This window comes from Pseudopipra pipra, chromosome 2 (genome assembly GCF_036250125.1).
Source record: "Pseudopipra pipra isolate bDixPip1 chromosome 2, bDixPip1.hap1, whole genome shotgun sequence".
NCBI classification, from domain to species: domain Eukaryota; kingdom Metazoa; phylum Chordata; class Aves; order Passeriformes; family Pipridae; genus Pseudopipra; species Pseudopipra pipra.
In genome coordinates, this window is record NC_087550.1 from 84,154,157 (window position 1) to 84,442,514 (window position 288,358).

The 288,358-nt window shown below is 39.9% G+C and overlaps 8 protein-coding genes and 2 long non-coding RNA genes across 18 annotated transcripts; 5 read left to right on the forward strand and 5 right to left on the reverse strand.

Moving 5' to 3' along the window:
- Window positions 1-36,802: 36,802 nt before the first annotated feature.
- ASMT (acetylserotonin O-methyltransferase) lies at window positions 36,803-44,643 on the reverse strand. Its single transcript, XM_064646166.1, has 8 exons — window positions 44,473-44,643; window positions 42,960-43,134; window positions 41,643-41,772; window positions 40,700-40,768; window positions 40,045-40,163; window positions 39,174-39,314; window positions 37,882-38,004; window positions 36,803-37,106 (listed from the first exon to the last, which is right to left on the reverse strand). The coding sequence occupies exons 1-8, from the start codon at window positions 44,542-44,544 to the stop codon at window positions 36,895-36,897; spliced, it is 1,041 nt and encodes a 346-aa protein (XP_064502236.1). The 5' UTR covers window positions 44,545-44,643; the 3' UTR covers window positions 36,803-36,894.
- Window positions 44,644-56,001: 11,358 nt separating this feature from the next.
- On the reverse strand, window positions 56,002-64,033 carry AKAP17A (A-kinase anchoring protein 17A). Of its 3 annotated transcripts, XM_064646169.1 has the most exons (6): window positions 63,915-63,967; window positions 63,556-63,584; window positions 62,366-63,108; window positions 60,217-60,365; window positions 59,374-59,614; window positions 56,002-57,889 (listed from the first exon to the last, which is right to left on the reverse strand). In XM_064646169.1, the coding sequence occupies exons 3-6, from the start codon at window positions 63,038-63,040 to the stop codon at window positions 56,993-56,995; spliced, it is 1,962 nt and encodes a 653-aa protein (XP_064502239.1). In that variant the 5' UTR covers window positions 63,041-63,108; window positions 63,556-63,584; window positions 63,915-63,967; the 3' UTR covers window positions 56,002-56,992. The 3 variants fall into 3 exon arrangements, with proteins under 3 accessions (XP_064502239.1, XP_064502237.1, XP_064502238.1); XM_064646167.1 differs by having other exon boundaries at window positions 62,366-63,584; window positions 63,915-64,033; XM_064646168.1 differs by lacking the exon at window positions 63,915-63,967 and having other exon boundaries at window positions 63,449-63,849.
- Window positions 64,034-65,761: 1,728 nt separating this feature from the next.
- LOC135409966 (uncharacterized) lies at window positions 65,762-67,672 on the forward strand. Its single transcript, XR_010428457.1, has 2 exons — window positions 65,762-66,622; window positions 67,367-67,672. It is a non-coding gene; the product is annotated as an uncharacterized LOC135409966 (long non-coding RNA).
- Window positions 67,673-95,639: 27,967 nt separating this feature from the next.
- P2RY8 (P2Y receptor family member 8) lies at window positions 95,640-127,135 on the forward strand. 2 transcript variants are annotated; one of them, XM_064646171.1, is made up of 3 exons: window positions 95,640-95,700; window positions 99,129-99,214; window positions 123,095-127,135. In XM_064646171.1, exon 3 carries the CDS (start codon window positions 123,163-123,165, stop codon window positions 124,234-124,236), a length of 1,074 nt encoding a protein of 357 aa, XP_064502241.1. In that variant the 5' UTR covers window positions 95,640-95,700; window positions 99,129-99,214; window positions 123,095-123,162; the 3' UTR covers window positions 124,237-127,135. The 2 variants fall into 2 exon arrangements, with proteins under 2 accessions (XP_064502241.1, XP_064502242.1); XM_064646172.1 differs by having other exon boundaries at window positions 95,655-95,700; window positions 99,129-99,186.
- Window positions 127,136-133,261: 6,126 nt separating this feature from the next.
- LOC135409972 (uncharacterized) lies at window positions 133,262-136,437 on the reverse strand. Its single transcript, XR_010428458.1, has 2 exons — window positions 136,323-136,437; window positions 133,262-133,753 (listed from the first exon to the last, which is right to left on the reverse strand). It is a non-coding gene; the product is annotated as an uncharacterized LOC135409972 (long non-coding RNA).
- On the forward strand, window positions 136,333-161,278 carry ASMTL (acetylserotonin O-methyltransferase like). Of its 4 annotated transcripts, XM_064646173.1 has the most exons (14): window positions 136,333-136,452; window positions 137,416-137,547; window positions 139,296-139,343; window positions 139,933-139,997; window positions 142,618-142,679; window positions 144,764-144,872; window positions 147,963-148,389; window positions 150,164-150,326; window positions 152,072-152,256; window positions 154,213-154,342; window positions 155,452-155,595; window positions 156,136-156,258; window positions 157,910-157,999; window positions 161,028-161,278. In XM_064646173.1, exons 1-14 carry the CDS (start codon window positions 136,360-136,362, stop codon window positions 161,240-161,242), a joined length of 1,986 nt encoding a protein of 661 aa, XP_064502243.1. In that variant the 5' UTR covers window positions 136,333-136,359; the 3' UTR covers window positions 161,243-161,278. The 4 variants fall into 4 exon arrangements, with proteins under 4 accessions (XP_064502243.1, XP_064502245.1, XP_064502244.1 ...); XM_064646175.1 differs by lacking the exon at window positions 157,910-157,999; XM_064646174.1 differs by lacking the exon at window positions 161,028-161,278 and having other exon boundaries at window positions 157,910-159,079.
- A 4,076-nt stretch (window positions 161,279-165,354) lies between these two features.
- On the forward strand, window positions 165,355-168,931 carry SLC25A6 (solute carrier family 25 member 6). The gene is made up of 4 exons (XM_064646182.1): window positions 165,355-165,550; window positions 166,485-166,971; window positions 167,706-167,846; window positions 168,287-168,931. Exons 1-4 carry the CDS (start codon window positions 165,440-165,442, stop codon window positions 168,442-168,444), a joined length of 897 nt encoding a protein of 298 aa, XP_064502252.1. The 5' UTR covers window positions 165,355-165,439; the 3' UTR covers window positions 168,445-168,931.
- A 1,437-nt stretch (window positions 168,932-170,368) lies between these two features.
- Window positions 170,369-189,756, reverse strand: LOC135409969 (granulocyte-macrophage colony-stimulating factor receptor subunit alpha-like). Of its 3 annotated transcripts, XM_064646180.1 has the most exons (11): window positions 183,533-183,647; window positions 183,227-183,363; window positions 182,125-182,245; window positions 180,730-180,859; window positions 180,463-180,638; window positions 179,170-179,309; window positions 176,626-176,652; window positions 175,773-175,902; window positions 175,087-175,180; window positions 174,353-174,431; window positions 170,369-171,579 (listed from the first exon to the last, which is right to left on the reverse strand). In XM_064646180.1, exons 1-11 carry the CDS (start codon window positions 183,618-183,620, stop codon window positions 171,487-171,489), a joined length of 1,215 nt encoding a protein of 404 aa, XP_064502250.1. In that variant the 5' UTR covers window positions 183,621-183,647; the 3' UTR covers window positions 170,369-171,486. The 3 variants fall into 3 exon arrangements, with proteins under 3 accessions (XP_064502250.1, XP_064502249.1, XP_064502248.1); XM_064646179.1 differs by adding an exon at window positions 189,574-189,756 and having other exon boundaries at window positions 170,369-175,180; window positions 183,533-183,630; XM_064646178.1 differs by adding an exon at window positions 189,574-189,756 and having other exon boundaries at window positions 170,369-175,180; window positions 183,533-183,650.
- A 5,521-nt stretch (window positions 189,757-195,277) lies between these two features.
- On the reverse strand, window positions 195,278-226,491 carry LOC135409971 (granulocyte-macrophage colony-stimulating factor receptor subunit alpha-like). The gene is made up of 14 exons (XM_064646183.1): window positions 226,339-226,491; window positions 221,386-221,515; window positions 221,119-221,294; window positions 220,233-220,372; window positions 219,051-219,089; window positions 218,168-218,291; window positions 207,489-207,618; window positions 207,222-207,397; window positions 205,770-205,909; window positions 201,468-201,506; window positions 200,342-200,471; window positions 199,062-199,158; window positions 198,119-198,200; window positions 195,278-196,602 (listed from the first exon to the last, which is right to left on the reverse strand). The coding sequence occupies exons 2-14, from the start codon at window positions 221,511-221,513 to the stop codon at window positions 196,528-196,530; spliced, it is 1,476 nt and encodes a 491-aa protein (XP_064502253.1). The 5' UTR covers window positions 221,514-221,515; window positions 226,339-226,491; the 3' UTR covers window positions 195,278-196,527.
- Window positions 226,492-246,071: 19,580 nt separating this feature from the next.
- On the forward strand, window positions 246,072-263,414 carry LOC135407021 (interleukin-5 receptor subunit alpha-like). Its single transcript, XM_064641698.1, has 10 exons — window positions 246,072-246,313; window positions 246,664-246,818; window positions 246,954-247,101; window positions 247,663-247,771; window positions 247,857-248,044; window positions 251,225-251,361; window positions 254,757-254,901; window positions 258,521-258,608; window positions 259,754-259,841; window positions 262,246-263,414. Exons 1-10 carry the CDS (start codon window positions 246,211-246,213, stop codon window positions 262,366-262,368), a joined length of 1,284 nt encoding a protein of 427 aa, XP_064497768.1. The 5' UTR covers window positions 246,072-246,210; the 3' UTR covers window positions 262,369-263,414.
- The last annotated feature ends 24,944 nt before the right edge of the window (window positions 263,415-288,358 follow it).

Sequence of the window (288,358 nt, forward strand, 5' to 3'; positions counted from 1 at the left end):
TGAGGCATCTATGTACAGGGGAGAGGATGAAATCTCAATCCTTTTGCAATGGATTGATCATTGCAAAATCTGCACTGGCTTCAGCAGAAGAAAGAATTCACATCCATCTCAGCAGGTGTTTTGCAAACAACAATTAAGACTCACCTCTTTGAAACAAATCAATGGATCTCATTTTACAGATAGGAAAACTAAGCCACAGAGAAGCTGTAGGATTTGCTTACTGTTGCTTGAAAAGTTGAGTTGAAGCCCGGCACTATGTCTCGTAATCTGTTTCCTTAATAACTGGACCACACTTCCTTCCTAAATAAAGTTGCATGAAAAATGTTGTCTGGACTCTTTGCAGAGATACATGTGCCTGGTAAGTCATACGCTGGTGAAAATTCTTCTATGGCACACATACCTTGAAATACTTCTGAAGTCAAAGCAGAATTTATAATACAGATTTGTTTTATTCACTGAGTTCTTAGGTTTTAAGGAAAGAATTTTTAATAAGTAAAAGTCAGATATAAACAATGGTGGTGACTGGGTAGAAGGTGTGTCTGCCTTTAGGGGCTCAGAGGGCACACATATAAAGTCACAGTGTTTGAAGAAAAATTTCCTGCCTTTCATCACCACACAAAATGACATGGAGCGTGACATTGCCATTTGTTAGATGCTGTTTCCCTGCCTGCTTTAGACACCAAAAGTTACTATTTACAGCCCACAGCTAGTAGTGACCACTCTAGAATTCAGCATCTATAAAATAGACTATGAGCTGACTGGCTCAAATGTCTCATCCTGTGCAAACATCTACCAATGAATATTCCTATTAGAGATTTGCTTTGACCTTTGATTTGCTACAGTCTGGCCTGCTGGACACAAATCCTAACCTCTTAAGCAATTTCCAGGCCTACTTGCTCATGGCTATTGGGGTGGGACTGACCTGGCCACACTGCCAGCTGGTGATGCTTGATCCTCCTTGCTTGGATGCAGAGCATTTTCTGCAAACTTAGAACCAGCAGACAAAAGTAGGAATATCTAGGTTGGGACCAGTCTTATCTCATAGGCTATTAAGGGCCATTATCCTAAGTCAATTTAAATAGGGCAAATGAATCACACAATAAGGTATTCCTACATCTCTGTTTGCAATTCAGGAAGCTGAGTGTGCATAGCTCATTTTGCCAGGTGAGAGGGACCCCAGCCCTGGCAGCTTTGATGACTTATGACCATCCCTCTTCTCTTGTTTTTAATTCCTGGAAAATATCGTGAAGTCCTGATAAACAGTTGATTTTTTCCTTCTCCCATGTAGAGAACTGCCATACTAGCTCTTGGAAATCTGTAACTCTCTCCTCTGATAACCACTAATGGCAGTTGCTACACAAGTGACCCATTCCTGAATAATAATTCTCTTTTATTCTCTCCCAGAAGGACAACCTGTTTGCACTTTCATGTGAAGAAAAGAGAGATAAGGAATGAGTCAGAAAGATGGGGAGAGGAGCAGAAAAAGGAGTGATAGACCAGAATCATCTTGCAAGCGCTGAACTTCAGCAAAGCTGGTACAACTTCAGTGGGATGTATTTTGAGGAACTTAGCAGCAGTCAATTCTGTGTGTAGCACAGAACATCCTGGCACTGACAACCCCCAAGTGTGCCCTCCTCCTTTGACATGTTGCAAGTAGCCTTATTTCTGCTGATGACCTGGCTAAAGAAGCTGAGACATCTTTCGTTCCCAATATAGTGCCGTTTCATTCATTTTGGTGACTTTTATCAATGATGGTTTGTCAGAGTAGAACATCTAAGTTTTCTAAGTTTAGAATCAGCATTTTTTTCCCACTTGACCAATTTCAGGTGTCTTTCTGATTAGATCTGGCAGGAAAGCAAACTTGCCAATCTGCAGGGAATGACATTTAAAAGAAAACATAAGGGATTTTGAGCTAATGCAAGCCAAAGCCCTTATCTTTTCCTATTGTTTCTTACAAAAAAGAAGATTGAGAAAATGTGATTTGAGAACCACTGAAACTGTCGTGTTACCTGAAAGAGAGATGTTCCCTTGTTGTTTGTGCTTTGTAACCCTAGAGCCACCTTGTCAGCTCTGCCTGAGAGCCTGCTGCAGGACCACTGATCTCAGAAGCCTGTCCAGCACCCTTGGGTGCCTTTCTTATTTTTTCTGCAAGGGGCCACAGGAAGCTCTCACAGACAGATTATTTAGACTGTTCAGCAGAGACCAGACAAAGTTGTTGCTGAATGACCCTTAACTGTGCTCAAGCACCAGTTCAATCAATTGCTGCTGGGGAAGTTGTTTTAATGATATCTCTGTTTTGCCCAGAAAAGTCTGCAGCACCTCTGATACATGGTGCATTAGCAGGGTAACTAACAAAATCGGAAAGAAATGAAATTGCTTTGTACTTTTGGTCTAGTTTCCTTCTCTGAAATCAACAGGAGGTTTGTCATGACTTCAAAGGGAGCAGAAACAGGTCCTATGTTTGAAGTTTAACTTGCACTCTTCTGAAGCATCGTACAATGGCTCAAATGCAAGATGAAAATTGAAGGGTTGAAACCTTTAATTAAAAAGAAAATCAACAACCAAAACCCCTAACTTTAAAGTCATAAAGAAAAGCTTCAACTCTAAAACTATGACATAGTTGCTGTCACAGAAACGTGGTGGGATGACGCACACGACTGGAGTGCTGCTATGGGGGGCTACAAGCTCTTCAGAAAGGACAGGCAGGGAAGAAGAGGTGGAGGGGTGGCTTTATATGTTAGAGAGTCTCTTGACTCTGTTGAAGTTGAGGTCAGCAGTGACAAGGTTGAGTGCCTGTGGACCAGAATCAGGGGGAAGGCCAACAAGGCTGACATCCTTGTGGGTGTCTGTTACAGACCGCCCAACCAGGATGATGAAGGAGATGAATTATTCTACAAGCAGCTGGCAGATATCTCAAAATCTCCAGCCCTTGTGCTTGTGGGTGACTTTAACCTGCCGGATATCTGCTGGGAGCTTCATACTGCAGAGAAGAGGCAGTCAAGGAGGTTCCTGGAGTGTATAGAGGATAATTTCCTTCATCAACTGGTAAATGAGCCTACCAGGGGTAAGGCCCCACTAGACCTACTGTTTACAAACAGAGAGGGGCTGGTGGATGATGTAGTGGTTGGAGGCCGCCTGGGGCATAGTGACCACGAAATAATAGAATTCTCAATCCTCAGGGATGTAAGGAGAGCCATCATTAAAACCTCTACTCTGGACTTCCGGAGGGCAGATTTTGGCCTATTCAAAAAACTAATTCAAGGCATACCCTGGGAAACAACCCTTAAAGGCAGGGGGGTCCAGGAGGGATGGACATGCTTCAAGCAGGCAATTTTGAGCGCACAGGAACAGGCTATACCAGTGTGCCGAAAGGCCAGCCGGAGGGGAAGACGGCCGGCTTGGTTAAATAGGGAGGTTCTAAAAGAAATCAGGGATAAAAAGAAAGTTTACAGACTGTGGAAAAAAGGGCTGGTTACTTATGAAGAATTTACGAAGAGAGCTAGGTCATGCAGGAAAAAAATTAGGGAAAGAAAAGTGGAATTTGAAGTTAATTTGGCTAATTCAGTTAGGGATAACAAAAAGTCCTTTTATAAATACATTAATAGCAAAAGGAGAGGCAAGGAAAACCTCAGTTCTCTGTTGGACTTTGAGGGAAATATAGTTAACAAAGATGAGGAGAAGGCTGAGGTACTTAACACCTACTTTGCCTCAGTTTTTAGCAGTAAGACAGGTGGCCCTCAGGACAACTGGCCTCTAGAGCAGATAGACAGAGACAGAGACCTGAATAGCCCTCCTGTATTCCAGGAGGATGTAGTTAGCGACTTACTGAGCCAGCTGGATACCAACAAGTCTATGGGACCAGACGGGATCCATCCCAGGGTGATGAGAGAGCTGGCAGAAGAGCTTGCCAAACCACTCTCCATCATCTTCCAACAGTCCTGGCTCTCTGGGAAGGTCCCAAATGATTGGAGGTTGGCGAATGTCACCCCAATCCACAAAAAAGGCTGCAAGCAGGACCCTGGCAACTATAGGCCTGTCAGCCTGACCTCGGTGCCTGGCAGGGTTATGGAACAGATCATCCTGAGTGCAATCACACAGCACCTTCAGGATGGACAAGGGATTAGACCCAGCCAGCATGGGTTTAGGAGGGGCAGGTCCTGTCTGACCAACCTGATCTCTTTTTACGATCAGGTGACCCACCTGGTGGATGAGGGGAAGGCTGTGGATGTGGTCTATCTAGACTTCAGCAAGGCCTTTGACACTGTCTCCCATAGCATACTCCTGGAAAAGCTGGTAGCCCATGGCTTGGACAAGTGTACCCTCTCCTGGATTAGGAACTGGCTGGAGGGTCGGACCCAGAGAGTGCTGGTGAATGGAGCTGCATCCAGCTGGCGGCCGGTCACCAGTGGTGTTCCCCAGGGATCAGTGTTGGGCCCAGTCCTGTTTAACATCTTTATAGATGATTTAGATGAGGGGATTGAGTGTATCATCAGCAAATTTGCTGATGACACTAAATTGGGAGGGAGTGTCGACCTGCTGGAAGGCAGGAGGGCTCTGCAGAGGGATCTGGATAGACTTGAGAGATGGGCTGATTCCAATGGGATGAAGTTCAATAAAGCCAAGTGCCGGGTCCTGCACTTTGGCCACAACAACCCCATGCAGTGCTACAGGCTGGGCAAAGAGTGGCTGAAGAGCAGCCAGGCAGAAAGGGACCTGGGGGTACTAATTGACAGGAAGCTCAACATGAGCCAACAGTGTGCCCAGGTGGCCAAGAAGGCCAATGGGATCTTGTCCTGTATCAAAAATAGCGTGGCCAGCAGGAGCAGGGAAGTGATCCTTCCCCTGTACTCTGCATTGGTGAGGCCACACCTTGAGTATTGTGTTCAGTTCTGGGCCCCTCAGTTCAGGAAGGATATTGAGGTGCTGGAGCGGGTCCAGAGAAGAGCAACAAGGCTGGTGAAAGGACTGGAGCATAAGTCCTATGGGGAGAGGCTGAGGGAGCTGGGGTTGTTTAGCCTGGAGAAGAGGAGGCTCAGAGGTGACCTCATCACCGTCTATAACTACCTGAAGGGAAGTTCTAGCCAGGTGGGGGTTGGTCTCTTCTCTCAGGCACTCAGCAATAGGACAAGGGGACACGGGCTTAAGCTCCGCCAGGGGAAATTTAAGTTGGATATCAGGAGAAAATTCTTTACAGAGAGAGTGATCAGGCATTGGAATGGGCTGCCCAGAGAGGTGGTGGATTCACCATCCCTGGAGATTTTTAAACGCAGATTGGACGTGGCACTGAGTGCCATGATCTAGGAAATGGACTGGATTTGGACCAAGGGTTGGACTCGATGATCTCGGAGGTCTTTTCCAACCCAATCGATTCTATGATTCTATTCTATGATTCTAAAGAATTTCATCTGCAAACCCTTCAGAGACAAATTATGTAATTGTTAGCCTTGCACCAATGAGCAATCATTTCCACTGGAGAGAAAAATAGAAAGCAAAACAAAAGGAAAGAATTTTCATCTTGATTGTGTTGATTCATCATCATTTAACAGTGAAAATAGAGAGAAAGGAAAGGAAAGAAAAAAAACCAACAACTTCCTAGCTGCTACAAGGCAGATCTACTGCTAACTTAATTTTCTTTAGATCAGTGGAATGAAAGAAGAGACTTATTTGAAGTGTCCTGGTGACAGTTCCTCCGAAATAAAGAAGTGCCCCTGCAGGGAGAGAGAGAAGAGAGAAAGAGAGAGAGAGGGATATTTTCTTCTTGCTTTTTGTTATCATAATTCCCTCAAAGAGGAAAAGAGAGGAAGGGAGACAGTGTTCCAGCTGCTGTTCTGTGCTTCTATAGCCTTCAGCAGCAGTGTTTCATGCTGTATTGCAGGCTGATACAGGCTCTCCTGCTCTTTGCCTGTTTGGGCTCATGACTGAGGGAGCACTGACTGACCCCTTCAACATTTTCCTTCTCTTTCTTCCTTCCATACCCGGTGGGAAAAAGATTTAGCAGAAAAGTGTGGCCTGAACATGGGATCAGACAACTGACCAGGATGGGAAAAATTTTAACTCATCTGTACTGACATTGTCTTCTCGGATGTTACTGTATGGATTTTACAAAACAGACCAGGATAAATGGTTAATATTAATGAGGTCCTTGCAGGCAATGGCTTTGACATCATAGGTGGTGTCTCATCTGAAGAGTAAGTCTGTTCATAATAGCTAGGAGAGAGCTGACAAATAGCAACCAAGGTGATAAAACAATTATATAATATTTTCCATAACCTTTGCATTTATTTAGAGGCACATTAAATCATTCTGTAAATTTTTAGCATCTCTGAGATAATAAATACTACATGGAGACTGATAAAGGGACAATGATGATACATATAGCAGCTTATGAAATATACAGCAGTTGGCATTAATCAATGAAAACACTGTTATGATGAATCTGAAAATATGCTCTTACAAATAATTTTTCACCATTCTTGAGAAATGTGTCACAGCTTCCAACATTCCAGTTTTTTAAAACACAACAGATGAACTGTCACTGCATGATTAGTAACAAAGAAGGGCAATTGTTAATTAAATAAAGTCTGAACCACCATTCCTGACACAAGCCCAGTCATCGAGCGTCTGAGAAAGACCAAGGACGTATGAGACACCCATCTCCTGTCATTCCCTGTTGCATCATCCTTCAAGGAACCAGTCTCCACCTACTCTCCACATTTAGAATCATCCAGTTTGAGCACTGATTCCCCTGCATATACCTTTCCTTTTGGTGGGGAGCACTATGACCCTCAAAAAACCCTCTGCTGGATCCTGGGCCCCATCAGTTTGGAGTGGGTGTCCTGCAGGAGACTAAAACTAAACTAAAACTGCAGGACCCAGCTACACTGGGAATATGCTTGGGTGGGCAGAGGAAGAGTTAAGAGTGGTTGTGCATTCATGCCCTGCTTTCCAAGCCTGTAAATCTCTGTTTGACTCCAGGATGTGCTAAACAGCAGCCCAGTATGGAGTTTTTCAGAGGAATTTGCTGAGAAACTGCAGAGAAGCAAAAGAGACACAAGTAATTTGTTGTAGAAGACCATCAAGCATCTGCTGAGTGATTAGCTTACCAGCAAATAGATACACTGAGCAAACATAAGACAGAGGAAGCCTTGAGATTAATGACAAGAAGTAAGGGTAGGGGTATATCTTCTTGCATTTATTTTTCCTGGATGCAATATATAGGACAGCTGAGAAAACAGTTCAACCAGTGCTGCCATCCTTAGTAATATTATTTTAAGTTAATAAAAATTTAAATTTATGTCCTTTTTACTACCTCTCCTCTGAAGATATCTTTCTCTTCCTTTCATATCATTAAGGAAAAAAATTCCAGCTCTCAAAGAATTCATTGCCGGACTCATTTTTAATAAATTATTTCCATTTCTTATTCGCTACCATCTTGTGGATTACGTCTGAGACTTTACCAGCATCCTGATGGAGATTAGTTCAGGTCCCCTTAGGCACCTTTGAGAATATTAGAGCAGAAGCAGAAGGTATGATTATTTTAGAAAATATTAGTTTATAAAGACGAAAGAGTTGGGGAAGAGAATCTCTTAACAGGGAGTAGAAGTATTATGCCATGACAAAAAGAGAAATATGTTGAGTTTCCAGGAAAAAAAAGGAAAAAAAAAAAGGGAATCAGGGAAAAACTTGTAAGGTTGTGCAATTCTTATGCTTCTCTCCCCTCCAAATTTGAAGGACATTTTCAAGTGCACCCAATTCAGGAAGCAGTTTCCAGCACAGAAACACACATTAAATGGTAGAACTGTGAAAAAGAGATCATCCCCCATATGATTTAAGGGTTTGTGAACCTAGCCCCAAGGATTTAAAGAGAGAAGGTTTAAAGCAGTGCCTTATCTCATCAAGTCTGGTCTTTGGTGCTACATAAATAAGCAAATCTCAGTTTTTCAAGTGCGGGACAGTTATTTGAAGTGTTGGGAGCTACCATATTGATCAAACTGTTTTGTTTGAAGCCACTCTTTTATACTTTTGATCTGCAAATCTAATCACTTCATTTTCTAGAATATTTTATCTCTCTCTGGGTCAGACTATTAATCTTTTAACTGCTTCTACCCTGTAGTCAGACTGGTAAATTTATAATTGCCTTTGTGGTCCTCCACTGCAGTCGTCTTATGTATGACTGTACTGGTTTCTGCTCGTTTCATGAAGTTCTTTAACCTAGTGTCATATAACATATGGCTTTTCTGGAAATCAATATGTAGGTTTCTCTTTTCAGAATTACATAACCACAGAATTAAAGTTATGATCACATTATAATTAGTGTTATGTGACTTTTTTTATCTGAAGAAAAAGCAAACAGTTCTTGACAGAACCAGTCAGTGCTTTCAGGTATCTTGATGTCTATCTGACAAAACAAACAGTTAAATACATTTTGATTCATCATAATCAGGAGTATTAATGATTGTCACAAATGGTGACCTGAGTAGGGCAATGTCTGGAAATAATTTCTCCCAAATTAAAAACCTTGCTATGTTTATTGTTGGCATTAGATTGGTCTTCTATATAATTGAATTCCTATTCCAGTAGAATTACCACAAATAACATTTTCATCTATGAAATATGAATAATACCTTTTTTTTTTTATCTTCAAGGTATGAAGCCCGTCTATACATCTCATCTCCTCTAATTTTAGGACTTATCTTCTGACAGAATGAAAATGTCTGCTTTTGATTCAATCTCTGTTTTATCCATTTCCATAACCATTCAAGTTACTGTCTCCAAACACTACTGTCCTCCACTTGATCTTGCAAAAGGTAGTAGAACCTGATAGCTTTAGCCAGAAATCCCTCCTATGGAGGGATTTTGTCTTCATACCCTACACAGTAACACAGAAGTCAGATAACTTGGTTTTTATCCACTGAGTTTATTCCTATTCATCCCTTTAACTTTTTTCTCCAGTGCTTTTTCCATTTCTGCACAATCTTACAATGTATTCTTTACTCTCTCCACCATGAATAGTTCATCATCAAATTTTATCTCTCTTGGGAGGATAACTCTATCTATCTAGAAGGATAACTTCTGGATTTTATAGCACCTCCCTGATATTACTACAGCAAGCCAATTATTTACAGCATCCTATCAAAGAATTCCTTTTCTTTGAGTGTTTTAGGCAGTTCATTCCTAGTCAACTTTATTTTGGTTCAACCTTTCTTTAGTTAAAATTAATGAAGCACATAGCTGCCTCTCCCCCTATTACTCCCCAAGCACTTAATTTATTTATTTTCTCTGTGTTATAACATAATAAGCTTCATGTCTTGCCAGTCAAGACAATAGATCTCACAATATCTTGACTCTCATTTGAGAACAAAATGCCATTCGTGATCTTCTCCAGCACATCAGTCTGACAGGAACAGATAGGCAGCCTTTTTTTCTTATAAGGTGTTCAAAAGAGCAGTTTCATGCAATGGCATGCAACCTCACTGTGAAGCAAAGTCAGAACAGACCAGAATCCTGTTTTTACTAGCCAGTTCTTTACTGTTTCTGAAGGTGGTTGAACTTTTTCTAATAAACATTCATTTGAGGAGAAGTAAAAGGTTTTTTTACATCACATTTTTTCGGGAAAATGAAAATCAATGAAAATTGAATTTGTCATCTTGATCTCTCACATCATATTTTTTCAGTAATAGTAAAGTACTAGAGAAACAGACAAACAAGGTGAAGGGCAGAAATCGGTGTGGAAAACAAAACTCATCTTCTGTAAAATCTCAGCTAAAATTTTGACTGTGTGAGCAGTCATTTTCCAGATCTGTGGAATAAAAGAGTTGAATATTCACAACAATTCTTCCTTATTTTTTTACTAGATCCAAGATCTAGATTCTCTGGACCTTTGGCAAAAGATGGGTTAATTCTCGTTTGCGTATAAGCAGTTTCAACTATAATTAGGTGTATCCCTCAGCCTTTTTAAATGCAAATCATATTTGTTATAAAAGAAAAACTCATTCTGCAGTCAAAATAGCCTGAAAGACAGGCCAGGTATTATTACAAAATTACTTCATTTTCACTGGAAATGGTTATGCCTGGAAAGTCAAGAATAGATTTTGTCAAGAAAATCAGTCTATTCCTAGGTCTGTGAGAAAGATATATATTTCCCTTTTTAAAAATCTTTTCAAAAGTCATGTGATGCTGGTAAATGATTTAGAAGCAAAACATGGTAAAGTCAAACCAAACTGGCAATTGCAGAACATTTGTGTGCCCCGAAAAGTGGAGAAGGGCATTGATTTCCCCAAGTCAGCTACTGATCTGGAAGGAGGTTAATGCAGTACATGAGATGTGCTGCATGAATGAATAAGCTACCTCAAGAAGTCGGGTGAATTAGGCATGGTCAGCACTGTGCTAACTTGTCTACCCTTGAGACTGGTGCTGTCCTGCAGAGTGTAGATGCATTATATAGCTTGCAGCTGTCTTGGGAATGCTACACAAAGCTTTTATGTATATGCCAACCAACCTCAGAGCTGCCCACCTTTCAAAATACATATATTCAGCCATTTCACTTGAATTTTAGAACTCTGATGTGATACCACAACTCTAGTAAATCCTAGTTCACTCAAAATTACATGTACATTCCTGATTTTTAACATACCTTTCAGCAAATACCTCACTGGAAAAATGGATGTTAAAGCAGAAAGACACAGGCCAAAACCTACAGATTTTATATCTTGATGGAAATATTTTAACCAACTCTGTGTTCCTCCTGACATATGCATGTCTGTGGTGAGTCTGGCTGAGCCAGAATTTATTTCCCCATAGTAGCTCTGCATTGGTAGCTAGAGGAGTGTTGATAACACATCCATGTTTTGGCTACTGCTGAGCACAGCACTGTAACACTCCCTCTTCAAACGAGGGCGAGGTTCTGGGAGGGGACACAAGTAGGCCAGCTGACCCACACTGACCAAGGGGATGTTCCATACCATATGGCATCAACCCAGATAAGAAAGCTGAGGCAAGGAGCAGGACTGGAGGCACTCATTGTCTCTGATGGCTGCCTGCTGACAACCACTACGTGTGCCGGAGCCCTGCTTCTCGGAGAAGTGGCCGACCATCGCTGCTTATGGGAAGTAGATATTAACTGTTGGCTTCTGCTTGGTGAACGTGCACACTGCTTTTGCTTTCTTTTTTTGCATAGATATAAACTGCCTTATCACAACCCACGATTTGTGTTGTTTTCTTACTTACACCTTACTCTCTCCCCTGTCTGGTTGGGAGGGAGAAGGATAGAGCGGCTGGGTGGGCACCTGGCATTCAGCCAGTGTGAACCCACCACAATGTCTCAGCAATATTCATACTTTTTCTTAAATTTTATGTTTTGACTAAGAAGAATACCTTAGCATTTGCCTTCGGAAACCTCAGAATATATTTGACACAGAGAGCAGCAGCTCCAGCCCACCCAAGTGTTCCTCACTCTCCTTTCCTTAACACAACCCTCACAGGGCCAAACAAGAAAAATAAATTTACATAAGGATCTATTAAGTGTATTCTCTACCAACTACTGTGTCTGCAGCTTCTAGAAGTGACAGTCTCAATAAGCAATGTGAAACTCTGCAACTACAAAAATGTGAAAGCAGTTGTAATACATAGAAATGGAGGTATTCTGCCAGGTTTCACACAGGCCAGGCTGCTATGCAAGTGTCCTTAGCCAGAAGGACATTATCCACTGATGTACTTGGGATGTCAGTGGGTTTCCCCCTCGGTTTATTTACAGACTGTTACAGTGAGGAACTGAGGGTGCACATGCAATTTCTCTTCAGCAGCCAGTCTCCTTCATAAGCCAAAAGGACTGCAAGGAGTTTCTGGGGTAACTGGTGAGTACTCCTGAAGCTACCTTTCACATTCATTTCAGTGAATCTGTATACCCACTCTAGCATATCAATTCAGTTTTCTAGGCTATGTAAAGTCTCTTCCTAAGAAAGAATGGGTTTAGAGTGTTTTTCCTATCTACTTTTTCTGCTTGCTAAATTGTAGCAGCTCCTTATATCCTGCAGGGTGATATAATTTTGCATGATCCTGGTCTTGTCCCTTGAGACTTAGAAATACATCTTTTACATTTGTCCAGCTGCTTTCCTCAAGACACCAAGACCTTATTTTTGGAAGGGACCCACAAGGATCATCAAGTCCAGCTCCTGGCCCTGCACAGGACCATCCCCGAGAGTCACACCATTTGCCCTAGAGTATTGTCCAAACACTTCATGAACTCTGTCAGGGTTGGTGTTTTGACCACTTCCCTGAAAAGCCTGTTCCAGTGCCTAAATGGATGAGAGAGCGACAGCAGTACACACAAAAAGGTCTGATGGAATGAAGAGAAAATCCTCTGTTTTCTCTTTTCTCCCTGGTTGCCTGCACATTTTCCTTAAAATTGAAGTGCTTTGTGCCTCCTCTGACTAGTATGGCATAAAATAGAGTACAGGTCTGAGACACAGAGCTATTTCAAACCTCTGAGCTTGAAAGTGCAGTTCATTCTTGTCTGTTTTGAAAACCATATTTTTCAGGAAAGACGGAAAATGTTCCATTCTTATGATAAAGACGGGAATCAAGAGAAATATCTGCTACCATCCTCTGAGCTTTCCTTGTCTGATGAAGTAGCATAAGCCACAGAGTGTATGAACAAATTCAGAAAGATAAACTATTCTTCACTCTTTTATCACAGACTATCCTCTGGCTTTAGCATATGGCCAGGATATCACACAGAACAACAGTTTCTTATTATAGATTAGAAAGAGCACTGAGCCAACTGCAGTTTCAAATCCATCTACCCATGCAAAAATAGTTTCTCACTGGGATCTTCCTTCTAATGCTGAATTATTTCTGCCCACAAACCCCTTCTTCCCAAATGACTCAGGAAACAACACCCTTTTAAAAAATATGATTAAAAGGAGTGGAGAGCTCCCCCTACCCAGTGTCCCTAGAGTGGCCTATCATTAAGCACGAGGCTCACAGTCCTCCAAGGTCCTGTCAGGATAACTTTATAATGCTTATTGCCATTGTGTTGATTCCATATTCTGTGGATATCCATATGCAGTCTTTCTCCTGCAATCAGACTTTTCAGAGCATACTGTGGTATCCATGCAGAGCCCCTCTGTAGTCTGTGCATTCAGTATCATTGCAAAAATCTCTGGCCTTCCCTGCATCTGCATCCACTGGGCCATTTCGTAGTTTTCCATTGGTCCCTATCCAAGATTTCTGTCTTTAAGGGAAAAAAATGTGCTAGCTTTTTTTGGGTGCTGTTTTCTTTTCCCCAATCTGACTGCTTTTTAACTCTGTGGGGTTTTTTTTCCAATTTTCCTGTTAGTCTTTCCAGTCTTCTGATTTCCCTGTCCCAAATTCTTTTTTTACATAATAATATATGTATTATTATGTATTTTCAGTCTTGTTTAATCATTATCAGTTCAACACTAACTATATTTGCTTGCAACAGAAACAAGACTTCTGCAATTTGTCCTCAGTTGAAACATTTCTTCTTTAAATTGTCTGATGCAAATATTACCCATAGTTGAAAAAGGGGATGAGGGTGTGGGATTAAGCAGTTTAACACAAGTGCTTTCTCTGTTGCATTTTGAATTCAATACTGCAGATCAGGCACTGCACTGCAGCATGCTTCCCAAAACTCACAGGAGCCCAGCTCTCATCTCCCTTGTTTTAGCTGTGTATTGGTTTAACTCCACTCAAATCTATGATGTTATACCAACAGAAAGTTAGGATGACACACTGGAGAGTCAGGTCTGTATTAATTTAATTTTTATAAAGCCAAATCTTTTTCTGATTCTGTTCAAAACATTCAGAATTGTTTCTTGCTATTCTGCCAAATGATTTGCTTCATTTTGGAACCTGCTGCTGAAGTACCTTGTATACACCTCAGCCCCTTCTGTGCTCTTGTTGCATTTTAGTAAAATGCCTATTGTACATCACTTCCAGAATGGATAAAACCTTTTGGACAGGCATAAATGAAGCTGTATAAATGGCTGAAGTGGCTGTACAAAGTTTCTTACTCATAGGTGAGGAACTAGTAGGAAATTGAGGTGGAAATCCAATACTACATTAACAAGTTAACAGCCTATGTAAATCATAGCTGATCGTCACACATTTACACAAGAATATCTATTACGGAATCCTCAGACTTTCAAAAAAAAGTTAGAAATTAATCGATGGCTCAGAGTGCTCACAGTGCTTTTTGGTAAGTAAATCATTGTCTAGATACACATTATAGATACATCAAAGAAGAAAGAGATTTATGTTTTCCGTTACCTGTTGAAAGGGTCCATTAGATGTTCTTGGTCACCAGAAGGAAAACTTGTGAGTAAAAGGTAAATTGCTGCAGACTGTAACTAAAGATATCAAACACTTAACTCTTCACTGAGTAAAAAACTTGTTGGATGTCCAGGCCCAGAGAGTGGTGGTGAATGGTGTTACATCCAGCTGGTGGCCAGTCACCAGTGGTTTTCCCCAGGGCTTAGTATTAGGGCCAGTCCTGTTTAATATCTTTGTCAATGATCTGGACAAGGGGATCGAGTGCACCCCTCAGTCAGTTTGCAGATGGCACTAAGTTGAGCAGGAGTGTTGATCTGCTTGAGGGTAGGAACCTCTGCAGAGCAATCTGGACAGACTGGATTGATGGGCCAAGGACAGTGGTATTAGGTTCAACAAGGCAAAGTGCCGTGTCCTGCCCTTGGGTCACAACAACCCCATGCAGTGCTATGGGCTTGGGGCAGAGTGGCTGGAAAGTGGCCCAGCAGAAAAGGACCTGGGGTTGCTGTTGACAGCTGGCTGAACATGAGCCAGCAGTGTGCCCAGGTGGCATCCTGGTCTGTATCAGAACTAATGTGGCCAGCAGGACAAGCCATGTATTCAGTGCTGGCGAGGCTGCACTTCGAGTACTGTGTCCAGTTCTGGGCCCCTCACTACAAGAAAGACATTGAGATGCTGGAGAGAGTCCAGAGAAGTGCAATGGAGATGGTGAATGGTCTGGAGCACAAGTCTTATGAGGAGTGACTGAGGAAGCTAAGAGTGGTTAACCCAGAGAAAAGGAGGCTCAGGGGGAACTTTAACTTTCCCTGGAACTACCTGAAAAGAGATTGTAGTCAAGTGGGTGTCAGTCTCTTCTCCAAGGTAACAAGTGAGAGGACAAGAGGAAATGCCCTCAAGTTGCACCAGGGCAGGTTTAGATTGGATATTAGGAAAAATTTCTTCACAAAAATGGTTGCCATGCAACAGGCTGCCCAGGGAAAGTTGAGTCACCACCCCTGGAGGTATTTAAAAAATGTGCAGATGTGGCACTTGGGGACGTGGCTTAGTGCTGGACTTGGCAGTGATGGGTTAATGGTTGGCCTTGGTGATCTTACAGGTCTTTTCTAACCTAAGCAATACTTTGATTTTTATTCTGGCTTGTTTTTTTTTTTTTTTCTTTAGGGCTTTTAACTTAAATTTGAAAATGACATTTCACTGAAAAGTTGTAACTAAAACAATTATTAAATATTCTTCATGTTGGGGACAGGTCCTGAGATACTTGACAAGGCATGATGCAAGGCACAAGACAATGAATGATGTAGAGGAGTTTCCATGTACTCTGGGGTGATGCTTTTCCATTCAGATTTAATGTGTTGGTCTCAGCCTCTCTTATATTGGCCTGTGTAATTAACAGACATTTTACAAAGACATGGGAATGGAAGACATTTTCCTCTGTCTTCTACTCCTCTCCATAAAAACTGAAATGTGGAGTGTTTATGGTGACAACTTGAATCTAAAATACACTCTAAAAAAAGGCATCAAACAAAAATGTCCCGAGTTTCCCAACTTCCCCTCAAAACAGCTGAAAACATAATAATTTTAGCCCCACTTCCCAAAGAAATGAGGATAAACAATCATGTGTCCTATGTGCTGCATGTCAGATAACCCTTTCACCTACTAAGTACCTACTAAGTACCATGGTAAAAAAAATTATTTAGGGGAAAAAGCCAGAGAGACATTTTATTCTTACAAATGTAAGAAAATGGGCAGTCATTAGTTTGGTGGTGGTGATATTCAGTGCATCAGTATTAAGACAAACATTTCTTATTTTTTTTAACTGTGAGAATTTACATAATATAAAGAGTGGAAAATTTTCCACTGAGAATCTTCCACAGTAAAACCAGCAGAAAATATACTTAGGTATGTACATTCATGGCAAACACCAGACTGAACTCAAGAGCAAAAGTAGGTTCTGATGGACACAGCAAGGAAGAGACTGGATCTCTGTCATGCAGGTGGTTAGCTATATTGCTACTGGATTCAACTGGAAGAAGCTTTCAGAAGGCTTCAGTTTCATGACTTATCGAGTACTGCAGTCTCCCAGGCTGCACTTAGTGAGTTTTAAATGAGAGATCAGGAAAGCCATTTGTTTAGGAAAATCAGGGTAAAAAAAAAAAAGAGAAAATAGGTAAATGTTTTTGCCTTAAAACTTGTGTACAGAGTATACAGAACCATCCTCTACAAATGCAGTTTACCCCAGCTGACAATACTGCAACCATTTTGACCAGCCTTTCAGTGTTTTCTATAAAATTCACTCAATTAAGCACTCTTTCTCACTTTTCTAGCCAACCAGTAATTTCTAAGATACTCATCTTTCGCCTTTGTGATTAAATCCAGTCATTAATGAAAGATTTGCCAGAATAAGAAGTGAACAATTACTGATCTGGACAAAAGTTAACAAAAAAATTCCTTAAAGAGCTAGAGTAAAGTACAGGGGAATTGTAACTATCAGCCTTCTGAAAAATAAAGATCATAGAATCATAGAATCAACCAGGTTGAAAAAGACCTCTGAGATCATCAAGTTCAACCCTTGTTCCAACACTGCCGTGGTTACTAGACCATGGCACTAAGTGCCACATCCAGTCTCATCTTAAAAACCTCCAGGGACGCTGAATCCACCACCTCCCTGGGCAGCCCATTCCAATGGCTGATTACTCTCTCTGTAAAATATTTCTTCCTAATATCAATCTAAACCTCCCCTAGCAGAGATTAAGACCATGTCTTGTCCTACTGCTGGTTGCCTGGGAGAAGAGACTGACACCCACCTGGCTACAACCTCCTTTCAGGTAGTTGTAGAGAGTGATAAGGTCTTCCCTGAGCCTCCTTTTCTCTAGCCTAAACAACTCCAGCTCCCTCAGCTTCTCCTCATAGGACTTGTGCTTGAGTGCCTTCACCAGCCTTGTTGCTCTTCTCTGGACCTGCTCCAGCACCTCAATATCCTTCCTGAACTGGACCCAGACTCCAGGTGTGGCCTCACCAGCTCTGAGTACAGGGGAAGAATCACTTCCCTGGACCTGTTGGCCACACTGTTCCTGATACAGGCCAGGATGCCATTGGCCTTCTTGGCCACCTGGACACACTGCTGGCTCATGTTCAGCTTCCTGTCAATCGAACTCTCAGGTCCCTCTCTGCCTGGCTGCTGTCCAGCCACTTTGTCCCCAGCCTGTAGTGCTGCAGGCTACATACAGCAAGATATGCACTCTTGCCCATTTTTAGTGGGAGGTCTGAAAGAGTGATACAAAGCTCAAGGTTTTCATCTAGGTTCTTACATTCCCTGTATGCTTGCTTTCCTTCATTTTCCTTCTTTTGGTACAGCTTCTCCGTGTGAGGCCGCTCCCCCCTCGCCTCACTGGCTGCAGTGCTGGCACTGCTTGAGGGGAGCCCTCCACTCTAGTATCTTCCCAGCCTGATTCCAGCTGTTTCATCTTTCTCTTCCTCTTTGTGTCTCCAAGCATTCATAATACCTCTTACTCCCGGGGCTATCTGCATGTTCTGGTTGCTTGGAAACCATTCCTGAATGGCTACATAGGATTTAAGAGAACTTGTCTTCAATAATTCTCCCACCTCCTTTCTCATAGTGGAATACTGTTTTAAGCACTGCAAGTAATTCTTTTTACTTTCATTCTCATTATCTTTAATGTGGTTTTTAGTTTGTTCTCTGTTTTTATGTACACCGTGCTTTCTTTTTTTTCCTTTCCTTTTCTTTCATCTTTATTCTCCAATGTAACTTTTAGTGCCACAATTCTGTAATATCCTTATAATGCAACACAACTGAAAAAGTCATCACAGCCAGAGCCCTGGAAGCAGGATTTGTCTGGAGGTACAATGCAAAATCACAAAGAAAGTCTACTCCTGAAAATGTCATAGGAGCTGCTCCCTTCATCCATGCTAACGTGATGCTGCTGTCAAATGAGGAGGAACTGCAGGGCCCTCCCGGGCTCTTGTGAGGCTAGGAAAAAGAAGTGTGATGAGGTCTTACCTGATTAACACCTGCAGAAAGATCAAAGGCTAAAATAGGCAGCAGAGACAAAATGAGGGCAGAAAAAAGGAAAAAAGGCTCTTTGTCTTCATAATTATTTAAATGGCCAGAGCATAACTCACAAATAGCACTGTAGCTACACTTTGCTTTTTATGAACACATATGTGTTCTGCGTATTGATTTTCAATATTCTGATATGGAATAACCAGCGTTATATGTTCAGCATGAGATTTTCTAATATACCTTATTAACTCTGTGGACAGAGCTAATGTTTTCAAAAAGACAATGTTTCCTTCACTTTTTGGAACTCTTGAATCTATATCCACATTTCCTATAATTCTCTGAGTCAAATATAAAATTCTTAACATTCTTTTGTAGTACTAATAGGTGTCTGAGTCTTTCAGATATTCTATCTGATTGTCTAAAAAATTGTATGAAAAAGAATACAATAATTCACTGTGAATGACTAGCTATTTTGATTGAACTAACATGTCCTAGGTAACTAAGATCACAGATAAACTCTTTGATAGTTGAGTAAATAACTGCCCATTTAAAATGGCTGTGGAAATGTTTCCGGTTAAGACCCGGGAATAGACAAGTGACTATTCATTTGTCACTTGTGCACCTTACTTATCATTCTAGCCTGGAGTCTGACCTTCCTGGCACAGGTCATTCCCTGGCACTCTATAAGTGTGGGTTGAAGTGTTTGGCACTCTATAAGTGTTGAAGTGTTTGCAGACCAACAGATTAGAGTGAAGGTACCTGAAAATATATGGTTGTAGTGCGGGCTAGTGCAAGTCAGGGTTAGAACTCCCTTTCTTTAATGAACACCAAATTAGAGCAATACAGTTAATTAATTTTCTTAGTGATGTTCCAGAAACAAAACTGCTTTGTCAGCTGTAGCTTCAAGAGCTCAGAAATCAGTTTTAGATAATTTTAAAAAAATTAGTTTGAAAAATGAAGCTATTGGTGCTAAAGCCAGAAGTATGTTTGGCACCTCTCAGTACGACTGCAGAGACTGTATCTCTGCCTGGAGGCAGCTATTGCTTCAAGCGAAGACACAGCACATTAAACAGCCATGAAGAGTCTCCCAGACTTTGCTTGTGTCACCATGTTTTCCATCCTGCAAGATATGCATCCATAACCTACAAGAAAATTAGAGAGAATGTGACTCTTCTGTTCTTCCCCTGGTAAGTCATATATGTCTTGCACTGCAGCAGAAGATCAGGGAACAGACTAGCCCCTGATACAGGAGGAATGCCCTTTTCCCTGCCATCTGAACCTAAAAATCTCAGAAGCTCTGAAGAGTCCTTATTTCTAATACTCCTCAAGTGATTTTATTGCTACATCACACCCCTGTCTTGAAAATGATGTTTTTAACGTTAAATATATAATACAGTCAAAGTTTGCTATGCAGCATAAATTCAGTCTTTTAAATTTGTTCATAAGCACCAGTTTAAAATCAGTGAACTCTTCAACAGGTCTGAGAAGATTCAATGATCACCGTGTTGTTTTGGCCTAGTCCTGTGATCCTCTTATTTCTCTTACTTTGCCCACTAGCATTTTGAAGAGCAGCTGAATGATTGCGTCTTAGTGTCCCATATGCCGTGGAAGGAGGGAGAGGGAGGGAAAACCATTTATTTTGCTGTCTTTATTCCCATGAGAACCACTAATCACGTGGGAGTAGAACAACAAGTTCTGCTAGGCACACAGAATCTGCTTATGAGACATCTCTGCATGCTCTCGAGGTTTCATTAGCTTTAAGTGGATTTTTTTCCACTCCTCCAGATTATTGTTATTTCAAATACAAATTTATTCAAACCAGGGAAAGACACATCTCCTCAAGTATGCCAGCTTCAAACTCAAGCACAAAATGCAGTGTATGTATTTTTTTAAACAGTTCAATGATTAAAATATGCATCATTTACAATAATGGGTTTATGGCAAACTCTTACTTTCCTGCTGTAGGGAATGCTAATAATTAATGTGATTTCTGTCATCTTCCTAAGACCACTGAACCTGAAATTATTACGGAGAAATAATTTTTCTATATGGGCTGTCTTGCAATAATAACCAGTTTGTTATATGATCATCTAGTGAGAATGCAATTGTAACACAATAGCTACACCCAATGGCAACCTCATTCACTGCTATTTTTCTAAAAAAAAATGCTAGGATTTTCTTAAAGGAGACTTATCAAACAAGGTCAAACATAAATACTTAGGCCAGTTTTAACAGTTGCTTTTTCATGAAGATAAGCTTATTTTTAAATGGCAACACATTGAGTAACCTTTCATAATTCAATATTTTCTTGCAATTTATCTTTTAATGATTTTTCCTATTGCAAAGTTAGAAAATGTTCACGGAAGTAAAAAATTTCCATTTTGCTTTCATGAGAATGAAAAAGCATACTACAAAATTGCTCTGTAGATACAGAATTATACATCTTGAGTAAAAGTACATTTGGGAGATTTTCTACCAATTGAACTGGTTTTAAAAAAAATAAATAAATTGAAGAAAATAATATTTTGAAGTTTTAGAGTCAGCAGTACATGGGAAACAATTCTGACGTCATGAAATGAGTGTCACAGTAAGAACTGAGAAATAAGAAATAAAGAAATGGACTTGCAACCAATACTTCTGGTGAAAAGCAGAGACCTCCATACTATGACTTTTTTAAATTTTATTTTTTCATCATGGCTACTTTAAGTTTCATGGATCAATTTTTGCTTCAGAAAAAGTGGCAAAGTCTCAATTTACAGTTATTTTTCATTACTGAGAATTTAGGGGTAATTCCTATAAAATTTAATAGATGAAACATAAGAATTTGCATATTTCCTTACAATACCTGAACTTGTACAGTCTATAGATGTATTTTTCAGCCATTTTCTGCACTGGTAGAAAAGAAAAGTGATTCATGAGCTGCATCATGCTTTCAGACTTACAACATACCATGAAACTCAACGGGTAGCTGATTCCAGTCACCTGCTACCCTGAGCAGTTCCGTTGCATGATATGTTGCTTATACATTCACAAAACAAATCATCAACAATGATGCTCCTTCTACACATATAGCAAGAGTTAATCCTCCTCTGGAGCAGCAAAGACTCCAAGATATTAAAAAATATAAAGGCAGAGAAGGTGCAAGGAGATCTTAGGTATGAGATCAGTGATGGAAGGGGAGGGAGGAACTCTATCCATAAGAAACATCTGCATCCATTGAAGCAAACTTCCATCCCCAGCACAAAGTTCAAATTTGGGTATTGCCTTCACTGCATAGCCATCATCCAAAACTTAAAAATCACTATGCTACCACTTTCAACATTAGTAGGTGGGTAAAAAATCTACAAAAGCTGGTTTACTTCTCCAGTTCCACTGCTCTAGGAAGAACCCTGTCAGATGACAAGAAACCCAAAATTACACAGAATGAATGGGCATCACTCAAATACACTGACATGTTTTATAAGCTTCACCTGGATAGGCTTAGAGAGGCAGCAAAGCCTCTGCTAGAAACACGTGGATATTTTCCTCTGAAAATACCTTCATCAGTGTAAAGAAAGCCTTCATCATTGACTATGGAAACGAGACACTCTCACTGACACAAGGCATTCTCTCAAGTCTGTCTTACAGAGGATCTTTCCACACACAGCTTACCATGTTTGTCCAAAGGCTGGCACTGCTATTTGGCTTCACAGGTGGAAGTTCAACCCAGCCGAAAATTCATCATGCAGAAAACTTAAATCCAAAGTTAATTGCTTATTAGCTGAAATGCTCTTAGTGAGAATCTGGTTTATTGTACTATTCAACCATATGTAAGAGCCACATCACATTCCTCAGTCAGAATTCTGCTAAAACTAGTTATATTGATTGCAGTTTGCTTAAAGGACGATTAAAGGCTGCTGGGAGGATGCCGGTGTGTCTATTGTTGGAATATATGCATTAAAAGACCAATGACAGGCAAAATACAGCTGAAAGACTCCAAATATAAAAAGGTGTCACCAGAAATCTCTGTTGGAGCATGGAAATGATAGTGTAAACAGAGTTTTTATTTCCCTGCAGATGGCAAACCACTTGTTACACAGAAAGATCCCTGCAAAGGAAAGTTTTCCTTAAGATTTATCACCAGCAGAAACCTTGCCAAGCGTGGCTGCTCCTCACACAACAGTGTCCTCATAAGCAAAAGAAGCAATTTGGTTCTGTTAAGCATGTATGTATTCCCCATGTGGGGAACAGGTCTTCTTCACAATGTTTGTCATTTATCAAGAAAAATGGGAAGAGTGTCTGATGAGACTGATGACACCTCAGTGCCTCTGTCTTAAACAGGGAGCACCCAGGGGTTACCCTGTCACTGATCTGGCCAGCACAACTTCGCTTCAGGCTCTTTCAGATTCTAAATACTGGAATTCATGCAGAAAAAAATACAAGAAAAATCTTTAATCATCTTTTTAAAGGAAAGGTGGGAGAGTTTTAATTTATGTTCATCCATCCAAGCTGATATTTATCTTCCCTGTAAAGATGCTGATGTCTTAACAGCAGAATAACTTCAGCATCCAAAAGAACAGAAAGGACTCTGAGCTCACTCTGAAGAAGTTTCCCAGCAAAGACACCATTGTGGTAAGTCCATATCGCTGTCCTTTTCCGACCATCATGAGTTAACTTACAGAAGCACTGCACTTAAGGAATCAGGTCTGTTAAATCAAAGTGCCCTATTCTTGCACTTACTGAAGACTGACTCTAAGACAGGAATTCTTTGACTTATCAAGCTTTGATATCAGTTTATATACATAGCTGTAGCATATTGCCTATGACTAGCCTATTTGCTGACTCAGGGAACAAAGCAGCAACATGAGCAAATGGCAGTCCACAGGCACACCCTGGTATTACCTCCTTTTCTGCCTTTACTTGCTTGCACACCTCCAGGTTCATCCTAGGAATCCAAGGCACCCTCTTTCAGTTTTTTTACATGCCTTCTTACTCACAGTGTAAAGGTCTTCAGGACTGAGACCACATCTTGAGATCAAACACTTTCTCTTAAGTTGCAGCAATCCATGGGCATCCAGGGTGTTTTACAAGCACCTGAAGTGACAGATCCATATCTTAAATATCAGATGTTTTACAGTGAGCTTCACACAACGAGGACCACAAAAGGCAATGGCAGGGTTGGAAAGGGTATAAGAAGATGGGAATTACAAGTGTGGAAGATACTTGGGATGGTCTTGATGTTGCGTGTCCACTATGGGAAGGAAGTGTTTGGGAGACCTTGCAGACACATACGTAGGGGATTATTTTTTTTCCCCTACATATAACATAGGCTGATTTTTGTAGTGCTCCTCAGTCAAGAGTAAATTAACCTTTCCTTGGCAAAAACTGCGTAGGGTTCACATTTAGCCATTTAATTCATTCACTTAAAAGGGTAATTAATTCACAGATACCACCACATCCTTCAGGGTACTTTTTAGCATGAAACTAATATTACTGGCACCATCAAATAAGCAAAATAATTTCTCTGAACTGTTTTACTTTTAAGGTGGTGGTGGGGAAATTGACAAAGACCTGAGTCAGCCCCAAAAGTCCCTTCTGGCTGTTAGATCAGCCTCATTCCATTATTTGTGTTCGTGCCTGGCTGCTGCAGGATGTAACACCTTGCTTTGTCTGGAAAACGAGCAAGCATTCAGAACACATTACTCACAGGCTGCAGCTCCTGGTAAAGTCACCTTCATGCCACATAACTCACAGGTAGGGAACACTGCACAGGGATTGCAGGCTAAGAGGGAACTCCCTGAAAGCACTTGCCCCAACTCCTGCAATATTCTGCTGATAACTACGGGGCGAGATCCTACTCAGGCATAAGTGGGTCACGAACAGGCCCTGTTACTTGTTAGGATAAGAAAGGCCATTACAGCCTTGTGATTTAATTTTATGCCTATCACAGAATATGAAAATGGACAACTTTTCCCTCCTGAGACCTGCTCTTCCTGTGACGAAGGGAGAAGGAGGCTCCTGTACATGGCTGTAAGTGCAGATTCCTTCTGTACCTGATTCATTTGATCTCTTCTGACCATAATGAGAGCCCAGTAAGATTAGCCCCACAACGTTAATAGCTTTTCTAAAGACTTCTTAAGCATGTTTTGTTGTTCATTACAGTGAGCTCAACAACTCACTGAAGTGAACATCCATTTCAGAACAGCATTTGTTCTTAAATTAAATGCACTACGGATAAGATCATTTGATGTCTCTGGATCAGCCAGACATCCTCACTTCACTTTCTAGTCCTTGTAGGAAAATAGGACATGTAAAATTTTTGGAACATTGGAAAAATGGTACCCTGGAGTGCCTTGAACATAAAGAACCATTTTCAGAGGTTCAGCTGAGATGACTCCACCTCAAACAATGATGAGTATACCACTGCTTCTCTGCTTTCATTATCCCTTAAATTTTATTTTCTTTTTTTTTACCTGGTTGGGGAGGGTTCTGGATAGCCAGAGAATCACAAACAAGTAAAATACCTTTCAATAAAAGAGAGAGACAGAGAGGCTTCTTGCCTGTGTATCTGTGCAGAGACGCTCATAAACATGAAAAGCATGTCCTAGAGTTTCATAAATGTGGAAGTTTAAAATGTCAATACACTTTTAAAATAAATCTTATGATTTGCAGGCCTTCCTAATCTTTGAGCAGTTAAGGCTGACAACACTGTAAATAGCAGCTTCTGGCCCAAAACGAAAAGCAAATTTTAAAATTGAATGCAGAATGACACTAAAAATAAATAAAGATGATCTGAAACTTCTGTCAAAAAGTTCATAAACAAGGTAATACATTCAGGAGAAAGGACATTTGAAATGTCTGCTTACACCATAAAACAGTCTTTCAGATCCACAAGGCAAATTAGGAAAGAATAGCAACACATTTCCACTATCTGCCCTGGTGGAAGGGAAAGAGAAATACAAGACTTTGTCAACAGATCCAAAAGAAACTCCAGCCTTGCAGCCTGTACATCAGCTAAAAGACAAGAATTTAAGTCTGGGCTGAGTCTTCAACAAAGTCATCAAGCCATTATCATGACCAAAAACCTCTTGCAGGCAAGTTCTCTTTGCAGCCAGTCATTCCCATTGACAGCCCATTTTCAGACGCACTCCACTGGGAGCTGTAGGCTCTTCTTCCCTCAGCCCAAACACTATCCCTAGCCCAAACCCTAAATGAACTGAGTAGACTACCCTCTTTCAAACCCATACTTCCACTCCCTATCCGTTTTTTTGTTACACCATCTTTGTGCAGATAGGATGTATTTCTTCCATGAAGGAGCTGGGAAAGCAAACTGCAGCATGTCCAGGCTCAGCTCTGTATTTCAATTGCCCCATGATAGTTATTGTCATTGGCCTGGCCTTATCTGGCACTAGACTCCTTCACGGTACTTATACTGTCACCCTCAGCAGATCCTGTGTGACTCCTTCTTGTATTGTCTTACCTTCCAAGGTTCAAGCTCCAGGTGTGTAGGATCAGTTCTAGAAAGTCCCTAATGTACATCCAGGTGCTCAGAGAATTAGATGCTTCAGTCAAGGCTTTAAGACAATGGGACTAGCTTTAAGGTTCATTTACATAAATATAAATAGCTCATCCTGAGAAGGTAGGCACAGGGGAAGTGTTTTCAAACTCACACTTTGAAAGTCATTAATTACGTTCACCAAAATCTTGCTTTAGAAGAATAAAAGATTTTTTTCTCTTTTATTTAGCATTGGCTTGTTATTCATTAGCATGTGCCTAGACTGCGTTTTCAGGACTTTTCCCTGGAATAAGGTAATTAAAAGATATTTAGAAATTAAGCAAAGTTCGTAATCACTCTACAAGCCTGAAATTTAACATGGTCATCATATGCACAGAATAAAAATGTGTCTTCCTAATATGTGCATTCATTTACCACTCACAATGAAGGATCAGAAATGAAAGAAACGGAGCAGATATTTTCTTTTTAGATGCAAAACATTGATCTTTCAGAAGTTTACTTTAGCTGGCAATACCAAACCATGACCTTGAATCCCAATGGAATTTTCTTTTAAATTGGTATACTGGCTGTGTTTGGGATGGGGTTGATTTTCTTCATAGCATCCTGTATGGTGCTATATTTTGGCTCTGTGATTTAAATGGTGTTTCAGTTATTTCTGAGGAGTGTTTGCACAGCCTCAAGGCTGCCTCTATTTCCCACTTTGCTCTCCCAGTGAGTAGGCTGGACAGCTGACCCAGATTGACCAACATGATGTTGCATGACACATAATGTCATGCTCAGAAATAAAAACTGAGGGGTGGATGGTTTAGGGAAGCTAGTCATTGCTTGGAAACTGGGTGGGAATCAATCTTGTCGTGGGAGGTAGTAAGTGACTGCCTTTACATTACTTGTTTGTTTTTTTGTTTCCTCTTACATTACCTTATTAAACTCAACTCACGAGTTTTCTCACTTTTTCTCTTCATTTTCTCTCTGCTGTCTCACTGTGGGGCCAAATAAGCAAGCAGCTCAGTTGTGCTTAGTTGCTAGCCAAGGTCAAACCACCATAGTTGGGATCAATTTAGTTCCTTCATAGTCTCCACCTCCAATTATGCTTTTTGCTTTCAAAATATGTCAGAAATTGTCCAAAAGTAAAAAAGTTCTGGTTTCTATCTGTTCGTGATGCTGTTGGATGCAGGAACCTGACCTCAGCTACTGTGGGAGACAAAGTCTTACACACAAAGCGTGGACTCGGGCACAAAGTGAATCCAAAGACATGAGCAAATGATGTTCACTGTCTGCTAATCACAGGCTACTATGGGTACAAAAAGTTGAAGAAAAACTTGTAAAAGATTCCAGTTGTATCACATGGGCCACTGTCTACATGATGCTGGCCGAGTGGGCACTGAGAAACTGCCAGAGTGGTGGCTGTGGTCACAGGGAGGCTGATGAGAGAGGCCACAGAGGAGTTGGGGCAGCCGTGCCTGGTGAAGCAGCCCCTCAGGAAAGCCAGCAGAGGCCAGGGGATCTTGGGAATAGGCACAGGAGGGTACCAGTCCCTGCAGGGAGGCAGCAAAGGCACGTCCTGCACGAGGAGACAGAAGTGAGGGCTATGAGAACTGCAAGGACAATGGGAAAGCTTTTCAAGCTGATGGCTGCCACAGGTTCCCCACTCAGCCAGGGCTAGGCAGTGATCCACACCAGGACAGGTCATGACCCAAGCACCCAAGGCCGAGGAGAGCGGTGAGCCATTGATGTCTCTCAGTGCCAGAATGGGACCCTGGGGTCCCCATGTGGTGGTTTGTCCCCCACCAGGCAGCACTGGCTGAGACTCATCAACCCCATGGTGTAACCTGTCTCTGCCCTTGCAAGGATGCTCTTATTCTCAGAGTAATGAGAAGAAATTAAATGTAAGGGCCTTGTACCAATGTTGGTTTTCCTGTGGTACCGTAAAAGGGCTTTACAGTCCTGCTCTGTCAGATGGGCAAAACCTTCTATGGAGAACGGCCCTGTGTCTGCTCCACAGTGCAGAAGGACGGGCTCACATTGTCGATGCCATCACTGCACACAAAGGAGAAGGCTTTGCTCCTTCTTGCACACATGAGAGCTGCGTGACAAAAACGGGTTTGCATTTATTGAGAGCTGGGTGCAGAGGGTCTTTAGCCACTTTTACCTTGATCCCCAACACCTAAACTATGTAATTTACATGGCATTTTGTCTATGACTGCAAATGATCGAGCAGAGCTCGCCTCCCTCCCCTTAATCATGGCAGATGCCTCTTAGACAAGCACAGCAACAGCAACATCTAGTGGCAAGTGAGATGGTGGCTACAGCAGATCAGAAAACAATTAGTGGAGTAAGCCAGGCACAAATGTTCGAGGTTAGAAAGTAGCAACAGAAAACTTTTTCTGTAATAAATTTTATTTCAAAGTTTGATCATGTTTACACATATATATAATATATAGAAAATATATATCTCAAATATAAACTAGTCTTAACTCTTCCTTTGCTTTACATGACTAACACTCATTACTTCACATACGAATTGATTTGATGACAATATGTTTGTATCCTATTTAGAATGCTTTGATTTTAAACATGCAGAAGCATAACAGGAGAATTTCAAGGGAAATTATACATATAATTATGGTTTTGTTACGTACGCAGGCAATGAACAGTATGATGCTTTAGGCATGACAGAAACATTAGATGTATAATAAGACACTCGGGATTCCTGCAAGGACAGGATTCTGCTTTGTTTTTCCTACACGAGGTGCAAAACAGTACTTTTTTTCCCTCTTTTTCCCTTCTGGCACTGGTCCTGTGTTTAGTGCGTTGGACATCCGTTTTTCAAGACAGATGATTTTTTAGTTAAAACATGCACTTGACCTATATCTCCACTGTACTGAGTCTAGCTGGGATGGAGTTAGCTAAGTTTCCTCACAGCACTCCATACAGTGCTCTGGTTTAGATCTGTGACCAAACCAGTGCTGATAACACAGGGGTGTTTTGTCTATGGCTGAGCAGTACTTGCACAGCATCAGAGCCTTTTCTGTTTCACATTTTGACTCTGCATCAAGTAGGCTGGAGGTGGGCAAGGAGCTGGGAGAGGACATAGCAGGTAGAGCTGACCCAAACTGACCACAGGGATATCCCATACCATGAAACTTCATGCTCAGTGGTAAAAACTATGGGTAGTCTTTCCAAGGCAGCTGCTGCTCAGAAAGTTGCTGGGCATCAGTCTGCTGGTGGGAAGTGGTGAGTGATTGCCTTTGCACCCCTTGGATTGTTTTTTGTTTGTTTGTTTGTCTGGGGGGATTGTTTGTTTGGGTTTTTTTTCCTGCCTCTTTCTTTCACTTGTTAAACTGTATCTGTCATGATCCAGAAAGTCTTTCTTGCCTTTCCTCATTCAGTTCTCTCTCACACTGCTGGGGGCAGGGAGGGAGCATGCAGTGGGTCTGTTGCTTGATTGCTGGCCAGAGTCAACTCATCACAACCAAGCATACTTTACTTCATACAGTGTTCTAAATATGCACATTACACTGTATCCAGAACTACCAAGTGTGATAGTCCATATATTGCTGCAATATTGCTGCGAAGTTCTATTTTCAGAAGTTAAGCTGTATTCTAAAGGAAATACAGTATCATTCTTCATATCAGCTTACTCTGGACCTTTCTGGTGTCTTGGCATCTCCATGAATACTGGACACTGCCTTGCCCTCGAATTGATCACTTACAACAACAAAATTCAGCCTGGACTTCTTCCTCCAAGTCCATTCCTCATCCATGAAACTCTTTCCATGAAGCACATTTTCCACAGATGAGATGATCCACAGCAAAAGATCATCTTGTGCCTCTGTTCAGTTTCTGTTAAGAGAAAAACTGTATTCAGAAGCAAGTTTCCTCTTGAAATCTGTTATATGTTGACTGTTCATATCCAGAAATCTGGTGCTTAAATCTGAAGGAGAATATGCAAGGAGCATGTTTACTCCTCTAACAACAAATCATATTGCTAACCTTGTCCAGGCCTTGTGTAAATGTTGCTCTATACCTTGTACCAATGAGTGTCACAGACTGTAGCAAAGGAAGGAGAAATATTTGATTTGCTGTGTTGTTTTTTTTTTTTTAAATTTCCTATATCAGTGATAATTGTCTGTCCCTTCACTCCTATATTTTAGGACAGAATTACAGGTTCAAAAGTGACTCATCAGCAAGGAATTAGAATTTTCTCTGTGCTATATCAGTCCTCAGGAAATCCGAAGAAACTGGGCACTCATTATAGTGAGCAGTTTTATTTTCCAGGAAGCAAACAGAGTACAAATTAAAATTTGTCTTTGTCAAGTACTGTGTTAAACTTGGAAAAAATAGTGGTAAAACCTGAAGCAGAGACTGTGAACAGATAAGAAAGTATAAGCTCTTCTTGGCACATTTCTTTCATGGGCAATTTCTTAAGGAGTAGGTGTTAATTTATTTTTCCCATACTCAGACATGCAATCCCTATGTGCTCAACAGTCAGTGATTCTACTGACAGTGCATCAGCTTAAGAAAGAGTTGACTGCCTTAGCTAAAAATCAAGTGGATGGCTTATTTCATTTTTCCCCTTATGTATGCAAGACAGAAGAAGAAAGAAGAAAGAATTATTTCCTTCCTAGAACAGCATCATAGAGTTTTCCAGTCCTCTTGACTTGGATCACTCCAAAGCCAGCTGCCTCAAGGAGCTTGCTGTACTCTGCTGCTGTTCTCTCTTTTCCTTCTGTCTGGACCAACATATTCATCGAATACAGTTGGGTTTCTAAAGGCCCACTTTTATCTTCATTCAGAAGCGATTCAACCAGCAGCACTCCACCACCTGATTGAATGAAGAGCAATGAAGAACATGCTGAGCTCTGAGAAGCTGAGCTATTTTTGAGCTCTTACTAGGACAGATCCTAACCTTTAGTTTCAGGAAGAAGCAGCCTCTACACTGAGTCATATTTCAGCATCACAGAAGACAACGAAAGAACAAAAGCATTGGACCATGTCTCTGCTTGGCTGTGTAGGTACTGACATAACAAGACTGAAGGGGATGCTATGGCTGGGACAGAAGCTTCCTCCAGCCGAAATCCACAGGAGTTTACTGACTTTGCTGAGAACTTGGCTCTGCAGGCAGTGCTTTTGAAGCTCTGAGGGTTCAATGTAATGCTTAATGGGACTTTTACTATGATATACTTCTCTAAGGACACAGTGTTATGGTACATACCTGATATTCCTTGTGAGAGCAGTTATTTTAAAATAAAATACCACAAAATATTTAAGTGTTAATCCTTCTTAGAAAAATGCCTTTTAAGGAGTTCACATAAAGAAGGTACAAACATTGGTAGAGGCATTAGCTAACCACTATTAGATTTTATTATCTTGAATAAAAATAAGCTAAAAGAGATGGCAGTTGAACCTGCAGCACAAAGACACCGCAGAGTCTCTTCTCTTAGAGATGGGAACACCTCTGAACCTCATTCAAGGTGTGCATGGAGCCCTCACAGCCAGACATGCAGACACAGTGTTGATGACAACAAAGAGACAAAGGCTAATGAGAGGTAAGTGAATGACATCACCTCCAGCCTAGTGGTAACAGTCTTAGTGGCCTCTGAGATCCAAACACTGGGAATCTAATCACGACTGTGGTATTTATAGTGTGAGAGGAGTCACTGCAGACTAGCCTTCCTTGGCTTCCTCTTTCCACAGTTAGAAAGATGGCAAATTAGAAGCAGAGCCACTAAACCAGGAGTTGGGAAAGCAGTGATGAAACCCTCAAGGGAGCCATATGGCTCTCGTGAATCCTGACAGCACTGGGACAGCAGTGTAAGAGGTTGCAGAGAGCCTCTCAACCTAATGGAACTGACTGAAGAGCAGAAGGGAAAGTCTGGTACCAGAAAACATATCAAGCAAGGCAGGAAAAAATGACAAAGCTTCCATGTACGCAAGGGGATAAGCCACTACTCACACTAATGAGACTGTAGAGAAAAACACTGCACTTCCCAAAGCTCTCACTACCTTCACATTTCTTTTTAACCCACCTATGACAGTAAAATTCTCCCTTTATTGCTGACAAGATTAGGAGGTATATCCTGCTTTCCAATGCTGCACCTGTCATACATTATAGGAGTTATTTTTTCTTCTCATAGCATGTAGAGGACTTTTCAGAGCCTTGTTAAAGAAGATCTACTGTCAGTCAAATCCCAGGTCACAGACCTGCCTGAAAGGGGAAAGATCAAATACAGTAAGAATATGTGTACCACATTTACTCTATACTGACTTCTGACCAGCCATGAATTTTTCAGCATTTCTTTTCAGCATTAGTTTAATTTGAAAACATTCATTTTTATACCTTTCTTATATTATAGAGCCCAAAGCTGCACATAGTACTTGAAGTGAGACTGCTTCTATGCTGGGTATAGGGGGCCAACCACTTCCTTTAACAGCTTAGTTACACTGTGCTTAATACATCCAATGAGACAATTGTCCATTTTGGACACCATGGCAAATTGTTGGTTAATACAGAGCTTACCATTACCCAAAACTCCCAAGATCCCTTTCTGCAGGGCTGCACTCAAGCCTCTTGTACCTCAGTCTACAAGTAATCCAGGATTACACCATCCCAGGTGCAGGATCTGGAATTTGTTCTTCTTAAATTACCTATGGTTGGTGATTGCCCAGTGCACTAATCTGTCAAGATATCTCTGTAAATCCTCTCTACCCTCAAGGGAATCAATGCTTTCTCCTAATTTAGTATCATCAGCTACCTCATTTAGTACCACTGGCAAATGACTTGGTAACATCCATGAGAGGGAAGACACTTTTACCTTCAGTAAGAACGTGGTTGAGATTGCTTTTCAAAAACATGACAAGAATGTGAATTTTGAAATCACTGTAGATTGTTAATGAGGAAAATTAAAACTGAAATTGAATAGAAGAATTTTATGCAAATGCACATACACACAGGAAAACAGCATCAGCAAACATTAAGGAAATTGAAACTGCTCCCTGTCTGCCTTAATGATATGCTGTCTGGAAGAGAGTCATTATAAGACACTCTGTATTCACAGTCCCTTCCATCCGAAGGGACATAATATACAAATGTTATCAAACTCAGCTGTCTGCATGGTAAATTAGGAAAGGGAAGAAATAGTCGAAAAATCTTGTTCTTCGCGTGGTATAACAAGGGGAAAAAAAGGCAATTGAAGTCAGCTCTCTGTTTCTCAAACTCCAGAAATGAAAAGTAAGAAGAAATCCCACCACTGAAGAACCTTCCACATTTGAGGTAGGCAGACAACAAACCCTCAGATGTAAACCTCTACGTTTTTAAAACTCCATGAGGAGGCAACATCTACTTGTCCAAGCCTCCAAAGGTCAGAGGGGTCTCAATAAATGTTAGGTCCATCCTGAGGCCTAGGTCTGCCCTAGTTGTTTGGTTTTGGTTTGTGTTTTTTTTTTCCCTTAGACTTTTATCACGCCTATTTCAAGTCCAAAGTCGGTTTAGTATTAGGATGCTTTATTATGAACTATTTGCCTCCAGGGAAGAATGCCCTTGAGCATTTCAGTATTAGACATCTATACAAGACTGAGTTATATGTCTCACCTTTAAGACTAAATATCCACTGCTATATTGCACAATGATTTGAGGATAGTCAAGGTCTTCTGTGGAACCCGTCTTTCTGGACTGAGACACAGATTCCCTGGCCCTCTTAATTTAAATAAGCTTCTTTCCACAAAGCACAAAGCATGCCAGCTGATCCACTTAATCTTATTGCTTGTGAAAAACACACTGGTTACAAAATGTGTTAGATGAGTTATATGGCTTTGATGTGTTTTTCTATCAGATTTTTTTCTTCCATCATCAAGTATAAGTCTAAAGAAGCTGTGTGGATTAAAGCTTGTATTGTCAGTTCTTCAGTCAGTTAAGACGCTGGTATGTCAGAAGCACTTGAAAGCTTGTAACAAAGAAAACAGGAATCAGCACAGAAGAGCATCAAGAACCTGAACTCAGTGCGATGCACCAGAGTTCATAAACCAAAGCAGAGTCTTACCTGGGACTTGTTCAAAAGCAGCTCTACTCTACTGATCTGGCTTTTGATGCAAGAAGGCTTTGCAAAAATGAAACAGAAGGTAGCAAGGGATAGAGCTTAATATAAAGAACATCTCTATTGATCAGGCATGCAGCTTGGCCAGAGAGGTGTGCTGAGCAGCAGCTTGCAAAACATGATCAATACATTTTATCTCACCTTTTTTCTATTTCACTGGGATGGTTCTTCCCCTACCCACCTTGATTCTTCAATTTTCCTGCCTTTGGCCCTTTCTCTAAAGATTCCAAGTTTGCCACAAGCCCCACAGTAATTCCCACAACCCCACTTTAACTTCACATGATGTTTTCTCTCTCTCTTAAGCCCTTTGATAATTTCATTTCTGCCCTTCTTCTCAGTTAAAAATATCTGGCTGAACCTCTTCAGGGCTTTTTGAGCTTTCTCCAGTGGTCCTCTACAGAGGGGCCAGCGAGTTCTGATATTTGGCACTGTGCTTCTCAATGCCTGTTTGCTAGCTTTTGTACGTAGGTGTGGTTTCTTACTGCTCCTGTTTCTTAACTTTGTCTGTTAGGCTGATTACCTTAACCATTTGTCTTAAAAAAGATTTCCCTACATTATGGACATCTACATATCCTTAACATTCAAAATGTTCTACTATATACAACTCAGAAACAGTACCTCTTTTCTGGTTTCTAATATCACAGGGTCTCCCATGTTACCAGAATACTAGGTCTGAACATGCAAAAGTTAGAGCAAACATCAAATTGTAGAAAAATGTATGACTCCTCATCCTGGACAACATAGCCCAGAATCCATTCAGCTTGCATTTTACAATACACCATTACTCTGAAGGAAAGGCCTGGACAACAAGTTTCAAGAACACAGCTACATTCATAAGGATGTCTTCCCCTACTATCCCCGCCTCAAGGATAGTGCACAATCTCAGTTTCTCTTTAGTGTCTTCCATCCGCATGTGCACTAAACGAAAGCTTGAAAACTTCATTCACTTGCCCAAATTTAGACCACCATTTAGTGAACACACTACAGCTTTTTCAGTTCCTCAGATCCATTCCAAAGACAGTTCTATGGAAAAGAAATCTCAAAACATTTTCACTTTGACTTTTACCAAATAAAGTAGGAAACATGGACATCACTAGCACTTTCTTTTACCATACAATTCCTGGGACTTCTAGCCTTTATGTGACAATGGTGATCCACAAAACTGCAGGGAGGACTTGGTCTGAGGATGAAATATCCTTGATTAGGCACTTGCCTGTCAAGTGTAGATTGCTGGCAAGGGTAACTGTGGTGCTACTACACCATTATCCCTCCACATTGTCCTACAAACAGCCTAGTTCCAAGGACAGCACTGCTGAGCATCCTATCCAGAGTAGGTCAAGTTCACTTTGCAGCTGCCACAGGACGTATGTCATTAGCTTAGCTAAAGATAAAAATAGAGTTCCAGGCAGGCAGACTTAGTCCTGAAAAGTTTTAACCTACAGCTATGGCAAGGCATTTGCTTGAACTAATCTACAAATTCATTGTGAGGCAAGAGATGTATAGAGCGGATAAGGCATGTGAGGGGATACCAGGTCAAACGGATTTCCTTCGCAGTGATTAAAGATAGAATGTTGCATGCAACTTCAAATTACCCTCAAGAACATAGTACCATATAAAGTATAAAAATGTAGAGGCACATTTCCTTTTAACAATAATCAAAAATACTCACACGTGTACAAATACAAGGACCAGTGGTTTCCATTCTGCACACCCAGTTCTGAACAAATGCAAGCACTGAATAGTTTGGGTTCATTGCTGTTTTACATTCTCCTTAGAGGCATCTCTGCAATGTTTCTATCCACCTGTTGAAGTTATCTGAAGTGGATCACGTCTGATTTCAATTTGTACTCTTGGGCCCTCTGGTATTCTGGGCCCTCTGGTACTATTTACTTTGCCTGCATGCAGCAAAGCACTTGTTTCAGGTCCTTCTCACAGTGTTTGTTATTTAGAAGGAAAAGAACCCAAAAAACCAACATTCCAATCATGCACGCTGTCCCACCGTGTCTCTGTAACTGTGATAAGATTGAAACCTTATTTCTGCATACATGTGTGTACTGAGGCTACTTTCTCCCAGTGCTCTACCTACAATGATAGTAGTGGGAGGCTCCTTTAGATGCCTACTGAGAAAACTGTCTCAAGCTCCTCTACTATCCAGCTTAATGTGCAAACGCAATTAGTGCTCAAGAAGCAACTGCAGAGAATGACTTTCTGGTGCCTTCTCTAAATGTCTCTCACTTCGGTAGTCTCTTATTCTGCTTCCAAGAACTGCATGGATAATGGCGGTCTGTGCTTGATCAAATGATTTAAAGGAATAGCAGGAGGCATGCAGTAAGGACTTCCCAAGTGCATAACAGAATGACTTTGTTGCACCATCCTCCTGGCAACCCTGTAAAGAGAATCCCGGGGCTTCAAACAATCACTAAGGTACAAAATTATTTCTCATAAATGAAATCAAAATCTAGAGGAAATTGAAAATTAATATCATTATTTCATGCCAAGCTCCTCAACACTTAGACAGGATTTCTCATAGGACTCTGAAAAGACTAACCACAAGAAGACATAATTTGGTTTGGTTTTATTATATAAATTCCTTAGGAATAAAAATTCAGGTAAGAGAGTTCTGCACAGGAATCAGTTTTATTTTGCAGGAATTCAAGTACAAATTCAGCTCTACTTTTGTCAGATACAGTGTTAAAATCAGAGAGAATGATAAAATCTGAAGCAGACACACTGCACATTTCTTTTGTGGGTTTTCTCTTGTGGAACAGATGTTGATTTCTTTCTCTCCCTTCCAGATCCAAAGGCAAGCCTGGTCAGGCTGCCAGACTTGCAATACATGCACATTCAAGTTTTGTCATTAGTGATTCTTCTGTCAATATATCAGCTTACAAAAAAGTTGGCTGCCTTAACTAAAAGCTGCATTGATGATTCTCCTCTAAGAGAATAGCATATTTCCCCGCTTATTCTGTCTTGTTAAGTACATAAAAGGTGTACTATTATTTCCTTCCTAGAACAGCATCATAGAGTTTTCCAGTCCTCTTGACTTGGATCACTCCAAAGCCAGCTGCCTCAAGGAGCTTGCTGTACTCTGCTGCTGTTCTCTCTTTGCCTTCTGTCTGGACCAACATATTCATCGAATACAGTTGGGTTTCTAAAGGCCCACTTTTATCTTCATTCAGAAGCGATTCAACCAGCAGCACTCCACCACCTGATTGAATGAAGAGCAATGAAGAACATGCTGAGCTCTGAGAAGCTGAGCTATTTTTGAGCTCTTACTAGGACAGATCCTAACCTTTAGTTTCAGGAAGAAGCAGCCTCTACATTGAGTCATATTTCAGCATCACAGAAGACAATGAAAGAACAAAAGCATTGGATCATGTCTCTGCTTGGTTAGTAGGTACTGACATAACAAGACTGAAGGGGATGCTATGGCTGGGACAGAAGCTTCCTCCAGCCGAAATCCACAGGAGTTTACTGATTTTGCTGAGAACTTGGCTCTGTAGGCAGTGCTTTTGAAGCTTTGAGGGTTCAATGTAATGCTTAATGGGACTTTTACTAACTCCGCAGGAGTTAGCAGCTTCTTTTCTCTCCTTCCCAGGCTGCCCAAGGTCTTTTAGTGGATTTCTGCATTATCTCAGAGGCCTCTGGCTGAGCCGCTGTTTCAGGGCCTCTAACTGGAACACCTGTTTGGTTCCCTACAATGCATACACCCATCTAAACAATACCCAAAATCCTCAATTCTTACACCTAAATGCTTTGAAAGAGGAATCCCTGTAGAGGAGACAAAAACTGGAAGCCTGACAAAGAGATCTTAGACCTGGCCCTATTTGGCTCAGTTTCACATGGATGGCTTAGGAAAGCAAAAGACCAAACCAAGAAGCCCCTGCACTGAAACTCTGTCACCCCAATTGAGAATTAAGACTGGTGTGCTTTCCATTACTGATAGGCGATAGTCTCTCTGCTCTTTACAAGCTCACACCTACCAGGTTTGCAAGCTTTGTAGACTTTTGCCAGCAGTTGTTTGCATTTGTCATCATCCCAATCATGCAGTATCTTGGATAAAATATACAGTTCAGCTTCAGGAATTGAATCATTAAAGAAGTCTCCTGTAAAGCAAGAACCCATAAGCAAATATTTTCAGTTCTGTCCAGTTCTGGGGTTGCCATGTCTATCACACATATCAAACAACAATGGAATTACCAGTTGGAGTGCATGTTGCACTGCATAGGGAATTTTACTCTTGTTCAGCCTCAAGATATGAAACATTTAAAAGCAGCAGCTCACCCCGAAACAGCCTTTGAGGCAAAGGAAAGCATTTGAGTTTAGGTTTTCTCCAGTGATATAAATTCAGATTCATAAAGCACTAAGGAACATGATTTTTTCATGATTTCTGTCATGAAAAAAAGGAAAGAATATTCCCTTATCTAAGAAAATTTTCAAAGACCTTCAGTAGTCAGAGAGTTATCTCATAAATACATAAGTAAGAATACACACCTCTCACCTCCTAGCACTAGCTTCATCATCATGCCTTTTATTTAGCACCTGGTGTACTGCATTCAGATTTTTCTCTCAGCATTTTACTTTGTCATTTCTTCTCCCTTTTTGTTGCATCTTTTTTTTTATACACTCTTTTCTTTCCTCAAGGCTTCTTTTCTCTCTCTGAGCATCAAGCAACATTAAGCCATTCCAACTTCAAAGGTTTTTGTAAACATTAAAAATAATATCTCCCTACACACATTTTCATCATAGATGAGAATGAAAATGAGACGATGAAGGATCAATGGACTGGGCAAGAGGAATATGAGCTAGCTCATTCACTTTTATGGTCTGAAATATCTTAGGACTTGAAAGTCAATTATGATGAGACAAGGAAAACCCCTTGCTCAGAGCAGGCCTGGCATCCCTCACATCTGCCAAAAGGTTTTCATAGGAGGAAAGGGAAGTGTAAGGAAAACATATAACAAGGCATGGCAGATTTCAAAACTGCAAGATGCTTTTGTTTGTTAATGTACCCTTGTACTGAAAAAAAAAATCAAATAGTTATGTTCAGGAATAAAGAGCTTCTGTGTTGCTGAACAATTGAATTGTGCCTCTGATAGCTACAGATGCTTATCTGGGACAGCTGCAGACCTGGGTTGGGGAGGCTGCAGCCTGGGACACTCAGCCCCTGTAAGGGGCAGCTGGAGACATGAGCCTCCTGTGTGCTACCTCTGAGCAGAGCTGAGGGGCTTGAGAGCAACAGCTGTGGCAACACTACACCACTGTCCACACCCACCTTCATGGAATGCGATCTGACGCTCCTCAGGGAAAATAAATTGCTCTTTGACCACTTGCACAACTTTTGGTAGATCATAAATTGTGACTGTGGAATTGGGATACAAAGAAACACACTCCCGGGCCAAAGCTCCTCCGCCTCCTTTGGGGAGAGCAAAAGAAAGTTAGCACTGACACAAAAACAACCTGTTCAGCAACACCCCCATGAAACTATGCAGGCAATGGTGGATTCAGCCTCATGGAATCTGACAATGTACATTGCTCCCCATGTGTTGCTGAAAGGGAAGATGGAGGGATGGTAGAGGCCACTGGTGCCTTTTGTTCTGGGTCAGCCCCACCCCTTACAGCTCTCACACACCCTCCCCGCCAGACCCAGCTCCGGGTGCTGGAAAGTGAAAAATGATAAACAGCCACTAAACCGGGTGCTGGGGAAGTGATGGAGGTGGATCCTGACCCATCTCATGAATCCTGGCAGCACTGAGCAGTGCTTGGACAGCAGGGTGCTGCAGGATAACAGGCTGTAGGCAGTATATCAATGACAGTGACTGAAGAGGAGGAGGGAAAGAGCCTGGCACTGGGAGAATGTATCAAGCAAGGCATGAAAAATTGTCAAAGCTGCCACATACACAAGGGAATGGCTGACTGCTCACATAACTGAGACTCTGTAGAGAAAAGCATTCAGCTTCCTTGCTCTCATCACTCTCACATTTCTGTCTTTAACCCAACCAAATCAGTAAAATGTTCCTTTTATTGCTGAAATACATCCTGCTTTCCATTGTTTTGCCCATCATATAACATAGAAGCTATCTTTCTTTTCAAAGCTTGTAAAAGACAGTTTAGAGGCTAGTTAAAGAAGATTTACTGACACTAACCTCCCAGGTCATAGATCTGTGTGAAAGAAGAAAGGTCAAATGCAGCAAGAACATCTCTGCCACATATACTCCATACCGAGTTCTGGCCAGCCATGAATTTTAACATTTCTTCTTCTGATCTAGTAATACAAAAAGACATAGCACATAGAGAAGGTTACTTACCACATTCTCGATGATTCTTATCATATAACTCATTAAGAGTTTTAACATAAATACTAATCTCCGCTTTTATTGACATGAAATATGTTCTCTTTGCACATAAACCTTCATTGAATTGTACTGTATCAGGAGTGTACAGCTATGAATTCATGCATTTAAATAGGGAATCAAGACTAGTGAAATCTACCATTTAACATGTATTTTGCTTCTAATTCTCAGGCTTCCAAGGGATTTTTTTTTTCCTTCAACTACCATTGCCTCTGTCAGAGATTTGGGATATGTTTTTCAGATTAGGAAATTATATACTTCTATTCGAAATGTCGGACAGTGTCTTGGTAATTGATACTGTTGAGAAAGGAAAACATTGCATGACAGTTCTGATGAGAGGGATTCTCCTGTCATTTAATTATATTTAATTATCCTGAGCCATAATTAAAAACATTATTTTTATCTACAATAAGAAAAATAAAATTTCTATAAATATACTAATAGTTACCTGTACATTGCTCCAAAAGGATCTTGAGATGAAATGCCAAAAGTTCTTTCATATTGGTTTCTTCCTTCTCTAAAATAGCAGTCAAAAATGCATATGAGTGTGGATGTCTTTTACCCCAAATACACCTCAGGGCTGTAGTTTCAGCTAGAGCATCACTGTGGAAGGTGCTCAGCTTCGTACAGAATATATGTCAGTCTGTTTGCACTGACTCTAGAGGCACCCTCACTTACCGTCCCAAAACATGCTGATATATTTCTCAACTGTCCCAAAACATACTGATATATTTCTCAACCTTTCACAAGAATGATTGGTTCTTTTCGAGGTCACATTGGGGTGACACTTTGAACAACCTGATCTAGTGAGTGGTATCCCTGTCCATGGTAGGAAAGTTGGAAGGAGATGTTCTTTAGAGTCCTTTCCAACATAAAACATGCTAGGAATCTGTAATTTATAGGAACACAACTCAGGTAAAGGTACAAGACTGGTGCAATCATCACCATCATACACACAATTTTTGGTCATCAGTTGCATGGACTGGAACAAGTAAAACTTCAGACACATATTAAACCACTCCTATAAACCTTTGCAACAGAAGCATCATTAGCCATCACTACTCATCATTTACTTTGGTGATACATCCTCGGGTAAGAACCACTGTAATGATAAAGTGTTTTCCTGAAGGTTAAATAGACAGAAATCTGATTTCTAGATCATCTCTATAATCAGAGGGAAAAGGAAAACAAGAACACACACAAACAGAAAACACGGGGGGGGGAAGAACACATATCAGCCATGTTAACAGCTGAAATTACCTGCTGATTTTAACTTCTGAGAACAAGCCAGCATCTTCATTGAGCTCTTTCCCAGAAACACACCACTCAGAGCAGCCACGCAGATGCTGCAAGGCAGGCTGCAACATACAGCACACAACACTCCTCCTTACCTCACAGCTTCAGTCAGGTGCTGCCAGCACAAGTAGACTGTATTGGAATAATACATCATCATATGATACTGAGACTTTGGGCTTGATTTTGTAAGGTAGACGTTGGAAATTTCTGTGTTTCTGTAGAGGGCTAAAGGGTGAAATGAATATATTTACTAACATGTGTGATATATCACCTTTCCAAGTCTATTGTACAGCATGGTATTTATTGCCAGGAGACGCCAAAGACACAACCACATTACTTCTACAATCAAATCCTTTAACTGCAATGAGCAGTGGGTGAGGTCTGCTGAAATTTGTGTTGCCCCATTTAGTCTGAGTAAACAGTATCTCCCTATACTCAACTGCAGAACCAAACATTTCTTTCCAGAAATGCAAAAAGAATGCCTTACAAGTGCCGTTATCTACCTACAGGCTTCTGTGCTCAGAGGAAGATTTCAGTGTGCTCTATCTAAATAAGAACTCTTTGCTTAGAAGTCTTTTTCTGATCATCAAGGTCAGCAGTTGGGAGACAAGTCCCCAAAACAGCATGCCAGCTACACCTACCTTCTCTCAGTTCACTAGGGCAGGACCTTCGGCAGATGGAAGAATACCTAAAGGACTCAGAGAAATCTCCTGTTTCCTCCAATGCATCTGTGATGGCATCACTCACCCACAGGACTGGGATACCAAAGGAATATAAAAGACAGATCCTGCTCTCCCTAAACTCACTGGGCAACAGCTATAAGCCCTAACCAAGAGCATGGCAACACAAGCTAGAGCAAGGGATACAATTTTTAAGACTTTGGGTAGCCCTGACCAGCAGGCTGGTGGCCAGACATCCATCCCTTCTGTTCAAGCGGAATCAATGATTCTCATGCAAGCACAAACTTATGTTACCTCTCAGTTTTGATCAAAATAGTTCATATAATGATAAAAACTCAAAGAAACCCCAAACCTGTTTTTAAATCATGCTGTTGCCCATCCTCCCTGGGATTTTGTTTTAAAGTTTAAAATCACACCCATACCTCAGAGATTTCTTGAGACCAGCTCTGTATAGATCCTGAATATTGCCTCCAAGGTCACATGAGGCTCTTGCACGAAGAAGTTTAGGGATATAGAGTCCTTCACCTGGATTTTACCTTACACTTGTGATTATGCTGACATTTGTCACTTCTCTTCCAGCTGAAGTGTGAATCCCAAGTGATTTCCTCCTTCTTCCAGCTACATTAACTTACCTAATATTAGATATCATCTTTGCCTACACATCTTACCTCATTTAAAAACCATCAGAGGTTTAAGTCTTTTAGTTTATTCCCCTTCCTCTGCCTTTATTACCTCCTTCTTGTGTCACCTCTACTGCCAAAAGCTTCAGTCCCACACAGGCCTCCAGCAGTCTTTCCATCCCAGTGGTGCTGGTACCCAAGCACGAAGCAATGGAATCTGAAGACAGAGGTTCTCCTGACTCCAGCAGAAGATCAAACACCCCCAACTCACAGGCAGTGAACATAACCTGGGGGTAAGGAAAGGTGGGACTGAGGGATCAGGTGAAATCAGTAAAGCCTACTGAATTTCTCAAACTGCATTATTGGAGAAAATATACACAAAATAATATTTTTTCCATGTAAAATTTTATTTCATACAAACAAGTCCAGTTATTAAAATGTAGTTGATCTGAGCACCAATATAACATACAGGGCATGCAATGCACTTTTTGTTCTTTTTTTTTTTTCTTTTTGGGTGAAGCCAGTCAATGCTTTTGGCTCATAAAAGTCTACATTTAGAGAGGAGGTTCTGAGTGTAAATATTCCTTCCTCTTCCCTAGTTTTGGAGCACATTTTCACAGTATGTCTTGCTTTTTGCCTGGAAAGAACAAGGGTAAGACTGGATGGTGGTGGTTGTTCTCTGTTTATGTTTTTGTTCTTTAACTAAGGATCTAATGCATGCTCCACTGAACTGTGGAGTGGGGAATATCCCACTCTATGGACCCTGTTTTCAGGGACTGACGTGAAGATGGTCTCCCAGAAGTAGGGATTCTCCTCTCAGCCAGAAGAACTGCTTCATTTAGGCCAGGAAAATCACCCTGTCTTTCCATAGAGAAAGTGTGAAACTTCTCCAGCAACAACCTGCAACTTTCAGACAGACATAGCTACTATACATAAGAAAAGCACCCTTCTTTAGCTGTACACAGTCAACTTTACAAGTATTACTCTGGTCACACAAACACTCCTGAGACAGCAACAAAGGCATTAACTCAGTTGACTGCCTGTATATACGATTTGATCTACAATGATACCTTATGCAAAGAAGCTCATTTTACTCTGAGTAAAGCATGGCTTAATCAAAGATGAGATTGTTTCTCAAAAACATAGTACCATGTTAATTTGGAAAGCATTGGGTGCTCCTCTTTCTCAGAAAGTAAAGTAATTTTTCATTATCTGTTTTTCCTCTCTTCACTGTCAGCTCCATCTTTTAGAAGCATTAAGATGCAATGGTATTTGCACAACCCAAGGAGCATTCCTTCTCTTGCCATGTTGGCCATAGGTGGAGAAAGGAACAATAAGAAAAGTAACTAAATAGTACATTAAGGAAAAAATTTGTCCATTTCACTATATATTATAATTTTATGCCCATGTGCTTACACACAGAGAAAGGCAAATAATGTAAACAATATGGAGAATGGAATTACTAGTTCTACCTTTGTGCCATAATAAAATGCTGGTTGGAAAAACAGTCATTATACCAAACACTTTCTTTCACTTTTTCCAAAGATTTACATTCAGGATCTAAAGTGAAATCCTTGAATATTTCTGTCAGCATTCTCTTTCTAAGACTGAGTTATATGTCTTACCTTTGAGACTAAAAATCCACTGCTGTATTGCACAATGATTTGAGGATAGTCAAGGTCTTCTGTGGAACCCATCTTCTTTCTGGACTGAGACACAGACTCCCTGGCCCTCTTAATTTAAATAAGCTTCTTTCCACAAAGCACAAAGCATGCCAGCTGATCCACTTAATCTTATTGCTTGTGAGAAACACACTGGTTACAAAACACGTTAGTTGAGTTATTTGGCTTTGATGGGTCTTTCTACCCAGTTCAGCTGTTTCTTTGGATCTTCCATCATCAAGTATAAGTCTAAAGAAGCCATGTGGATTAAAGCTTGTATCATCGGTTCATCAGTGAGTTAAGACACTGGTATTTCAGAAGCACTTGAAAGCTTGTAACAAGCAAAACAGGAATCAGCACAGAAGAGCATCAAGAACTGGAACTCAGCGTGATGCACCAGAGTCCATAAACGAAAGCAGTCTTACTCATGACTTGAAACTTGCTGTGAAAGGCACAGGTGCAGGGGACCCTGGGGCTGGCAGTAGGGTAGACCCCACCCCTAAGTGCAAAAGCAGCCAGTCCAAAGAGAAGCTGGGAGAATCTGTTTGCTGCTTTGTTGCTGTGACTAGTTTGCTCTGACAGTGATCACTCAGGTGAGGCCTATGAGGAATTAAGTCTACTCTTGTTACTTTTCTGTATTTTCCAGGTCCTTCCCCCCATAACAGCTTAGAAATCAATACCTGTTTGATAGCAACACCACAGCAGCGTGACCTACTTGTGCTTTGCTGTGTTTTGGCAGAGCAGGGTGCTGAGGGATGACAAAATGTTCTACATTTTCCAGCTGGCTGCTGCAGTGTTCCTCACCTTCTCTGCAAAACTAACCATGGCCATGCAGAAGGCCCTTGGGAAGAAACAATGAAATGACTGCCAAGTGCAAGATGTGGTGTAGACTTCAACTTCATGCAGGACATACCTCATAGGTATTTCATCAGAAAATTAACCCCCTGGATTATTTTTCTGAGATCTTTCTGCCCTGCTGTCCATCTCTCCAGCTTATAAATGCCTGAAGTCTTGCCCATCTTGACTTTTTGGGCAGATATTGCAACTCTCAGGTGAGAAAGGTGCCTTTCCATCAAGGAAAAGACTTACAGTTTTTACATCATATATTTAGAGATCCTTCAGGCAACAAAGCTAAATGAGACTTGACTTAGCTAATACAGTGATGGCAAAATGTTACCAACCAGCATTTTTTCAGTGCTAGCTTTCTCCATGCTTCAGTGATTAACGGGCCAAACTTCAGCAATACAGAGATCAAGATGTAGCTCATCATTTTTTGTGCATCAGCTTAGTGTACAGTTAAAGAGTGCACTTCATGACTTCATCCCAACACAACTTTTTCATATTATCTTCCTTTCCTAGGAAATAGGCTTGTGTTTATATAATGAAGCTGAAGGTTAGTCCTGTGCTTCTCTTTTGAACCTGCCTCATTCTAGAAGAAACAGGCCAGTATAAAGTTGTCACACATTCTTCCTGACCATTTTGTGAATGCAGTGAAACGTTTTCAACTGAAAGATTCCACCGTATATTCCTTCTGTGAATCTGAATTTTCCATTCAGATCCTTGCATTTTAGCCAAAAGAGGTTCTACTTCTTTTAGCCAGTGGTGAAGTAGCAACTTACTTGAAGAGTTAGTTGTTAAAGTTAGCCAAGAAGATGTCAGCCTTTTTCCCCTCTGTACACAAACTCAGAAACAGTTCCCGTTCCTCCAGCTTTAACATCTCAGGGTCTCCTGTGTTACCAGAGTAGGAGGTCCAAACATACAAGAGTTACAGCAAACACCAATCTGTAGAAACATGTAGAGCTCCTCATCCTGGCCAACACAGCCTATAAATATAGGGCTATTTTCTTGCTAGTGCACCAGACTTCACTGTTCAGTACAGCTTAGACACTAATATTCTGTGTATTTTGTACTGTGGAGATCACAACACAGCTCTCTGCCAGAGTAGCTGTGAATCTGTGCAGCTTGCATTTAACAAGACACCAAAGGTTTCGAGAACACAGGTACATTCATAATGAACACTTTCCCCTGCTATCCCTACCTCAAGGAGAGCACATGAGCTCAGTTATTATTTAGGAACTGCCATCTGAAGCTAATCTGAAGAGTTCATTCACTTGGACAAATCTAGACCCTCTCTTGGTGAACACGCTACAGATTTTTTAGTGCCTCAGATTCATTCCAAAGACAGTTCTGCAGGAAAAGAAACTTTAAAAATTTCTCATTAAGTCTCCACCTGTATGAGTAACCAAGTCAACTTATTTCCCTCAACAGCTTTCCCTCTCCTCCAATGAAAATAGAGAAATAAGTAGTGTGATTATTCACACATCACTAGCCAAAGATAAACATTGTTATCCAAAAAGATTAGAAAGTTGTAGGAAAATAAAAAAAAAAATTCTCTGCTAAAGTCATATTCTGCCTGATACTGAGAAACAAAATGCAATGCTTGCAATTCCAAGCAAGCCGAGAAATTTCCCACTCCTGCAATCATAACAACTATTCAACCCCAGACTATCAACCATACTGGAAGCAAAACTTCCCCACACATTTCTCTTCTGCTGAGCTAAACAAAACAAGTCTAAGAAGAGCTAGATGCCTTTCACCAGCTTACAGATCACTTTCCTCAAATGACTCAGCCACAGAGGGTAATCACATATTTCAGTGACATTTCGTACAGTTGCATTACAGATTCATAAGTACAAAAGTGCTCAACCCTTGATTCTTGTAGTTTTGACTAAATAACAGACTATTATGTGCACTGTTGCAGACTGGCACACCTTAACTGGCCATAAACACATCCACTTAAGGCAAAGTTATAGGGTACAAGGGTCACCAGTAAAAAAATGACCACCCAATTAACTAAACTCACTTGAAGTTCTTTCTCAGTTATGGCTAAGTCTGTCTGTTGAGAACACCAGTCATAATCATCTAATGGGATTACTACTGGTAGTGAGATGTAGGGGTGGAGGGTTGCAAATAACCCACACCAGACTGATGCAAAGCCACATGCAGTGTGTTCTGTTTCCAAGTAAATTATCAGCGAGGCTTAAATTTTAAGCTCCTTTTAAGCTACAAATGCATTCATGAAGATGGAATTGTAATGGCTTGCTTTCTCTGAAAACTCCATGTGCAGGTTAAAACCGTTACATTACCTCTACAGTTCCATTTTGGTGATACATTTTCCTTTGCCTAACTCACTACAGACAAATGCTACCCAAAAGAAAATAAAAAAAAATCATTTCATTTTGGCATAACATTTGAAAGTAAGAAATTATCTATGAAAAAAGGATAACTGTGCCTCACTATCATTATTAAGCTTCTAAGTATGCCCAGATTATAAGAGATGGCTTGGAAATACATTAAGATGATACAGTTTGTGGCCTTTTTTGAAACAATTCTAAAAAGCCAAGATGCTTAGTATCATACTTTTTATTTGAAATGCAAAGTCTAGTTTTAACAAAATGCTCATTTTCTTCTTTGCAACTTCTAATTCTTCTCACATTTTACAATACATGTATTTTCCTAGTAATATAACTTTCTCTTCTATCATTTTTTGACACCAATTAATTTCATTCTTTTCCTGTTTACATCACATATACTACTTGCAAATACTTGGAGTGGGCAGGAAATCCTCTATTTTAGCTCATTTTTTAAGCAAACACTCTCTTCTATTGTTTCACTTTCAGTAAAAACTCTGGCTGAGAATGTCTTTTAAAGTCCATCTTAAGCAATCCAGAGTTTAACTTGTGGCCTGCAAATAATCTCTCAACAAATAATTCAACCAAATAGTCATTGAGATCTCTGTCAGAGGAAGGTGGCAGTATAGAAGAGGCATAGACTCCCTGGGGATAACCAAGTTCACTAGCAAAAAATGGTAGATGCTTTAAAGAGAGAGAGAGATGCAAAAAGAAAACTAAGATGGATAGCAGCTAAGGTAGGCTCTGACTTCAGAAATTACTTGTGCTCTGTCAAGCATCACAAAGGAAAACTCTGGACAAGCGATTGCCTTGCACAGGACATTTTAGAGGCTCAGCTTTCCTCAAGATGAGCCAAACACCTGCATGCTCATGGGAAATGGTGAATGAATTCCTTATTTTGCCTTGTTTGTGTGCGTAGCTTTTGCTTTACTTTAAACTGTTTTTATCTCAACCCATGAGTTTTCTCACTTTTACCCTCCCAATTCTCTCCCCCACCCCACCAGGGGGGAATGAGTGAGCAGCTGTGTGGAGCTGAGTTGCCGGCTGAGGTTAAACCATGGCAGCAAGCCATGTGCAATTGCAGGGAAAATCTAGTCTGAAGGTGATTAATTCTTTTTCAGACACTTTGTTGGCAGTGTTTGGGAGTGACATATTACTTCATATTTCCTACAAATAGTCCAATTTCATGGACAGCACCCCTGTATGTCCCATTCAGAGCAGGAAGAGCTCACTTTACTGGTGCCGTAGTGCACATGCAGCCAGATTAGGTATCAATTAGAGAGCAATCCCAATCAGCCTTAGCCCTTCAAAAGTTTTATAACATATTACTATGGCAAAGCATTAGCTTGAGCTAATCTGTGATTTTTTTTATTTTTTTTTTTTGGTGGGGCAGCAGATGTACTCGGGGGTGCAGAGGGAATCAGATCGAATTAATTTTCTGTGCCATCTAATGGTATTAAAGAAGAAAGGATGGTGGTGCGTACCACTTCTAACAAGCCTCAAGAACCCCATATTAGATTAAGTAGAAAAAAAAAAAAATTAAAAATGGAGGCACACTTCTTTTTAACAACAATACTTGTACATGTAGGAACATAGGTTACTCCATGGATCTCTTCTGTGCACCCAGTTCTGAAGAAGCAACTGCAACTAAACTGCTGCTTTATAGAAACACTAGAGACAACTCTGCAAATTTATTGTGAAGCAGAAAAAACACATTCTGCAAATAACATGTTCATGAGGTTGGGGAAGGGCCAGATCAACAGAACGCAACGTAAGCTTAATGAAATAGGTGTTGCATCCAGAATAACCAAACCTCAAAGGCAGGATACCAGTTCAAAACACAGATATATATTTCATCTTTAGTATAATAAAGACCAATTTGCTTTGTATAGTAATACAAGACATGAGTGGTCAATTTTTCCCACCCATTTACAAATTAAGGAATTTGCCAAACTACTAGGCTGAATTACTGTTTTATATAAAATCTAACAACATCTCTACCTCTGCTGTCAAATATGAGCAGCCACAATAGTCTGTTACGTGATACCACACATGTTCAAGAACTGCTCTAAAGCTGACACTAGTGTGATGACCAGGGGTTACAATCTGCTTAAATGTTGCAGAAAGAACTTCAGATTCGAATATTCCCTTTGAGCAAAATTAAAACTTACACAAGATATCTGCTGATGCCGAAACTGATTTTATTGATTGCTAAGAGATGCAAAGAGAAAGAGGAAAAAATAAGAAAAGCTGGAAAATGCTAAGATGACTTCTAGAAGCAGAGAAAAGATATCGCCGAAACTACCTTTGCGCTGAGCTGGCCTGTGGGGGGCGGGGGGTAGAAGCTGTTTCTGCCTTTTTTTTTTTCTCTGTCTCTGCCGCTTTTCGATGTTATCTCTTTACTGCGGGGGGTGGGGGGGTGGGGGGTGTCTTAACAGCTTTAGTTCTCTGGAATGCAGCCAGGATGAGTTGTTTCGCCACTCAAGCCGAGAGCTGTGTCCCAGGCCGGCTGTGCAAGGGTCCCGGTTCAGCCGCACCTTTCAGCCCTCAGAAATATGGTCAGGGTGGAGGGATAAGATATAACTCACTTATGTCGCACGGTGATTCTCAATCCTCTCCAGGCCGGCAGGGTTCCAGTCTCCGGTGACAGGTGGGCAGTATGCAGTGGCAGAAGAAAGGTGAGGGGAGAGGTGGGGATAGATTCTCAGCCGCAGTAGCCAATTCTCTCTCCCACACCTCTATCCCCTAGTTTTCCCAAATTTTTCCTCTACTTTTATAGTGTTCAAAGGAGGTTGTATGTGATTTCTTGGCACATAGCCCTATTCAGATGTTTGAAGAGATATGATAACCATAAACAATAGCAGGATCTTTTGGCAGGAAAACTCCAGCAGAAAGTTCTGGTGAGAACTTCTGGCAGAAAGCTGACAGAGAATTTTTGGTAGGAAGTTTTGACAGGCAGAAACAATGGCAAAACATTATTTTTGGCATTTCTATGTTATCTGTCTCTTACACCAGGTAGTCCTGATCAGTAATCAATTCTCATTAGTTTGTGTTTATAGCCTCGTGGCACTGAATCCTGCTCTCACAATTCTGGAAGCAACTGCAAAAATTCCCATTTTATCTGTCAGTTTTAAGGATGACGCTTCCAGATAACTTATCAAATGTTTTTTATATGCATAGCTAATTATGCCTACGTCCTTATTCTAGGTCACTGAATAGATTACAAAGGTAGAGCTAATTAGAAAAAGATTATGGATATGGTCACAGCTTTGGTAATCATTTGTTACTAATATCAATTACTTCCAGCAATTTGACTCAAACGTTATGAAAATTACTTTCCCAGAGCAGACAGTAAGCAGATGGAAAGCATCACAATAATCATACTAAAGGGCTTTGCCTTGCTCTTGTGGAGAAGCTCTAGCTTGAATAAGCCGCTTCCTGAGTCACCTAACGCAGGCTGAGGCCAGGAGACAAAAAGAAAATTGCAGGCCAAAAGGCTGTTAAATACAGAGGCTCACTGGCCCTCACACAGATACAGGAGGAGACATTTTTCTTTAAGGACAAGAATAGGAATATGTGGTAACACTGTCCATAGCAGGAACTTAGATGTCTTACCCTTTTGAGACTCATGTTCTTTGCTTCACAAGGGCTGGAGGAAAACCACTCCTGGTTGCCACTGCCAACAGCCACAGTGAGACAACCATGTGCAAAAAGTGCATGCACCAGCTCCTGCACAGCACAGGGAGGCTCAGGAGCTTTGGCCCACAAACCTCTTACCCTCCAGCTCAGACCTTGCTCAAAGCAGTCTGTGATAAGCAGGGTTCTCCTCCTCAAACAAGAAGAGGTCACATGCTCCCTTGTATTGTTAGATGATTAATATACTCCAGAACCCTACACTACCTCAAAAGCAAGGGGGTTTCCCTCTCGATCCTATTCTCCTGGCACCTCTGCAAGGACAAAAGGGATACATGGTGACAGATGTGAAATCTCTCCTGGCGCTGAGTGCAACAGGAGAGGTGTATCCTCACAACTTAGAAAACTCTCCTCCTGTCTCCTCATGTGATTTAAGACTCAAGAAAGGAGGCAGAACACTGGAAGAAACCCTGGGAACTTCTTGGGACTCAGTATGTGGAATAGGGCTCAGGTCTCTTCCACAGCTGCCAAGGCTTTCCAGCAGGCGTGAACATACTGCTGGAGCATGAAGTTGCCCAATCCATGGCTTAATGGAATATACACCTTGTATTTATACTACAGCAGTCATGCTTATGGGGGAAATAAGTTAAGAGTTAAGAGTGAACCTAAGCCTTCCCCAGCAACAAATCCTGATTTTAAAGTAAGCTTAAAGTTGACAGGTATGGCTGCCTGACACAGGGCAAGAAGCTGTGAACTATTTGAGTTCTTGGCTTTGCAATGGCATAGGAAGACCTCCAGATTTTGAAAGCAGGAAACAAAAAAAATGAAGTCAAACGCATGGGATAAACTTAACACTTTCAGAGGAATGACAAGTACTGAAGTCTTCCACCATCGTCAAGGATTTGACTACCCTATACCCTTGGGGCTGCCATCCATTCAGTCAAGATCAACACTGATATTCAGGCTTCAACTTTTCAAACAATAGTAAATGGAGAAGTAACAAAGACGTACAGTTACAAGAAGCACCAACTAATTTTATCTCCTTTTAGACAGGTCCTGAAAGTCAGTCGAGCAAATCCAAGCAATCAGGTAAGATTTATGCAATTAGCACCTAAACATGTTGTGACCCACCCCAGAATGGGGAAGGTAACCCACGTTCTTATTAATAAATCCCTTGGGGTGGATTAGAGTGAAACGACACCAAAAAATTGGTGTTTGAAAACATATATATGTAGGGTTTATTTTAGAACAATTTTGTTTCAAAGGTAAACAGATATGTTGCCATTTTGGGTATTATTATCTGTATCTGTTATGTATAGCAATAGGCAAAAAAATAAACTTTAGGGAAAATGCATAAGGGAGAGAAAGGGAAAGTTAGGATAAGGGTAAGGGAGAGTAAGGAAAAGAAAGGATAAGGGTGGAAAAATGTATATAGTCACCACCCACTGGATTCAGTGATGGAACTTGATAGTTGTAGAAGTGATGGTCTTGATCTGCTGGGGGTGGGGAAGGGAAGCCCACACACTTGAAGTTATGAGTTATTAAATATTTCCAGAACAACTTGTACCTCCCCAAGGTAGGGAGTTTTACCATGGAATAGTGTCACAGGCCGTGCCACAAACCACCCTACTGGGTGAGCAGCTGCCTCTTTCCAGCTTGCAAAAGTCCCCTGGTGATCCTAGAATGTGTAAATCATTAACCTTTTCAGTCTCTGACACAACACTCTTCCAAAGTAGCGGAAAACATCAGTAACTTTGGTACTTCAGCTTCTAGAATCCATTATGAAACCTGCTGCTATCTTTGGTTCTTTCATTTGAAACACTAAGACCCCAAGAAGATATTTGGTAGAAATGGACTGAGTGAAAATCAATGCAGAACAAAGAGCAATTCTTTGCTATCAAAAATTATATTCTTTAAAATATTGCATCAGAAGTTTTTGCAGTAGTACAAGCACATACCTCATCCATAATAAAACTCTGAATAAACTATATCAGGCATGACATAATTTATATTTGTGACATTATTAAGATTACAGTTTCAACTGTTTCTCAAGTTTCCTTGCCATCATCAATGAAGACCACAAGCAAAGTGATGCCGAGCAGTAGTCACTTTGGAAAGACAGCCCCTCCCCCCCATTATTTTTGTTGGGCATGACAATATATGGCAAAGGACATCCCTTCGTAAGCTGGGGTCAGCTGTGTCCCCTTCCAACCTCAGTCCACCCATTTGGGGAGGGGTGAGTACAAAACAAAAAAAGGAACAGGTTAACTCCATCACTGCCAGACCCAGCATAAGGACACACACCAAAATATCTATTCTGCACTGAAAGAACTCAAATGCCTTATTTTGCTAAGTTATCAGTGGCGAACTGAGAGAAGGTGTTATGCTGCTTTTGGTGTTGAATTATGTTAAAAATAATTTGACTCATCAACCCAAGTTAAACATCCTGATAGTGAGGTGAAGATGTGGCATAATGTATTCTTATCTAAAAATGCTGACATAGCTGGCCTGGAGTCATATGACTGACAGTCAATCACTTTATACTATAAAGGTTCAGTCCCACTTTCTAACAGCAAGTTCTTTTAACATATCCCTTTCTTGGAGTGTGTATGAGGAGACTCCTCCCTTGGGTCAGGACGCCCCTCAAGGTTACTCTTCAAGCCTGATTCCCCCATGGTTGTTCGTAACATTAATCTCTACCTGCTTGGTTTTTTTGCTTGAACATAATTGCTTTGATACAGTACACTATATTACACTATACTACTATACTAGTAGTTTTAGCTTCTATACTGTGTAGTAAATAATTCTGATTAAGATATTGTTGTCTAATCATTTATTATAATAAATAATTTATTTTTATGTAAATATATTTGGTTTGCCATCCTTAATCCTTAATCCTGTGGGACAAAGTTGTACAAAGATTCATAATTCCTTAGACTTAAACCATTGACAAAGTCTGGGTCTAAGATTGGATGCAACTGCACCTAGGCTCCTCTCTGAGGAGTTTAGAAAGCAAGGGAGTCCTTTCTGCACCTTGTGACTCAGTGGGAGGGCTTCTCTAGTAAACTGTATCTGAAGCTCCCACTCTACCTGTGACACCTGGACTAGTGGAAGGTGTTCTAGTCCATGGCAGGGGGAGTGGGAACTAGACAATCTTTAAGGTTGGGGGTCCAACCCAAACCTTTCTATGATTCTGTAATTTTCTTAGGCCTCAGAAATTGCCCTAAATGTCAAGGGAGCTTATGGAATTATTCATTTCAGGGTGGGATATAAAAACTAATCTTGGCATCTTCTCTGGAGCAAAATAACCTATCAAGTACAGCCTTTTTTTTCATCAGCTAACTATCTGTTGGATTCTTCTAGTATGACTCCAACACTTTTAGGTAACTGCTACTGCCTTAACTGTTTCCACTCCCTGGAAACAACACTGCATTCATAGCTTTATGACTTACTGAAAATAGCACTATAAACTGACATTTCCCTGATTATCTCCCTGACATTATCAAGACCTCCACCCAAGATATCAATCTGGGCAAGCTTGGTGCTGTGCCCATTTCCCCAGGGAGCCTGTTCCAGTGCCCAACCACCCTCTGGGTGAAGAATCTTTTCCTAAAATCTAACCTAAACCCTTCCCTGACACAACTTCAGGCCATTCCCTCAGGTCCTGTCACTGTTCAGCAGAGAGATCAGTGCCTGCCCCTCCAGTTCCCCTCATGAGGAAGTTGTAGATTGTGATGAGGTTTCCCCTCATCCTCTTCTCCAGGCTGAACAGATGAAGTGACCTCAGCTGCTCCTCATACGGATTCCCCTCAAGGCCCTTCATCATCTTCACAGCCGTCCTTTGGACAATCTCTTTTGCTTGTGCTGTGGTGCCCAAAACTGCATGCAGCCCTCAAGCTGAGGCCACACCAGTGCAGAGTAGAGGAGGACAATCAACTCCCTCAACTCAGAAGGTGTCCCTCCATCGGCTGGTGATGCTTTGCCTGATGCCCCCCCGGACACAGTTGGCCCTCCTGGCTGCGAGGGCACTGCTGACTCATGTTCAACTTCACATCGACCACGAACCCCAGATCTCTTTCTGCAGGGCTACTCTCCAGCATCTCATTCCCCAGTCTGTACACACAATCAGGGTTGCCCAATCCCAGGTGCAGAATCCAGCACTTGTCATTGCTAAACTTCATATAGTTTGTGATTGCCCAGCCCTCTGATTTGTCTAGGCCTCTCAGTCTTCAAGGGACACAACAGCTCCTCACAATTTAGTGTTGTAAATGTCTACCTTTTCTGTTCACAGCTAGTAACTACAAAGATTTCAACAATATGGTCTAGCAAAAAACAAATCCCACATGAATTCACTGAAAGTAACATAGAAACTCAGTCAGCCAGGGATCCAGCTGAGCTGCAGCACACGGTGCTCCTCTGACACTCAAGGAAATGGACACACTTCGATTTCATGCATCAGTGTGAGGAAAATGGCATCTGAAGGCTGTAGATATAGAGCACGTCCTGCTGAATTAACAGCTGACATAGCTGTAACATAACAGGGTAATGAAGAGGAGCAGCTGACCTTCATTATTCAAATGTGTTGAGTGATGTTTTCAACAAACAGGTTCTTCTTATACAGCACTTCTGCAGATTTTAATATACTGACATAGGAAAACAGCAACTTCAGTTCACTGGAAAGTTTTCTTTTTAATTTTACCATAAAAATGCAAAATAAACTCTTTCACTGTAATGTTATAGCTTTTAATATTCCTGAGCTGCATTTTAGAAGCAAAAGTATTCTTAAATGGATTTAACAAGAGACACTGCAGCCTTACTTTTAACATGACAAGTAAAAATAATTTAGCAAGAAGGCCCCTTTTTCAAGATAATGTATAGCTCTTTACATACCTGAAAAAATGCTTCAAGTAGCTCTATGCCACCTGAAGTAATTACAAAGCCAAATGTCAACAAAATATTGGAACAACTTTCAACGATTTTACCACTGCTTCTTACTTCCTACACCAGTGTGCCTCTCTTACATGGAAAGTACAATTATACAAAGGCATTACATGTCAGAATAGTTTGGGCCACAAAGCTTGGCATCATAAAGACATATGAAGGAATCATAGCCATTTAAAAGGTATCCTGCATATCTTTATAGTCAGTTTTAAGAAAAATATGAAAGTCCTGCTATCCACCTCAATCAGTAAAAACTCTACTTTGTTAAACATGTTTTCATTGATTAAACCAGAAAACACTTCAAATCAAATCTGTATGTAATAGTTTGTCACCTCTGTAGTTCCTATAACTGGCATCCATGTATTTTTCAAGCCAAATTAGGTGATACAGAGATAAAAACTTAACACACTAAAATTAAGCTTTAGAAAACTGAAAGTGAAGAAAATAGACCGGCTTTTAGCACAAGCACAGGTGGTTATACCTACATTGTGGTAGAAACATAGAAAGAGACAACAAAGGTCATAAAAATCAGGCATCTATGTTCTTGATTTCAGGGACTAGATACAACCTAAGCATTGGTGAAACAAACGTGTTTTCTATAGCAGTCACACCGACGAGGTCTGGTTTACAACTTTCTGGCCCTTTTGTCCAATCACAGCCTTTCAAAGGAGTCAAGGCCTCCACTACCCACTCCAAGTACTCCTTCGCTTGCTCCACGATCACCTCCGGTGCCTTCGTCTCCTGCTCACACTTCTGCGACTACGACTTCTTTCCCTTCTGTCTCGTCTACGATCCCTACTGCGAGTTCTCCTGTAACGTGAACGCCTGGGGCTTACACTTCTCCGACGAGGACTACGGCTTCGTCGAGGGCTGTAACTTCTGCTAGAGCGCCTATAATACCTCCTTTCTTTCCTGCGCTTCTCATCCCAGTAACTCACATCTCTTCTGTGTCTGCTGCTCTCTCGTTTACCCTTACTGTCATCACTATTTATGCTACTACATGAACGGCTCTTTCTTCTCCTTGGCTCTGTGCTACGTTTCTCCTGCTCACAGTGTGAGCCCTTCCTGTGTGTATTCTGGTCACAGCTAGAGAGGCTCTTCTGGTCCTGGTTATTAGTGGGAACACATGACAGTACCCCTGAACCTCTTTTCTCAGAACACCTCTCAGAGTTTGTAGTATGAAGATTCTGACCTTCTTTGATGGGAACTTTGTTATGAATGTTGCCATTTAAGTACTTGCATTGAGTGTTTACACTTTCAGGGGATGCTACTTCTATTTGAGAGCCGGAAGCCAGTTTGCCAGTAACGGCCTGTCCTGAGGTAGAAGTGATGCAGCTGGATGACACAGTGTGTGAAACACCACTAGGGTTTTTCAGTATGTCAGAATGAGATGCTTCAGGTTCTTCTTTGTTTTGATTAACTGCATCCATTTTCTTGCTCAGAAGATTATTCAGTAGTTTCTCCCTCAGTTCCTTTTCTTTCCTCTGCAACCCCAGTGCTCTCTCTTTTTCCTCTTCCACACGTTTAAGCTCAGCCTCCTGGAGCCTCCGTCTCTCCTCTAGCTGCTGAAGACAAATCTTTTCTTCATTCTGTTCTTGCTCCAAAAGCTTTACTGTCTAAAACAGTCAAAAGGAAGATAAGAATAAACAAAAAACCATTTATATACCTGCTCATGCTTTCAAGTTGTACCATAACAGAAAAGTAGCAATATGGCAGGAAAATAAAATCTAACAAACAGAACTTAACCATCCCAAAATAAAATGACGTTTCCTTAAGGGAAAAAAACCCCAAACCAATCAACCAACAAAACCCACTAACACACAACTTTTTGAGGTGAAACATTATTGGTTCACGATTCTTGAGTGTTAATTGCTCCTAGCTGTTTCACACAGCAAAAACAAAGCTTGGTCTGTATGCCTCCTTAATATAACAACAGTAACAAGAGCTAGAACAATGTGAAATCTGCAATATTGAAATACATTTATCAGGGCCAACACTTGAAGGTTTCAGCCAAATTTAAAAATAAAAAATAATCAGTCAAATATAAAATATTTTAAATTTCACTGAGAAGACTTTCTCTTAGATGATTGCAATCTGCAGTTTGTAGATGACTTCACAATGAATTCATAAAAACCAGCAGAAATATTACGTATTTACGTCTGTAAAACAGACAAATATTACGTAGAAACTGATTCCCATTTTGTCAACCACTTTTAGAAACTCATGATACTGAAAAAGACAGTTTAAACATTTTTTTAAACTGACCCAGCCAAACAGCTTAGTGTAGACCTTAGAATTCTCCAAGTGACAGAAACATACTCCCTGTTTCATCAGGCAACCTTTCTGTTCTGCAGCTACAAAGTTTAGAAGCCTACCAAAAGCATTTCTCCCTTCTTCCAGTATATAACTGGTCTGTACATAGCACTCTATGAATTCAAAAACACTCCTGAGGCACACCAGCATGAAGGAAAAAAAACATGCTTTGCCACACAGCTTTCATTTCTGCAGAAAATACTTAGCATACATTACACTCTAACATGACTTTATCCAAGTCTTAAGCTTCACTGTTTCAGTGAAAAAATAACAACACTGTTAGAGACAGGACCTAACATTTAAATCCTTTGCTGACAGTTCTTTTTCTACAGAAAAATAATTCTGTACATTTTCAAATATCAACTAACGAAAGTTTATTCTTTGAAATTGCAAAGAACAGTTAACAGAATTGCTGAAAGCCAGATGGGTAACAGCATCAAAACTGGAACTAAAAAAAAAGGAGTTTTGCATCTTCCACCTTTAGTTCACTTTATCAAGCTCACACATTCTTTTACTGGACTTAAGAGCAAGCCTGCCTATTACTTTTCAGGTAAAAAATGTCATTAAGAACCAGAGTTTCAAGTTCACTCTTCCATTTACCTATATGTGCATAATTTTCCAAGGGAGAAATACTGTTTCACTGTGCTTTTCTGATTTTTTGTCTAAGGAATAGCATCCAAAGAGGTAGTAAACCTGTTGTTTAATGAACAATGCTCCCCACCCCTCTTAAGTCAGGCTTTGTTCTGCTGCTTTCTTCATTAGCTTCTGAAATAAATATTGAAGTTACCTTTACTCTGCTTAGCAGTTCTGCAATTAATCTAATGGACTGCAGATTTCTCTGAGCTAGCAGGAGCTTCCTTTCTTCTAGCTTTATCTTCTCTTGCAGTTTTTTCTGTTCTTCAGCTTGAAGCTTTTCAAGCTGCTTTTTGTTTCGTCGAACTTCACGATCTTTCTGTTTCTGTTCTCTCTTGCGCAACTTCTCTTCTCTTTTTCTCTCTCTCTCATACTCTTCAAGCTCTCTCTGCTTCCTAAAAAGAGATGAATATTTTTACCTTATCTAGGCCAGTTACAATTTTAGATTCCTATGTAAAAATACCTTTTATACTGTAAGTAAATTTCCTTTTAAGTAACTCTTATTGATTACTGAAGAACAAAAGTAGAAAACTGAACATTCTAACCATTATTTGCGAGAGCAAGCAGTCATCAGCCTGCCATTTTTTAAAAACAAAGACAAAATATGGCTACAAACCTATTCGACCAGAGACAATAACCATGCATCAGGCAACCGGGCAGAGAATTATCATGATGAGAAGTAAAATACCAAGCCAAGTAATGTGTGCAGGGGTGGTGGTTTTTATTTCAGTTATGCTAAAGGCCAAGGGTTTCCGAGATCGGGTGTCTAACAGCACAATTTTTGGGAAATTGAGTATTTTGCAGGTTTAGAGTTTTGAAATGAACGTAAGTATAAGTTATAACCTAAATAACCCCACTCAGAGTTAAGTGTTTCACTTTAGCTACAGGAAACTTCTGTTTAGTTATCTTCTATCTTTTGACACTGATATGAAGGAGTAACAATGGTTTTGATATGCCTGATAGTTAAAAATATAACTAAGTAAAAAGCAATAAATACCTTTCTTCCTCTTTTTGTTTTTCCTCAGCTTCTTTCTCTTTACGCTTTTGTTCTTCCCTCTGTTTTTCAAGCTCTTGAAGCTTTTGCCTTTCAAGTTGACGTTTCTTAATTGATGCATCACTGAGGTGTTTTGTTGAGTCAAAAGAAACCTTTACAGGACACAATTGAAAACAAAGAGACAGAATTAAAAATCTCTCACAACCTACCAATTTTAACCTAGACCTCAGTGTAAGTACAATCAGCAATACAAACCCTTTTTTAAAAGAAAGAGAACTTCTCTATGTACCCAGAGCAAGCACCAGCTACTGTAACCAGGTAACTAGGTATTAAATGACTGTGCACTAGCAAGATCAGATACCAACTTACACTTCTGTGTCCCACAAGGAACATAAACCCCAGTTGTGGCTTAGGCTGTGGCTGTCCAATGTTTTCAACATGTCAGAACAGGCATATACAGAACTCTTAATATATGCACGCTGTTAGGGACTGTACAGCATTAGGTAGAAATTGGTCTAAACACAGGCCTATTTCTGTTTAAAACTGATTCTTAAATTTAGCAAATGAAATAGTTCTACAACATTCAGCACCCAGTTTAAGCAAGTGCTTTCCCACAAGTTCTAACACCAAGATTCCCAAACTGAGGTACACTGGACTGAGGATCCCAAGGAAGATACGCACATCTGATCAATGAGACCTCAAAACCAGTAAACTTCCAGGACACATGAACACACTTTGGCCATGTCCAGTTGCATGTTGGAACAGGACACCAGAAGACATCACAGCCCTGGTGTCCTTATCTCTCATTCTGTGTGGAGCCAGGTGTCTCTAAAACATTCCCACAGACCCATGGTCATGAACCATGGGGAAGAGAACAAGGGGCACACGCTCTGCAGTTTAATTCACCCAAGCTCTACGTAAAATGATGTTTCACTAACAGGCTGAAAGGACAGATAGGTGGAAACACACAAGGTGTTGTGACCTTGTATGACAGATATCTGCCCTGACAGGGCAGCTGCCAGGAAGACATGCTTCCTCTTGCACAGCCAAACTAAATTTGGGAACCCTGATCCTCTGTGTGCAAGTGAAGGTTTGAATTTCACTGGGCCAAGCCACAGTTTTTATGCTGCAACTGACAAGCTTTGATAACAAGATAAAATATTACAGCATTTTACTTACACTGACTAAACTTGCACAAATATTTGCATGTTCCCACATTACACACAGGAATACTCTAGTTTTTTTTCTGAAATGCAATTTCTGGTTTGATGAATGACTATTGGGCATATTGAAACATATTGGCAAACACTCAGCCAACATGTAAATGCTCAAGCCACCTCCAGAGTAAGTTTTCTTGAGGCCAAGCTTTCATAGATACTACATCTGAACTGACTGTCTTGATCTCTCCTATCATAGCTGTAATTTCTAAGACAAATAGGTTACAGAAAAATAGTACTGGAAAACACAGTACATAAATATTATAAATTAAGGCTAGTGCATTCACATGAAACTGTGGTAGAGATCACCACTCTCATTTAAATTTTTGTGGGGCCCTTCTGTATGTGAGGTACAGTAATGATTAACTGTGTATTCCCCAGGCCATACAAGCCATTAAACTTCACAGTTCTGACACTTGTCTGGTAGAGCTCATTGTCAATATAGGGACCAAATACAAAGGCTATGAAATTCCCACCCCTCTCCAAATTCCAATTTGTAGTGAACACAAGAAAGAACTATGCACTTTAAAGTCAACCTTTTGGTGAAATCTGTCTGAACTTGTTCAGAATTAGAATTCTAAGTGAAATCACAACATTTATAAACACACGTTATTTTCTAAAACTATTTAGAAAGTGATGTTTGTAAACCTGATCCTTCCATCAGCAGTTCTCATTTCTGGAACTGTCTTGTTAAGGAAAAAGCAAAACTCCACTCACTTTGCTCACACAGTCTAACAACACATTTTTCTGCCAACATTTTCTATTTAAAATTGTATTAGGGCTGTTCCATGAAGCTACATGAGTGCTGTCAGTGTCGCCTGTTGTCATCCCTACAGTACACAGCTGTAGGTTTCAAGCACTATGGAAATAACATTTATTTGTATTTGGTCTTTCATATGGGTTCCCATAAAAAAAAAAAGCTTGCAGTCTCTCACCTTGATATTGCAAGCCACTGCTTTGCCATCATCACCTTTGTACATGAGCTTCATCCCTCGCAGAGCGTTCATGGCCTCGATGAAACCCGCGTACTCGCGGTACTGGACATAAGCTTCGAAATTTAAATGGCCTCCAAAACTGAAAGTGTGGAAATTTCTGCCAGTCATTTCTTCTCTGTAAGGGTCCAGCATAGGTATGTCCACATTACGGATTTCTCCAAATTTCTGGAAAACTTTTATTAGGACTTCTTCGCTTGGCTTTTCCGAGCCCGTCTCCTTTGCTGCAAACCACTTGCAAGGTAAGCCCTCCAAGTGAATGGTGTCCGGCCTTTCCCCCGGCAAAGTTTCGTTCATGTCCTTTGCATCACGGAAAAATGAGTCCCAGTCATGCCTGGTAGGAAAGTCAATCTTATACTCTGCAGCACGCACTTTCAAAATGTCAGAGAAGCCACTCAACTTTATTGTTTTGCCATCAAGGCATGCCAGGAAAGATTTAACCAAACTTTTGTTCTCAACCTCTCCTTCAAACCGAATGAAATCCATTGTGCTTTTAGAAATCCGTAGAGTGGAAAACTGGTGAGTTTGCACCATCCCCTTCAATCTTTCCATCACTTCCCAGTTCGAAATGGATTTTCCCGGTTGCTTCAGCTGAGGAAGGGCCACACTGATGGTCATTTTTGTAATGGGCTTAAGGTATAACCCACAGGGAGCACAGAGCTCTACAGCTTCTGATGTATCATGAACTATTGTTGCAGCAGCCATAACAAAGAAAAAGCATAGGATAAAAAAATAAAAGATGCAAGTTTAAGTTGCAGGCCAACAGTAGTCAAATAAAATAGCCCTTATCCATAAATAATTTAATTCTTTGGCGATTTAACCATTCCCAAGTTAAAACGATGTCTCTTAATACAGGAGTGAACTAGATAGCTAAAACCGAGTAGTACAAACATCTTAAAATACTTTATAACCGCTAGATCCTGTAAGTAATTAAACCTCTGTAAGGCCTCAGAATAGAAAGCAAGAAGCTGATGACAATCTTAGGAATACATGAGGTTGGTATGTGATGGCTCAGAAAGCAGCTACCCTTTCTCAGAAGGGAGGGAAGGGACTGGCGGCGCGATGTCACACCGCTCCCAAGTTTACTTAACAACCGGGGAACCCCAGCAGGCTGGCGCCGAGGCAGATCTCACGTTCTCCGGAAGGAAGATCTGGAAAGTGTCTGCAACGAGAGAAAAGCGCTCTTTTGATTTAAGAGCCCGAAGCCGCACCGCCCCGTCCCTGCTGGCAGCGCCGAGCGGCTCCCGCAGGACAGGGCGGGGGAGCGCCGCGAGTCCCTCCGCAGGCAGTGGCCACCCCCGGCCGCATGGCCCGCCGGCACCTGCCCCGGAGCGGCTCCGCGGGAAGGCCGCCCGCCGCTCCCAGGGTCACCCGCACGCCCCGCCGCCTCCTCCTCGGCGCGCTCCCCGGCAGTGGAGCCCAGCTCCGCCTCCCTCTCTCCGTTCCTCCGTCCGTGTCCCGCTCCCAGACAGTACACCCCCTCCCGCCTCACCCGCAGCCGCCGGGACGCGTCACGCCGCGCGCGCCGCCGGGATCGACATCGCTTCCGCTTCCGCCTCCTCGCGACCCGGTGCCGCAGCGGCCGGGCGGGGCGGGGGGGCCGCGCTCTATGGTAGCGCCTCGCCAAGGCGGGAGGCGCCGCCTGGCGGCGGGGCGGGAGAGCAGCAGGTCACAGAGGAAGTGTTTCCGCCCTGTTGTGGGTGAATGCCCGGCCCGCGTTTCGTGCTCTGCCACAGGGACGCACACTGCACAGCGTGGTTAGCGGGCACGCACCCAGCGTGTGTGGACAGCTGTGTTTCCTAGTATGGCAGTTTCCCCTTTTCACAGATTCACAGGTTGGAATTAGGTTGGAAACCACTGAGTCCAACCCATGACTGAACACCACCATGTCAACTAGACCATGGCACTAGTGCCACGTCCAGTCTTTCCTTAAACAGTTCTAAGGATGGTGACTTTCTGGACAGTCCATTCCCATATCTAATTGCTGGTTTTGTGAAGAAATTCTTCCTAATGTCCAGCCTAAACCTCCCTTGGCACAGCTTGCAAATGTGTCCTCTTGTCCTGGTTGCTTGGGGGAAGAGACCAACCCCCACCTGGCTACAACCTCCTTTCAGGTGGTCGTAGCGAGTGATGAGGTCTCCCCTGAGCCTCCTCCTCTCCAGGCTAAGCAGCCCCTCAGCTGCACTCTACAGGACGTGCTTTCCCTCTGTCAGCCTGGGACACCGAGGGCACAGCCACCCTGCCCAAGGCCACCTCATCTTGACGGCAGAGCAGGGGTGACTGGGGTCACTGGCGACTGAGGGAGATGGGCTCTGCCTTGCTGCTTACCACGTCTTTCCAATACTTTTGCTGTGTTTGAAAACAAACCCAGACTCTCTATTTGTGAAAGAAAAACAAAAATCGACAATACATAATGTAGTTCAATAGCAGGAGTGACTAGTACTGTTTGAGGTACTGTCAGATATCCAAGATATCCATACAAGGGTCTGGAAAATATGCCATGTGACCAACAAGGAGATTTGACTATTCTGTCAGATGGAAGTTGTGCTGGATAACATGCAGCATCCCCAGTGGCAGGGAGCATGTGAGTTAGACAACTGAATTGAGCCTCCTAGATCATCTTAGGGGCATGATGTCTGGGTCCTACTGGGTTTTCAGCTGCCACATTAGGAAGGTGTAAGTCTTCTCAAATCCTGGGTTGAACCTACTGCTGCACCTCAGCTGCCATCTCCAGTTCCCTAGAGCATCTCCTTAGACTCCTATAGCAGGAAGCTGAATCCTGGTTACACCTTGGCAGCAAACTTGAGACTTCTACACAACCACTTGTTTGGCATCAAAGATTACCTTTTTTTCTATAGATTTGATGCAGAGTTAAGGTCTGAAAAGGAGTTTCTATGATAATAGCAAAGCAATATTTTGATCCTCAAGTACAGTTCTTAAATGATCTTATACTATTTTGCAGTTAACTCATCGGACCTTGTCACTGCAGCTTTATCATCATCAGATTCCTCATACTTGGCCTTACAGCAAGTGAAAGATGCAGAAGTTGCCACATATGTACTGACTTCATTACCTCCAGATGTGTGTGCCCATGTTCTCAGAGAACCCAAGTTTCAACACTGTGGCTGTAGTTGCATGCCCCCACCTACTTCTTTCAATTTCCTGCTGCTTACCCCTACCCCTTGAGTTGTTCCTACTACTGCTGTCAGGCTCCTAGCCTCATCCAGTGGCTCAACCACTACAGCACCTTCCTGCCCCTGCTCCAGCATTTTAAAACAGGCACCAGGCTCCACCTGGGATAAACTCCCACCCCTTGAGAAACTATGATGGCAATAACCTTCAGCAGCAGGCTGGGTGGAAATAATGACTTTAAAGAGTCATTGACTTCAGTGCAGGAGGTCACCATCAATCCAGCAGCTGCAGTGAGACCACAGCTGTTGCGCAGAAGTGCTATTTCACGTTGCAGATGCTGGTAACTGCTGGTCCTACTCTCTTTTATGGTTAAGTAGTAGTATAAACACAGAATCAGGAACTACAGCTACCATACAACTGTTAGAAACAGTGTGTGGTTTATGGTCTGAGAGGCCCTGCGTAGTATGTCTCCTTCTGCTACAAACTTCCACTTGGGAGCGCACAAAGCTGACCTGAGTAGGTTCTAGAGAATTTCAGTAGCAGCACAGCAAGACACTGTATATGGCAACAATTTTGAATCCCGTGCATAATAGCCCTACCCTCTGAGACTCTGCCAGAAATCAATATTCTGTATTTTAAACTCAAAGACTAGGACAATGCTCTGAAAAGTTACAAAATACCAGAATTGAAGTTACCTGTGACACGACATCAGCCACAACCTTGAGAGCTATCATAGATTATTTTTTCCAATGTGCTGGAAAGAACTGTTACAAGCATTACGTTTAATAATATCGTAAAATAAGAAGAAGTAGTGATAATGTACATAACTTTTAAAAGATGTAGTCAAGCATCAATACTGCAGTGCAGCAAGTGTAAACAGTGTATCTGCTGAAATGCAGTCTTTTGCCTTCGGCAGATGTGTTATTTTTTCACTGTAGTGAGATACCTAAATAAGTAAATGAAATGTGTCCCTTTGGCTTTCAGAGTCTGAAGTAAAAAAAGGATATCACACCTACAGGGAAGAAGGATAAACCAGCAAAGTAAACATCAGCATCCAAGTGCAACTGTGTATGTAATTCTGTTTTTTTACTGTAAGACATTGACTCTCCCCAATTCTGTCAAATACATTGTGCTAATGACCTAAAAAAACCTTCTAGTGTGTCTAAAAGCTTGTACCTTTTTTCTGACTTCAAACAGATAGTCTTATAGAAGATCTCACTTCTACCTATAAACTTTCTCATCTGTATCTTCAGTAGTTAAAACACGAAATCCCAGAAAATCTCACTAGAGGGAGCGCTTGTTATTTACATTTATGTAACAGATCTATTCATAAACACAATTAAAATAGGCTATAAACAGCAGATACTAGGTTTTGTATTCATGTCATAATACTGACCATTCTTCCTTTCTTGGAAGAGGATATAATTCTCCCAACTATGCATGGTCCTATCTGTGTACTTCTTTTGCTCTTCCTGAAATGCACTACTTTCTCAACCTTAATGGTCATTTGCAGTAATGCACACGAGATGTTATGTATTTACATAAAATAAAACAACAACCCAGTATAGTTCCATTTTCCTTCCTTTCATCTTCTTTCCTCTGCAAAACGCACCAAAGAATATTAAAAACCTACTTTTAGTTTAAAACTTATCTGTGTCTGTTGGGGAATGATTTGTCTCCCATGCCTATCCAAATCTTTTCTACTATATAATGTCCAGAAATATTCCTGGTACATATCTTCTTAGAAACAGTGTATGTGGCACCCTGTGGTTTCTTTGGATGTGATTTTTGTTTTCTGTTGTCATTGAACAGGGGACATCTCTTTATTCTCTCCTACACCGAGGGAAAACTGAATGATTCACTTCACAGTTGAACAGTTTATGAATGGTATTTGGAAATGGAAGCAGCAACACAGAAGAATCTCTCAGATGAAGAGATTGTGTAACTGTTGAAGAGACATTGCAATGTTCGTTTCAGACTCTAAATAGCCTCTTCCCACAAAGCAAAATTAATCCCTGAAGTGGGTAGGAACAGAGGAATGAACCTAAAATGTATTGGTTTATTTCCCATAGTAAGAAATGGCTCCACAAATAATTTCATTTACTTTCATTAGTTCTACTCTTTTTTGTTTGGAGGTTTATTGTTTTTTTTTTTTAATCTGAGTTCTGTCTGTCAGTGAAGTGTGTGGATGTGACATATTTTCTGCCTTGGAAAGAATATATAACGTTGGAAGTAGTACCTATGCTGATATGGGGCAATTTCAATTAACTAGAATTAATCATTACTTCCTGTGGCTGGTTCTCATTAGGCCTAATTATAGTATTCTGTTTAAAGCAATAGATTATGACAACATACAGAGACAGTTTCACTCTCTCTAACTTAGCCCTTTGGCAGAGAATTACTCTTGTTTGCACAGAGTAGGAGCACACAATGCAGAGCAGATAAATTTCTAATAATTTATCTCTGTGAAAGGGCTCACTGCCATCTATCTTACACTGAACAGAAATGGCAAAATTTCTGCATTTTGCTTTCACTGAGGCAGAATTAGCATCTATTGTGGTACTGGTTTATGAACTGTCTGGTCAAACCATAATGTGATGTAACCTAGAAAACAAACAAACAAAAATAGATTTAATTGCAAAAACACATTGTACTATGCTCATTAGCAAGATGTGTGTTTTAAATAGCTTTAGTACCATGCTGTCAGATGCATTATTGATAATTGCACTTTTTATACAGGCAACCATGAGATGCTTTCACTTAGTGACAGATTTCAATAGTTATCACTTAAAATAAGTCAAAGTCTAAAAGATCTGGAGTTTTTTCTACTTTTTTTTCCCTTACCCATTTAGGGGGAAATATTTGAATGTGATTCAAATTAACACTAGAAAATTAAGTATTTCCCCCATAGTATTACACATTACAGGTTGATACCAATCATAAAAGCATCTCATGTTTTAATGTACGCTTTTTAAATCCAAAAATTTTCTTAGTAATTTATGGAGTGAAAAGCAAGAGCTGATGGCTTTTCTGATGCAGAAAAGAGCAATGGGTTAATACCACTAACCTTCCTCAGTATTATATTCCTCTTGACAAATTCCGCAAGATTTAATACGAGTGCAACTGTTGACACCCCAAAGACTCTTTTTAAAAGAGGTGAAACTGCATTATTGCCATTGTAGAACTATACATTTCTGAAGAAGACAAGATCTTTTAAGGACCAAAATCACATCTGTAGGTTCAGCCTTCTCTCCCCACTTATGTTTCACTTAATCCAGAAAGACCAGAGATATTTTGGCAGATCTGGCATAAGTGCCTATGGCATCAATTCCGTGTTTCAACAGCAATGTCTGTAGCACAGCCTTGCTTCCCAACACACTCATGGGAGATGTCAGGGGAATCTATGGTAGAATGCTGTGCTGAGTTTTTGCTATATTTGCTTTTTGCCCCTGGCAGTCCTTCTTCCTCATTTCCCAAGGTCTGATTGTGAAATCTGATGAGCTAAACAAAGGAAGGATGACCAAGCATGGTCACATTTGATTTGCTCACAACTCTGCTCTTTTCATGCACACAGGTACTGCCAGTATGTCTCAGAATGTGCTGCCAGGGCTCATCCATTTTAAGCTTTACATCTTAAAAAATGTCTTCTAGTAATTTCTATTACAGGTAGTGGGTTTATACTGAGATGCAGACTAAGACAGTTGAAATAATCATCAGATCACCCAAATCACTGACAAAGTTGAATCATGGTTTGTTTCTGGACCACAATATATATATATGTATATACTTCTATACCTTCCACTATGTATCAGTCTATATATGCAAACACACATACACATATATATACAAACTGATTTCCCCCTAAGCTCTTTCTGCAGCTGGCAGAGACACTCAGGTTTGTGTCAGGAAAGTCCTCAGGTGGTCTGGTGATTCTGTGCTAGAGAATGACAAGTTACCCTACTATTAAGTTGTAAATACCCTCCTGCCTTCTCTTCCCAGATATGAAAAAAGCTTTGGTAGTCAGAATGGAATTCTAAAGTCATGTAGGTACCACATATTGGACAGCAATCAACTTCCAGCCAGAGACTGAAAGTTTCCAAAAAGATTAGGTTTTTGAACTTACTACAAATGAGCAGATATTCAGGTACTGTTACCTGATGTGTTATCAGGAAGTGCTAGAAAATGTAAAAGTAGGAGAAATAAAGCTAATAAGTCTGGTTTAGTAACATCAGCTTCAGGTGTAGAGTGGTTTGTCTTGAGGTGCACCACAAAAAAGTTTGACACATCGTCTATGTAGGATTTACTTATTCTGTCAATGTCTAGACACTCACATAAATTCTGGGAGTTTCCAGTATTCTGGCTGCCAGACCCACAACATCACTGCAGGTGAGCTATTTTTCCTAACAGTGCAATGAAATAAAATTTTTTCATTAGTTTTGTCTTTAACCTGCACTTCCCTATTCTATTTGCAGTAGTATTATTGTCATGATAGGAAGAGGAAACAGAAGGAGAAGGAAGGTTGCCATATATTTCATGTCTTTGGTCAGGAATTATCTTTAATATAATGACAGTCCTGTTTTAAGGATAAAGTGACAGTTTTCTGCAAGTGGGGATAGAATGCAATGATTCTTGTCAAGCAATTTTATTTATAAAAATAATAATTCTAACTTAACAGTGTATTTTCAGCTACTTGTACTATAGCTTAATTGTTGTCTTACTTATAATTTGGTATGAGATAACCATATGAAGCAAGCTTTGCACCAAAGAAAGGGAAAAGTTATTTAGGTTAGTGCAAGGGGACTTAACTGTGAGTCACAGGGTATGATTTAGAAAGGGAAAATGTCATGACTGCAAGATCCTTTGACCTATATAAAGGGGAAGGCTTCATAACAGCCAGATTGTTTTGTTTGAGAGACTGTGTGGGAAATAAATTTGTCTGGGAGAAGCTGCAAAGCCAAAAACCTTTTTGTCTTTAGCTTCAACTGCCCACTTTACCCTTTGCTGGTAAAATAGGTGGTATAAAAAATGAATATCTCTACTAGGTTTCAGTGATATTTTTCTGGCTTCACAAGCTTGCTGGTATTCCAGAGCACTTGTTACCTTTTTTAGAAAGCCTTTGCTTATTGAGCTAAGGGATGGAATTTTTTAATGTTTCTTTCCTTCTGGCCTTGCACCTGGGTCAGGGCAATTCCAAGCACAAATACAGCCTGTGCAGAGAATTGACTGAGAGTAGTCCTGAGGAGACAGACTTGATGGCGTAGGTGTATGAACATCTGAACCTGACCTGGCAATGTGCACTTGCAGTCCAGAAAGCCAGTTGTATCCTTGGCTGCATCAAAAACAGCGTGGACAGGAGGTCAAGCGGAGGGGATTCTGCTCCTCTACTGGGCTCTCATGGTACCCCACCCAGAGTGCTGCATCCAGGTCTGGAGCTCTCAGCACAGGAAAGACATGAACCTATTGGAATGGGTCCAAAGGTACACCATGAGGATGATCAGAGGGCTGGAGCACCTTTCCTATGAAGGCAGGCTGAAAGAGTTGGGGCTGTTCTGCCTGGAGAAGAGAAGGCTCTAGGGAGACCTTATAGCACCTTCTGGTACCTAAAGGGTGCCTACAAGAAAGCTGGAGAGGGACTTTTTACAAGAACATGTAGTGATAGGACAAGGGGGAATAGCTTTAAAGTGAAAGGGAATACATTTAGATTAGATATAAGGAAGAAATTCTTCACTATGGGGGTAGTAATGCATGAGAGCAGATTTTCCAGAGAAGTTATGGGTGCCCCATCCCTGGGGATGTTCAAGGCCAGGTTGGATGGGGCTTTGAGCAACCTGGTCTAGTGGAAGGTGTCCCTGCCCATGGCAGCAGGTTGGAACTAGATGGTTTTTGAAGTGCCTTCCAATCCCAGCCATTCTGTGATTCTACAATGTGTTTAAATATTTTACATATATATGGCACAATGGTCACAATATTGTATATTGTGGATTATGGTTTTGTAGGAGGACTTGAAGAATTTAAATTCTACATCCATGATTATCTACAGTTTTATCACCCTTCCCTAAAGAGCTGGACTACCCCAATTTTCTTCACTAAGATGGATGTCATTCCTGTGATCTCAACCAGTTTTTCAGGGACCATGACTCTTTTTAAGCAAGTTCTTCTGATCATGAAATTGCAGGGAAATATAGTTTTAGGCAAATGTTTGATGTTGCCCTGACTCTCCTCTCAGCAGTCTTTCACTGACATTCTGGCCTGTTCTTACTAAAATAGTGAGTTTAGGGAGATGGCACATCAGTTTGAAAGTAAAGCAGCATCTTTGTAAGTATAAACTATCAAGGCCTGCTAAGTCTAAGTTCATGATAACTGATAATAACATACACAGTACGCAGAAGAAAGAAATTTGATAGTTGATCTGCTTGTCCAGCAGACTGAAGTTGAATTTCCTTCCCTGTTAAAACTTCTCCATAAAGACTTTCCAGCTAAAGGAATTACACACAGTGATACTTAAAATTTAAGTGAGAAGCTGTTGCTTCACATGGGCATACCTGCGCACTGTGCATGGAGGGAGTCAAACAGCTTAAGTGAGGTTCTAAACAGCCAGTTGGGAGGAGCCTAAACTACTCAAGACCCAAGTCAGGTATGGATTTGAGGTTTTCATCTCAGCTCTCTGCAGGAGACAAATGCTGAATCTCTCTCTCCCAAGGTTCAAACAGCTGATCTTTTTTCCTTAGGATCCTTTCAGTAGGAGGATTACGGGATCTTCATGTTTCATAGGCTTCTTCAAGTGACGTGGGAAGCCTGAGCTTATCTCCTATCTCAGCCCAGAGGGAAACAAACCCACAACGAAAATTGTCGGCACATTTTTACAACATGGTCAAACCAGAATGTTCTTAACACAGAAGCAACTATTCGTTGTTATGAACCCGAGGTATTTGGTTTCTAGCAAGATCTACCTTTCAGTCCAGACTCTGGGCACCAGAAATGTGGTAGTTTATTAACTGATGAGTTTAAAAGATAAAGGAAATTTGGTTTAGCATCTAAATTGCCCAGTATGCAAAATTTTTTGTGATGCTTTTCTCAAATCTCTGTTGTTCAGCTAGTAGTTAGTGACCTCAGGGCATAAATCAGTGGGTGATATTCTACAACCTGTGTGATGCTGAGGTCTAAACCCACATGATGTTACTTGTAAGGAGAACTTGGGGAGATTTTTGTTTGCATACACAGTGTTTTTCAATTGTTTTCACATTGGCTTAAACTCTTATTTAGTTATTTTATTTTAGATTGTATCCAGGCATTCTCTGCTGACCTCCTATGCTGGTCAAAGACAACTGTGTCTGGTGATCTGTCAGTGAAGCACCTCCTATGAGCTCTTTTGCATGCAGAAGACAAATGCCAGTCAGCCAGCTCCAGCCTGGCTGACCTAATTGATTTTTTCTGTGATAACAGGGAGTCTTGTCCCATTCCTTCTCCTTCCCCCAGCCAGAGTCAGGCAGAAGTTATTAACTCAGGTTAAGGTGTTATCAGCTGCACCAATCTGTTTGGCCTCTCTGCTGGGTATTAATTACCACAAGCAGAGTCAGGAAAAATCAGTATTTGTTTATACCTCTGCTGCCCTCATGCACAGCCCAGCTTCTGTAACTATGTGGGAACTTGGGCACATGCCACATTTTTGTCTGCTGCAGCCAACACTTGTACCTCTTGACCCAAAAAGTGCACTGGTGTATATACTGAGCAATTGAGGTCAATGCTTCTGTATGTGACTGAGTTCTGCATTGCTGCTAGATTAAAAATCACATTAGTTAAGTTGAGCACTAATTTAAAGTAGATCTGCGAAACAGCAGAAAGACAAAACTTACATGATTCTTTCTCCATCTCCCTCTCCCCCCTTCTCTTTGCAGGAAACTGGATTCAAACTTTGATGTTTCACCCAAGCAATGAAAATTTTTTGTATACAGCACTGGTTTTTAGGAAGGCTTCTGTACACAGAGTGTGTTGCTCTCTTTGTTGACTTCCGTCTATAATCTAAAAACCACAAGAGTTCAAGCAGTATGCTCGAGTAATTAGGCTCTCACAGCAACAGGTGAAAAGAGCTGTATTTGACTTATGATCGAACAAGAATTATAGAATCATAGAATATCCTTAGTTGGAAGGGACCCACAAGGACCATCACAGCCCAACTCCTCCACAGACCCCAAGAATCACACCATGTGCCTGAGTATTGTCCAAAGGCTTCATGAAGTCTGGCAGGGTTGGTGCTGTGACCACTTCCCTGGGGAGCCTGTTCCAGTGCCCCACTGAAGAATAATGGAATATAGGAAATACACAAAGAATTCATAGATAACTATAGTATAAAATTTAGCTTATATATATAATGGCTCAGCAAGAAGACAAATACTAATATTCAAAACTGAAGTTTCACCTTGAAGATCATTAACAGGAGAACAGCCTAATAGGTTCATCATGCAAAAAAAAGTTTTTGAATTAGGGAAAAATATATGTCCTTTTAGGAAATATTCTAAAATAGCTTTGTCAGTGATTAAAAGAAATGAAAAGAGGAAGTAGGTGCAGCAGTTTAACATGTATGTATTGGCATCCTACTGCAGAAATGCATTCAGTGAGAAAAGACTGAAGAAATCCAAATGTGTGTTAAAAAATCAGGTAAGAAAATAATTTACTTATTTAGTATTTATAAAGTCCTTAGGAGCAGAAGTAACTCTTTCTACAGTCTGTTTGACTGACAGGAGCATTTGATTCGTGGTAGTATTTGATCAGTCTTTGTAGTTTGAAAAGACTGAGTTTGTTTAGCCTTAAAGAAGAAAAATGTTTGGAGGGCTTATGTAGGAGGGAGCTCATTCTCTGGGTTCAGGGTGGGTAAGACAGGAGTCTTCAAGCTCCAGACTGAGTAAAGAAGAGTCATATCTGGAAGATTTTTTTCTTTTTTCTTGTTTATAGCTGGCACTTCAACAAATGCCTAAAAAAATTATACTCTGTATCATTCTTTCTCAGAAGATGTTAGATATACATTTAATGTTAGAAATTTGACTGATTCTGCCATAGGGAAAGGATATGAACAAATAAGACTCCATTCAGCCCTATTTTTTTTGTGAAACTGTGGCTGCTATTTCTTCCATTGTTTTTTGAGGTATACAAGGCTAAATCTTGGTTTTGGTCTATCAGTGAGACAAATTCCAGAAGAGTAAACCTCCCAGACAAATATTTAATTTATAAATTGCCCAAAGTCCCATGGATTATAAGTGATATGCTTTTATATTGCTATATTGATCTTATAATTATGTAAAACTGTGCTGAACTGAGTACTGTAACAAGCCACATTTTCTTGAAAATGTCTGTATGGAATTTAGGCTTGACAATGGTTAAAAAAAGGTGTGAAATATTTCACTGTTTAAGGCAACAGCTCTTTTCTGAAGATAGTATTTCAGTGTTACAACTACCAATCTAGTTAATTTATTTAGCTAACTGAGCTCTTGCTCAGTTTTCTAATTAATTCCACTTGTGTTTTATACAGTACTTTACATACATATATCCATCTCAGGAAAAGGCTGAAGTGTTCAGATCCTCTTTTGTAATTTAAGAGCCCAAGTCAGATTTTGCCTTCTGAAGTCACTTAGGCTTCATAAAGAAACATTTTCCTCAGCATCTCTTTCCAAAGATCTGCTAGTGTGAAAAGTGAGCAAGGTGCTCACAACAGTGGAAGTGAGTAGGACGAGGACTGTGTGACAACAAAAACAAAAAGTCAGATAGCTGTTCTGTTTATTTTGCTTGTGCTTAGTGGGTTTGCTGCAGGGAGAAGGGGCTGTTCTTGTCCATCCACGTGCATATGCATTCAACAAGCTGCAGAGAGGGGAAGTGAAACTGGGGTGGTGAGAGAGAGGGAAGGTGGGTGGGTTGTGGATGCTGTAGAAACAGTGGAGTAGAGGGAAGGGATGTGTACTGGTGTTGACACATCATGGCCATCTGGTTAATGTGGGGGGAAAATGGACTTTTCTGTGGAAAGCTTTCACTGTTCTGGACAGACATCTGTGACTTTAGACATTGTGAAGAAGCATCTGCACATTTGTGCAAAGCTGGTGAAGTCATTATTGAATTCATACTCACTGCATTCAAGAACTTATGAATACTTAGGTTGACAATATACAGACCTTTTCAAGTATTTCAGACAAAGAAATCAATTATAACTAGGCAAAAGGTTCTTTCCACAGAGAAAGTCTAGTACAGAAGTGATGTTTTTGTAGCTCTTTTTCTTGTGGAACAGTTAGTGTGAAAAGGTCTGGGTTTTGCCTTCACTGTTTTCCTAACAGGGCAATTGCTTGACAGGTTAGGATAAACCCCAGGGAACCACTGAAAAAGTCCAATGGTTTTCACTGCTTTTTTGAGAAGAATAACATTTTATGTAAGGAAATTGATGCCATCTGAAAAAAACTCCCATTAAAGGATTAAAGCAGAGCCTGAAGTTTTATACATTTTCTTCTCCACTTCTGTTTGATATGATGCCATAGCCAGGGAGTTCATGTCATAGCCTGATACTTGTACCTCTGCTGAAATGTTAAGTCCTAATGAGAAGTGTCCAAAACACTTCCTTTTCCGTTCAGCTGTGCTCTTTGGATCAAGTGCTTGTATCTTCACACATACACAGAGTAGCTGTATTCCAATTTTTTTTTTCTCAGATTTGTGCCCTGCCTTTAATTTAGAAAATTACTGGAACCTGTAAAACCAGGTATATACACAAATGTCAGTAGCTGAGAAGTGAGCAAGAGAGTGCCCTTTCTGCTTTCACTGTCCCATAAGGATGTCACAGGGGCTGTGAGGGTGGGCTGCCCGACCAGGACCAAGCCAGAAGCCAAGAGTAGGCATGAGGTTGGTGGAACTATCTATGCCCTCCCTTACCGGGGTCAATGCGTCAGCACCTAGCAAGGGAGACAGGGTTGGTGATCATGGCTAGCCCAGAGCCCTGCAACCATCTGGCAAAGCCGCAGTGATGGGGCAGGTGCAGATCCAGTGGGTGCAGTAGATGCTAGTCAGCAGGTACAGACTGGGCACAGACTGTGGTGTAGCTCAGGCAAGGGCCACAGGTGAGGATCTGGTCACAGATGCAGTTCCCAAGAAAATGGGTCACATAAAGCTACCCCAGTGATACTCTTGGCTCTTTCTGCCCTGGCTCTTTCAAAGCCATGCGAACCACGCCGGGCTGCAGAGCCAGGAGCAGCACTTGGAGTCTGGGAGAATGGCGGCTCAGGAGCAGAGCAGGACTGATTTTTTCCTGTGAGTATCACTGAGAAATGCTGTTGTTTTCCCTAAAGTGTTTTCTTGGAAGCATATTGCATTATCAGCAAAGCCTCTGGGTTCCAAATGGGGCTCTTGGGGTCCTGGAGCAGGGGGCCAGCAGTGTGAAAAAGCTTTAGGGTCTATCAGGGGCCAGTGTGACCATGGCCTGAGAAGACTGTACTGGGAGTGGAGGCTTCAAGGTGTTAGTCTGTACAGCAGGCAATGAGCATACTTAGTGGCTCAATAAAAGTCTTGAGGGTTTGCTAGACCAAATAAACATGAAACTTTTAGAAACTTCAACCTCCTGGAACAAGAGCAGCACCAAGATATGTTTCATCTGCGGAAACTTCATAATTTCTTGAAATTTTTGGCTTATGAGAAATTAAGAAAAAAAAATATCTGTGTGTGTATGGTTTTGTTCTGACTCAGACAAAACCCAAATTTTAACAGTGCCTGAACTTCCCAGAAACCTCAGGACTCTTTCTCATCATCTCTGGAAGGAGGCTCGCTCTGCCACCCATCATTTTTTTCCTTAGAACAAAAAAAGTTAATTTCTACACAAGTCCTTTTTAGGAAGCACCTTGTTCTTTTGTGGCTGTGGCTGAACTTTTCAGAACAAAATGTAAAAAAAAAAAAAGACTTCCATAGTAGAGAAGAGAGAGTAGTCTAAAGCTGTAATGAGGCAGCATAGATGGGAGCAGGTAAAAGACTTGAATGTTGAGAACATCTCCCTTATTTGCATTTACTTCATACAGCTACAAAGATAATGACTTCTTGCATTGTGGTATGGACTTCCTGCTCTCAGGAGAGGATAAAGGCAGACAGTTTTAAAATATCTCTGTCTCCAGACAGTGGTTAGACCAAGAGCACGGGCAGGCATTGATCTCCTCTCTGTGTTGAACAGTGACAGGACCCAAGGGAATGGCCTGAAGTTGTGTCAGGGAAGGTTGGATGTGAGAAAAAGGTTCTTCACCCCCAGAGGATGGTTGAGCACTGGAACAGGTTCCTCAGGGAAGTAGTCACAGCACCAAGCCTGACAGGTTCAAGAAGCATTTAGACAATGCTCTCAAGCAGAGTGTGTGACTCTAGGAGATGGTCCTGTACAGGGCTAAGGGTTGGACTCGATTATCCTTGTGCGTCCCTTCCAACTCAGGATATTCTGTGATTCTGTAATAATGAAATGTTAGTTGATAACAGTGGGGCTTATTTGTATTTCAATACACAGTTTCAATGTGCTACTTGATTCTTCAGTGGACAAAAATATTGCTGACATGAACATGCAAATGAGTTTCGTATCACTTGTTTTAGATGTTAAAGTCTCTTTCCAGGCAGTGATGTAGCTCAAAGTACACACAGGTAAAAGATCTAATGTGAATAATGTAAGGCTTTTCGATTTCCCATCAGAGAAACGTTTTTCTTTTTTATTGATTTATTACTACCTCACCATACACAGGCAAGTGTAGGGATGTGATTTGGATTAAGTCTTTTGTGGAGTAGCAGCTGCACTGACAAAACCATCTCAATAGAAAAGTCTTAATGGATTCTAGGAACTGGTCTGTATAGTCTGGCTAGCCCCCCTAAATGGCTTTTACTTTGGGCAATTTCACAGAGGAAGATAGGCCCAGCCTCAAATGGGTACAACAAAGTAAAAATTAACATCTTGTTTCTTGTGGTATGATACAGGGAGAAAATAGAGCTTTGTTGACAGTGTAAGTGCAGTTTCATTTATGGATTGAGACTGTGACTGAGACATGCTGTAAAATGAAAGCAAATAAATTTGGCTTGCTATGGCCTCTTGTATGTATATGCACTGGAAACTAAATTTTCTGCGTACATGGTAGGAAATAAGTTCTGCCTTAAACATATTGATTGAACATTGAGCTTGTTAAACATGTTCGTGCTTAAAACAGCTTGAAACTTGTTCTGTGCCAGTGAAGCTGCTCAGAGATAAGGATAGCATGAAGTTTTCAACTGTAGATTGGTAAACTGACTTGGTAGTAAACCAGCATGCAGGCTGTAATTTAGAGACAAGAGCTAGTTGTGCAGGTCAAGGATCCCATTGCTAAAACACAAAGAGGGAACAGGGAAGCAATGAATAATTTACAGTTCAGGATTTCTTTTATTCCTACCTTCTCATACAGGTGATGCAAAGTCCGTTTTTCAAAATCTGTGAAACATCTGAAAAACCCCTCCTGGTCCTTACTAGTGAGGAATGCCTAGCAAAAGGAAATACAAATGCTATTTTTTGCCTTGTGTTGTATTTGTGAGTTTAAAGTTCGGCATAAAATCAGCATAAAGCCATGGCATTAATATGAAAAGACTTATGGCACCTGGTCTGAGTCAGGGCCAAAAAAGTCCCTTTCTTCAGAGGTGTTTCAGGTGCTTTATTACTGTCACTAGAACAGTAATATGAGAATGAACTTTCAGTTAGAATCCTCTACCTGGGGGTCAGAAACCTACCAATTCAGTCATATATCAAAGCTATGGCATTATGTTCTTCCTGCCCTATCTTGGCAGCAATTCCCTGTAAATGAGCAACAGTGGTTTTCAGCAGGTGCCACTTCCTCAGCCTCAGGAATCCAAAATTGACTCAGCAGCATCTCTTGCTATGACCCTGCTCAACCTGAGGGAGCTCTCTGAGTAGCTTAGATGGGGGCACTTGCCCCTCTATCCTCAAGTCTCAGGCATCTTCATCCAAGGATGTGAAGCCAAGAGCTAGTTGGCTTGCAGAAGCCAAGCCATCTGCACTGAGTCCTGGGCCTGGTACTGTGTCCCAGGAGCTCTGAGATAGGTAAAAGTGTATTACTTTCAACATCTGCAAACTCTGTCACCCCTTAGCTGGGTATTTAGTTTCCTACTTCAAAATGGCTATATTCATGTTATCCCAATGCCTTGCATGAGTGCTGATCCCTTGCAGCATTTGTGAATTAGACTGGCTCCCTTTGAAGTTGTTCACTGGGCAGTACTGAACTTTTGAGAGCTGTATTGTGGGCCATTGCTTCTTGGGCTTTAAGATTTTTCACATATTTTTTTTAAAGCTTTTTGAGTTATACTTCAGGGCTATCTGGGTGAAACTATAAGGATTCAGCCATTTTTTCCCAGCTCACTTCCTCTCATTTGCATCAAATCTCCAAACAGCCCAAAGAGCCCCCCAAAAGTGACATGTATTGAGAATCCCTTCTCACCTTCTGCCTCTGTTTCACTATTTATCTCCTGCCTCCAAAAGCACTAGATTTTCCTGCTGCCTCTGGTGCCTCAGCCCTAAGGATCAGCTGTATCCAGAATGGGAAATCGGACGCAGTGGATACCTTAGGGAGAATGAGTCAAATGGAAAAGGGACAGAAAGAAGTCAAATGCTTGGTAAAGATGAGTAAACAGTCCTCCTCGGGATGTTCAGAAAGGAGATGGAAGACCAAGGACTGAAGATAACCTTTTGGTTTCTAAAAAACATTGCTAAGATGGGGGAGGGGGAAGGAGCGGAAGAAGGGCAGGCCATGCTAGTAAAAGCAATCGTGAGGACAAATGGAAGAAAGAGAGAGTATGTCAGAGGTCACTTCCCATTCTGGGACAGCAGTTATACATTTCCATCCCAAGCTGTGTTCTGTCGGTCTTGATATCTGCTGACCAAACCCCAAAATTTTTCATTATCGTAACACCAGTTTTCCTGTGTGCATGGCTGATAAGCGTAAGTTTTTCAGTTCTCAAACATCAACTGAAACTTTTGTCTCAAGACTGAATACATGTCTGTTCAATGCTGAGAGAAAGAAAAGTACATAGAGATAGTGTCAAAATATTATTAATAATATGAATAATTTCTTTCATGTTCTTTTCTTTGTGTTTATTTTATATTGTTTCTTGAAAAATAAAATAAAGCTCTAAAGAGCAGGGTAGAAAAAGAGTTGCAAGAATTATTTCTTAGGGCTGATTTCTGCTAAAAAAAAAAAAAGGCTTATTTGTGGAATAACTCAGATTTCTACAGAGTTTGGAGGAGCACGAGGTTCTGGCTAGAGGTACTACAGAAAACCAGTGACAGTAATTCTTATGCTTGCATGGCACCACCTGGTGGGTAGCTGCTCATCACTACATGTTCCAAGCCCTACATGTGTGATGGCAGTTCCTGGGCAAGTTTTTTCATTTTGTCTACAACTGGACTTGCACTCAACCCCAGATGCACCTACGCACCAGTCCATGGTTAGCCATAGGTGTAGCTCAATCTCCAAGACTATCCCAGTGTCCCTCCCTTCTCCAGGTTTCAGAAGGTAGGGACACAGGTGAGGTCAAGTGTACCCCAGGCTTCTCCCCTTGCAAATGTTTGAGTCTGGTTATCTATAGATACTGAGCCAGAACAGTGCCTAGTTTTGTGTGCAGATACAAAAGGAATCGTGTTGTAGGGCTGGGAATGCATAAATGCAGCTCCTGCTTCAATGAACACTATCAAGAAAACTTTGTTTTATAACATGTATGATTTGCATTAGAAGTCCTTTACATCCATACAGACAAGTAGAGCCAAGGTAGCCTAGCAGTACCACCCTCTGACTGAGACAGATGGAGAAGGGAAAAGGAGGAATATGGTTAGGTACTTAAAAACAAACTTCCTCACAATGTTTGTGCAGGGGGAGAGTGGTTTTCACGCTATTATCTCCAAGTTTCCACAATTTGACATTCCAAACTACTTTTTAAAATGTAATTTTACATTTAATGAATGCTCAGTTTCCTTTGGTTTTTCCTGGAAACATTTAGCTAGCAGCCTATATCTCCATGCTGCAGCTGCAACAATATCCTTCAGAGAAGGATTCACCCACATGTTGCACAAGCAGCGCGATATGCCAGAGACTCTTGCACCTGGTCATATTCAAAATAGCTGATGATGCTGGATTTTTCTCTTTTCCCTGGAGGGAATTTTTTTTGTGGTTAAATGAAACTGCTTTTTGTTCAACTCCAGATCACCTCAGATCCTTTTTTTCATTGTATTGATTGTTTCCTTTTAATTATAACTTGAACTTTCTTCTTCATCTTTTCTTGCTTTTAAGAGAAAGCTTTTCATCCCCATAGCAACAGAAAAAGGTTTGAAGATAGGTATCTCAGTGAATGACAACCCATTATTTAAGAAATAATCTGATGTTTAAAACAATATCTTAGTACTTACTACACTTAGGATTTCTAGATGCATGAGACTGGCAGTTGGACCTCCAGGTAAAAGTGTGAAGCAATAAAAGTACCGTGTTACTTTCTGGTCCCATTTTCTAATTCTCCCACATTTAATTTGAAAGATTTGTATGCATAGCTAGCAATATTCTGGTTTACAGTCTTAAGCTCTGCCAGGGGAGGCTTAGATTGGATATTAGGAAGAAATTCTTTACAGAGAGAGTAATCAGACATTGGAATGGGCTGCCCAGGGAGGTGGTGGATTCACTGTCCCTGGAGGATTTTGAGATTGGGTGTGGCACTTAGTGCCATGGTCTAGTAACCACGGCAGTGTTGGATCAAGGGTTGGACTTGATGATCTCAGAGGTCTTTTCCAACTCGGTTCTATGATTCTATGATTCTAGACTTAATCTGCTAGAGCATCAGTTGCACCAACTGATACTAACTTAGACTCATGTTTCAATTGCTCTAACCTGTACACCCACAGCAATGTCACACTTATATCACTTTATGAGAAATAGGGGGAGGGGGAGAAAATCACTTTGATCCTCATCTGTTATCAGATTTTATCTAAGCTTCACTCTAAAATAGTTTATTTTCATATATTAAGTATACCAAGCCCTGTTTTGAGAAGCTACATGTTGGATATATGCTCAGTAATGACAGCAATGAGTTTAACTCATTAAAATACCTATGAGTTAAGACTTGCCTTTCTGGATTAAGTCACAGAGATGGGATTCAGCTCATGTAAGTTAAACAGTCAAAAATGTGTCTGGGTTAAAAATGTGTCTGGGTTAATCTTGACAACTGGGGACTGATAGGCACTTCTAGAAAGGAGATTTAATTTTTTGCCAAGGGGTGGCAGGTCCCAGCTGATGATCAAAGCTTTCTAGTTTCTCTAGCATCTGGCAGTCAAAGCAGGGCAGGGATAGGTCCTTGAAGACCTCTCAGGCTCCCCAAGTTGCAGTCTCAGCTGCCCTGAGAGAGGCACACTGCATTGGGTCCAGGGGTCAGTGCGTTCCCTGTAGCACTTTGAAAATGTATTTCAAGGGACAGAGTCCCACATTACATCCAGAGCCTGCTGAAGGGAAGGAAGCTGGAGAGAGAGGGATAAAAAGCAAAAACTTTGAAGTCATCTTATTTGATTTTCCTGAAGCTGACCAACAACAAAGGAGCATTGCAAACACTTGGAATAGTGTCTGGGTTGGCTGTCCCTCCTGCCGCGTCTCTTCCCTTTCCTTGGACAGCAGTTGTTTGCTCCTGCCTTGTTCTGGCAGGAGCAGGAGGATGTTTGTGGTGCCAGCTGTTGCTGTATGGAAGGGACAACACAGCTCTTCTCAAAAGTGGAAAGCTGGGGAGTTCTTCAGGGAAGGAGGATCTTGCTGCAACTGGGAGCAAGGTTTCAGGGTTTCATGCTCCTGAAGGTATATGTTTTCATATGGGGGAGGAAGGTGGTGCTAATCGAGTCTTATACATGTGTGATGAAGAAAATTAGGCTACCAAACAATTAAATTTAGTTTCATTCAGTGTAGCTCAGTGAGCAGAAATTAGTGATGTACTAACTTTATTTTTTTATCCCATTTGCTCATATTCTTTCTCCTTTTTAAGTTTTGGTATCCCTAATGCTTTCTCATTAAGGAATGCAAACTAAATGTGTCATAAAATTGCTGATTTCAAAAACACATTTCATTTTTCTCCATTGTTACAAAAAACAATAGATGGAGCTGAAACCTGCAGAAAGTATTCCTTATCATCCACAGCCACAGGCTCATTAAAGACTCAGCCTCTCACATTTGCAGTTATGTTTTTAGAATCAGAGATTACAGACAGATCACCACATATTAATAAAAGCTGATGCAGCCCCTCATCTCTGTGTGTGGGAGCTGAGAAGGAAGGTGAATAATATCCCCCAATATCTGAGGTGGAGCAGGAGGAATCTGCAGGATAGAAAATCCAGTATAAACTGGCTTATCCTGTGGCAACTGGGGAAACAAAATATTTTGGTCTTCTGGAAGCTTACATGTGCTCAGAGACTTGAAAATTTACTTACTGTCTAGCATCTACTGTAAGTTCAAAAATCAAAATTCTTAAATTTCCCATCAAGATCTGAAATTAAGATTAAAGATACTTCAACATTAGATGTGGAAAAAGAAATCAAACCCAAAGAAAAGTTTGCTTCCTTGAAGAGGTCTTTTCTTTTCACAAAGCCATAATGCCCGACTACTTAGGAAACAAAGAATTCCTGGAAAATATTATTTAATTTTTCCGCCTTTTCTTCATTTGGCTTCTACCAGCTTCTTAGGAGTTTGTTCAGTTCTGAATTGGACAGCAAGGACCATGACAAATGCTGCTGCAGATGCTTTTGGACTAAATTTTTGCTCCCAGTCAGCCGAACAGGCTTGTTTCTCTGCCATTGGATCCAGCTTCCCCAAGGAAGTCCTTGCCATGTAGGAGAAGAAGCAGCTCACAGGGGCCCAGCAGCTTGTCCACCTTAATTGGGGTAGCTATTGCTGCTTTCCATGTCTCCATTAGAGCTACAAAAAATATGCTGGGGCCTTCCTGCAAGGGTAATCAGATTCATTTCCTCACTCACAAGTGTATTTTACTGCAGCTAGAGTAAAAGCCCCCACTCTTACTGCTGTCAAGGAGCTGTGAGTCCCACTCAGTGCTTCCTCACCTTCAGTGGAAAGTGAAGGGATTTCAAGCTGGTATTTAGCTGCTGCCATCAGGCCAGAAATGTTTGCCTGTGACAGCACCTGGCCTGCTGGAGAATTTTGGTGTGAATCAAATCATAGAATCACAGTATCACAGAATATCCTGAATTGGAAAGGGCCCACAAGAATCACTGAAGTCCAACTCCTGGACTTGCACAGCACAGGGCCTGGAATCACACCATGTGCCTGAGAGCATTGTCTTCTTGAACTCTGTCAGGTTTGGTGCTGTGACCACTTCCCTGGGGTGCCTGTTCCAGGGTGCCCAACCACCCTCTGGGTGCAGAACCTTTTCCTAATATCTAACATAATCTCCCCTGACATAGCTTCATGCAGTTCCCTTGGGTCCTATCACTGGTCAACAGAGAGAAGAGGTCAGTGCCTGTCCCTCCACTGTCCCTCACAAGGAAGTTGTAGACTACAATGAGGTCTCTCTTGAGTCTCCTCCAGGCTGAACAAGCCAAGTGACCTCAGCTACTCCTCATACAGCTTCCCGTCTAGATCCTTCATTGTCTTCAAAGCCCTCCTCTGGCTGCTATATAATAGCTTTATATCTTTCTTGTGCTGTGGTGTCCAATAGTTAGTTGAGGACACCTGTGGTCATGGCTTCAGGAGCTCAGCATCATGCCAGAAGTCACCAGGAAGCCTGTTACCTGTCTCCTCTCATGCTGGCCCAAGACTTGCTCCACATCTCACTAACTTTGCAGCAGCAGGAGCTGTGGCAGGTGAAAATTAGAATTTCTGAGATGGAGTGTGGGTCCTCTTTGGAGGATGGATGACAGAAGTGAAACCTCACATAATGCACGGGGAGGATGGAGGGACTTTCACTGCACTACACAGGGATGGTGCTTTTCAACCTCCAGATTCCTCTCACCTTTCTCCTCCAGTTGCTGCTGCGGCAAACTGTGAGTTAAGGAGCAGAGAGTGAGCCCCGCACACCTCCACGGTGATTGGAATCACAGGAAATGAGCTGCTGGGCGGTGTAAAAGGAGAGGTTGTCTTTAGGTTGATTGCCCATCTCTGATCTTGAGAATAACACTTCTAGCATAGAGCAAGGCAGGTGCTCCAAAAGGTATTCCCAGAACCTGTGTTGGTGCTTCCCCACCAGAGAGTGAAATAATATTTGAATGGGGGTAAAAACACACATTAATGGAAACATTTATTTATTGGAACATATATTCAGAGTGCCTAAGAGAATAACCTTTCACGATTCATTATATACAAATATCTAAATTGCTATTACAACTAGGAGACATATTAAATGTTGTAGAAAATAACTTTAAAAAATTATTTATGGATGCAAATGCATATTATTTTCTGAGATGAAAATAAAGAGGTTAAAAGGTTTCTAATCTGCAAGAGAACTTGCTTCTTAAAAATATATATTATATACATTTTAAAAAGAAATAAAATGGGTTTATTCTTTACTCATCTGGCCTTCTTTCATATAAAAAAGAGGGCTTCTATTTTTACCTAGAAAAGCAATTTGAGTATAGATCACCAAATCCCTCCTACCACTGTGGCAGCATTAGTTACCAAAACAGGAGAGATGCCCAAGAGCAAAAGCTGCACACTGCCCTGACAGCCCTCTGCTTGCTCATTGCCCCATCAGCCTAGGGTTCTGACAGGTCCCCTGTTACCTTGGGTTCCCTCAGTGAAACTCCCCCTTAAAGTGACCAGCAGCCGTACATGTATAGCATGAGAGCCTAAGCTGCCTGCTGTTCCCAGGAAAGAGCCGGCTACTTGGCCCCTCTCTTTCTTGTCCTGTGGGTGTTGCCTTCTGCAGGAGGAGGTGATACTCCGGCTCAAGCCACACATAGCAGCCTCAGGCTCTGCCCGGGAACTGGTAACTTGATGTTACAACCATTTGAGATATTCAGAACTGCTCCTCTGATGTGTGTTTTCTTCAACTCTTTTCTTTCATTTAGGAAGACACATTTCACTTTTCAGTGCAGGAATGACAGACAGCAGCTCACTTTGATGTGTTTGTTAACCTGAACTATGTTTTTCTTGAGAAACACTGCTTATGTTAGAGATGCTGCTTTGGGTCACAAATCTCTGGGCTCTCTCCCAGCTCACTAGCAATGGCATCACAATTATTCAAAAACTTCTTACTGGAAACTTTTCACTTCCCCTTGTAAACAATTTGGGGAAACCAAAAAGCACACTGGTGCTTACAACTTCATTTTGTGTAAGATTTTTATGATGTGCTATATGCCTGAAACAGTGATAACAGTAATCCAGCTAGCCTATATTGCCAAACTGAAGAGTTTGTTTGGGGTTATATAAGCTTTTGCTGGTATTAAACAGTCTCCGCTTTGATCCTATTGTTGTTATTATTGTGCTGCAAAGAGTTACAACAAAAGGCACAAATGAAGATCTGCAGATACATTCCTGAGACATGCAATGAAAATGAAGATATGCCAAGAACTTCCTGAGAGAAGAATTGCAGAACTGAAAATATATTTAATCTGGAATAGATACACATTACAGTTTTATCTGGGACCTGAAAAGTCTACTATTTTAGAACTCAGATTTCAAAAACCACAGCCTCTGCTGTGGTAAGCTGCTCTCTGCCAGAATATGATTGCAACTTAGTGGGATACAGTAATTGGCACTAAATACACTCATTGTGAATAGTAGGAAAGGAACTGATCTTCCTTGGCATCAGCATACTCCAGCACATGAATGTTTCTGAATTAGAAATGCAAGGTGTACATTTAGTGAGGGGGCCCAGCACCCTGCTGGACTACATTTCTTGGGTTTAAAAAGATTCTTCTAAAGCTTCTTTCTCTTTTGCATTGCGAAAGGAAATGACTGAGGACAATACAATAAACATTTAGTCATGCAGCAAAGAAATATCTGGACTGAGAGCAAAATTCATTGTTGCCTTGGTCAAGGGTAAGTGCAGATGAGTTGACAGAGCCTGCAGTTAAAAACTGAATGGCAAAACCCCACAGATTAACTTTAGTCTGTCTATGCAAATTTAGCTTCCTCTTTGCAATCAGTATTTGCATCGTTGATACATTCAGCGTTAACACATTGTATGTACATTTGCTAATGGTCTCAGTGCTTTTATCAGCCATTTCCGGGCTTGGCCCATCATGTTATGCAGCCCCCAATATCTGAAGTGTATGGCAAAGACGGACATAGTGGAAAATCAACCTGGTGCTTTGCATCTCTCCTCTCACCAGGCACTGGCCTTACCGCCTCACCTGCTGCTCCAAGTTTGGCCCTAGGTCCACGTCTGCTGCCGGTGAATATCAGCCACACAAACAGTGCCATTGGCCTCAGCTGTGCCCTGTGGGAGCCCAAGCTGAGCTACGTCTGGAGAACTGTGGGCACCCAAGACAGGTGTGCATGTGAGGCTGCCACTCCACTGGAAACATGCAGCTAAGAGGACAGCTGTCACAGCAAGCACCCTGAACGACTCTTCTGTAGCTGCTTGGGCACTCCTATAAAGGCTTCCCAAACCATGCTGCTTACTTCTTTGCTTCTTTCCCCTCCCCACTGCCTTTCCATCCCTAAAGCCATGCATGAGCAGATTTAAGGCTGAGTCACCTCGAAGTACATGGCCTGCCCTGAGTGGGAGCATTTTGCACGCACAGCTTTGCAAGCAAAGGTAATGAGGATGTCAGAAGCAAAGCTGTAGCCCTGTGAGGATGTCAGGAATACTGGACTCATTCCAGGAATTGCCATGGTTTTACTTGCACCTTAGCAGAGCTGAGAATACAATTTGACCCTCGCTCTTTTTATCTGATGAAATAATTAAAGACTAAATGAATAATTTATGAATAAATTATTCATATAAATTAAAGACTAGGAATACTGACTGATGCTTATATCATAAGAATAGAATCCAGGTTCTTGATTTGAGCTGCAATACAGAGCCCTTTGGAAATATGCACCACCCAACCTCTCTCTTACACACCCCATTCCCTTTCACCACTAAATGGTTTTGTATATTGCTGGAAATATTTCTTAGCAAATGTGTGTCTGGAAAAATCAAAAGCTTTTCTGGGTGTAACAGGCACTGAATAAATAATTAATGAGCACGAAGATCATCTTTTTTTTTATTTTCCTCTTTTCTTTTTCTTAAAAAGAAAGGGTGAAAACAGATTTCTGTTGAGACACGGATGACACCTTTAAGCAATGTTGCATGATAAATTAAGAAACTGGGTGGAGTGTTTCCTTCCTGTAATCCGTTTGTAATCAGAGAAGTTAGAGACAAATAGGATGTCTTATACAACGTCTGAAAAACAACCTTTTAACAGTTAAAAAAGAAAAAAAAAAAGGAAAGGTCCTCCCACTTGTCTGCTGGACTTAATCCTGAGTCCCCTTAAAGGCCAGGATGACAAACACCCTGCCTCAGTTGGTGGAATTTCTCATGCTGACCAGCTGATAACTCTTCAACCTGTTTTTTTCCCTTCTTGTTCAGCAGGCAGGCTGGTGTCTTAAACCCCTTTTCTTGGGGGTATAAGTAGATGCATCTTCAAGGAATTTATGGTGTCTGTCAAGACTTGACAGCATCTGCTTACCCAAACATGGGCGAATACATTTTCCAGGCAGATGCATGATGTAAGAAGGGGACAGAGGGGAAAAAAAAAACCCAACCAAAATCTACAGGGATCCCACCATCCTGTGTATGACAGCCACAGCCTTGTTTTTCAGCACCCTCTCTAGAGCAGATGTCTGCTCTGAAGCATCTACCAGGCATATTCCAATTTGTCACATTCTACATCTGGGCAACAAACCCCAAACAGCTGCAAAACAAAACTGAAACACTAGTTGATAGAAGAAAATGCAAAAAGAAAACCAAAGCATTAAAAAATATTTATTTTTTTTTTACCACAGAAAATACTATGCTTCCCTAAGCACTGACTTTTGCAGGAGCTCACTATTTTCCTGCCTGTTTTGTCCAAGAGTTAGACAGAGTGGTTACAAGGATCTAGGAACCTGGGAAGTTTAAAGAAAAGCTTTTCCATTTGCATATCCTTCATTTGGGGTTGGACTAGGTGATCTTTAAAGGTTCCTTCTAACCCAAATCGTTTTGTGTTATATTCATGAGCTTGCTTAATCAGGGAACAGGAAGACAGGAAGCATTGGTTTCCTGCCAGTCTGCTCACCAGGCACTGAAGTGTCTGGGTTTGCTGCTGAGGTGTGGAAGGAAACAAGCCTTGTGACTAAGGTGGCCAAACAACCTTGATGACTGAGAACTGGGGGAACAAAGTGCTTCCCACTGTAAGAGATCTGGTTTGTGACCAACTGAGGAACCTGACTGTGCATGTCTATGGGACCTGATGAGAGGCATTCCAGAGTCTTGAGGGTGATGTAGTTGCCAAGCCACTCTCCATGATATTCATAAAGTCATGACAGGTGAATTTCCTGGTAATTGGAAAAAGGGAAAACATTGTACCTATCTTTAAGAATGGAAGAAAGGAGGACCCTGGGAACTACCAACCTGGATCATGGAACAGATCTTCCCGACAGCTATGCTAAGGCACATGAAGGACAGGGAGGTGGTTCAGGACAGCCACCACAGCTTCACCAAAGGAAAATTCTGCCTGACTAAACCAAGTGGCCTTCAACAATGGAGTGACTATATCAGTGGACAAAGGAAGAGATATTGTCTGTCTGGACTTCTGTAAGGCCTTTGATGTGGTCCCTCTTGACATCCTTTCTCTCTTAGTTGAAGAGAGATGGATTCAATGGGTTGACTGCTTGATGGAGGAGGAACTGTTGAATGGTCACATCCAGAGGGTAGTGGTCAATGGCTCCAAGTCCCAAGGGACATCAGTGACAAGTGGTGTCCATCAGGGGCCTGTATTGGGACCCTATTTAATATCTTCATTAATGACATAGACAAAGGGATCGAGTGCACCCTCAGCAGCTTTGCAGAAGACACCAAGCTGAGTGGTCCAGTTGATACAACTGGATGATGCCATCTAAAAGGGCCTGGACAAGCTCGAGAAGTCAGCCCATGGAAATGTTACCACGTTCAACAAGGCCGAATTCAAGGTGCTGCACCGGGGTCAGGGCAACCCCCAGTATCAATCCAGGCTGGAGGATGAAGGAATTGCGAGCAGCCCTTCAGAGAAGGACTTGGGGTACTGATGGATGACAAGCTGGACGTGAGCTGGCAAATGTGCGCTTCCAACCCAGAAAGCCAATTGTATCCTGGGCTGCATCAAAAGCAGTGTGGCCAGCAGGTTGAGGGAGGTGATTCTGCCCCTCTACTCTGCTCTCATGAAATCCCATCTAGAGTACTGCTTCCAGCTCTGGAGCCCTGCACACAGGAAAGACGTGGGTCTATTGGAATGTGTCCTAAGATGGGCCATGAAGATGATCAGAGGGCTGAAGCACCTCTCCTATGGAGAAAGGCTGAGAGAGTCGGGGTTGTTCAGCCTGCAGAAGAGAAGGCTCTGGGGAGACCTTGTAGCACCTCCCAGTGCCTAAAAGGGACTTATAAGAAGATAGGGCCAGACTTTTCATCAGGATCTGTTGCGATAGGGCAAAGAGTAGCGGTTTTAAACTAAAAGAAGGTCAATCTAGATTACATGTAAGGTAGAATTTTTTTACAATGAAGGTGGTGAAACACCAGAACAGGTTGCCCAGTGAGGTGGTAGATTCCTCCTCCCTGGAAACATTCAAGGTCAGATTGGATGGGGGTCTGAGCAACCTGATCTAGTTGAAGATGTCCCTGATCATTGCAGGGGGACTGAAACTAGATGATCTTTAAAGATCCCTTCCAATCCAAACTATTCTAACATTCAACAATGATTTTATGATTCTATGACCATCAGCAGAAGTTTTGCTGGGACCTATATGTCCCTGGTAACACAGTTCTGGACCAAAGCCTTGTCCATACTGATTTCAATGGGTCAATCCCTCTGTGTTTCAAGACATGCTCCCAGAAACTGAGAACCAATAATATGTCTACTTTGGGAAAAATGTGGTTGAAGTGGTTTTACTAGCATCTCCTAGGAACTAGGAGGCAGAGGATTAAGCAAGAGTTCAGTTCTGGGGTAACACTAAGTTGTTTCGATCATAAGACTGGAGAGGGACCACTGCTTTCTGCAGAACCACATAGATTTCTCTTTTGAGCTGATTCGCTCTTTGGAAGGACTTCAGAGAAATGGGTGTTCGGCCATATCTATCTAATTTCAGAGGCCCAGATCAAGCAGGTGCCTGGAGAATGGAAACAACTGAGTGCATTTTCTCTCAACTCAAATTGCCCGTGCTTCTGATCACTCTGTTTGGGACAAAGCTCCCCCTGCAAAATGTAGTAACCTGATAGATCAAGGTCTGGATCCTGCCTCCTCCCAACACTTCTCCCACAGAAATTCTGATCCCTGCACTATTTTTTTTCCTTATTTTTTCTTCTCCTACTATTAATGGTCCCTTTACACTGACTGAAAAATGAGGGGAAACGCACTTATGTGGGAATCATACCCTGAAATAAAAGTAGCAAGCGGAAGTCGCTTTTAAAGTCTGACTATCAGGATTATCAAACTGAAATCTGCCTTGTAGGGTTTAGTCAGGCCAGCAATCAGTCAGCAAACATGCAGTTTTCTAAACAATTTCAAAAGGAGTTATTGGTTTTCTCAAAGCTGAGTCAATTCAAGCTAAGGCACTGGCTGTTTCGTGCTGTGCAGGTGGATTTATTCGGAGTCAGCTTGTGAACTGCTGCAATGGAGGCAGTGATCAAAACGGCAACGACAGAGTGATTAAAACCTTAAAAACCCCAACATGCTGAGGATCAGGGATGTAAATTTCAATAGTTTTCAGTGAATATAGAAATTACTTTGTTTTGTGACAATTAATTTTTTAGTTTCATCCCAAGTACACGGGATTATTCTTTCTAAAAATGTCGGTACTAGGTTCACAGGGAATGCTGTAGGTGGCATTCATAGACCTGGAGGTAGAGCTCTGGTGCTTCACAAAGTGGGTTTTAGTTTCAGCTGCAGGAAACTGAGGTGCCTGTTGGTTCTCAATACAAGCACCCCTTCCCTCCCAGGAACAGTCACTAGTCACCAGACCGCAGATTCATTCTGCACAGAGAATGTACATTTTGTACAACATAGAACAGGAAAGACAAATGCTGCATCTGAACTTGCACTCTGATGCATGCCACAGTGCATCTGATGAGCCCTGTTATTCCAGATTTGCAGGTTTCATCTTACTTAAGGACTCTTTCCCTTTTTCCCTGTTCTCTTGCTTCTTCATCCCCCTTGCACATCAAGAATATTAACTCCTCTCTGCCACCCGCCATCACTCTCCCTCTCTTCCTTCCCAGACTTCTTCTCACCCCATGCTTGCAATAAGGTCTCACCCGTTCCTACTTTGCCTTCATACAGCACAGGAACCCTTGCTCAGGCTGCAAGAAAAATACATGCCAGGAGTCTGTTTTGCAAAATGCCTCCAGTTTTGTATAGAAACCAAGGGGCATGTGTGAGTGTGTTTGGAGGGAGAGGAGATGTTAAAAGGCTGAAAGTCGTGAGACAGTTTGGTTCTGGGGCATAACCAGGACACTCATCTCTACTTTTATGCAAAGGGTTGGTATGTCCTGAGGCTGGGGAGCCCTCAGGGCCTTGTGCAAATCAAATCCCCATCTGCATCTGCTTCCTCTGAGCTCCAGGAACCAGAGCCACATTCAGGTCACCCTCAAGGCTGGTGCAGATTGACCCTAGAGGAAGATCTCTGCACTGGAGAGATACTGAGGAGCTTTCTAACATCACTTTAAAAAAAAGTCTAAAATATCACCAGACTAGTCTCAAGTGTCTTAAAAAAAAGTCATGTCCCTGTCTCCCAGGAGAACACAGTCATGCAGATTCTTACCAAGAAAGGCAGTGACCCAAATACTCATAGACTGCTTGAGATAGCTCCAGGGAAGACTATAAAGGTGAACTCCTGTCCCTACTGAGCTCAATAGGAAGCTGAGTGTGGACTTACAGAGGGCTAGAACTTCACTCAAAGGAAACTCATCTGTAAAAATTCACACCATTGCTCATAGTCATTCTGAAAGACATGACTAGTCTTCAGAGGGATGTTTTCTTAGCACCTAAATGCTTTCTAAAGAAATTTTAACATGAACAACTGAGTGCCATCAAATTGATTACCAGGTAGTAGTAATTATTATTTTTAATTATTAGATAATTTTCTTTTAGTTATAATATGATATACAACAGTATATTGTACCACAGCATTAATTACTGCATATACTTTATCATATAATACTCCAGGATTTTAAAATGTCATGGTTTTTATCAAAAGTAAATGCTAATTTTTTTCATTCTGAAAGTTTCTTTCCGCAGTTTTAGAGGTAATAGCTTCTTTAAAATGATAGTGAATTAAAAGTTGTGAAATTTTAGCTATTTGTAGCCTTAAGGATCAAAAACTAAGAAAAAAAGCACTCTATTTCTAACCTTCCATATTTAAACTGAAAGAATATTGTTAAAAAAAAAGAACAAATTAGGAAGCGAACCAAATCCCATTAGTTTTTAGGAGGTCTGATTCAATATATTTTGCACTCTTTGAGACTCTGAGACTGAAACTCCTTCCTGTTTACCTGTGAGCTCATGGTAAGAAGTCTGACAGTTGGTTCAATTTTCTATGAGGAAGTGAGAGGTTTCAATGCAAGAACTTGAGTCTCTGTCCTGCAACCATGCTTAATATAAAATGCCCTGATGTTTCTGCATATGAAGCTATATCATAAATAGCTGTAGTTTGAGGAATCATCCCAATGTTTTGGCCTCCATTCCAAAAAAGCAACTAAGCACCTGCTTAAACCAAGGATCTTGAGTATCCTCATTATTTTTGTGGTAGACTGTGAAAGGATGAAGTTCAAGTGCAGACCACTCTCATCAGTTTCTCACAGGAGCATGCCTCTGGAGTCATTATTACTGGAACTGATTACTAGAAAAAACAACTTCAAGAGAATAAGGATTTTGTTTGTAGTTTTTATAGAGTCTTGATTGCATAAAAAAATTACGGAAGCATATATCTATATAGCAAAAGGAACACTTGGATGTTAAAACTCACAGATAAAGAAGCTTGCACAGGTCAGTTTCTCTCCCTCACCTGCATTCAAAAGTACCTTGAATGGGTAGCTCTGGTGTAGACATCTGCAGTGCAAATGCCCAGAGCTAGGTGAGACAGCCCCATTGCTGTCTCACAAAACCCAAATATGAGGTCTCTCATAGACTCAGAAGCCCTGGTGCCACCTTGGGTTCACTGTGCTGGTGCCCACTCCCCAAAGGCAGCCTATGCTCCTGCCTGTGGTCTTGTGGGGAACTGACCTTTAATAGCTTTCAGGTGAACAGTTTTACATAATGATCAGTGTCATAAGTGCTTTTTAGTTGAACAGGTACATTCAGGCAAGAGAAACAGATTTTTAGGCACAAAAGGGGTTTTATGCACAGAGGACCTAACCCTGATGCTCCAGGGCTCCTGACTTTCACCTAGATACCCACTGTGTATAAAAGTATCATATACCATATATCAAATGCCTGTCCAGATTGCAAGGGACGCCACTCCTTTAAATAGCCTTGTTTTTTTTTTACCTTGCTCTATTGGGCACCACAACTCTGAAATCATGTTGACAATATTGGTCTAAGCCTCTTCTATAAATGAGAGTTAGAAGCGAAACCCGTTAATCATTTCTACACTTCATTACATAAGCATCACTCAACAGTAATATGTACTTGGTCACAGTTACGCAGAAGACACTGCAATTTTTCTCTTCCATGGAGGTGATCAGGGTCATCTCCTCTGGTCACCAGCATATTCTTAGTATGAAACAGAAATCATGTGTAGGGCATGGCATTAGACGGATTTTTTTTTGCTGTACTTGAAAAAGCGAAGACTTAGAAGTGAGGGAGGAGCTAATCGTTGCAAAATACACAGTCATTTCCTGAGCCCTCTGGTTGGATGAGTGCAAACTTTCAACTATTTCTAATTCTTCTCTGTCATTTAAGAGGCTTTCAAGGTGCACTGTACATCCCAGACAAGGTAAGGAGTACAGCTTTCCACTTCTTCATTGTTTATTCAAAATTGTTTTTCAGTGGAGTCAGACTCAGCCAAGACTGATTTTTTCTCCCTCCTATTATTTACATCTGAAGGGAGAACAAAGTTCCTTGCAATCCAAGAAATACATGTGTGTCTTTGTGCAAGATGACTGTGAGCTGTAGGAATAAAGGAAGAACTGTTTGGCTGAATAATAGAGCAATGGTAATTAAGAAATTATGTTGCGCATATTTAGAAGTCAGAATTATTACAGCAATACTGCAGTATAAGAGAAAGAAAACTCTTACCACTAGTTTTAAGGAGTTCACTCTGCACAAACCACTATCAAAATAAAGAGGTTTAAGTGCATAATTAGCTTTAGTGAGGGAGGTAGTAAAAATCATAGTGTGTCTTTTCCATATTGGGGCAGAAAAAAAATAGAAAAAAAAGCGCCAGATAATTTTGGACCAGTTTTATTTGTAAATCTGAACCCGATATTTATCTTTAGCTATTGTAGAGTCATGTACTGTGTTCATCCTGAGACTGTTCCTGAGGTTTGCAGTAACCAAACATACACTCAGAAGTGACTGTGGAACCATATCATAAAGTGATATAATTTCCTTGGGATATTTCCTTGGGATTCATAACAACTGAACTCAGACAGACAGGCACCAGAAGGAAGTCTCATAACACTGCACTCTTGCATACTGCATTTGTTGTCCCTTAATAGATAGGGAAAGAGACTATTTGTGTGAAGTTTTGTTTTCTAATAGATCAGAAACAAGTATAAAATAGCCATCTGTGGGGCAGTTATTGTAATAATGTTCTGTCACTAGGTCACCATACAGAAAGTGAAATTGTGTGTGCTGTGCTGGTCCCTGATTCGAGTCATACACTGGATACTCAGATCTTTGGCATTTTTGGGGTTTTTTTAAGTCTTTGCTTATAATCAGTTTTAGTGTTTGGATATTGGCTCCTTGAATGTCTGGTATAAACATTTTCTGGATTTTATACATAGTGATTGGGAGAATCTAGTTAGGATTTTTTTAAGCATTTGTTTGATTCAGACACATAATTTCCATCCATCATTTCTAAATCACTTCCACTGTACTTGTGAGATTGCTGCTACGGTAGCACTTGGACTTCTCCGATGAATTTCACCCTTAACAGACTCAATGAACCGCTGGAAGCTTTGTCACTGCTTTTACAGATGAATCCCAGTTGACACCATATTTGTGCCCTGGTATTCACAGCTCCCTAGTGCAGGCAATTTGATCAAGAAACCCAGGTCTTCCCTTGCAAACAGCTGTATTTCAGTTTAGAAATAACTAGAGAGCATGTCACCGTTCTGCTAGGGAAGAGGCTATGACATGGGTAGAAGCATTTGCATCAGCCTTAGTCATCTCAGTTTGAACATTGGTGCCAAGCACTTAGCTGTTCCTTACAGGTCTGTATGGCCTTAGCTGCTAAATACTTGCAGCCTATGCTGCAGCTTGCTAGAGGAAAGCTGGCTGAGGTGTGCCTACCCATCTTGCAGTCACATTTCCCAGTTAGTGCATAGGCACGGCTCAACAGCTCTGTATGCAAAGAGTAAACTGAACCCAGGCATCCCCTGGTCACCAACTAGCAGCTTTCCCACTGCTTCTACCTTCAGTTTTTAACATTCCTTCAGGTACATTTATTGAAAATGTGTATTCATCTGCTGTCTTTCAGTGTGAGTTTGGGTTCAACTCTGATGTATCTGTCTATGTGGATAAATTTGCTCTCACTGATGACTGTAAGCACAGAAAACGCCAACTTAGGCGATTTAAAATGTTTACTCTCAGTGCTCTGTTTCACCATCAGTATCTTTGATGTGGGAAGAGGGTGCACTCCTCGTCTCTCTGTCAGAGGGAGGTATATGTTATATGCACCAGTTATGTGTAACAGGATTGAAAATAACCCAATACTAGAAAGTTGTATGGTAAGTTTGGTCTCCCACAGTAACTGCGGTATTCTGGGCAAGTGGCTAGAGGGGAGAAACCCAGAAGACACAACCCAGCCTCAAGAAGTTATCTTATGGTAGCCTCCTCTGTCCTGCTCAAAAATAAAGACACATCAAGACTATGTCACAGTGCATTTAAAAGATGTGCTGATGTTTTGCACATGTATTGCTGCCTAATAAAATTACTTCACATTTGCATAGTTTCCAGATAAATAGGTGTTTTGAAACAGAAGATCAGGGGCTTCACTGCTGACAACTAATGTTTGCAAAGACTTCAGTTGTACAGAAGGATGGTTTTCTTACCAGGCATATTTATTAACACTGTTTTCATGTTCTTCATAGTGTGCAAAAGGAGCTTGAACATGTAGCTTTCCTATGAAAAATTACTATGGAAATGGGGGGGTTAGGCCCTTGACTACTGCCTTCAAAATTCCTGAATGAAATGAGCTCATTTCATAAGTAAATGTCTTCGGGATTGTTGTTTGGGCTTGATTATTCTTACTGCCAGCTGTCAAATGGGAAGGTCAAGTTGGTGTTTCTCCTGGGCTTGCTATTTACACACAGGAAACCTGAGAGGGACTCAGCCTTAGAGTTAGGGTTGTTATTTTAAAATAGATTTAAAGTGGGCAATATAATCCAATTTTTGTCTAAATTTAGGTGCTAATCAATCAGAAACATTCCACAGGATTCATTTTCTACATCTTTGAATCTGGTAATGTCAGTTTGATCCAGTCTCTTTTCATGTATTTTGATTGGAAGCCTTGTGTCCTTATGGAAATTTTCCATCAAAAGTCTTATTTTTTAGTGTTTCACAGAGAGAGAATGAGCTATGTATGCTTCAAGCAACAGTTCAGTTTTTTAAATGCTGGGGTTTAGGTCTCATTGATATCCCAACAGAGAGATTCTGCCTTTTTGCACAGAGACCAATGAGGGTCCAAGTGTTGTTCAGACAGGGGCAAGGGATCTATAAACTTGGTCAAGAGCCACACATTTTTGTCACATTTTCACACTCCCACATGATGAATTCAGGCTCAGAAGGTGGTGAATTGAAAATCCTTGCTCTCCAAACTGCTCATTAAGTCTTGAAATAAGAACAGAAATTACTCACTGGTATGATCATGAAGAAGTCGCTAGAGTTACTTACTACCAGATACACTGCACCTGATTCACATCTGCAAAAATAAGAAGGGAAAATATCAAGCCAACAAAAAGTATGTGCTCTTTTATCTTCATCTTCAGATGTGTATACTTTGAATCTTGAGTAGTCCCGCTCAAGCTGTTTTACAGCTAGTGAACCACGTATTTAAAGCTATGACAGACAGTGTTATCAGTGCTTGTCAGTGCTCGTAATTATCTTTAAATGTGTTCCTTCTATTTATTTATTTATTTATTTTAACAACTGATTCTTAAAAAACTTTTTAACAGAACTGTTTTCTGTTCCTTTCTGTAGCTCTTACTCATAGAGGAAATCTGATCTGCTGCAGTACGGAAACATCAGCAATGACATGGTGAGACAAATTCCTTAGGGAGCTGCCTGTAAGTCCGATCAACATTTAAGGTGAAAAGTTTTGCATTTTCTTTGGCAGGATGTTACACGCAGAGTTTAGCTGTTTCAGGCAATTGCTGAGGCAATAAGGGAATATTCAGGAACACAAGCTTCTGCTTTGAGTAGGTGAGTGAGCACAAAGAAAGGAATAATCTTGTTAAGACCTTTTCCTGCCTCCCCCTCCCTCCCCAACTTCTCAAAAATATGATTGGTCTTTGAGACTTCCTAAATTGTGCCCTATTGAAGTCCTGTTCGCCCAGGGTCCTGGATACACCAAGTGGACCTCAGTTCAGGGCTACAATGGTTCAGTAGCTGAAAGCTGTGAGAATAAGCCTTTTTTGTATTTTTGTCACTTCACCTTGTGACAGTCAAGCAGTGCGGGGGTCAAAGGTATATATCCTCCTGGAACACCAGCAGTGGTGAGAGGTAGGATAGGAAACTCTGGATATGTAAGCACAGAAATGGTGAAGAAAAGACAAAAAAAAAAAAGACAAGTGGAAAACTGGTAGTACAAACTTGAGGTATATGAAGACACAGGGTGGTTTCTGGACAGCAGTTAACAGAAAGAAGACAGACTTTGGGTTAAATGCTACTGATGATGAAAGCAGGTTTGCAGAGGACAGGAAGGTGTGATCCTTTCAGCTCTTTTCCTTAAATATTTGGGAGAAAACCCTGAAATATCCAGCTCTCAGTAATCTAAAAAATAAATCTAAAGACAGAGCAGGTATGTCCACACTCTCTAATGGTCTAGACAGAAAATGCTTTTAACCAGCAGTAATTTTGCACTACATCCATTTACTGGGACCAGTCATATCCTGATCTTTACCTTATTTGACACAACTGTAATAACTGTTTTCAGCCTCTGAAACACGATGGCTGCATCCAGACTCCTTTTTGGGAATGGTCTTTTGTCTGTCCAGTAAGTCCTAAACTATATAAGAAGTTGTGTGTGGTCCAGACCTGTTTGAGGGAACATTAGTTGGTGTGAGACAAAACTGTGCCAGAATTGTAACAGCCCAAGCAATTGAGTTCCATGGCCTGGGCCCTTGTTCTGACCGTGTTTAATTTACTAATATTGACACGCTTTTCATGTAGTAAAATCTCCCTTCTTCATGTGGTATATTCCTCAGAGTCCTAAATGTAAATATTACAGAATAATAATTCAGCACAAAAAAATGAATGAACAGCCCATTTAGAGGGAGACCATGCCTGTCTCCTTGTTCAGCTCTCATCTACTTGCTGCTGGAGGACACATTCTGACTCAGACGTAGGGCTACAGGAAAAGGCAAAGTAGCCTCGTGATTGCAGTAACTGAGTGATTTCTGGGAAATAAGATTCTGCCACTGATTCTACCTGAAAGTAGATGCTGAGAAAAATGTGTGTGATGCTGAGAAAAGGTCACCTTCATAATAGAAAAATACATGATAAATACCTGAAATGGAGCTGGGATGGAACTTCAGAGCTTCAACTACAAACAGGAAAAAATTCTAATGCAGCCTCTGACTGCTGGGGAATTATACCATAATAGTTGCTTCTTATAATATGACATAGCAGTACTTAAGATACTCAAGGAAAAGTATGGAGCAGATATCCAATTGCCATAGTAGAACAGCTGGATTTTGACAGGACTGAGAGAGCTGTCCTGGTGCCAGTGAGGAGCACGCTTAAAGCACATCAGTAAGACTATATTTCTTCTTCAGAAATACAAGTGCTTTCTTTTCAAGAGGTCAAGGAGTAGGGAACAGTGTAACTCCTCCTCTAGAGCATTCTCCCAGGAGAAAGAACATGCATATTCAGCACTGTCTTTGAAAAGTATTTAAAGGCTTATCCACCTCCTTCCTTGCTAGCTAGGTAGTATGCTAGCAGGTATGGTCTGAGCTGAACTGGACCTGGCCAGTAGAAGCTGGAAGAGCAAAAAGAAGGGGACAAAAGAGGAGCAGATACCTGAAATACCATTCAGCCAGAAAGACAAAGACCTCATGTCCAGCCTTGTCTTCAAAGACAGTATTTCACAGTAGTCGCTGGATAACTCCAAAGGCCAATCTAAAGAGTAGATTCCAGACCATGTCCACTACCTTATACTTGGTGACTGTCACTAGGCTAGAGAATCTCTTGCCCTCATGCATGCCATTTTCATCTTTCCCTGAACTGTTGTATTGATAATTTCTTATTGCGCATCTTTGATGTGAAATATGGGCAGTACCCAGAAGCCTTGTGGTTAATCTCCCTCTCAGATAAGTTCCATGGTCAGACTTGGGAGGCACCTTAGGGCATCTATTTCCTGACATTAACTGCTACTTTATCATTCAGAGAGGGAAGGGAAGTGTTTGTCTTGTACCAACCATCTTAAAACATTGTGGCAAATCATATTTAGTCTCCAGAAAGAAAAGGTAACACAGAATTTTAATAAAAGGAAGTTTGACAAAGAGATTCAAGGCTCAGGTCTTCCAGTAGTTTTTCTGTGAGAGAGAGGATGTTCTATGAGACTCACTAAGATTTTTTTTCACATTTTCAAGGCTCATCCATCACCTACTCTGGATGATCTACGTGTGCAGCAAGTGAATAGTGCTGACTTCACACTGTTTCTTATAATTTTTCTGACTATTTCAGATCCCATTATGAGACACTTAAGCCTTCATTGGTGGCTTAATCCTTCCACTCATATGATGCTCATCTTACAGAGTTTGAAATTCTGTTTCAGGTCTGACTTCAAGGGGTGTAAGTTTTCAGAAACAGGCACCAGCTCTGAGTTCCTAATTTTCAAGTGTTTATTAAAAGACACTTGGATCTGACTTGCAGAAGTATTGAGCACTCGCAAATCCAGATATGGTCAATAGAAATGTGGCTTTGAATCAGAAACATTTTATGTAATGCCAAATGTGCTTAGAAATCAGGTCCTAGGCAACTTGGGGTCTCCATTCCTCACTTTTCTGTTTGTAATATGGGGTTAAATAATCTTCATATTAGAGGAAGGCTGTAAAGAAGAATTTTGCAGGTTGTTCTGAAGCTACAACACTGGATGACAGAAAAATGCCCCAAAATCAGTTATTTATTTAGTATTTAGGTTGAGAGTTTGAACAATGCACTGTACATAGGGCACAGTGTCACTCACTGAACAATGAGAAAAAAGACAAAATTTTTCTAATGGGGTATTTTGCCTTTTCAAAATTGCTGGGAGGGCGTTAGTTCCAAAAAAAGATAAAGCAGAAAAGCTCAAAACTTGTCCATTTTCCAGAGTGACTCTACTGTGACTTGTAGAGTTTCTTGACAGCTTGTTGACTTTCACCATTTCACTAGTAGGATCATTAAACTGCAAAGCAACCAGTGGAAACTGCTGATGAAATTCTGGATCCCAGGCTCTTCAACTGTTTATTTGTTCAGGCTGCTAGAACAGTAACCTTCCTGAGGTATATGAGCATTGTGAGTATTTCAAAAAGGAATGAACAGACATTTTCATAAGGGACACCTTTCCCTCCCCTCAATCCCAAGTTTCTGCAAAGCTCATGATCTCAGTTACATAGTGCTGACATACTCAGTACACTGATCAGAACTATTTGGGTCTTTAGAAATACCTAGTTATTTAAAAAGCTTGCAGCCTATCCATGATTGCAGCTAACAGAAATTGGCTGATGGCACATGAATGTGAGGCTGAGTTAAGCAGAAGCAAAATCAAGCCTTTAAGCTGAGCTAAACATTCCTTTGCACATTGTATACAACATCTCTTTATCAACCCAATTAGTGACCTAAATCTGTACAACCTTGTCAAAGAAAAATCTGGAACCCACTTTTTGACATGAAGATGTGCCTTCTTAGTCGCACATTTCTCCCATGGGGCATAAAGATATCTTTAACACCTCTAAGAGAATGAAGAATGAAGCTTCCTGCTACATCTGGCTTTTGCAACCTCAGCAATTCTCAGCTGTGCAGACACATAATCTTAAAATCTGGTCTTGGTGGATAAAATAGCATCACAAACTCATCACTTAGGTGTTTCAGGTTCAATGTATGTTAAACATTTGAGATTTATAATCATATATACTTGTGAAAGCTTTTTTTCCAGCTTTTTAAATGATAAGTTTTCCATCAAGACCACTTCTTTGAGAAACTAACAGGACGTGGCAGAGTTTTACATGTTATAGTAGGCTGATAGGTCTGCTTAACTCACATGTCTATTCCTGCTAATGTTTGTGGGCTGAATACATGATTACCCCCACATGAGAGGGGCAGAGATCATAACCAATATAGGTATCAATAACATAGGTGGTTGGTCTGTGCTGGGCTTGTAAATGTGTGAGTTGGGTGGATTCTCAGCACCTACCAGTTTTTGCTGCTGCAGCAACAAAGTTTGCAAAAACAAAATTTGCAGTCTCTCACAGCAGTGCGTGGAAATCACTTTGTTATATGGGGAACACCAGCATGTGTAAAGGTTATTCCTATGCCGTTTAGCAATAGGAGAGCAGAGACACACAAATTGTACTACAGAAATATTAGCTCCTTTAGCTGTGCCTACTCTTCTGATTGCTCTAATTTGTCTTTGGGACTAGTGTAGAAGGAAAAATAAACAGTCAGAAATACAGTATAATAGAATTTTTTTGATTGGAAAAGACCCTTAAGGTCATCAAGTCCAGCCTTTAACCCAGCACTGCCAAGTTTGCCACTAAATCATGTCCCCCACATGCCACATCTGACTTTTAAATAACTTCCAAGGATGGTGATTCAGCCACTTTCCTGAGCAGCCTGCTCCAGTGCTTGACAACCCTTTCAGTATCCAATCTAAACCTTCCCTGGTACAACTTGAGGCCATTCCCTCTTGTCCTAGCACTGGTTACGTGGCAAAAGAGATCGACCCCCATCTCGCTACAACCTCATTTCAGGTAGTGGTAGAGAGCAATAAGGTCACTCCTGAGCCCTCCTTTCTCCAAAGTCAATAAGCCCAGCTCCCTCAGCCACTCCTAATAAGACTTGTGCTCCAGACTCCTCACCAGCTTTGTTGCCCTTTTCTGGACACTCTACAGCACCTCAATGTCTTTCTTGTAGTAAGGGGCCCAAAACTGAATATCTTTGCCTACTTCAAAAGAGCATGTGAACACTTGGAGATTTGACTTCCTCAAGTTTGAAATAAAAACTGTCATGTTGCAGCTTGCCATTGCCAACCATTGTTCGCACTAACATGCCAGAGGACCTGTAAATGCTCCCCTACCCACACCTGTCCCAGCAAAGTAAAAAAGTTCTCACCTTCCATATATCATCAGCTTGAACTTTTCTAGTGAATCTGATGAAAATAAGTAGGGTTATGTTCACAAGGACCAGAAATTTAGAGTGCCAGATGTTAGAAATAAAGCCATGTTTCTATATCAAAGATATTTTGTGTCCACCTGTGGGTCCAAGAGAGCTGAATGGTAAATGCTCTCACTTCCTGTTCCCTTCAATGGAAGATAAATGTATTCACAGTCTGTTGGTCCATTCATAAATTGGGTCTGTCACATGTTGAGTCAAGAAGGACTTGGTATAGACCGATATTTGTAACCATGTGAAATGCTCTGCCTTCTACTCTGAGCTACACCTTCATTGCTTTGATCCCAGGCTGAAAAAGGGATGGGTGAAAGGCGTTTTGACCAGTTAGGATGAGACTCACAGTGTTGCTCTCCCATAAGGGGAGATCATACCAACAAGTGTGGCTCCAGTGGCTCTGTGGGCAGTAGAAAACACTAATCTATTTTCTTACTACAGTTCTGTGACTTACAATAGATTAGTATATGATGAAGATTATCATTATTGCCATTGTACACATCTACAACATTCTTTTGAGTTATTATGGCCATGACATACAGAAAACCATATGCAGTTGCAGTTATCAGGGAAAGGAATTCAAAAACATTAGGTGGAATGATAAATGTCTGCATTCCAGGCTTTCATCCAGTTGGCCAAATAATTTATGCCATGCCCAGAAACTTAGCTAATCTTGTGAACTTCACCCTTTATCAGACAATTCACATTTATTGAGGGAGAGAGGGGAAATACAGACCCATGAATATAGACCAGAGATTCTTTTCAAACAAAGCTCAACAGCAGCTGGGTTCAGTAGTTCTTTGGGTTTTGTTTATATTCTTGCTTCTATATTAATGATGAAATGAACAAGTGGAAGTGTTTGATACCTCTTCTGGATGACAGTCACCCAGGATTTCCACACCTACTTCTGGATTCTCCCATATCACATCTTTCCCCTACAGAGGAGGCCACATGGTCACCCACAGATTTCATTTGTCTAGTGAGAAGATGTACTGAAATACCAGTGTCTTTCACTTTTAAGTCCAAGCAGCTTACGCTGTTTCTGTGAAAAGTATTTGTTGACTGGCTCATAGAAAGCATTGCCTAGCCCAGCATCTTGATGCACATTGTCCCCACCGTTCTCCACCAAGTCCTCATCCTTGCCTCCCGTTTCTGCAGCCCAGGGCCATTATTTTCTTCTGTGAAGAAGAGCAACAAGTCTTCCCTGAAATAGACTCAGGCTGTGCTTTCTGTGTCAACACTAATGCCTCAGTGCTCTTCTCCTCCTCCAGAGAAATGTGCTATAGAAACTTGTAGGTGCTTATTTCCTTTTTTGAGATCTGTGCTGTAGCTTAAGTCTCTTGATGTGTAGCCGTCAAAGGCATTGAAAATAGATAACTCACAGCGATGCTGGTAAATATACATATAAATAAATAAATAAATCCTAAACCATCCCCAATCTAAATCCTTTCCACAACCACTCACACTGGTGAAAAATGGTATCATATATTTTGTCAATATCCTTAATATGGACAGTTGCAAATGACAGCACTTTTTTGAACACATCTCAAGACACAGTTACTCTAGCATTATATTTTTTTTATATATTAGGGCTACACCGATTGTACTGCTGCTGAATCACTAATGTCAATGGTGACAAATGTCAAGAGTATTTCTCCAATGGAGAGACAGCAAAATACAGTATCATTTATTCAAAGCCACCATAGCACTCTCAGATCAGAATTATATAGTATGTAAATGTTCTTTGCAAATCATTTTGTATTTATCTTTTTGACATTGACAATTCAGCTGTCTTTTGTGGCAAAACTCAAGGGAAATTACTTTAATGTGCTTGCTCTGTTTTATATACTTTTGATCTAATCAATCTCAAATTAAATAACTGGGTAAAAAAAATGGTGCTATCCTACATTGGAAAGGTTTGGAAACCAACCTCTTTTCTCTTTATTAGAAATAATCCCTTCACTTCATATTTCATTCTGGGCGGTGAGAAAACTGAGCTTGTGTTTTTTTGCTAAAGGTGCAGTATTTCCACTTCTGAAGTTCTCGTTATAGTTTCCACTAGTTCTGAACACCTCCACCCCCAAGAATAAAAGCAAACACCTAGTTTGGGGCTCTTCTGTGTTGTTTATACACTCCGTTTAAAACGTTATCAAGTTTTTTAAACTTTTTTTTTCTGTGCTTAAAAGCGGACTGTTTCAACCACTACTTCCTTATTTCTCCTCCCTTCCTCTTAACTCTTTAATATAGAATCTCTACTTGTGCTTTTCTTCTTTGTTTACACCCTATGATTAAGTATATCTATGCATCTTCCCAACCAACTGGGAGTATAAAAGCCAAGCAAATTTTCTGGCAGGTTTTAATCAGAAAAGCAAGACAGGGTTAAAGTGTTGACAACAATTTGGTAGGAAGGGGGAGAGAGAGGGTGTCAGGCTGTTACCACTGAGAATCTTATGGTCTTCTCATTCATCCTTCTAATAGAGTTTTATTTTGACAAGCCTACATCACAGGTTGCATCAGATTTCCATCATACAACACTAAAAATGACCTAATCATCTGCTGCAAAAACAACCCAAGAAATCAGGCATGCAGCCCTATTTCACTCCTGTCTGTCCAGTGGGAAAGACACATGAACACTCAGCCAGGTGATGTGCAGTGAAGGCATCATACCCATCTGCCAGACTCAACCTCATTCATTCCCACAGGTCCTTACATCCTGACTACTCTGCTTGGGAGAATGGTACAAAAATGCAGAGTTGAGCCAAGTAGCTTTTCTCTGCTGAATGCCTTTTCTAGTCTGCTGGGACAGGATATTTGTTCTCAAGGAGTTTGGCAAGGAAAAAGCTAAAATGTCTGCAGACATTTTCACTCTATGATCTGGAAGACTGATTAGCTGGTTGAATGGCAGTACATTATGGAAGACCTGGCAGGATTTTTGACCTAGACAAAAATCATTGAGATTGCTGTAAAAGCAGGCAAGTGGTTTTACTTGACTGCCACTGAGTCTCAAAATAGAGAGTTCAGGCAATCCATTCAGGGTGTAACTACACTCACCAAGGGGTGATTTAGCTAGGAGAAAAGGAGATTCTTCATCCCAACCTCACACACTAAAGGAGAAAAGTTTTCATCACGGGCAGAATTTTCAACATCAGACCTTAATGCTAGCATTTAAAAAGACCTTCAGGAGCCTAAAAACTCTCTTGTCACCACTGTAAGTGCTGAAACTCAAGGCTGAAGTCTTCAACTGCTCTTGCTAAGAGTGCCCAGTATCAAAACTATGAATCCCAGTTACTAAGTGCTTAGAAGCCCATGTGTCTTAATACCCAACTCAAACCGAAGGCCTGAAATGATTCACAATTGGGCAGGGGAGGGGTGGGCAGGGGAAGACTGTTCCTTGTGCTCTGTCAACTTGAGGACCAAGTACACCATAGAGTCAAAACCCTTACTGGAGACTTACTGGAGTATATCCTGCATGGGATAAAGCCAGAAGAAAGGTGGTGATGGCATGTGCCCTTTAATCCTGTGGATATTTAGGGCACTCCTTACAAACTTGGGATGTTTACCCAATCTGATTGGAACTGAAAATTCTTGCAGCAATGCATTAACTACCATGTTAAAGCTATTTTTCTACAACTTATCTTTACTCTTGCACCTGAATTTGCTGCAGTTTTCATGGTGCAACTGGAACATAAAGTCCATGGGTGAAAAAGAGGAGAAGATATCCAAACTGCATTACCTATTTCTATGCAATTTATATGTTTTATATGAAGTGACTAATAGAAAACCTTATTGCTTGGTGGAGGGTGTAGATTTAAATGTCACTACTCTGAAGATAGTAATAAATTCATATCTCCCCCATCCCCATTGAGTATGATTTGGGAAGTATGAACAGTACTGTTGTTTCTGGTTCAGATCTATCCATTTTTTATGAGACAAGCATCTAACAGCAGGAGAAATTTCATTTGAAATACATGGTTGTATCTAGAGGTGTCCTTGAAACCCTCAGCAAAGTGTTAAAAGCTGAATGTTTCTCAGGCATTTCCTGTTGTCTAGCTTGCTTGCTGCTCAGAGTCCTGGTTCTCTGGATGTCGTGATAAAATGCCTAATTGTGAGCCACTGAGGTGTGGGCTTCTCAGCGAGGGCCATGGAGACTCCTGGGCAGGCAGGTGCCTCTGTCTACTTATGTTTCTACGACGTGGGGCAGAGGAGGTGTGGATGGTGGGTGCACTGGGCTGTCTCTGTGGATTTACATTCTGTATTAACTGCTTCTAGGTAGTTGCTGCTCTCCCATGTCTCTGTATTTTTTTTCGTGATTGAGCAAAACTAACCACAATCTCCTTTTACACCCAATTTCTAAAGAAACTCTTTTAACTGCTTTTCTGCTGAACTGTGGCTTCACTAGTGACAAGAACAAGACAGTAGAAATCTAGTATAGAGAGTAATACCCCAATTTTGTCATATTTTTTTCAGTCATTTGAGAGCCAGAAAATCTTATTTTTCCTCACAATTCATGGAGATTTTTCCTCTTAGGATATTATTGCACTATTCTGTTTCATACAGAAAAAAATCCACTACCCATAAAGACATACATTTTTATTTTGATAATCCATTTGTGAAGTTTCATTATTGGGGTAACACAATTTAAGGTACAAGGAACTGCTCAATTTGAAAAGAAAAATATCTGAACACAATTTTGACATATGCAGTTGCTTGAATATCAACATTCAAAAACATGGCACAAAAATTTATTAAAGAACTTTCTGACATAACTTTTGGACAACTTCATCAAGTGTACTTCATTGTTTTAAGAAGTCATTGAAATTTTTGCAGAAATTGTAGCATAAGAGATCTTGATGTCTTGTCTGGGAAAAACGTTGTTATAAACCATGAGAACAAGTCCATTGATTTCAGGGAACTAATATTAGTTAACTGGATTAATACTTTCTGTAAAACTGGATACAGAACATATCTAACTTCTTGAGGCATTCTAGAAAAGAATTTTCTAAGTAAATGGGTAGTGTATTACAGAGACAGTTTTCATCTTAGACTTTAATAAAAGCAGGTGCTGTGCCTGCAATTTCAAAAGCCACTTGTAATGCTCTCCGTATAACTCTTGAAGCATTACAAAGCAAGATACTAATATTTCTTGAGCCATCACCAGCAAGGTAACTAAGCAGTGCAAAGATACTATTATTATTTTTTTTAAAAATTATATCAGAGTAGAAAAGTGACTGTTCAACAGGCATCAAGCAAGTGAAAGGAGAGCACTGGCATTTAAGAACATCTGCTTATCATCCTTGAGAACACACCTACAGTCTTAACAACTCTCAAAAGCATCCTGATTCTTAATCATCTACCTCTTGTAATTGCAAGGAGGCTTTTTCACAAAGAGATACAAAGAAGTTGATAACGTTTTTATCTCCTTATTGACATGGCTTTCAGCAGGAGTGATAATAAGGAAACTCGTTGTGGATGTTGTCCCCAGTCCTCTTCATCCCAGCACTTTCGAAGTGCTCTTGGAGTGCCAGAGCCATCCTTTTACACAAGCATGTTCAGTAAGGTGGTTCCTTACTCTACTGTAGAAAATCATAGTGCTTTGGCTATCTGCCATTGCAGAGAGGTCACTGACATACTGATCTCCTGGTCAAAGTATTGTTGCATCCTTTACATCTACAGTTTTGGCAGCAGGAGACAAGCTTGCTTTTGCTTTTGCTTTTGCAGAAGAGTGCATGGAAAACAGTCAGGAATGCTGCTGCTAAAGGCTGATTTCTCAAAAATATTTGGATGCCTAATTCCTCGTGGGGACTAAAGCCAAAATTAGCATATTTTCCGAATGTTGTTTTGTACCAGGTGTGTAAAGACACTAGAAAAAAAAGAGCAATAACTACTATTAATACAAATGGCAATGCAAGGACTTGGCATGTGATATGACCTAAAAATAGGAGACTATATAAATACATGCTCATACTAAAAAGTAGTCTGTCTTGTGATTAGTGTGACCATTTCAAAATATTTCCTGTTGTAACTGTATAACTCTTAAAAAGAATGGATAGGTTTGAGCTGGTGAATTGCTAGATGTCTTTCAACTAGTGCTGGTAAAAAAAAAAATGATAGATTTCTTTTACAGTAAAGAAACAGGTAAACAAAACTAAATAACAAGCCTTGGGGGTTTGTGTAGGTTAGCTCATATCATGCTGTAACAGAATTCTCTAAAAACTATCAGCCTAAGCAGTACAAACACAAGAAACTTCTACGTGTAGTTTATAGTACATCCTAGAAGCATCTACAGAGATGGTGTGGGAGTGCAGGGAGGTTTGAACTGAGGAAATTGCTTTTAAAATTTGGTTTTTTTGTGTGTTTAATTTTTTTTTTCAAGAGTTTCAGAGAATTGAAAGAGGAACCTGCACTGAGCAGCTAGTCCTAACTTGTACAAAACTTTCCCCACATAATGTGACGAAACATATTTTATCACTGCACTCTTATCTTTAGTATCTGAGATGTTAGGGCACTATAGTTTGCTCATCTGCATGGATGGATGGGGATAGAAGGGGTTTGGATAATTTATTTTGCCTTTCCAACCTCTTTTATGGAAATGGAATACACAACCTTTATTAAACCACAATCCTCAAGAAAATGGATTTATTTTGAAGCTTAAAACTCTGCTTTCCTTTTCTTCCTCTCTCTCTCTCTATATGTGTATGACGATCTGGCAAAGTGAGACAGAGAAACACACAGAGAAAAAGAAAGGATTCTAAAGCTGCTGTCCTGAAGGGTACATTGCCTTTATGTTTTTTATAAAAGTCTCGCTGAGATATTAAAATAAAAAAGGACTCAGGCCTGTTTCCTTCAGATCCCTGAATGAGTTTCAAAACACTGGCCTTTTCCACCATTTGCTTGCCAAACCACATTACAACCCCTGTGGGTTGTACTGCTAAGTGACTGTCACAGGCAGGGGTGACTCCATCTCACATGCCCCAGCAGGCCCCTCCACTGCCAAGCTGATTCCACATGGAGATGCTGTCTGGCCACCATGTGCACATGCAGAAAGTGTCCTCGGATTCCAGATGATTTCAGCAGGGCTAGGGAAAGCATAGCCTTGGCAGCTCTGTGGAAAACCACAAGATGGCCCTGAGTCCCTGAACTTCCCAAGAGCAAGCACGAGCAATGAGTTCCAAAACAGAGCTGGGAACGAAGTAATAGCAAAAATTAAATAACCTCCACTATTTTCAGAAAGAGAAGTGAGAAAGTAGGTGGTGCTGATCTTCCTTCACAGTGGGCAGGGGAGCAGGTTGCATTTTCAAAACCACTGTCCCATCCCTACTCCCAGGAAGCCGAGGGCATCCTTGGAGTTTCAGAAGAGAAGGTGGCTGCTGTGGTGGCTGCAATCCCATTTCAGGCACTGCCAAAGCGTGTGAAGGAGCTCCCGGCAGCATTTCTCCTTTGAGATCTATGGCACTACAAGAGAGTAAAAAAGGGAACCTGAACCTTTCAATAGGGAAGACCTCAAGAGAGCCCAGTATTCAAGCTTGCCATTTTCTGCCAGGTCTCATTTCTCATCAGATATTTTCATATATTATGTGCTTACTTGGGGCCAACAAGTTGTATTTTTATGTTATTTTGATGCTAATAGATTAACCAGCTCCACAGAAAATTTTTGATCACTGGAACATGTTTCTCTGCACTATTAGCTCACAAGAAGGTTCCTTGGTGCAGATTTGGTTTGTGATAGCTGATTTCTCCCCATCAGTTCCCATGAGGTTCAGGGTTTTTCTAGTTAAGCAGCTGAAGTTGTAGAAATTTATTTGCAATAGGCTACAGGCCAAAGCTCTTCCCTGTCCTGATGGGGAAGCAGGAGACCCCATGTCAGTGCTCCTGCTGCTGCAGAGACTCAGGATGGCAAAGGTCTCAGTCAAGAACTGCTAATCTTCATCTTGTGAGGAGCTCCCCACTGGATCTTGAATGCTTGGCTTCTACAAGGAATCACATTTGTGACACCTGAACATATACATCACACCAGAGTGTATTTTCCCAGTTTGGTTAGGGGTACTTGAAGGGTTTTGTTATTCTGTATTGTTTGCTCTCACAGCTGATTTTTCTATCCCAAGCACATCACTGCCGCATTTACCATTCTCATTATTTGATTGATGGTGCAGTCCTCCAGTCACATCCTTCAGCCCATGGAAATTTTGTTTCACGTGTTGATGCAGCTGAATTGTTGACTGGATGTGACACAAAGCTTCCAGTAATGCAACAGTACTGATCCTCCAGCGACACAGCCCCTTTTGGCTGGGCTGTATCAGCATGTGCCCTGGTCATACCATTCTTAACACACTTTCTTTCATCAGACTTCTCAGATACCTAAACTAGGTCAGATTCCCAGCTGAAAACCAGAGCAATCAGCCTCAGCATTTTTACTCCTTTTATGTAACTGCGTTTTTATGTACCTGGGGTTTTTTTGTGGCTGACTGTTTTACGTGATGTGCTTCATACACTTCACATGTAGACACTGTTTGTCTGGTTCCTTCCTGGACTTAATACCTTTTCCTGTCCTTTTTTTTAAGACTATAGAGGATTTAATAACATTCCCACCACTAAATATGTGTCATCCTGAACTATATGCTTTCTTGTGCCAGTCAGCTCTCTCTACATTTTAGTTTAAAAACTGTAACCTTAATTTTTAGTAACAGAAGCCTGGTTTGTTTTAGTTTAGGTCGCACCATATTTTCCTGAATAGGTGCCATTTGCACCAAAAAATTCCTTTATTCTTAAGTACATCTGTGTCATTTTCCTATGCATCTATTGTCAAGTTACACACTAAAACTGCAGAAATCTGGTAATATTTCAGAGCACATCACTTAGAGATCTCTAGTGCTCATAACAACCCAAATTTTGTCTCCAAAGAGCTGTCTCCTACTGCTCTATTGTTATTCATATCTTATCAGAGCATAACTGCCTCAGAGCACAGCCTAGTTGGAGGACTGCAGCTTGGGGTGCTCCCCAGAGGTCAGTACTGGATACAGTCTTGTTCAACTTCAAGCTGCCAAGTGCATATCAGTTTAGCTCCTACAAGAGCCCCATGTCTCACATTTTTCAAAGGCTGTTTTCATTACTGCTGATGTGAGAATCCTTGCTACACAAACACTTTTATGGTCACATAAAACTGACTGTAGGTTTTGACACACAGGTGGAAGAAGACAGGTACAGGTACAACAACGCACGTGGTCCTATTCTGTGCCAATTGGTTTTCACACAGAAGCTGACCTAGTCATTTTAAAGTAGCAGCTGAGTGGTTCAAGTGTGAAAGGGGTCAATCATGCTTTAGGGGACTGGTTCAGATTTGGACAGAATTCAGGCAATTATGGGCCTCCAGGAAACCAGGATCTGAATCAACAGGATGTTTAAAATGGGCTGGAATCAGCTTCAAACACCTGCATTTACTGTGGAAGTGACTACGTATGAGAATGTTACAGTCACTGGAGATCTGCCTAGTACAGTCAGTGGTATTCCCACTTTACAACTCACCCTAAAATAGACACTTGGATTTCTATGGATGATAAATCCACAGATGTAGAAAAGACCAGGCAGGAAAGGTGCCAGCTAGACCCAAATCTTGCAACTTCGTACTACTGATGTGGAAAAAATTTTGAAGATTCATATAGATCTTACTTAACAAGAGGAACAATAATTCATCCTGTATTTACATGTCACCAGTTGTTATGGATCTAGCAAAGGCTTTTGGGGGCAAGTCTATTTATTTAGGAGGTAGAAAGAGATTTTGAACATACTAAGGCCTACTAGTGGAAGTAGTAGAAGGCGGCCCATCTGATGACAGCTTACATGCTCAACCAAGTTTTTTGATACACCCCTAACAATACTGTTTCCAATTTCTGGTCACAGTATTTTATACAAATGTTAGAATTACCCTACATTCTTTGCTCAAAATATTTCCCAAATACCATGCCAAATTATCCTTTCAACTACACCTGCAAAACTTGGTGGTCCATTCTGTTTATGGACTTCATCATATGCTAAATCAATCCACAGCTACAGATTGTCATATCTTTAGTGCAAATATGAGAAAAAGCAACATCTGAGGTATTTTTCTTTTTTCTTCTTCTGCTTTTTTTTTTCTTTTAATCTAAAAAGATAATCTTCAAGAGCACACATGCAGCTCTACCTCAATTCCTTTGTGGACTGAACAGGAGAGAAAACAGCCAAAAAGAGTTTCACAGAAAAGAGAGATGAAAAGATAGAAAGTACAGATTTCAAATAGGATATATATATTTATATATATACATATACACATGTGTTTATATATATATATATATATATATATTTTTTATTGTAAAATGCCTGTTGGACCATGCAGATTCAATGTAAGACCACCAAGTTTTCTGAAGATTGAGGGATTCTCTCTTAGGAATCTGTCAAATTGTCTACCACAAGCACCTTGTACCTAAATTCTTTTCCTGGAATTTGAGGTCAGAAAGGAAATGATCAACTACACCTTTTCCTCTGACTTTCACAACAGCTGTGTGAGGCAATTACTTGTAGTGGGAAGTGATTGCTGACCGGAAGCCACTGTCTATCAATCCTGGACATAGACAATATTTAAAAATTTAAAGTTGTAAAGGAAATCAGTTCATGTGTTATTTAAATTTCAACTTGATCTGGCAATTTCCATGGTCAAAGTTCCATAAAAACATAAATCTTCATCATCTTGTCATAACTCAAGGGCAAGGTACCTGCAGGAGGACCCTCTGGCACAGGATAACTCCACACCACACAGGATGTCTGCCAGAGTAGTTAAAAGGAGCTTTGCAAGCTGTTTGTCGACCATCTGACAAAGACTGTGATCCACTGAAGTGAAGGTCCCCTGCCAGGCGTCAGTAATATTTCAGGAACTGCGTGCATGCTCTTCCTCCACGATATGTGCAAGATTGCATTGTTTCACCAAGAAGCAAGCTATGTTGTGCCGCTGGGATATGACTGTATGCACATGAGCAATGATCACAGAGGACTGTAAGTCCTATAGAATGAATTTCTCAGCTCTTATGTTGAACTTTTATGCTGCCTTAGCTTTGTTAATCCTTTCTAAAATATCAGTCTTGAAAAAATTAAGCTTACTAAATCTGTGTATGTAGGAAAGATCAACATATATATAATATTTTAGCTATTAACCCATAAATTGGAACCTCTTTAAACCCAGTTTAGGATGCTTACTCTGAAATTTAAACCAGTTTAGAAAATCTATCAGTGGAGTTATTGGTTTCAATTGACCTAAAGTTTTGCTCACAGAATTTTTAAAAACTCTCTTGGGCACTGATAAAGAAAAGTGCAAACTGCTTCATTTTGTAATGTAACTATCACTTGAATCATAAAACCACACTTCAGATGCAGAGATTGCAGTATTTGTCAATACTGACCCACAGACTTACTATTTCCAATAACCTGACTGCTGCAGAAACAAACTTTTTAAATGCCACATTGATGAGTTTCACACTGAACTGGCTTATTAACACAGACGATAGCAGCTGTGTTTATGCAAATCTTATCTAAATTAGGATGAACGTTGCTAACACGAGCACAGCATCCTGCCATTGCTGATTTATGGTTAGAAAAGGTGAAGGTTCGAATGAATTAAAATTCAACTATCAGCAAAACTGCACAGTCCAGGACAGACACTGCACAGTCCAGGAAATTTAAAGGTAGCTATGTACAGTTAATTTTACTGCTTTACCTAGTTCTGAAGATTTAGTACATATTTCCTTGTGGAATTTCTTTGCGTGTCATCTGTATATTTAGACTTCATATATTTAGACTTAATAATACCTTTTTGATTCAAACTTGGAATCTGCCCACCTGCACTCTCTCAAGCTGGAGAACAGAAGCACTTCCTAATAAGCAGAAATGCTAGGATTATTTTCCTTCACTTTTGAATAAAGTTGCTTTTGTCTAGATTGGTACAGCTAACAGATGGAGGCATGTACCCTCCACTACATTAAAGCTGGTAATCTCTCTATATTTTCTTGCTGAAAAAATAGAGGGTTTTTTACCTCTCAATGTGAAATCTTTGTGGAGAGAAGACACTCTTGTTTTACCTTGTCCTGACTATTTGAGGTTAGAGCTGTAACCACCATAAGGTTTACTTTGACTGGGTACGCTAAGATAAAGACTGAAGTTTGTCTCCACAAGAGTTTTTGATTAATATAGTAGTTATAATGTAAGTCTTTCATTGTAAAAAATATGCTATCTTTTGCAGTGAAGACATACATATGGTTTTCTTATGTCCTTTTTCTGAATAATCTTTGGTGAAAAATAACAAATAGACAATACTTTTTTTTTTCTAAAGCTAAATGGCACAGAAGGTCAGGAATATTGCAGCTAGTTAGATGTTTTCAGATTCATTTTGTTTCCTCAGAAATACTTGAACATGCAAGTGCACAGAGGGTAGAAGTCATATTTCCAAAATGTATTTATTCTTAAAAGAAGATAAGTTAAAGCCTAGCATCAAATAATGCCTTTGTGACAATATAATTACAGGCTCTGCAACAGTTTCAGATCTTTGCAATAATGTTACTCAGAGCAAAACAACGGGAAGAAAAAAAAATCAGCAAAAAGGACAGGGAAGCCCAAATGCAAAGAAGTTTCTTAGAAGACTTGGGTTCACATCTCGACTGAGTGAACCAAACTCGTGGCTGTTAGAGATGTAGAGATGTAATCCTACAAGCTAAAATTTGCATGAAAGTTCATTGCAAGCATGAGAAAGAATCATCAAGGCAAAATCTGCAGTCTCTTTTGGTAAGGCCCATGTTCAGTTTAAGAAACACACAACCAGAGATGAACTCATTTACATTCCTCAGTTTGGTGAACTTGAACATTCGCTGAAGTGTTTCTCTGAAAAGCACCAACAATGCTTTAGGAACAATAACTGAGATGTGTTACAGAAGGGCACTTTTCCTTCTTGTTCCTCATATTAAAACCCCTTATTCTATCTAAATATCAAAGTGTTTTTCACTTTTCTCACAGCTTGAGATGACTGGCTCCTGACTCCTTGCCTTCCTGGCTCCTTCTTCTCCTCATACTCAGTCTACCATAGAAATTAAGCATCTGTTTTCTGTGCTTGTGTAATATTCTTTCATCTTACTAGTAATTCAGACAGTCCAGGAGGGGTTGAATACCCAGCAGGAACACTGCACACTGACAATCCCTAAAGTTTTAACCAATTTTAACTACAGTTAGGTAATCATAAACTATCTAACCCTTTAACTCTTGTTACTGATTTGTAATAGTATTAAACTGAGTAAATGAGAAATAAAATAAGTTTAAAAAATTCTAAAAAGCGGTCTTTTGAGAAAAAACAAAATACATTCTTCAGCCACACTTGCATTGATTAAAAACTACTAATATGATTTTCTAAGTGCTTACAGTAAAATCTGTGCTTTCACTTTGCTTCATTCTGAATCTGTTTTCAATTGAATTGAAATTGCATTTCAGTTTATTTCACCTGTAATCTGAAACATGCCATCCTACACTCTTCAGCTAGAAGGGTGTCTTTCCGAAAGTGTAACAATACCAAATAATTAATAAAATAAGACCGTTTTCCCCCTATGCAATTGCACTTTGACAGGTAGTGAACCAAAAATTATGAAACAGAATAAGTTTTTAAAGGCTTTCTGCTTCATGATACATTTTGACATTTATTTTTCCATCTCAAATCACAAAAAAAATCACAAAACGTTTTATAAATTGGCAATTCTTGTTTTCATTTGGCTCACTGGCTTTTCAGTCTTTTTCACAGGTGCACTTGACATTGAAAACAGGAAGATAATAGACGTAAGAAAGAGAACATACCAGTTTTTTTAGTAGTTCTCCAAAAAGAAAGTAGACACAGCTCTACTGTTACTCTTCCGTAGCAAAGAAATAACACAGTTCTCTTGCAAATTTTTACTGTGTGATTTTCAGTACATCTTTTAATGTTTTATTTGTCATCTTTTGCCAATCGAAGGGAAAGGAATCACTATTCCAGTCAAAAAAGCACTAAGCAGCTGTCACCTTTGTTTGCAGATTGGATAAAAACCTAGTGCTACTGAATTTCCAAGTGAGCTTTCTGTGCAGAGTGAAATGACCAGTGAGCACAAAGAGTAGCAAAAAAATCCTACATGGATTTTGTGTGTGTTACTCCAGAGGCTGTAGGTGCTTAGTACCTAATATGAAACTAAAATACATCCATCCACTAAATGATTCAAAAATGAAGCAAGCAGAAAAGCTTAAGATTTCTCTTTCTGTGTCAGAAGCTTGAGGACTGCTGTAACTGTCAGCAAGACTGGATTGTGTCACTTGAAGAATCCTTATTGAGTTTTTCTTTCAGTCTACTTGTATGTTCATTTGTCTGTTGCAGTTTAAATAGAGCTCTCCCAAAAAAATAAAAGCAATATATAAAAAGTATTTCTGACAGGGATATTTATGTAACAAAACTATACTTTTACAGATTATGCATATTAAATCTTAGCTGAAGGTGGATATTTTTTAATTATCCTGCAGCAAAGTTGGTCTTCAAGAGAATCTGTGCAAGCTTCAGTGATTTGAATTGTGTTGGAAACCTGAAATTTAAAGGAAAAAACTCATAAAACATAAGGGGACTCTAAACCTTTAAAGTGATATTCTTCTCTGTCTTGATGTATGACATTTTCTAATTAAACCACAAGAGACAGACAGAGACTGTGGTTGCAGTGAGGGAAAGACATAAAGTTACCCTGAACAAAATGTAAATATAGCATTAACTAAACCCGTATAAACACAACAGTGGGAGAGGTAAAGTACATTGAAATGGTACACTGTGGTTCCAGCAGCTTAACCTGGTGTCCTGGGTCAACCCCAGCCGGCAGCCAAGCCCCACACAGCAGCTCAGTTCCTCCCCCACCAGCAGGACTGGGGAGAAAACTGGAACGGTAAAAGCCAGAAAACTCATGGGTTGAGATAAAGACAGTTTAACAGGGAAATCAAAAGCTGTGTACACAAGCAAAGCAAAATAAGGAATTAATTCACTACTTCCTATGGGCAGGCAGGTGTTCAGCCATTTCCAGGAGAGCAGTAATGGTGACTTGGGAAGACAAATGCCATTACTCCAAATGTCCCCTCCTTCCTCCTCTTCCCCCCACTTTACATACTGAGCATGATATCATATGGTCTGGAATATCCCTTTGGTCAGTTTGGTTACCTGTGCCAGCTGTGACTCCTCTCAATCTCCTATGCATCCCCAGTCCCCTCGCCAGTGCAGCAGTATGAAAAGCAGAAAAGGCCTTGGCTCTGTGTAAGCACTATTCAGCAATAACAAAAATATCTCTACGTTATTGACCTTATGTTCAGCACAAATCCAAAACATAGTCCCATACCAGCCATGAGGAAGAAAATTAACTCTACTCCAGCCAAAACCAGCACACCCAGCCATTTATAAAGCAAATCATCACAAGTAAGGGTGAATCAGAGCAGGAATTTCTTCTAGCCCAGACTTTCCTGAGCAAGGAATTCAGGATTAGAGCCTGGGAGAATATGCCAAAAGGAAAGATAAAGTTGGAAGGAGAATTTTCTGTACTCCATATTTCCCCAGGAGGCTGTTTGCCCTCAAGAACGACTTGCAACATCAATCTTGTGTGCTTTGCATGCCCTCTTCTCCCCGTAGAAGAAGACTCTAAAGGAATCGCCACAACATTCTTCTTTTGCTCCTTGTGATGGGCATCTTTATCAGTGAAAACCATGCCAAGGTTTTTCTTTTTTGGAGAGCTCTTGTAGGCATCTAACCACAAAGTCTTGTGTCTTTTAACTCCAATTCAAGAAGTGCCTACATTTGGAGGTACTTAGTTTTTACCAACGGTAACATTTCACAAGTGCGTAGAACTTGTCTTTAGCCAGGCCATGAATGCTGACTCTGTTTTGTATTCTGCAGCATCTATGTGTGCATTTTTATCTCCTTCTTATCAAGATGTATTCTCAGAAAAAGCAAGTATAGAAGAAAATTTGTTTGTGATTAGGCCTAACACAAAACAAAATGTAAGATTTATTCAATAGCTTTATTACCAGTGAGACAGATATAATGGAAATTTTCACCTATGCTGCTACCTTCCCAAGTACCTACAATTTCTATAGGAATAGTAACTAGGGGTCTGTGATAGCAAATATCTTTCACTTGCAAAAGCATATTATTAGAGCTCTGTACATACTCTGATTTAGATAAATTTTTTCTGATTGTTTCAAGAAGTTTTGGGTTCTTAGGCACACAGAGGTGCCACTAGGGAAGGATTTTTGAGGCTATAGAGTTCATGAATAGGTATTTGCTATGGAAAGTTGAAATAGAGAGCATTAAGGATTTTTTTCCAAGAGCTATGTGACAGCGAGTGCTTTTTCAAGTTCTCCTGAAAAAATGAAGAATTAGTTTCATTCTTGATATAGCTCTCCTGACAAGAACTGAATCTCCTTTGCAATGGATTTGGCTCAGAGGGCTCTTTGCAGTTGTGAACATCTGATGATCACTTCATTACTTAGACCAAGTTTGCTTGGTGTCAGTGTGTGATATATTAGTAGCACATCTCTGACTACTTTGCAATCCTGTTTTCATGTTCCTCTTCCTAGGCTTCCAACAGCTCAGCTAGAAGCTTCTGAAAGACTGGCAACATTAGTTAGCATCACTTGCTTGATACCGACTCTCACCACTACCAAATATTTTTAGCTGACATTTGAAGCACTGTGTCAAGTTGATCAGATCAAGAAAGAACCCCAATAAGCTGCCACTGAGCTGCTTGCTGCTGCACTGTGATTTTCTGGGTTTGTGCTCAGGTGGTTTTGAGTTGAGTGCCTCCCTACTGCACTACAGCCTTCACTAGAGACTTCACATTTGCCAAGTCTCAGGAACCATCAACAATTCTTTTGTGAAAGGTCTAGCAAGTTATTCAGTAAGAACCTCTGTCAGAAAAAACAATTTTTATCAGAATGGTTATTTCCAGCTCTAGAGTTCGCCAGCACCAAGGGCTGACCTCTTTGAGGGACTGACCTGCTACACTACTCAGGACCTATGACCACACAAATTAAAGGTCTTTTTTAACTAGATCTGAGGTTAAGTGACACCAACTAACTGGCACCTATGTTTTTTAATCTGACCTCCTGCAGCAGGTGTGTCTTGCAGTCAGACACTTGGATTAAACAGTGCAGGCGATCAGAGTCCACAAGCAGGATTGTGTGTCTGAACCTTCTCTCTGCCCGTTATTAAACATAATACATGTGCCCACAGTTATCAGTTGACTTGGCCTGGCACCTCTTCAGACCCCTATTGCCACTCTTCACAAAACTTACTCTAGATCTATCCTCTGCCTTTCTGGACATTCACTGCATTTCTTCACTTCTTCAAGCCTGTACTTTTGTGAAACTGCATCCCTGTACTTGCAGCTTAATGAAAGTAGGCACACATGTAGCACATTAAGGCATGAGTTCTTGCCTGCAACTGCTGAATGCTACTACGCTGCTTAAAATAAATAAGTTAACCATAATCTATTACATCTGCCAAGAAAGATCTACATAAGCCAGACAGTGAAAGCATGGGTTTGCTTTGCAGGCTGCAAAACTGAAACTAATTTTGGAGAATTACAGGTGGTGCAAATAAGACAGCTGCAAACAGAATGTTTTTAAAAAACTTACATCTTGCAGAAACTGAAAGTCAATAGCTTTTCTTTTTATTAGCAGAGGGCTTGTTCCTTCTTAAGCCTGGTCCCTTCAGCCTGTAAATGAGTCCAAACAACTGCAATCTGTCCCTTGTTCTCATGGGGTTTTTTTCTTTATATTCTGTTTATATTATAAATATACCAAGAATAATGGATTGCGTGTTCCTGTTGTATGAAGAGGGGAGATTCTCTTGACCCTTACTATGGGGAAATTTTCTCGACCGTTAGTATTTGCCTGTCAATGCCCCAGGAAACTGGGGGAACTGGGGTTGTTGAGTCTGGAGAAGAGAAGGCTCACAGTAGACCTTATCACTCTCTACAACTACCTGAAAGGAGGTTGTTCTGAGATGGGCTTCAGTCTCTTCTCCTAAGTAACAAGTGACAGGACAAGAGGAAATGACCTTGAGTTGCACCAGGGGAGGTTCGAGTCGGACATCAGGAAGAACTTCTTCACTGGAAGGGTGGTCAAGCATTGGAACAGGCTGCCCATGGAGGTGGGCAGCTATCCCTGGAAGTGTCCAAGAAATGACTGGACTTGGCACTTAGTCATATGGTTTAATTGATGTGGTGGTATTTGGACATATGTTGGACTTGATGAGCTTGGATGTCTTTTCCAGCCTTAATAATTCTATGATTCTAAGGAGTAGAAAGACATTCAGCAGGGAAAAAGTAGCCATTCAAAAACAAGAAGAAGTGAGACTGGTAAAACACTACCATGATTTGGAGGGAGGAGAGAGTTTTCAGAAGGTAATTTTAATAGATTCAGTACATTCAGAGAATATCTGACAAACTACTTAGTTCATTAATAGAAGGATTATATTCTTAATTTCTGTGTTGACGTATTGCTTTTTTCACTTAACATTTCTCCTTTAGGTTTTGAAGCCAAGTGTTCATGATATGATCCAGCTGACTTACAGGAATCAACAACCCCCTCGTGAATAATGATTAAAAACGGATCCCACCTGGATGCTTTGACGCTGGCAATGCTCCAGAATAAAACTGTCTCCATCACTCTCCCAGTTGTGTATACAGTGGTGGCTCTGATCAGCATCCCTGGCAACTTGTTCTCCCTTTGGGTGCTCTGCTGGCACATTAAACCCAAAACACCTTCTGTTATCTTCATGATCAACCTAAGCATCACGGATCTCATGCTGGCCAGCTGCTTTCCTTTCCAGATTTCTTATCACTTCCAAAGCAATCACTGGAGCTTTGGCAAGACTCTTTGCAGCCTTGTGACTGTGATGTTCTACTCCAACATGTATTCTTCCATACTGACCATGACCTTTATCAGCATTGAGCGGTACATGGGTGTGGTATACCCCATGAAGTTGATCAAGTGGAGAAGAAAAAGATATGCCTTTGCTGCCTGTCTAGCTATGTGGATTTTCTTGCTACTAGCCTTGTACCCATTAGAAAGCACAGATCTGACCTATGAAGTGAAAGAATTGGGGATTATAACCTGTTTTGATGTCCTAAAATGGGATATGCTGCCCAACTTTGAAGCCTGGGTAGTCTTTCTCCTCACCCTATTTGTTGTCCTCTTCCTGATCCCGTTTGTTGTAACAGTTGGATGCTACATTGGCATCATTCGGAAGCTAATTCAGACATCGAACAGATATGGTAATAAGCAGAAGACTAGATCCATCTACCTGGCGACAATTGTCCTTCTGGTGTTCATCACTTGCTTTGCCCCCAACAACTTTATCCTACTTGCACATATGATCATCCGCCTATTTTATGGGAGCAGTTTGTACCCTGCCTACAAGCTCACCTTGTGCCTCAGTTGCTTCAACAACTGCATAGATCCCTTCATTTATTATTTTGCATCCAAAGAATTTTACCAGAAATTCATGCAATTGTTTCGCCCAAAGGTACTGCTCAGCGACAGCTTAGAAACCAGAAGGGAAAGTTTATTCTCTGGCAGGACCATGTCAGCCAGGTCAATGTCAAGTGGACCTATGGATGGGTTAGAGGGAGTAAAAGTCTATTTGCAAAGGCAGGAAAGTGTTTTTTAGCTTTAGACATCCCCAGAAGAAAGACATGTGAGATTCATGAGTAAACAAAGAAGATATTTCCTTTTGAATGGCTACTCTCAAAATACCTGGCTTTTGTGACAGAACTCAATCTGTACTTACATTGCACATTCTACTCCAGTATTTTCTGGTAAGAAATGGAAGCCTTAAAGGAATTGAGTTTATTCAAGAAGGCACTGAAGCAAACTCAACATTAATAATTAGGAGTTGGCTTGGAAGTAGCCCTACCACATGAGACCAAGGGATAAATTTAGGACAAAAGTTACTCTCAGGTTGTACAATAGGGTTTAACCAAAGACTTGTGATTCTCTGTGAATGTGAACTATTACTGTACATGAATTACAGCATACACTGAAGCTGGGTTTGGGGCAAGGGGGTTGTTTTTCTAAGCAACATGCTCGGTTTTGGGTTGTTGGGGGGCTTTTTGTTTGTTTTGGTTTTGGGGTTTTTTTATGTATTGCTTTCTCTGTTGTTGTATTTCTATAAAAGAATGAATAAAAGTAGCATGTCATTTTACCATTAATTCATAATGCATAGCCACTGTGAATTCACAACAACACTCACCCAACAGTTTAGCAGAACCAAACCACACTGACATTTGAAAAGGATAGATTGACTCATACTATTTATTTCAATTTTATACAGCAAAATATCTCTTGCAATGAAAGAAAAGCTAAAACTAACAATGTTTGCAACTACTTCAGCTGCTGAATGGATTATATTTTAATTTCTTGAAGTTATTAATTTCTCAGGACTGTGGGGAGCAGTTTTTTTTAAAAAAACAAAGATTTTCTCACATTAACATGTACTCTAAGCTATACGTAGAAGAGCCATCCCTCTTAGCAGAGAATTTAGCTTTACATAATGCATGGGCAATGATTTTATTTTCCTTATAGTGATGGTGTGGATTATCAACCAGATTTTCAGCTGGATAAACGAGAATTCAACCACAGACTGGAGAGTGATTTTGTACCAGCAGAAATCAACTGAACCTCCATCCCTATGTCCAGATGTCCAAAACAGACGGCTTTCAGGCAGGCAAACAGAAAGAAGAAGAGAAAAAGGAAAGTAAGGCATGAGAATGGGAGCTGTACCACATACTCTGATAATAGGTTATGGCAGGTGGATTGTGCAGTCCTGTATCTGGAATGCTTCTCTGAAATATCCTTCTCCAGCTTGTTTGCATATACCATGACATGTTTTTCTTTTAATTTTTCTCACATCTCAACAACTGCTTGTGTGCTTGGAAAGACAACTGCGGACCATACACTGGGGAAAGACAAAGGCAAAGTTTTTCCTGCCATATTTACAGCTTTTTACCTACCTCTGGCCCTCATTGATAGTGGAGAGCCAAAATATATCTGAGAGTGCTGGACAAGTTTCCCCTCACAAGTGAGACAAAGCTATACAGTATCCTTTTGCTGCACTGCAACATGCAGGGTCCTTAAAATCTGTCATTTTTCTTTGAGTATAACATAATTAAAATGCAATTTTCCACCACTGATCACCATGAATGTGTTCATGACAGATGTCAGAAAACCACAAAATGCACCGTGACATATTTGTATGTCCTACCTTCTGCTAAAGTATCATCAGTTTTTGGAGAAGAATAAACATGAGTGGACCTAGTATTACTTTACCTGACTTAGTAAAGCCAGTGGGAACATTCAATGTTTTGTGGCATTTCAAGTGATAGTTTTAATTATCTTCACATTTTCTGCCTACAAGGCCAGCCTCAATGATATGTAAACTGTCTGAACCTTCCCATCAATTTGCCTGGAAGATACCCTTCACCATCCACTTTCACAGAATTCCAGCTTTCTCACTGCCAAAAGTGTTTAATTGTTTTCAGCATTTTTGCTGCAGCAGAACCTTTCTTGGAGGTTATACTGAAATCTCTCTCCCTTTTTTTTTTTTTAGCACACAAATATTTTTACAATGAAAACCATGACTTCTCCTACCTCTAATGCAGACTCTGTTTTATCTTGAACCTGATCTGTGAGCGTATAGTCTCTCCTAAAATGTTCTTCAATGTGCCTGAACTGTAACTGACACCAAATAGAGCCAAAAGGGAGAACGTCCCTTGCACTTTGGACGTCAACAGTTATATTTTGAAAAATACTGAATTGCTCCTTTTGCAAGAGAAAATAGATGGTCACAACTGACTGAAAATGTTTTTCTCTCCATTCTCACACAGCTCAACATAGCCCTTCATCTCTCTTCTGACAATGTTTAAAAAGAAATAGGGAGGATGCCTCGGATACAGATTCAGGTACATCTTCATGCCATTTCACCAGCTAGACTCTAGTTAGCTCAGATTAGGCAAAATTCCCATTTGGGTCAGTGAGACTGTTCCTTGAGAAAGGAATATAAAAATGAACCAACAACAGCAATCTTTTGAGTCTGATGGTGTATACTGTGAAGGCTTGGAGGGTTTTTATTAGAGAGGAAGAGAATAAATTATCTTTAAAAGTGGCCCAATATACTGTTCTTTGATCCTGGAAACACATTATTCTGGGGCATCACAAGAACAATGACCTCTACCTTCCTTGGACAGTGGGTGTGAGTTGACATTCACACATACACACACACATAGATATATACATATATATACACACATAAATGTAGATTGCAATTTGTGAGGTTATTGAGAAGTTCATGTCCATGTTAGCTTCACTTTGGAGAATATGGGCCCTGGGCAACATGCTTACTTACTTCCCTCTGTAGTTAATGTAATTTTACTGAGAAGACAAGAATGCTTCTGTTTGTTTTGGAGGTTGGAGGGGTTTTTGTGGTTTTGTTTTTTTTTTAATTGTCTAGAAATTTAATCTATGAATGTGCTTGAACTTTTGCGTACATATAATAATAATAATAATAATAATAATAATAATAATAAATAAAAAGGATATCATTTAAGATTCATTCCCTTGTTTTCACCTGCCTTGTGTGAAAAAATTCCAAACATAGAAAAGGGTAGAGAACCCAAGTCATGGAATAAAATTATTCTGTTTCACATTGTTATTGTGCTTTTTTTAGATTTCTATATTGTTTTAAGTCTGTTATTTTTCCCATGCATGAAGATTGATTTTTTCTTTGCATATGTGTTCATATTTTTCTTTTTTTTTTTTTAAACTTGATATTGTCATAGACCCTTCACACAAATTTTAAAGGTATCAATACTTGAATGAGATGTTGGGTAACTTAAATCCTTCTCTGTGCCCAAGAGGTGCACCAAATACATATATTTTTAAATTTCAATGCATTTCTGAAGTGGTCTGGCAGTCAGAGCCCATCACACCCCCGGCCCAGAGCAGGGCACTGGGGGAAACTGGGCAGGGACAGTCAGGGTTGGTAGTCCTAGAATCATAGAATATCTCAAGTTGGAAGGGACTCACGAGGATCATTGAGTCCAACTCCTGGCCCTGTATAGGACAGTGCCTGGAATCACACCCTGTACCTGAGAGTGTTGTCCAAATGCTTATTGAACTCTGTCAGGCTTGGTACTGTGACCACTTCCTGGGGAACTTGTTCCAGTACCCAACCACACACTGGGTGAAGAATCTTTTCCTAATATCTAACCTAAATCTCCTCTGACACAGCTTCAGGACAGTCCCTCAGATCCAATCACTGATCACTAGAGAGAAGAGATCAGTGTCTGCCCCCCTGCTTACCCTCAGTGAGACTGCAATGAGGTTTCCCTCAGTCTCCTCTTCTCCAGGCTGAACAGACCAAGTGATCTCAGTTGCTCCCCATACGGCTTCCCCTCAAAGCCCTTCACCATCTTCATTGCCCTTCTTTGGACGGTCTCTAATAGCTTAATATCTTTCTTAAACTGTGGTGCCCAAAACTGCACATCATATTCAATATTGTCTAGGTAGGATCTACAAGGACTGGAAAAGATTGAGATAAGGGCATATGGGATGATCTAAGAAAGTAATATAAAATCTTACAAGTTAAATAGTTTAAGAATGTTCACCTCAGAAAAGAGACAATGTAAGGTAGGTAGGAAAAAGGTCTACAAAATCCTCAATGAAGTGGAAAAGCTGATTTGGATGAGTTTCACTGTCTTTGCCCAAGCAGTAACTTCAGAATAACATATTAACTAATGAGATTCAGTCTTCTTGCAAGTCTTCTAATATTTTTCCTTAAAGTCTAAGCAGGTGGAATATGTTATCAAACAAGAAGACTCTCAAGCCTCTTTAATTATAAAACAAGAAGTTCAGAGCTGCCAGACAGAACACCTTTCTAACTTTTAGCATAAATACCTCAACTCCCTTCTTGCCTGTCTTAGCTCATGATGATGTCCTGCAGTCAGTCTTTTTCTTTTCCTTCTGCAGAAATTTTCAGCACACAGACACTTATGGTTCTCTTTCCCTGGTTTCTTTACCACATGACCCCGCTTTGGCATGCCACAATTACTCATATACGGAAAGTCAAGTGCACATGGTGTCCTGCTGGGAGCTACCAAGGCTAATTGTCCTTTGAAGCTTTTCCTGTTATGTTCCAAAACCTTAACTGCTGTTGTTGGATATGGTGAAGTACCATAAAAATGGAGAATAGTTTTGTTGAGTCCCTTAAATCTGTAGAAATGTAAAGGTTTTGCTCCTCTGCTGTATACCTGAGCAGCTTTGTCAAAGGAGAAAAGACAACAGACTTAAGGGAGGTATAAGCAGATTCAAGCAAGAGATGGGAGAGGGGTTGCAGAAGTAACATCTGTGGTAGCTGGACAGAGAAATATTCTAACTGGCAGTCTGCAAAGAGACACAGAAAGTTAGTCTCTGTATTAGTCTCTCTGCAGTTAGAGAATGTCTGCAAATAATTTTCTTCATAAACAGCCGGTTTCATTTTAGAAACATGGAGCCTTTTCAACATAAAAGCTGGAAGCTGCAGCAAATCTCTGCTGTAAGGAAAGGAATCTGATTAACAGACATCTAAACCACTACCTAGATACAGAACAAACATCTCACAGAGGGACTCAGATCTCTGGAAACGTGAGCCTGCCATGCACAAAAGGTGCAACTTATCTGATCAAAATAGATACCAAGTGTTGCCCTAAGCATCTTATTGCTTGGCAACATTCATGTTGACTTCTTCCTCTGTTCCCTAAATTTACATGACATTTGCTTTGATTATTGGTTGCATGCAGACATCCAGGTGTTGGTAGATCTCTGTGCCATGGTCCCACACCACAGAAGCAATGTTGGTATCCCAGGACTGTTATCACTTTCTTCTTGACAGCTGAATTGTATTTTGCCATCTTCGTGCTTGCAACAGCAGGTTGTTTATCTGATGTAGGCTCATGACCTGGGAAATAATATTCCTGGGGACCTCAGCAGACATTTAAATAGGCCGCAGGTCTTTCTCACTTCCCCAGATTCATATAGGTTCAGAAAATAAAGGATAATATATAAGTTAAATGACTGGAAGCCTCTTCCTCTCAATTACCTCTACGAAGAGTCTGTTCACCTTCTCAATTAGAAGCTCTATACCGAGTGCAATGGCTTTGTCTCCCTCAAAAAGTTTCAGCACTGCAACACTGATGGTTTGGTTTCCCCAGTTCGTCATTATTGTCAACAGGCTGATAATTTTATCTTCCCCTATTTCACCTTGCATTCCATAGTAAATGCAGAATGCATCAGTATCTCACCCTATCTGCATGGGGTAATGCAAACTACTCTGTACACTTACACACAAAATGTCCATATGTTTGAGCGTTTTTAATGAGGCAATTGTTCCCACATATTGCTGCTAAAACTAAACCTTTAAACAAGTACAAAAATAGGATACAATACAGCATATAATTTTCTTAAACTGATAAATCTTATCAGACTGAGAGGATAGAAGACAAAAATAAAGACTTTATTCTGACACTATCTAAGTTTTTATTTCCACATCCAATAAAGTTATTTGGGTCATAGGGTAGAATTATTCCTGTTCTTAAAACCATGAAAATTTACAGTGGCCTTAACCTCTGTGGTAAACATATATTATCACCTATTAGCATGCTTATGATAACTCTTTATAGCTCCAATATCAGCGTATCTCTTTCAAGATATTGCTAGACCTATTGTCATTAATATCAGCTCTGATTGTCCCTAAATCCTAAAATCATAGAATCAACTGGGTTGGAAAAGACCTCCAAAATCATTAAGTCCAACCCTTGGTCCAACACCATTGTGGTTACTAGGCCATGGCTCTAAGTGCCATATCCAATCTCATCTTAAAAACCTCCAGGGACAGAGAATCCACTTCCCTGGGCAGCCCATTCCAATGCCTGATTACTCTCTGTGTAAAAAATTTCTCCCTAATATCTAACCTAAATGTCCCCTGCCAGAGGTTAAGACCATGCCCCCCTTGTCTTACTGTTGGTTGCCTGGGAGAAGAGACCTCCTTTCAGGTAGTTGTAGAGGGTGATGAGGTCTCCGCTGAGCCTCCTCTTCTCCAGACTAAACAACCCCAGCTCTCTCAGTCTCTCCTCATAGGACTTGTGCTTGAGTCCCTTCACCAACCTCGTTGCTCTTCTCTGGACCTGCTCCAGCACCTCAATATCCTTCCTGAACTGAGGGGCCCAGAACTGGACACAGCACTCCAGGTGTGGCCTCACCAGCACTGAGTACAGGGGAAGAATCACTTCCCTGGACCTGTCGGCCACACTGTTCCTGATCTAGGCCAGGATGCCATTGGCCTTCTTGGCCACCTGGGCACACTGCTGGCTCATGTTCAGCTTCCTGTCAATCCAAGCTCCCAGGTCCCTCTCTGCCTGGCTGCTTTCCAGCCACTCTGTCCCCAGCCTGTAGCGCTGCATGGGGTTGTTGTGGCCAAAGTGCAGGACCCAGCACATACATGTACATACAGGCACAGATGGACAGTTATATTATGTAATCTTTATAATTAAAACTAGGAATGTGAGCGTTTGTGGTGTATGGCCTTTAGTTCTTAAAAGTTACAGCTTTTTACAGCTGCTTGAAACTTAGTGATCAAATACGTAGGAAAATGACGGTATGCACTGCCCTCTGGTGGAGATTTAGATAATAAACATAAGAGCTCCACAAATGTTCTCGGCCTTGGAGCCTCGGAAGTTATCTTCCAGAAGAGCTGGGATTCCAGTTGAGACAATAAACATTTTCTTTTATGCATCTTATTTTCGTTTTCCCTAGCTTTATACCGTTATATTTTCAGTTATTGCTATACCGTATAAGCGGAAGGAAGAATTGTTTTTCACACTTAGGCAACTATATGTTTGCATCTTACATCATATATCTGTACACACATTTTTTATAAACACACACACATATATAGCATATGCATGCTATATAATATATACATGATGTACATGCACACTTTCCTCAAAAATATTTTACGAATTTTTTAATATTTTTTAAATATAAACAATTCACCAACAGTGGTCTTTATAGTCTGCTATGCTATTTCTTTTTGTCTAGAGATTATGTGAGTGGTAATGGGAGAGAGACCAGAGTAATGCTGCGGTTAGAGGTGAAACTGCCTGCAGAGCACAAATCAGCCATGTCACTTATTTAAGAGAGGTTCATGGATTCAATATAATCCACTGCCCCTCAAACGCACAAACACGCAGATATCTAGGGATGTTGTCAGCAAACACTTACCCTCCTGTCCCACTGATTACAGGCTTATTAGCCACTGCCCAATCTTCCCCTCTGAGGCTGCTCGTTGGCCCTGCACTAACAGTCCAGAGAAGGCAAGCTGCAGATCTAAAGTTGATCTCAGCAGCAGACATTGGCTGTGGCAGCAGCTGGGAAAGTCAGCACTGGAAGCATATATAATGTATGTAATGCTGCTGCTATGTCATGTAAATCGGGATGTGCTTGCAGCACAGCATTTTAACCTGGGAGAGGCTATAGCACACATTTGATATCAGGTGGAAACTGGCAGGAAGGAAGCGTTCTTTTTTTTTTTTCTTCTACCCTACATTGTTGCTGTGGACCTGGCAGCTCGTCCTCTTGGACAACAACCCTGTCATTCTGTGCTCCTCTCGCTAGGATTTAGTTGTCTTCACACTGAGATTTTTTCAAGGCTCTAGGCTTCTCCACTTTGCAACACCTTTCCTGTGGCAGAATCTGCAGAACCGGGCAGATACATTTCCATTGGCAGAAAAAGGCTCCTTGAAAGACATAAGTCTGAGCTCTTTGAATTAATGAGGCTATCCTAGAAAAGCCAAGCTGCCCTGTGAAAGGTGAAATGCTCATTCCCTTCATAGCAACTTTATAGCTAAGTCCCTAAGATTCACCAACTTCTTCACAATGGACAGGCACTGTTCCCCAAACAAATTGATCCTGTCCTTGCACAGGTGGCTCAGACAAATAATACACCCTGGCTGAAATACATACACTCATTGCAATACATATAAAGGTAGGGATGAATATTTGATGATCATAGTGTTCTTTACATGCTTGAAGGGGTTACTGTGATGGTCACAGAGTAAATGCATAGGCAGAAACGCAGAGAAGTCCAGAACAAAAATATTGAGGAGAGGTCTCTGCAGTTCAGAGCTCTAACTGTTATTTTGCTTTTGTTCAAAATACCTTGGATATTTGAAAAAGTCAACAATTTCATAACCAACCTTGAACAAGCTAATCTTTGACTAGCACAGTCAGCTACGACAGAAACTTCTCTGATAACAGCTGGTGTCATTGATCTTCACCTTGGTCATCTCACTGCAGCCTCACACTTTCTAGGTCTGACTCTTGCAAGGCTGCTATGGAGCAGTTAGTAAACACTGCTTTTCAAACCTCTCCCACCTGGAGCAGTTTATGTGATGTGGTTTAGCTTTTCACACAAGGTTGCTTGGTTTGACATTTAGACCAGCATAAATAAGATATAAATAACGTAAATGAAAACATGCATTTCAGTAGGTTTGTGGGTTTGTCTTTTAGATAAATAAAATCACTATTTATCATGTAAGTTTAACAGAATAACAAATTTAGTAATTACCACTCCTTAAAAATAATAATCGAAGAGTCATACCTCATTTTCTTCACATGAAAAACCTCTTTTATTGGTTTCCATTTTCGGGTATTGTCTGAACTTTCATGGAAAATTGTTCATGAATTGTTTATATTTGAGAAACAAATTTAAAAGTTCATAAAATATTTTTAGGAAATGTTTCTCTTTCATTTATTTATTGGTTTATTTATTTATTTTACTTTCAGAAAGTCTGTTGTGCAAAGCAGAGGAGCAGCATACAAGCAGAATTCAACCGAAGGAAACAAATCTTGCTTGCCTTACTCTTCAGTTAATGGGATGCCACACCTAAGACAGGGAAGTTATGTTGCATCTCTAAAGGCTGTACTGGTGACTGGAGACAGATCTGTGTTTGTTCCTGTCTGTCAAAACACGCTGGCAGGAACAGAAGGTGTTCTGTCATGTCCAGTCTCTTCTTTATACATTTACATGGGTTGGGATGGAGTCACAATTTCATTGTTTTGTTGCAGCTTCACACCAGTGGAACTATACTGGAAGACTGAATAAAATGAGGAAAAGAAGAAAATTGAGCCTGTTGGTTTGAGATGGAAAACTTTGCACTATTGTCTTATTTCTCTGGAGTGTCTGATTTTAGTTTACCATGCTTGCTTATATCCCATACAAAGCAAGGTGTAGTATAGAAAGATGACTCTGGGTAAGAAACGCGCCCCAAATTCTAGAAACATCCACACAATTGCAACTTCCCTTTCTCGGGAAAGGGTCAGTATTGCAGTCATGTTGAAGGTGTATATGTTAGGATTTACACTTAAGTTAAACTTGCAGGATTGGAATATTTTTTCAAGAGGAACAACTCCACATCTTTGCCCTGTGTGTGCCAGGAAACAGATTTCTGTTACCTGATGAGATCCTTGTCTTTTTATTCCATTAAAAATTATATTAGTATCATATGAAAGATACTCTGGTTTTCATCTCTGTAGCATCTTTCAAACCTCCTTATTAGCAAGGAGCAGTTTCACAGTTCACAGCCCTGAAAAATGAACAGTGACTTTGTTCTGACATGCTCTAAGATAACCATAGACAGTGTGTGCATGTCTGCCTGCTGGCAGTGCAATACATGCTCAGCCTTGGTGCTGGGGGCAGCTGGGGCCACAGCAGCCTCACCTCCATTGGGCTGTCAGATTTGGCAAGCCCTAACACAACCCATGGAATCACAGAGTGGGTAAGGTTAAGAAGGATCATCTGCTTCAACCTCCCTGCTCAAGCAGGGCCATCCTAGAGCACATTGCACAGGATTGTGTCCAGATAGTTCTTGAATATTTCCGGTGAGAGAGACTCCACAGCCTCTCTGGGCAGCCTGTTCCAGTGCAGTCACCTGTACAATAAAGTTTTTCCTTATATTCAGGTGGAAATTCCTGAGCATCGATTTCTGCCCATTGCCTCTTGTCATATTTCTTGGTATCGCCGAGAAGAGCCTGGCTCCATCAATGAGACACATGGTCCATGATACAGGTGTCATGAGATCCAATTATTCAATGCAAACTTCTGTTTTAATGACTGGATATATTTTTAATGCTAGAGGACACATTTCACTTTTTTCCTAGCCAATGGAGAAAATATGCACCATCACATTATTTGCAAGTTATGGGAAATAAATCTCAGTTTTTATGTTCTTTTTCTACTACTTTTTCTACTTGCTAAAAAGGGCATAATCACTCAAAAAGATATAATTAAAATTTTATAATAATATGACAGGTGATGATAATAATAGAATCATAGAATGTTAAGGGTTGGAAGAAACCTTAAAGATCATCTAGTCCCAACCCCTCCATGCCTTGGCAGGGTCACCTCCCACTACCCCACATTGTTCAAGGCCTTATTCAACCTGGCCTTGAACACTGCCAGAGTTGGGGCATCCACAACCTACCTGGGCAACTTGTTCCAGCATCTTACCACCCTCACAGTAAAAAGACTTCTTCCTAATATCTAGTCTAAATCTCCTCTCTTCCAGTTTGTACCCATTACTCCTTGTCCTATCACTACAGACCCTTGTGAAAAGTCCCTCACTGGCTTCCCTGCAGGCCCCCTTCAGATACGGAAGGCTGCTGTGAGGTCTCCACACAACCTTCCCTTCTCCAGGCTGAACAGCCCCAACTTTCTCAGCCTGTCTTTGTAGGGGAGGTGCTCCAGCCCCCTGATCAACTTCATGGCTTCCACTGGACTTGCTCCAAGAGTTCCGTGTCCTTCTTATGTCGAGGTTCTTTCTGACCTAAGAAATGCGTGATAGCACCTCTTTGCAAAATACTTCATGCCTGCATTAGTGGAGAGTAGGAGATGGGATATAAAACAGGGCTCCTGTGCTGTGCACCGGTGACCCACACCTTGAGTACTGTTTTCAATTCTGGGCCCCTCAATTCAGGAAGGACACTGAGGTTCTGGAGCAGGGCAATGAAGGTAGTGAAGGGTCTGGAGCACATGTGCTGTAAGGAGTGGCTGAAGGAGCTGGGGTTGTTTCCCCTGCAGAGGAGGAAGCTCAGGGGAGGGAGACCTTATTGCTCTCTACAGCTTCCTGAAAGGAGGTTGTAGCCAGGTGGAGGTTAGCCTCTTATCCCAGGCAACAGTAGAGAGGACAAGAGAACAGTCTTACGCTGTGCCAGGGGAGGTTTAGGTTTAACATTGGGAAGAATTCCTTCACAGAAAGAGTGATTAGAAATTGGAATGGGCAGCCCAGGGAAGTGGTGGAGTCACTGTCCAGGAGGTATTTAAGGAAAGACTGGATGTGGTGCTATGGTCTAGTTGATATGGTAGTGCTCGTTCATAGGTTGGACTGGATATCCTCGGAGGTATTTTCCAACCCAGTTGTTTCCGTGATTCTGTGGTTTAAGCCCACGCCAGCTAGTGCGCAGCTGATGACCGGCGCAGCTGCAGCCCCCCAGGCGAACACCCTTCCCCTCACGGCGGGGCGACCGCCGAGGGACTCTCCCACCGCCGGACGCCCACGGCCGCCAAAGCCGTATCCCCGAGCTTCCCCTTTCCCCTTCACTCCCCGGCCCGGCTCCGCCCCCCGGCCCCGCCGCCACATAAGACCGTCGGTGCCTCCACGCCCCTGCCCGGCGCGCAGCGGGAGGCTGAGGATCCGCGGCAGCCATGGTGTTGAACCCCGTGCTGGGGAAGCTGGTCAGCAAGCGGGTGGTGCTGGCCAGCGCCTCGCCGCGCCGCCGGGAGATCCTCACCAACACGGTGAGTGCGGCCGGGCAGCGCTCGCCTCGCCCGGGCCGCGGTGTGCGGGCAGCGGCCGCCTCCAGCCGCCGGGCCGGGCCTGCGGGGCCCGTCCGCTCCCTGCTCCATGGGATCGGTGGGAGCGGGCCGGGGGGAGCGAGGTAGCCGTGTCCTTTCCGTAAAGCATTTAAGGAGCGCAAAGAAGGCCATAACTCGTCGTTCACCCCGTTCAGCCCCTGCCTCGCTGGGCAGGCCGCGGGAGGCTTTTGAATAGCACTTCGGTATTACCCATCCAGTTTAGATTGCTTAGTGTTATTATTCTTAATAATTCAACTGAGAAATTGAACTTACGTGGAAAAAAATAACTTCACAGTACGAAGTGCTGAGGTTCAGGCATGTACTCAGTTGTTAGAAACCTAAGGTGCCTGCTGGGTGTAGTAAATTCGCAAGTGTAACCTGGAAACAAAAAATTGAGGTTTGTTTTTTTTTTTTTTTTTTACAAAACCATACAGAAACCGGATGGTTTTGTTTTCTCTCCATCACATGTATAAGGACATGTAAAGGCTGGTAAAGCTCCTATAAGACTTTGCACAAGTGCTGTGGAGAGATTCAATTAAAAAAAAAATCCACTAGTAGAATACTCTGTTTATGAAGCATATAAGTTTTATACTGTTAGTTCTTATAGGAAAAGACTGATGAAATTACTAATGCAGTTAGCTTCTAATAAATAAGATCAAATAAGCACACTGGTTTAGAAGTTCCTTCTGACTGCTTTTTTGTGTGTTTTTTTTAGGCTGTTTGCAAATTATATGTGTGTGCTAAACACTGTGGTAGAAGCACTGTGTTCTTCCCCTATGGGTTTGCCGGGGGAGATGTGTTAAAGTGGAAAGAGCAAGAAGTCAAATTTGCTACTTGCTTGATATGCCTTGCGAGCAATATTTAATAATGAGACCAGATTGATTGCATCACTTTCCTCTGTTACAGGGCCTGCGGTTTGAGGTGGTTCCATCCTGGTTTAAGGAGACACTTGAAAAGTCATCTTTTGCAGCCCCTTTTGAGTATGCTGTGGAAACAGCAAGACAGAAAGCTCTTGAAGTAGCGAACAGAATGCATGTAGTAAGTTACTAGCTATTTTGGCAACGAGATTTTTGTCTTTAGGTGGTGCGTGTTCCTGTGACTCATTTTGCATGCACTGCTTAAGTGACCTCTGAGTCCTTTTTCTCCACCGAAGGTGAATAGCTATTTTTCTGTCATTTGTGAAAGACAGCTTTCTGAAATTAATTTGCCTAATCAAAACTCTCATGCCTGCAGTTCAGGCTTTGCACAAACTGCAGTAGCCTGCATCTTTCGTTAGTGGCAAACCTCCTCTTGTTTGGGAGATAGTTCCTTTGAAAAGTCAGGTGTGTGGCTGACCTAATTCCAGGTGTTTGTTGATTGTGAAGACAGACTATGGAAAAACCCTGATATGAATCCAATGCTTTGCTGTAGCATTCACTGAGCAGTAGTGACAACAATAGCTCAGAATTTGTGAGTGTAGAAATACCAGACGAAAGCAGAAAAAAAGACAAATTCTATTCTGGACAAAGAAACACTCAGTTTCATTTCAAGAAGGGAGAAGTTGATGTGCCTTCAGGTTCTGTAGACAAGAACCTAGTTTTGTAACCTAAATTTTATCAACCAGTGATGCAGCTTAAACTGTCAATGATGTATTTGACTTATGACCTTGACTGTTATCACTGTGTTTGAGCCATAAGGCTGTTGTCTACCAGGACCTATTTTGAAGTCTAGCTGATTAAATCCCATAAAATGCACCATAATAATTTCTTAATAATAAAGCTTTGAAAGAGAGAGGTATGTTTGTTGATGCTATACTGGTGTCAGGAAAGGAATATTGAACACTTTAAACTAACTGTGTTGTCAGAGGTCACCATTCTTCAAAGCAAATATTGCATGATCTCTAAAGTAAATTGTTACCCAGTTTTCTGTCAACTACTTTTCAGACAATGATACAACATTAGGAGAGTGGATTTTAAACCCAGCCTCACTAAATGACTTACTTTGGACTTTCATTACAAAACACTGTGCTGGGGATAATGCTTGTTCAATGGATTTCAAAATACTTCTTCATACAGGAATTAGTACCGCTAATTTTAGACATCATTTAGCAATTTAAAGCATATCAACAGCATTTCTATAGAAGAATTGCCTCCCTACAAATGTTTTAATGTAATGGTCACAGTTACAGATAGGTTTCCTGTCATGATGTGTTAAATAATAACCATGTACCTGATAACATGCAAGTAAATCAAAACTCAGCTGTTAAGGACAGATGCAGTTTAAAGTCCAGAAAAAGCTACAAGGACTTTTTATATAATGCTACCTCTCAATACCAGAAAATGGACTGTATATGTTCCCTTTTCAAAGAGATAAGAGAGGTGTAGCTGGAGAAAATGGTTTTTATTTTTCAATAAAACTTGACTTGGAAATGTGATCCCAGAGGGCTGTATTCTCTGGCTTCCATACTCTTCCATACACTGGCTTCCATAAGGGCACTTCCTTTAAAGGAATTGTCTGCCACCTTGACCTTTGAGAATGCCTTTGTTATTTCCTGGATGCAGTTGTTCATTAGCAACGTATTTGAGCAAATTTGTGATGTGAGAATAGGCTGCTCAAGCTTCACTTTTATGGCCATATGAGTGATTGCTGTTTTCCACACAGTGCAAATGAAGAAATTGTCTCGTTTTCAGATCAGTGTAGAGCCCTCCTTGTAAACCAGTAAACTGATGTTTTCTCACTGTAAATTTTAAAAGATATCTATCTATTCTGACAAATTATTATTATCTTCTTTCTTTATGCCTTTGCAGAAGCATATGAGAACACCTGATGTTGTCATAGGAGCAGACACTATTGTGGTAAGAAGTCTTCTGTGGTTTAGCATTATTTTATGACAAGTATAGGAAATACTTGCATCTTTAAAGTTTGAAAGCTGCCTTCACCGGGAAGTTTGTGTTTCTGGATGAGTCTTTTTTCCCAACAAGGTAGTTTTTGAAATCTTGAGAGCCAGAGGCCTTGCTGCTGGTTTTGCAAACACTAGTACTGCATAAGTATTGCCTTGAATCCTCTAATATGTAATGGAAATCCTGTTCTCAGGCAACTGTTGGCTGTCGAAGTCCAGATCAGGTAAACTGTTCAGTGTTGTGCCTTGTAGAAGGCATCATTTTATACCTGTCATCTCCACAGAGATGGTGCATGGTTAAGGGCAGAAAAAGTTGGATTGCCCTTTTGTTTGAGAGTTGCCACCACTGGAGGGGATAGAGTGTGGCGCTCATTATGTGCCTGACCCTAAATTACCTGTTCTACCAAAATATCTGTGCTTCTTGCTCTACTCAGTAGACTCATGTTTGAAGCCCTGACTGAAACCACGGTTTAAACATAATTTCTGACCTCAGTTTCTGAAAAGTAATAAAAAACAGCACATTCACTCTTGTCTTTCTGTTTTAGTCTGTGGATGAGCACATCTTGGAGAAACCAGTTGATAAGCAAGATGCCTATAGGATGCTGTCAAGGTCTGTAGTTTTAAGTAAGATTCCAAATATGTATATTAAACTGTTTTCAAAGGAGCTGTACAGATTCCTTGATGTATATGAGAATCTCCATGGACACAAATTTTTCAGTGATTTTTAAGCAGAGTAAACCAGTGCTTCCACTGAAAAAGTTAGACCTGCTTTTATGTTACCTATGGCTGCTTGCTCTTGCCCCTCCACTGTAGGAAGCTGATCAGAGACATAATGAACTGTTTTGTTTTCACTTGGATTGATTTTCAGAATCACTTATCACAAGACTCTGTATGCTTCAGCTGGTACAGGATGGGGAGATAGGGAGAGAAATCACAGTGGGAAGGAGGACGGAACCATCATAGCAGTGGCTTGAGGCTTGAGATTTAATGGAATAATGATAGCGTATCTTGGGTTGGAAGGGACCTTAAAGATCATCTAGTTCAAACCCCCCTGCCATGGGCAGGGACACCTTTCACCAGACCAGGTTGCTCAGAGTTCCATCCAGCCTGGCTCTGAACACTTCCAGGATGGGGCAGCCACAGCTTCTCTGGGCAACCTGTTCCAGTTCCTCACCACCCTCATAGCATAGAACTTCCTCCTAATATCTAATCTAAGCCTACTCTCTTTTAGTTTGAACCTACTCCCCCTTGTCCTGTCACTACAGGCTCTGGTAAAAAGTCCCTCTCCATCTTTCTTGTAGGCTCCCTTCAGGTACCAGATGGCTGCAATTAGTATTACACATACAAGAAAGTACATGATCATATGAGTTCACGAACAGTTTCTTTAAATTGTGTAGTTTAACTGAGGAGGAAAAATCTCTTTCCATCAATGTTCTCCATAGTTGGTAGGTTGGTGGGGTTTTTTTGAGGTTTCTGCTTTTTTCCTACTACAAGCTTAATGTTGTTTTATAGCACTTTTTTTTTTAAAGAAACACTAACTAACTAATTCTAATCACCTTTCTGAAGGATGAGATGTGAGGAATCCTCAGATCATGCTTCTGTTTTATTGGGGAGTAGAGGAAGAAAAACTGCTTGTTTCGTCAGTTTACATTATAACTCAGACATCTAAAAAGTGAATACAAGTGGCTTGATGGTTTTTTGAGTTTTGCTCTGTAAGTGTATATAGATTTTTAATTTTTTTCATTGTTGAATGTTTGATCCTTTGTGGCATGTTCAAATTTAAAAGTAGTTTTTTAAAACAAAGAAGGGCTAGCAACCTGTGTCATCAGTAGGAGATTCACAAAGGAGTCTTGTCTGGCAAGAGATTTTTCGCTTGAAATTATGCCATGTCCAGGTAATTAAATTTTTTTCCCCCCAGAGCCTAATCTACTTCTAACATATGCAAATGTTTGGGGTTTTGTTTTGTTTGTTGTAAGTTTAGATCAATCGATATAAAATGCATGTAATGTTTAGCTTTTTGGAACTCCAGGAAAAAATGCAGACGATGATACATCTTTGCATATATCCAAGGTGTCAGATGAAAATTTGCACACACTGTTTCATCTTACAATTCAGTGTGGAATCTTTAGGGGACACAAAGAGTGTGAGATGCTTCTGATCACGTCCAAAAATATTCTGGCTAATCATTGAGGCTGTTCCTTAAATAGTCTCTTCAAAGATTCACGTTCGCTTGCTATTTATTATACTTCTATTGCTGACCTTTCCCAAATCTTCATCCATGAAGCCCAGCCATGAGAGTGAGTGAGTGATTGCTGACACAGTAGATTAATGAAGTCCTCAAAACTAATCAGCCGCAGCGTGGCACTTCAGAGCCACTACAAGAGGGAGTGAGGGGAAATGGAATTTGGATTCTCTGCTCTCTGGCTTGCCGTGGGATTTCTGAGGGCCAGTCTGGATGAAATGAGAACATATGCTCTAGTTCCCTATCACTTGCTTAGTCTAAGTTGCATCATCTAGCTGTGTACTGCCAGCTTTTAGTGAAGATGGCTGTAAAAGCAGTATTTGTGCCGACTGGTCTTTTCTAATGCATTTGAAATAGTCACTTTCCTGATGCACAGTGAATAAACTGATAGCATGGACTACTTTTCCAGTACAGTATAAGTGATATTTTGGAGACTTGAAATAACTGAAGCTTTTGATAGTGGGTTGTTTTTTTTTTGGTTTTTTTTTTTTTTGGTTGGTTGGTTTTGTTTTGCCCATGTCTTTTCACCTATATTGAAATGACTAAAATAAAATATATTTGTTCAGGGTGCATGTCAGACCCATTATCACAGAATCATAGAATCAGCTGGGTTGGAAGGGACCTCTGAGATCATCAAGTCCAACCCTTGATCCACTATCGCTGTGGTTACTAGACCATGGTACAAAGTGCCACATCCAGTCTCATCTTAAAAACCTCCAGGGACGGAGAATCCACCACTTCCCTGGGCAGCCCATTCCAGTGCTTGATTACCCTCTCTGTAATGAACTTCTTCCTAATATCTAACCTAAACCTCCCCTGGCGGAGCTTAAGACTGTGCCCTCTTATCTTACTGATAGCTGCCTGGGAGAAGAGACCAACCCCACCTGAGTGGTAGATTAATATAATGGTCTGTTTCTCAGGCTGTAGCAATGTAATCACGTAAACATTTCATAAGACTGTTGCTTAATGCACATCTTTTCCCTGACAGGTTAAATGGGAAAGAGCACAGTGTCTTCACAGGAGTGGCTATTATACACTGCCACAGTAAAGGTATGTGTTTCATTTTATTAAAGCTCGGTATTTGCGTTAGAAGTTATTCTCATAATGACTCACACAAGTGGAAAAAAAAGGATGAAAATGTTTCATTTACAGTCCGAATTGGTTTTCTACTCAAGAATTACCTTATCAAAACAGAAATAAAACCTCCCCACAAAAGCCAATCTTCTTGCTGTATTGAGTTTTCACACAGGAAGGATTACAAAACACTATAGACTTTAGAAATACTGTCTCTGAAAGCTGTGAAACTAATTGAAAGACCAGTGTAAATTGTGGGAATATTCTAAATGAAATTCAAGTAAGGCACTACCAAGTGTGAGACTGAGCAGAAACTGATCCATATTAACTTGATTCCTGTGTTCTGTTTACACTGGCTGATAAATACAAGTGGTTACTGTTATCTGTAGTTACTTCAATTTTCAGTAAATAAGGGCAACTTCAGAGCCATTTTTAGGGCATGAGTAGAGTAATGGCTTAATGGCTCAGACGGTTAAGGAACTGTAGGGAGCAGTACATCAGTGTTCTTTATCAGATAATTTATAGAGTAAGCAAGTGATTTTTATGTGAACTGTACCATTAATATAATTTGAGGAGTGTTTGGGGAGCACTGTAATAATTATGCCAATATTCCTTTTGTTGAGCTTTTGCAGGGATCATTTTTCTGACATTTCACTCAACACAGTCTTTCTGTAGATAAAGTATTTACAGGTTTTAGTATTTTCTGGAGTCGTTGCTTTTAACTCTTGTAAAATAGAAATAAAATCAGTAACCCAGTACCCTTACTAATATGCTAGTACAGTAGAAAGAGAGCTGCTGCAAAAGAAATAAAACACATTATCAAAGGGTTCCAGGGAGCAATCCAGCAACAATAATATTACCTTTAATTGTTTACTGTAGGAAGAAAGTTAAAGTGCACACAACTGTAGTACTGATGCTATAACAGCACATCTCATTTAAAATTTGCAAATTTAAGCCTCATCATATTCAGATGAATAAAAATACTGTAAATCTGCATATTTCCCAAGTGATGCCATCAGTGGAAGGATTTTCTAGAATACATTTTTAGTTTTAGTTTATAATTAAAATGCTTTTGTTAAGTACCACATATATATTACAGATGAAATTTTTATCTTAAGCTGATTGAGGTTTTTTTATCAATACTGAAAGATGTAGTAATCTGTCTTCACATGCAACAATTTTCTTATTTTATCTGGTTTATTAAATGTTTGGGGTTTTATTCCACACTAACACCATTAGGAGTTGATTAGTATTCTCCCCTTGTTCTGTACTGTAGATCTTTCATACTCTTCCTCAAGAATTTCCACTCCTATCAAGACAGTGGTAACAGGAGATGCTGGTTTTGGTGTTTGTAGAAAAGAGCAGAGAGAACTAATAACCTGTAATGTGCACACTCATTTGTGCAAGGTTGTTTCCTTTTGAACGTGTTTTGGAAAAGCCTTCGCCTGGAACGATACCAGATTCAGTGTACCAGGTGCAGCAGGGTCCCTACCCACGTGTTCAGTACTTTATTGCACCTTCCCTCAACCACTTCTAGATAGAGAGGTCTGAAATAATCTTGTCATTTCCTGAGAGATGATAGGAAAGTGTCAGTGGTGGTTACTGATGGGATTGCTAGATGCCTGAGTCTGCAGTGCAGGTGCAGCTGCGCATTCCCACTCTTGTGACAGCTACATATTGAACTATGATGGGTTGTTAAGAGTTCTTTGACAACAGTCATAAAGTTGGAAGGCTAGCTGTAGCCTTCTTTGTACCCAGTGCCAGATGTGTGTGCCAGCGGTCCATAAGCAGCTCTGTATAAGCATTATTAAAGAACATATTCCACAAAGGCAGAGCAATCTGTTAGCCCCAAGACAGGACTGCAGAGCTTGGAAATGCAAGCTTTTACTGTTTTGGGGAAGTTATGAGTCCACTCTCTCTCAAGAATGTTATTAGTCATGTCATACATCTGTGTAGTATCTTTAAGTTTTTCCCCAAGCAAAATTGTCAGATGTTTACCAAATAAAACTTAGATGTTATGCTCTCTAAATTACAATTCCTGTTTCTTTTCTTTTCTGTAGACAGTAAGCTAGAGATGGAAATTACTGATTTCTATGAAGAGACTAAAGTAAAATTTTCTGAGCTGTCTGAAGAGCTCCTATGGGAGTACATTCATAGTGGGGAGCCAATGTAAGTAAGACTGATGCTATCACATGACATTTGAGAATAGGTCTTAGGGTATGTTATTAAGCCACCAGCATGAAGTGTTTGGTCCTGTGAAAAATTGCTTTATGTGTATGATAAATGATAGCATGGGTGATGCAAGGTGAGTATGTTGTTCTTGTTCTTCTCTAGAGCTGTCACTTCAGGGAAAATGAGATACCTTCTTAGAGTCTTAATGCATTTGAAAAGTGAAGACTGGAAATACTCTGGATTAGAGCAAGCACTCATGCAGTATACAGTTAATTCTCTGTCAGCAGAGGCATTCAGGATCTTCAATACCTGAGACAATGCAACTAAGCCATAATTATCTTTTAGCTTGTGTTGCTGCTACCCTTGTAATATACTAGTTACTTATATATGTAGACAATATGTACAAATATACTAGACAACAGTGATTCCACAGAAGAAACAGGATGAGAACAGAATGCCTAACTACTACTACGAAGATGAAGTTGACTAGATTGTTAAAAAAAAAAAAAGACAAGTACTTGTTTGGAGACAACAAGGGAATATTTGTGACTTGAAGGAATTTGCCTTTTCTGTGTCTTAGCTGAAGCCTAGTGAAGGCGTAGTTAGCATTATGGACTGCATATCAGGTGATCTGAGACGACCTTTAGTCTGTAATTTGAATTCTGACCGTGGAAGGATTTAAACTGTAGTGGTTTTTAAATTCATTTGTGCTATGAAGCAATACAGTCATGTTTTACTGGGGAAAGAGAAACCAGTGTAGACTTAAGATTTATTTCAGTGCTTATTTGTAAATGAGGCATACTTTCTGAGCATGCAAGGGTCTCAGCTTATTAAATAGACTGATGCTAAACTGGATTATGCAGAGAAGAATGTTTTGGCAAGACTACAGCTTGTAACAGAAATTCCTGGGGTTTTTGAAAGGTGATCTTTAGCGTGCAGCACATCATAAAGGAGTAGTTTGAAACAGAAATGACCATGGATTTTTAGGACATATGTCAGGTTGAAAATTATTTTTGAATATTCTGACTATTTCCTCTGGAAGAAAATGTACTTAAGGAGTGCTTTGCTGCAACAAAATGGCTCATGAGCAGCACTGGGTCATTCTGTTAATTCTGCTAAACAGGGTGTGTGACAGCAAGGGTTTCTGAAGGACCAAAGGTTCAGAGAATATATTTCATTACTCTCTGAGGCAGAAGACAATTTATCTTAGTTTATAAAATCAAGAAGATAGGAAGCATTTGTTCTGACTCTGTGAAGGAACTGCTAAATGTAATGTCCTCTTGGGTCTGTTTCTTCTTTTCTGGCTCACTGTAGAAAGAAGGCTGGACCATAGTAATCCTAACTGTTTTAGGCTTGTGTAATGAGTAGACTTAGTTTCTGCCAGCCTCTTTGACCCAGCTTTTTATTTTGTAATCTTTCCCTTGTGAACAACTTTCTCCCCTCACAACTTCCAGTGTGAGGATCCGGTGTGTTTTTTGGTAGCTCTTCTATTTATGGCAGCGAAACCAAAGGACTGCACTCTTGGAAAGAGGTGATTACAGAGGGTGGAACTCTACAGTTTCAGCCTTAACTGTGAAGTAATAAAATGTAGAATGTAAATGTCCTACTCAGGATCCAGTACCAGAATATAAAGTTCTGTAGAAAAATAAATAATATGTGGCCAGTTGTGTTAATGGTCTTGGTGGGATATGATACTACTGCTTTTGATGGTCACAGTGTTTTTTGCCTCCCTGTGAGCATATACAAAAATGACTTCACCCTACTGGTCTGTGACTTAATTTAAAAATGAAAAGACATTTTAGTCATTATAATATTCCTAATTTAGTTGGTGTAAGTCTTAAGAATATTATAAAAGAATAATTTAAACAATGACAAAGCTGGTGCTTAAAATACCAGATAAAAGGAAAATCCCTGTTCCCTAACTTATAGCAATTCAAAAATCGCATTTGCTGGGATACCGATTCTTCTGTTTCTTTTAGGAGACTATTAGAAAGGGAATCTGGAAATAAGTTCTAAAAATGTAAAGAACTGTTTCTGATCAAATCTAAGATGAAAAATTTGCAATTATTCTTTGTCTAGTAACTTCCTTTCACAAGCAGTTTATGTAATTCCATGCTACCTTAAGTTAATAAATCCAAGAGTGACTGACCTTTGGTTTCAAAGCTTGCTGACGTAGGCTTTCAGATTCTGTAGTTATGTAGGAAACATACTTTTAACTGCCTTCTTCCTTCTATGCAAATAGTAAAATTGTTGGGTCTATTGCAGCTTATCTGCTTGTATGTATTTCCAGTCCACACTGTGGAATTTGCATAATTACACCTAAAGACAAACTAGATTTCCAAGGTTACTTTCTGTGCACGTACGTTCCTGTGCCAAATTACCAGCATTACCGTGACATCTAAGAGCACAGTGTTGTGAACCACAATTCTACTCGTATCTTGGATGGTTGTGCAGGAGTTGGATAGGGCTGAATGGAATGTAGTGGAATTTGTTTGAACGGGTTGCTCCTTCACAACAGAGTCCTGTCTTCCCAATCCTCGGTTTAGGCATTGCTGTGATTTGAGAACTGCAAGATGCATTCTAAGGTCATTTTAGTTCTAGGATGCCATCTTCATTGTGAGCTACTTTGGGACCTGACATATTCCTAAAGGCTTTTCAGCCTTGTGGAATAGGGTGAGGGTCAGCATGCATCTGAGTGACCCAGTGGCAGTGTTGGTCTCAGTGACTCTTGCTGTTACCTTTTTGGTAGCCAGGTCTTGGGGAATGCTGGGTAACCTATGGCAATACAGTCAGCTGGTGTTACCTCCTGATTAGGGGACTGTGGCATTTGGGCTGTCTGAAACATGAAGACCTTTGGCTACTCACCCTTAGCAGAAATACTGATCTTTATATTTATCTTGTGATTTATAAATTGAAGTGTTGAGCGTAGCTAGTAGATTTAATCTGCCTCTAACATGAGTACACTATTATATATATTATATAATCTTTATTCCAGCTTCTGCAGTACTGGTGGATTTTTTGTGTTCTGTGTTACCTTTGCTCTTAACCCTAATTAGATATATGTTGGTTTTCCTTTATCTTCCCCAGGGACAAGGCGGGTGGATACGGTATCCAGGCCCTTGGTGGTATGTTGGTTGAGTATGTCCATGGAGACTTCTTGAATGTGATGGGATTTCCTCTGAATCACTTCTGCAAAAAGCTAGCAGAATTGTACTATCCACCCTCTAAGCATAATGTACAACATAAAAAGTATGACTCTATCCCTTCTGTGGACACTTTTGAGAACCTAAGTGATGGAGAAAGTGAATCTTCAAATTTCACAGAGCACAAAGGTGCCAGTAAGTTGGACAGCAGTGGGAAGCATTCCTCAGGAGGTGTTTACACTTCTGAAAACAGTTCTGGTGTCAGAACTGGTTTTACAGTACCTTTGGAAAATCAGAATGGAGTGTCACAAAGAGCACCAGAAGTTCCATCTAAAATTCTAGAGCTGATGGATGGTTTTAGGGCTTCAAAGGTAAGGAAAAAATAAGACTGTTCATTACATTGCTGTCTGATATGATTGTTTCATTGGGCTTCAGTATGTACCAGGTAATATGAAATACTTGAGCTGGAGTATGAATGTATTAATAATTAGAAAAAAAGGACCACTGAAGTTCTAGCGAGTCTAAGATAGCTGAAACATTGTTGGGTGGGTTTTTGTATTTGCTTTTATCTGTTCTGTCTGTTCTATGAAATTTCAGTTACCCATTTGATAATTTTCTCTCTCGAGATAAGAGGGAAAAGAAGTTTTGTGAGGTTTTGTGGTTTTTTTTGGTTTGTTTTTTTTTTTTAACTGATCAGAAGAGCACAACCAAGCTGAAATTTATATACTCTGCAAAGAAAGCATTTAATATGGCTAACTTACCTGCCTTAAAACTGTGACAAGAATTGTGTATATTATATTTCCTTTCTGACTTTTAATGCTTAGCATTAGAATTCTGTGGAAGAGCTTAATTTTTTTATTGCCTCTTAAGGATATTGTTTTTTAACAACCTACTTTGTGTTCCAGATGTGTTTAACTGATAATATCCATACTGTATGTGATGGTTGCATACTCATAAGAGCTCATGAACAGAGTCACATGCTCTATGTAGCAGCCAAGCATGATGAGAACTGTATAGCTGGACATTTTAAGTACCCCAGGTTTTCTACTCACAGTTTCAGTGTAGTGAAGATGATAGTGAAGAAGGGGAAGAAGAAATGAACAATGATCATTCTAATAGATTACTGTTCTCCATCAAGTCACTTGTGCTTTTGGAAAAGCAAGTGCTAAATAAAAGTGCTAAAGTGGCAATGAAATGCAAACTTGGAACTAAATATATAAGGAGTTTGAGGGGTAAGAGGGAAGTTAACCTTTTCCTCTGTTTAATTTCTATTAAGCAGAAGGTCAATCCATTTCCTTGATTACCATTAATTTTTAAGTACATTATAGTCGCTTGCAGTTGCAAAGAAATGCATTCTATGGTTGCTGTGTGCCTTCACTCTTGAGCACTACATAAATTTCTTGGTTTTAGGTGTTTTAACTACTTTAGAATCCTGAAACTGCAAAATCGCAGATTTCAAACAAAGAGGTATATATTATTACATGTCATTAACTTTCCTCTCTGGTTTGGTTAGTATATCTTCACAAGTTCAGCTAAGGTTTTCAGCTTAGACCACTATTGCCCACGGGCTTTTCTTCACCATGAGGCACTATCTGTTCTCTCATCCCCATTCCATATGTATGTATCCTATTAATAAGCTGTGATGTAGTGCAGCTGTGTGGTGAAGTTGTTTGGGTTTTTTTCCCTTAATTTTAATAAAACAAGGACCCATATCATAGCAACTGACTCTGTTACACTGTTTTTGTGGAGAGTTTCAGTTCTATATGTTTTGGGTAAATCAAATTTAATTTGATCTTTTGGTATTGATTCATATGCTTAAGAATGTTTGACCTTATGGAACAGTCTTATAGATGAGAGTCTGCTAGATATCTGAATAAAGAAGTGATCTTCGTGCAAAATCTTTAGGCTGCATCCCAGAATATTTTGAGTTCCCTTCTCTCCTAAACGCTTTTGCTAAAAAACCTGTTATCAGCTAAGATACTGAAACCCTCTGAGAGGGAAAGAAGCAATTTTTAGGAGTTTGTTAAGCTGTGTTGCACTTCAAGAACAGTAGTTGCGTAGAATAATTGTAGGCAGATTCTTTTGTTTCTTGGTTGCAGTCTTTTAAACTCAACACACTATAGCAATTTTTTTACCTACATGTAGGCTCTGCTTGTAGCCTCTAAGCTGAAGATATTTGATCATCTGAAACATAAAGGTCCACTGAAGGCTGTGGATATTGCAAATGAGATTGGAACCTCTGTGTGTGGAACAGAAAGACTCCTTGATGCGTGTGCTGCTCTTGGATTACTGGAGAAGACACGACAAGGTGACTAATTTATCTTCCCTGCAACTCCATGTAACTGAAAGACTATAGGACCAGAAGAGATGCTTTGAAGGTGTATCAAGTCTAACTTGATATTGTGGGTAACTTGGATTTGGGGGAAGGGGGAACAGATATTGCTCCTTTGCTTTAATTATCAGTAGCTGGAATTGGTCCATGTTGGGGCAAGCTTTATGCAACAAACACATTCAGGTGTCCTTTGTGGAAACCTTAGATTGTGTTTGCTCTCTGGACATAGTACTGAGCAAGTATCTAAGAAAAGGTTATATGGACAGTCCCAGGGAGCAGTGTAATAGCTCAGATGTGTCATCTGCACTTGGGTCACAACAACCCCCTGCAGCACTACAGGCTGGGGGAAGAGTGGTTTTAAAGCTGCCCACCTGGGGGTGCTGGTCAACAGCAGATAGATATGAGCCAGCGGTGTGCCCAGGTGGCCAAGAAGGCCAATGGTGTCCTGGATTGTATCAGAAATAGTGTGGCCACACAGAAATAGTGTGGAACAGGGCAGGGATCCTCCCCTTGAATCAGCACTGGTGAGGCCACACCGCAAATCTTGTGTTCACTTTGGAGCCCGTCATGACAAGAAGGACACTGAGGTGCTGGAGTGTGTCTAGAGAAAGGTAACAGAGGTGATGAAGGGTCTGGGGTACAAGTCTTATGAGAAGGGAGCTGGGATTGTTTAGCCTGGAGAAAAGGAGGCTTAGAGGAGGCCCTATCACCCTCTACAACCACCTGAAAAAAGGCTGTAGCAAGGTCAGAGTTGGTCTTTTCTCAAAAGTAACAAGCAACAGGGTAAGAGGAAATGGCCTTGAATTGTGCTGGAGGAGATTTAGATTGAATACTAGGAAAAATTTATTCTCTGAAAGAGTTGTCAAGCATTGGAACAGGCTGCCCAGGGAAGTGGTTGAGTCACCACCCCTGGAGCTATTTAAAAGGCATGTAGATGTGGCACTTGGGGACATAGTTTAGTGGTGAATTTGACAGTGTTGGGTTAAAGGTTGGACTTGATAATCTTAGAAGCACTTTGGAAAAGACTTTTATGTTTCTATCTAAAGTAATGGTCAAATTCCATTCCCTGCTGCAGCAGTGCAGTCAGTCTTCAGCAGAGAATCGGGATTTTAATGAGAGCTCTGGAATGTGTCCTTTCGTGAACAACAATCTAAATTTTAGTTCCCTTAACTGTAACAGTCCTTGAAAGTCTATGTAGGTGAGAGAGTCAGTATTAGGAATAACTTTTTCAGTCCACACTATGTATTTCTAAGTTTCCATATATATCATGTACATAGTAAGACATGAAATGATTGAGTGCCAAGAAAAGGAGATAAAGGAGTCTTTTTAACTTGGTTAAAGGTCAAGACAAAGGCAAAACATACTGGAGAAAGCTTGAATTTAGGGAAGAAGAAGCCATAATCTAAACAAAAATGCAATCAAGGATGAGGAACTTCTAACACTCTCCCTTGAATATTAGGGATCTGAGGTACTCAGATTTAAAACAAAAATAATAAGTTAATGTGTATTTATATTTTTCAGCATCTAAATTCTTTTTAGGAACTAAGTACTTGCTCCTTTCAGAGTGACAAGAGTTTGGGAATTCTTTACTTTTTATGCAAAATTTCTATTAATAGCTCATAAGATCAGGATTTGCTAGCAGGAAAACATGCTTTCAGATTTTAAGTGACAGTTGTAAAGTACCGAAACAAAGCTGGTTACAATTGTTTTCTTCCCATAAGGTTACAGTAATACAGACTCAGCAAATACCTTCCTGACCTCAGATGGTGAATACTCACTTCATGGCTACATTATTCACTCTAATGATCACCTTTGGCCTCTCTTTACAAACTTGGAGTCTGCTATCAAAGAAGGCACTAGGCAGAACCATCGAGCCTTTGGAAAGAAAGAAGAGGATTTATTTAAGGTAATAAAAACTCTCATTAGTATCAAAGCCAGCTGTGAGGAGCCCAGAACTGATCTAGGGGCAAATGGAGACTGTGCTGTCTCAGGAAGTTTGTCAGTCTCAGAAATGGTAGAAACACAGAGCAACTCATGAGTCCCAGGCTTTTGTTCCCTTCAACTTTAGGCTATGAAGTGGTAGAGCAGTTACAGAACATATTGGGAAATTCAAGCACTGACAAAAATTCTGTCTGAAGTGTTGCCCATCCCACAGACACACCCACAGAACAACCTCTAAGCTTGTTTAATTTACATTTGTGTTCTTTTTATAAAACCAATTAGTACCTTATCACACATGCACTCCTTTCATATTAGGTGCCAGTCACTTGATACTGATGTGCATCCCATTTGGGCTGTTCTGACTGTGTAGTCAAAGCTGTTTTCTGTTGGAGAAGGGATCTAATCTCCTTTATGATGGTTTGTAGTTTTGTATGTGCTTCAAGCTGCTGTATGTTGCTGATAAAATTGTAATCCTTTCCACCAACTGTTTCCATCTCTCTGGCATTCCTTTTCCAATGCTAGCCCAGGTGCATGTGTTCAGACTGGAGAATCACTTAGGGTTATAATTAGCCTAACTTGTGAGTTACCCATCTGGTGAAGCAGGTGGAGAGGCATAAATATTTGTGCCTGTTTAAGGAGGGAGCTGTTAGCGTGAGCAGGAGAATGTCAGGAGTTCATCTCTGACAGCAGCGCTGGCTTAAATTGCGTACTTCAGACTACATCCTGAGGTTCTTAATTTGTATTTAACTTCTAGATGGTGATGAAACCAGCCTCCTAAAGGAGATGTCTACATCCCTCATGTACAGTTGATGGAAGGAAATAAGAGCTTTTGGAGACTTAGGAAGGTCTTGTTAACCTAATGTTAGTATTTAGATTACTGGTGAACAGAAACTCCTTTAGGAATCATTCAAAGGGTCCTTCAAAGAGAATTAATATACTTTGTGTTAGGATAGCTGCTGCAGTAGATGCCTAAATTTATATACTAATTCAGTGATTTAATGAATGTGAACTGGATCTCATCCTTTGTTACACACCTGGATTTTACCAACTTGCCTTCACTTGAGTGATGCCTGTGACCAGTCTGGACCTGGGCTCTCTATATGTACAGGATAGTATGTCTGAGCAGAAATACATGAGCACTGTGCACACCACAGCCTAGAGGTTCTTCTGTTCCACTGTAGCCACAAAACCAGCCATAACTGGTGAAATCTGTATGAAAGTGAGACATAAAGGGATTCATGCATATGTATCATGTAATGAGATTTTGATACTGAATGCTTGCTTCTTCCCTAATTAAAAAAAAAAAAAAGCCAACAAAAAATTGCATGAGCTTTAATGTTTCAGATTTACATTATAGTCCAGTTATCTGGTTATTTTCCCATGATGGGAGAATAAATGTCAGAATTAAATGAAAGCAATTTGTGAGTATGTCAAGAAGAAGGAATACCTGAGGTTGTCTTTCAGTCTCCTAAATCTGCCCTTTCAAGCAGTTTAAAGTCTGGAGACATCTTACTGTGGAACAAATGTGTTAGTAATTATATGTGAAAGACACACTACTTCTTCAAAAGGCACTTTTCAGATTACCTCTTTTTCCTGCTATGATGCCCCCGCTCCCACGGGTAGAAGTGTTGAATTTAACAGCCTCTGGGAGTTCACCAAGACCCAGTTCAAACCAGACAAGTTTGTCTTGTGAGACACACTGCAAAAGACATCTGTGATCAGAATTCTTGAGGGGATGCAAAAGTCTGCTTTTCACTACAGTAAAACAACAAAGGACTTTCATTAGCAATTATTCAGTGGCACTTTTAACTGATCTTTTATTTTTAGAATTCTAATGTTCACAGTGTGCACCTACTGTCTTGGTCGTACATAGTTTTAGATAAATAATGAAAATCAATTTCAGGTTTTTTTTTCTTTTTAGGACTATTATCACAGCCAGGAGGGAAAGCAACGTTTTATGGCTGCCATGCACAGCATTGCTCGCCTGACAGCAAGAGACGTGGCTACAGCATTTGATCTTTCGCGGTTTAAATCTGCTTGTGATTTAGGAGGTATTTCTTGTAATTGTATTTGTATACAAATTAAAAGGAAAAGCTTGATTTCAGTTCCACATTTTATTACTTAAAACATATGTATCATTTTTTTACTAGAACTGTAGTAATATTAACTACTGTTATTTTCCTGATATTGTAATGTCAGAATGAAGGAACCGAGTGCAGCCTAATTGAAAGCAGAGTTACCTAAATGGTATTTGAGTAGTTTGAAATAAGTGAATGCTTGTCTCAATCAGTTACATACTGACACAGCTCAACACAGAAAATAAGATAGTTTGTGGCTCAAGTGATAGAGCATTGGGCTGGGAGTGCCATTTTAAGCTGTGTTGTTGCTCTCCTTTGACACATCCAAGATCTTCAAAAGTAATGAAAGTAGTGAACCATTCTTATTGGGGTGTCAAACTTGAAACACATCGCTGCTAGAACAAAAGGTTTTGATTGTTTTTGGTTTCTTTTGTTGATTATTTTAATAATATCTAAGATGTCCACCAAAATGTTGAAGACCAATGGTACACCTGAAGAAACTCTTCTTGTTAGCAGCCTTTTTTTGCCCTGTGCTTGGAGCTGCACAGAGGGAGTGTTATTACATAGGGAAAGATCCACTGAAGGAAGAACACTTTATTTAGTGCCTGGGGAGGTGGACAGCATGTCAGAGGAATTAAAACAATACTGGTGCAACCTTTGCCACTTTTGCAGATACTCCAACATTTCGTGATCTTTATCCTTTGCTACACTGGAGAGTGTTTGTCAAACTTCATATACTGGTGGTTTTGAAATTCTAAACAGTTCTACTGCTCTTTGTCAACAAATTAGAAGCCCTTGCCATTTCATTTACAGCTTTTTGCTCCCCGAAAAAACTCTGAGGTACTGGTATCAAAGGTCATATTAGCTATTCTGTATCAGTAAGGAGTCATGCCTGCATTCCCCAAGCTTTAAAACATTGTTCTAACCACCAGGAAGTCCTATTGCCCATGTTTAATTGTGGAGCTGACTGTCTGCCTCTAGTTCTGATTTGATGTCTCTATTTTATATACAGCCTTGTCCTTAAAAATGCCTGAAAATGCTGGGAGAAGATACTTGATTTGACTTTTTTAAACTTTTAACAGGTTGCACTGGAGCTCTGGCTCGTGAATTAGTACAAATATACCCAAATCTCAAGGTCACAGTATTTGACCTTCCAGAAGTCCTTGCAAACATCTCTTACTTTCAGCCTTCAGGACAACACACAGCTCCAGTGACATTTGTATCAGGTAAATGTAGTGCATGATCTTTTGAATGATTTCTGTTAATCCTGAAGCACAGAACAGACTCTTTTGCTGCTGCTCCAAAAATGTATCTTAGTACAAGGCACTGCAGACTCACCCACCCTAAAAGGGGACATTGTATTTTTCAAGTCTGTGAGGATAAAAACAAACCTGCTGTGATTGGAGAATGTGGATAAATAAGTATGAATGAGTCATTTTTTGATTAGCTCTGGGAGCAGAGGTTGCATGTCCTCAGGCATTTAATTTCTAGGCAAGATCAACATGGTGGCTGCAAAGAACTTTGTCTCCTTCCTTGCTTTAGGCTTGCTCTCCATTCTTATGTTACAGAATTCTTACCTGTGATCTGATCTTCTCTTTAACTAGGCTTTCCTTATCTGCATATCAGAGCATACCTGTACCTGTTCGTTCTTGTTACTTTCTTTACCTCTGCTGCAGCTCCTAGTTCCTCTGCAATATTTTAATTTCATTTTGTAGGAATATATTCTGTGGTTTCTGTAGGAATGTACTAACTTTGCTTTCCAACAGGTGACTTCTTCAAGGATAAGCTTCCAGAAGCAGATCTTTACATCCTTTCACGTATTCTTCATGACTGGCCTGATGAAAAGATACATGTGCTGTTAAGCAAGATATCAGCTCTTTGCAGACCAGGTAAGTTTTGGGGGTTTTTTTCATCTTGTGGAATTAAAGGTGAATGTTAATGTATCTTTAATGAGCAATCATAAGTTCATATAAAAAAACCCCATATTTCTCTGTTCAGTTGTAGTAGCCTTTGCTTGAATGTCTAGGCTTGCATTATGGTAATATGTACTAAGAAAAAGAAGGAAACAAAACTGCAAGTAAAATTATATATAAATAAGCTTTTACTATAGTTGCAGGCTTCACATCCAACTGTATCATCTCCCCAATCTCTGACAGGCCCAGTCTTTCTTACTAAGCACTGTATCACCAAATAACCAAGCATGTGCTTATTTCTAGACACAAAAATGGTCTAACTAAAGTTCCTTTAGGTTAATCAAGAAGCAGTGATTTTGCTGTCATTTTGCTGTCTCAGTAGTGCCCAGAATATGGTCAGCTGGCTGGAGCTCAGTACTACTTTATGCACACATACCTTGAGAAGTATGTAGCCTCTTTGACTTTCTCCTGCATTTGAATCATAGAATCATAGAATAGTTCAATTCAGTAGTTCTAGTTAAAGTTGGAAGGGACCCATAAGGATCATCCAGTCTAATTCCCTGCTTCTTGCAGGACTAAAACTAGATCATATGACTAAGAGCATCGTCCAGACGTTCCTTGAACTCTGTCAGGTTTGGTGTCATGACCGACCACTTCCTGGGGAGCCTGTTCCAGTGCCCAGACATGTTCTGGGTGAAGAACCTCTTCCTAATGTCCAAACTGAACTTAGCCTGATGCAGCTTCATTCCATTTCCTCCTGTCCTGTCAATGGTCGCCAGAGAGAGGAGATTGGCACCTCCCCCTCCACTGCCGACCTTGAGGAAGTTTTAGATAGTGATGAGGTCACCCTTCAGCCATTCCTTCTCCAGGCTGAACCAGCTGCACCTCATAAACTTTGCCCTTGAGGCCTTTCACCGTCTTGGTCACTTCCCTGTGGATACCCTCTAATAGTTTGTCCTTCCTACATTGAGGCAGCCAAAACTGCACACAGTATTTGAGGTGAGGCTGCACCAGTGCAGAGTAGACTGAGGCAATCACCTGTGTAGTGATTGGCAGTACTATGCTTGATGCATCCCAGGACACAGTTGGCCCTTTGGACTGACTGCTAGAGCACATTGCTGACTCATATTCAGGCAGTATTAAAGATCAAAGGAGAAGACAGAAAGCAGAAAAGCCTGACTGCTAAGATCATCTGATTCCTTAATCCAGCTGTAGCCCCGAAGTTCGTTTCAGAGGAGAACATTCAAAATAAGATCTAGGCCATAAAGTATAATCCTGATTATAAATTAAAGAAAATTGGGAGTAACTGTATTAATCTTTCTGTGCAAAGATTTGTGTATGACAGATACTTACAGGAGTTGTTTGGTTCAAATGAAAGCAAGGCTGAGTTCAAGAGTCAGGCAGTGACATGAACTTTACTGAAGCGGAGACAGTGCTCTAAACTCTCCCTTCTTTTTAACAATAACACGGTTGCCTTCAGGAAGAGATTACTGAAAGTTCTTTCACTGATTTCCATTAAAAAATTAGCCTGAGGGACTCCTAGAACTGTCTCTGAACAAAACCCTAAAAACTTGAAGCTAAAAATACTTATTACACTGAACCACTTTTGGTTGTTTTGGAATTGGAGGAAGTGCCTTGCTAGTGGCAGAAACTGTGCTTGATGAACAGAAGACACACCCTTCTAGAGCTGTGCTACAGTCCCTCAGTATTACTGAAGGCAAGCAGAGAAGTGGCTCAGAATATAAACAGCTACTGGAGAAGTACAGCTTCACAGATGTACAAATTAAGATCACAGGAAACTTATTAGATGCTGTTCTATGCTTCAAAAAGAGTCTGTCACTGTAGTATGCCCAGAAGCAAACTGGGATTTTCATCCACTTGTGCAATATATGCATCATCAACCAACACCTGTTACTAGTTTAGGATTATTTTGACCCTTTATCTGAAGCAGACTTATTACAAAAAGTTGGACTGCAGCTCCTGCAGGAGTAAGTTCTATGCATTTTAAAAGGTATCTGGGGCAGGCCAAAACTCCTGTGTATGAAATACCTTAATGTCCAGTTCTCTTGGCAAGTTTTCAGACTGTATTAAGCTTAGATTTGACATATCTGTATATCATGTCAAGTTAAAACTTCAAGCTTGTATTGAGCCACATTAATACCTTAGTTTTTTTGGACCTTAAAATAGAATTCTCCTTCTGCAGCGTGTTCAGTGGTTACTGCTCATTTTTATCAGAAATGAAAAAAATTAATATTGTGCTATCTGTCTGAAATTGGGGATATTAATCCCTTTTTTATCACTGTTCTGTGGGACTTTGCTCAAAAACATCTTAAGGACACCCTTTTAAGCATTCTTTCTGCAAGCAAAAGTGAAAACAGGACAAAACTCAAATGTGTTCCTACAGCAGCTATAACATCACAAAGGAACTTCAGTGGCCTCTGACCTCCAGCCACAGTCTGTACGCATACAAGTTGCAGCTCAGTGCTGTTCCTATTGCTTACTATCACTTTTGGGGGTTTCTGAATATGAATGGCTGTATATGTTTTCTATCTCATTACTTGAGATGAGTTTTAGGATTTATGTATAAAACCTCTTATGAAAATTAAGTTTCTTCCTGCTTCAGTCATTAATTGGAGAAGTATATGCTGTATCTTATCTCTTCAAGTAATTTGTTACTATTGTCATCTCTCCTAATGTTTATTTTTTTCCTGATACTTCATTGATATTTATGTTTTCTATTTAACATATACTTTGTAGTGGAAGCCTCTCTGGAAATTAAAGCTGTACTTTCAAACTAGCTTTCTTCTTTATCAGTTGTGAGTTTGTTGCCTGTCACACTCGTACAGCAATAATCCCAATAAACCAGTTTGAAAGAGGCTGTGCCAACACTGACCCACCAACCTCAGCAAAAGAGAGTGAGCTGATGAGCAAGGTCAAGAGTTGCATCTGCCTGGATGTAATTAATCAAGAGTTACTTTGCTCTTTGAGCACTGAGTAAAGGAATCGTGCTACAGTGATTCAAATCATCAGAAGAAACATGCCTACTACTTAGCATTTCAGCTGTCCAAAATCAGGGAAATGTCAGACTTCTACCACACTGAGGTTTTTAATTCTTAGCAGAAGGGGTTTTTTAAATGGAAATTTGACTGATCTAATCTGTACAGACATTTAAAGATAAGGCCAAATATTCAACAACTGAATAAATTTAAAGTGTTTCTTTTCCATGTTGACATGAAGCTTGCCAGTAGCTTAACAGGGTTGTATACTGAGGCTCATTCCAGCAGTCAGATGTTTTTCATCTCATACTTAGTCATAATGCTGTTCTTTAAGCTGCTATAAGCTGTTTGAGTCAGAAAGTTTCAATCCTAAAGTTAGCCTGCCTATAACTCTCACAGACTTTAAAACTGTGCCCCTAAGTACTATGTATCTGACTGTAAAATTTGAATAGAATGTTCTTGGTTACCACACAACCTCAGTGTACTTTATGATTAAAGCACAACACTCCATACACATTAAGTGTTAGTCCCTTGGGCATGGTGTCTGTGGTAATGCACCACAGCTTTGCACTCTCAGGATAATTAAGCATTGGAGCAGGTGGCCCAGAGAGGCTGTGGAATTTCTGTCCTTGGAGGCTTCAGGATATGAGAACAAAGCCCTGAACAACCTGAGCTGACTGTGGAGCTGCCCTGCTTGGAATAGGAGATTGGACTGGAGGTCTCCTGTGGTCTGTTTCAGTCTCAGATGTTCTATAATCATTTGGTGTATTCCAGTCACCTGAGAAACTATAAGCTCATCTTTTCTCATTAATATTCAAAATGAGTTTTTCAGTTGCTGTGGAGAAAGCTGATATCTTTTGCTGACTGGTAGAAAGGGTGGATTTAGTGGTCTGACACTGAAAATATTTCCTAAGCAATACACATAACTGAGGAAGATTTTTCAAGACATGAAGAATGAGGGGGTTAGGTTTTAAACTTTCTAGTCAATTGTTAAATATCTGAGGTGTATGAGTAGGAATGGCTCTGAGGAGGTTGTCTTAAAGGGCAGAAAGATATGAATGTTATGCATCACTTAGTAATAAAATTACTGTAAACTGCTGCTATTTTGATCTTAGTTGGTGGCCTCCTGCCCCCACTGTGCCAAAAGAAACCACCACATAAGATACAAGACAAATAAGTAAAGGAATGCTTGTTTTGTCAGTAGCCCTCTCTTTCCCCTCACAGGTCTGAAGATGGAGGAAAAGACTCTGTGTAAACAGAGTCTTTAAGTTCTGTTTTCATCCTTAGTTCAGTCCCACCACAAAGAACTCAGTTCCTACAGAAATAATATACACAATATATTGTACAGAAACATTGACTTCTCTGTTTCTATAATGTTCGCCATCCACTGCTTTGTCTGCTTGGCACCATTTCAGTATGAATGTGAAGCAGCAGTATATCCCAAAGAGAAGCAACTTGATTACTGTCTCAGTTTTGCATAACCCTCATGCCCAATCTACAGAAGTCATCTCCTTTTCCCCTGAAAATGGACTCACAACTTTGACTTGTGTGTGATCACTCCATACTGTGAAAGGGAATCTCCTGGGGTTTGTGAGAGGAGTGGATAATTCATTTAATAGTAGAGCAAATCCATAAATGATAAAGGAAGTCACCTGTGTCTTGCAGTTTGTATCCCCACATATGGTAGCAGAAATTTTCCTGCCTGATAATAGATTAGAACTGTTCTATGTGTTTTTTTTTTAAAATTAGGCTGTGCAATTTTGCTGGCTGAAATGGTGTTGGATGATGAGAAGAAGAACAGGAGCAGAGCTCTGCTGCAGTCTTTGAACATGCTTGTGCAGACAGAGGGAAAGGAGAGAAGTGGCTCTGAATATCAAGCCTTGCTGGAACAACATGGATTCACAAATGTCAAAATCAGAATTACAGGAAATTTGTTAGATGTCATTCTCTGTGTTAAGACCTAGAAAAAAATGGATTTAGTAAAATCTGGATGTCTTCTACTCATGTTTGATGTTTTGTAATTATGCAAGTACATTCAACCCCTATCAGTGTCATAAACAAGAAATGTTATGTCAGCTTTCTGATGTTACTTTTAAAAAGGGGGAGAGATTGATTTAATTTATTTTTTACTTCAGTAAAATGATGCCAGAAGATTCTGGTAGTGATACTGTTGCTGCACAACACCTGTAGCACACAAATGCTGGCACCAGCTTCTTGAGAGAGTCAAGACAATCACACAGAATCACAGAATATGCTGAGTTGGAAGGGACCCACAAGGATCATCGAGTCCAACCCTTACCCTTGCACAGGACCATCCTGAAGAGTCACCATGTGCCTGAGAGTATCGTCCAGACACTTCTTGGACTCTGTCAGGTTTGGTGCTGTGACCACTTCCCTGGGGAGCCTGTTCCAGTGCCCAAACACCCTCTGGGTAAAGAACCTTTTTCTAATATCCAACCTAAACCTCCCCTGACACAACTTCAGGCCATTCCCTTGGGTTCTGTCACTGGTCACTCCAGAGAAGAGATCAGTGCCTGCCCCTCCTCTTCCCCTCACAAGGAAGCTGTAGACTGGGATGAGGTCTCCCCTCAGTCTCCTCCAGGCTGAACAGACCAAGTGGCCTCAGTCACTCCTCACACAGCTTCCCCTCAAGGTCCTTCACCATTTCCATTGCCCTCCTTTGGACACTCTCTAATAGCCTAATGTCTTTTTTATATTGTGGCACCCAGAACTGCACACAGTATTCCAGGTGAAGCCACACCAGTGCAGAGCAGAGCGGGACAGCCCCCTCCCTTGACTGGCTGGTGATGTTTTTCCTGATGCACCCCAGGACACAGTTGTCCCTCCTGGCTGCCAGGGCACTGCTGACTCATATTCAATTTGCCACTGACCAGGACCCCAAGGTCCCTTTCCATGGCACTGCTTTCCAGTATGTCTTTCCTCAGTCTGTATGTACATTCAGGGTCACCCCCTCCCAGGTGGAGAATCCAGCACTTCCCCTTGTTGAACCTCACATGGTTGGTGATTGCCCAGCCCTCTGATTTGTTGAGGTCTCTCTGCAGGGCCTCCCTGCCTTTGAGGGAGTCAGCAGCTCTTCCCAGTTTTGTGTCATCTGCAAACTTGCTTAGTATCCCTTCCAGTCCTGCACCCCAGTTATTTTATGAAGATGTTGAAGAGCACAAGGCCTAAGATGGAGCCCTGTGGAACCCCACCAATGACAGACTGCCAGCCTGATGTTACCCCATTCATTATTACCCTCTGTGCTTGACCCGTGAGCCTCTGCTTTGTGTGAGAGGTTTCTCAAAAAAGGCAGTTGTATAAAAGCACAAGTTTCATCTGTGATTGTAATGAGATTATATGTGGGGACACAACATTTGATTCAAGAACATCATCTTGCTCCTTTTCAGCCCTACTTGATTTGTGAGCTCTTATAAAAGTGGATAGCAGAATACAAGATTAGATAAAGAAAAGAGGGAAAAAAAAGGTGCAGAAATGAAAAATCATAGCGATGGAGAGAAAAGGATTTTCCCCAGTCAGATGCAGATGTGCTCCAAAGGTGAACAGGACAGGGCAGCTATTGAGTGAACAGTTTCCTGTCACAAGGTACATGCATTTTAATTTTGTTTTTCACAAAAGTTGAAGAATTGACAATGCTCAAGAGTTTCAGAGTATGAAGTTCTTTTTTAATCAACAGAAAATTTTGTGGGGAAAAAAAATCCTAGCCTTGCAGACATTGTGTTGTGCTAAAAAGAGTACTAACATTCAGTTATAAGCTTTTTTAAAAGGAAAAATACCACACTAAGCTGTGGGTGCCTCTCTCAATATATTCACCACAGCCTTTCATAAATTACGTCCAGAATATGGTCCTGTAAATCCGTATGTGCCTAACCCTGTGTGAGCACAGGCGTCCCTTCACTCTATCTGTATTATGATGTAGAATATAGAACAGCACACAATTTACTTTGGATCTTTTGTTGTGCAAACAAAAAAAAAAGTATAGTGACATACACAGCATACTGCAGTAGGCTATGCCTGGCACATCCTGTTCTCACAACATGTCCTCCAAGAGAGATGCTCTCATTTTGAAATCCTGCAAAGTACATACATGTGTAAGCAGTGGTTTCTGGCACCTCAGCTACTGCAGCTTTTTGCTTCACCAGTCATCTGTTTAAAAAAAAGGTTTGGCTTTATTTACTTTGGTAGGAAACAGCCATTAAAAGTGAAAGCAGTAACAAAAGGTGTGTGTGAACTAATGCCGTCCACCTAGAACAATTTCAATACTTTTAGAAAGAATGGGTATAATTTCAGACATGTTTGACCATTAGGTACAAAATATCACTTTCAGCATACAATAAAATTAGCAAAGTTACTGATGAAACTACTGTCTTGGTAGGGACTGGGGCCCTGCCATGAGTGCTTACACTGGCAGCCTGCAGAGGAGGTTTTCACAGCATCTAGATTTGAGCACCAACACAAGAAGCTGGAACCACACTTTCCCACTGTCCCTCTAGGAAACTGTGGTTAAGTTCTTTGGCATTTTATTGTCTTGGATCAGTTCTGTGAAGAAAAGAAAAGCCCCATGGTGTGACATTTGGCACTGCAGTGGTAAGGAGGAGGTGGGAACAGAACTTGGAAGCAAGGATATGCCATTGATCAGCATTACCCAGAGGGTGGTGAGCATGAAGTGAAACTCACTGGTGCCCTGGCAGTGCCCCAAATCTGCTCCCCTCCACCTGACAGCTACTGCTGTCCTCTGTGACCCCATGAAGAAAGCTGTGCCTTCATCCTACACTGGCTTCCAGCAGTCACCACTGAAGAAGCCTCCTGGATCACTTGGTTGTCTCACTCATTGACTACTGTCTGGGCTCAGAGACCCATGCCCCAAACCCGGTGCTTTACTGCCTCACACTCAGCTTCACTGATTCTCAGAATCAGTTATGTTAGAAAAGACCTCTGAGATCATCGAGTCCAACCTATGACCAAACACCACCATGTTAACTAGACCAAGGCACTAAGTGCCACATCCAGTCAAACACCTCCAGGCATGGTGACTCCAACACCTCCTTGGGCAGTCCATTCAAATGTCTAATCACTCCTTCTGTGATGAAATTCTTCCTAATGTTCTATCTAAAGCTCTCCTGGCAACCTTAAGACAGTGTCCTCTTGTCCTATCTACTGTTCCCTGGGAGAACAGGCTGACTCCCACCTGGTTACAACCTCATTTCAGGTAGTAGAGAGCAACTAGGTCATCCCTGAGCCTCCCTTTCTTCAGGCTAAACAACCTCAGCTCCCTCAGCCCTCCTCATAAGACTTGTGCTCCAGACCCTTCACCAGTCTTGTTGCCCTTCTCTGGACATGCTCCTGCACCTCAATGTCTTTCTTGTAGTGAGGGGCCCAGAACTGAACACAGGATTTGAGATGTGGCCTCACCAGTACTGAGTACAGAGGGACAATCACTTCCCTAGTCCTGCTGGCCACACTATTTCTGACACAAGCCAGGATGCTACTGGCCACCTTGTCCACCTGGGCACACTGCTGGCTCATGTTCAGCTGCTGTCGACCAGCAGCCCCAGGTCCTTCTACACTAGGCCGCTTTCCAGCCATTCTCCGACTCCATTAGCAATGCATGAGGTGGTTGTGACCTAAGTGCAGGACCCGACACTTAGTCTTGAACCTCAGACTGTTGGTCTCGGCTCATCGATCCGGCCTGTCCAGACCCCTCTGCAGGGCCTTCGTGCTGGGCGGTGCGGGGCAACACACCAGACGGGGCAACACAGAGCCGCTGGGCTCTGCAGGCTGGTGCGGGCGCTACCGACGACGGCACCAAACGAGCGTGGAGAGCGCTTGGAAAAGTACAGCTAAAAGTGTGAGCAGTGAGGTGACCGCCACGCTGCCCCGCGGGGGCCGGGCCGGGGCGGAGGCGGCACTTCCCGGGCGGTAGCGAGGCGGACCCGCCGCCCGTGACGCGGCGCTGCGACACTGGCGCGGCGGGGCCGGGGGGCGCAGGGCGGGCCCCCCGTAGGCCCCGCCCCCAGACCGGGCTGGCCAATGGGGCGGTGCGGGGCGTGGCCGGCGGGCCCGGCATTAAGGCCACGCGCGCAGCGCTCCCGCCCTTTCGGCTTGAGGGACAGCGGCACTGACTCCCGGCTGCGCGCGCGAACATGGCGGACCAGGCCATCTCCTTCCTCAAGGACTTCTTGGCGGGCGGCGTCGCCGCCGCCATCAGCAAGACCGCGGTGGCGCCCATCGAGCGGGTCAAGCTCTTGCTCCAGGTCAGCGGCGCGGGCGAGAGCGGCGAGCGCGGGCAGAGCCCGTCACCGTCCCCCTCAGGCGCCGGGCCCGGCGAGGGCACAGGTTCGGGCGGAGGGTGGGTAGGGGCCGCGGCCGCCGCGGGACAAAGGGCGCGGGAGAGGCGGTGGCGGCTGGCGGGAAGGTCACGTGGACGGTGGCGGGGAAGTCGAAGCCGGTTCCGCCGTGCGGGGCTCGGCGCGGCGGGCGGGCCCGGCCTAGGAGGGCGGCCGCCGCTGGTGTCACTTCCTGCCGCCCTCGCTGCCGGCGCCGAGGGCACGGCGGGGAGGGGAGGGCGGCCGCTCCCGCCGCCATCTTGGCGGCCCTCACGTGACGCGCGCCCGCGCAGCGCATTGGCCCGCGGGCGGGGCGCGGCCGGCGCGCGGGGCCCGGCGTGACCCGGCGGCGCCCAAGGTGATCGGGGTGACCTTCGCGGTGCCGCTGCCCGCCTGCGGGCTCCTGCCTGCCCGCCCCCCCCCCCCACCCCTCTGTCAGTAAGGGCTCTCGCCTCTAGGTAGGCCTGTTCTGAGTGCCGCGTCCAGTCTGTCCTTAAACACCTCTATGGACGGTGAGTCCACCACTTCCCTGGGCAGCCTATTCCAATGTCTAATCACCCTTTCTGTGAAGAAATTATTCCTAATGTCCAACCTAAATCTCCCCTGGTGCAGCTGGAGGCTATATTCTCTTGTCCTGTTGCTAGTTGCTGGGATAAGAGGCCAACCCCCACTTGTCCCTATTTTGGTAAGTCCTGAGGTCTGAGGAAGTTAGGAAGCAATTTTAAGCCTTTTTCTTAACAATAACACAACCCTAAGCCATTCAGAATTAACAGCTTTTTTTGTATAATAGAAGCAGGTTTAAGCCCAGCTATGGCATAGGCCAGTCAAGGCATGTGGTCAATATACATACTTTTATTTGCAGGTGCAACATGCAAGCAAACAGATTGCTGCTGATAAGCAGTACAAGGGTATCATCGATTGTGTAGTACGTATTCCAAAGGAACAAGGAGTGCTGTCTTTCTGGCGAGGAAACTTGGCTAATGTCATCAGATACTTCCCAACTCAAGCTCTCAACTTTGCCTTCAAGGATAAGTATAAGCAGGTGTTCTTGGGAGGTGTAGACAAGCACACTCAGTTCTGGAGATATTTTGCTGGTAACCTGGCATCTGGTGGTGCAGCTGGAGCCACTTCCCTCTGCTTTGTCTACCCCTTGGATTTTGCAAGAACCCGTTTGGCTGCTGATGTTGGAAAAGCTGGTGCAGACAGAGAATTCTCTGGTCTCGGGGACTGTCTAGTCAAAATTACCAAGTCTGATGGTGTGCGAGGCTTGTACCAAGGGTTCAATGTCTCTGTCCAAGGCATCATCATCTATAGAGCTGCCTACTTCGGGATCTATGATACAGCAAAAGGTAATACTTCAGAGGTCATCCAGTAAACCTCTTTTCACAATTGTATTGCCTGTTCTGGGATGTTACACACTGTAATAACTACATTAAGATAGAAGGGGATATTGGTGCCAGCATCAGTGACACTGCAGTGTTGAAGGCAAAACTTGGGCATGTGCTGATGGCAGCAGCCTACTTTCAAGTATTGGTTTTGTAAGGAGTTGCTCCTGATGCCAGCAAAGTATGTTGATAATGATACACAGAAAAAGTTCTTTTTTGTTCAATGCATTCCTGTAGTTACATTGGACCAGTTCAAGAGTGTTTAGCAGAATGGGATTGAGCAATGCTTTTGTAAAGCACTTGGTTAAGCTGGACATTTGGGCATGTAGGCCACTGATGCTAGTTTGTGGTAACGTAATCCACAGGGACAGTGACTTAATTTACGTTGACGTTTCTTTTTAAAAAGAGTAATGAATAGTTGAGACTTTCTCATGCCAGTCTGAAAAGAATCCTTGTTCTTAAATGTTAAGCTGTTTTGATAACTGAAGAAAATCCTGAATTTCTTTAGGTGGTTTTTATGTTGCTTCAATGTGTTTAAAGTTTATGAAGTTGCAATTTTCAAGTATGGCTCTACAATGTTTTGTAACTAGGGCATCTAGTTTCCTCCTAGTTTATCTAGTAAAGTAGCTCTCATGCAGTGAGTAAACTGGAGGAGGATGTGCAAGATAAAAAGCTAATTACTTCTTTTTTTGTTACAGGCATGCTCCCAGATCCCAGAAATACTCACATTGTTATCAGTTGGATGATTGCCCAGACGGTGACTGCTGTGGCCGGTGTGGTGTCCTATCCTTTTGATACAGTGCGGCGTAGAATGATGATGCAGTCAGGACGCAAAGGAGGTAGGCTGTAAATCTATATAGTTTTTCAAGCAGTGTTAACAGGATGGAGTTCTGTTTTACTTATAGCCTTGACACTTACATGAAATGAGGAAGTGCAGTAAGGTTCACTTATGTGTGTTCTGAATTATGCTGAGGACTTCTCTTTATTGAAAATGAAATAGGCAAATGGACTGCCTGTTTGTGTTGACAAATTAAATTACAGTAATTAGGGGTTGGAATAGTTGCCAAAACGAAAGCTTAACGTTTTTACTTTGTGACAGCTTTTATTAACTAGGCAAGCAGAGAGGAAGCTTTGCTATTGGCTGTGCTAAGAATCGTATTACAGTCTTAAAGTGTGGTTTGGGACATCACAAAGTAGTTAAGCGAAACAGGAGAGTTGTTAAAAACATCTGAGATAAAATTATAGGAGTTAAGAATCACTCTTTGCTCTTTTCCTGCAGCTGATATCATGTACTCTGGAACGATTGACTGCTGGCGGAAGATTGCCAGGGATGAGGGAGGAAAGGCGTTCTTCAAGGGTGCATGGTCCAATGTTCTCAGAGGCATGGGGGGTGCTTTTGTGCTTGTGCTGTACGATGAATTCAAGAAAGTCATTTAAACAACCTAACTAGAATTGGAAATCAAAATGAGCAGATCATGTAGAATAACTACCATTATGGACCATTGACCTTCAAGAAATTCCTGTGAGTCTTATTTATCGGAGCCAGATGATACTTGTAGATGGGGCTAGAAACTGACATAGAGGACTGATCCATTTCACTGTAACATGCATGAAGACACTGAATCTGGCAATTCAGTGTGCTGATTTTGCTTTTCAGCGATCAAAAATGAGTGGTGTTGGTTCTGGGTCCAAAGAGGCTAGGTCCAATTTAGGCAGAGAAAAATTGTTTGCCTGTGGATCAGTCCCCAGTTTCAAGTCCTATCTTCTAGGACCATAAAATTGTATTTGAAAGCATTTGCTAACAAATCATGTTCTTTTCCACTTGTACTGAAGCACTATGTACCATTTTGCACAGCTGAACATCTAGCAGTTTTGTTCTTAAATTGGGGCATTTTGCTGTAAAACAATAAACATACTTACTCTGTCTGTGTTGAAATTATTACATAAAACCTTTGGGAAAGCCTCTTTTGTTTAAAAACTTGTTTCAGATAATGGTTCCTCTGATACATTTACACTGCACTCTGTAATAGAATTAAGCTTTTAAAAAAAACCCCTGAATGTGAGAATTTTATGGGGAAGGATGGGGAAGCATGGGTTGTACTGATAGAGACCAGTCCCATTCTTTGTGCCTGATGGTCTACAGTGGGCTGCTGCAAGTGGCTTTTTGCATGATTCTTAGAAATTGATTTGCAACTTCTCATGATTTAAAATGGGGGGAGGGGTCAGTTGTGCTAGCAAAACCCAAAGACCCAAGAACTGTCAAAAAGTAATGCTCTAGCCCTTGGTGAAAGAGCTTAAAATAATTTTTTGTTATTAAATCAAAGCAACACTGCATTCATGCAAAAACCCAGGAACCCAGTAAATGCCTTCAACTTCTGAGCGACCTGTGTATTGTATTGCTGCTGTTTGGAAATGTTGATTGTGCCGTTCAAGATACTGCTTGGCCTCACCTGTGGCGGTGGTCAATCAGTACCTCTGTGGAAGGTTGAATTTAATCTGAAATGAGGCTCATTCTAGGAGATGACATTGATGGGGTGTGTGGGAGGGAATGTGTGTGTTTCTGTATTGCTGTAAAATAATAGATCAAGGTAGGTCAGCCTTCAGTATTAACTGTTTGGTGTCTTGGGATGGTCAGAAGAACAAAACCAGACTGAGTAATTTCTCATACTGCTATTTGAGGTAGTGTAATACCTATGTGCCGTTCTCCATATGTATATAATCTTTTATACTTTGTAATCTGCAAAAACACAATAGGAGGACTAGTAAAGGAAAACAAGGTGTTAATCTTTGTGTTTTAAGAACTCTCCCTATATCTGGAAAAAGCGTGTCGTCGTATGAATCACTGAAGGCTGACTGAGCTGTCTTGAGTTCTTTCTGTGCCTTCTGAGGTTGGTATTCAAGATGAAGTATTTAAATTAACTACTTGGCTTTGGCTGGTTATTACCTTCCTCTCAAAAGGACTTACCTTTTTCCTTTCACTGTTGCACAAGTGCTGCTCTCAACATGTGTATGAATGTAAGGACATTACACAGTTCCTCTGTACACAGGCCAGTGCCAAAATTTATGTACCTATTTCATCCCTGTTTGGTAATTGCAGCTCCCTTTGGTGCAGGCAGGTCATTTGATGTTGACCTTGCCAATCAACTTGCTGTTTCACTTGTGATTATATTGATGGGGGGGGAGAGGGGAAGACATTTTGTCTATGTAAACACATTGCTTAGGTTTATTTTCTGTATCAGTGGCTTGAAATGGTAGAGATAATGGTGGGATGTGTCACTGTGAGTGTATGCTGGCCCAAACTTTGTGAGAGGAACCAAACATGGCAGTTACTTGAGCAGCCCCTGAAAGGGATAGGACTTTCACGCCATCTTTTCTCCAGAACTAGGTTTTAACTACAAGAAATAGGAAAAAAAAAGTGCAAGTGTAGGTGGTTTTAATGTGAACTGCAATTTCTCTATGCTGTGCATTCAGCATGTACTAATTTGTGCTGGTTTGGTTTTTTTAATATATGGCTTCTCTCAGTCATGCAGCAGCAATTTCCAATGTGCCATGAAGTTTAGGAACATAAGAGGCAAACAATAAATGAGACTTTTAAAAAAAGCATTTGTTTTCTGCCTTATTGAGACACTGTGCAATGCATTCATTTTGAAAAATATTAAAAGGAAAACAGCCAGAATTTGTAAAAGTTCTGGCATTTAAAACCTATAGTATTTTTAAAAGGTGTTGGAAACTGAATTTGCACCCTTTGAAGGGATTCTAAAATTCAGCTATTAAACCTTTATTACAGATTTTATTTCAGTCCTCACAACTGTTAAGACTAGATGTTTTTGAAGGCTTTAAATACTGTCTGTGATTTAAGGACATGCTAATCCTGCAGAAGATTGGAGTGTTGCAGAGGTCTGTATTTGCAGTGGCAGTACTGAGCTCATGAAATGGCTGACTGGCAGACCAGTATTAATAGTTACATTTGGCAGGTGTAATTTTATTTCCCATTTTTGTCTTTGGTATTGCTGGTTGGAAGATTAAAGGGCAATTTTAAACACATTTTGAATAGTTTCTGCTAAAAAAACCCCTGAGCATATAAAAACTATACAATCGTAAAATTACTGTGGCATCCTTAAGCAGGCCTGTCATCTTCCAGGAAACCTTAATAGTCAGAGGAAAGAAGCTTCTTAGCAATGAAGGCTGGAAGTGAGTTTCTTTGGATAAGAGGCCTTGTCTCACATTGTGAAGAACAGCCTACCTAGGTTTAAGCATGTCTTCAAAGTAGACACTTGCAGAAAAGGGTGGCTGCTGGCCATTTTGGTTTCAAACAAAGGGTGAAGAATAAATTTCACAGATTTTTCTCCCCTTGTTTCGCCTGCTGCATTTAAGTGGATTTTTATGGGACAAACAGTGTTATAGGCAATTATATTCTTTTATAGGCTGTTTTGAAGTACTTGTCAGCAGGATCTATGCTTTTATTTTGTATTGGGGGCATCAGTGTATTTTCTTCTTGGAAAGTTGGATCATCTCTTCAACTGTAGTTACTTCCTCGGTGTCACTTTTTGATGGTAGATTTACATACTCTGTCTAAAGAGAAAGAAAAGTCTGTAACATGCAGTAGGCTAGAGAGTCACTCTGTCGATAATCAGACAACGCTAGATACACCAGTACCAAAGGTACCTCTTCTTGCTCTTTCATTACTTAAAGAGATGCTTGCAAAGCGGAAGAAAGTGGTTTTAAGGACAGTTAGGGATTGTTTTACCTTTAATGTGTACAATCAGTACTAGCTAGCTGTCAGCAGAAGGACAAAGAATAGAATTTTATCTAAATGCTGGACAACCTTAACTGAGACAATAGAAGGAATTTATTCAGTGGGTATTGCCTGAGTTTTTGATATGTAAGCATTAGCTAGACTTCTAGAGAAAATACTTTGGTTGCTATTACACATTTTAACATCGGTTAACCTGGAGTTCTAGGAGAGTGGATGTTGCTAGGTAAGATCATAGTACTGATACAGCACTCAGAGCTGAAAGTATTGAAGGGAGATAGGTATGATTTTAAAAAAAAAGGGGGATAGTACTGGGGGGAAAAGTTAAAAAAAGGAAAGATAAGCTGCTGGTATATGACAATATCAAACCAGGATGTCTTCGTGGGAAATTTTTTTCTAGGAAATCTGAGGGATTGATTAAGCACTGCAGGGCTTCAGGGTCATGGTGTTTTGTGCTACTTGGCTACTCTGGGGAAAATGCACAGAGTGTCTTTCAAATCCTTGGAATGAATTTGATCTGGGAAAAGAGGAAAACTTAAGTGTTAGACTTCTGAGTGAGGGTGAAAAAAGTATCTGGGGAGAGTGACTGAAATGTCATCAGGCTTTGGTAGTAAGATGAGTAAAATAAAATGGATTAGATGAATGCAAGGTGTCTGATGCACTGAGTGATTTGGTTGGTAGGATCTTACAATAAATAAGAAAATTGGTAGTTTTTTAACATGAGCATTTTAAGAATACAAATGCAAACTCAGTGCAGAAAATTAGGATTTTGTAAATAGAGATATTTCAGTGATCTAGGGAAAAGTATAGTGAAACATAAGAAAAAAAAATGTGAAAGGTCATTGACTAAGTCAGGGCAAAACAAAGAAATGCAAGCTTTAAAGAGGCGTGATTAGCAAGTTATAGGTTTCAAAATAAATCATAAATCCATTAGCACTAAATGTCAGGGAGAGAGTGTTCTGGTGTTCAGTAGAGGAGAGATCTTGAAAATACCGGTTTTGTACTTTATTTTCTGCTTTGAAGAATTGCAGCATTCAATCAGTGTTAAAAAGATACCTGAGTTTGGAGGGAAGAAGTATAATAAAATTAGACTTTAAGACTAGATCAAAATGAGCAAAGAGGAGTCCAGAAGCTGTTTAAACATGTCATAATCGTATGAATTACCTTCACAGTGCCTGTTGACAGGTATGAGGCAACCTGAGGGCTTCACTTGAACTCTGGCAACTGCTGCTGTTAAATTGTTGCCTGCATGGAAGAGCCTATGCCAGCATTTAGAAACCACATCGACAAAGGCCTTTGGGCTGTAATGGAGTGATTTGATTAAGTCTGGTAGTATATGCACAGAAATTTGGAAGCCCCTCAAGTTTAGGAAAAGCAAGCAATCTGGAGAGTCTGCAATTTTTGAAAGACTGCTTGCTACTGTACTAGCTCTTATTATTTAATAAGATGGACTGTGGATGGCTTATGCTCTAGAAGCCTGGTATGAAGTGAGATACCAGGTATTAATGACTTAATGTGTATGAGGAAACCTATCCATGTCACATTCCTACCTACTTTCTGTGAAAGTCAAAGGTGGTAGCACCAAAGACAAATTAAATAGGACAATGTGCTGGTATATAGTTACCAAAACGAGAGAGTTTTAGTAGTCAGAGCTTTGAGGATTCTTTGTAAACAGTTGAAGGAAAATTTCTGTGCCACTTTTGAAAGCCTCATTGGAAAGCATGGTGTTGCCACTGAATTGTTGTAGGCAGTAAATGACTAGCCTGATTTATTGACTTTGCTTTAGCCAGCTGATACAAAGCATTCCCTCACAATGCAATCACCATACAACCACTGCTTAAATGGACAATTTGAGAAGCATCAATGGTTTGAAGCCTGGTTGTCATGACGTGTAGAAAGACAGGAAGAGTTACTTGCTGTTAACAGTGTGCAAGTGTGTAAGATAACTGTAAACAGGAAAGGAATAAGGATAAAAAGTAATGGATTTTAAGTGCAGTAAAACAGGCTATTAAAAAGCTTTTTAAAAGTGAGGATAGTTAAAAATATAGAATAGGGTACATAGGGATGCTACAGTATATTGGTCAAATACAGTTTGTACAAAGCACTGAAATTGCTAATCCTATGCTGGTGTAAGAGGAAGACTAGTTAAGCTGTTGAGTCTTCCCAGCCCTGTTGATTTTCATTATTCAGTGTGACAGGATTTTTACATGGGGTTGGTCAGGCTTATAAAATACATATTCACATTGTATTATGTATTATGTGATTGATATTTGAAAATGCTAATGGAAAATGTTTTCTTGGGTTATTTTCAAAGTATGAACAGCAACCTCGTAGAGCTTGTATGCACAGAAATTACTGTTCTCCATAAAAGTGAAAACTCTGGTCTTAAAATACGGCTGCAAATACCTACAGGATAATCATTTGTCTCAGCAGTGGCATAGAGCATTTCAGGTTTCAAAGCAGCGTACCTTGCATGACAGGCACTGGTCTTCATTGGACCAAATGTAACACTTATTTTATATGTCAGTTCTAGTCTTTGGCCTATTGTGGATTAGAGTTAACAAATTTGACTGAATTGAAAAGAAACCATACCTGGATATCTTCATTGGTTAATGCATTAAATTTGTCTCTCGGTTGTGGTATAGGAGGAAGTATGTTCTTGAAACTGCACCTTTGGATAGAAAATGGCGTTGTGGAGAAATTTAAAATACTGGTAATATAACTTACACAAACATTGTGTTTTACAATTTAAGGACATTCTTTACTTTCAAGATTGAATAGCTACTGCTCTACAAATTAAGTGAAAAGAAAAATATTTTGAGTGGGTTAACTGGTGGGTAACTTTTAGTATACTTATCACTTGGGAAACTAAAATTTATTTTGTGATGAGAGTCACAGTAAATACTTTATTAATCAATGACTGAATAAATCACATGACATAACTGTCTTTAACCACTGAGTGAGAAGTTTTATCAAAAAAACAATATGTTAATTTGTCTGGATTCCCTCTTGTCTGGTACTGTATGCAGCCAGTGGCTTCAAAGCAACCTGGATATTAAATGCTTAAAAGTAAGAACACAATAGCTTTTGTAGGATCTGGTGGAATCCAGGATCCACTTAGTAACTTCAATATCCTTTCCCCATTTTTCACTTGTAGTGATTTTGTGTGCCGAAGGGCCATCCACAACAATACTGGCGATAATACATTTTGACATTGATAATCGGATTATTTAAGTTTGCAGGTAGGAAAGTAGGAGATTGAAGGAATGTGTTTCATAGAGATAATACTCTATCAATAGTATCTACAGAAAAAAAGGTTGATTTACCTTTTGAAAAGACAATACAGGAGCACTGTCACTGATATTGTTCCAAGTGCTATTAGAAATAAAATCACGAAAGTAAAGTAATCTTTCCCTTGACCTGAAACATCCAAGAGAGAGAAATATCTCAGCATACCAAAAATCTGCTGAGGAGACTGTCAGTAATGAATGCAAGTTTCACAATTTATTCTTAATTATTCAAAGGACTTCAACTTGACTTTCTTACAGAACTTTGACAAAAATTCAGGTTGACTTGGTGCATTTTAAACCATTTCAAATATTTAAAATTTAGAGAAATTAAAAAATAATCCAGAAAAGAAGAAAAATAAACAGAGTTATAGAACAAATAACTGAGCAAAATTAGTGGAAAGGGTAAAAAGAGAGAAGCAGAAGAAAGGGGATGATATTCATGGTAAAAACTTAAAAGAACTCAGAGGCATCCTCATCACTTCAGACAAGAGTGGGTCTATTTTCATCTGTTCCTGTAACCCTGGCATCTGAATAACTGCTGCTTTCACAATCCCAGCTAACCAAAGGTTCTGCTGCCAGAGTACTCTTCCTCATTAATGATTTCCACCCAGTTCCTTCCATGTAAGGGTAAGAATTAAGATTTTATTCATTCCTTTGACTGTGAGGGAGAAAGGGAAGCAAACACGGTAATACTGAAAAAAAATAGTATTTCATAATCTTACCAAACTCAATGGGTTCACTCCATTCCCCCCACTTTGAGCTTACGAGACATTTTGTTCCACGTGCTCTGATTTTCAGAATGTATCGTTTTTTCTCATTGTAATTTTGGAATTCGTATCTATCATTCCTTACCTAAAAGCAAAGTAATCAGATTAACAAAAATTAAAATTAATTTTAAAAAATTAATTTTAATATGATTAAAAATCATATTAACAAAATATTAACAAAATTTGGGGTTTGATTTCATTATACAGTTTCTAGAAAAAAAATAATTTGTATGATTTTTTAGGTATGTACTAGTTAAATGTTTATCCTGCCATCAAAACTCTCTTTTTTGAAGGTTAAAACTAGATTTTTGAAGTTTATTGGGTATTTAAGTTATTTTATTATGCTTTAAGGACACTTTTCTTTCCTGTTCTTGTTTATGGATCCTAAAAAAAATCAGAAAGACACAAAGCAGAAACTGCAGAAGTACCCTGTAAACTCCCCTTGCAGCCTTCATGGGGATAAAACATGCAAATGTTCCCTGCATGGTGTCTGTTTTTGCTAAAGAGACCTAATGTTTTTAAGACAGTACAACAACAGATATGTATTATCTGGCCTCATGATACTTTATACAAAGTCTAGAATCTGTCAAGCCTTTCCAAGGGTCAGAGGACCACTCATTTGTCAGGGAAAGACTGACAGTATGTATTAACTTCCACAGGTTTTGAAGATTGTTGTACTCACTTTGTCTAGCTGTCCTTAGACACAGATGCAAACCCTATAGTTCTAGAAGTAAGTGTATTTTTTGTAATAGTATTTATATGCTTAAGTGAGCAAAACCACAAATTTGTATATGGCAAGAATACTTACAAGCTTTTTCTCTTCTTTGGGGTCATCCTGCAAAACAAAGACAAATCTTCATTTTTATTATTTTCTTATCAAATAATAAAATATTCCTTTCTGGTTCTCTTTTTCTTGCCTTTAAAGAACATAAGTAATTTTAAACTGAAAAACTGGATAGTCTTCTCCAGTAATGTCCCAGAATAACAGCATTTTATTCAGAATGTTGGCTTCCTACATTTCCTTTTAGAAAAGGAAGGAAACATGAATTAGTTATCATTGGATGTGAGAAGCTGTATTTGCCACTAAGGGCATATTTAGACTGTACATTCTCATCCAGCAGAAGTATATCCAAATTACGCAAGCAATCACACCATCCTACACACACAGCAGGTCTGGAAGCTGTGATTTCACAGGAGTTTGATAACATGGGGCAGAAAAATTATGTGAATAGCAAATTTACCCTCCTTCCAGTCAAAGTCTATGTTATCCATGCTCAAGGGCTTTTCCCCAACTACTGTGAAGAGGTACTTACACATCCTATACAATCAAAATTTAATTAACTAGAATCAAACTTTTACCTGGATCAAAGAACCTGAAAATTTGGGGAAAAAAAAGATAAGGTTCAAAAATGAGTGAACAGTTTCAACAGCAGTGATTTTTAGCAATGATCTCAGAAAACATTGAAAGGCTGAGGTCCTGGAAACAACTGTCACATGAAATATCAGGAGGATAGCTAACACTATGGAAAAGTCAGAAAGGTGTAACTGGAAGGAATGTCTCATTACAGAATACACACCCACTGTGTGTCTTGAATTATAATGCAGACTAGTATTTCCCCATCATTCATTGTCAGCTGAGCTCTTTCAGCTTAGGACATGATGGAAGTCAATCAGCCTGTGCTGTGAGTAGGCAGTGTAAATGAGTTACTTAAGCTTTAATTTAGTGACATTTACATCTATCAGCCCCTCCTGAAAGGTGTGAGTTTTATCTGCCATCTCCATGTAGATACCTCTGATACCTTCAGTAACTCTAGCACCTCAAGGGGAATGAGCCCTAGAAGTGCATTGTCTCTCAGGGGATATTTGTGCTCCTTTGCAGACACCTACATTAAGGTGTCTCTGCAAGATGAATTTCACATCCAAATGTAGAAATCTACACTGAACCCCATCCTTTCTGACTGTGGCACAGGAAAGAAGAGGTAACATGTATTTCTTTCAAATAAATTTTTTGATAATATTGCTTTAATCATATGTTGTGGCCTATATCTTTATGTAAAAAATTCTATGTATTTCACACAAGATCTTCCTGTCAAATTATACCTACCAAGCTGGAAAGCTATGTGTACTGCAATTACTCCTTGAAACAGCTACAGCCTGCAAGCTGTAGGCCTTGTTTTGAATCAACAAATAAGATTTAATGGTGTATTGCTTTATTTCAGTTGTTTATTTATGTATATTTATGTATTTTATTTCAGTTGTATATTTATGTTTAACTCTTAGCTGATCTTTCCTGCAATGGTCTTGTTCCTGAGAATTGCCACCGCTGTAAGCTTATGAGCTGCAGCTGGGAAGTGGGATAGGTGGGAGCACTAATTTACCCCAACTCAGGTGTCATCCATGTGTGGAAATCACATACTGGTAAAACAGGTATCCCAGCAATGAGGAGGAAGAGTGCTATTTCTTGCCTCCTTGTCAAACTCCTGGACTCAAAAAAAGCTTCCTGGTCTTTGTCCTTAGAGATGTTAAAATCAGGTCCTTTAGACACTGAGATTTGTGGAGAAGGATTTGACACCTCAGCCTCTCTGCTCTGTCGTATGTGGTGGAAACCAGACATACCCTAGCCTGGAGAAAAGCAGACTCAGGGGAGACCTTCTCTCTCTACAACTACTTGTGGCAGAGTGGGAATAGGTCTCTTATCCCTGGTAACAAACATTAGGAGGAGAAGAAACAGCCTCAAATTGCACCAGGGGAGGTTTAGTTTGGATATGAGGAAATAATTCTTCACTGAAAGGATGGTCAGGCATTGGAGCAGGCTGCCTAGGGAAGCAGATGAGTCACCATCCCTGGAAGTGTTCAAAAGGCAGATGGATATGGCACTTAGTGATATAGTGTAGTGGTGATTATGGTGGTGCTATGTTAGCAACTGATGATCTTGAAGGTCTTTTCCAACATTAATAATTATTTTATGAACCAGGGTGAGCATGAGGAGCTCAGGACCTGGGCACAGGCTGGAGGCTGCCACCAAGCCAGTGCCCTTGTTGCAGGTCACACAGTCGTTCCTCCTGTGACATGTGCTTATGCAGGACAGCATCACAGGTATTCTCAAGTCTTTCTCAAGCATTCTCAAGACAGAGATCCCTCATAATATTTCCCTGCTCTCCTCTGCTTTTCTACTTCACATCTCTGAGAAGTCTGAAAAAAGATCATGAGAGATGGGATGTGAGACTAGCAGAGCTGGAGCAGGAGGACACCACAGGTCATGAGAGAGAAGTTAATTAATAAAGGAATCAGAAGTTTGCATATTATAGATACATGTGTGTACGTACAGTGGCACAGACAAAGAAATTTTTACCTTATTTTGTATGTTAATTTCATACTGAAAACACTTTACTTTTTCCACGTGACTTGTAAGGGGTGGATGCCAGGTAATTATGCAACCCGCTGGATCTCCAGTACAATGGGCAGTGACATTTAATGGAGCAGTGAGTATTTCTGGGGGGAAAAAAAAAAGGAATAACTAATGTAGGCATGGTCAGTAATCCGCTACAACTCATGCCTTCATAGCAAAATACATGTCAAGGTGAGGCAACCGATGTACAGCTGTGTGCCACTGATTCTAGCAAAAGTTATTTGATAAACGGCAGCAAAATACCATACCAAAACTTGGGAATATATCACTGCAGTTGCTGAAAATCTGAAGTAACTGAAGTTCGTGTGAAAAATAATATGAAGGATTTTGTGTAATTCAGTAGTGCAATCACAGTGTCACTTTTCTTCTACGTCTGTTTTCCAATTTCATATTGACAGTGCAAGTCTCCGTAGAAAGAAGGATGGAAGTTTTTGTACCTGTAGTATTTTTCATGCAGAAGAGCAAGGCATTGGAATTTGAGTGCCTATAGACTGAGTGTGACCTAAGTGTCTAACCACTACAGTCAGTGAAGACCTCTCCAGTAGTGCCCTGATGGCTGCAAAGCTCTTTGGCACACCATGGAGCAGATGTGCTTGTCTAGATAGCTCTGAGCTTCACAGCCCCATCAGCTACAGTCAGGAGTCACTTGTATTGCATTTCAGACCACGCAGGACGCTCAGAAGGACCCTGGTATCTCATGGGTCCCAGGCCACATCTGCAAGCCTCGGGGATGCCTCAAGTATCTGAGTGTGTCTCAAATGGCACTAGAGGCTTGTTTTTAGGCAACTAAATCCCACCCCAGATCTTTATTGGAGCTTAAACACCTAGTTTGCACATATTGATCTGACACAGCCTTAATTTGCAAGTTGAACCCTCACGCTGGTTTTAGGACATGTAGCTCTTGTGGGTCCCAGGGAGGTGTGGGATTAAGGGATGGCAAAAATAAACCCCTCAGAAAGGTAGCCTTGAAAGTCTAACCATTGTGTTTCATTAATTGGAATCCATGGATATGTTCACACCACTTCTCTGAGCAGTTGTTTCAGGCTGCCTCTACCTTTGCTTGTTTTAGTTAATTTTTGGAACTATATTCTGTCAGCTGTAGGGAGCAAAGTCTGTCCTGCAGTGCAGGATCCTGCAATGGCCTACAGACTTTGTTTTAATCTTATTTCCAGAGAAAAATTCACCACTTCCTTATTTTATAAAACAGTAATAAAATAAAAATGTTCAATTACTTACCAATTTTATACAGTTCAATGTACTCATCATAGAACTGGATCAGGGAGTCTTTGCTAGACCCATTAACCAGGAAGTAAGCTTTTTCAATCTCTATCCTCACATTTTGGAATCTACATCCCATGTTTCTGCCGTTTTCATCTTTAATGTAAAGCTCACATTCCATCTGCCCATCATCTCTGTATAAAGCAAGGTATTTTCATTAAACACGGGTAGTGTGATGTCTTGAGTGAGAATTCAGGCTCCCCTGACTCAAGCAGACCTACTTACCTTGAGTTCTGCCAGTAGAGAAAATACTGTGTATCTGCTGGAGCACCCCTTCCTGCCTGCCAAGTGCAGTTCATGAGGTGAATGTTATAAATCACACAGGAGAAATTTTCAATGGCTGACTCATTCGTGCCTGCAAACAGAAGAATATCTGTGATGAGGAAAAATCCTATGACTCCTCCAATCTGGAGGATCATGGCACATGCTTAGGTATGTTAGATGCCTGCAAGTCCAGTTAGTTATTACTTGGGTCAGGAGTGAAAACTAAGAGAATTATCACTCCATTTTAACTGCCTCTTAACTGTAAAACTTGTCAATAAGCAAAGCATTCACACAGAGAAAGGAAGGCACATTGCCTTTTACCATCGTGTTGCTACAGAAAGAAGTATTTCTCCTTTTGCAATTAATGCTCAGGAATCTGCTCCTGAAAGTCTTTACAGAGAGGACTAAAAAAGCTGAGACTTTTAAAAGCAAATTTGGACTTCTTCCTGCTCTCCAATCAAGCAACTTCCTTGTTAGATCTTTCCACCCTCACGTGTGTGACAATGACTTGTTCTGTTCCTTTTCTGGAGTACATTGAAGTGGGAATGTTTCTTTGGAAGTTTGCTTGTGGTCAGGCTGTGTGAGCATGCTCAGCCTCCTTCTCTCTTCTCCTTCAACCAGTTTTCTGCTTCTTTCTGTGGTATGCCTCAAATTCAGTGAAAGGGTGGAGGCTTCCTCTGCTACTGACTCCAACCTCCTCCAGTGCCCATTGTCTAGGGCACCCTTGTGGAAGCACGGGGGAATCCTCTGAGGAGCCCGAACGCTTTGGAAGGTAGGACCAGCGGGGGAGGAACACCAAAAGCAACAAATTTTGTGTGTCCTGCCTTGTATTTTGAGGGTCACCATTGGTGTTTCGTCTGCCAAGTCTACGGGAAGAGATGAGCAGGGAGTGTTTTCTCTGTTTAGACATGAGCAAGCTGCTAATCTCATCTGAGATACCCTGCGTACACGCAGCTTCAGGAACGCTGTTGACAAGGGAATTTTAGTGGAGAACTTTGAGCTGAACAAATTCACCAACAGCCCAGCAAGAAAGCGTTTAATAAACAAATAAGCACTAATATCTTAATTTGTAACAGCCAGAACAGTTATTTGAATCTACCCTTAAACCCCTGTAAGTTATTGGCCTTTTGGAGCCTTAGTATAAAAGAGAATAACGCAATTATGGATACACTTCTGGTAATGCATCTCTTGAGGAATGGTTGAGACATTCATTACAGAGCAAATAATTTTAACAGATCTGCAAAAAAAAAAATTAATAGAAAATATAGCAGTTACCTACTGTGTAAGGAACTGTTTTCTAAGACAATTAAAAGATTTAAAAGATTGCAAATGGAGAAAACCTTAGCCAGACATTACCTCCAGGGAGAAAGGTGCATTTTTTTGAGATGTTTGTGTTTGGCACTTCAATGATAAAGAATACCCCTTTGTGCAGAGGCATGTACAGTTCCTTTGGAAACCTGCATAGTGGACTATTCACCTGAAAAAGAACATGTGGATGTTTTATTTCTCTGCTTTTCCTCTTTTGGTGTTAGATGATGCTGGCTGTGGAAGCGCAACTCAGGAACTCAACTCCATGTATATGATATATGTTTTAGGCTCAAGAGCTAACTCCCTCCTTTAGCACTCCAGGGTGATGTAGAAAGGAACTGAGGGATCAATAATATAACAACACAAAAAGCTTTGCATCTCAGGAGTTGGATATTACAGTAGTGTGCGACTATTATAGAAGGCTAATAATGCTCCAGTGGCATAACAGAAGATGATTAATGAATAAGGGAGCCACAAAGAAATTTAATCATAGGATTAAGCAAAATAGAAATCCTCATCTGACCTGCCCAGCAGTCAGAAAGGTGTCTATGGCATTATACTTATAATATTCAATAAAGATGTGATGGACTTCATAATATGAATTTCTAGTTAACACATCTGCTTTCCTGGGCTAAATAAGCCACCTCTCTTTCTGTCAAGCTTCCTATTTTTCTCCTTGGATAATGTGGGTTTATAACATAACCTGTGCTACAAGCATGATCCAGTCCATTGGGAAACAAGTGAAGAATTTGAGATAATGAAAAGCCATGGCAGTGTTTGCAGAATTAATTTTTTATCTGAAGGGTCTCTCGCTCTGTCTCTCTAAATTTGCTAGAAGTCTCACTTAGTCTTAGAGCCCCTTTTTTCAGCAGCTAGATCCCTGCTCATGATTCAATGTAGTCACAGTCCAGGCTATCACTTCCTTTCCACTTTGATGCCAGAACTTCAGGTCTGTCGTATGCATGGGATGCTCCTCGCAGTAAATGCATCCTGGCATTGCTGATGGCTTTCCACAGCCCCTGACATATCAAGCTGTGGACTGTAAAAAACCACACCTCAGATATTATCTGCAACTGTTTCAAAGTAAGTGAAATTGATAAAAGGTAAAGAAAAAGGTGCAATTATTTATCGCAATGAATAGCAAGTTTACCTCTTTCTCTATGCTTTCCATGTCCCAGCTCATGATGGTACATTTATACATAGAAAAATTCTTGCTGCTCTCCCAGGACAGTTCCATTTTTCTCCAGTCCACATTCACATTTGTAATAGGTGATTTTTGTGCTTCTGCTGGAAGTGATACAGCGTAAGTTCTGTAAGGATATGCTATTCCTTTTTGAATGCAGAGGATAGTATCTGTCAGGCTCAAGATGATAATTGCCAGTTTAATTGCAAATATCTCTGATAAATAAAGAATTAAACCTTATTTCTTGGGTTATATTTGCAAAAACATACTTACACTCTATACACTGGATGTCAGCGTGCAAGGGATGAAAGAGCATCACACACCACCAAATCATGCAAATGAGTCCAAAACTATCAAACATATTTTCTTCTCTGGAAAGAAATAATGAAACCTTCAGAAAAAAAAAAAAAGAAAGGAGAAAAGAGAAAGGAGAAAAGAAAAAAGAGAAAAGAAAGAAAAGAAAAGAAGAGAAGAGAAGAGAAAATAGAAAATGATGATAAAGAGCATTTCTTTTTTTTTTTTTTTTATGGGAAGAGTCAAAGATGCTGTCTAATCCACCCCTAGAAAATATTCATTCGACAAAGATCAAAACTCTTTTGTGAACATAACACTGGTTTTGTATATGTTATTTATCAATGTCAGTACTTGCTTCTATCATCTTCTTTTCTTTGCTTTTCTGATCCCAGATGAGATGGAACAGCTTTCCATTTAGAAAAGTACCTTATGAGCAGGAATTCTGATGGGCCTTTACAAAGGCAATGGATAGCCCTGGATTCAGCTGCTTTTGCAGTGTCCTGAATGTCCTGAATATCCTGAATAGTAACATTTGTCATAAACTTGATGATGCTTCTGTCAGTTCCTGATAAATCTGAATGAATTTTTCGTATATATATATATGTTCTCTCACTTTTCACCTCTTTTCATGGAAAATTGAATATAGTAAAGAGTACCATTTTTTAGGTGTAGTTTACTATATCCCATTATTAAATAAGATACTTTTTTCTACACTTTCTTTGTTACTAGTTTTTTTGTGTTCAGAAATTGTTGAATCTTACTGTGGACATTATTAAACTTGGAGAATGTCTGCTTTGTAATCAAAAAATTATGTTAGCCCATAGAACTATGCCCACAATAATTTTATTCTAATATAAATATAGTGGTATACAACTGAACTTGGACTTTAAAATCTGCTTGAGAGGCTAAGAAAAAATGCTGAACCTGCTTAGAGCTATTTTAGAGAATGTGACTCTCAAGTCTTCATGTACAGTTCATTTGAACAAAGATTTACATAATTGCAAACTGGATGCACTTTCATTCTTGGTATTTCTGCTCCTCTGGACCTACAACTTTCTTTCTGGAAGTTATCTGCATTTTCTGGAGCCTACTTCTGTCTTGTGTGTTTTTCAGTCCAATTTCCTGAAAAGAGATAGTGTATGTCAATGACCCTTTTCAATGAGGAATACTGCAAAAGACAACATATTTTTCAGTGTTTCTTTTCCATCTTGACTTGCCTCCTTTATGTCTTGAAAATGAAACAGACCTTAAGACATGTAGAAGTATCTGCAAGTAAGTATTTACAAAAGCATAAGTTGTTTAAGTTCTAATTGTAGTCAATGGACATATGGTTGAATTCCATTCCCTGTTTCTTGAACACATAAATAATTTTTCACTGCTTTTTTTAAAGCCTTTGACTATTGCTATATAGAAGTTTTTTTAACCTTTTTAGTATCTTCCTATTTTTTTATGCATTTCATTTTCTGTTTCCCTCTGATGAGTTTCTTTGATGTGGAAGTATTTTTCCAGAAGGCATTTTTTTAAGCAGCAACCAAACCTTAAATATGGTCACTTTTCTTTTGCCTATTTTTTTTATTTTCTTATCTCACAATGTGTGATTATTGTCTCTGGCGATGCAGAGTATAGGCTATGTGAAGGTAGTTACACCTCCCTTTCCAGGCTGTGTGAGCATAGGAGAGGGTTGGCACTGCTGCCTGGTCCAACAAGGTAGTTCATGGCTGTGCTTTCATGTGTTGTGATTTGTAGCTTAAGAAACACTTGGTTCTGGCTAGGCTGGAGTTAACTTTCCCCAGGGCAGCCCATACAGTGCTGTGCTTTGTATAAGTAGCTAGAATGGTCTTGATAACACACCAGTATTTTGGCTGTTGCTGAGCAGTGCTGGCACAGCATCAGGGTTGTCTCTCCAACCCCATCCCACTCACTCTGCAAAGGCCAGTAGAATGGGGGTGGACAAGAGGCTGGGAGGGAACATGGCCAGGACAGATGATCCCAACTGACCAAAGGGATATTCCATATCATATGGCATCATGCTCAGCAATAAAACCTGGGAGAAAGAAGGATTGGAGTGGAAGGAGGCATTCGTTATTCATGCATTTGTCTTCCAAAACAACTTCTTTGTGTACTGAGGCCCTTTGTCCCAGGGAGTAGCTGAATATTTTCTGCTGATGGGAAGTAGAGAATAAACAAGAGGAGGAGTGAGAGAGAAGTTTGGTGGGCAGCTGGTGGTCAGCCTAGCTCAAAGCATCACCGTATTTTTCCCTGTTTGATATCACAAATGTTTCTCCACTTTTCAAACTACATAACTTCCACTGTTCTTAGAGGTTTACATCTATCCAGAACAGCTACTTCAAATTTTTGTGTCAGAAACTGAGGAGTCAGATGTTACAGATCACTGTAGGTAATTTAAACTACTAAGGAAGTGTGAATATCTGCAAAAGGTGATTCCACATTCTTTCATATGGAGGCGTGAGCAAAGCTAGTCAAACACTGTCATCAGTTCTTGTCAAACACTTCTCATCTTATGTACCATTTTCTTTTCTCAGAGGAGGTTAAAACTTTAGGGAAGATTTCTCCATTGACAGCATTTTTTTTTTCTGTTGGGTTTTTTTACATGCAGAAGAAACTCTGGTTAATTTTTTGTTTGTTTTAGCATTGCCTAGTAGTGAAACTTCCTAATAGCAATTTTCTTGATTACAGGTATTACTAAGGATAATTCTAAGACTGTAAGGTAAATTCTTACAAATTAAGGAAAAATAGAAACATAGTAATATTTCATTACTCATCCACCCTTCTCTATTAACTTTTATGGTAATTTCAGAGTGCTGATTTCAGACTTACTCCACTTGTGGTGAAAGCAAAAACTCATCCAGACGTTCCAAGGAAGTTGTCTTGGATTCTTGAATATTTCCAGGAGGCACGTCACATTTCCTGGAAATTAGCTTGATAGTACATATCCGTCGTGGTTTCCAGGATTCAAGCCAGGCCAGAACATTACGTTGAGGTTGCAACAGAGATAGACTCTTCACTGTAACCTGGTTCTTCTCTGTTTATCTTTCGCAACATCAGTATTTGTAAATCATCATACTACAGTAAGGATGTGGCCATGACTACTGGGAACTGATACTGAAGAATCTTAAGTACAAATGGTATGGAGGACTGGCTGTGAAATGCTGTGTGAGAGATTGGTCTCAATAGTTATTTGCACTTTCCCATGCTCTCAGGGACCTCCACACTAATGCCCATGGGAAACTCAGGACCCATTGTCCTTCTAGTCTGCCCCTTAAGCATATTTTTCTCCGCTTTGGCCCATCTGTTCAGTCACTCAACCTTTCCTCCTTCCTTTCCTCACCTTGCATTCTTTTTTAAGTTTTCCTGTTCTCAGTCAACTGTCTGCTCATCTTTTCTTTATTTTCTTGGCTTCATTCTTCCTGTCGTCTCTCTCTCTGCTCTTATGACTCCTGTGCTTTCAGAATCTCCCTCTCTCCTACACATGACAACAGCCCCATACTGCAAGTACTCTTCATGCTTTCTCATGGAAACCCTCATCAGGGCACTGCCACAGGAATCTTCTGTAGCCCTGTCTGCTCAGAGGAGTGTTTGCTGACACCATTGTCTCCACACTCTGGACATTTCATTGGACTTGCAGTGGGAATAGCAGGGCCTGTAAGCATTCACTTTCCTTATAAGAAATGATAATTTCCATTGATCACAGCACTAAAGGAGTTTGCTTCCCAAAGGATTTGTGTTTCACATTTGATCTACTTTTAAAACAAATCACTCAGGATAGGATTAGTTTGTTTAGTTGATTTGTGCCTATGTTCTCTCTATCACTCTACCTGAATGCACCAACACATAGCCAGGTCCTCTAGCTTTTCCCTGCCTGCAGGCAGGATAAGAGATACAGGAGTTGTGGTGAGCCCTAAGCCATTTACATGACCAGTCCATACCTTCTGCACAATAACCAAGCAAGTGGCTCCAGCACCATATCTGTAGGAACTTTCTACCTCCAGACTGGTCTTCTGCAGACAGGTGTGGTAAAATTCTCTCTGCTCTGAATAGACCTCAGTATTGAAGGTGCTGGAAGGAACACATACTTATTTCAAACTGATTACATGAAGGATCAGACTAGAAGAAACATATATATTCTTGTGTAAGCAGAATTTCCTCATATTTCATTAAAATAGGACGTAAAATAGAATCTGTTAGGATGAAACCCCACAAACTGTATGCTTTTTACTGCTTTGCTTCTTTCCTTTTTCTCCCCTGGCCAGCCTCACAAGCATGTGTCTACCCTTCTACATAGTGAAGGGCCCCAGAGGAGACTCAAACACCTGATTTCTATACTAAACTCTTAGCTCACTGTCTAGCTCTTTCCCAGAGAGAGGTTTGCTATAAACCTAATTCATCCACCTAATCAATGTGTCAGATGGAAAATACAGTCACATAGTCTATAGCACAGAAAGCATCCACTAAATACTGACTTAGCATTATCAGTTCTAACTCTCTTAGTCTGTACAGTTTATTGTCTTTGCTCTTAGGCTGTTAGTGCAGAATGCTACTAGAAAATGTTACCTGAGACAGTGACTAATTTGCTTGAGTGGCTCTGGGAGAATTACTACTGCCCATAACACACTTTCAGAAATAAAACTTTGGATTTTACTCATCGGGTGATGTGATGATAAACTAATACTTAACACATTGCAGACATATGGAGAGTACCATATGCTTGCTAAGCCTACCAAAATGCATGGAACTAGGATAAAAACCTTACAATGCATGCCAAGCCATGAAATATTACTATCAAATTCCTGCTTAAATATGACTTGTTCAGTTTCTAGATTGTACAAAACTGGAAGAAGTGGGTAATATACCACTATTTTTCTTCTGAGGGACCTGGACAAGCTGGAGAAATGGGATGACAAGAATATAATAAAATTCAGCAGAGGAAAGTGCTGAGTCTTGCACTTAGGGAGGAACAACCCCTGGCACCAGGAGAGCCTGAGGATAACCTGCTGGAAAGCAGCTTTTGCAGAGACAGCAAAAGCTGACCATGAGCCAACACTGTGCTGTTGCAGAAGTGAAGACCAAAGGCACCCTGAGCTGCATGAGACAGTGTTGCCAGCAGGTCAAGGGAGATGTTCCTGGAGTGCCTGGTATTGATCTGGGATCCCCAGTAGAAGAAAGATACAGAGCTACTGGAGAGAGTCCAGCAAAGAACCTCAAAGATGATTAAGGGCTCTGACATATGGGAAGAGGCTGAGAAATCTGAGACTGTTCAGTCTGTAGAGATGAAGGCTCAGGGGTATGTTATCCATGTATACAAATACCCAACTGTGGGGAATGAGAAAGATGGAGCCAGACTCTGCTCAGTCATGCCAAGTGACTGGACAAGAGGCAATGGGCAAAAACATAAATAACGGAAATTTGATTTAAACAGAAGAAAGCACTTTTTACTGTGAGAGTAGTCAAGCACTTGAACAAGTTTTCCAGGGAAGTTATGGAGTCTCCAGTATTGGAGATACTGACTGAACAAAGCCCTGAGCAACTTGCTGTAGCTGACCCTTCTCTGAGCAAGGGTTGGGACAATCTCCAGAAGTGCCTTCCAGCCTCAACCATCCCAAGGTTCTGTGATTAATTTTTTTCCCCAGGAAATATAAATCCACATATTTCTAGTTAGATTAATTTATAGAAGGGGTACAGAAAATAGCATTTCTTTCAGTTATTGAAAAAAAGATGTGAGAAAAAAATGTCAAATAATGCAACAGACATCATAAACATTTCATAGTCTTCCTTGAATCTTGAAGAAATCTTCAGAAATTTTTTATATACACATTTATATTTTTAATCAAATAGGCTAAAGCATCCCCCAAATTTTCCTTAGACTTTCTTAAGCAGAAAGGAAGCTTATCCATATTTTTTACTTGGGATAATATGATTGTACCTGACTTAGCCCTCAGCAAACATCTGCACAAAATCTTCTGTGGCACAAGAAAACCAATAGACAAAATAAAGAGACATACCTCCTTTTGAAAAAACTCTCCTCATTTATCTTGTTTGATTTTGGTTCACAGCAACAAGGACGCTTAAACCTGTAGTTGTAGTCACATGCAGGAATCAGTAAGTGTTTTGCTCTGCCAATTAATTTTTTTTTACTGCATGGCAGTATTAAATAACAAATGCTGCAACTTAGAAAGTGACGCAGTTTGTCATTTCCCTTACTGCTTTTGAGCTTCCCTAAATTTCCTGATTTGCAGATGTTAACGATTTCACACATACTGATCGTGCAACAAACTTCCTTCCTGTTATGTCAGATGTACTAAGCATTGATAATCACAATATGTAAACTCATTTATACAGAAATACATAAATGCTCAATGGAATCATAGTATATGAATATGCTCATAGAAATACCACTTCTACAAATAAACATATTTTCGTAAGTAATATCTTCTGTAAACAACAGCAGTGTTGTGTGACTAGTCTGTGTTTAAAGTGTTTATAACATGGTCACTTATTTCTGTCAGGACCTTACTGCCCATATATGTTGATTCTGGCCCCTGCACCAGCCCGGGTTCTCCTTTGAGGAAGATCGATCCTTAGCATGTATATACTAATAGCAAAGAAAGTTCTGTCTTGCTTATTTGTAGGCAAAGAAATGGTAAGGAAAATGCCAGATCCAAATTGCTGAACTTTCTCACTACTTGATTATGGGTTATTTTTATTTGGTTCATCTTAGGCTACAATATCATGAGTTAGGTCCAAAAGAGTCTGACTACAGAAATTAAAAGAAAATATCCAAAGCATTTACTGAATAATGTAATGTCAAGTTTGCCAAAGAATTCACAGTCATATAAATATGAGAGTCTAAACCACATTTTTTTGCTTTAACTTCCAGCAAATTTAGATGTGGCTTTGGGTCATGCTGAGAGTTAGCCACTTCCCTATTTGTTTTACATGAGATTTGATATCCAGTTATGTAATCTTCATGCAATAGATTCTTTTTACTTCCTGCTGTTCTCAGATGCTCAGATACTCTCAGATGCAAGAGTGATTTGAGTTAACCCTTCTACTCCCAACACAGGCACAATAACAGGAAGGTGAAGAATTCCCTAGGCTTTTTAGGGGTGAGGCAAGGTCCTTAATAGTCTGTTACAGAAAGAACTATTCTTAACCCTGCTATCCTTGAACCAAAACTGTAGAGGGTATTTGGGTTTTTTTTGCTGGTGTATGTGTTCAGATCCACTGATAGCAAACTACTTCACAGACTTTTCAAATTTTAAATGTCTTTGCTTTTCAGTCCACACTGCTCAGACTTGCTCACGTTTACCCAGTGATTCCCATCCGAAGGGCATGTTAATATTATTTTCTATTTTTCTATTTGAGGTTATGGATGAAAAAAACTAGATAAGTGAAATGAGTAGCACTTTAGGCAGACCACACATGAGGCAGGGCTGAGCTGCAAAATTTTGTCTCTAAAATCACATCGACTCAGTTCTTGCCACCTATTCAGTACCTCAGGAACAGGACAGGCATGTTTCAAATCTTCTACTCATTAAAGGATTTAATTTACTTATTTTGTGTAGCCTAAAAAGAACACGGTACATGTGTAGTCACACTTCAGTGTGGTCTGAAATGCCCTGTTCATCAATGCTCTACTTGGGTACCACCTCAGTGACTGCCACTACCTTCAGTAATTTTCTAAAGTACCATCCTTCTGTGACACATATATTTGTGATGTAAATGTGTCTGTATGACTGAAAGGATTTGCATGCTGTTGTGGTGGTATGTTTGGTGAAGTTCTAGGTAACATGAGGGTAATATTAAAGTATCATCTGACTAATACCTTCAGCCTGCCCAAACAGTGGCTGAGTTAGTACTAACTGATCCATTTCTAAGCCATGTGAGGAGCAGCTGAGGGAGCCGAAGTTGTTTAACCTGGAGTAGAGGAAGCTTAGAGGAGATCTTATTGCTCTCTACAACTACTTGAAAGGAGGTTATAGCAAGGTGGGGGTCAGCCTCTTCTTCCTAGTCAACTACAGGACAGAGGACATAGCCTCAAGCTGCACCAGGGAAGGTTCAGGTTGGACAAGAGGAAGAATTTCTTCAACTGCAAGGTTTGTCAAGTATTGGAATGGGCTACCCAGGGAAGTGATGAAATCACTATCCCTGAAAGTGTTCAAGAAATGACTGTATGTGGTACTTACTGCCATGGTTTACTTGACAAGGTGGTGTTCGGCCAAGGGTTGGACTAAGTGATCTTGGAGGTCTTCTTCGACCTTAATCATTCTGTGATTCTCTGATTTTGAACTCTAGCCTGTCTTAATTCATCAGGGCTCTGTGTGCACCGATACCCACTCTTTCCTTCTCAGCATTTGGCTGCCCGTTCTCTCCCTCATGGGGTGATGTGAATGGGCCCCGGTCAGGGAGAGCACAGCCCTGCTGGGCTCATGGCTGCCCTCAGGTCCTGGCTCTGACCCTCCTGGGTACCAGCTTCCTTTGGGACATATGAAGTCTTTTGTGTTCTCCTTTAATAGGTCTCAACTTCTTCTGGTAAGAGGCATTTCAGGAGGATGTGAACTGGGGCAGTCTACGGCCTGGTACTTATGATGAACGAGCAATTATTTTGGTTTTGTTTAATATGCTGTTCTGTGTTTTATTCTAGTTCAGTATTGTCAATATGAGTGGTTGAAACTCACACTAGAATAGTTTTTTGGGGACAGAGACCTCTCCAGTTCTCCAACACAGCCCCTTTGAACACCAGAGGTCTTGGTCCACCAGCATAGAGTGGTCTGCTGGGATCTCTTGCAGGTGGTGCTCCATGCTACTGATGTAGATGTTGCTAGCCAATTCATGAATAGCTTGTCATGAGTGAAAGACACAACTTTTGCTCTACATGGTCTGAAAAATCTGTTAATAATAATGTCTCAGTTTAGCATTAACATTTGCAACATTTGGAGAAGTCTGAGAAAAACACCAGGGTAACAAAATCTTCAGAAATGTTACCAACCTTTCATAAGAAAGCAGTAGATGGAAGAATTGTGTGCACATCCTTCAGGAAGTTGCCAAATGTTGTGTAAAGCTGTTTTATAAGAAACAAGGGCTGCTGTAAAGCACAGAGTTCTAGGAAATGTACATAATTTTTCAAAACAGTGGGGGGTTTTATATTTATATAAAATATTTTTTGAATTATTTGTAAAATAATTTTTAAATATATTTTTTTAAGTTTTTCCTCTTCCAGACAATGTAAATTCAAGTGAGCAAATGGTTTCAAGGTTTCTTTTGACTATTCCTTCAGCTTGTCTGTGTTTGTCTGGATTGCAGCCCTCATCCTGAGCAAATCAGCTGGTCACTCCAATTCAGTGTTATGTGCAAACACGATGGCAATCCATCACCTCCTCCAAGTCACTGATAAAGGCATTAAACTGGATAGGCCCCAGGATAGACCCCTGTGTTAACCCACTTTTTACAGGCATATACCCTTGATGAAATCATACTGACTATTCCCAGAGACCATCTACTTAATGTGACAGATATATGCTCCAGGAGGACTCAAGCCATGACTTTTCCAGGTTTATAGGCGTGCAGTTCTCTGGATTGAACTTTTGGCCTTTTTTTTGGATGTGGGTGTAGCACCTTTCCAAAATCAGTTAAGTATGTTATCCTTCCCAGGAGAAAACAGGAAACAAATGAGGAGTTTGTTTAGGTTCTATTTAACAAGTTCATTATGCCATCTCCTGAGTGTTTCAATACTGTCTTTATTGTACTTTACTATTCCCTTCCTTACAGAGAGCCAGTGAATGGTCGTTCATAGCTCATGGCTAGGTTTTTGTGGACTGGAGTCAAACTATGCCACACTCTGGCAATTTTGCCTGTGAGGAAAGACATTGAGAAAGGTTATATAAACTAGTGCAGTGTATTACAAACCCACCACTCTTTTAGCAAGTTATTGTGAGCATTTCAAGTCTGACCATTGCTGCATACTGAGAAAGACAAAGCTGGTTTACAAGTGTTTCCAGCAGGAATTCAGCCTCTTTAAGAAATTTGCCTTGTTGTTCTGATCTGCTGCAAAAAGCTTCTCAGGCAAGTCTTTGACCGAAAGGTAATCATTAACTGTGTCAAAGGCACTAGGTGTGCCAAGAGCTGTTTGTGTTCAGCTAGAGTGTAAGCTGGAGAGAGTGCAGTCCTGGCTGCGCTGGTAACTGGAAGGCTCCCCAGCACTGGAATATGTCCAGAAACAACTGTTCCCAGCATTAGTTTGGCCAGGATTTGCTAGTAATGTCCTGAACAACTCCTGGATATAGTCCAGAGGTTAGCTCAGGCCAGGGCTAATTTCTAAAGGTAGTTTGTAAGTGGCCGCCTTATTTAGAGGTTTAATAAAATGTATCTAGACTCTTACATGGCAATTGGCTTCTGTGCAAGAAAGTAGTCCTGGGAGTGTTTAGTCTAATAATCAAATGTCTAGTATCATTATAAAAGCAGTCTAAAAATCAAATAGCAAGGTTCAAATGTATAGTATGAAAATCTAAGCCTTTGATTCTCAAAGCATTTATATATCAAAGCATAAAAATGATTGTCAGTGATTTCTCACCCAGTTATGAAAATGATGAGTCAGACAGGTTTCAGCGTTATTCAACACCAAAAGCAGAATGACACCCCCTTCTCCATTCACCGATAGCTTTGCAAATAGGACATTGTTCGAGTTGTTTTACCCCATTCCAGTAAAAGCATCCTGGTCCCGATCCTCAAAATCTGAATTTCAGAGACTAAAAGAAGCAATAAGATATATGTTGTTAAAACTAGTGAGGCTACTCAGAGGATAAAGTTCTTTTTCTTGTGAATGAAAGTGCTCAAAGGTTAATTCATTTAAGGAGGCGAATTGCTGAACATTTTCCCTTTGCACCTTAAGACATCCTTAGAAGTCATGGTGAGCTTCCATCATTACCTCCTCAGGTAGGAACAAGTAAATAGTTCACTGAGCAACCATCCAAACTGGGGAGTCAGACAATAAAGACTCTTTTGGTATGGCTCCAGATCAAGGTTGAGCCTTGTATGGAATTAGACTTTAACTGAAATTGGACGTTTTGTCTATGCTCTACTATTACCTGCTCAGATTCTGAGTTCTTTGCTGGGATATGCTTCTTTCTCCAATAAAGAAACCCAGAAATCAAATATACCTGTAAAATAGAGTTTATTGCTGAGCTTCTGATCTCTCTCAAGGGTATCAGGAGATACCCCAGGAAGTGAAAATATCTGCTTCTTGTCTTCCATGCTGACCTTGTGGTCTCTATTGACTACTTAGCTCTTACAAGGGCTTATGTTGCCTGCTCATCGCTACACTTCATAGGGGATGTAGAAATTAGATTTTCAACAGGTGCCAATAGTATGTTATTCCAACACAAATGTTACCTAATATTCTTTGCTTCTACAAAAGCAGTGATATGGACCCAGAGCATCACATGTGAAGGCACTATTGTGATAAAGACATGGTTATGCCTTCTCCAGTATCTTCCTGCACAATTAAATCAAATGTTGAATTTTGTGTCCCGTTCATAATACAAACAGATTAAATACTAGGCGGTTTTATCTCTTTAAAAAGAAAAATCTTCTTGATCCTTAGGAAAGTAAGTGTGAGGGAGGCTCTGTACAAAATAAGAAGGCATTTCTCTAGAAGTTGAAGCCCTTTCAAAAGAAGGAAAACAGGAAAGCATGTGAATTCTGACAGAATAAATACAAAAGCACAGTAAGTAAGGCCAAGAAAGTTTTTTTATGGAACAAAAGGAATAAAAGAAATCTAATAATAAATCATTTCCCCTATAAGGAAGTTTGTCAGAAACTGTCCAGTTGTATTTCAAATATATTGAAGGATGGAGATTTTACAGCCTCTTCAGACACTTATTCCAAAGCCCATCCAACTCTCACCTGTAAATCATTCTTTTTCCTTATATCAAATTCAACTTTCTCTTGCTGCAACTTTTGACTGCTCCCCCTCATCCTCACACTGTGCAACTCCCAGACAAGCCTGTTATGTCTTCTCTACACACAGTGAAAGACAGTGTTAGACCCCTTAGCTTCTCTTCTCCAGGCTGAAAAATCCTTGTTCCTTCAGACACCCATAATCACCCTGGTGCCCTACTGCTGAACTTACACAGCTTGTCACTGTCATTCAAGTTCTAGAGGGGTGAAATCTAGTGCTAAACACTATGCATTGATCCTTGAGAAGCATCACTCGTCACCAGTTACTGCATTCAACAACAGCATGGGCTGTTTTCACAACTTGTCCTGACCCTGTGTCTCTGAATACCTCATGTTTGGCCCAAAAGTAAAGCTCTCAAGTTGAACAAAAGAAAACAGAGATTAACTGAGTCATGCACTCAATATTAAAATAATAAGGTAGTAAAAAGCAAGTGAACAGTAAGAACATAAAGAGCTAAGTACCTACAGAAGCAGGTGGCTGATCTCTTAATTTGTAACACACTTAAACTCTAGGAATAGTTAGGGTTTTAGACATATTCCTGTCCCTTGAGAATCCCATTGATTGCAGGCCACTACTCAGTGTCTCAGCTTGTGTTTGCATTTTTCCAGTTGCCCATAATTTAAGAGCTCCCAGGAAACTTCAGGTATGAATTGGGCCATTTTTGACAGTAGAACAATGGCATTCAGGCACCAGAATTTTTTTAAATTGTATTCTTAATAATTTTAATATGAGATAAACCAATTATTTTTCATATTCACAAAATGGAAGATATCCAATAAGGACAACTTACTTAAACAATTAAAGTTAGCCAAAATTAAAAGCAAATACAATGGCATTTAAAAAGGTTGCATGTGAAGTATCATTCTCTCATGGCTGCATCACTGTTTTTTACAAGAAAAAAAAAAAGAAAGTGAAGAAAGCCTATATATATTATTCCAGAATTTCTATAGGAATATACAGTTGTCTAAGAAATGCAATTTTAGACTCTTCTTTTTCTTGGTTATCTTGCTATGTCAGCAACTACTATTATCTCTTCATTTGGAGATGTTGTTGACTGAATTTTGCTCTCCATCAGCTGAAAGGAAAATAAAAACTTCCATCAGTTTTATGCATATGTGTATTTATATATATGATTAGGCTAGCCTGTACAATTCTGAGAGTATTTCAACTGTTGTTGCATATTGCTATAAAGTATTTCACGTCTTTGTTTCTTAGGTGAAAAGTTCTCCTTAGCTGGTCATAACATTGAAATTTCAGCAATGTTTTAATGCCGACACATGGGTGTTTTGCAGGTCTGGAAGTGGGTGGGAGAACACACTTTTCTGTAATGCACCATGTAGATTATTGATTTCAAACAAATTCGCTTTCCCCAACAACCTGAAAGGAGTAGTGGAGTGGTGGCTGATCGTTTCTTCCAAGTAACAAGTAACAAGAGATAGGACAAGAGCAAGTGGCCATAAATTCTGGTAGGGCAGGTTTTCACTGGATATTAGGAAAAAAATTCTTCACTGAAAGAGTTGCCAGGCATTGGAACAGGCTGTCCAGAGTATTGGTGGAGTCATCCTCCCTGGAGGTATTTAAAAGACATGTAGACATGGAATCTAAGGATATGGTTTAGTGGTGGGCTTATCAATGTTGGGATAACAGTTGGACTTCATGATCTTAAAGGTCTTTTCCAATCTAAATGATTCTATGAATTAAGGATTTATTAAATTAACTAGTTAATTTAGTTAAATTAACTAATTAAAATGGATAAACTTCACTAAGGTGTGAAAGTAGGTAGATACCCATGGCCTGAAGTTTAGCTAATCGAACAGAGCATGAGTAAAATGATAAAATAGTGGACAAAAAAAAGGTGCAAATGAACAGCTGGTCAGTGTGCTGGTGTGGTCAAATGCTGTGTATGACCGCTGCAGTCTACTGTTTCCTTATGAAACCCTATTTTGAACTATTTTCTTCGTTACCTTGCTTTCTATCCTGCATGTGTAACTTGCTAGAGGTAAGTAAGAGAGATTCAAGGTGACGGCTGGTGACCTGGGGGCTAAACACAGGGCTCAGACACAGAGACTGGATGTGAGGAACTTGCAAATGTATGGTGCTTGTAAATGAAGAGAGTGAGAGTGTATGCTCATCTCACTGGCAAACTTCAGCCCTGCTCAGATGGAGAGTAGCAGGAAGACTGTGACATCTGGGCCCCTATTTATGAGACTGCCCGTGATGTTGACGTGATGTTGGTAGAGCCTCCTGTGCTGGTCTTTGTGGCTGGCTGCATCCCTGCTCTATTGTGTCATTGTACATGTTTGTGCCTCGTGTTGGGGAAACACACAGCTCTTCCTGCTGCCTGAATCTACCAGTGGAAGTGTCAGTCTCTGCACCTGTGAGACTGGAATGGGAGAAACCCCATGGTTCTGGAAGAGCACAACATTTAACTTCCCTTAACAAACTTCCCTGCTGATTTTCTCTTGTACTTCTTCAGAATATGGCAAAAAGAAGAGTTATACTCTGTAATAAGTCCCTTACAATTTAAAAATTCATCCAGTAGAATTTTGTATGTATTTCACACATTAAATATAAAAATAGAGAGAACATACCTCTGGATTTGTATCAGGCAGTCCAAAAAAAGCAGGTTTTGGCCCTGGGATTTGTGGAAATGCTGCTTTCCAACAGCCAGTCCTGGAAATCAAAGAGTATTGAATACAAAAGTGAAATAACTGTAATATGACAAAACCATTGCACGCTTTAACTTTAACAAGTTCTTACCTTCCTCTTCTGTTTTAGAAATGAACTGAAAAATATACATAATCTCAGCAGAGAATGAACACATATCAAGAATACACTAATAATTTGGACAGTAAAAGATTCATTCTTGTTTAAAGATTTGCTAGTAGTTAGTTTCTTCTTTGAAAATGAAAAAGAATTTGTCCCACTATTTAAGTCACTACAAACAGTGAAAAGTGGGTGTAAAAATTATAACAAGTTGGGAAAGCAGTATCTTCTCTGAATTACTGTATATTTCTATGCAGAGTCCATCATACCACAGAATATCCTTTTTTCTTCACTTAAGTAGTTTATTTCAAGAGACAGTCTGCTTAGCTTATGTGCTTCCAGACACATTGAGTGTGCTATGACAATTCTAATAAACAGTGCAAAATCTTTCCTGGTAAGTAAAATCAACCTGTGTTTGCAACAAATTCATTAGTTCAAGAAATTAAAAAACCTGTGATATAGGCAGTCTGCATTGCAAATATTCAGAGCAGATGTAATGTTAATATAAATAATTGCATACAATTGCTCTCCTTGCCACATTGACAAAATGTGCCCTGGAAAAAGTTGTGTGGATCAGCTAGGGAGAGACTTTGGGCATTACCATCATAGCACTTGCATTAGGATTACTCATTTGAATCAATTTCTATTACAGTGGGAATGAAAACTAGTTTACCTATACTACAGAGACATCTCTACCTTATTTGTTTAAGAACTTCAGATGTTCCACACGCCCATATAAAATAAAATAAATCCATAAATTAAGTTTACCTTTTGAAGAACAAAATTGCAATGATTGCCATTAATGGTGTTACAAATGCTACAACGAGTAAAATCCACACTGAAGAAGAAATAATTTCCTCATTTCCTGAAGGAGAAACAGTCATAAATTATTATTATTAATAAAGAGGAATAGATCATAGAATCACAGAATAGTTTGGATTGGAAGTGACCTTTAGAGATCATCTAGTTCCAACCTCCCTGCCATGGGCAGGGACACCTTTCACTATAACAAGTTACTTAGAGCCCCATCCTGTCCTTGAGCAGTTCCACAGCTTCTCTGGGCAACCTTCTCCAGTGCCTCATCACCGTCATAGTGAAGAATTTCTTCCTAATATCTAACCTAAATCTACCCTCTTTCAGTTTGAAGCCCCTCCCCCTTGAGCTATTGTTACATGTCCTTGCACAAAGTCCCTTCCCAGCTTTCTTGTAGGCCCTTTGGGTGCTGGAAGGCTGCAACAAGGCCTCCCTGGAGCCTTCTGTTTTCCAGGCTGAACAACCAGAACTCTCTCAGACTGTGAAAGGTGCTCCAGCCCTCTGATCCTTCTTGTGACCATCCTCTAGACTCACTTCAACAAGTTCACATACTTTTTATACTGAGGCTGCCAGAGCTGGATGCAGCAGCACTCCAGATGGGGTCTCATGAGAGCAGAGTAGAGGGGCAGAATCCTCTCCCCCGACCTGCTGGCCACACTGCTTTTGATGCAGCCCAGGATATGACTGGCTTTTTGGATTGCAAGTGCACATTGCTGGCTCACATACGACTTTTCACCCACCAGCATCCCAAAGTCCTTCTCAGCAGAGCTGCTGTCAGTTCCTCCATCCCCCAGTCTGTATTGATACCAGGGGTTGCCCCGACCCAGGTGCAGCACTTTATACTTGGTCTTGTTGAACTTCTTGTTAAACTTGTACTGTGGTGACTTATTGGTGAATATCAGTCTGAAAGGTTTGGCTTGGTATAAAAATGAACGCTGTAATTTAACATATAGCAGAAATGTCTGCTGGGAGGGATTAACATTGAGCCTGTTTGTCCATCCCCTGCAGTAAGCAGGTATGCATTTCAGCTCCGTGTAAATTTTTTATATTATTTCCTATGTTAGAATGTTAAGAGATCTGTTAAGTCTCTTCCTACTCCTCTCTGTAGAGTAGATTGAAGCAAAATGTTAGCCAATCCTTTTATATATATGTGTGTCTGCAGGTGCACAGCAATGTGTGAGGTATACAAGATATCACTGGGGGAAGAGTAGCCCAGGACATGGATTTGTTCTTACCAAACTCAAGAGGTGCACTCCATTCCCCCCAGGCTGGATTCACAAGGCAGGCACTGCCAGCTGTTCTCATTTTCAAGAGATATTTCTTTCTTGTGTTGGACCTTGGAAATGTGTGACTATTTCCCCCTTCCTAAAAACAAAGCAAAACTGAGTTGCTTTTCTTTGTTCCATGCCTAGGTATTGAAAATACGCACTTGCCATTTACCAGTGAAACTCTTAAGAGACTATGAAAGCATTGTATGTTAAAGTAGACTGCTGTTCCAGAGCAAAAAATAAATGTATTCATGTTTATTATGTATATATATATATGCAACTGTGTATCTCAAAAACAACCTGACACTCACTAAACTTTTTACATTTAGAACCTTTTTATCTTTTACACTGTAAAAGTGTATCCTGTGGTTTCTTATGATATAGTTTGATTTATTGATAATTTCCCTGTGCACAAAGACAGAGAAACATCTTGAACTGTGTTCTTTCAATACTACCATTCATGCTACCATTGAGTGATTTGAGGAATAAGCTGTCTGCATTGTACCTCACCTGCCTTGGTCTTTGCATTATGACTTTGCAGGAAAAGCATAACTTTCCTGCCAAACCTGTAAGTAAGTAGAAGACTGCAATACTTAGTGTTATTACAATTTACTGAAACACTCTTGCTCTTGGAGGCTCTCAGCACAGAGATGGGATGTTAAAGCTGCACTGATTAGCAGGAGGTTCAGCATACTTGCAGACACCCTCCACCCAAAGGGCTTTTGTGGTCTATGCTTTTCATAAACAAAATGAAATTCTTAGGAGCTGTTTTCTGTTTTCTCCTCTGTGATGTGTAACTTCAAATTCTGTTCCAAATATTTGAGAGGGAGAGTAGAGAAAATAATGTAAAATAGAAGTTTTTTTGAAAATACTTACAGAAAAACAATAAAGTTCTGCCCTTGAATGTACAACAAATGATGTATATCATGATGATTTAGCAGTTTGACACATTCATGAAATCTATAAATAAGGATCCCATAAAGCATAGGGCACTGAACACATACTGATTTAAAGGCATTTGCATACTATTTACTTTTCACAGTTGACTATGAAACAAATATGTATTACTGATTAATAGAACAAACAGACTCACTTGTTTAAAAGCATATTTGGGCTTTCCTTCAGGATTATCCTGTAAATTTAGAAAAAAAGGAAAAACATTATCATTGCTTATTTTGTGTTTTGATAATAAGTAATTTTTATCTACTGTTCTGTTTTTCTGCATTCTCTTTCTTGTCTACTTGACAATTTGTTCAGAAGAACTAGTTATTAATCCAACATTTAGTGTCTAATATCTAACTAATCCACAATGCCAAGTTTATATAGTAACTACTTCTGCTATGAAAAAATATTTGTTTTCCTTGCCATTGCAGTTGAGATACAAATCTTGTTTCAGATTGGTGATTAAACTCAAACACAAGCAAATCAGACCTGAAAAAAACCTGTAACCTTATTCTTACACACACAAGGAAAAAAAGAAGATAAAAATCTGTGAAATAAACTTTTAAGTTTGCATCTAATTTTTTAATTATACAATAAATGTCACTATATGTAATTGCAAATACTATGTAAATATTGTTTTCTTTTGGATGAAAATATTTGGGAACTGACATGGATTCACAGTTATTTTAGGCTGCCCTCCAACTACATTTTTGACAAGTAGAATAGAATATGCTCATTTTTTCTGAATAGCCATAATAACTAGTGTGTAATGTGGTGACCACACACAACAAATGACTGCAGACTATATAATCTCCATTAGACTACCAGAGTTATGTATTTTTGTAATTATTTTGAAATACTCCATTTTAAAACAAAACTAAATTTATCCAGACTTGTTTTATGAAATAATTGCATGCATGCTCATGTGGCATCTGAACATGAGGCTGTTCAGCTTGGAGATGAGAAGGCTCCAGGGAGACCTTACAGTGCCTTCTAGTACCTAAAGGGTCCCTCAGGAGGGCTGGAGAAGACTTTTCGCAAGGTATGTAGTGATAGCACATGGAGGTTTGGCCTTAAGCTGAAGGACTGTAGGTTTAGATTAGATATTAGGAAGAAAGTATTTACTGTGAGGGTGGTGAGGCACTGGAACAGGTTGCCCAAAGAAGTTGTGGATGCCCCATTCCTGGAAGTTTTCAAGGCCAGGCTGCATGGAGCTCTGAGCAACCTGGTCTAGTGGAAGGTGCCTCTGCCCATGGCAGGGGTTTGGAATTAGATGATATTTAATGTCCCTTCCAACCTAAACTATTCTAAGATTTTATAAGGCAAGCTGCTGTCCATGACAGCTTCTAGTACTTGCAAACAAGCTACCTTATGCACAGGGATCAGTCTAGGTGAAAGTATAACAAAATCCAGTTCCAGAAGGACAATTGGTCTTTTGCAAACTTTAGAAGAGAGACACCACAATTAAAAAAATAGAGAAAATGTGTATGATAGTTAAAAAGAACTCCTACAGGGAATGATGCCACTGATCAACAGACCTGACCTGATGGAGGTCTATTGCTTACCAGGGGCTAGGATCCAGGATGCTGCATAAGGACAGCCAGACTTGTCTGGCTGTTGAACCTCTTACTGCTCTTCTGTGTGGACACCAATGATAGGCCTAGGGGTAATCTGAAAGGTTTCAAGGGTGATTGTAGATCACCGGGGGGATGGTGAAGAGCAGAAAGTCCAGATGGTGTCTTCTCAGTCCTTCCAGTGAGACGAAAAGGCTTGAGCAGAATTCCAGTTATCCAGCAAGTCAACACATGGCTGAGTAACTGGTGTTATAGGCAGGGTTTTGTCTTCTACAACCTTGGGACCCTTTTTGAGAAACAGGGGCTACTGAGCAGGCATGGGATATATTTCACCAAGGGGGGTGATAGTGTCCTTGAAAACAGGCTTGGTAACCTGGTCCTTCTGCTGTGTATAAAGGAGTGCCTTGTATGCATAGAGCTCTGTCTCGAATGATGAACCAGCAAGATAAGTTGTGAGTAGGCAACAGAGCACAGACCAGCACAGATGTTAATGTAGTAGGTCTTTGTTTCAGATTTCCCGATCGAGAAAAGGAAGCAGATTGGACCCTCTTCAGGCAGCTTGAGAAAAATACAGCCATAGGCCTTGGTACTCAAGGGAAAGCATTGCAACTGGCAGAGGTCAGTTTTATCCTGCCACCTGGACCAAACATACAGCCACATGTTTTTTTTTGAACACTTCCAGGCATGGTGAATCCATCACTTCCCTGCTCAAATGCCTGACCACCCTTTCAGTGAAGAAATTTTCCTAATATCCAGTCTAAACCTCCTCTAGTGCAACTTGAGACCATTTCCTCTTGTCCTATTACTTGTTCCTTGGGAGAAGAGATCAACCCCGCTACAACATCTTTACAGGCAGGTGTAGAAGGCATTAAAGTCTTCCTCCTGAGCCTCCTTTTCTCCAGGCTAAACAACCCCAGTTCCCTCAGCTGCTCCTCATAAAACTTGTGATTCAGGCTCTTAACCAGCTTCATTGTCCTACTCTGGACACACATGAATGGTCCGTTTCCGTGTGCAGAAAATCAATCAAGTGTGCCAGGTGAGCATTGCAGGACATGAAGCTTGAGTCTGAGCTCAGAGACAAAAAGGAATTATACAAAAGGTAGAAGAATGGATTTGGGAGAAATACAAAGATATCATCCGCATATATAGAAATAGAGTCAAGAAAGAAAAAGCTCAGCTGGAGTTAAGAGTAGTGAGGAAGGTGAACACAAGAAAGTTTTTTATGAGTTCATTGACATTAAGACAGGTTAAGAAGAAAGCAGGCCTGTTGCTTACAGAGTTGGGGGAAACTAGTTACAAAGGAAGTGGGGGAGGTATTTGGTGACTTTTTAGCTCAGTTCACTGGTGAGGTTTGCCTTTGGGTTTCCCAGATATCCTGATCTATAAAGCCTTAAAAAAAACCCCATACCTGAAGAAGAAACATTTTTTCAGACATGAAAAAATACGATTGAAATTATATTACTCATGGAGTTATCCTTGTTTTGTGTGTGCATTTGCTCCCAATGCAAATAACTTCAATTGTGAAAAATAAAGTTTAAAGGCCGACTGTAGTACAACATTTGTTGGTCATAGTGTATTGTAAAGAAATACAAGTTTAGACCAGGCAGTGGTAAAGCAATAAATTTTGCAGAAGAATTTTTTATGGATAAATCCTCCAAAGACATGATTATAGCTGCATCTTATAGCCTCAAGGGAGCCTATGCTGCTCAGTTGCTGGAGTAATTGTTGGACCTTGACATAATTAATAAAGTGAAAACTGCTACTTATTATTAAAAAAAGCTCAGAAGTTCAGACAAGGTGTGAAATTCAATATTCTTTATAAAATGAATATAAGTCATATTAAAAAGATGTTAAAAAGTGTGTATTGCTTTTTTGCAATTGACTTTTATTCCAGTGCCACATGGAGTTTTCAATAAGGTTTCTTCGTTGCAATAGCCAAGTAATTCAGAGGAATATTGCTGTTTCATTGCAGTTAGTTGGGCTTGCAAGAAAACTTATCATGAAATAGCAAGCTGAATCCAGACTAAGAAATTCCAAATTTCAGAAATCTAGGGAAGGCCTTCAATGAGCCACTAAGTGACCAAATCTGGCAGTAGTTCAGGAAGGTTTTTCCATTGTAGTTACTATCTGCCACCCTGTGGTCTTTTGCCGCAATTATACCACAGTTACAGCTGTTTACATATACTCTAGCAGCGGAACACAGCAAGCTCATTCCTTCCCTATTGTTGCAAAAAGACTTATAAGGTCAAGGTCTTGAATTTCTGTAGCTTATATCATTCCCCCAGTAACCCGTGCTTAATCACACTGCCTTTCTACTTTCTCTCACATTTATTTTCCTTTTATTTAGGATTATGAATCTTCAACAAGTGTGATGCTTATATCTGGGTAAGCTATTTGCATTTCATATATAGAGAAATTCACCTCCATCAACTCAAACTTGTTAAGTGAATGTATATTTCTCTTTTCACTATTTAAAGCCCAGCTCTGCCCTTTCACAGCTATGCAGTTACTACTGGAAAGACTCCAATCCAGGGCAATTCCAACAGGTTTTACTGAAAGAAGTGCTTTTTCTCAGTGTTGTCACAGATAAAGCTGTGATATGTTCAAATCTTGATTAACCAAGTTTCTCCTCTGGGACTGTCTCTGTTACATAGTATATCTCCAGCAATATCTCACTCAAGAGAGCAGGAATAAAAAAAGAATAAAAGGTGACAGTATGGCATAACAGGATCCCTGAGAGGCACAGCCATCAAGGAATATGGTGCTGCATGTGAGGAAGACTGCACCATACAAGAGAAACTGATTTTCTTTTCACCCATGTGTACTGGTAAATGCAAACATGAATTAATGTTAAACATAGGTGAAGAAATTCCTCTTACCTTATACTTTATGTTGATTTCATATTCAAAACACTTGTCTTTGTTAGAGTGACTTATTTGGGGTCGTTGCCATTGAATTATGCAATCATTTTTATTTCCATCACAGTTGACAGTGATATTTGATGGAGGCATGAGCTTTTCTGAAATGACACAACCAAGAATCCAAATAATTAAAATCGCTTGACCCCTTTTTGCTTTGATGAGAGTAAAATTACAAGTAACACCTCTATGAAGAAAGATACTCATTTGTATCTATTTTTCTTAGGACTTGTCAGAAATAGTTGGAAGACCAATGTTTTCTAAATCATGTCCACAGGATCAGAAAAAAAAAAAAAGAAATTAAGCCAGGGAAGATGATATAGGAGCATGCAAAGATACAAACCCCTTTCATTTTCTAGATGAATAAAGTAGAGTACTGTCTTTTTTCTGAAAGAATGTTTATAACTGTGGATGAACTAGCTGCTGCTAACCAGAGTAAGTAAAAAGTAAGACATTCAATACACTTTTTTTCTTTAAACCTCCTCACAACAATGCTTCTGTCACACGATGGTGTTGGTTTCTTGATGTTGTGAACTATACAGTTTACTCCCCCCTTGCAAAAGAAATAGCCATACAAATTTAAGAAAGACACTTCAGTTTAAATAATTTAGGCAACTTTTTCATGTATCTCCCCTAACTTCATAAGCAAAAATATGAGGACCTTTATATTTTGATCATTGCCAAGGACTTGATTATTGGAACAGCAAAAGACAGTCACTCACGGCAGAAAGGGTGACAAAAGGCTGGTGCAGGAAAGCTTAATTTCAGCTAGATTACTACTTCATATCAATCTTTAGGGATAGGCCTGGCCTATTTGTGATGGGCTACTTGGTCAAAGAACAGTCTTGTTTCATCTACTGTGAGTGACATTACATTTTGAAGACAATACCAAAACCAATGTGACATTGCCAATGAGACTTTACCACAGTAGAAGTAATTGCACAGGATACTTTCAAGTAGAGCACTACATGTGAAAGCTCTGTTGTATGTGTATTAATTAATTTAATCAGGGCTATGGTGCCACTCTATGTCAACCCCACTGGCAATGAAAAGCAGAAATCTGTGCTCAGATAAACTTCTAGAAAGTCTCCTCTGTTGAAAAGCATTTGGCCATCACTGAAAGGACATCAGGGGAAAGTACAGTTTTTTGAGTCTTGTGAACCCTCCTTGAGAAAAACCTAAACCCAATAAGGGTAGATTGCTAAAGAATCTGAGGCAGATTGCAGCTGTGGAAATTACTTGCTTAATTTCCCTCATTGCTCTTTTGCTTGGGGAATAGCTTTTCTTGAAGATGCCACAGTCTATTACTTTCACCTCTAGGTGAGACAGGGTTCATGATTCCTTCTCAGGGATAAATACTCTACTCTTCTCATGCCATATTGAAAATAAAGACAAAATAAATTATTTACTTACCAATTTTATACAGTTCAATGTACTCATCATAGAACTGGATCAGGGAGTCTTTGCTAGACCCATTAACCAGGAAGTAAGCTTTTTCAATCTCTATCCTCACATTTTGGAATCTACATCCCACGTTTCTGCCGTTTTCATCTTTAATGTAAAGCTCACATTCCATCTGCCCATCATCTCTGTATAAAGCAAGGTATTTTCATTAAACACGGGTAGTGTGATGTGTTGAATGATAATTCAGGCTCCCCTGACTCAAGCAGACCTACTTACCTTGAGTTCTGCCAGTAGAGAAAATACTGTGTATCTGCTGGAGCACCCCTTCCTGCCTGCCAAGTGCAGTTCATGAGGCAAATGTTATAAATCACACAGGAAAAATTTTCAATGGCTGACCCATTCATGCCTGCAAATAGAGGAATATCTGTGGTGAAGAAAACTAATGTGATTCCTCCAATCTGGAGGATCATGGCACATGCTTAGCTGTGTTAGACACCTGCAAGTCCAGTTAGTTATTACTTGGGTTAGGAATGACATATGTCATTCTGGGTACTAACACCAAAGGATATTTTCACTGACAGATTCAATGAAGAATTTTTTATGGATAAATCCTCCAAAGATATGATTATAGATGCAACAAAAAAATTTGTGTGCTGATTTGTAAAGCTGGTGATCTCAGGAGCACTGCATAAACCTAACAGACGTACATTTGGTGGATACTATATTAAGGTCTAAAGATTGGTTATCTGTCTGCTGTATACAAAGTTTAGGATTAATAGATGTCAGGCAGGTGGGTAAACAGCTGCAAAAAGAAAACATCAAAATGGGTTACATCAGTATCATTCAACTCAAGTTACCCAGTATATAAATTTGCTGAGGGTATTAGTTCTTTGCTTTCGAGGATACAGATTAGATACAAGGAAGAAAACCTTCACTGTGAGGGCAGTGAGACACTGGAACAGGTTGCCCAGAGAACTTGTTGCACCATCCTTGGGAGTGTTCAAGGCCAGGTTGGTTGGGGCATTGAGCAACCTGATCTAGTGGAAGGTGTCTCTGCCCATGGTGGGATTGGAACTAGATGATCTTCAAGGTCCTTTCCAACCCAAATCATTCCGTGATCATAATTCTATGATCTAGGAGCACTGTCTAACTTCTACAAATCCAGTATCAAATCCAGTAAAAAAATAAAAATTGTGTCTAGGACCTTTCTTAACAGGCAGCAGGTACTTTATTTGCAAAAAAACCCCCTCCATTCAACTTCGCTCTATATACTCCTCTGACACCTTGTTATATATTTGCCTAGGATATCCTCTCCAGTCCCGGACTTCCTAAAGTCTCAGTGAATACCTCAGCAAACAGAACAGTTGGCAAGAAAAAGGTAGACCTACCTTCTATTTCAAAATGCCTTTATTTCATTTATCTTTCTGTCATAGTCTTCAGGTTCAGAGAAGATGGAAAGACTGTATTTTAAAGGGCTGTATAGCTACAAAAAGGGCTGTCTCCCTCCCTTGTGTTTGGGGAACTGTTTTAGCATCGGAAGTGTTGCAAAATACAATGTTCATCACTTCCCTCCTGATTCATAGCAAATTTACGTAAATGCTTAACTCATGATTGCATATAACACTAACAAGCAGTTAGCTTGTTAAATTTCTCTTTCTGTTTTACAGAGTATGCTGCTGCTTGGGAATCCAGCAAGCACATAAAAATATTTTCTTTTATGTGTATTTCTCTCTAGCTTTAAGCAATACTGAGAAGTACAAAGCATCTCTCGATATAAGACATCTCTGGGGGATGGGGGGTGGGGGATGGGGGTTCCCCATGGAGAGCACCAGGACAAGGCCTGGCAGCCCCAGCCCATCCCACCCCCAATCCAGATCAAGGGGACCCAGGGCAGCCCCAACCCCGGCAATCAGGCACCTCCTTTGGGACTGGGGTGGGTCATGGGCCTGCAGGTGTGCCTGGCTGGGTGGGGCAGGGCTGTGAGGAGCTGGAGACTGTCCTTCTGTGGTGTTGCTGATGGACTGGAGGGTCTGAGAAGGCGTCCTGGGCTCTGAGCAGGGAAGATCCGGAGGACCGGGTAGCAATAGTCAGGTCTGTGGGGGCACTCAGGAAGATGACAATGCAAATTACAAAAGTTCTTTAAGTGGAAAAAGAGGATTTCAAATCTTGGGTATGAATTTGTGCTGGTTAAACCTTGACAGAAATCTTCAAATAATATATATCACTATCAAAAACTGTGATGCGGGTTTGCCCTCAGTCCATTTCTCCAAGTATGAAAAAAGCCAAACCACAAACCACTAAAACAGACAGAAATTGCAGGTATTAAGCATCCAAATGCAAATAGCTACTCAAGGCCCTGATGCTGAGCGTTTGTTACCTTCTCATGTCAAAGCTGTGCATCTTCTAAAGAAGAAGGTTATTATAAACAGTATAAAATGTCAAAAGTTCCCTTATACCTCAAAAGGCTTTGCTTCACAGAAGGCAATGTAATTTGCTAAATATGGAGATTTATAATCCATGTAATTTTATTTCTTCACATGTTGAAATTGAAGCATCACTAGAAAACATGACATTTTCAAACAGCAAGGTATGTCAAGATTTTCCTCTTAAAAACAGGCAGATCCGTTCTGCTCGGAGTTAAAAATATAGGAGAGGGAACAACCCATGTACTTCTCTACCACTCCCATTTCTTGGCTACTATATTTGGAAAAATTCACCTGCTGCCCAGCACCCTTTCAGGATGCTCCAGGAATTGCTTTTTTTAAAAAATCCCCCAGTCATTCCTATCCCACTGAACATATAGTTCATATATGTCAGCTATTCATACCTAACTGAGATAGAGATATTTCCAAGAGAGGAAGCTAAAGATAGTGCAGTGCTGACTTTCCTTGGGGACAAAAAGGCCTGCTTTCTAGAGACCCAGAAATGAGTCTGATGACTATTTCTACTTCCTTGATTCCAACTAGAGTGTGGATTGATGACTGAAGAGCTGTAAGTGGGCAGTTGTTTTCCAGGTTCGTTCTCTTACATTAATTGTAAATATTAATTATACTGAGTTGTCACTGAAACCAGCCAACACCATATAGTGGATATCTGACCTGCTTTCTTCTCCACAACTCATATATTATGAAGGGAACAAGTGTAGCAAAGCAAGCTGTGGTGGGTTCTTGGGGCTGAGTTTTGGTAGCGGGGCAGGGGGCTACAGGAGTGGCTTTTGTTAGAAGTTGCTAGAAACTTTCCCTGTTCAGTGGAGCAATTGCCAGCCAGCTCTGGGATGTGCTTCTTGCCACTGGCAAAGGCCAAGACAATCAAGAGTGATAGTAACACCTCTGTGATAACATATTTAAGAACAGAAAGTTGCACAGAAAGAATTCCAGTCAGGGAAGAGCAGAGTGAGAACATGGGAATAATAAAGTAGACACCAAGGTCAGTGCAGAAGGAGGGGCAGGCGGTGCTCCAGGCACTGCAGCTGAGGCCCCTGCAGCCCGTGGTGCAGACCATGGTGGAGCAGCTGTGCCCCTGCAGCCCATGGAGGACCATCAGGGTGCAGAGACCCACCTGCAGCCCATGGAGGAGCCCATGCTGGAGCAGGTGGATGCATGAAGGAGGCTGTGACGCTGTGGGCTGTGCCCAGGATAGAGCAGGGTCCTGCCAGAGACCTGCAGCCCATGAAGAAGGTTTTTCTCACGTTGGAGCAGGTTTTTCTCAGGTAGGACTTGCAGCCCCTGTGAGGGACCCATGCGGGTACAGCTCATTCGTGAAGGACTGCACCCCAGAAACAACAACTGACTGTAACCCCCATTCCTTATCCCCCTGCACCGCTGGGGGGGAGGAGGGAGAACATGCAAGGAAGAAGGGGTGGGGGGAAGGTGTTTTTAAGATTGTTTTATTTCTCACTCTTTGGCTTTTATCCTATTAGTAATAAATTTAATTAATATCCCCACTTTGATTCTGTTTTGCCCATGAAGGTAATCAATCACTGACCTCTCCCAGCTCTTATGTCAAGTCATGAATCCTTTGCTGGTTTTTTTTTTCTGTCTCCTCTGTCTAGTTGCAGAGGGGAGCGAGAGAGTGGCTTTAGTGGGTACCTGGCATCTGTCCAGGTTCAACCCACTGCACAAGTCTATTCATATTAGAAACTTTTTGACTTCAAAACTATTTTCTATCAAAAAAAAAAAAAAGGGGAAAAAGTACCTGCTCACATGCAGTACTAAAAGAGCAAGGAATGGGCTAATAGAGCCAGGCATGAATCAAAAATCAATCTGTTAAATGACACCGTATGATTGTGTTTGTGCATTTGATCATGTCTGTTAATGACTATTTTGTTGATTGAGGAGATGAACAACTCACTTTGAACATCCAGAACTTAAAAAACTCCAGTCATCCATAGAGATGAGAGAATCATGAGAGAATCAACAGAGCCTGACCTGGTGTTTTGTGGTTTCAGAGGTAAAAGTCTAAGGCAATGGTGGCTTTATAAGGACCAATTCATTGACATTCACTCTCTTCGTGTGCTAGTAGAGAATAAAAATGTGACAAAGTTTTTCTGAAGCACAGTTATGAAGCTAAGAGTGGGAATTAAGAGCAAATAGATGGATATTCTACCAAAAAGTAGATTTAGTCAAAGAAGCAACTCTTTTTGGTAAGAATCACTATGACTATCCCTATCACATTATAGATGTCAACAGAAAAAGCAATTGAAAGCTAAGACATCAGGTCTGGGCCTATGACAGTAATTCAGAGAAAAAAGCAGTCCATTGTCCAATGTTTCAATGTACTTGCAGATTAAAGAAATTCCATGCTTATCCATGTGGGTATTTTTTGAACACTTACTGTGCTGTAAAGACAGAAGAAAGGACTTATGATCACAAGGAATGAAAAACCCTACAGTGTGCTGTGGTCTTCTCTTTGGAAGAAAGCACTCAATTTTGTGTGGTGGTAACGTTGCATTTTGTGTGCTCTCTCAGATTTTATATCTCTGCAACAAAATGAAGAAGACTGGGTTTTAAGGATTTGGGTACTTTGTTTTTAAACTGGAATATACTGCAGTAGAACAATCCAAACAGCCCATAAAAAAAGACAGTGGTATTACTGCAGAAAAGGGAACTGTTCTATTTAGGGGATTTCTTTGCTTGTCTATATTTAAGGCAAGTCTTTAACTGCAGCTTCCAAAAATGCAAACAAATTAAAAAAAAATTAAAAATTCCCAAGCAAAGCTGGTGTTACTGCTGGTGTTACCAAAGTCTGTTATCTTTCAGAGGCCAGAAAACTAGTGTTGAGTTGCCTCTCTATGATCCAGGAGCTGGAAGTGAAATGAGAAGAGAAAGAAGAAGACAGAGGAGAAACCTAGGTGGAGACACTAGGGCTGTTTACAGACTTTTGGCCCTACTGGGAGTAAAATCACTGCAGGAGCAGAATTAAACTCAACCTTTCTTAAAAGTCACAAAAGCTTGAAGAATAATTTATTGCTCCAACAACAGTAGGAGTGTTCAAAAGAACTGCCAGGTATTTTGTTATGCTGGTTACAGCTTTTGTGTGTGTCACAAAAACACAAATGGTAGACAAGAGCTTCAGTTTAGTCCTTGCAGCAAGAACTTTCTAGTTTTTAGCAAATGTTTTTCTCCACAGAACAGAGGAATAGCTATAGGAGGCCAGAGAAAAAGGACTTCTATGTGGGTGAACATTCAAGCCACTTGATTAAAAAGTTGTAAAATCTGACCGTCTTTCCCACAGATTTTCATATTGGGTCTTTGACCAGGGATGGGAAAATGACACCTTAGTCCCACACCTACTCCCACCTGCACTGTTTCATGGATATGATTTATGGTTTTCTCATCAGGGTGCTGGTAGTGAACAAGTTTTCTTAATGGCTTTGCAGTCTCTGCAGCTTTCATAGTGAAAGCAGTGGGGATCTAAGGCGTGCACCAATGGCCATGATCAACACTGAGTGAAGTAGGATGGAGAGGATCCAGTAGACTATATCTGTTTAATTGCCCTTAGATTAAAGTAAGCTTTGGCCTTAGTTGTCCACTTCTGATGCAGGTGCTTTTATCTTTTGGCAGTTAGAGCTTAAGTAGAAGGATCCTCCTCTGATTCTTCTTCCAAAGGATATTCAAAAGAAATTTTTATTGAAAACTTATTTAGAAACACAGAACCATAGAAAAATTTAGTTTCGAAGATGATCCCTTGAAGGTAATCTTGTCTAGTGGAATTTTATCACCCTGAGAGGACTTTATTTACTGTGAGAGTATTTCAGTTACTTGAGATGACTTTAACCATCCTGAGACTTGATGGAATTGAGAATCTGAGGGTATTGTCCAGCTTCTTGACCTCTGGCAGACTTGGTGCTGTGACCACTTCCCTCGGGAGCCTGTTCCATTGCCCAACCTCCCTCTGGGTGAAGAACCTTTTCCTAAAACCTAACCTAAACCTCCCCTGACACAGCTTCATGCAGTTCCTTGGGTCCTATCACTGGTCGCCACAGAGAAGAGGTCAGTGCCTGTCTATTTCCCCTCACGAGGAAGTCGTAACTGCAATGAGGTCTCCCCCCCTTCTCCAGGCTGAACAGACCAAGTGACCTCAGCTGCTCCCAGTATGGCTTCCCCTCTAAGCCCTTCTACATCTCAATAGACCTCCATTGGGTTCTTTATGTCTTTTTACTATTGTGGTGCCCCAAGCTACACCAAGGTGAGGCCACATCAGTGCAGAGCAGAGCGGGACAATCCCCTCCCTCGACCGGCTGGCGATGCTTTGCCTGATGCCCCCCAGGACACAGTTGGCCCTCCTGGCTACCAGGGCGCTGCTGACTCATATGCAACTTTATTCAAATGGAAGGTCAAAATTGATGGGTTTTTCTCACATCTCCTTATTAATTGGAGGATTCAGGATGTGATGCTTCTATTTCATCCAGGTGTTATAAACCCACTCAACAAGCCTGTACTATTTGCAGCTAGCAAGTAGCAGGCTTCTGCTGGAGAGTTTGAAAGTTCCATTTCCAACATTTCCCACTCCACACATATACACATAATTGTCTGCTACCTGTTAGAAATCACATATTAAGTAATTTTTTCATCTAACACAGGTATGAAGGGATTAAGAATGGAAGGAAATTTTTGGTTTTATAAATGTCAGTGAGCAACATGCTGTGCTGAGGGATGTAGCAACACAGATTAAAGGCAACAAGTAGACTTAGAAAACTGTATCATGAGCTCTTTAATAATACCATTTTGTATGAGCAAATGATCTTTCTTAAGAGGTTTAATCTTGGCTAGTTTTCAGTAAGTTTTCATACAGCTGACAAATTTTTATTTCTGATCACAGTATCAATACAGCTGTACCTTTTTCAAGACACTGAACCCCTGGAGATCCTGAATAAACCCCTTAAGTTTTGTTGTTCTTCTTTTGAATGGTGTTGGAAAACAGTATAACTTCCAAGGCAGTACTGAAATATTTTTGCTGAAACACTGCAGTATTTATCATAAGAAGAAACAGAAGTAGTCCAAAACCTCAAAATGTTTATGGAAAATGCAATCAAATACAAAGAGGCTTTTAAAGACAGGCTCTTGGGGAATTGTCTCTACAGGCAATGCTATTCTCACTGCTTGCAAGAGTAAGAGAGTATGAAAAGCCTGTTAACTTCTGCCAACGAGATATATGTGCTTGAAAAATATCAAGTTGCTTGTTTCACTTGCATTCCATTACATCACTTCTTCAATCTCTATTATTTCTTCAGTTTCATGGTTTATTAACAGATTCTCATATTCTACCTATTAAAGGAAGAATAAAACATTTCATTAATGTTTCAGGCATGAGATTAGCCACAAAGTCATGATTTATGAATCTCCTGTCATTCAAAGAGTTGTTATTATATAAAAGCTGTAGTAGGACTCTGTCAATGAGAACACCGAAATAGACACGTCTAGATCTTCTCTCCATGTTGAGCTCACCAAAGAGGAACAAAAGACTTTTCAACTCTGTATTGGTTTTGTATTTTTTGTGGCCAGGTTTTGGTAGCAGGGAGTCTACAGGGGTGGCTTCTGTGAGAAGCTGCTAGAAGCTCCCCCCCATGTCCAGTAGAGCCAATGCCAGCTGGCTCCCAAATGGACCCACTGCTGCCCAAGGCCAAGACACAAAAGAAGAGCAGAATGAGAACATGTGAACAACAATGCAGACACCAAGGTCAGTAGAGAAGGAGGGGGAGGAGGTGCTCCAGGTACTGGAGCTGAGGGTCCCCTGCAGCCCGTGGTGCAGACCAGGGCTGTCCCCCTGCAGCCCATGGAGGACCACGGGGGTGCAGAGATCCACCTGCAGCCCATGGAGGAGACCCACACCATAGCAGGTGGATGCCTGAAGGAGGCTGTAACCCCGTGGGAGGCCCGTGCTGGAGCAGGGTTCTGGTAGGGACCTGCTGACCTGTGGGGAGAGGAACCCACACTGGAGTAGGTTTTCCTGGCAGGACTTGTGGCCCTGTGGGGGGACCCACACTGGAGTAGCCTGTGCCTGAAGGACTGTACCCTGTGGAAAAGTGACCCACGTTGCAGCTGTTTGTGAAGAACTGTTGCTCCTGGGATGGACTTGTGTTGGAGAAAATAGTGAATGACTGTCTCCTGTGGGAGGGACCCCACGCTGGAGCAGGGGAATGACTCCTCTCCCTGAGCAGCGGCAGGAACACCCTGTGATGAACTGACCATAACCCCCATTACCCATCTCTCTGCACCACTGTGGGGGGATGAGGTTGAAATTGGGAAGGAGGTAGGGGCAGGGGAAAGGACTTTTTAAGATTTATTTTACTTCTCATTCTCCAGCTCTGATTCTGTTAGTAATAAATTTAATTAATATCCCCTCTTTGGGTCTGTTTTGCCTGTGATGGTAATCAGTGAGTGATCTCTCCTGGTCCTTCTCTGAACTCATGAACCCTATATTACATTTTCTCTCCTCTGTCCAGTTACAGAGGGAAGTGAGAGAGTGGCTTTGGTAGGTACCTGGCGTCCAGCCAGCGTCAACCCACTACAAACGCAAAAGACAGAAAACTCCTATTTTAAAACATAGAAGACTTAACACAATGAAGGAAAAGGACTTAAAAGGATTTATAAAGGCTCACCAGTACTTCAGTGTGTCCCTGTGGACAAATTTGAGTTTCCAGACCTGCCTGTAGCCAACTTAAAACAAACTGGAACATGCTGTCTAGATGGGCAGTTCCTGCAATGTTTGTGTATTTGTTCCTTCTCACTAGTCCTTTCAGCTTTCCACCTAAGTAAGCACCTCTGAACTCTCTGTTCTACTTTCTTGCTTACCATACAGTAGAAACTTTTCCTCCTCTGGCATCATTACCAAATACTAACATGGGGTTCAACACCTTCTACGGCAAAATGATTGTAGAATTCTTTGTCCCTTCTTTCCCTGTCTGATTCTGCATTATTATTGCACTGAGAAGCTTAGGGTCAGCACGATTTAAGTGATAGCTTATGGCTTATAGGGAGGGCAGGGTGAAACTCTGTATTTTCTCCAATGCTCCATGTAGACGAATGACAATTTTTTCATAATGGAAAAGGTAAAACAGAATATTTATTTGCATATGGACCTTCTCTTCCCATACCACAGGAACAAGAAGAAGAAAGAAAAATGATTCTTGCTTGTGTGCATCTCTCTGACACTTAGGTCATACCTTCAAGACTGAACTTGACCTCAGTTTTTAAGTTTCAGACAAATGGAAAGAAAATGTACCTGGAAATCCACTGGACAGGCCTCATGGAATGGGTCTCTTGGCTGTGGTACTGTAGCAGATGTTTTTTTCAAATAAACCCTTCTGCAGTGACATAAAGTGTTGGTAAAGAAAAGACTTAGTGTGCAAACATATGAACACATACTCTATAATAATGCTCCCGAGGTATTATTTTATTCCTCTAAGACAAAAGTAGTATTCTTCTAAATCAAAAGTAGCTAAATGTTATGTAGGCTGAATACAATGTTATAATTTCATTGTTCGGAATTTGGATGACAATAATTTATTTTATGACTTACTAAATCCTCATAAGAAGTTGGGTTTTTAAGTATATGGAAGGGTTATACATCAAAACATGAAAACAATTTCATGGACCACACATCTACATTGGAGGGTCTGATGTCAGGAAAGTGACACCAAGGTAAAGCTTTGTCCTAGTATTGGAAAGCATTGTCTTATATGAAACAAGTCGATAAGAATGTTGGGAATCAGAAATATAAAACCCACTTGAGGAACATCCAACAGGTCATGATTCCTAGTGTAGTTCAGTGTTGATTTCCCCCCCCCCCCCTCATTTCCTTTAAAAAGTAGCCAGAAATTTTCCACTGGAGGAAAAGGTGTTATTTTAACTTCAGAATAAAAATTTTGTGCAAGAAATGAGGCTTACACTGTGCAGAGAAAAAGTGCAAGACTTGCTGCCAGCCCCGGTATCAGAAATAAAGTATATGATGAAGTAGATGTAAATTGTTGTTTTCCTGAAAGTCAAACAATCATCAAAGTGTTGGTTAGCATCACAGGACAGGAATGATTGCGCAGCTATTTGCAATCTGCTTTGCAGGAGTCAAGCACTGTATGAAGTGATGACTTTAGCACCTCATTGCTCTGTAGTATGTGAAGGAATAGGATGGTTAACAGTATGTGGACTATCTGCAGTAACATGAGACCTGAGGAGCTGAGCCCTACAGAGTATTGAAAAGTCCAAGAGATGGAAGAAGAAGTGACAACAGACCTCAAAAAGATCTGCTTTATTCACTAAGCCCTTGCAAGAAGCACCGTCACACCAGAATGCTTGGAAAACTCCCTCATATTAAGAGACATGCCAGTTCTCCACCTCTCTTTGTTCTAGCAAATTAATGGGCAATTATCACTGTGCTTCCATCCGTAAGGATGAAGTAATAAATGAGGCAGACAAGGATTAAATGAACTTGGTCAAGGAAGTGATTTTCATTCTTACCAAACTCCACAGGTGTACTCCACTCTCCCCAACTTGGGCTCACTAAACAAATGCCTGTGTCAGTTGCTCTGATTTTGACGCTGTACCTTTTTTCTGCGCGGAAGTTCTCGTATAGGTAGGAGTGCTACAATGCAAAACAACTAGACTGAGAATTTTTTATTATTTTTTTTTATTATTATGAGAAAATTTCACTTATGTCTCTGTGGACAGACTAGAGTGAAATAACAAATAGAAAAACATCCCTTAATAAGTTAGATTGTTTCATCCTAATTCCTTTTGTTTAAACATTTTTGTTATTGATAATATGAACATGAAATTTGCTATGTGCTTCCCTGGATCCCTAGGCTATGCTAAACAATAGGACTTTAGGGGAAAAATTTTTTAGAGATCTGACATTCCCTTACTGTGGATGTTTTTGAAACTGAAGTAGAGTTTGACATCCAGATTATACAGATGTGAAAACCTGGTTTTTTTTAAGTCCATCTATATACTGGCTTAATCTTTCAGGTGATATTTTTTTGCCTCTTCCATCTCAATCCCTTCCAGATACCATTAATAAAGAAGAAATTCGCCACATTTTGTGTATCTGTTACACAGAATCACGATCCATATTTCTACATATATATATGAATATTCTAGGAAGTACAAAAGAATGTAAAATAGAAGATTTTGTGAAGTAATATCAAGTTCCACATTTGCAGGTGTTTTTGTACCATGTTTTATAAACAATAGTTTAAAATTTTGGATTTAGAAAACTTATCAATAAAGAACATATGTAGTACATTGAAACTGATAATGTGAAACCAAACCAATTTGTTTGGAGGATTCTGTAATACAGAAGAAATTTCAATAAAGAATAAATGTTAGATTAATATAGACTTACTGTTTGAGATGTGGTGTTGAAGTTTTTCTCAGGATCAGCCTAGCAACAAGAGAAAAGTTTAATTTTTAAGATTATTTATTTTGCTACCGTATAATAACGAGCCCTCTCTCATGAATGTTTGATTTTCATGAAAAAAACTTGTATCTAATATCTTAAATGCCTTCTTTTACAGACTGCAAAGTTAAGCTATTCTTCCTCTAAATGATTTTTCCTCACCACAGTTGCTTTGAAATATTGTACCTCTTAAATTTGATTACAGAATTGAGTATCAAAGCGCTAAACAAAAAAGGCTCAGGTTTAGAACCAGTTAAAATTTTATATTTTACTTGTACAAAACAAAGTATCTAAAACTTACTAGTAAACTCAGACAACATTATTACCATTAGTTTTTTTGCCTGTGTGGCTTTTATACTTTTAAACATTTAGTTTAGCTATGTTAGGTCTCCTTTTTTTAAAATTTTTTTATATTTTTTATTTTTTACTGTTGGAACAACAAACTCACAAATATTTCCACAAATATTTTGAAGTTTGTTTTTTTTTTTTTTAAGGATGTAATACTTCAAAATACTTGCAGGTACTGAAATTTATAATGACATCTGTATACAGATGAGACCTGGAAAGCCACTTTAAGTTAAAAACCAAAGAACTCAGAACTTAATAAAACCCCGCAATGAACAGATGCTCTGTGACTGCCTCTTACATCTGATTGTGACAGCTGTGGTGCAACCATCTTGATTATGTATGCTGCAGGCTTACTCTAGAGAAACATAAACTCCTAAACTCCTTCAGCAACACAGGCTGGTGTCACTAAATGGAGGCAATAGGAGAAGAAGGCAAGGTTGGATACACAAAAGACAAAATGAAAAGTACAGGCACCCAGGTGGAGATATCTAAGACTCCATTCTCTTATATGTGCTAGAATAGGTATTCTCTCTCAATATGGGGAATTCCTTGCCCAGTTGCTTTAAGCACCAGCTGTGCAGTGGGCTGAAAGCATTCCTTCCGTTTGCTGCCCCTCTTTGTGAGTAATAGCAGTCCTCAGCTCATGTGTAAGAGAGGCACTACACACCAAAAAGGAGAGATTAGTTAAGTAGGCGAAGAGAACACAGTACTGGTTGTATGGTGGTATGTGTGGGAATACAGACATAATAAAATACTATTAAAAGTCATAATTATTCTTACCTTGTTTTCTATGACAATTTCATATTTGAAACAACTGCTTCTTTTCACATGACTTGTGTGAGGTGGTTGCCACTGAATATTACATGTATGAGAAGCTTCTCTACAGTTCACAGTGACATTTAATGGAGGGGTGAGTTTTTCTACAATAATATAATCAGAAATACTATTGATTAATAATAGCTCTCTTCACTCTGCCTTTTTAAAAATATAGGTAGATGTTCAAGCAACTGGTCTAAATAGATATAATGCAGCTTTAGCAGAATTACTGTATTCTCCCCATATTTTGAAGCATGACTCCCTGGTTTAGCACTCCAGTTGAGGAGACTGGAGCATCAGAAACAACAGTAAGTAAAATTAAAAAACACAAGCCATTTAATAGATTTTACTGAATTCAACATATAATCTGTATATGTTTGTTTTTCTTAGTCTTTTTTAATACTGTGTTCATATAAAATAGAAATAATATTTTTTTATCAACAACATTCTTCCATTTTAAAAAAATGAAGGCTTTTGCTCACATTGTTAAGGTAATTGGTCCTTTTTTATTTGTAGATGCACAGAATTATGAGATAATAAGACCAACGTCTAGATAGTCCCACTCAGGCATCTTTAACTAGTTAATCGCAAAAGATGATGCCTTTCTTGCACAGAATAAATATTTGACTGAAATGCTCATGATTCTCCAACCCATGATTGTCTCTATACTCCTTAGTTTTTGTTCATTTTTACACTTTAGACTTTTCAGACATCAGGGCTGGAGAAAAGGAAAAAACCCACCTGTTATGAGGAGCAGTATTTTAAAAATATATGCTTTTTCCCAGGCATGAATTCTTCATTCTTTTAGCATAAAACTAGAAATAAAATAATAATAATAAAAAATCCTTACCAATTTTGTATAGCATAATCTTCTTCTCATATGACTGAATGTTTTGTCCACTTCTAGATCCATTTACCAGGAAATGAGCATACTTATATGCTATTGTCACATTTTGGAATCGACATCCTGTGTTCCTTCCCCAGTTATCTTTGATGTAATTCTGGCACCCTGTGACATCTTCTTTCCTTTACACGAAATATCGTATCAGCTAAATATTGACAATGTAACATATCAGACCAGAAAGAAAATTCCCTAGATTCAAACAGACCTACTTACTCTGAGGGCCTCCAGTACAGAAAATACTGGGTATCTCTTGTAGCAGTCCTGCCCACATGCCACGTGCAGTTCATGAAGGACACATTAAAAATGACACAGACAAAATTTTCAATGGCTGTCCCATTCATTTCTGCAAACACAGAAAGAATATCCCATGTCCACTCTGCAGAAAGGCTGTATAAGTGCTCAAGTAATTCAAATCTCTGCAGGCTCATTTAATAATTTTTAGCTACCTGCTTAGTAAATCCAACTGCATATTGTTTGGGTCTTGTAGTTTTGTACTTACTTGAAGATGGCAACGATTTTATTTCTGTTGAGCAATGAGGATTATCTACCATTGTTCCAGATGTGACTGGGATTTAATCAAGTCTTTAATAAATTCAAGCACTGTGATTTAGTGGAAGCTAATAACAAAGACAGTCACCATGGTGTCCTTTGTTTATATCCCCTGTTTAACTAATGCCCAGTCTACAATGGAATATAAGTTCTACAACTATGAGCAAGGCAAGTTCTCTCTCCAGTGCTTAAGTGCTCCGACTCTTGGTTGACTTACAAAGCACTACTGATTTAAAAAAAGACGTCCACTGCTTTCTTCTGTGCGGCAGCTGGTTGATTACAACCTAACCCTGAGACTGCTTCCTGAAGCTAGTACCAGAAGAAGTGTTATGATTTCAAAGACAGAATGGCATATTTTTAAATCATGAATTGGAAATGATTGCTAATCTGCTTCAGTAGTTTGGATTCAAGAGTAGGGTGAATTTTGTTTGCACTGAACTTGATAGGAGGAGGCCTGAATATTCATATAACTAGTGTAAAATCAAGACAAAATTGAAGCAGAAGTTGATAGCTTGCTTAAGTTAAAAGACTATTCAGGTTATCTACTCACAACCTGAATGAATTTCTTATGTGTTTTTTCCCTACCAAAAGGTGAGATCTCCAACAGGAAATGATAATAATTCGGTACTCTTCTTAAGAACTATCAGTGCGAATTGAAGGACTGGGTCATAGCTTTCCAAGTCCAATCACTTTTCATTGAGTTTAAGCACCACATGTACCACCTTTACACGCACCTTTCCAGTCAGCCCTAGAAATCCACATCCAATTTTTACACCTTTGGAAACAAAGAGGAATTTTTCAAGAGACAGGAAAACTGTCAGAGTACTCCTGGATTTCTGGAAAATTTCCTCCCTTCCAAGAGGAAGGTTGAAACTTGGTTCAGCAGCATTTCTTTCAACAGCATTGTTGGCTTAAGCATTTCCTGTCCTTCCCCATCCTCCATGGCTCTGTCCTGATTCCATCCTGCATCCCTGGCTGTGCTAGTGCCACTCCTTGTGGAGCCTTGTAGTGAGTAGTATTGAATATGTGGTCATCATTAAAACTAATGCTCCTCCCAGCACTTTCTTTTTTAACCTGGCTTAACATCCTTTACCACAAACAGTGGAGCAAGCTCATCTGAGATGACAGTGTGGGTTAAGCAACAAAGACCCAGAGAAGAGCTATCTAAGCTATTTCTGCTGCTGTAAGAAATATTGACCCTTATCTAGTCACAAAACTCTCAGCATAGAGTTGTTTATATCCAGTTTATGTGTGAGTTCATATACATAACAAACTACTTTTGAGAGTACAGTTATTACGGTACTGTGGTGAGGTGATGGAGAGCTTTGATCAGTTCTCTGGTCTGCCACAGATTCAGTTTATGACCCTAGGTCAATCAAGTCTGTGTACTTCACTTCCTCATTTACAAAACAAATAAAGAAATTTCCTTTCTATCAAGAAATTGCCAGGCAAATGCAGCAGCCTGAAGTACGCTTGCAGGTGCTGTCCTAAGGTCTTAGAGAGATGGGCTTCCTTAAGCCTTTACCAGTGCTGCAAATCTAAAGAAAAAAGGGTTATTCTAATTTCAAATCAGTTCACAACCTGGTTCACCTGTGGCTCAACAAGCAGTTGAATTACCAGCAACAAAGAAATAGGGTGAAAGGAACTCCTAAAATGGCATTGTGGTCAAGGAAAAAGCAAATAAAACTACATCCTTGGACTCTTCAGCGATGACCTCAGGTTTGATGACCTTTTCTTGATATTCAAGAAAAGCATATATAGAGATATTCTCAGAAGTTCTTTAATAAGCCCAAGTTCTACAGCCAGAACATTACTCTGTCTACAAAACAGTCCTGATCATCTGCACAGTGTCATGTTCATACCAACATCAGGCACCTGCTGTGAAGATCACCCAGATATGTACGAGTCTCTCTACAACATTTGTTGACAGGACATTTTTTCCCAAGTTTTGAGGGCATTTATTTTTCATTTTTTTATTTATTCACATTTCTGTGGTTATGCCAAAGAAAGTGTAGCAGAACAGATAAGTATGATTATCCTTCCTGTAATGTTTATTTTTGAGCCTACTGTATTCACTCACAGCGTCAGCATTACAGTTTTATTTTTAGCAACACCTGAAATAGAACTAAGTCTTCATGACACATTTATCTCACATTATTTCAAAGAGAGACTGACATTTTTCTGTTTCCAGCTTATATCTGAGGTCTAGCTAAATTTATTTAGTGTCCTTTCGCTGAACCACTCCTCTGACAAAACCCATATTTGTCACTTATTTGGAAGGATTGTACTCCCATTATCCTTTTCTGTGAGCTGTGATGCAAAGAACAGTTTCTCTGTATTGTACTTTTCTTTCTGAATTGTCTCCTATACTATTTGATGATGATAATAAATGCATATGGAAGTATGCTAATATCCTCAGAAGTATCCTTTGTTTCATACATGAATAACTTATTTTCCCATATTTTACTATCTTTAGCTGTATTTGAAATGTTTCTTGACATTCTTTCCATGAAAGAAGCAAGCTACTCAACTGAGTGAAATGTGATGACTGCACCCAACTGCATAAAAACCCACTGTTTTAAGCACACAGAATACTTTTATTTATTTACACCTCTTGAGTCAATTCATCTCCATCACTTGTGCAGACGTTAGAAAAAATGTAGGAGTATTAGCTTCAGAAAAATATCAGAGCAAAGAAAATTTGTCTCTGCAATCCTTTGTGGGAGACAATATTATTAATATGGGAGGACAGGATCACACCTTTGGGTCTTGAGCAAAAGAGAATTTCTACTTTTATTCAGTAATTCTTAAATAAAAAATACATAAATTTCTCTTGACTCTTGGACATAAAGGATCAGATAATTTTTTATGGATTGTAAATAACATGCTTGCTATTGGAAATGAATAAAAGGAAATTAAAATATTTTAAGCTTTTAACCTAACTCTGAAGACGCTGTCAGGTGGAATGGGGTGGAGTTCATCTTACCTAAACTTACCCAAAAGCTATATAGACATGCTCACAGGAGAACCAGTAATTCCATATGGCCTTAACACTGTCTGAAAAAAACCAGCTACTTAAGACATGGTTTATTCAACCTAGTCTAGGACAAGAGAAATTAAGGTTGCACTATATTTATTTTCTGCCATTCGCTGAAAAGATAGTCCGGGGCAACCTGCCCAGAGGAATCTCTCTAACTCTGAGGTATCCACTTGGGTCAGGTAAATCCAAGATGATTAATTCCTTTTCTTTTTTACATCATCTGGAATCCATATTTAAGTACTAAACAGAAATGCTGCAACTATTATTTCCTCAACTGATAACTGCAAATTTTTTATTGAAAATGCCTTTTTCTTCTCTTTCTTATACCTGTGCAAATATCAAGTGCTTTTTCTCTTTAGAAAAACAGGTGCGATAGAGAAACTGGGAATTGTATTGTTTTCCCCAGAGGTGTTTCAAACTTTCTTTCACATCTCAAATAATTCCTGTGCAGATTATTGATCAAAATCTTAAGGAAACTTAGAGTATTTCTGTGTGAAGTTGTTTCCTTCCTTACCGTAGCTTATAAAGTTTCTATGGAAATCGGCTACTGCTAGACTGTGCTACAGCACAAGTCACTCTCAGTTACTTCTCACAGAAGCTTGAATTCTGACACAGGTCATGTTAGGAATTCAGAAACTGAAATCCTACTGCAGTGGCTATTCTCATCCAAGTTGATTACAAAGGTGGTTAGATAAGGATAAAAACTTGTCCAATAGCCTTTTGATTATGAGTAATATATAACCATGGATTTCATAATGTTTTGATACTGCTATGATTTTTGTAATTAATGAAAAGGAAGGTTTGTAACTAAAAAAACCTGCAAAACTTATACTTCTTTTTATATGACTAATTTTTTTTAAGGGAAAATCTGTGTTGGGTATAGTAATTAAGACTAAACCTCTGAGATTTATTTCCCAGCTTTGTCTCTGAAAGAATTCGAAAAGTATTTTTGTCAGTGGAAATATATGAAACGGAATTATTGCTTACATGTTGGTTGTGTTATGAAGGTAAAATTATGCCTACATGCCTGTGACATTTTCAGAGAACTGTGCGTATGTGAAATCTTCTACTTCACTATTAAAATTGTAAAGGAGAAAGGACACTGTCATGTTCCCATTCTACTCTTGCCAAAATACAGTACTCCTAAAAGGGACTCACTCTGCATAGTAATTTTCTCTATGGATATAAAGTTCTAAAATCCAAACATTTCCAGTCTGACTGTTTTCAAGAAAAAGTGACCTAGGCATTCTTCAACACTGTAATGCAGGTCTTAACATAAGAAAAATGCTTCTGTATGGATAAGGCCAGTAACACTGGGAACTGCTAATTTTAAAATATATTTGTACTATTATTTTCAGACTGTAGAAAAAATACACCATCAAAATATTGGCTAAGACATTCATCAGACAAAAGCATGCATTTGCAGGTAGTGTCTGTTCACGCCTGACAGTTATTTTAACATTAAAACTAGCAGAAATAACAAAGTTAAGTATTTCTTTGCCTAGCTGCTTTGGAGGAAAAAAAAAATAGAAAAGAAAATAGAAAAGAAAAATAGACAAAGACAAAAGTAAACTTACCTTCTCCTTGAAAACCTCTTTCCCTGTGGCCGTTACAGTAACAGAGCACAAAAAAAGGCAGAAACTATGAATTTGCCCTAGTGGTATATTTTTGCACGCTTTGAGAGTATGATTTCGTTATTGAGTTCTTCTGAACTCATGTTACAGAGTGCAAAAATCCCGCCTACATCTTACTCATTTCCCTTACCATGTGGTGTTACTTCTGTAACACAATGGGGAGACAACAAGCAGCTACAGACAGACAAAAAGGTCAGAATAGAAGGACTTTTCATGACTTCATTCACATAATTTTCACTCATTTCTCTCACACATTTTTCATATAGATATTTGTACAGGGCACCACCTGAAAACTAGATGAATATATGAGTCTTCCTTATACCTCAAGTATAGATCAGGTACCTTTGCTTAAAGCCATGCCACTGTTTTCTCTAATTGATTTGGATCACTGCCCTGCACAGGAATATAAGCCCAGTGTTTTGGCCTTCAAAACAGTTGTTCCCAGTTTTGCACTAGCCAGCCTCATTTCCTGTAGATGGGTAACAAACCAATGTCACCAGTCTCAACAACTTTCCTACTTGACACATATACGCATTTTTCTGGGCTGGGTGAATTCAATGCACAGAACAGAAAAAGTTCTTCAAATATGCAAATGCCCTGAGTGATCAAACAAACAGTGTCACTTGTCTGTGCTAGTGTCCTGGAACTGAGAAGCATTGCACCTATCTTTTTGTGTACACTCTGAGTAGAGAGTCCTCTGCTTGCCTCACCTTTAAATATTTTGAGCACAAAAATGAAGTTATTAAAGTAGAAAACAGCATTTAAATCTGATTACTTATAGTCTTCACCAAGTGTACTAGTCTTGCTGTATGTATCTGTTATTTCTCGTTGGAGGAGTGGTAAATCAAATTAAATCTGTCCTTCTGTCTGTCTGTATCTTGTACAGCTTCATTCTTGTTGCTCTTCTCGGCAGAGAAGGAATATGTGGGGGATGGTTCTTGAGATGTTTCCTCTTCTTCAGGTCTCAATTCCTCAATTTTATTCACAGAGTAAACAGCAGGACACTACTGTATTCCCTGTTAAGACACTTCATTTCAGGACCTGCAGAAGTAAGGCCTTTTGTTCTCTTTCTCACTTTCTGATGCAGACAATTCTGTAATATTAGAGTGAACTATGGTTTTGGGATAGATTTGTTTAAGTGAACATGAAACCTCATTTTCCATAAGGTGTGCACAATGCACCCAGCTTGTTGACAATAAAGCTGTGTAGGTTCAAAGCTAAACAACTGATTCTCATATGCATCTATAAATGTATCAGAATGAAACTGGTCTTCTGTGGAAAGGCCTAAGTATGCAACCACAAAGATTTCCAGTATGTCAGGAAATATTAGGTGTTGCGTAGTGGACACACTTCAAACCTGTGACTCTTATTTTCTAGTTTAATACATGAGAACTTCTCAGAACACTTAGCACTGTTAGAGGGATGAACCCAGGAAAACAACCGTATTGGTCCAGTGATTTCTTGGATTTTTTAATTATGTTCTTTAGTCCTCTGGCAGGCTTGCTACTTTACAAAGTGTCAGTTCACTCTACGTTCACTTTTAATGAACTATTGACAAAGCACATTGCTATCATGTCCTCAAACCTGCTAAGGGCAGATTGCCTAGGAAAAAAAAAAAAAAAGAAAAACAATGGAAGGATTTAGAAAGGCCAGAGCAGAAAAGGATCCAAATCCCACCAGTGGTACATAAAAATCTCCCAGCCAATTGGACACTTGACATACACTCTCTACATGCCAACCAGGAGGAAAAATATGGAACCTGATTCAGAACTATAGGCATCACTAGGTAATCTAACATGGAACACATGAACCTTCAGGTGACATCATTCATGAAAACAGGATCATGCAGAATAACACTGTGGATGTTTTCTTTGTCAGTAATGACAGAAAAAGGACTTGTCCTGAAGTTTGATTCACACCTTGATATTTAATTTAGTTCCAAGATGTGGTACCTGGTGAACTTTGACATAAGTTGCCCTCACTATATGTCCCCTGAAAAAATCTAGGGATTGTTTGTAACTGAAGCCCAAAAATCACTACTTAACCTCAGGAAATAAGTTAAATTGCAAAAATACAAACAAAATGGCTTTAATGATGGGAGTTCTAGATGAGGACCAAACTGGTATGTCTTTCAGACTAATGGGTAGGTCTTGCAGAAACTGAAGTTTTCAGCACTGTTTCTCTTTTACTGTTCTATAGTATACAGAAAGGGAACAGTCAAGTTGTGAAATGTGATCCTGTATCATTATGTTCAGTTGGAACAAAAGCTAATTGGTGATCTTGGGACTAATGTGCATTTTCCATTTGGGCCCCAAGGAAATATTGCAATCACTAGAGAAAATTCAGTTAAACCTACTCTTCCTCTGTAGCACCTGTGGCAAGATGCCAAGCTGGCTCCAGATCAGCTTTAACACTTCGTAAGACAAGTGCTCTCATGACAATCCAGTGTGCAAGTTACTCAAGTTGTATTCACTGATGAGATAAAGAAAAAAACCCAGCATCAGGTGGTAGTCTAGTGCTGCAAGAATAGCACCAATTTCATTACCTTTCTGTTTTGTGTCAGTGTTTTTACATCCTGAGCATGTGTGCTGGAAGGGCATGCTTTGGCAAGCAAGTCCCTGGAATGACTTCCCTCAAAACCTCTTTGAGGGTCCATAGAACAATACTACATCTCAATGGATGCAGCTGCTACAGGTATGTCTCATGTTTCTAGTGTTTCTCCCACAAACTAAGGAAAGGCTTAGGATACACTCACCTGTGATTCCTGGGAGCTCAGCAGGCAGAATTGGTTGTGCCTGTGTCATAGTTTGAAATTGGCCCCCCTTGAGAGTTCGAGGGGCTCAGAGGTGATTGGGTGCCAGGACAGTGTTCCCTGGAGAGCCAATCACTGTCCATGTTGTTTGCTTCTGCTCAAAATCATATATCACAGCAGTGGAAGCTGTTGGCAGTGCAGTCTTGGTTGTTTTGCTGTTGGTGTCTGCTGCATGTAGGTGGACAAGGCCAGGGGGTGGCTGGGCTCCCTCTCTTCCCCTCCGGGGGGGAGAGAGGAGCCCTGCGACCCTCCAGCTCAGCCTTTGGCTAGAGATAGAGTCAGCATTTGGAGTGTGTGCTGTGGAAGAAGAATTCACAGCACCTGAGGTAAGAGAAGAGAAGCAGGCTTTGCAGCCAAGCCCTCTCTTCCCCCTCCTTTTCTGCAGTGAAGCTGTAGAGGGGGGCTTTTTTCCCCCCACTGCATTTAGGCTGGTGGGGGGTGGATTTTAAGGCTCAGCACTTGAGCAGAGCCAAGTGGACGGGCTGATAAATCAGCTTGGCGCTTGGGAGAAGAGTCCCAGGCGAAATTGGAGACGAGCCAAGAGCTCAAGTGTTGCCTGCTGATGCTGACCAGGGGCGGCTGAGAACTGATGTGGAGGAATGAAGATTCCAGGATGTGGACGCTTGATAAGCTACACTGCAGCAGCCTACGAACCAAGGTGAGACACGGAGAGGGAGGAATCACCAGCAGCAGGAGAGCAAGGACTCAGAGCTATCTTCTTGGACTTCATGAGGAGGAGAGACTACAACAAACAACAGCTGGAACTTGGTGAGGAGGGAGTGTTCAGGAGCCCAGGACAATCCCACAGCAAAAGACTGTGTTACATATCAGCCTTAAAGGCTGCTCCTGGACTACAGTTAAAGGAAGGGCTTGAAAGGACTGACTGATAGTAATGTTATATATATATATATATATATATAGTTGCCTTTAGTTTGTATAGTATTTATTTGTGTAAATAAATGTATATACTTCCCCCCTCCCCTACAGAAGCCTCTGGCCTGAAAGTTTCTCTCTGGTGTTAGGATAAATTGTTGAGAAGGGGTGGGGGAAGCCTAAAAACTGGATTTTAGATTTCTAATGTGGCTCAAACTGTTACAGCCTGTCAGTGTTTCAGAGAACTGCTGCGCTATTTGCCTACTTCAGGGAAGAACAAATTTTCATGCTCTCTCTAGGCTTCCAATTAATTTCCAAGTGAAATGGTGGAAATCTGTCCTCAGTAAGTTTTCAAGGTGATAAAAAGTTTTAAAATGTGCTCATCCACCACCCAGTGATTGTAAAGCTGCCTTGGCTGTGACACTTTCCCTGCAATAATGAATGGCAAAATGGTGAAAGTTCACTGTAAAGGGGAAACTTGGTAGGTGAAACGGATCAAAATGTTTAGAACAGAGAGAAATAAAGGAAACAGAGCAAATTTTTTAATCAGTAGCTACTCTACATAGTAGCTTATAATTATTTTCCTTCATTTTTCTGATTAGCTTCCTGTACAACAAACAGAAAAGGGAGATAGATGGATGATGTTTGAGCACATATTGAGGTTAACAACAGCTGAACTAATGCAGTTTGAATATGGACAGTCATTAGTTTCTTCTTAGTTAAGAGAAAGTGTTGCACCTTGTTTATTCCCTTCCTTCTAAAGAGTATCATTTTGCATTAAAGACCCACAAGGGATTTTTCATTGGAGGCTTATGGGAACAGATGGAAAAATATACACATAATTACTGTGAAAATATAACAGTGGAAAGAAGCCAAAGACGAAATCAAACATATGCTTCACTTTCAGAGGTGTGAAGAACCATTCAGCAAACTGATTTCTGTGAGATTTAATGTGAACTCGCCAGAAAAACTGGCACTTCAAGTGTATGTTTGTCTTTTGGTAAAAGGCTTCTCCTGAGATGGATATCAGAAGAGTTTTATGGTTTAGGTTTTATTTCTCCCGCAGTGGTGGCTTCATGTTAAAACTGAATATCGCATAAAACATTTCACAAGATAAAAATATGAAGAAAGGTTAATGTGATTTCAAATAGAAAACCAAGAGAGCCTCATTGAACCTGATAGAAAACTAATCTTCTAGGAAAGCCAAGGGCTGTTAGTAAGAGGACACAGAATTTGCTTAGTCCTTCAAAATTCATGCTTACTTAGTCTTTCAAAAAGTCCCTTCAGCAAGAGAAACATCATCCCAAAGGAAGTGAGGGGCTGAAGCACACACATGTGGAAGAATTGTAGCACTGATCTGAGAACAGCTATGCTAGTTTATAGTTCACAAAAGAATATTTGCATCAAGCATGTCCATAAACAGAAGGTAAGTAACAGAAGTCCACAATTACAACAAAAGTTTATTTTGATGAATTGCATTATGGTTGGGAGGCTGAAAGACTTTGTGAATTATGGGCCAATGTAGTTCTTCAGTATAAATATTGTCTTCATGAAACAGGAAATGGGAGAAAAGAAACAATTTTTTGGTTCTGATTACTGGTCTGCAGAGGAATTGAAAGAGCCCTGCTATAGTACTCAGATAGTGCTGAGACTTTTGTGACTACTCAACTTCTCTAATTCTGGAAACTGGACCCTGTTCTGTTCTAAGAACAGAATTATTTTTGGAAGCCTGAGTCCCAGCATTAGTGAAGCTAATAACTGATACAGTGAATTAGGATACAGGAAACTGAGCTGGGATAAAAACCTGAATTTGTTTTCATGTGGTGTTCATTAATCATTAAAAAATTTCATATAGATTGGAAAAGTCGAAATCTTCAGTATTTATACAAGGTAAACAATATGTTATTAATTTCAGTGCAGGCAGTTTAACTAACTGTATGGAGTTCACAAAAATTGATATGATAATTCGGAAAAAGCCCAAGATCACCTCAGGAGAGGATTTGGGATACTATATATGCATCTCATCTTGTCAATTAGAGTCTCATAATCAGTGTTTGACCTCGACATGGATGTTTTCACCAAACCAGACAACCTGATGATAAAGTTCTCCTTAGCTGCTGTGCCGTGTGAGGGATGATTTGGTTTACTTAATGAAAGGGAAGGGAGTTGCATGCCAGTCTAAAGGCATCCAAGACCAACATATTTTGCCACAGATTTTTGGGTCAGTCTGTACTCTTGTTAAAACCAGAATAATTTTATAACCTTTATATGACTAGCGCATTTATTCTTCTTCGTAGATAATGATAAGAGTGAACACTGCAATTATAGTAATGAAAAGATTACTAGTAAAATAGAATCTTCCATTTTTATTTTTTGTCTCTCTTTAAATTACTCATCTTTTATGTGAGGTATCAGAAGCAGAAAGCAAGTGATATATAATTTAGGACTGGTTTTTCTTTTTTTTTTCTTTTTTTTTCATTTTCCCCCCCTTTTTTTCTTTTTTTTTTTCCCCTTCTTTTTTTCTTTTTCTTTAATTCTACCAATAAATACTCAGTTCTGTGTAGTCGAATTATCCAAGCAAGACCCAAGTGGGCTTCAGGCCAATGATGTTTTCTGTAGAACAAAAACACTCTCTTTACCTTTTTACACAACCAAGCTATGCTTCAAATCTTACAAGTAGAGTTTATACCCTGAGAAGGAACAGGGTATTTGCAAATACCACGAGGCTTTCTCAAATTACAGAACCAACTAATTTTGTAGCAAACCCTTCCTTTTCTTTATTTATGGCATACAGCCAAAGCTATTTGTTTTTTCTAATGAATAAGACACTCTGAGACCATAGCAAGGACATTTATTTAAACCTTTTGTTTTGCACTTTAGAAGAAAAGGGGAACATGTAGGAGAGTGCAGCTGATGATATGCTGACGTCACATGGAAGGGAAAGTGTGAGCAGAATATTGCGAGATATAAATTTTTCTGAAAGAGTGGAGAGCTTATAACACATAAGGATATTTCATTATAGGGCTATGCAGTAGGTACACAGGGTAGTCTTGTCCTAAATATTACAATACCTTGAAGCTGAAATATAGCTCAGCTCCTCACTGTATGGCAGTGACCCATCCAGACATATATTTTTATTTCAGTTTACAAGAAGAAGCATTTTTTTCTCCTTATTTCCTTTACATTCATAATTTAACTAGCTTATCTCTGATCCAAGGCTACCATCATGTGGCCACTTTGAGAATCTTCCCAAGTAACAGAAGCAAAGGCTGATTACTCAGCCTGGAAACAGCAAGGTACTGCCTGCATACAAGATGAAGGCTACATGAAGGCTTTGGAGGGCTTAATTTTGCCTCTTGATGGCACTCAGTCATTCCTTATTTAGTCACTTTGTTCTTTGGTTTGTGTATGTTTTGTTCTGCTTTAATTCTCTCCCTACCCCCTCCCCTGCCAAAGACTGACAAAACACACTAATTTCAGAAGGAAAATTTTTCCCTAAGTAGCAGCATTGGGTCACTCCATGCATTAAACTCTAAAGTACAGGTTTCTCTACACTGGGCATTTCTGCCCACACATTTCAAACTCAGTTTCAAATTATCTCTATGTAAATTTCTTCTGTAGTACCTTTTTATTTAACCTCTTCAGTAATGTCATAGACAGTGGGATGCACCCTCAGCGAGTTTGTGGATGACGCCAGTCTGAGCAGTGCAGCTGATGCACTAGAGGGAAGGGATGCCATCCAGAGAAAGCTTGAAAGAATTGAGGAGTGGGCTCATGCAAACTTCATGGAGTTCAAAAAGGCCAAGTGCAAGATCCTGCACCTGTGTTAAGGCAACCCCCAATCTCTGTGAACAGGTTGCCCAGGGAAGCTGCGGACGCTCCTTCATTGGCAGTGTTCAAGTCCAGGTTGGGTGGAACTCTGAGCAAGCTGATGACAGGGATGCTGGACTAGTTGATGTTTAAATGTCCTTCCAACCCAAACTGTTCTGTGATTTCGTGATTCTAAAAAACATGATTGCAGTAAACTCTCTCCAAAGCTCATGCTTCTGAGATATTACTTCAGACTGTGACTCAAATATGGAAACACCTGGTTCTATATATTTGCAGCTGTCATGATAGGAACAGACATCTCCAGGTCACAGAAGCCTATACTGGGCAGCAAAACTGCACCAAGTAAAGTGTACTGTACTTATACTGGATTAATTTTTATTCATGCAATGACAGAAATAATATTTTAAAAGAAACTACATGCTTAAAAGATTTATTGCAGAATGGGCTTGGATTTTTTGTTAGAGCACTTCATCAGGAAACAATCTATGTTTGAATTGGAGTCTACTACAATTTGAAACCTAAATCCAGTCTCCAACCAAATGGGATGTTTATGGTGGTGTAAACATCTCACCTTGGCATTTTTGCTGAGTCAGAATCACAGAATATTCAGAGTTGGAAGGGACCCACAAGGATCATTGAGTCCAACTCTTAAGTGAATGGCCCATATGGGGTTCAAACCCATGACCTTGGGGCTGTTAACATTGCTCTAACCAACTGAGCTAATCTTTCTCAGGGTTTACTCTGTGTACAAAAAATTGGTTAAAAACTGGAAAATTAGAAATAGTTTAGATAAATGTTTTTAGCTACAAACATTGTTAGGTCTTAATCCTAGTTTTTATTTTGTTAATTTTTTTAAAAAAATAATATTCAATAATTTTTTACCAAAACATAAGTTTTGCAAACAGAGTTTCTATACTGACAAGGAGCAGATCAACCCTGAATTTGTAGGCACATTGACCAACCAGACTACATTATGCTTTTATTTACAGTCATTTTATACATTATAGCTCCATACAGTGAATGTTTAACAAAACCTCAAGGACAGGATTAATTTCTGAAGTGTAGATTAAAACTGCATATCGGAGTCATCTATAATTTAGTTGCATGACTCCATGCTCATTTCAGACTTTGTGAAGAGAATGGATACTTTCTGGGTGAAAACGAACAGCATGAGGGAGGAGTTGTTTTGTCAGAGTGTATTTCTTTTCATTGAAAATAATGATAGTTAAACCTAATTTGTGTAGATATATCTGTACTGAAAAGGCTGAAAATTTTTTATTTCAGAATTCCTTTACCTTTTAAGTTGCAATGACAATTACCTGGTTATTCCTAGAAAGGTGGTATGTATCAGTCTGAAATTGTGGTTATACAGCAGTAACATAAGTACTTTCATTTCTTTCTCGTGCACTCACCATTATACTCTCACTCATAGAGAATTGTGCCAAGACATTTCTAGTCTAGGATACTCTGAGTATTGTGTGAGGAAATATTAGGGAAGTAAATTAATGATGTGCTTCCTCTGCCTTTCTGTATTTCTTAGCAAACTTGGGCTTATTGTGTTCTAATAGTGGGGTTTTGCATTCAAGTAATTTTATTCTTAGATGTACTTCATCTGTTGTCCAAGTTTGTATCTGAGCAAGTTCTGCTTTTCTTTCTTTTTTTTTTTTTTTTTTTCTTTTCAAGCCTTTTTAACAACTATTTGCCTTGTACTTTTCAGGTTTGTATAGTTTTTCCTAACAGATGTTCAGGAAAGATAAAGTAATTTTTAAACCCTAAATATCAAATAGTTGCTAGTACGCTTTCTACTCACATTGAGCATAATCACTCTGTTAAAGCAACTCTAATTTTAGCTGTAAAGAAAGCTGAAAAGACCACACATCTAGCTGCAGTCATCTTCATCATACTGACATATCCTTCTCAGATTTAGCAGCCTTCTCTACTGACCTGTTGATCACAAATTTTCCTGATTTGGCTAATCTTTTTGCTCAAAGGGCATATCTAAAACTCAGCCATGTTATCAGAGGTCTGATCTAATAGGAGTATTGGTAATTCCAATAGTATATGGGTAAGAGGTGAGATAAGGTATACATGAGACAAGGTAATGGCTTTAAATTGAAAGGCAGTAGATTTAGACTGGATGTATTTGAAGAAATTCTTTACTGTGATGGTGGTTAAACACTGGAACAGGTTGTCCAGAGGGATTGTGGATTCCCATCTCTGAAAGTGTTCAAGGCCATCTTGAATAGGGCCCTCAGTAACCTGATCTAGGTGGGTGACATCCCTGCCCGTGGCATGGGGTTGGAACACGGTGATCTTTGAGATCCCTTCCAACCTTAACCATTTTATGATTCTGTGGTTCTTCAGAAATAAACCTCTGTTAAACTAAGGAACAGCTGCTTAAAAGAAGAAAAGCATTTAGCCACATACACGTGCCAGATAAATGAAGTGGAAGTGGATCAATAAATGTGACAGCCTAAGGCATGGAGCAGTTTAACAGAGCAATGACAACCCTGACTCAGATCGGTAAATGTGTATTTTTGGGTCAAGAGAGCTGGTACTGCTTGCATGATCCAGTTCACTAATAGGATTAGAAAAAAAGTATCTCCTGTCATTGAACAGGCATCTGACTGATTTTCTGGTCTGATTGCACTCAAGGAGGTGAGTGAGCTGATCTATGGTAAGTGAGCTGATCTATGGTAAAAGGGAAGTAACACTGGATGGTGTGTGGGAAAGGATTTGAAAATGTTAGGCAAGCTTGATCCATAGTGGAAGCTACAGCTTTGAGAAATCACCTCAGAATGAGGAGTATGTCTCATTGGGACTTCCCTGCATGCTAAATGGGGAATTATTTAAGCTTTGCAGTTGAAATAACATCATAGAGGGCTGCGTTGTCTCATCTTCTTCATCGGAAGAGCGTGCATTCTTATTGTGGGACTGAGGAGTGAATGGACTGCAACAGCTGTGAACCTCTGCCAAAGGTAAATCCTAGCAACATTCCTTTTTAAACTTCTAGAAAGGTTCATTCCATTCTCTCAAATTCTTCCCAGAATCAGGAACCCTCCCTTCCTCCGTCAAGGAGGACAGGACTGTGCTAGAGCAGCCCCTCCTTTGACTGACAGATTTAAACCCACCTTCTCCTCCACCTTCATTTTTTTTCTATCAATCCTCTAGGAAAGAAATTATTTTTTAGTCGGAAAAATCAAATACTCTCCACTGGGAAACTGAAAAACCCCTCACCCTCAACTCTCATTATTTTAGGCAAAGTCAAAGAGTTCAGTAGGACCTTCTTACAAAACTTTCTAAAACTGATAATAAATCAGATTTATTAAATATCTAACATTTTTAGATTTTCTCAAAATATTTCCTGATTTACTTTTTTTACCAATGACAAATAACAATGCCTGTAATATTTTCTTCATACCAACTGGGAAGGAAAATAAAATGATCCATTCTGAGGGACATTCTTAAATGAATTGTATAAAGGAAGGATGGAGAGAAATTAACAGTACCCCATGAAAAGAATAGAGTGGAAAAGAAGGGTTTTTTTAGCATCCTTTTTTTCCCCCAATTTGCTAATTTTTAAAGGTTTAAAGGTTTCATCCAAACAGAGGGAGCAGATACTGAATTTGTAGCAATTTTAGGGTTCTAAAATTCATTTTTGTCAGCAGAAATTTAATCAAAGCAGTTTACAGTGTGGTTTATCAGATTTATTGTATGGGTCTAGCTGAAGGTGAGGTGAGTCTCCTCTCTTCCCTTTCCCCTTCTCTCTCTTTTTAGTTGATTGCTTGCTTTAGCTGGATCTCCATTAGCTGTAATGGAAATCTGGACAAAAAATTCCTTGTAGATGTCAATTTTCAGGTATCTGAATCCTAGTCCTAGACTGCGCAAACACAAAGAGGGTTAATCCTATTCCAAGACTTGTGACTGAGAAAAAACCTGAGCATATATCTTAAGGTTTTTCCCATTTGACTCCTCAGGGTTTGTTTGCTCTTTCTCTGACCATACACTATGCTCTCCAGGCAGCTAAAGTGCTGCGAGTACAGGTCTAGAGAGAAGATGTTCTATAGACCAATGTGGTGCTTTAATAGCTCTGTTTAATTCTGGTAACTTGGAAAGCTGAGTTATAAGAATAATTACAGAGGTGGCATTGAGATCTCTGCCTCCTTCAGATATACAACGAGATATATACATCTTTTAGTAGTTCCAATACAGAAACAGACACATCACACACCCCTGACCAAGCAGAGTTGCTGTTTGCAGTACAACGGCCATTGAACTGGCTCTAAGAGCTAAGCATGAATAAAGGTGAAGAGTCTGTTAGACTAACAGTTTGTTAGTCTCCAATTTGAGTCCAGGAGTTTTTAACTGATAAAGTATATATATAAAGTATTTTGTTGTCAGTGCTTGAATATCTGATCAGGAATAGTTGCATAAGTTAACAATTAGATGTTGATATATATGCTCTTAAGTGTCTAGGAATTTTCTTTGTGTTAGGCTATGTTTCACCAGTTGCCTTCATACAAGAGAAGGATCTCTTCCTAGAAATAATTAGGATGCATATCTATTGTTTTCATGCTAAAAGATAAATCATTCTTTCAAGCCTTAGTCTCTTAGGCTGCTTGTTGTCACAACTATTGTGATTCATCAGTAACCTCACCATCACCTCAGAGGGAATTTGTGTGCACAATGAGACATCAGCTTCTGACCAGTGCTCTGAGGTTTTCTATGTAGTTTGTTAAGTTTAAAATGAAAATTTCAGAATAGTAGCAATTAGCTATTTCAGATATTTCTGGTGTGATTTGGAAAACTTATATAATTGCTCTGTGCCTCAATTCTTCACTCAGAAAATATTAGGGTTCTGTTTTATTCCATTCACCCCACCACCACCCTCCTCCTTCTCTCCCTCATTAAAAGTTGTGCATATCCTAAGGCAGGTGTTAAATGGGTCTACTTTAGTCTAATGGTTTTGTAATCACAATACTATCAACACTATAATTGAAACCTTTCACTGATTCATCCCTATTAGGCAAGACCAAGCATACCTACATAGTATTGCACTCTTTTATAGGGCTCATTCCCACTCCTGATGCAAGTCAGCATACCCTACAGTGTACCCCAAACCTTTGCATTGCTGTCTCATAAATCGCTGCCTGTAGGATTTGACTGTAATTGATATTAACACTTACAGATAGAAAAAAAATGGAGAAACTAGACCAGAGGCATTGTATCTAAAGTTGACTTTCACTGTCAAGAGATGGCTATTTGCTGTAGCTGAAAAGTTTTGGAAAGCAAAAAACCATCATCTCCAAGAAATTACTTTCTCTGTCAAGTCTTGCATTGATGTGTGTACATACACATCCATCTAGTTTGAAAAGTGTTACAATAGTAATTCACAACAAAAGGAATGTTACATTTTGAGGCTGCAGATGCAGAGTAGATGCATGGATATCTGCCATGCCTATTATGTGAAGCAGAAATATTATGTGAGATCAATTTTAAAACAAGGATTAAGAGCCCCAAATTGTGGCAATTTAGTCATAACAGTAGAAAACTGTGATGTTAGCTTCTGCTAACAAGCACATATCACTTCCAGGACACTTCCTTTACCTTACTGCTATCCTTCAAGCCTGCCTCACTACCCCTTTGCAGTGAAACATTTCATTAACAGCCCAGATCTCTGAAACTTCATTTTCACATTGGTGCAAAGCAAACATGAGATTTTCCCCTCTTCCTCTCTTGGTATAAACAGAGCTGAAACTGAAGAGCACCCCAAATTTCCTCAGAACATTATTGCAAACACTAGCTCTGTTAACACAACAAACTAGACTGCGAGGGGCTGTGGGAAGGGAATATCCATGTCCTTTATTCATATGCATGGGTCTTTATTGGAACTAGCTCCACATAGGGTTCAAATGGCTGCAAAAGAAATGGCTGTCATTCCTTTTCACAGGCATCTGGGTAGAGTAACTGCAGAGTGCACTGGTTTTATGGATATTTTTAATTATGTCATGCTGTTTCAGTTAGCCCAAATCCACATGTGGTTCAAACGCATCACTTTGATGGACTGGAACCTTTACTCAGTTCAGTGTGAGTGTCTATTAAGGATTGAAAAAAGTATTGAATTCCTACCATTCTTGCTTTTCTGAATAAATTAACAACATGGGAAAATTTTAAAAAAAATCAAATAAAAATCTTTAATTGTTTTACGTGATTATAAAACTCCAGAAAATATACAGCCAGGTATAGAATTGCTTTTCTCTGAAGTCAGCAATGGCAGTGTGTTATTGGTGTAAGAAAAGAGGAAGAAACACACTGCAATTGCTAATGTGTTACCATGAATTCCATATACAAACCACACCTTAACCAGACAAAATTTACATGTTTTTCTAATAAGCAGAAGACACAATGGGAAAATACGTATTCTACATTTTAAAAATTAAGTACTGGGCTTGTGGTTAGGTTTGCCACTATTACCATTGGATTTGAGATTCCAAGTCACACTCTTCTCAGTTAAATACAACATACTTCTAAGTATAGTCAAAGTTCTCAAGAAGAATTTACCTTCCTTTATCTAGTTCATTCTTAGAAAAGTGTGGTTTTGTACATCCCCGCCTTAAGATCATCTCTGATAAACACCAGAACAAGGAAGCAATTGGATTCAAGGTATTAGAGGTAAAGGCTGCTGGTTTAGCCTTGCCTTGAATAATTGCATTATTTAGTTTTAACAGAACCCCTCCCCCCCCCAAACCACATGAACCTAAATACATTCTTTTATGATCTAAAGTCAAGATTAGCTTATTATCTATGTATAGGAGAAATCACTGCCAAAAATACTTTTTTGAAAGAATGAGACACTCAAAAGACAAAGCAGCAGTTTTTAAGGTTTTAATATTAATAAGCTGAAACATTCTATTGAGCTTCTGTATAACATTTCTTTGGTTGGATTTTTTGTTTGTTTGTTTGTTCTTTTGTGCTTTTTAAAACATGAATACTTACTGAAAGAATAAAACTATTTCCATACGTAACTGTGACAACCTCTGCCTGGGATGCAAGTGAAGATCTTTAGGTCTCTACCACTTCACTGAATAAGCCATCAAAGCAAGAGGGGTGCATGGGATCCTTCCTTTGTTGGCATTTCTCTGCTGTGTGCCCAGTATCTAAAAATGGGGAAAAGTAAAGCAGAAGAGCCAGTTTCTGTGCTCTGGAGAGGATCAAACCGGATAGTAAATGATAGAAAATATAATCCTTGATCTCTTCAGCCTTCTATAGCAGTGCTTATGAAATGAGACATGTAAGAGGATTATACTTTGTCCTAATTTGGCAATTTTTGAAAAGACAGTAAATAATCTATTCTTGACACCTTAGGTTAATTTTTGCACCAAAACCTGGGGTCAGATTCTCAGTGAATAAACTTTTCAATGTGAAAAAAAAAGTATATCTGTTCCAAACCACATTACCAGAAAAAAAACTGAACAATTTTTATCCATTATTGCCCCTCCAAATCCCACTTAAGGTGGAAAGATGGAATGCAAAGTATAACTGTGTATGACTAAAGTGGTAAATTGATTTCAAACCCACTTATTATCAAGTCAGTCAAATCCCCCCTGAATGACATTCATAACTTGTTGGTATGACTTGCATTATAACTGCAAACTAACTTCATTTACAAGGTAAACCAGGTAGGAGGACAATTTCAGAGGTTAGACTGGGCAAAGCTTCAGATATGAAGAGTTAAAGTCACACCTGTTCAAAAAGTGAGATTTATTTATTCTTTTTCCTTATTAATTATGTGACTTTTGGTTTTCTGTCTAGTTTGTGTTTGTTTGTTTTAATTTAGCGTGCACTGAAAGATGCCTATTAGCCACTGAAAAACCAGGAGAACAATGGCAAGTAGGCTAGGATCTTTCTGGGATTTTAACTTCATAACCATACTTGAACTATGTGATTTTATTTCTTCTGTAATCTGACTTCTTCTTAAAAGATAAAAGCTCACTGCAATATGTAAAAAGTTTTGAAACATTTCTCTTTATAGAAAAAGGAAAAAATATGAACAGCTCTGACTTCTGAGTTAGTCAGGCAGAGGTGTGCCTCTTTCAAGGTATTTCAAAGAACTTGGGTAAGGTTCTATTTAGTGTTTGTGTATTCAGAGGTGTGCTTCAGTCCCTCAGTGGGAAGTGGCCCTGGCAATGGGCTTTTCTGAGGCAGTGTGTTGTGAAAAGGGAAGTCTTTTGAATCAATCTCTCACTATACTCCAAAATCAAGACATTCTCCAGTGCTGATCTGTCCTGCTTCTCAGCCCAAATGATGCATAGGTACACAGGATCTAATGAGCATTAAAATTAAGGTAAGTTTTGGAAAAAAAAAAAGTAAATGGTACTCCTGTTTTGACTCTTCATCCAGCCAGAGATTTAAAATTTATTTGACCTACACTGCTTATTTCATGATTCATTGATCAATTTCTACATTGTCTACTATCAAATATGGGATGGGAGGGGTGGAGAGTGTTCAAAAATATGAATCAACAACCTTAAATGAAGCATAAGTTTTAAGTACTATTAATCAAACAAACAGTCTGAGTGATTCCCCTTACATCTAAGACTGTGCATTAGAACCATGAATAAAAGATTTCATTGTTTAATGTTTGAACTTAGTCTCCAACTTAGGAACAACATTATTTACAAGAGCATTTGGAATTGTGTTTTTTGACAATTTTACTGGTTTTTTTCCAAAGAAAATATATGTATGTAAAAGCTATTTCTCAAATCATTAACTTTTCTGTTTAGGAAGATATAATAATCATCTGTACAAACTTTTCAAAAATAACCTTATTCAGACACATGAACAGTGTGGATTTACACTTCAGCAAACTCTCTGGTCTCTTGAGTTTTTAAAATTAAAGAGTTTATTTTTCTTCCACTCTAAGTAACAACTCTTAAGTTTTGTGAAGCTTGTTTCTGATACTTTCATTTTTCTTGCTCTGACTGTCTACTTCCCAAATTCACCAGGTGGATTTTGCACAACAAATTACTATCTCTGCAGCTGCAGTGGTGGATGGGCTGGCAGCTCCCCTTAGTTCTCTTCACTTTCTCTTAATCCAACAATGCACTGCTGTAAAGCAGACGTTACTGCTTTACAATAATACCAAGAGGTATTGACTGTGGTTGAAGCTCAGAAATGAAAGAAGGGGAATAAACAAAAGAAAAAAATATAATATATATAGTACTTTTTTAAATTAAAAAAAAGTTTAAAAATGCATTTTGGACAGTGCACTGCTTGGAAAGCAAGTTTTTAATTTTTTTTTTTTTTAATTTTTTGCTTTATAATTTTTTTAGATGATTTAGATTGTTAAGATAATTCCTATTCCATTAGATTAATTGGACTGTCTGTAAGTTCATTTGCCTAGTCTGAATTTCTCCAGAGACAAAAGAACGAGAGAATCTTTTTTTAAAAAAATTGTCAGGCAGTGAATTTTATTTTACATCTCATGGACTGAATTTCAGCACCATATACTAAGTCAAAGCTCTTTGTAGCAGACGATGAGGACTCCAAAGCTCTGTCTGCAATTGTCTGAGAGGAAATGTTCTGTCTTTCAGCTCATCTATGCTGGCATAAATGAAAATATGTATTCTTTGACAAATTGTGAATTAAAAGCTTTTTATGTATGGACAACTTTTTGTTCCCTCCCGGTCATCTTGGGTGTTTTTATGTTTCAGTGCTTTTGCTTTACTCTTTTCTGTGAACCAATTCACTTTAAATAACCATAAGAAATACCCTTTGGGTATTTCTTACTGGGCTGACCAGGACAACTGGTCAGCCCAGTTGTCCTTTTGCTATTCTGCCTACAGCAGTGGCATCAGGAGATGTTACTCAGATACAATCCACAATTCTGGCAGCTCCTGCAGTCCATTCTCCAAGTATTTCCCCAGCATCAAGAGCTGTTCAATTAGGGATGTTAGAGGGTACATTCGTCTCAGATATTTTTTAGGAGCTTTTCAGGTACCTATTTGCACACGTTTGCCTGGTCCTATTCACGACCTGCAGACACTGTCCACCATCACAGCGCCAGTGGGAGAAGGTGCAAGAATTCATTGCGCACCGAGTGGAGAAGTGCCTCTCAGTCCTGTACACAAGGTACTTCTTGGACCAACTCACGTCTGGGAAACAGCAATGGTGTCACCTGAAATGTCTTTCTCTGACTCAAGTTGGTTGACTTTCTTCTACGTTTATTCAGAATTACTTTAAAAATCTTTCTTCTCTGTTCCTGTGTGTCCTCTCTCCAAACGAATTCATTTATGTTGCCTCACAGATTATTTCTATTTTTATTTCTAACACCAAAAGTTGTTGCTACTGTAAGATTTATTTTGTTCCTTTTCCTGTTCCACATCCTCTTTTGACTTTTGTTTTCCAAACAAGTAACGTTAATATTAGCCACAAATATTTTAACTTGCTTATGCTTAGTGTTTTCCATCCTTATTTTTCATTTTCTCCTAATAACGTACATACATGCTCCTAGGATTGTTTTTATTGCTTCATTTCATGGGAAGGGATGAGCCACTACATGTTGAATAATAAACTCTTGAAAGCTCCTCGTTTTCATTTTATATTTTCTGTGACTTTTTGTCTTGCCACACTCCATGTCATTCAAGGAGCACCATTCATGGCCCAGATCACCCCTTCTCTCACCAGACAATTGAATTGGTTTCTCACCCAGGTACACTAAGCAGGAGAATTTACTCTTTTTTTTTGGCCATGTGCATGCTGTGACATGCATACTATAGTTACTGGTAGTGCTACAGCTGAGATCTCTCCCAGAATGAACCAGATGGGGAAAACTCTGCCTTAAAGCTTTGTGTTATTACTTTTTGCACTGCACTTCATAAACAATGACATCATTCATTAAGTGATCTCTTTTTCACTGCATTGTACCAAAACAGCATTATAAATTAATCTGTATATGTATGCATGTGTATGTGTATTTTTTTTTCCTGGAAACCTCGTTACAGATTTTTTGGATATGCTGAACATTCACACATTTTTCTCTACATGACCACTGCCACTTGTTAGTCCTTGGTGAACATTTTGATATGGCTCCAGGTGCTGATCCCTGGATAGAATGTGTCTGAGGATTTAAAACCGAAAACAATCAGAGCCAAGACAAATCAGTTAGTGAGTGAAAGATTCTGAATGCAGAGGCACATGAATTCTGTAGAGAACTCAGAAGGTCTCAGAAGTTGTTTTACATTAAAGCAACCTTGGAATGAGTACTCATGCATCAGAGAAACAACAATGCTGTCTTTCTGAAACCAACTTTGATCATTCTGGAGCCTACTTGCTCACCACATCCCAAATTTACCAAACACCTGAAGTACTCTTGCTTATACTCACTTCTTCAAATGGCAGGATTCATCTCTCCTTATGGTTTGTAACCTCCTGAACCAACTAACAGGAATCCCAGTCTTAGAAATGACAGCTGCTCCACAGTCCCTAGAGGCTAGATAACTCATACAAATAGAGCTTCTGGGTTTGTATCTAGTCAAACTTATGTCAGGTGAGTCCTACTTAAACTGTCTGCTTTCAGTATCAGTAGTGTCGTATCTGTATCTGTCATATTGCAATCTAAGCAGTACTGTGATTCAAAAACAGTGCAGTATTGCATTCATGTCCTCCTCAGCCTTGGCACCCAGTCAAAGAGTGGGCTTGAATACAAACACCCTGGGAACAGAAGGCACCAATCAACAAGACCTCTTAAACATACGTTAAACATATGTTAAACATATATTAAACATATGTTAAACATCCTCATGGGGGAAAGCTGAGGGGCAAGTACTGATCTCTTCACTCTCGTAACTAGTGACAGGACTTGAAAAAACGTCAAGAAGCTGAGTGAGAGGAGGTTTAGGTTGGATATCAGGAAAAGGTTTTACACTCAAAGGGTAGTTGAGCCCTGGAACAGGCTCCCCAGAGACGTGGTCATACCACTAAACCTGTCTGATGCAAGAAGTGTTTCAACAACGCTCTCAGGCTCATGGTGTGATTCTTGGGGTGTCCTGTGCAGGTTCAAGAGTTGGACTCGATGATCCTGATGCATCCCTTCAAACTCAGCATCTTTTATGATTCTATGTTTCCATGTCATTTCATATTTACTTTTTATGCTTTAGACATCTCTTAAGTGGTTATGTGACACTTTCATATTATTCCACAGATGCAAAATGGAAATGTCATGTTATAACTGCTTTTTCAACCAAACTCAGAACTAAAGAGTCTCAGTTTCTTCAGACCCGTGGCCCAAAGCATTAGCTATGGCACGTGTCACAGTTGTTCCTGTCATGCTGATATTAAGCTTTCACCAGTGTAAGACAGAGTTTTCCACTAGTCTGGCAAGTGGACAACGCAAAGTAATGGGTAAGTAAAGTATTAAGTAACAGTTCATCCTACACTAGCCATCCCAGATATCTCATCTGAACTTCTTGTCAAGGCACTCTCTATAGCCCATGGAGAGAAACGGGGACCTGTGCTAGGAGAGGTGTCCAAGACAGGTAAAACTGAATCAACTAATTTTGAGAGCTACAGGTAGGTAAATATGATTCTTACTGCTGAAAGTCATATTCAGCAAAGCTCAGAAATCACCTACTCCATGTAAGAACAGAGATCCTGGTAGAGCTACTGGGTGTGCAAGCCTTTCTGAGAGCCAAATCTTTTGTGTACAGAGGGGTGGGCCTCTTTTCCTCTACGTAATATCATTGTAATTGCAGATGCACTTGGGCTACATAATGTTCTGTGGATTACCAAGCATGATTCAAGAGTCATTTTGTCCTGGAACAATAACCTGACAAAAGAAGAAACTGAGAAATACACTGTGAAGTATATTTTGAGTTATAGGTTCTTCAATTCTTCTCAGGAAAGGAAAGTAAGTTCTTCAGTGATTACACATAGTTTAAAGTGAAATAATGTATTGCTTCATTCAGTAGATGAATTTGCATAATTTCCCCTTCAAAACTTAGTATCACGCTACCTTCATGCAATTTCTTCTTCCTCCTCTTAGGAAAGACTGCAGGAAAAGAAAAAGATAATACGTCTTGAGTTACATTCTGGCTTTAAGGCTAAAGTTAAGACACAGCTTTTTGCAAAAGAAACAGAAGACATAATTAAGGAGAGTGACTGGTCAGAATTTACTTACAAAGCACCTCCAGGTCAGCTATTTCCTATGTGTTGTTAAGACGTTCAAGCATTTCTGATAATGTCCTGTCTTGGAGACATAATTTCCGAAAGCCCATTATTATCTTCTGCTACTTTTTTTGGTATGGATTTGTTAAGAATATGATCCATAACACCAGCATGCAGAATTATTTCCTTTATTAGACATGTTCAGATTCAGAAAACTCCAGCTTTGTTGAGCAAGGTGGCAGAAAAACCCAACCATTCTCTTCGTTTTCCTTATCAACTCATGTCTCATGAAGATTGTCTTCTGTATCAAATGGTTTCAGGAATTCTTAAAAGATCAGAGCTTTTCAGCTTGTATTCTGGACATTTTTTTAAAGTGTGCTAGTAAGGCTTTGGTGGTAGAAGCAGAAGTGCTTCTTGGTTGTCATTGTCTAAAAAGCCAAAAGACCTATTTGTTCTTACCTATAACTTATTCATGCTTTCAGAAATAAGGCTACATAATGAGTTTGTGAAGGAAACCTTCATATTGTTATTAGAAAAGCAATATAAAATAAACATAATTCTTTCTTTTTCCCCTTTCTTTGTTGCAGTCTATATTCAAAATCTTTCATGCATCATATACAACATTTCCTTTTTCAATTGCACTTGGAACATCAAAGCAGAAGCTCCTGAAGATATCCAGATCTTTTCTTCATACAGGCAAGTGTCTTGAGCAAAATAAGTACGAAGGCATATTTTGTACCCAAGTGTTTGTTTTACAAAACTCATATTTTCCTACTCACAGGCATGTAGGAAAATTGTTTGAATGCCAGCAATATATTAAAAATGCAAGAAAGAAAAATATTGGATGCCATATGAAGGAAATATATTTTCAACCATCAAGGAAAATCGATTTAAACATAACAGCAAGAGATTTCAGAAATAATTCGAGAAAACTGTCTTATTACAAAACTTTTACACCTCAGACAATAGGTAAGTATTGTCTATTATCACTTATGGAAAAATTCATTTATTGATTATTTCATGGAAAGCATAAAAAGAAAATAGGGCAGTGTGACAAAGTCAGAGTATTAATTCTAACTATTTAGACATTCATCTACGTGGGAATTTTACATAAAGATGAAACAAAATTGATTATGGTTCAAAGTTTGAGGTTTTTTTCTCTGATGTAATAACATCATTTACCTCTAATTGTCATTTAAAAATAAAAGATAAGCCAGTATGAGAAAAATTATATTTAACAGCATTATGCCCTTCTTTTCACTAATTCTTATCTTTCTTATCCTTTTCCTTATTTTTATAGTGCTGAGGAAGCATGGTTAAAAAAGAAAGAGCATAAGCAGTCTGTCACAAGTCTCATTTATAACCTGAATTTAAGAATATGAATGTTCTCAAACATTAGTAGCACTTTTTATTTATTTTTTAAGCTAAAAATATCTTGGCAGTTATTTTTAATTATTGACAGTTTTGAATGATCATATAAAATTATTTTTCCTTACTTCTCTAGGAAGTTTGAATTAATCTCATGGGTAAAAACTCACTTGAATTTTAGCAGAGACTGCAGATTCAAATGCTTTTTAAGTTATTAACATTCCAGACCTGCAACATGGGAATCCATTATAGAAAGGGATAGAAAAAATATAATTCAAAACTATCAAAATATATTCTGAGATAGATCTTATTTATTCTATTCTAAGACATTAGAATTATTTGCTCTACCTAGAGCTTTACACTGCAATCAGAGCTGGCTATAAGCAGCATATTCTGTTTTAGGAAAATAAACCATTTTCAGGAAATTCAGATTTTCCTGAAAAGACAAAAAAAGTGGGGGGGGGGGGGGGAAGTGAGAGGGGGAAGTAATAAACAGAAAGACTGTATTAGGTGTTTTCATAAGTAGACTGGGAAGATGCTTATTTCTAGACTGTTTCCCCAGGGACCACAGGACTAAGGTGGGCAGGAATGAGCAGCAGGATAAATAGGAGAGATCAGGCTGTCTGTTCCCTGCTTCTCTCTCCATCCACTCAGTCTCCTTCCCCCTGCTCAGGGCAGCCACCACCCCCTCTTTGAGGAGGCCAGGCTGCCAGTGTTTCCTTCCTACCCTTCTCCCCTTCCCACCTTACCAAACTTTAGCCATCATGAGGGCTGCACGTCAGTCACAGCTGGTTCAGCCAACAGCTTCTGCTTACTTCTCAGCTCCAGGAAGAAGCCCTGTTAGCTCTCCTTGCCACTGATCCCACTGCCAAGCTTTGGTAGGGCGCAGCAAAATCTGAGTGTGCTTGCAGGGGATGTTTTTCACTGTATAAGTAGCGGACTTTTGCAAGGCTCCATTGCAAGTCGGGGCTGTCCCTTCCCTTCAGGAAAGAGTGTATCCTTCAGGTCACACACATGAGGAAGGGACATTTGTATCTGGGTTCCCCTTCTTTAGCAGTGCCTGTTACACTGGGACAAGGGGTAATGGTTTTAATCTGAAGGAGGATTGATTTAATGAGATATAAGAAAGATGTTTTTTACATACGGTAAAATACTGGAACAGGTTGCCCAGGGAGGTGATAGATGCCCCATCCCTGGAAAAATTCAAGGTTAGGTTGGATGGAGCTCTGAGCAACCTGATGTAGTTGCAGATGTCTTCACTCAGTACAGGGGAGTGGACTAGATGGTCTTTAAAGACCTCTCCCAACTCAAACTCTCCTGGGATTCTTCAACAAGAAAGCCTCCATCTGGCCTTAACCCTAGCCCTTGCAGAGTCCTGGAGGCCCACTGTCCTGCTGCTAGTTACCAGCCCCCACAATTCAAGCTTCTTTCCAGTAGTATGACATATAGTCTGACAAAACAGGACCCACATATGCCCTGTACTGCAGCTAGCACCAAAATAACTGAGTCCTGTCTGTCAGTGTGTGTGTGGGCTAAAGAAATTTCCAGATAACATCTGAAAAAGGATGAAAAAATTTTTTTCCTACTCTTGGTATTCTCACAGAAGGGGGAGATGGTCTGGGAATAGTACTTCAGAGATGAACAAACAAACAAAAAAACCCTTGCTGCTTACTGTCTTCACCTTTCACGGCTCATGATCCCCTGGATGATGAGCTCCTATCCTCAAGGCTGCTAGAGCAATCACAGCAGCTGTATGGACCAGTCGTGCTGCCACCCACCCTTTCTGCCTCTCTATGTTTTTTTCTCTATGGCATCACATGGCAGCCATGTCTGCCCCAAACCTCGCTGACCGTGTCTACAGACACCTGCTATGCACTTCTGCCTCTGCTGGGAGGGCTTTTTCAGAAAACTCCAGCTTCGGTTCTTCCCTGCGCAGCAAATACAGCAGCAGCTGCAGAGGACTGAGGATGCTTGGGTACTCCAGCACACACTGAGGATCAGTGCCCTAGCACATGCCTGCTAAAAAAACAACTGTAGACTTGCTTACCTAAATCCGAGGCTAAAATCCTGGGGACCCAAATGTCCCTTGCTTCCAACCCTGTACTTCCATAGCAAGTGCTTGCCTGCTCATTTACAAGAGAGAGAGAGAGAGAGAGAGATATTAAGCATCAGTAGAAAACTTCATTTGTTGAATCAGACAGGCTGTCTGGGTAAGAGATTGTCCAGAGAAGTTGTAGATGCCATATCCTTGGAAATGTTCAATGCCAGCGTGGATGGGGCTTTGAGCAATCTGGTCTAGTGGAAGGTGGTGCTGCCCATGGCAGAGGGGCTGGAAGTAGATGATCTTTAAGGTTTTTTCCAAGCAAAACCATTCCATGATTTTATGACACCTGCCAAGTGCTAGTGCCCCTTCAGTAATCCCTCTGTGAGAGATGAAATTCCATTTTTTTCAAAGTAATACTACCAGGCTTGTGGGTACATTTGGGATATCCCATAAGACACGTATCCTACATGGCATGGAGCCTGTAGCGGACTGGAGGTCTCTTCAACACCAACACAGACTCTGGAGAGGCCCTGCTCCTCCTGCCCACCCTTGCTACCTTCCCTGAAAAAACCCAGCTCCCTGTGTCACTCACTGAATGTCTCCTCTGAGTGTTGCAAACCCCAAAATACTTAGCTGTATATTTTACACAGGAGTAACATACTGCATTTGTTTTCCATCAGCATAAATATGTGAAAGAGCATGAGGCACAGAAGGTCTCTTTGTGCTCTATTTTTCAGAGAAGCTGAACCCACCAAACAACGTCTCAGTTTCCCTTGAAAACAGAAGTATTAAAATTCACTGGAAACCGCCACCCACTATTGGTTCTGCAAATAACAAGTGCTTTTTGTATCAAGTGAAAATAACAGATCTTAAGGTAGTTAAGTTTTTTGGTAATACACTTAGTATGTATAACATAACTTCCATAAAAACTAGGCATCCCTTGAATTTAACAGGGATTGATGTCAAACAAACTTTAAAGATATCTCAAGGTCTTTAATAATTAATCCAAATTGTCTTTCTGGTAAAAAAAGGAAAAACAACACATTTTATAAAATCTTTCAGAGTCAAGCTTGCATTGAAGTGGATTGGATGATTTTTTCTTCTCATCTTGAATTTGACTTCCACATTACTATCATATAGATTGTACCGACTTTTTTGTTATAGAAAAAGGAATATTGATAAAAAGAAAGGTTTAGCAGTTACTTTGGTCATATTTTTAAAGAAAAAAACCCTCACAGGTTATTTTTGTTATTTTTAAATACATCACCAAAAGGATTATTCCTCTTTTTTGGATACATTGTATGTATTTAAAAATCTTTCATGATATTGTAACAGCATCTCTTAATCTAGCAGTAAGAAATAGAGCAGTGTTGTAGTTTAGGTAATGCCATATGGTGACTAAATGACCCAATGGCATTTTGAAATTACCTGGAAATGAAAGCAGAAAAGTTTTCATGCATATTTTTATTTGAACTCCCAAAGATTAGAAAGCAAAGCACTTAATGCAGAATATCGTTAAGTATGAAATTCAGATATGTATTGGAATGTGAATTTTCTGAATATTTGATGATTTTATTCAAGCTGTCATTGAAGCTGGTTTTGTTTAAGAACCTAAATTTCATCTAACACACACCTCAGTCAGTGCACAGTACTGTAACAACAAAAGCCTTATCTAAGCTGGTGGCAAACATTTAAAAGACAATTACACCCTGAAAGAATCCACAACTAAATCGATGTGTATCCACTTTTTGCTTGACAAAGTAGAAAGAGAAGTGAAATGAGTAGACATTAATGATCACATAAAGTTATAGTCATAAATTATAGTAGGGTTTATTAATTCAGATACAGTGCTGATACTGCTAATCAGCTTCCAGAACAGGACTGGAAGCATCCAGAAAAAGAGCTTGGGTCTGGCATGGACATGCCAAATCTTCCCAGTCCCCTTCAGGGTTTTCCAGCAGACAGGTAGCTGTCCACCTCTGCAAATAATTAGAATTCCCTAAACCATTCCCAAGCCTAATACTTCAAAACCCCTGGTAGAGACTTCCAGGGGCTTGTCCCTGTCTACTCACAAAGCTCTTAACTGTGAAAGGCAAAGAGCAGAGGGAGCGAGGGTGGTTCATGCTGGATCCTTGGTATTCTGTTCACCAGTATGCTGGAGATGTTCTGACTCCCTGCCCATGCACACTGATTTACTTCCTGTTTCCAGACTCAGAGCAAAGGAGGTGGAAGCAGAGAGGGGTGGGAGTAAGGGGTCCCCTTCCACTGCAGGGCTGGGATGTGCCCGATGTGAGCAGGGGGATCCTGCAATCCGCAGTGTCCACATGGCCACCGCAGCCCCTGTTTCCAGCTTCCTAACACCTCCCACTCTCTGGAAGGAAATCTCACATACAAAAAATAGTCCAGTAGCCTTATTTAGATGGAATATACTGCTTTTATTTTCCTTTTCTCTCTCTTGCTCCTCTCCTTTGCACACACCTGAAGGATATAAACATAGGAGAGGAAAGCGAAGAAAAATCATTGAGGCACGGAAGTGAATAATCACCTACAGAAGTTGAAAATCACAGGGGTACATCAGACAGAAGAGAGGCAGCCACAGCAATAACAAAAAAAGACATACAAGGGCACCAACCAAGTGAGAGGGGCTTTAAGGTAGATTTGAGGATAATCAGTTAGTAATGATTAAAATGGTAATTACCTAGCCAAGGAGCACAAAATACCTGGGGCTGGGGTGACAAAGTTAAAGAAGAAAACTGGTGTAGTATTACAGGAGGCACAGGAGGGAGAAGAATGGAGTAAGCTTTATATTCTGTATCCTGACCAAACCAAGGTCTTAATCACTGCCACTTAATGTGTTAATGCCACTTAATCACAGAGACTTAATGTGTTGAGGTATTAGGGAATCTGTAAGCAGGCTTGTACATATTTGTTGAAGAACACGTAAGAGCATAATGATTAAAATATACAAGTCTATATTCATTTATTCTGAATACCTGAAGACATGACTTACTGAATACTTACAAGCACAAATAATAATACTGTGCTGCGGATTGGATTTAAGTTTGCAGGTGTTTGGAAACTAGGAAGGCTTGGTAAGTATCATGGGAAACAAGATTAGAATCTGCAATGTTGGGTAAGTCTGAAATTAACAAGCCAAAATTCAGTAATAAGGAAAATTCTGTGATTAGGAAGTACAGGTCAAACGTGTCAATACAAAATAAGGAATTAAAATATAGACAGCAATGCAGAAGACAAAATGGTCTGTGGATTGCAGAGAACCACAAACTGAGTCAATCATTCCATGTTCTTAGGCAAAGGTCAAATACTATTCAAGTATATATGACTTGCATGTCACATGTAAGATGTAGGTTGTGACTAATTTGCCCTTCCAGGTACTGAGTTTCACCTTAAGTTTCGTCTTGTGCTTTGGACACCACAAAAAATAAATAAGCAGCAGATCTGGGAAAGTCTTAAAGAGAAGAGAAAGAAGTGGCATGGTACACTGGGTAAAATCCACACCACACCAGTCAGTATGAGGAGAACAGGAGATCATGCTTTCCTAACAACAAGGAAGCAAAGTTTCTGTGCCTCCCTGTGTCTGAGACTCATATTTTTTACTTTGCAACTTTCTAACATCACTTTTAATTTTTATAAGCAAAAGTTTCCTCCCCTGCTTTCTGTTTTTATTCCTTCTTAAATTCTTAACATTGTTTATTTACAGAAGTTTACTTCAGTTTTCAAAAGTGATGGATAATTTAGAGATCACTCTGCTTTAAACTCTGCCACTCCATGTTTGGACTTGATCTTTTGAAGTAGTGTTCTTTCTTTTATAGGCACAATTAAGGAGGTTTCAGGATAGTTACAAAAATAGCGAGCATCCTTCAGCTGAAAAATGCAAGATTTTATTCTACCATAGAAGAAAGTAGAGCACACTACCTACATAAAAATCTTAAAACTTGCAGTTTCATAGTTATTGTGTTTGTTCTACATGTGATGTCATAAAAATAAAAAGGGAATCAGTGTTTTCAAATTCTTACTGTCCTACTATAAATGATACCTATTTCTATCTTATCTGTTCCAGTCTCTCTTCATTTTCAGTTCTAACACATCAGACAAGAGTCAGATTTGTCTGGACATAAGAACTTGTTTTGAAAATCTCTTCCTACTAGTTAGAAATGCAAATAATAGTATTTGACATCTCTAGATTTATATCTGTATGAACTGCAATGCGAAATCATCCAAAATAACCTCCTAAACCTATCTTGGTAGATTGTAAATGTCACTGAAGAGAACTATAAGTATCCATTTCATAAGCCAGCAAACAAATGTGCAGCACAAGTGAGGGCAAAGAAAGAGATATGCATAAGAAACAAGATCTGGAGTGAATGGAGTGAACCAGTGGTTATTCATGGTGGTAAGTTATCATGTACTTACTATTCATAACCCTTACCATGAGCTATATTATTACCATTTGACATATTTACCTCATTACTGCCTTTATTCTTCTTCAGGTTGTGTTATTGGGCCTTAACAGTACCTAGGGGTCTGTGGCGTGCACCAGGCTCACACAGCTCTGCTGTAGGGAAGGAGAGTCTTTAGTCTGAGTTCTACTTCCCTGGTCCTGAGGCAGTTTAGCACAGGGCTGTTCTCCTGAGTTAAACTACACCTGACTCTCGACAGCCCATAGAAAAAATTACAGTCAGCAGCTGATAAGGTCCCAACACCCTCTGGACTGCCCTGCAAAGGACAGCCCAAGCATCTCTAAAAATGCTTTCAACTGTTGAAACCAAGAAATCCACGAAAGTCGTAACATTCATCAAATCACATAGTCTTTAAGGACTAAGTAAGATTTCTTTTATTACATTGGGGGAATAATTTCTTATCTGACAGAGATAGGAATATTTAAATATATGTTCTCTGGCCCCTTCAGCTCACAAGTAAACAAGAACTTTGTAATACTTTTCCTTCACCTCTTATGACTAGATTTTAACATTGGTGTTCTTGTGCTTTCCATGATGAGAAAAATGCTTCCACAAGCAGAAGTTTCCTAATGTCAGTTTAGGTAAAGGGGAAGTAGCATAATTGTGTGATGCTATATTTATAGAGAGAAAGTTGTGTCTGTGTATTAACATAAAAAAACCAATGTAAAATGCTATTATCTTCCTTTAATGCAATAGCTGTGTATTTGGAATATGTCTTTTTGACCTATTGAACTTCAAGTACATATTTACCTGAAGACAGGAAATGCAAAGCTAGATATTATTATATTTGCAATGGATTGAATGTAAATTCAGTTATGGGGTTTACTGGATGTTGGCTGCCTGCTCTATCAGATGCCCTGCTATATCCCATTGGTCTGCTGAAACCTTCGTTGGCTGGAATCATTAATTTCATTTCAAAAGCATTTCACTTGTGAAACAGCAGGAGAGAGAAATCTAATTGTTCTTCATGTTCACTGTGGTTAAGAAGACAAGGACATCAGCGTCTTGAGTTGCCCTTGGGAGATTCTCCTTTCTTCTCACTGAAGACAGAGCAAGCCTGGGACCACAGCATGGCCTAGAGGGGTGTGCCTGGTCTGTCTGCCTGGTGTAAGGCCAAACACATCTGATGTGTAGACAGGGGAAATTTGAAGCGTTTTCTGGATTGAGAAATGTAGATTTACTCACCCCCTTCCAGCCTCTCATCAGAAGAAGGAAATGGAGTTAGGAAGTCACCTGTTCTGGTTCCAGCCTGCCAAACCTTGCTCTCAGCAACTCTCCTTCGAATGTTTTCATCACCATTGCTTTCCCAGCTTTTGATACAGCTGTTGTTGAGGTTCAACAATCACTACATGTTTCCTCCACTTCAGGAAAGCTTCTTGTGGACAAGACCACCATTGCACATAAGCTGTAATATCTTCATGTGTTCAGTGCAGCATGATGACTAACCCTGGAGCATACTGCACAGATGCATAATTTCATGTGATGCAGCAATTTCCCTTCTTCCTACTTGGGCAGGATTGGTGACTTTCATAAAAAGAATCTGTCAAGGTATTGCATTGAAGGGTCATGTGCTCAGGCAAACCTCTTTTTGTCCATTTTACTTTGTATTCTGTTGAAATTATTTTGTCTGCTTCTAATTCAGAACATGTATAAGTGGATATTATGTGGAGTAACCTGAAAGGAAAAGCATCCATTTAATATTTTTATTTTAAAATGTGTCAATTTTTCTGGTGTTGCAGGATCTGTTTCTGCTGAGTCTTGAAGAAGCATGCCATGACCTGGTTTTTCTTTGCTTCTCCATGACATTCCAGTGTTTCATCTACGAAATGTGCTACATTTCTTTAAGAATATATTTTAAAAAGACATTTCAGCCTCCATTTAAAAAAAAGCTGAAACACCAAAATGAAATAACATAATTCAAAACATAACTAAAATATTTGTTCTGAAATGTTCCTTTGACATGAAAAGAATTTGTTAATTTTCTCATGGGGAACACATTAATTCTTCATTGGAATTAGCATATGCCCTCAAAAAAACCCTCTCAATTTAAACTGAACTGAGATGTTTACTATAGAAACTTCCTGCTAAAAAAAGAAGTGTTGGATCAGCTTTATTCATATGTAAAAACTTTAAATAATTGGTCTAATTTTTGGAGTTGATGAGCATTCATAGATTGCTTTGAAGTTAATAGTAATTCAGAGGTGTTCTGCATTTTTGCAAACCAAGCCACTTGTTTTGGTTTCAAAGTACTGTTATTTGTGACAAAGTTTAAGCATTTGCATCTGAAAACCCCCCACCATAAAATGAATATATGTGCTTCTTTTTCTTGCTGTTTTACAAAATGCGTGAAGTAGGAAAGCAGGAGGAGCAAACCTCTTTGTGGTTCAGCCGCTGCTAAGACCAGAGCTTCCTCTTCTCCTGTGTGTGTCTGCAATAGTGGTGAGCAGAATGATGCAGAGCAATCACCTCAAACAAAAGAATTTCTTCTACAGAGTCCAGAGATTGTTCAGAAAAAGTTTTCTGAGCCCTCAGCTCCAAAGGCAAGAGTGAAATAAGCTTATTCCTATACACAGTTCTGCCCACAAGTTTTTGAGTCTTTTCTTGATTTCATATAAAATTTGTGGAAATCCGTAACATACTTGGTTTAAACTACAGATGGGCTGAAACTCAGAACTTAAGTTTCATTTTTTTGTTCTTTGAGTTTGATCTAGATTGATCCTAAACCCACTGTTTAACTGGACTCAGGCTATTAGCATTTTAAGAGCTGTTCCTTTCTGTCTTTCTTCAAAGTATTTCATTCAAACTGATCCAAACTAGTTGTGGTTCTAAGACTAGATATTAAACAAAAAATAAAATTTGCAAGAAATACACTTTTGAGTCAACCAAAGACATTTGTATTTTGGTATTTGGGGTATTTTGGAGGAAGAAATGCAAGGTACAGAGCAGTAGTATCTGCTAAGCAGGTTTAAAAAAGGTAAGTATAATAGAAACCAAATATTGCTTCTTGAATCAAAGAGAATATTTTGTTTAACAAAATGCTTTTATTTTCATTTTTTCTTAAATCAGTTACAGCTGTGAAGGGGTGGGGAAGTAGCAGCAGGGGACTCATAGCGTGTGGAGATGGGAGGTGGCAACAGCAGGAATCCAAGGACAGTTGGAGCAGCAGCATGAGTGCCGACAGCAGACAGACAGAGGGGTTGATATCCAGAGGAATCAAGGCTGGATGGAAGTATCCAGCAGCATGACAGGTCATGCCCAGCATATGAGAGCAGAGTTTCAGGAAAAATGGGGATGGAGACTACGAGAGAGGAATGAAGCAAGAGAAAGTGCTGGATCAAGGCTGAGGGTTAAAAGGAGAAGGAAGGAACAGCGTTGAAGTCAGAAACCCCTTTCCCCTAAAAAGTCTTGAGAAAATGTTTCTTTAAATCTGTGACAGTTTAGGAATAGTACAATATTTATGAGTCATCCAACTATTTATAGTTCACCCATTTATGAACTACCCTAGCCACTGCCATATTATTAACATTACTTTGCTCTCTTCTTTTTTTTAAGAAAAGACAGTGAATGTCCTGCTGCTAAGCACCACATTGTTTTGTCTTCTGATTTTCCTTGGAGGTTTGCTGATGTATGCATGTAGAAGGTAGTGTGCATTTCTGGAAGGCTGTATACATTTCTGGTGGAAGGGACATCAGGATGAGGGGAAACCACACAATGGATAAAAGTCAAACACAGATCTTAGATAAATTATGTTTGCAAGAAGCAGTTGATTGTGCATTTCCGACTATTGTTCTAACAAAGGAGTGCCAGGCATTATGACTTGGTGAGCCTTATAATTCTCATCTCACAGCTCCCACTGCAGTCCCCTGCAGCTCCAGTCTCCCACCCTACTCTCAGATGTCTTTTTGCCACAATAAGTGACATATTTTAATTTTACTCTCACTACTGCCTCTCTATCCTCAGTGTGACCTTACCCCATGCTTTTGCAGGTTCTGCGTTTAAGACCACCAATGTTAATCATGCCAAAGTTGAACTGCACTTGTCATGTTGCCCAATTTCATTTCATAATCCGTGGGTGTAATGAAAGCAGTTTTTTACTCTAAGCTGGACAGTTTACAAGAAATAAATAAAAAAAGGAAGTCAGGGTGATGGAAAGAATTTGCTTTGCTGTATGATTACTATTAGTACAGCAAAGTAATAGTAGTGGTCCTACACCCACCAACAGTTAAGGTAGCCAACTTTCTCCATGTCACTACTTTTCTGCCTGGCTACATAGCTTTCCTATTGACATGGCACTGAAGGCTTTCTTGAATTGAAAAATAAACTTGTTCAGGATAGGAAGATAACTCAAGATACCTTAATATATGGAAGGTAATGCAGTATGTAAATGGAACTCTTGTTAAAAGTAAATTGATTATCTAATTAATGATTAAATATTGTTCCTGATTCATATAAAAGAAGTTATCAATTTTTAATTATGAAGAGCACATATAGGGATGACTTTTTAAGCTACAGACGCAGTAGCATGCCACAAGTTCTCACTTTGCTTGGAAATCATGTTTGTGTATATCCATCAGTTCTCTTAAAACTGGCAGGCTAAAAACCAGGCAGGCTGAAGAAGAGCTAGGGAAAGTGTTGAGAAAAATGTCTGCAGTGAAACAAAAAAATGATGAAATGGCTTTAGAAGTGGTAGATGCCTGTCTAATTGGAATATATATTACAAAGCATTATTGACTGATCTGTTCCTGCAGACAACAATAGTCATGTGCCTGTATCACTGTCTCGTAGGTATAGTTGCCTGGAAGTTATAACTATGCCTGTTCCACATCCTTCAGATAATATCAAAACTTGGTTAACAGATGAGACTCATCACCAGGTAACGTGTCTGTCTTTTTTATCTCACTACATCAACACTCATGATATTACTTGCCATTGGAATGGTACATTACATTTGGAGCAGCATGTAATTTTTAAGAAAGACTGGGAAAAAGCGTGCAGAATATTTGTAGTGAAGTCAGAAGAGAACAGAAAACTTGTGGAGATTATAGGACAATTATCTCAGCAGACAGAATGGAGAAAATCCTCAGGGGACTTTAATACCTGGTGCACCTAAAGGTGCTTTCACACTCAATGGACCAACATTTTACAGAATCACAGAATACGCTGAGTTGGAAGGAGTGATCACCCTGACTCCCTGAAAATAGTCAGTTATGGGATATTAGTTGTCTAAGCATGTAGGCCTGTTATCAAAGGGAATTTTTTTGTGGAGATCTGCAAGTCATTGGCTATGTTGTAATAATTGTGCATATTCTTATTGCAAATAAGAGGAGGGTCCATAATGAGTGCAACATAACCTACCCCAGCTGTGCACCTGCTGCGCGACAAAGACATGTACAGAGGTGTGTACTTTGGAAGAGCTGATGTGCTGTAAGTTCAGATGTTTGCTTATCTGATGGCAAAGTATAAGTCAACTGGGCAAAATGGAAACAAAATATTTGCAATATTTTTTGTGACTATCATTAATGGAGCTCCTTGGCTCTCACAATTCAATGTTTCTTATTGCTGTCTGTCACTGTGTGAATTACAGGAAAAAAGTATGTCAGTCAGGTAGTAGTTTAGATCCCTGGAACTCCCTATAAGCTACACAGTGAACTGTGCTCTAGGAGGCATGGTAAGATGGCCTCTTACCTCATTCTTCTGCAACACATGATGAGAAGGCACAGGTGTGCTGAAACTATGTTTTTTGGGGGGAAAACATCATTGAAATAGGAAACTGCCATGAGGATCTTCTCTGCTCTATATGCTCAAAATATTTTTTCAGAGCCTCTGCAGGATTTCTATTAATTTTACTGTATTCTACTGTATTACTGTACTTACACTGCAATATCAAAATATCTCCTAGTAGCCCATTCAGCAGTGTAACTTGAAATGGCCAATGTGAGATGTCATGACACTTTTTCCCAAGGGAAAAATGTATACCATGTAGTACTGTGGTTTGGTTTTTAGTATATCTACATGATTGCAAACTCTGACAGAAACCACAGATCATCTCAATCCACAAATCATAATTTGAATTGTGAGGCAAGAGGCATCTTTTTTTTTTTTAATTTTACTTTCTCAAAACGAATTTATTGGAAAAACAATGTATGCTATATAATCATATGCTATATAATCATATATATATATACAAATTCCAAGATTGAAGTGTTTTGACTTGCACCTGAAGTTCATTCCCCAAGACTTGGGCTGGCTCCCAAAAGCAGACTGTGCTCCTCTTCTTCTCTGTAGTCATCTTCTCAGAAAAGCTCAAGAGCTACAGAACTAGCCTGAAGCCAAATCTTCTATTTCTCTTATTTTCAAGATTCAGAGTAATTGCTGTGACACTTCTGGTCAAAATAATTTGACCCAATTGAACACAAATGTGCCATATTTATCACGCTTCCTGTGCAAAAATCCTTCTCATCATTTTACCAGTAATGGTGTGCAAATTAGCTATAACACCCATTTTGGCCAACACATATGGGCTGGTAGAATGTAAAAACAAAATCATCACCATCAAGCTTATATTCTATATCTCCCTCAATGCTTGAACTTCATGCACTGCTATTAAGTGTCTTAGTATTCAATATATAAATAAAAAACTACCACAATCAATGATCAACACAAAAACTATATTTAATATCACTGACAGAAAAAGAAGTGATTTCTGACCCCAAACTGTTACAAACACTGAATAAACCCTTGACAGGCAGACCTCAGTATAGCTGTGTCATTACTGTCTAGATGATTGCAACAAGTGACTGAGATGACACCGATCTTGTGACTCAAGTGACTGTTGATGGCACTTCTAGGAAAGATAAATTAAATAAAACATATGGAACATATCAGTATCTCAAATACTACTGACACCTGAAATAACAAAGGACACGTGGAAAGTCTTAGGACAACTGTGGGGAATGGTGCTGAGATAATCTCTTTTATCCAACAAATAAATATAACCCCTGAAGGCTAGACTGTGACTTTGACATAAACCTTAGGTACCTAGTAACATCATCCTGGAGGGTGTCAAGCAACAAAATTAGGGCTCAGAAAACTAAGTAAATTTACCTGTTGTAGATTGAGAGAGTAACTCATATGACCTCTGTATTCCAGTTGTGACAGGGTAAGTAACCTGTACTGCTTCCAGATACATCAAATAAGTAGTGTGCTTGTAACAATATTTAGAATTGGTGATACCACTGAATGCAAATGTTGTGCATTATGTAATTTTTATCCAACAGCAACATATGTCAATGCAAGTGGAGATGCACTCAGAGGTTACTGTGGGAATACCAAAAGAGAATAGAGATGAGAACACTGAACAACAGAAATGTTTGAAGGACTCTGGATTAGAAGACCTATAGAGATGATACACCTTTTTTATCTGCATGCAAGAATACCTTTCTGTGAAGTGACTGATAACCTAATGGATGTAAGAACAACTGACATGGGAATTTGTCTGAGCCAATAATTTGAAGTGTTTTGTGCTCATGACATTGTGCAACTCTTAAAATGAGCTTTGAACCACAAACACAAAGCAGTATCTTGCAGTTTATCTCTAACAACAACTGATTTTCAGCTCAGTAAAATTACAGTATATCAGACAATATGATCTAATTTTGAGGTCCACTTGAGTTAAAATGAAATTAGAGTTACTGTTTCATAATGTTGCAGTAGCTTCCAAGTACTGTCTAAAATATCAATACTTTTGAAGACTGGCTGTTCATACAAATCTTTTCCTAGCTATGCAAGTTCTGATTGAAGTGGTCATGAGAAATGGTGGAGGCAGTAAATGTTTCTGGAAACAGCAGCAGAGTCTCACAAGTGTTCTCTAGAGTTCAAAAAATAATTCACTTTCTGGGCCCCTGCATTGTTTAAGCAGATATCAACCAGAATGAAGAGATCTGTGTGAAGACATAGTCTTTTAATGTTGTGGAATTATTGCTTTGCAGTTAGTAAAAGAAGAAAACTTTATAGGCGGTAAAGAAAACGAAGTTTTCTGATGTATTGTAATTGTTCAAATAAGTTTAACTCAGAGAAGTTAAAGTTCAGAACTGACTAACTATTGCTATTTATTTTTCACTGTCCTCCTAATGAAATTTTTCCTACTGTTTCCATGAGGCAATGAGACGTGCCAGTTCATTTGCAGGTACACAACCAGGGCAGATTATTTTAACTCTTAGTTGGAACAGTGTTTATTTGACTAGAAGAGAAGGAATTTATTTTTCAAGGAAGACATTTTCACTTTATAGGTGGGAAATACAAATCAATGGTGGACATAATTTTCTGGAAGGTTTGGAAGATACCTAAAAATTACTTGCTTTCATTACTGGTAATATTTCTCCATTTCAGAATAATATTGGTTGAAGGAAATAATTGATTACCTTGAAATTAATTTTATATTATTGTAGAGAACAAAATAAAACTTTTGTTTGTGCTTTTGAAACATTCAGTTCATAAGATATACTTCCGTGCAGAGTCTTGATTCCCCTGAATGTACTTTTTTTTTTTGGTAAAAATTCTCTCTTATCACAATGGAGATGACTGCACTGTTTCTCCTTTATTACTAAGAATGATTCGTGATATCTGAAAAGCCCAAGCTAGAAATGTCTGAGCAGCAAAAGAACTATCAATGACTTTGTTTGTTATAAGATTGTGTTCATGACCTCAGCAAAAACCAATCAGCTTTGGTAGGTGGTGGTGCATTTCCTCTAGCATTGCACTTTTACAGAAGGTAAGGGTATCCTTACCTATAAACATCAGTGCTCTTCCCTCCTTACCTGTCAATCTGATGCCCGCACAAATCATCAAGGAGAAGGTGAAGGGTAGTTATCAGGTACTGAATCAAGTTTTAGAAAGATAACTCCTGTAATGTCTCCTTCTCTGTCTTGAGTGCAGATGGGAAAACCCTCAATCAACATACTCATTTTTCTCTTGGATGGTCAGACACTGTCTCTGTGGGTAGATAATGAAATTTATCCCATTGAACATGGTTCAGACATATTTTCTCAAGAAGACAGGAAAAAATTATTACTTTCAGATAAAAATCACTACAGGAGGTATTTAGAAAGCATCATGAACTTACAGATTCCTTTTTTGGTGATGATATAGAATTAACAAAATAAAACGACCAGAACGTAAGTGACCTAAGTTGGGTAGAGAAGTATCACATATTGACCACTCACATCTGGAACCCAGATTTTATAGAGTGAAATCAGGCCACAGTGAATATTATGTTGTTCCTTAAAATATATTTTATATACATATATTTTATATACATATATATAGTTTTGTTTTGCAGAGCTTGATGCCCAAAACCAGTGCCAGAATTTAAAATAAGACAGAGAACATACAGAATAAACTAACTTTATTATTTTGCCTGGAAATAGAAGAATTTTTTCAGAATAAAATTTCAGATTTAAATTACTTTTCTTACAACAGGCCTCAGTTTCCGTCAATACACAGAGTTTGCCCATATGCACATGGCAACCTGCAGAGACACATCACATAAAACAATACTATAATGTCAGTGGTATTGAAAATTAATTCTAAAGTGCAAATTTGATAATACAAAACTCAGTATCTGGACCCTTCCAAGAAACACTTGACCGATGTATTTACAAAATGATATATGATATGATATGATATAAAATAAAATATCATTCTAAACTTGTTCACCAGTAGCGTATTTATGTGCAATATACACATAAAGAAATATAATCTGAAAGCAAAACTATGCTACACTCAATGTGGCATTAAACTTTGTAGTATACACAAAATACTCAGAAAGTTTGCTAATGACACCACCAAGATAAGTGGTACAGTTGACATGCCTGAGGGACAGGATGTCATCTAGAAGGACCTGAACAAGCTTTAGGAACTGGCCCACGGGAATCTCATGAGGTTCAAAAAGGCCAAGTGCAAGGTGCTGCACCTGGGCCAGGACAACCCCTGATATCAATACAGGCTGGGAGGTGAACAGCTCAAGAGCAGCCCAGCTGAGAGGGACTTAAGGGTGCTGGTGGATGAGAGGCTGGACATTACCAGCAGCTCGAGGAAGGTGATTCTGACCCTCTATTCTGCTCTGGTGAGACCCCACTTGGAGTATTGTGTACACCTCTGGAGTCCTCAGCACAGGAAAGCCATGGACCTGTTGGACTGGACCCAGAGGAAGGCCACAAAAATGATCAGCGGTCTGAAACACCTCTCCTATGAAGTCAGGCAAAGAGAGTTTGAGTTGTTCAGCCTGGAGAAGAGAAGGCTTCAAGGGAGATTGCTCATCCTGTCCACTTTCAGCATTTCAGAGTACTCTGGAGTCAAAATCTTTTTCATTGTTTGGGTCAAAAACCCTGTAATATATCAAGGCTATAGGTTTTATACTTTCAACTCCCAAGTATACAGAGACTTATGGCTAGGAGCCTTGTTTAGTGTTTGTGTTTCTTCCTGAACATCATTTACCATATAGATACCAGACAGATCTTGCTGAAGCTTCTGAAGGAATAATAGCCCCCTCTCTTTGCTTTTAAAAGAGAATAATTGCAAGAGGATGATGGGAATAAGAAAAGCAACCCTCAGACTTGGGGCTCCATACGAAGGCTGGTCAGTTGCCCAATGCTGCCACCTGCCGTACAAATAACCTACTTTCAATAAGAAATATTGCTCAAGTTTTCGAACTCCTTTAACTCGGGGCAAGTCTGCCGCTTTAACTGAACTGATACAATCAAAGAAGTCCACCTCCCTCTCTAACTTGAAGACCTGGCCTTTTTTAGGGAGAAGATACATCTTGCCTTGCTTTAGCTTCCTCAGGTTCGGGTGACTAATCAAACAGAGCTGCCCAGGGCCCTCGGATATTGAGAGATCTTCCAGCAATCTCAACCTAGAATAGGTGTCCAAGACAGGATGGCAATCTCTTTCTCATTAGACACTAGATGGTCAGATTAAGACTAGATGCCCGTATTTTCTTAACCTGGTTATTCTGGCTTTCCATACCCAGGGGAAAGGAGACACTTCAGCCTAAGAACAGCTTGGCAGGTGAAGCCTTTGCATTTGTGAGTCCTCTCAGTCCTCAGTTGAAGCAATCACAGTTCATATCTCATCATGTTTCAGACCAACATTATTAAGCCAGCAACAGCAGTTTTGATGAGAAATAGCCTTTATCAAGAGTAAGGGCAGAGAAACTTGGGGCACAGTGTTTTTCTTCTATCAAATAGAGGGGCAAGCATTTAATTTACATGTAAGTGTATACTATCAGAAGTTTCACCAAAGTGAAGTGTATCAAACAGATAGAAAAAGCACAGAAGTGGTGTGTGTGTGTGTGTATGTGTGCATGTAGAAGGACCATGGTCAGGGAAATGCTGTCGGCATGGAAATAGGCATCAATATTCCCCAGGGACAAGTATATAGTGCATGTTGTGTTCTTAACATACTGCCTGCATGTCTCCATTGCAGATGTACATGTTATCTGCTGTCATTTGATTAGCCAATGCTAACCGACTGGTACAAGTTCATCTACTTATATCTAAAGGAACCAGATGGCTCTTACAAAGTAACTTTAAAGATAAAGATGACATTGAGAGATAAAAAAGCTTTGGTGACTTATACAACACAGAGTTGCACTTAAAGTTATATTACTGCATCTCATCAGAATATACACATCAGCATATTTTTGGTAATCTCAGAAAAAATTCCAGATCACAGCTTTGAATGCTAATTACATATAAAGCCTGTCACCATGTTCTGGTTCTCCTGAAACCTTGCAGGTGATCAACTCCCTACCCTTTGGACAAATAGTTAGAGAATATGATTTTGGTATTTAAATCAGGAAAAAATTTTGAGTGACACTGAACCAGCAAAGCAATTGACACCTTTGAGTCAAAACTACCATAACTTTACTCTTAATATCCTCTAATTTTGTAAAAGCTTCTAAAGAAACCACAGTCATACGTATCTAGCTGCAGTGATTTCAGAACACATAAGCTTTAAAAAATACAAGTACAATAGATAGGCAAAGCAAGCCACTAACAAAGAAGAAAAAAACAGATGACAGTGGAGGTAAAGAGTTAAAACAATTAGTATTCTAGATCATGCAACAATATTATTATGTTTTCATTATCCCACAAAATTAGTCTGGATCCAGCAAGCTGTCATTTTGCATTCATAGACATGAAAAATAATTGTATTTTAAAGCTTGTTTTGCTTCTGGCTGACATTTAGTTTTTTAACCAATGGAGAAAATGAGAAATGGGGTGATTTCATGAATATTCTTGACCAAAACAGCTAACAGATACTCGTTTCATCCTTGATTTTGTGCAATGGCTACTATGTGGGCAAAATTTTTTCATTTTTTTAACTAGAGAGCTGCTTGCTACAGGATGTTGAAGTACATGAGTTCAAAAGGAAACTGGACAACACCATGAAAATATATCTACAATGACTTTTTAGATACAAAGTCAACTCTTCTGACTCATGTTGTTATCTGATCATTAATTGCAAGACACAAGGAGAATATTTTTGCCCTCTTGTTTTCTCCCTGGGCTTCTGCTGTTGTCACTGTTTGAGAGAAAATAGACCAAATAAGTGAGACATATTTTTAGAGCAGTTGGAGGAATTGTTGAGGCATTGTATGTATTTCCTGACTGAGGGATTAATGAGCTAATGTTGAAACCAAGTGTGTGACCTCTGTCTTCAGGAGAATAGCAAGATGTACTGCTCACTTAACACCTAAACCCAAAAAATCAGAACTGTGTGGCTTCATAAGGTCACCCAGTTCATCTTCACTGATGAACTTCATCTTCTAAGCAAACTTTATTTGCCTAGACTTTCAGTGATAGTTTGGCAAGGGATTTTATCCACTTACATAATTTCAGTAGCATCTTGATTCACAGGGCGTTTTTTATAGCACAAAATGCTTTATTTAGAACACACTGGATGAGAAAGTTTTATCCCTGATCCCTTCTGGACATTTAATAAAAAGAAATAGTGATGCATATACCATGGACTGTTCTAACATCTGGCAATAATAGAAAGGGATGGACAGGGGCAAAATTGCACCCACTTTTTGCAGGCTGGGGAGAATTTACAGTAACATGTATTCATTATATTGTGAATATAGTCAGCTTTGATTCATTGTAAACCTGCCCTACTAGACTGAAGTCTGTAAAGTATGAGGTATTCAGGGTTATATAAAAACTGTAAATTATTTACATCCTTACATCTTTCAATTTATTTCTTCATGAAAACCAATAAAGCATGAAATAACAGAATACCTAGCTCATATGTAGCATATATTTTGGGTTCCTTAAGATTGAAGATAGTGTATGTTATAGGGAAAGGCTGTGCATGGTGAGAAGGTTAGTCTTGGTAATTTGAAACTAAGAGGCTTCAAGATATCCTGTTTGGGGAATTTATCTTGATCATCTCCTGCCATATTCCTATCTCAGGGATTTGTGAGAAAATTGTCAAGGAAACCACTTTCCAGCAGTGGAAAGTAGGGCACTGCCGGAGTTTGTGAGAGCACAGAGTTGCCAGGGCCACTCCACTGGTGAGAGATATGTTGCTTCCTTCCCAGCTCTAGAGCAATGGGTTAGTTGTACCGGCACAGGAAGATTTGGGGTAGAGTCAGAACACTTCAGATGACTACATTAGTAGAAACACAGTGATTATCAGGCCACCACAATTATTGATTTAGTAAGCCAGTATATCCTGTGATTTCTTTAAAAGCTGATTTCCTATGGCACCTCAGCCCTGGACTTGGAGCACTACTGATGAGGTGGTACTTTGAAAAAACTGGGAGTTCTTCTCACTAGAAATGACTCTTTTTAGTTGTTTTTTATGTACCTTTTTTTTGAAAAAAATGAGTGGATTTTAAACACTAGGTGTCAGTCAATCGCCTCACAAAAGCATGGTCTCAAGCACTAGCACATTTGTCTTTGGCAGCAAAAACTTTTAAAGAGAGCACGTACAATAATGTACACATCATGTAATAAGTGCAATCATGCCAAAGCCAGGTGAGGTAATAGGGCTGTTTAGCAGCTACGCAAATCCCAGAGCCAGAAAATGTCAAGAAAACCCTTTTGTTGAAAGACCTTGCACACACTGTGGTGAGTATTCACACTGTCGTGGTAAAATATTGGTTAGTCTGTTGTCTAACGTTACAAGTGACTGGTAAATTCCTCTTTCTCTTACCCATTTTACTCTAGCTTCTGAAGCATTTATAAAAAACTTATGTTTCAAAAGAAAGGACACCCATCCTAACTTTTGGAAGTTGCTCCCCACAGGGCAACATTGGCATACAGAAACTTATGCTTTCATGCAAGCTGTTGTGACAGTTGAGGACTGTTTAAGCAAAATGCTTGAGTTGACAACAGTTTGAGTATTGCTTCTTTTGTCAGTTCTCCAAACAGGCCAGTTACCTGGTGGGGAACTGCAGCAAGAGTCACTAGACTTAATGGGTCAGGCTCCTCAGGCAGCCCTGCACTGATGATCTTCATTTTTGTGGATCTGGCTTTTAGTGATCTGGTATCTCAAGAGATGTAGATAACGGAGCTGTCTTCATATAATGATGATATACAAGAGGAGCTGTTTCCTTAAGCACTGCTGCAGGACTACAGACAAATTGCCTCAGGACCCAAACTCATATGTCCTCACTGAGCTACCAGCACAGATATGTAAGATGTCATCCTACTATCTCTCTGCTGCTTGATTTGGGGACCTGGCTTTCCCTTTGGATTGCCTCATGGACCTATCCCAAATGCTCACAGCTCCACTAGATGTCAGAGCATATGCATCCTCTGGGTCACTTATCCAGTTTCTGTAATTTGGCTTTGTAGTTACTGAGGGTTTTCTCTTATTCTCTTCAGCTACAATTTGATTCAGTAATCTCAATAATCCTCAAAAAATCTGTTACATATTCTTGAAAGACATTCAGATTGTCTTTCTCTCCTGGCATTATACACGTGTATAATTTCAAATAGTGAACTACTTCTAAGGCAATGCCACTGTGTAGCACGAATGGAAGCTTATTCTACAGTGCATGAAGAAATGTATTTTACAATTCTGATCTCTATTCTTTTAGATATATATTTACAATTACTGCATCTCTGCTGTGAGGCTCTGAGGAGAAATGTCTTTTATGACATGGTGACCCCATATTATACAATATATTTTCATCCAACCTGTGAGATCCCAGGGCACCAAAGATTGCATTAGTGCAACTCTCTTCATTCTTCAGTTCATAGGATGAAGGCCCACTGAGGAAAAGTCATTAGAGAAGACAGGTAACAGCTTTCAGGTTACAAGAACAGAGCTGAATTCTTCAGTGCTGTGTACTTTGTGAGACAGAATACAATCATGTGCAGGGCTGCCCCACGAGATCTGTTGCATTTCCACCCACTCTTCACTCACCCTGCCTGAGCATAGGTCATTGTAGAAGGTGAGGGGACTGGAGAACCAGTCCTTTTGATGTCTAGATGATCACCACCTTTGGGTCTTTTTAACATTATTTGGTTTGTTTGATCTCACATAAGGGCTTTAGTACTTTTTTTATTTCCCTGGTGATGGAGAGAAACAGCAATGAATGTGTTCCTCATCTATGTGCCTGTGTTCCTGCTGTGATCACTTGGCCATAGTTTTTTGTTCCCTTTACCTCAGCGTACTTTTGCAGCTGCACGTCATCATGATAGCCATGACAGCTCCTCAAATCAAAAAACTAGACATATTTGTACAACAACCTTCTACAAGATAGCAGCTGCCCTCTGTGGAGTAACATGCAAACACCTATACACAGATTCATCCCACTTAAGTAAGGTGCCTCTGTTAGAAAAACAGAACCCCTTCATATCCCATGGAGAAAGACAGACACACCAAAGGATGGTTTGTGTCACATAAGGGTGGCTGTTTTTCTTCTACTTTTCTCCCTGGACTTACAAGAACTCCCTCTTACTCTCCCTCTTACTTCAAAAGCTCTAGGTCAGCACATAAAGTTAGTCAAAAATAAGTAAGGGAAAAACATTAGTTATATGAAACAGCACAAATAAAAAACATAGTTAAAATGTAGAAAACAGAAAGATGGGGAAAGCATTATGGTGATGAATAAGAAAATGATGCTCAGGTAGCTTTCTGTCTTCAGACCTGTCTTTTGACCATGTATACTGCTAATTTCAAAGTTCTGATATTTTTATAGTTCTTCTTCTGAGCACTTGCAAGGCTGATAACCAACACCAAAAATGTTCTTCTGATTGCTTGAAATAGCTATTTATGACTTTATCTAAAAAGAAAAACAAAACCAAAGTGGGATGAATTTTGAACTCATTATCTGCCTGAAGCCTAGGATTGACTGGTGTCGTGAGTATTGTCTTTGCCTCCCTCAGAACAGGAGCTTGGAACATGAAGCATGTGATACTAAGCTGGTTTGATCTGTTAGATACAGTCATAAGCAAAAATTATATCCTTCCATATTATCATGTGACTCTTTTGTTCCAAGCTGGCTATACAAAGCTGAATGTGGTGTTTTACTGCTGAAGTAGAACAAATGAGCACCATAACAAAAGAACTCAATATCCTTCACTTTGGGGATCCTTTCATGGCTACTAAGGTTGAATGAATTGGCCCAACACAGAATCTGCCCTATTCCTTGATGACTGTTTCTTTAATGTTTGTGAAGACTAAATATTTATCATTTTTTTACCTTCACTCAAACTCTAGATGAATCTGGCTAGCAGAATTAAAAGGAAAAAAGAGGTAACTGAGAGACATAGATTCATATACACACACAGCAGGATCAGACCAACTTCATTTACCTAAATCAGGCTGGATGTTCTTGAAAACACGCTACTACTCTGAAAATGAAATTATCAAAATACTAATACACCGTGTATAAGATCTGACTTTTAATAAAGTTGGATGTATTTATTTAACTCAATTAAATCAGTCTCACACATATTAAGAGAACTTCAGATAATGAGTTCATTGGTATTTTCATGCTTAATGAAGTCCAGTGTCATCCACAGAAGGAGGGAGAGGTAGATGCCACCTGAACATCACATCAGGATGAAGATATATTTTTCTTGACTTAAAAATCCAGTATAATTTCATAACAAACCTGAAGCTCCTGAAAAAAAGTTATTTCAATATTGGAGAATCACATAGGAGAAAAGATTAGTTTTGGTTAGCTGGCAGGTGTTGGTTGCCTGGGGTTTTGTTTTGTTTCTATTTTGTTGCTTTTTTTTTCCCAAAGCCAGATGATACATGATATAAAGCAGCATTTTGATCTGTTGGATCATAACACAAACATCCTGTCAAGACAAACTGATGGTCTATCTAGTTTTTTTTTCTATGTAGTGTGTGGGTATGCTTTATTTTATTATGATTTCAAGAATTTTTGGAATTACTAAGAAGGTGAAAAAGAGCAAACCAGAATATATTATAATGGCATTGTAAAAATTCAGGGTGTATCAGTGGCTCAAAAATTGCCTGCAGGTCTCTTTGTCCAGCCTAAAAAGAATACATCACATCTGGAAAGGGAAAAGGCAACAGAGGTAAAGGTGTGACGCAGCTTGCATCTGAGAAGGAACCAGATGGTCTAGGATCCTTTAGCCTGGAACAGAGGTAGGTAAAAGGAAGGATGACCATACTGGTTATAAGATAAGCAAATCAGATACTTCTTGTCCAACAACATGCATCGTTAATAATTAAAAATCTTTGCCAAGGAGTGCTATGAATGCTGATGGTCAACATGAGCTCAAAAGGTGATTAAAAAGTCTCATACAGTAACCCTTAATTTATCAGGAACTATCAAGCACACTTCTGTGACTCAAGAAACCACTGTCCTGATTTTGGCTGGAATAGATTTAATTTTCTTCTTAACCAACCAGAGGAGGAGGCCGTGTGCTACACTTGTCCACCTTTACATCTTTCCTTTGGCTATTTCAGGTATGCCAGCTGGAAGATTGATTGGTTTGGCAGTGCCAGGTGCCCTCCTCACCTGTCCTGGGACCTCATCCTTGGTGTGGATCCTCTAGATTGGACACTGAGGGGCTAAGAGGCTGCCCTGTCTGCCTGGGGAAGAGTGGGATTTTTGGAGACTAAGCCATGCTTTCTCTGTGAGGGAATACAGAGGAGATTTAGACCTGAGCTCCTACCTTTTTGCTTGTGCACCTTTTAGCAAGGGGAAGAAGATAGATAGTTTTTGAAGTGTAGATAAACTCATCACCTTTGAAAGGAGTATGAGTAAGTGTGGCCCAGATCTTCCTGGAATCTCTTCACTGAAAGGCCATGGAAAGCTCCTAAGAATGTAGATCAAGGTTAAAATATAACCTGTCACAGTAACAATGTCCTACAGAACAGACATCCATGACTTTGAGAAGGGGCACATGACCTTCTGTGTCCCTTTTTAATGGCAACACTGGCAGGGCTGGGTTGTGGGTACCATTGGGTTGTGGATGCAGGTACAGCACTGGCTACAGCAGCTCCCATCTCTGCATGAGGACATGTACCATGTAGAGGTGCATCAGCTACAACTGGTGGACACATTTCATCTGTTGACTGGCTCCTCCATCTTCTTCCCTTCCCCTTGTAAACAAAAATGCTTGTCCAAAGGTGCTGTCTGCATGGATGTGAAACAGAGAGAATCCATTTTGTTCAAAACATAATTTTAAACTTGCTAAATGTCTTCTGCTTTTTCTGCTTTGCTGCTAGATAAAGGAGATAATGAAACTGGAGATAAGAGAAAAAAGAAAAAAGTCAATCTTGATCTCTTTGTTTTTCCCCGTAAGTACTGTATATTAGCTGCCACAAAACTTGTTTATCTTTCTTAATGTGACTTTGATTTCGGCAGAATTTATTAGTCGCTTCTGTTATTTGTCCAGTTTATCAACCCTACTAATCTGAATTTATTCATCCCTAATTTATCTGTATTTCAATACAGAACTGGGACAAACTACAAGCAAGACTGACACTATATTTGCTACCCATGGTGAAAGGGGTGACAGAGGCAGGCTGCAGTCTCCCACAGCTCTCCTTACAGAATAAGGTGGGTTTCTTCCTTCAGCAAAAGGGTGAGGAAAATCTTGTCTTTCATGGTTTCATGGTTGATAACTGAAGGATGGGGAGAAAACCAGAAAAATTCCACTTTACAAGCTCACACTGAAGGCCACAATTTACATCTGGGGAAAGTAAGATAAAACCAAGACAATTCCATTATAAAATTGTTTTCCACTCAAGCAGAAAAGCAGTGAATCAATGCCTGTGCTGAAAGGTACTGAGCATTTACCCTGACCCTTCCCTAGCTGTGAGCTTTGGTCCTCTTGTCACATAAGTGAAACAAGAAAGCTTCTGAGTGTCTGAAAGACACTCAATTAAAACAACATAAATGGGTTTATATGAGAGAGGCAGAGGAGCAGAGGAGGAGGAAGCTTGTATTTATTCCTTTTAAGTCACTTAAAGATAGGATTTGCTAGCATTAAAAGTACTTTTCATCAGCAATGCAAATTGATAGAGATGTGACATTCCAATCTCTTGTGAATGTATGATCCCAGGAAGCCCTTTTTAGTTAGAATCTCCATGACTAGTTTTTATGACTATTCCACATCACTGAAGCATCTTCAGCAGTAAGCATGTAACTGGGATAGGGCAAGGGGTTGGTGCAAGCAGTATTTCCTTGCAGTTATCCATGGATTGCTGAAATTCTCTGTAGCTGAGTGGATTTCAGAAAAGCAAAGCAGGGAATATAACTATTTAGTTATGAAATATCAATGCAGCATAAAAACTAATTTTTTTCCTTTCATATGCACAGGGACTCAGTCATACCCAAACACCAAATCAAAGGAGAAAATTTTCAGGAAAAGCAGATACAAATTTTCAGCCTGATTTTCCATACCACATTTTAAACAGATGTAAATAAAAAATATAATCTCGAAAAGATGTTCTTTAACAAAAGCAGAATACTTCCTTCCAGCCCTAAACAATATGATCTTTCCATAAGCCCTCTCAGCCTCTACTTACCCTTTTCAGATTGTCTTCTAAAAAGTACTAAGGAAAAAAAAAAACTTAAATACGTGTTCTTCCTCTTTAGATCTAATTTGATAAAGACTGCCACCCTCCATTCTCCATATGCCTGCTGGTCATGGCCATCACAAAGTTAATATTGTTACCAGAAATGAGCTGAACTTAACTCGAAACATGTGTTTGCCTGTAGAACAGCATTTTAGAAAACTTAGCTTATATTTCCCCATCTTCAACATTTCTATGGTTTGTTTGTTTGAAAACAACATTTGAAATTCAATTACATTTGCTGCAATTCTGAGAAGGGCCCCTGCTTCCTTTCTAAAACAGGTTACAGAGAAAATAAAATGGAGGCTGTTGAGTAAAAAAACAAACTGCTGCTAGTGCAGCAGTAGAGGCTGGCTTTCCCCTTCCTCCTTTAAGCAGATTTACCTCTTTAAGAATATTGTATCGTGCTCACTTCCAATTAATCTTGTACTGAAGGGTCCTCTCAGCAGTCAGTAGTGACTGCAGCTGGATCAGAAGATAACAAAGCAAGAAAATGTCCCAGCTGAAAAGACCCCCCTTCAGCCCAAAAATAACTGGTATTTGTGAAAAAATGGACAAAGAACCAAACTCTACCTAAACATGGGGACCTAAGATATCGCATTGCTTTGAGTATTTTTGCATTCTTGTTCTTCTAGACACAGACAATCCTCAGCGTAATGAGCCATTAAAAGGCAGAAGAACACTTTTATTGTTATTATTTGTTCAGATAGCAAAAGATAAATATTATGTACCATATTTCTGGATGCAAAATTGTCTTCCCTGAAGGCAGAGGACTGCCAGATCCCCAGTGGTTAGAACTGGAGTTTCCATCCTCTTTAGTGTAGGATCACCTATGCAGTATATAAATAGATCACTTGACTCTCACCTCCTCACATGAGCAGCTCTTCCCTCAAGACCTGTTTTAAATCTTTAGTACTATTTGGGGCACATATAACCTAAAAGAGTAATAGAACAAATACCTTTTGAAATTTGAGATTCTGATGCAATTTACCAGACAAACTGGGACCTGAGGAAGTAGAAACTTGTTTAGCTAGTTGTATGAGAGGCAGCCGTTTGTTCATTTCAAGGGAATATCATTAAATGTTCATTTACTTCCCTGCTTTCTTTACCACTAAGAAGTCTTCCACAACTGCAAAGAGCCCAAGCCCTCCCTAGGCTATTCTGTTATACTGGACTAAGGTGATGGTAGCTAGGATAGAAAGCTCTTGCAAAGTGTCCAGCACCATCTGTTGAGTATTGAGACAGCATCGCTTTTAGGGAGACCCCAAAATTTGGATGAACTTGTCATGGGACTTCTTAGTAAGGCTTGGCGTGTGAGGAGTTTATACTAGAAATTCACCTCTAATCAACATGAGAAAGAAAACAAAGAAATTAAATCTTATTAAATTATGTGAAAAAAACCCACAATTAAAAGTGTAGGCATAAAACACAAATATTGAATTCTAGTGTAGACTTTTAAAAAATATATAGGATTATTATCACTCTTTATCACAATGGTAAGAAAAAAATATGCATTAGAAAATTCTGGTGTTGAATTTTCATCACAGTTTTCATCTGCTGAAAAAGTTGCATTTTGCTATCATGGGCTGAATCAAACAGGCAAATAGTTCAGATTACATTTTGTTGGGACTTTTTTGTTCAAAAATCAAACTGCAAGAAAGTTGGAATGTGTAAAGTTTACTTTCCTTTCCAATTTTATGTTCATAAAGTTTTACATTTATGGGTTCACTGGAGAACAGATGAAAGCTGTAAAACACCACAGGACTGACATGAGTCAACATAATTCTACATCAAGCAGTAGTATGTAAACTGTAAGTCTGGGGTTTGTGAACCTCAAGACACTGCAAAATGTGTTTCACTAAGCATTTCAATTTTTGCTACCTTATTACTCTATATAGTACTTTTTAACAACATAAAACTAATTAAAATATATGACTATAAAGACACAGCACATAACTCCATCAAGCAAGACACAGACATTTACATGTTATTCTTGCATATTTTTATGAAGGCAGCACTGCTGGGTAAACATAGATGCTTGAACTTCTCCAACTAAAACCCAGTCTGGAAAAGCTTCCAAATGACAAAACCAAACACAATATACTGCATACACACACTTAAAAAAAGGCACTTTGCAAGTGTTCAGACTTACCTGAATCCAGTTTGAAACAATTCTGTCTTTGTGAAAACCACAACAATGTAAAATGTTTTCAAAAAAGAAAGAAAAAATTTTAGATTTTATTTGTCATTTTGCTGCAAGTAAAGTAAGAAAATGGCAGTCACCCCTCAAAAATAATTTCTGTCATAATACTAATGTAATACTAAAGTCTTTGTCAAGTTTATGCAGGAATATGTAATGACACAAGATTTGTCAGGAAAGACATTGTCTTTTAAGAAAGTAACTCACAGTCCTGGAAAAAATCACAGAGAAGCTTTTAAGCACTCAAACCTTTTACAAACCTGAAGTGGACACAGAAATCCCAAAGCTGCACAGAGGTTGCAAACAACTGCTATGGGTTTAACATAAGTATGTTCATCAGAAATTTGTAGTGAACAGACAGGAGGAAGGGATAATGTTTAAATCTTGCCCTAAAGAGAGGGAACTGATGTTAAATATGAACTTGAATGAATAAAATGACTGACCGTTGAAGAAAGTCAAAATAAATGATCACCATTTTTTAAACCAGTTGTAAGACAAGGTGACTTGTTGTTTCCTTCAATTTGCATACAGATGAAATTAGAATTTAGGCTTATCAGACCTACTGTGTTTTTCTTGGAGGATACAGGAAAGGAAAGGAGGGGAAAGAAGAGGAGAAGATAGGGTGTTTTAGGATTTTTTTTTTTGTTTGCTTTGTTTTGTTTTTAAAGAGAGAACTAGGTTGTTTACACATCTTTGCAAGCTCATCAGTGTTCAAAATATAATTATGCAACATGAATTTCAAGTGCAGAAATGATAGAGTTTATGCTCTCAACACCTGGAACAAAAAGGAAAGCTTAGATGATATACTTCAAGTCTCTGCTGAGCTTTCCGTGGGGGCTAAAGGACTGATCCCAAATCCTTTCATTTTGTTAGATATTCCAGGGAGTTAGTTCTTGCCAACATATTTTCCTGGTTTTATAAACATACAAAATATAAACTTTCAATAGATGAAGTAAATCAGCTATAATCAGGACATCCAGGCAATTTCCTAAATATGACTTATCCTCACAATTGGTACACATAGCCTTACAGTGGGTAAATAAAAATTTGTGATATTGAGTCTGGAAGAGGTATCTTGCCAGTTCTATGGCCTTCAGTTGAGGGTTCTTTAGAAAGTAGTAAATTATTGCTTTTATCTCTTGGAATGGACAGAAATGTTTATAAAATATGTAGTTTGTAATTTGAAACAAATATTACAAAAATTATAATTTATCTATTTTATAAAATTATATAGAAATAAAGTATAAAATAAGTTGTTCTGAGTCTTCTCTTTATATTGACATCTCTGGTTTAGAATAATCAATGCCTAATTAGCATTGAGACTACAGATAAAACCACCACCAGAAACAACTAAGTACAAGCTTTCATTTTTCAATTTAACATACGCGTATTATGGCTTCATTTTCAGCAAATGCTAAAACAGAATTGAGTTTTTATGTATGCATGATATTTTGAGACTTAGAAATCTCCAATGAATTTGTCTGGATCAGCCAATGATCAAAGAAATCTGAAAGACTCTGGATGATCCAGGAGTTATCACTACTTGGTGTATGATGTCATGGCACTGGCTGAAAGCACTTCTTAGATCGGGCATGAAAACGGCAATCTAAGGATGCCAAGCATGCAAAGGTAGAAAGTGTCAGGCATCACTCTGGTTGAAATTTTGGTTTTGGTGTGTTGGCTCCTCACTCTCTCCTCTGCCCTGCAATATGTGGGACTATTTAATCTGCCAGTGGTGCAACCAAAGTTCAGTAAAAAAATTAGGAGCTCTCCGCAGACAACTCTGCTTCCACAAGATTTGCCCTGAAACTTGCAGTGCCAAAGCAGTTAAAATGACCATTCCTATGTTTAGCTAGGCATGTGTCTGATTTTATTGAGCTTATTTAATTTTCTAAATCACTTTGGGGCATAAGCTGGTATAAATGCAAGAAATTCATATAATGAAACTAAAATTTTATGCCTAGGAAAAATGCCAAGATTCATAACCATTCCCCCAGCTAAATTCTACTTTGCCTGATTTTCTGAATTAAGTGGTGGTAACTATGTGCCTAATATGCATTCCTAGTTAACATGCTTGTCTCTATAAATTCAGTAATTGCTTATTCAAACAAGGCAACAGGCATGTAACACATAATTGGCGTGCACAATTACCTCATTTGCATCAGCAGGCACTGTAATTTCATGTCACACTGATTATGTGTGAAATCATGAGAATATTTTGGAAGACATTTGAAACTCAAATGCAAAACAGAATCACAACATAAGTTTCTAAGTCAATAATCTTTTCCTTCCACCTTTTAAAAAATGTTTTCCTTCCACGATGTTATTCTGTATTCTTGTGCATTTACTTGTGTTTGTCTATTTATTTTTACTTTCCTTAACTCACTGTCTTGTAATCAGGTCTGTAGAAGACTGTAAACAATTATTCCCATGACAGGGATGAAGCTTCCGTGCCCTCCTGTGTCAGCTAAACAGTGTTTATGTTCTTCCATGTGTATTCAAAGTGGCCTAACATTTTCAGTAAGCAAAGACTGAAGTGTTTTCATCCAGACATGACTACCTTCTGAAAAGATTTTTCCAAACAAAATTGATATTATTGAGGACTGTGTATTTGGCCCTCCAAATTACTGACATTCTTAATGCTGTTTTTTATTAAAACCCATTTAAATATTTTATTGAGATTGTAATTTGATTTTTTCATTCATTGAAATCAGAACTTTGGAGAAATTACCTTTTGCACTTCTGAAAGCTTTACAGTTGGTGATTTAAATACTTTAATAATTTCAATAGATATACATTTAAATAATATTTTTCACATGATGTTTATTTGCTAAATGAATAAATACATTAAAATAAAAAAACCACAAAACTGAACCCCTTATGGACGGAAGGAATTAAAGGAAGCTGTGCTTCATTTCCATTGTAGAATGCAACATAATGAAAACAGAGCACTAGATAATTTAAAAGGTGAAATACTGGTAACTGTAGCTTTGCTGGTGTTGTTAGGAAGGGAGAGCTGGAGCTGATTTTGCTTTTTCAATGTCTGTACCTGGCTATATCACACTTTTCAGCTCAGATCTGCATGAATTCAAATGTGAATTTTTAAAATTTATCTGGTTTTGAACTTTTCAGTTATTCAGGCATTCAAAGCCATTTCATTTCCCTATATTCCTCAGAGAGTCCACACTTGAGATCCACGAAGTTGTTACTCATTAGTCCAACATAAAAACTAGTGACAGCAGGATATTAAGTAGATGCTATTTTCACTTAAGGAGTTTGTGGAGAGCTTTATCCCCAGACAGTTCATCCCTGATCTCACACTCAAAGATGCATGTTCAAATGGCTGTGTCCTCCCATGGAAGACCCTGTTTGAAGCCTGAGCGCAAAACTAGATCTCTCACCCTCTCAGACCTGCTCCTGACCCCACATGGGATGGGGTCTCAAGGAGCACTGGGCAGAGGCTCGTGTCAGCTGACAGCATTGCCTCCCTGAGACCTCCCTGGCACAGTCAGTAAGTGAGGACACTTGACAACTAGTGCTTAACATCTGGGCAAACCCAAGAAAAAAGTACCAGTTTTGAGTCCAATCTGTGATGCTTAAGGTATGAAGTCCATCGTCCAAAGGCACTTCCGTGTAGACAGAGACTGCATGTTCTATGTGAGTTCTTTCACTTTATCTGTGTGTGTATAATTCATATATAGATATAAAAAATATTAAAACGTATATAGTTTACATATATATAAAAAAGTATAAAAAAACTCTAACAAGTGGCAGCGAGCAAGGAAGGCAGACTAACTGCTATATCAGACTTCCAGGATAGTGGAGGGTATTAACTATTCACTATTTTGAGGTGCATACTGAAATCACTTTTGAAATTTGATTTCATTGGATCTAGAAATATGAACAATAAGTGTATGATTCATCCCAGGGTAAAATAATAAAATACATGAGTGTTTATATATGTTCATATGTCTGTATAGCAATAATCTGTCATGGACTACCATTATACATGTATTTATTTATGTATCTGTTTATTTAAAAGGCATACATACAGATATGCATGTGCACATGCACACACACACATATGCTCAAAAGCATTAAAACACCAGGAGAGAACTCAGTTTTTAGTAGTAAGACCTAAGGAGAAACAGCCCCTGAGCTGGAAAACAGAGACAGGGAGCAGAGTGAAGCCCCCAAGATCCAGGAAGAAGTGGACATGAGAAACAGAACCCAAAGCCAGGTGACACCATTTGCTTGTTTTCCTCTTGTGCTGCCTGCAAGACACAAATAATTTTATTATGTCTGTTTGTAAATGAAAAACTACCTTGTCCCTGACACAATGTGGAAAGATGCGTGTGTAGTTCAGGATGCCTCAACAGATCTTATTTTTAACATATAAGGGGCGCAATTTCTTGCATAAGTTATAAAAAGTGGTCATTTTACATGTTTCTTTTGTGAATATTAGAAAATCTTACTTTTGATATTTCACTTATTTTATATCAAACCTGGCTGGCTTGTGAACCAAATTTTCAGGAGTTCTCACTTACTAAAATCCCTTTGAGACCCGTCAGAGTCCAAAACTGCTTGCATTTAGCTTGCCAAATGCTGGAGACTTTCCCAGCTATTGCTTGTCGTTGGAGCATGATTTCTCTTGATCCCCCCAGCAATGACAGCTCTCACACCAGCCTGCTGCTATAGAAGAAGCTCTGCTCCTTCTTGGACAGCCTCGAGCAGTGCTTCAGAGAGCTGGGCACTTGATAGGGTGCCTCGTCTGCTCCGTTTTAAGAATCACAGCAGGCTTTCATGAAAAGTACTTCCTGTTAGTCTGATTGAAATCACCTTTCATAAAACACAGGCAAAGTTAATGTGGAAACATGCCTGTTCTGGGAGGTGTATTCAAATAGCTGATGCTAAAAGAATTGGGTGAAGAAGAAAAGAAAATAAGCAATATGATCTTTCTAGAGCAAGAGCAGAATTTAAATGCCTTGTTTATCTCCCTTTTCAGATGACATGCTGTAGGTGACTCCTTGGGCTGTGAGATCAGGGATCTCTGCTTCCTGCTTGCTGCTCAGTGCAGATAAAAATCTTCAGAGCAAACCTTGTCTAGATAAACTGTAACAGCAAATCTATAGCTCTTCTCAGGGTCCTCCAAAGTTTTAGTATGATTCAAAAGCCCTTCCCAAAGTTTATACTCTATCAAAACCCATTAGCGTTAAATACCCTGGAAAAGTAAGGACAGTTGCCATCTGTAGCTACTTATGCAGTGCATTGTGCTATTTGCACAGAAGTATCTGTTTGTATTTCCTTTGACTCAATAAGGGGTCCAAATCCACCACTGTGACCGAGGTATACCTTTTTCCTGATAGTAACATCAGCATAAGGAGATTCTCCTTCACGGTCCACTGCTCTCATATTCTGATTCCTGCACTGCCCTGTAACTGGCCTAAAATACTTGTTGATTTTAATCTTAATTTAAATTAACCCGATATCTGATTTCAAGATCAAGGGAATGCTGTTCAAAATATCTTTCATGTTATCAGATTTTGTGCAAGATATAATCTTGAGCACTAAAATATATTCGGATAGTGATTGCAATCTGTAACATTTTTAGGACAGTGCCAACAACAATGGTGGAATGTGGGAGTTTTCAGGAACAGAAAGTTCAGTTGGTTCATGAGAGAATTAATCTGCTATGAAAATTAGAATGAACTGTTCAGTGTATCACAGGTTCACAGGGTTCAATTCCAAGTAACAGCTTTGCAGATCTTTCTGTGATTGAATTTAGGCATGTTAGAGGTGAAAAGTGATGATTCTCAGTCAAAGTCCATGTGGGAATAGAAATGCAATGATATGAGAAAGCAAATAAAAATTCTCAATAAGAAAATACCAACAGAGATCAGTTCCAGTTAGAATAATAAAATCCTATGTTCCTGGAATCCCTTGCTCAGTAGTTTCAGAAGAATGTAACTGCTCGTATGCTTTAATTTTTGGACAGTTTATTCTTGTGAAGAGTTAATCTTTCCCCCCAAAAAAATGTAGAAGTAAATTCAATAATCTGCCTGGCAAATTAAATCAGTGTGGTACTTGCATCTTTCAAAACAAATACCTGAGACAAGGATTAAAATCCTTTCCAAAGAAAGGAATCTGCAGTCATCTCAGTACATCTGAGATTACTGACTACTGAATCTAGCATTGTTTTACACTGATATGTTCTTTTTCTTTTTCTAGATATATTTTTTTTTCTACATGCCACAAACATTTGGTATTAGGTTGAGCACAGATAGTAAGTGTGGAAAGCACTTAGCCTGTTCCAACACACCCTCTTCTTGGCAAGCTGCTGAAAAAAACAACAGCGTTTAATATCATCAGTGAGTAAAATGTGGTGGTTTTGGTTTTTTCAAGGTAAGTCAGTGCATATTGGAACTGGATCCCAATCTCTTGAAATGAACTGCTAGCTGGAAGGTTATGAACATTCATTTGCTATTGCTGTAGCTTGCACCATTGAAGTCACACAAGAGGCTGCAGGAACAGTCTGTCACTTGGCCTTTTCCAGTGGAAAGCCCAAAGAGCTGTAAACAAGAAAATAGATATATTTCAATAATCTAATTTGTCTCAATATCAAATTTGGCAGCCAGCAGCAGAAAAATCCATCAACTGCATTTAGTCATAATACATGAAAGCAACTGGATTCGTACAAAGCTAAAAGTAGTATGGAAAAATATCATTCTTAATATTCTTATCTTACTTTCAGTATCTCCTATATAACTGCATGTGCAGATGCTTCTCCGGAAGAGCTCTTAAACTGAATCCTTATCTCCTCCCTGTCACTGTCTGCAGCAGTCAGGGGAGGAGGGGGAGAGAAGCTGGCTGGAAATCCCGGGGTGCACTTCACGGAGTTTCCTGACTGTTTGAGACTCACCAGTATGTGCAGGAGCCTTCAACACCTTACAAGAACACCAACATTAAATCAGTGTCTACTTGGTGCCCTGTCTTCTTTGTGCCCTAGAGATAATCCACATGTTGCAGCCAAAACCTTGTTGGTTGTCACCTGTTTCCTTTGCAGGGTCATCCCTCATGTCACCCTTGGGGACAAGTATCTATTCTCAGCAAACACAGAAGCAAATCAAAAACAAATCTTATTCTTTCTCTCCCTTACACTTTCTAACATCTTAACTTCCACTGAAGTTAAGTTTCACATGAGCTTGCTGAATGAGAACTAAATGCCATTATGGGCTCCAGAAGCTGAAATGACAACAGTGATAGCCATGAACCTCTGCAATAAATTGGTCAGTGCACAGTTTCCTTATGTGTGGGACATGAAAGTTTAGTTTTAGAAACAATGCTATTTCTCTCATGACTTGAAAGGCAGGTCAAAATTTTGGCAAAGCAGCCCCAGCTGTTGAGTAACTTATGATCCAGTCTTGAAATGGTTATTTAACCACCAAATCTTCTCTATTTGTGCTGTCATTTCTAAGAGGTGTTTTACCACTTTGCCTTGCATGTTTTGTTGAACATATTCGAAAGTAGTTCAAACACTGAAAGATTAAATAATAACCTGACTTATTCCTGATGTGGTCATGTGCCTCCTGCACGCAGTAGGTGAAGGCTTGGGGAGAAGTGAGATACATGGGATGAAATAGGTTTATGGTGGGAGAAGGAAAGATTACTAGATTTATATTGGCTCCATTACTTGTTCTTTCTTTTTAGCAATGGAAACACCAGTAACTAGTTTGAGGATTATTATTGTCTCCCTTGCTTTATTTTTTTTTTTTTAAATAGATGGGAAGATACATAGACAGAAGGATGTACTCACCTTAGTAAAACATATTTTCTTCTAGAAATTAATTCCTAAATGAATATTTACGTTTTGTCTTCTCCCATGTAATGCACCATAATTTCCTATTATTGCTTATGTATTCTTTAAGAAGTCACACCTTTTTCCCATACATATGTTCACGGTCCTTTCATGTTGCATTCCTCTCAGCTTCTTTACCATTTTAGGATACGGGAATAAAGTCCCTTGCCTACAATGCAAGATTGTTCCTGGATGACAGAAGTCCTGCCTTTTACCAGGAAAGAACAAGGCTGTGTTGGGTATTTTGCAAAGGAAAGTGCCAGAGGATTGGAAATTTCAAAAATAGGTCAAAATATGGGAGAGGAAGCAGCAGGCTTCTTCCAAGGAGAGTAACTGAAAGTCACAGAAGTTATTTTTACCCTCTAATCTTTCATAACATTACAGGACTGTAATAATGTATTTATGTATTTTATTTATTATTATTGTATATCATTAAATCTTGAGGTTCCTAATTTTATGTAATCTTAAGGGACATGGAGTTTGATAAAATGCTCACTAACCTGGTCTTTGTCTCTTAAGGTTGAATGTTCTTGGCTCCAGACTTTTCCACTGGTGTCAAAGCCTAGGTTGGTCTTGTTAGTCAAGATTGAAGCATAGAAGGCACTGGGTACATCAGCATTTTCTGTACTATTTGTGTCATCAAGCTCCCTGCCTCATTCAGCAGCAGATCCATGTCTTCCTTAGTTTTACTGTTTTAGGTACTTGTGAATCCTTTCTTATTGCCTTTTACATCCCTTAACAGGCTCAACTCCATGTTGGCCTTGACTTTCCTAACCCTGTCCTTGCAAGGTCAACGAGATGCCACCTCTTGTGTTCTTCCTTTTCATATCTGATTTCTAATAAGAGCTCCTTGCCCATCCATACAGGCCACCTGCCATCTTTGCTTGTTTTTTTCCCTTCATTGTTTTCCTGTTATTCATAAAAAAATGCTAGGAAAGGCCAAGTCATGATGATAAAAGGAAAGACCAGCAAGTGACACTTTTTAAAGTGACTGAACAAGAATGTGAATTTAAGAATGCCAGAGGTGCTTGAGAAATACTCCCCATAGCTTTTCCCATGCGTAGAAGAAGGGTCCAGAGAGTACAGTAGAGATATTTACACATGCACTTTGTAGCTAGTTAAAACACAGAATCAGGTTGTTCTGTCACAACAATGGGCTGCACTGTCTCAAGTTAACTCATCTGATTTGTCAGGGGGTGATGAGACTCACTATTTTAGATAAATGTGTCACTCTTCCCTTTATCCCACTCATTCAAAGCACACTGAAATTGTTCCTTTTTAATGCTAAAAATTACAAGGGACCGTTGCTGCAAAAAAAGAGGTAAACCCTGTTATTTTGCAGGGCTTTTTATGGAGTCTGCTAGCAAGGCCATGAGTAAGTAAGCAACACTAAATGAAAGTTACTCACAGGCTATTAATTGTTTTGGTTCTAAGTGAAGAAAAAAGTAAACTGAGACAATTTGCTTTGCTGAACTCTGCGGTGATCAAAGACCCATTTAACACACCAATGAAATAATAGAAAGGGGAATAAAAAGAGAGGAAGGAAGCTGAGGAAAGTCAGTGAGGGTGCTGGAGGTTGCAGCTGGCAAGTGCAGCCACCCAAGAGCTGCTGCTATGGGTGGAGGAGCTGGCAGAAGGCCAAGGGATGTTTTTGTGGTTTTGATGCAAAAGGGCTTCTTTTAATTCACTTGCGTTACTTGCATTGTCCTCATCATCTGTGTGCCTTGCTAAGAATTTTCTCTACTGGCAGTCACCATCAGAAGCCGTGGCTGCTGATTTTCAGCTCACCCTCACCCTTTGCTTTCCCTGTTCCTGCATGAAGTTGCACTATTAGGATGGATCTTGTTTGCTCAGACCAAACATGCCAACATTGCACTGTGTGTGAGCCCTGAAGAGGGGATACATTGTGACAATGCTCTGTCCTTGTCCTCTTGGGAGCAATGACCAACAGGATATGGGCAAGTTAATCAACCACACTCCTGTAGGCAGGCCGGCAGAAAAAGTCCTGGGGAAGAACAGATCCCGTGGCTCACAGGCAGCTTTCCAGTTCATGGACTGGGCTCATGAAAAAAATCAAACCAGGTAATCAGAGATGGCTTTTAGTAAGCAGAACCTGAGGCAGGTGGCTGGGCCAGTGTCTGCCTGCATGGTGGGGAGGTGGGAAGTGCCTAGGCCCTCTGTCCCTCAAGTGCCAAATCTAATGTTTCTCTCAGCAGCAGCAAAAATAGTTTGACAGTGCATCAGCTTTATGCAAGCAGGTTTTTTTTTTTTACCCAGCTGTTGCTTTTTTTTTTTTTATTCCCCAAGACCTCAGCCTTAGGTTTGGGTTCAAAAGTCATAAAAAGAGAAATTTTGTTTGACTTCAAGAGGCCCTCAGTATATGAAAAAGAAGTTGAGACTGGTGGGAGGAATGATTACTTCTGGTTCCAAAATACTTGGTAGAAGGAAATGGTGAGTGAAAATGCACTGTTGTCACTTGAGGATTAGACCTTACTTTAGAGGAAGTGTCTCAAAATCAGAATAATTGTAGTCCATAGGATATTTTAGATATCTTTTCTTTTTTATATTATTTTTCCATACCCGTTTCCTCCAAAGAATGGTCTGCCTTAGGAAGTCTGTAGTCCAGGGTGTTTTATCTGTATGAAAAGCAGACAGGGACAAATTCATCTCCATCACACTCATGTGTTCTGTAAGGAAAGACAAGAATTTCCTTTTTGGAAGGAAAATGTGTTTTTAACCTAAACAGGGACATATGGGAGTTGCCATGTCCTGGGGAACCAAAGGATTTGGGATGTTTGCCTTTGTTTGTGTATCTCACTGGCTTTTGTGATGCTGACTGTGGAAACTGTGAGCAATTTCAGCTTTCCATTATCTATCACCTATGACCTAGTTTAGAATTTCACTCTTGTGTTGCTTGTTATTCTAGTTCCAGGAATTAATGCCTCCCTGGAGGAACTTGATCAAAGCACGGGGCTAGACAGTTAACAGAATGCTGTATGTATGTCAGACAGTCACGCTGGGGTTTCCAAGAATGACTGAGATTTGAGTGGGTCTTCCTGGGACAAGCAATGGATAAGATAGTGAAAGTAGCCAACCAAAGAAAAATAAAGAGCCAGATACAAAACTGATATCACGTTACCTAGCCGGAGACTTTGAATGTGCGAAAAGCTGAAAAGGTTTTCATCTGACAAACAGTACTGTTGGGTTAAAAAGGACAGTAAACATTTTAGGAAAAGCTCTGAGAGGAATGAAA

Coding starts and splice junctions, on each gene's coding strand:
- ASMT (XM_064646166.1), bottom strand. CDS start 44,544: ATGGGTTCCACAGAAGACCTTGACTATCCTCAAATCATTGTGCAATAC. Junction 43,135..44,472: donor GTGGATTTTTAGTCTCAAAG/GTAAGACATATA, acceptor CCTTACCCCCAG/GTTATGTTCACTGCCTGTGA. Junction 37,107..37,881: donor CTACAAAGCTTGCAAACCTG/GTAGGTGTGAGC, acceptor TCATTCAATCAG/GTGGTGGAGTGCTGCTGGTT.
- AKAP17A (XM_064646167.1), bottom strand. CDS start 63,127: ATGGCTGCTGCAACAATAGTTCATGATACATCAGAAGCTGTAGAGCTC. Junction 60,366..62,365: donor CAGTGGCTTGCAATATCAAG/GTGAGAGACTGC, acceptor TGTCCTGTAAAG/GTTTCTTTTGACTCAACAAA. Junction 59,615..60,216: donor AAACAAAAAGAGGAAGAAAG/GTATTTATTGCT, acceptor ATCTCTTTTTAG/GAAGCAGAGAGAGCTTGAAG.
- P2RY8 (XM_064646171.1), top strand. CDS start 123,163: ATGATTAAAAACGGATCCCACCTGGATGCTTTGACGCTGGCAATGCTC.
- ASMTL (XM_064646173.1), top strand. CDS start 136,360: ATGGTGTTGAACCCCGTGCTGGGGAAGCTGGTCAGCAAGCGGGTGGTG. Junction 150,327..152,071: donor ACTGGAGAAGACACGACAAG/GTGACTAATTTA, acceptor TCTTCCCATAAG/GTTACAGTAATACAGACTCA. Junction 152,257..154,212: donor AAGAAGAGGATTTATTTAAG/GTAATAAAAACT, acceptor TTTTCTTTTTAG/GACTATTATCACAGCCAGGA.
- SLC25A6 (XM_064646182.1), top strand. CDS start 165,440: ATGGCGGACCAGGCCATCTCCTTCCTCAAGGACTTCTTGGCGGGCGGC. Junction 166,972..167,705: donor GATCTATGATACAGCAAAAG/GTAATACTTCAG, acceptor TTTTTGTTACAG/GCATGCTCCCAGATCCCAGA. Junction 167,847..168,286: donor GCAGTCAGGACGCAAAGGAG/GTAGGCTGTAAA, acceptor CTTTTCCTGCAG/CTGATATCATGTACTCTGGA.
- LOC135409969 (XM_064646180.1), bottom strand. CDS start 183,620: ATGTTTGATAGTTTTGGACTCATTTGCATGATTTGGTGGTGTGTGATG. Junction 180,639..180,729: donor CTCTACTGGCAGAACTCAAG/GTAAGTAGGTCT, acceptor TGCTTTATACAG/AGATGATGGGCAGATGGAAT. Junction 175,181..175,772: donor GAGTGAACCCATTGAGTTTG/GTAAGATTATGA, acceptor TGGATGTTTCAG/GTCAAGGGAAAGATTACTTT.
- LOC135409971 (XM_064646183.1), bottom strand. CDS start 221,513: ATGAATGGGACAGCCATTGAAAATTTTGTCTGTGTCATTTTTAATGTG. Junction 220,373..221,118: donor GATTATGCTATACAAAATTG/GTAAGGATTTTT, acceptor ATATTATTGTAG/AAAAACTCACCCCTCCATTA. Junction 218,292..219,050: donor TCAACACCACATCTCAAACA/GTAAGTCTATAT, acceptor TTTGCATTGTAG/CACTCCTACCTATACGAGAA.
- LOC135407021 (XM_064641698.1), top strand. CDS start 246,211: ATGGCACGTGTCACAGTTGTTCCTGTCATGCTGATATTAAGCTTTCAC. Junction 247,772..247,856: donor CAGATCTTTTCTTCATACAG/GCAAGTGTCTTG, acceptor TCCTACTCACAG/GCATGTAGGAAAATTGTTTG. Junction 259,842..262,245: donor CAGATGAGACTCATCACCAG/GTAACGTGTCTG, acceptor TTTATCCAACAG/CAACATATGTCAATGCAAGT.